Genomic DNA, 241197 nt, shown 5'->3' with positions numbered 1-241197 from the left:
GGACCCCGGGTTGGGAGCCAACGGTTCATGCAACACATTCTCCACTCCAAATACAGCAGTTTGGTCCAAACATTCATGTTTCTACAGTACTTCAGTGTAATTCTGTGTTCTCACACATTTTTCTTTTTCAAAAAATTGTGATTTGGTTCTGGTTCTGTGATTTGGATATTGCACTTGGCCATGTTGCGATTTTATTGCGATTGCGATTAATTGTGCAGCCCCAGTTATCATTAACAAATACTTGTATAGTAAAATGTTAAAATGTGTGCAATGATAGAATTTATAAACTAATTTAAATCACACAAACTAATGATAACAAATTATAGCATTTCTAATTAATTATCATTTCATTCTTTAACAGTGAAACAACTTTTTAACCAAAGTTTAATTAACTGTCAATTTAACATTTATTAACAATGGTCATTATAAAGTGTTACCGAATAGATTTTTGTGTTTTCTCAAATAGATTATTCTTTACATGAGAAGAACTTCTCTGCATGTTATACTAAAACTCAGTTTCTGTGCGCTAAATATGCTATCACACGCTCAGGATTGTGGGAAAAATGTATCTCCATAATGTGCAGGAAAAACTTGAGGTTACTCATCCTGTAACCCCTGTTCTCTGATCACATACTCCAGTGTTTGTATTTTCAGTATTCAAAAGTCACCCACTTTTTGTTTGGTTTTAAAAACGACACTACATCCATCACCACAAACCAATCCAAAATGTGAAATTAGATTTATTGTATGTACAGTATAGTATGTGGTCTAACATGTATACATGATTACAATAGTCCTCATGAGATATCAGCATTTACATACTTTGATACCAAAAAAATGGCAGACTTTTTATCCTCTACATTGGGTTCAGCTTTATTGACGTTTTTTCTTTTTTTTCCTGTTTTTCGTAGGATTTTATCTACGGTACTAGCCAGCATCACATAAAGCGCTAGTGCTCTGTATTCAAAGCCAAAAAAAATGCAGTTGGAATACAGTCGTGTTTATATAAATTAAAGTGGAAACAAATAACCCTGATGGCACACAAATCCAGATAATGTTTGGATATATTTTTATGTCTCCATTTTGTGAATATCTCATTTTTTGTTTTCATTTGATATTATTTTGCTTGTCTCTTTTTTTTATGCTACCATTATATGTGAATTAGCCCAAGAATGCTCTATATACAGTATGTAGATATGCACCTTTACTCTTTGTTTGCATCTTTGAATTTGGACAGCAGCCATTTTAACACAGCCTGACGGAGCTCCTGCTGGATTTAAGGTGAAATCCTTGTAATTATTTTGTACTCAGACCACCTGAACGAGCCTGCATCCAAGATGGCTGCTGTCCGAATGAAGGTGACGTGAAAAGTTAGCGTTAACATCGCCCTCCGGCTTTGTTTTTAGCTCAACCGAACCCTCACAGGAGACAAAATTCAACCCCAGTACAGCCTGAAAACCGCAGGTCCTTTTGAAGAGTTGTCAGTGTGTTTGTATTTATTACACATGTATGAAATCAGAGCTGCTGTCTGCAGGTTAACCACGGCGTGATTACACCAAACAAACAAAAGTCATTTGGATCATTGAGACAGAGCAGCTCCTCCTCGACTCACCTGCTCAGTGTTACAGTCGAGGGGCCGGCGAGCGCCGACACACAGAACCTGCCTCAGTCTGAAGTCATTGGAGTGAACTGACAGCACCGGCCACGCAAGGCAACACACAAGGATTGTCTTTGCACCCCTGAAAAAAGAAAAAAAGGCTTAACTCTACTTTTCACATTGCCTGTCAAATATTATCGAAGCTTCATGTAATGATGCTTTTTAGTTTTTGAATATAAAAGGAGAAGAGACATGAAAAGAAAAATGAACAATTTGTAAAACATAAAATGTTTTATTTGTTGCATGTCTTTTTGTTCTTCAATAAAAATAACGTACTGCAGTGTTTTGAATGTTAACTTCTTTTTTATAAGGATTTCAGAGTGAAATCGTGGAGCCTTTTTCTTGACAGGTTTTAACTTTTAAGATCTCTGCGTATGTAAAAAGGTATCAAATGGAAAAACTATTGTCTTTTTAATTCCAATTCAAAACCTGTTTTCTGTGGAGAAAAATAGCTGAAAGGTGTAGGTTTTATGGTCTCTTAATTTGTACTGGCAATGTGTATCCCAAATAAATAGTTTCTTTTGTTGCATAAATTGCAGTTTTTGTCATTTTTCATGCGCTTTTTTAAGTATAATCTCAAATTTGTGTGTGGTTTCAAAATCTGGGCACACAATGTACTTGCATTGGGTTAAAATACTTCTGTCACTAAGATACATTCATGTGTGTAATGTACACAAATAATGTATATAAGTGTGTAAGGTATTATAATCATCGATTGAAACTATAATAGCATCCAAATAATGTTTATAAATGCTTTACAAAGTCATTTTTAACCATTAACAAATATCTATCTGTAATGATTAGTCAAATCATTAATTAACAAATACTTATTATATAGTTTCTCCAGGATTTCGTGGACTTTTTTGCAGTTGTGGTCCAAGTGGGGCACTGAGTTATGCACAGGCATGCACATATTAATGTACCATTTCTTATATCTCCTTTGATAACTAACATTACAGTATCTTACAATTTCTTATTCCAGTGTTTAAAATTTGTATTTCAAAGTTAAATACTCCTGCTAATCACAGCACAACAGAGTGACACCATACAAATGTAATGGGAACCTTCCATACTTCATTCTTAAAGTCCTTCTAAATTCATCCTCCACACTCCACCATGGAAGATACTTTTATTTTTATGATTTATTAATAAAATAATCCATTAATTTAGTAAGTAGGCTAAATTAACATTGTAAAAATTAAAAGTTGGCTACCTACAAAAAAGACAAAAACAACAACAAAAAAAACCCCCAAAAAACGATGCAAATCTAGGGTTTAAGGCTCTGCCTCTCACTGGACAGATAACCAATCATAGTTGAGGATAACAGGGTGGCCAGTAAGATTTCAGGGGGGCCAGTGTCCCCTCATGCTCCCCTTCTAGTAACGCCCCTGCTTTCTGGGGCATTGTTGAGGCCTAAAATACCTAATGTCACATTAGCTTTTCTCAAGAAAATGTGACATATGTTGTGATTTCTTTAGGGGTTTTTTTTTTTCGATGAAATTATGGAAGTAAGAAAATTGTTCCTTTTTTTATTTCTTCGCATATAATTCATTAAAAGTCAAAGGCAACTTATTCCAGAGAGAATAAAAGCACACTCTGTTTTAAATGTTCTAGATAACTTTACCAGGAAGGTTCATAATTACAAAAATTCTAACAAAAAAGGCTTTATTTGTAAATGAAGAAGTGACATTGGGAGTTTTTCCACAAAGACGCAAAATATTTTTGGAGCTGAAACTCAGTCAGAACAGTACAAAAACATGCATACAGGACTGCCATGATTGGTGGAACTTATAGCAGGAAGCTACAATGGTTGCGGAAGAAGTTGCTGTGACTGGACGAAATTGCAAGGTCATGCAGAATTCACAGTGATTGGTTGAACTGGCACCATTACACTGTAAGGTATAAGGTATCAAAAGGTAGTTTAAACTACTACAAGAAGTTGTTAACTGGTTACGAAGCCGTCTCAGTTTATTATTAATGCCGATCTAAATAGGCAAACCAGATTATCCATGTAGTATGTATGTATGTATGTAGTTATTCTTAGTGTCTGCCACAGGTTGGATTTTTATTGAAATCAGATGAAATAAGCTTGTGTTGAACATTTTTCCAGGCACACTCACAGTGAGCAGTACATCAGCCAGTTAAAAAGAAGCAAGCAACGAAGGAAATACTACCACTTTCGTCTATAGGGTCTCCAGAGGAGCCTTTTTCTTGACAGGTTTTAACTTTTAAGATCTATGTGTATGTAAAAATGCATCAAATGGAAAAATATTGTCTTTTTCATTCCAATACAAAACCTTTTTTTTTTTTTTTTTTTTCTGGAGAAAAATGGCTGAAAGATACGGAAGCATGTTGCTTCCATGCCAGAAAAAGAAAAATGGATCCAGATCACATTATAACAAGACACTTTTTTGTCATAACTTGTTACAACAATATGCATTTATTCTTGTTATAATGTAATAATAATAAAGTTTCATGTTACTACATGATAACATTGTTATAACAAGAAACTTTTGTTGTTCTAACAACAGACTACAGACATGAAGCATTTCATGTTAAAATAACATACTAACATAACAACATGCTAAAATGTGTCATTATAAAAATATGTCATCACATTACAACAGGAAACATTTCATGTTATGATGTGACAACTTTGTCATAATATGTGAAACTATGTTGTTATAATATGAAAAACATCTTGTTATAACAATATACTATTTATCATGTAATAACCTGTAGTATTGTATGTTATAAGGTGATAACTTACTTGCTAAAATCTGTCATAACAATATCCATAATCTCATTATAAAAGTAGTCATTACCACACTATAACTGTATACATTATCATGTTATAACAATATAATTTGTCACATTATTACTTTAGAAATTATATAAGTTATCACATTGTAAATGTGTACGTTATCACGTTGTAATATGTTTTCACATTATAACTGTACATGTTATCACATTATAACAATATACATTCATGTAATAATATGTTTTCACATTATAATGATAAACGTTCATATTATATTAATGTAAGTTATCCTGTTGTGACAATATAATTTATCATGTGATAAAAATGTAATTCATTCTTCTAACATGAAACTTTATGTGGTATAACAAGATAAATAGTATATTTTTAGAACAAGAAAAGTGCCATGTTGTAAAGTGATAAGTTTGTATGTTGTAGTAATGTGAAAATGTCTTGATATATTGTGGAAAAATATCTTGATATGGATTTACAGTCTCCTAACTTGCACTGGCATTGGCTTTCCCAGAGAAATAGTTTCTTTTCTTGCATAAATTGCAGTTTTTGTTATTTTTTCATGTCAGGTTTCCTGTGTCTCTGTCAAGTTTGGGTTGAATTTCATGTAAAACTCGTGTGTGCTTTCTCCTCCAGACGTTTGTAACAGGGTCAGGGTCAGGAGTCACTGTAGGATACAAGTTTACACGTTGTAGACTTGTCAGTCCAACACCTCTGGATAACATTGCACGTCTCACTTCCAACTATGCTACGGCGCGCAGGCATTTTATCACCACTAACATAGCGCCGGAGCTGGGCCGAGCCGCCGAGGGTGTGAAGGGGACATTTTCACAGTTTTTGAAGTGAGTGAAAGCTGTGTGCTCCCGGCAGACAGCCACCCACCCCCCTTCCCCCAACCCCCACCCCTCCCTCGCCTCTCCTTCCCCACACCCTGCACTCCCTCCCAGGCATGGTTAATGTGCGTTCCCTGAAAGAGGCGGAATCCACACTTATCTCTCTCCTCCAGATAAACCAGACAGGATGTCTGATTCTGCTCCTCCGATTCATCCGTCCCTGGGAAGAGGGAAAACAGGAGGAGAGGGGCTGAGACATTAACTTGTGGATTAGGAAGAGGTTCCCAGGAGCATCCAAAATCAGAGAGCGTGACAGAGACTGTGGGAGTGACATATGCAAACATGATCAAGTGTAATTACATGGAGAAGCCTCCTTGTTTCTATCAAAGGGCTTCTTTTAGCCACTGTGTGAGAGAATGAAAGGCAAGAAGTGCCGGACGTGTATAATTTATTCATGTGCTCCTGCAAACCAAAAGCCATTGTGCGGCTGATTCAGTCATTACATGCTGAAAAGGTGTAAATCCCATTCGCAGTGAAATCACTGTATATTCTTTTGAATTTGTGATTCCTCGAACAAACAGGCTGCTGGATAACATGCTACGCCGTGACAAATGCTGTGCAGCTTTTCAAGGAGGCTGCACTGATCATTATCCAGTCCACACACTGAGGACACATACAGCCAATCAGAAGCAGAATCAGGACTGTCTCAACTCTTTCATCATTAACAAATAATGAATACAGTTGAAAACTTATAAACGAAACGACGCAATATTATCTTTTACTGACATTTGATACTTGACACTAGAGCTGGAAAGATTTATTGATTATTAATGGAATGGTAAATTAATCGCTAACTATTTTGATAGTCGATTAATCAGTTTAAGTAATTTCTTTAAGAAAGGAAAGGCCAACTCTTTGATTGCAGCTTCTTAAATACTGTGAATATTTTCTGGTTTCTTTACTCCTCTCTGACAGTAAACTCAATGTCTTTGAGTTGTGGACAAAACAAGACATTTGAGGACGTCATCTTGGACTTTGAGAAACACTGATCAACATTTTCTGACATTTTATGGACCAAAGATTGCTTATTGGATAAAATTATCCACAGCTGCACATATGACCTATTTTTATTATACTAAGATTGTGAAAGGATTAATTAGAGAAAATAATCTACAGATTAATTGACAGTGAAAATAATCACTAGCTGCAGCCCTACTTAACACCTTGATATTGGTAAAACGCCACAATATATATTTTTATTTTAGAGATGTTTGCATTGATTTTGCAGAGCGAAGCACTCAACACCCCCTCCACTCAAGAAAAACAAAGAAAAAACAGAACAGTGCACACACAGGTGCTAATTCATTATCATGACCTCTAGTGAAGAAATGCTTGACTGGGTGGAAATTTCAACAGTTTTTTGTCTTCAAATCAATCAGTCTATCAATTGTGCACAACAAAGACTCATTGCTACAATGATTAATCCGTTATTTATCAACTATTAAATTGGTCTATTTTGATAATCAATTAATTGTTTTCAGTCATTTTTTTTTAGATACAAAAAGTCACAATTCTGTGATTTCAGCTTCTTAAATGTGAATATTTTCTGGGTTTTTTTTACTCCTCTATGACAGTAAACTGAATATCTTTGAGTTGTGGACAAAACAAGACATTTGAGGACGTCATCTTGAACTTTGATCAACATTTTTCACCATTTTCTGACTCTTTACAGACCAAACAACTAATCGATTAATTGAGAAAATGCTCAACCAATTAATCGACGATGAAAATAATCATTAATTGCAGCCCTAAAAACACTGTGGAAGGCAGTTTCACAATATTTTATATCTAAGAAATCCAAAAGTAACACAAGTGATCAAAAATTGCTTCAGTCTGAAATCTTGTTTGAGCTCGGGACAGTGTATGTAGGCATCGTAGACATTGCAGTAGGTGCTTCACCATCTTTTGTCTGGCAGGAATCTGAACTCTACTGAGTGACCTCTTCTTCAGGTTAGAAGTAAGCACATCTTTACACTGAATATTGAACATTTTAAAAAGATTCTCTGTACATTTCTCAGTAATGAAGCCATCTGATACCCCAGTTAACATGCATTTAGGAAGAAAAATGCAGTGACCTTTTGATATACAGCGGCATTTCTAGAGGGGGGGCATGAGGGGGCACTGGCCACTATAGAGATGAACTGTATAAGATACATTTAATAGTTGAATAGTAGATTAATAGTAGATTAATGGTGCATCTCTTTAGGTTTATCAGTTTGCCCAGCTGCTCCTTCCTTTGTCGTGCGTAACTGATTGATTGGTTGATTGATTTAAAGACAAAAAAGGTGAAATTTCAATGGTACGACGAGATTTCAGTTTTGCTGTAGTGAAGCTGATCTGTCTTAGAACATAAAACGTAAACATTAAATTGATGGAGCCCACTGCCACGGACCCCCTAGTGGGTTAATCTCTGTGTATTGGCACGGTTAAACGTTGCAGTACACACTGTCTTCTGGAAGCACATCAACTGAAAAATAACCCTTTCTGATGTGTTCAATTATGAGAGAGAACATCGGCATCATCAAAATGCACACACACACAGTTTTGTCTGGATTTTACATTTGTAAATGTAAACTTTGCAAAAAGATAAAAAATTCAGTTTTGTCCTAAGCGCAAAAAAATGACAGAGATGAGAAGTAACCAGGAACAGATACTTTGTTAATATACTTAAAAGGATTTTTTGGGTATCTGTACTTTACTTCAGTGTTTCATTTTCTATAACCTTTTACTTTTACTCCCTACATTTTAGCACAAATATCTGTACTTCCTACTCCTCCAGTTTCAAAACAGGCTTGTTACTTGTTTCAATATGAAAAATGACATAACAAGACGAAAACTGTATAAAAGGAATAACAAGATGAAAATGATGTAACAGGTGTAACAAGACAGATATGACGTAACACTGGAAATAACAGAAAAGATGTAAGAAAATGCAAATCATGTAACGATGTAAAATTATGTAAAACAATGTAACAGGACAAAAATTAAGTAAAATACATAAGATCAAAATTCCGTAACAAGATATAACAAGACAGAAATGATGATATGAAAGATGTTCCCAGATGCACATGACGTAACAAGATGAAAATCACGTAAAGGACATAACAAGACGAAAACAATTTAATATGATAAAAATGATGTAGAAGATGTGACAAGATGAAAATGATACCAGACAACAACTACAAAAAGCCATAATAAGACAAAAATGATGTAAAAGGTGTAACAAGACAAATGTGACGAACCCAAAAATGAGTAAACAAGACAAAAATGATTTAAGATGTAAAAAGGTGATGACGAAGCAAGACGAAGATGACATTAAAGATGTAACAAGACGTAACAAGACGAAGATGAAGTAAAAAATGTAATATGACAAAAGCGACATAAAATATGTGACAAGACAAAACAAACAGACGTGGAGAAAAGGTGAGGTTCAGTTAACTTTACGTGTCCTTCAGATGACTTTTATACTTTGAGTAGATTTCAGAGCCTGAACTTTTTCACTTTTACTTGAATAAAGAAGTTGAAGTTGTACTTATACTATTACCAATTTTTTTTTTTACATAAGTAACTGTACTTCTACTTGAGCACATAACGTGTGTACTTTTGCCACCTCTAAACTCTCAGTCACACTGCTGTGAGAAAAGAAATCGCAGCAGTGGACGGCCACACTGATTCTTCGGTTCTTCCTTGGTTTCTTCCATCTGAACTCTCTCGTCACCGGAGCTTCATATCAATCATCCTGAACTAGACCATGATGCATGTGGCACATACGTACTGCGCTGCTCAGGGCTCACATTATATCAATGACAGTAACAAGGCTCATAAAAGGGCTGGCCTCATACACAACGCATAATGTGCATCAGTTATGTCAATGCCTGCTGGCATGATACACACACACACACACACACGCACACACACACTCGTATTGAGGCACCACACATGTGCCTGAGGGAAGGGCTACTGAAGCAGACGATGAAGGTCTGAGGTCTGAGGGCGAGGCGTAATGGAGAGGCTTTGTCTCAAGGAGAAACCCTGTACATTATTATGATGAAACAACACTGTAACAAATTTCCCTGTGAAATTACACCACTGCAACCACAGGCAGCAGAGTTGCCATTATTATACCCCTATTTCTACAGTTGTACTACTGTAATTTACTTTAACAGTTTATTACTGTAATTCTTTTTACAGGATTGTACTGTAAAATGTGGAGTTTACGGTGAAATATTGTAACTATCATGTCAGTAATATTCTGTATTTTTACAGTTGTACTACTGTGATTTACTTTAACAGTATTATGCTAATTCATTTTACAGTATTGTACTGTAAAATTTGAGGTTTACAGTGAAATATTGTATCATGACAGTAATATTCTGTATTTCTACAGTTGTACTACTGTAATTTACTTTAACAGTTTATTACTGTGATTCTTTTCACAGTATTGTACTGCAGAATGAGAGATTTACAGTGTAATACTGTAGTTATCATGTCAGTAATATGCTGTATTTCTACAGTTTCACTGCAGTGATTTACTGTCACAGTTTATTACTGTAATTTTTTCACGATATTGTACCATAGAGTGTGAAATCTACAGTGTATTACTGTAGTTATCATGTCAGTATGTACTGTATTTCTACACTTTCACTGTTGTCAGGTTTCTTCTTATTAAAAAAAACAACTGTAAATTGTAGACGTGTTTTATAAAATAATGTGTCATTGATCTTAATGTTTCAGTATTGAGATCTAGAAATTAGATCAGTTTTACATTAAGAATGTATAACCTCTAAAACAAAAAGATGATGAGACAAGTGACATCTTTATGGAACTTAAAACTCAAAGGCAGCACTGTATAACAAAAGGTTTATTTGAACTTGGAGACCAAACAAAATACAACAGTCTTTATCTTTAAATAAAGGAGTGAGGGGAGAGATGCTTTCCTCCTCAGGAATGAGGGATGATGAGGTTCAACTGGAATTATCTCCTCATCAAAGTTCTCAAAATCAATCAAAATTTACAGCATTTCCCTGTAATTAGGAAGAACGACACATTACTGTTATAAATTGGGCGTATTTTTTTTTTTACAGCGACGTATTACAGCGAAGTCTTCTTCTCTTTTGATAAATCTCAAGTGAATCACAAAATAACTCCAAAAAAGAAAGCACTTCTGCAGGAATAGGGTCAAGTAATTAGTGATAGTGGGTGTGTTCCAGTCAGTGTTGCAGATTTCAGATTTGGAAAGGGTTCAGTTTGGCAAAGACTCGCCGCTGGAAAGCCTCAGTCTCGTGTTGCCTATGCCACCCACAGATCTCTAATGAATTCCTCTGATCCCAACTTTCATAAAGAAGACATTTGGAAAAGATTTCACAGATCAGCGTGCGTCATCGGAGCCTTTCAAGTTATTTCAACCGTGGAATATTTGAATTAGAATTTGCCTTGCATTGGAGCATTTGGGGTGTGGGAGTTTAAGGCTGTAAACTGTTTCTTTATATTTGCCTAAAGCTTCCATAATGAGCAAGATATGGACCTTATCATGTTCTTCAGTTATAGAGGGAAGCCTTTAAAAGTGTGCCAGGAGATGCTCTTATTAAAGAAACCAGAAAGTTATCTCTCCAAAACATGAATCAAAAATGAGACAAAACAATATTTTGGACTGATGATGGAGGACGCTCACATCCACTGCTGTTGCAATAATTATCGCAGTCCCATCCGACAACAAAAGTAGCATCATTCACGTCCATTCTCATGCAGCTGGGAGCTAATTTGTTTTGAGTTTTGCGTCTGAGTTTTCATCTTCTTAAATGTTTTGTTTTTTTCCGCGCGTCTCTGGACATGCAGTCGTTTGACACGTTCGGTCACCGCAGTGTGTCGCTTTACAGGGAAATCCTGTCTTTTCATAAGATAGCAATGCTGATTATGGTGTCAGGATGGATTTGTGTCACGTGACACAAACTGCCCAGTTCCCCCTGCTCTGTGTTCCCTGCTACACACTGTATATTGTAATTTAGGAGGCAGCTGTCATATTGAGTTTTCCCATTATCCTGTACGGAGAGGCTCAGACTCACACTCAACACACTGGATGAGACTCTACTATCTCCCTCTCCATCTATCTCAGACACACACTGACCTTCATTTATGATTTCAAATTCATATTCAGATTAATAGTGAAAACAGAAGGTGGTTTTACACTAAAACAGCCAAATTTATATGTGTAATAACTTTGTTGAATTAAAAACACAATGCTGCTGACTTTTCCTAAAACCGTCTCTTTTCATTTAAAATGTTTTTATATAAATTACACAAAAGGCAAAGAATTTTTACCTGTTTCAGCCAGAGGCGGTCATACTGACCACACGGAAATTGATGTTGTTACTTTTTTCACAGTTGGAGATGCATCTTGGTTGCTTAGCAACTATCATCTATCATCGTCTCTGTCAATCAAAGTTCACAAGTGGTCACAATTTCCACTTTCCTGACATTAGAATACAAATCATTAATTAATTGGACAGGATTAAAAATAAAGTAGGGGAGACCTGGGTCGGTTGTAACACTTTTTGTCTCAGCACCTATAAGTGACTGAATTTTTGTGTTGAAGCTCTCAAATTTTCAAACAAAGAACCCATATTTATTACAAATAGGAATGTTTCCAACTTTTTTTGGTTTTATTTTTGTACTAGTTTCCAGCCTTTTTCCCATCGGCTATGAATATTTTTTGTTCTGAGTAAAAATTTGAATCAGGTCACTGATGGTTATTATCCTATATAAAAATAGTGCTGTGAATATATAAAATCATTAAGGTTCATTAAACGCAATGGCATGCATATTGATAAATATATAAACAGACTTTGCAAAACTTATGTTTTGGGGTAAAAATGACCGCTCTTGGCCATTTTAGTAGTTATGGAATTCTGACACTTCTAGTGTTAATCTTGAATATGTTTATTTTTTCATAGTTTTCACCATTTGTTCTTATGCATTGGTTTTTAATGCAAGGTAATGTTGTGGTGAGGACAAAAATGCATTTTCTACAAAATTTTAAGATGTTTAAATGTACTTTGTTCAAACTTTGTGCATCATTGCAAATACTGACACAATAAAAAATAGGGGATTTTTGCTGCTCAATGGAAAATTTAGACAGTAACCTCAGATGTTAATTGTCTTCAGACACACAAAAGAAAATATGTTGCTTTTTCTGACAGATATTGCAGTTCTGACCTGTAAAATCATTTTGCGTTGTAGTAATGTTTGCATTTAAAAATCATATTAATGACTAAAATAAAGCAGCAACTTGTGTTGTTAATGATAAATGGTAATAATATAACATTTAACTGTATCGCATTGTGGTCTCGCTCAGTACCAGACCAACTGCAAAACTGTTGTTTGCATCAGTCACTTCAACACAAAAACATGAAATTAGGCTTCAGGTTGAAAAATACTGAAGTTTCCATTTGTTTGCCTTGAAATTGTCTCTACTGCAACACAAGATCTTTACAGCAACACCTAAAACTGTTGCAGAAATGACACTGTCGCTAATTTTGCAGATAAACAGCAGCTAGCAAGGTCTGCTATGTTAGCTTTGACTACTAGCATCTAATATCCATGAGTTCAACAGTTAATCTCAAGTTATTCTTGAAATGTAGTTCAAAACACAACATTACTGAGCTGTTTGGTGAGGACACGCAAGAAACAGAAGAAAAGATGATCTTTGCCTCTTTTTTTCTGGGTCTTGAGGGTCACCTGGTGTGGGCGGTCCAACATGTCAGTCAAGTGCTCATCTGTTAGCGTGTTCCACAGGAAGTAGTTTTGAAAAAAAAAAAAACTACAATGGATTTTTTTTTCAGCACCATGGTAAGGATACAAAAGTGTGGCACAGGTGCATTTAAATAATAAAAAAATTGAATAAATGATCTGAAAACAAAAAAGGTTTATCGCATGATGTTAAGTAACAGTCGCATGAAACAATTTCATTTGAAATAATGTCATAATGTAATTTTATTAACTGATTTCACATATCTGAAAGTGGTGTTTGGACCCATAACATGCATCATAACTGTTATTAAATCACATTATTTAGTAATTGTTTTTGTCAAGGTGTTTTCTAACACTGTGTATATGTCTACCAAAATTTAAAAGTGCCTGTAGTTGAATGAACTCCCTGTTACAGGACGTCTCGGGTCTGATGCCTCCCAACAGTGAGACACTGCTGACCCCTCATGGTCTGTGTGTCCCTCAGAGGCAGGGATCACTGAGTACACAAACAGAGAAGACTGGGGAATCTGACCAAGTTCAAAAGTTTTAGATTTACAGGTTGTACAATCTTTATTTTATGCCTTTTTAATCAGTGTCACAGACCTAACATAAATTAATTCATTCAAAAAACATTTGCTTGGGTTTGATACATCTTTATACTGACTTCTCTCTATATTTTTCAGACATGACATGACTGATCCACTTGCATCTGTGCCTCACACCACGGCTGTTTCTAGCTTTTTATGGGTCCTGTGCACAACTGAGACTATGGTGGAACGATTCCAAATTCTCTAAGGTGCACATCTAAAGTTCATCTAAACCCCAGCAATTTAAACCTAAAGACAATGATGATAAATAATGTCAGGAACAAATGTGTTGAAGACTAATGTCTAACTCTGGTTTAGGTGCACTGACTCCTTTCTCTACAGCCAATATCACACTGAGAGTTCAGGCAATAATTTTATTTTCATGTTGTCATTGTCGGGACGTGTGACAGAGCTTCTCCACTGATCTCTGCACTTTTTGGGGCCCCCTTGTGGCTTTGGGGCCCTGTGCCATTGCATGGTTGGCACGTAGCAAGAAACAGCCCTGCCTCATAAACCAAATTATCCTCTCATAAAAATGTGAAAGATGCTATAAAGGCAGAGACGCTGAAGAACCCGACCCAGAGAGGCTTCAAATATTAATATGAGTTGTGCCGTTTGCTGTTAGTCATGATTTCAGAACAATGTATTGTCCTTTAGTAGTTTTATTATCAAAACAATTGAAGATACACAATACAGAGCAGTGATTTTGTCCTGGGTGTCAACTGGTGAAACACAATAAACAAACACTGACGCCCATCTCACTGACATGAATGTTTGGAAGAACTTTTTAAAACTAAATGAGAATGTAACAGATTCTGATTTTAGATTGATTTAAATGTTGTATTTCTCATTTTAACATGATTAAAACTTTCTTTTTTTTTTTATCTTAGAGATGTTACCAAGGTTAGACCCTTTTAAATTCTGACAGATGCAGAAAATCTTTTATTACTAACTGTTTGGACTAATGTGATTCCCTTTTTACTGGTTTACCCAAAAAGTCAGTAAGAAAATTTCAGCTGTCTCAGATGCTGCAGTCACCTGTATCTTTTAGACTTGAATGTAGACAAAAACAAGCCGTAAAATGTAAGAAAATGGTGAAAAAATGTTGATCAAAGCTCAAGACGATGTTCTCAGTTGTCTTGTTTTGTCCACAACTCAAAGATATTCAGTTTATTGTTAGAGAGGAGTAAAGAAACCAGAAAATATTCACATTTAAGAAGGTAAAATAAGAGTTTGGACTTTTTTTCTTTAAAAAATGACTCAAAAAGATTAATTGCTTATCAAAATAGATGCACATTAATTTAATAGTCGATTAATAATACACAGCTCTCAGAGTTTTATGTTTGTTGTTATGTTTATTAGTTTGTTGTTCCTATGTTATGCATATCAATCAACTGATTGATTGATTGATTGATTGATTTGAAGACAAAAATTGTAAATTTTCTAGAGGCCATGATTATCAATTGGCTGCTGTGTGTGCACTGTGCATGGTAGTATATTGTTCTTAATTTTAAAGTCGTAATTCTACAAATAATTCCTATTTATACTAAATGTATCTGTAATCTGATTACATATGTTTTTAATCTGTAACTGCAGTGAAATAGTTACATTTTGTATCCAGATTATGTAATCTGTTACTCCCAAAGCCTGATCATAAGTTTCTCACCATCCCATTATATCTGCTTAATTTTATTCTTCACTGTTACCACAGCAGGGCAATGCAGCACAACAAATAAAGACGATCACTCTGATAGATTACCTCAGTCTCAAGTCTTTAAAAGTTCATTTTGATGTATTAAAATGAAAAGAAATTACTGAAAAGCAGGAAAAAGACTTTTGCTTTGAAAATGGCGAGTACTCAGGTAAACTACAGTGTGTTTTGTGGTAAAAAGAGCAGAATCCTTTGACTTTGGCTGATAGTTTGTCAGAAAACTCTTGTTTTGTTTCTCTGAGGTCTGCAGGATGTGGCCTGTTAGCTCTTTGTTTATAATTTAAAGCTCATCTGTGGACACAAGTGTGACCTTGTGCAGCTTTGAGCTGTCTCAGCAGAGCGTCTGACCGCGGCGGCTGACGCAGCGAGACGTCTGCCTGTTTGGGGACAGAGGGTGTATGTAGGTCAGCCATGGGCCTGCACGCTGTGACAGCAGCACGGTCACTGTGCTGCACGGCGGGACAGGGATTGGAGTGGACAGAGGGAGCCGGCGTGGAGAGAGGGCCCCCCTCACACGTCAGCACCGATACTTCCTCATTTGCCCCCTTAAACACTTTGACATTATCAGGCCACACAGAGCAACGTCCACCCTCATTATTCTCACCTTTGGTACAGCTGCCGCAAAATGGGCAGAGAGCAGCAAGAGAAGAAGAAACGGGCAGAAATACAGATCATGGTGTGTGTCTGAAATGTTGGGATGGTCATTTGATGGCTACTGTCCCGTCTACGCCAACACACTGATACACCTGCTACAGTTTGGATAATACAGAGCAAATCAACCACCTGACTGTAAACTTAAAAAAGAAAAAGGTATAGCACCACTGGCAAACCAGTTTACTTTAGGATTATCAAATGATCAAAAGAATATTTAAAAAATGTGTACACAGAAAAAACATCTTTGTTGTATTAATATTTAAGAGTAAATTACTTAAATAATAATTTAAATGTATTAATTACAGAACCAAGTAGTCCTTTTAATACATGTTTTATTGAAAAAGAATCAAAGTGAACAGTTCAAGATACAAGTCATTACTATCTGATAAATGATGTCATACTGCCATCTAGTGGCTCAAACAGTAAGGCTCAGATGAGAATAAGCACCCTGATGGTCGCAAATATTTAGTTTTTATGTTTGAGGTCATTTTATACAACACTAAGAATGTCCGTGAAACAGAAATTAGAGAGAGTAGAGGAATAACTTCGTAGAAGTTGGTACAATCCATGAAAATGGTGCGTTCATGAGAAGGTGATGCGTTGTGTAGTGGGTGCTGATGCTGTTGCTGAGTCTCTGAAACGTAATAAATGCTGGATGAGGAAATAAGACAGAGGAGAGCTCATCTGTTGTAAGGATGCATTGAACCGGACGCGGATTTGATGTTTGTCTTGATGCTGCTGGGCATTTTACCTGAGAAAGGAAACACAATATATCACTAAATACACATAACTACACATTATCATTCCACACTGACTAGGTAAACAGAAATAAATGTTTGAGCAACAAAAAGGTGCAATATGTGACTGAAAGATGAAGAAGAGTCATAAAGATAAAACTGTATAACTCAGTTGTGAGGATGAACAAGGCAGGCCAGACAGACTGAGTTTATTTGTTCATGTACAAATGTTAATCAAAATGTTAATCAATTGTTACTGTGTGACCACTGCAGTGATTTAAGATTTGGACAAAAAGAAACCCGTCAAATGAATGCTGCTGTTGATGATGCACTAAAAAGTAACTAATACTCTGAGTAGTTTTTCAGGAGAATACTGAAGTATTTTTCTAGAACCAGTACTTTTACTTGGTATTGTAGTAATATTTTAGTAATTTAGCAGTACTTATACTTGAGTACAGTTTTTCCCTTCTCTTTCCACCACTGTTATGTGGTGCTGTGAAATCATAGTAGAGGAAGTCACACAGGGTCGTGGTTGGGTCGAGGTCTCTGACTGATTCAAGACATAATATTTTCCTCAATCTGTTTAGCTTTTACTCAGTCAGTCTCCAACTGCTGTTTAAATGATGTGTGAAGGGTTTTAAAATATGATGTAATAATTTCAGAATGTATTATTTAACTTTCATTAAATGATTTCATTGTTGTTGATAGATTTTTAATGTAGTGAGTCCCACATGTGGTCATTTAAGAGGCTCCCTGGAAATTGAGTGGGCCTCAATAAAATGTGTTTTCTGAAAAGTTGCAGTGTTATACTCATGTTTGACATTACACAGTTATAACTATGGTAATATTCATGTGTGTTGTAAATGTATCTTAAAATTAAACGAATAAAAACACAAATTAATATTTAAACAAGAGAGGAAAAGTGTGTTTTCTTTTAAAACATTTTCCTCTCACTGATTACATGCTTTTCCCCAAATTTATTATTTTGGGGGGGGGGGGCAGAAACAATAAGAACATGGCAGTGAATGTGAAAGTGATTTTTTTCCCCCCACCAAAATTTGTTTGGTTTATTTCTATTTTTTTCAACAGTGTGTGTCCCCTGAGCAGTAAAGCATCATCATGGATGTAGGTGAATACAGCACTCTTGACTTTGGTCACACAAGCTGATTTACTAATATCAAGTTTGTAGCCCAGATTGTGGAAATGAAATCTGTAGCAAGAATTGTTGAAGCGAAAGTAACATGTCGTGATGATTGAAGCTATGAATACAGGCTCCACTGTGCACAAGACAGATGTGCAGACAGTAGAAAATGGTGACAGTGGATTTTTTTTTTCAGACAGTGAGACTTCAGCACAGATTTGTTGTTTACACTGTAGTATTATCAGTGGAAAAAAAATGGTTAATTTACTGCGTTCTTTCAGATTTGTATGCATCAGAGAGGGCATCTGATGCATCAGATTTTAATGTGTAAGATACGAGTGCATCAGTTCAGACGGCCTGTATCAGTAAAAAGCTACACATGAATCGGAAACAAAACGATGCAGCACTAGCGTATCGATACATCTCAATAGGACATGGATGTTTCATTTTTGGCATCAGGGCGCTGCCACTGTAACACTTCACTGTTCCTCCACACTAATCTAAACCACAGCACTCTTCATATGAAACAGAGCAGCAGATCATCTTACTGCAAAAATACTGATATTTGAAACAGTTTTAAAGTTTGTTCACAGATTCTGATTTAGGCTACAGGATCTCATTTACACATGAGACTCATAATGTTGTTATGATGTTAACATCACTGTAATGTCTCCTCTCTGTCTCTCCTGTTACTATATTTAGTAAAACTATCAGGATTTCTTTTAGCAACTAATAGCATTCTACAGGTGTAGCATTAGTTGAATCAAAATGTAAAGATCCACAGATTGCATCGTATCATGACTGAGCTGAATGGTATTGAACCAAATCTTTGGCTATTTAAAAAGTTCTAAGATATATTGTATTGTTGAACATGTATCAAGATACGTATTGGATTGGTCCCAGTCAGTGAGACACACACCCCTAGTAAAAACCCTTTCCACCTCAAACTCATTCACATCCTAAGATATAAAAAGTCAAAACATGAATTAATAACAGAAATATTCGCACAATAAGGCACATGCACAGGAGATGAAGAGCAGCAAGGGCTTCATATCAGAGCAGAAAGCAAATAGTCACAGCAGTCAGTTGAAATACTAACCCAGCTCTCCAGGTCTCCTACCTGGCTGCCCTTGCTGCTGTGGAGCCACAGGTCCTCCCATACCTGCTTGCTGGCCTGAACCACCGCCAATGGTGACCTGCTGTAAGGTGGGACCTCCGCTCATCATGGGCCCTTGTCCTGGATGTCCAGGGGCCACTGGACCCGGGGGCCTACATTTGGAAAGCCCCTTTCCAAATGCGACGGCTCCAACCAGAGCGTTGGTGTCGGCAGGGTTGAAAGACGGCTTGTTCTGTCGTATTGCTGAAGAAACAAAAACGCTTTAGAATCAACAGATTTAAATGTAGAAATCTATTGAAGATAAATGATCTGGAGAGTCAAAGTGCAACAAACCTGCACTTTCTGCATCTCTGTCATCACGAGGATTGTTGAGCTTCTCTAGCAGATTGGAACACAGTTTATTCAATGTCTGGATCTGTTTCTGTTGATAAAAATACAAACATGGGGATTTTAATTACGCAAAATACAGGTTGAAGCAATGCAGGACCAACGACTATATGACACTTTTATATGGTAAAACGCTTGTTTTTAATTGTTATTCTGCTTCATCTTCTTCTCCCTCCTAGGAAATCTGCCTCCCAATGCATGAAAAGAAACAAAACTCTGCATTTAGTTGCAGTCCTATGCCAAACTTCCTCAACTGGTTTTGCAGGCCAACAGTCCTGATGGTGGCGCTACAACAATAGTCTTAATTTTAAAGCTTTGAAAATTCAAGTAACAAATCATTCATACTTGCTACAGCTTTGCAACTTACACCAAAATGTAGCCCCAGTTGAGCAGAAAGTTTCACTTGCTTTGAGCTGGCAGGAATTTTAAAGTCCATCATTCTGCTTTTTCTTTTAAAAAAAACTGTAAAAAATGCATCAAGTCCATCTTCTCCCACATTTGTTTCTCAATAAACACCTAAGTTGGCACCACTGCATGCTCTGACTGTTCTCCATGAACGAACCAGATGGATTTTTGATCTGTCAAAACTTGAGCCCATGATGCTTTACAATGTTTTACTGTAAACAGGAGCGTTAACAGCTACTCCAAATTCTTGCAAAATAAATCTCTGATGGTCATGGAAAACATTTGATGTCTTGGTAGATGTAGTGTGGTAAATTTCAGAACTATATCAAAAACAGAAATTAAAAAAAAATGTTTGAATAGTATCCTCATGTAAACTACGGCAGTCAAAGGAAAACAGAGCGTCTTTGAACACTGAACACAGCAATTAATTTTTTTGAGAATAAATTACAGCCATGTGTGTGTGATTTCTGTTTTCTAGTTGAGGTGCACTAATTCTCTGATTTTTTTTTTCTTGAAAACTTATTTTTTGACAGTAGTTTGAACATTGCCAACATGTCACCCTGCTGATTGCAGAAGTCACAATGTGAAGCCATCTGTAGTTTATCACCTGACATGTAGCTGAACAGGGTAGTGACTTTATCTTGAACTCAGAGGTTTTGGGTTCACATCCTGGGTGACACCAGACTGATGTGTTAATACCTACTTTAACTTTGAGGATTAGAGGCATATGATTTCAAAGATATTTTTAACTTTAAAAGTTTTATTGGTCTGGCCAGTTCTGCTGACAGACCCTCAAGTGTCTCACATTCATCCTCCAGTTCTTCCTCTTCTTTATCAAAATGCCCAGCCCTGACCAATCACTGCACAGCAGATATAACTGCCTTTGTACAGTGCTGGGTAATATGGCTTATAAGTAACATCTTGACATTTTAGGGATAACAGAGATAACTATTGATGCTTTCTAGTAACACAATGAGATTTTTGACAAATAGTCACAGTAATGTGGATATTAGTGGTGCAAATGAAGTTTCGGTATTATATTGATTCTTTGGACACTATATTTGCTGATATCACAAAATCTACAACAATACTATTTCACTTAGATTCGATTCAGGGTTCTGCAATCCATGTCAGATTATATCATATGTTCATTTAACACATTCAGTTACATTTATGTCAACTACAAAAAGAAAAAATTTGATTTTACAATTTTTTGACTGAACTCTTCTAGACATTTATGAAACAGACATGACGTGATTTTCAAAATAAAAGTGTATCTTAAAGATGATGCTATAGATCGATATTTTCACTTTGAATTGATGATATTGGATCATTGAACACTGAATTGACATATCGATCCAAATCGATGTATCGTTACACCCCTAGTGGATATAATGACAAAGTGGATAAAGGGAAATAACAGAAGTTCTGAAAGTTGGATCACATTACAGTATTGCAACCTTAACAAAAGTCTGATATTATACTGATATCACGATATCAGTATAATATTGATATGTTGCCCAACCCTATTTTTGTACAGGAGTAAGACGGCATCAGCTCACTCAGTCTGTGTGATAAGTGACTGACCTGTGCCACCTCTGGGCCAATCCGTGCCGCCTCTGCACTCAGCTGTTTCTCCTGCTCCTCCACCTCTGGATCAGGCTTCGTCCTCAGGTAGTCTGGTACGATTTCATGGCTAAACACTGGGACACGCTGCTCTGTGAGTTTCTGTGGGGGGAAGAGCAGATGAGGTTAAAGGACGAAACCAGCTGACAATCAGACACGTCAGTCAGCGGTTTCGATACTCACTGCTAAGTCCTCATCTCGGTCTGGAGACAGAAGCAGTGGGATTATAACCTGGTTGCGAAATGATGGCGTCTTCTCGTTCTTCAGCAGTTTATTGATAGTGTTCAGCTGGCCAGATAGAAGGGCAAAGTTGTCCAAAACAGAGGGCCTGAAGGACACAAACACACATCATCTAAAAGAGAAAAACACACTCCACAAAGAACATCTTTAAAACTCACATCTGTATATTTTGATGACGAAACATCAGAGCATCTGGTGTCACATGTGTGAAGTTGTTTCACCTCATTGCTTTGACTGAGCGGGTTTATGAGTGCATGAGTATCCTGGTTTTGAGCCTTTTCCTAATGTTGATCATATTCAGGATATGGCGTTAACATGGAACATGAAAAATGTGGTTATTTATCACTGTATGTGTCATCATAACAGTATCTATGTGTCTGATCACCAGCCTGCAAGATTGTCTTCATTTGTCACCATGTCAGCCACTATGAGATGGTTCAGAAACCTGGATAAGGTGCTTACATGCCACAGTATCCTGGTTTCTATCAGAACACTATCCTTTCTTACTTTTACTGTCATCTAATCTATAAAATGTCAAATAATTGTGAAAAATACTTTGCCAAAGACATTCATTTACAGTCATAAGTGACAAAGAAAAGCAACACATTCTTACATTTTAGAAGCTGGAACCAACTAATGTTTAACATTTTTTCTTGAATAATGACTGAAATGATAAATCAGTCACCAAAATTAAATTTGGCATTAAATTTTCCTTTGGTTGTCAACTATGATTTATGGAGTAATTGTTGTAGCTCTAAACCTGGCCCATATAATGTACGTAATGGCTCTGTGGACAATGTGGCTGGGGTATGGGAATAATTCAGACTTTAAATTACAACTAATTTTGACAGATAAACCACATGTCCAATCAAAATGTCCAATATGTCAATCATCTAACAAAAGAGGAGCATGAAGTCTTCGATGTGATGATTGCTGACTATGGTGCTATGACTGAAAACTAAAATAGGCTTGTATTTAGAGGGGACTTTGCCTTAAAGTTATCTTTAGAGAAATGCTTTACTCAGGCTTGGGGAGTAATGGATTACATGTAACAGGATTACATAATATAAACACAAAGAGAATGTAGCTGTACATCATTACAGTTACAGATTTAAAAAAAAAAAAAGGCTTAATAAGAATGGGGATTATTAGTAGGATTACAATTTTACGATAAAGAACAATATACTACCATGCACAGTTCACACAGCTGCCAATTCATTATCATGACCTCTAGTGAAAAAATGCTTCACTGGGTGGAAATTTCACCATTTTTTTTAATCAATCAATCAAAAATTAAATAAACTGTGCACAACAAAGGAAAGAACGGCTGGATAAATTAATAAACCTAAACCTGCAATGAGTAATCTATTATTAATCAACTATTATATTAATATGCATCTATTTTGATAATCGATTAATTGTTGTGAGTCATTTTTTGAACAAATGTCCAAATTCTCTGATTTCAGCTTCTTTAACGTGAATGTTTTCTGGTTTCTTTACTCCTGAACAAAACAAGACATTGGACAGAACCCGAAGTTTGGGAAACACTGATTGACATTTTTCACCATTTTCTGACATGTTATGGGCCAAACACTTAATTGATTAATAGAGAAAATGGTCGACAGATTAACTGAAAATGAAAATAATCATTAGTGTAAACTGACAAGATTGTGGGATCAACTTATTGATTACTAATTATATATATATATATATATAAAAAACTATGAGTTCAGCTTATTTAACTGAATATTTTTGAGTTGTAGACTAAACATTTGAGGACGTCATCTTGAGCTTTGATCAACATTTTTCACCATTTTCTGACCAAACAACTAATCAGTTGAGGAAATAATGGACCGATTAACTGAACATTAAATAATCATTAGTCACAGCCCAAAAAACACTACATTACACTGAACATTTCCACCATATCTTATATTGACGTAAACAGCATTAACAGTTCCTCCAAATTCTTCTTCTTTAAACATGTAGCTAATTAATAAGTATCAGAATACACTTTTATAGTAACTCTCCCAACACTACTTACCATGTTAATCGCTCGTATTCATTTTCCAGTTTATAAATAAAACTGTGCAGAGCGTTTTTGACGTGAGCCACCCGAGAGATGAGAGACTCCACAGACGCCTCCAGCTGCTTCTCTTCTCGTTGCTGAGAGAAAAGAAACAAACCTTTGTGTGACATATAAAAACCTCTAATTCACACCAAACAGTCCCAACGACTGTCTGTGGAAATCACAAGTTCGTAAGATTAATAGTTAAATACTCAAATTTTACGTTGAGCTTGATATCATCGTTATGTTAAACTAGCTAACCAAATTAAAAGTGAACTAACCCAAGTTAGCTGTTAAGCTAGCAAGCTAGCGCTAGCTACTGCTAGCCCTACAAACTAGAAGCACCGTGTATAAAAGTTAAACCTTAATGAAGACACAAGTGAGTAATATAACAAACTCGTGTAATTCACAATACATAAACATTAAAAATTACATTACCTGCATTGCTGAGCCGCAAGCTGGCCAATGTTGAAACACTCTGAATCAGTCACAGCAGATACACTTCCGGTTCACGTCTTCAAAACAAAAGTATTCTGAACGTGTTTTCTTCTTCTTCTTCCCTTTTTCCGGCAGACTAGGCACTTGTTTGTCGCATTGTTGGCCCCCACCGATGAGGACGTCATTACAGCATTCAGTCTCTGAAGTCCATATCCTCTGATTGACTGTGACTTTAACAAAGTCCATGTCTTTCTTGGCTGTCTCTTTTTGGGACACACTTTCACCAAGCAACGTTTTAAGGGAGAACTTTTCAATTCCAAGCTTTCCTAACAAATAAAGTCCTCCTTTCCCCAGCATAGAGTGGGCAATGAATGAAGACATGTTAATGGATCCCAGAAAAATCAGGAAAATTTATTTAAAGTAGTTAAAGTAATAAATTATAATTACCAGGAAAACAGGATTTTTCTCCTATAGTTGGTTGAGGTGGAGCTCATTTGAACTATTTTGTGCAAGACTGCAACTACATTATTAATCAGCTGATTATTTTCTCCATTAATCTATTGACTGGTTTGTAAAAATTCTGAAAATGCTGAGAAATGTTGGCACAATAACCCTTCACATTGCTTGTTTTGTCAAACCACAAAACTATCAAAAACACGTTAAAATGATTCTGATAATTAAAAGAAAAAGCAATAAATCTTCACATTTTAGACGCTGAAACCATGAAATATTTTACATGAACCGTACTTCTGCAAACTATCAGGTAGTAAAATTTATAACATCATATTTTTAAAATATGTTTAAAGGTATACTGTAAAGTGACTAAAGCTGTCAGAAAAATATAGACACAAAAACTACATTTCCCATCAAGATGTAATGGAGTAGAAAGTCCCATGAAAAGAAAAGACTCAAGTAAAGTACAAGTACCTCAAATTTATATTAAAGTGTAGCACTTGACAAAATTGCTCTGCTGCTTTTCATTACTTAGAAATACACAAATATTTTTCATCCAAACAACCTCAGTATAAATAATTACATGTGTGCTCCGTCTCATGCTGACAGCATTGAGAGTTTGCAGAGATACAAGGCTTGGACAAAAGTACTGCAGAACAATAACACAGCAAGACAGGATTTTGGCAGCACACTGCTTTCCAGATACATCATAAAATATAGTAAAATATGCAATATTTATGATACTGTGTTTCAAAGGGTGTACATACCTTGGCCAGCTTATTAGTAACAGCCAATAAATGCTTAGAAATGTTGAACCAATGCCAAAATCATGCCCAGAATCAGGTGATGCGAGGACAAATACCACAGCATATTCTCATTTCAAGAACACAGATGTTTAAAAATGTCATGTCAGCATAAATGATGAGCAACAACACAGATTCAACATTTACAAAAAAGCAGTTTGTGCTTATCAGGGTGACTGCAAACACATGGAAAGAGTATATGAATGATGATAAATCAGGGCATGTAATAATTAAACAATACTTGCCTAATACTGATAAGATGACCCGGATCATCTGCAGCCTGCAAGCATCAGGTACAATAGAACAAGTGACCACTGGAGGCTGGTCACATATTAATGTCTTGGCAAAAATGAATATGCTGTCACAACCATCTATCAGCTAGTGAATATTTTTAAAGTTGTGAACATTATACCCGCTTGGAGCTTGTATATTTGTCAGTTCTTACCAGAGGTGGAAGTGGTTAAGTACAAATACTTTGTTACTGTGCTTGAGTAGATTTTTCAGGCCTCTGTACTTGAGTATTTATTTTTCTGACAACTTTTTACTTCTACTCCCTACATTTGAACACAAATATCCGTGTTTCCTATGTCTTACCTTTTCAGAACAGACTTAAATTTTACTTAAATTTTAATGAATTTGAGGGGAATTATCAATTATTTTTATTTTGCATGATTGTATGCCACCTTCCTAACATAAAGACCAATGTCAAACTAAATGAATAGAACAATAATACAGAAAAAAATGATTCCTTGGTGTGTCCATCAGTGCAAATCACAGACAACTGACGTAACAAGATGAAAACCACATAAAAGACACAAGATGCAAGAAGACGGAAACTGAGTTATGTGTTATGTTAAAGACCTAGCAAGACGAAAACGACATAAAAGACATTAGACAAAAATTATGTAAAAAAAAAAAGAAAGACAAAAACGGTGTAACGAGACAAAAATGACGTAAAAGGCATTACAACGACAATGGCACAAAAGACATAACAAGGCAAAAAATGTAATGAGGAAAGATGAAAACAAAAGATGACACAAGACAAAATTAACATAAAAGACATAAGTTGTATGAAGACAAAAACAATAGAAAAACATAAGAAAAAAACGATGTAAAAGACGTAACAAGACAAAAATAACACCAAAGACAATAAGCTGTAAGAGGACAAAAACTGTAAATGTAACAAAGCAAAAATGACGTATAAAAATGTAAGACTACGTTACAAGGCAAAAATGATGTAAAGGACGCAACAAGACAGAAATGATGTGAAAGACATGAGACAAAAACTAAGTAAAAGGCATAAGACAAAAACAGACAGGAGAGGGAGACGTGAGCACTGTGAGAAGGTGAGGTTCAGTTAGTTTTGCACAGAAACAGCTGACAGAAATGTCCTTCGACTTTTTACTTTTACACCGAGTTCATTTCAGAGCCTGAACTTTTTCACTTTTACTTGAGTAAAGAAGTTGAATCAGTACTTGAGTAAAGAATGTGTGTACTTTTCCCGCCTCTGATTGTGGTAATTAATAATCCTGTGAGCCCTTTTACTCAGACGCAACGAGGAACCAGAAACAGAGACTTTGTATCTAAAACATTTTATTCTGAAAAGGTGTCCAGCAGTGTCCAACTGTTCAGCATCAGTATAAAAATCTCACATCAACTGGGTTAGTCTTTTTCTTCTAATGGTGATTCACAGTCCACAACACACTGCATATCTAATTAAGGCTCTTGGTTCTTCTAACACACACACACACAAAAAAATACTCTTTACTTAATAAGTAGCTAGTTTGGCCTCGTGGTTTGTATTTATTTGTTTGTTTTATACTAAAGTGTCTTCACTTGTTGGGTAAAGAAAGTAAAGAATTGTTAACAGGTAAGAAGCCTCTCTGAGTACTCAGGTATGACACGGTGCTACGGTTGCTCATGTCTTCAGCACATGACTGAGGGATGATTAATTCACAGTTCAGACCCAGCAGTGGAAACCCGGTGAGAGACGTTTAGAAGAGGCTCTCCACATCGCCCATTTCCACGACCACAGTCTTGAGCTGGGAGTAGTACTCGATTGTCACCTGGCCGTTCTCTCTGCCAAAGCCTGGACAAAATACAGGACAGATCATGTGAGTCACCCTGCTGTCATTCAGTGAGGACAATTTAGGTCACTCTGCCATAAAAAACAATACTATGAATGTCTTTGCAATGACCAAAGTGGTAATTCTGACCATGTTAACCTTAAGATATCCCACCTGAATTCTTGTAACCTCCAAATGGAACTTCCACAGGGCTGATGTTGTAGTTGTTGATGAAGCAGGTCCCTGCCTCCAGGTTTCCAGCCACACGATGGGCTCGAGAGATGTCCCTGCAGGCAGAGGGAATGACCACATTTTAGGTTTTAAGCACAAAAAAAAGGGAGTCAACGGGGTGCCTACACTTTTTCCACTGTCAAATTCAAGCACTTTTCAATCTGTGGAATCAAATCTGTAGAAAATTAGGCCTGCACATTTTCATACAAGCTGTGTTCTCAAAATTATTGTATTACTTCTTCATCAGATTAGAGCTGCATCAGTTAATTAAATGACTCATCAACTATTTTGACAATCAATTGGTTTGAATCACATTTCAAGACAAAGTTTTGTAAATGTGAATATTTTCTGGTTTCTTTACTCCCCTATGACTGAATATCTTTGGGTTGGGGACAAAACAAGACATGTGAGCACATCATCTTGGGCTTTTCGGAAACACCAATCAACATTTTTCACCATTTTCTGACATTTTATGGACCAAACCCTCAATTGATTAATCAAGAAATGAATCAGCAGATTACTGAACTTACTTAATCATTAGTTGCAGCCCTAGATCAGATATTATTGTGCTAAAACAACCAAAATTAAAAGGAAAACACAACAAAATTTCATGTTTCTAAATGTGTCACCTTCATTTTGTCCTAAAGGGAAAAGCAATCAGCTTCTCTGACGTACTTTTTCTTCATCTACAAAGTGAACTTTTTAGTCAGAAGGTGATTTATTATGAAAGTAATGCAATTAGTTTCAAGCACTTTATCAAATCAAAGCACTTTTCAAACTTTGATAAACTTACATTAAAGTTTTAGCCTTTATGAAGAATTTCCAGCACACATACAGGACTGTCCCCACAGTAAAAATGCATGCCTGTCTGCCCTTCAGCCTCACAGACAACTATTGCGCAATGAATTCCACTATGCACTATTTTTTTATTGGCTGCTTTGTGGAAACCCTGAACCGCAGCCAATGGGAGATAATAACCTCATTATCTTCAAGAGCAAACCGTCAGCATTGTTGCAACAGACTGCTGAGTCAAATGTGCTGACCTGGTGAAGACCCCAGAGGCCAATCCAAAGGTGGTGTTGTTGGCCCTCTTGATCACTTCCTCTTCTGTGTCGAAAGGCAGCACGGACATGACCGGGCCAAAAATCTCCTCCTTCACACAGGTCATGTCGTCTCTGCAGTTATCTGTGGTGGGAGAGAGGATTGGATGTAATGTGGTGCAGACACAAAACATGCTGGTGGTGTAAAAAAAAAAAACCTGACTGACACACTGGAGTGACCAGTTGATTCAACCAAGCAAGGCACAGCTGCACGTGCTGATTATGTTTACTTGCTTAGGTTTTGTCTGCATGGGGTCTTTTATTTTGAAAATTAACTGGATTCTCCCTGCCTTTTCTGTGTCTGACTTCCTGTCTGTTCAATCTGCTCTGTGCTGACTGATTCATTAGTATCAAAGTACCAAACCTATATAACCTTGTTGATAACCTATATAAAAGAAATTATCTAAGTGTTCATTCAAGACCTCACTTCAGGTCAGTCTTTATTGTTCTGCAGCAAAACCAGACAGAAGTGTGACTTTCTGTATCAGCTAAAAAAAAAGGAAAATAAAGCCATCTTTTTTTGTGTGCCACAGACTTTTTCTTTTTGGTGTGGTATCAAGTATCTTTTTTTTGCCAGTATTTTATCAAAGTTTAAAATTCTGGTATTATGACAACCCTACACTGCAGGGACTTACCAAGAACACAGGGCGACATGAAGTAGCCCCCTTTCAATTTGGGGTCACTGGGGACAAAAGGATCTCCTCCACAAAGCACTTTGGCTCCCTGGAAACAGACATATTAGTCAAATGACTGCGTTGAGGTGTAGTGACAATACTGGAGGTGATATCGTAGCAGATGGTTTGTTTGAAGACAGCAATATTTCTCGTCTATAACAACGGTTTCCTGTCGCAAAAGGTTTCCTGACAGCAAGGTAAAGCTTTGGAAATAATCTAAATATAGCATACAGCATACAATGTAGGTAGTACACTGACTATAAACACAGAATTATCCCTTTAAATGTTTCTGTAATAGTCTAATACTGATAACTGCACCTGTTCCTTGGCCTGACTGACAAATCCCAACACTTTGTCCAGTTGTGGCTTGCTGATCAGTGCTCCCATTCGGGTGCCGTCCAGCAGAGGGTCACCGATGGGGATGGCCTTGGTCCTCTTCACCACCTCTTCCAGGAACTTGGGCAGGATCTCTCTTTGCACGTACACTCTGGTCCCGTTGCAGCAAACCTATACAACACAAAAAGACATTGTAACCTGTAAGAGCTGACAAAGAATGTATTAGGTTGGGTCATACAACACAATGTGTAACTGACACCTCACCTGTCCCTGTGTCAGGAAGTTTGCCATGAGCGCTCCCTTCATGGCGTTCTCCAGCTCACAGTCTTTGAAGATAATGAGAGGAGATTTTCCTCCGAGCTCAAGAGTCACCTGCTTCACCGTCTTTGCAGACATTTCCATGACCTGAGGACACAGAGAACACACAGGGACAGCAGTTAAAAAAGTGTTTTACATATTTTCAAAGAGTTATGAGTCATTATATTCTCCAATACCATCACTTTTGACATTTTGAATTGTTTTTTTCTGCTTCCAAGGCATCCACTGGATACCAATTACAAATTCAAAAACCATGCACTGTCTTGAAAAGTTTAAGTAATCAATCAGATGCTATATATCTACATCAATTTTGATTAAAGTGGCATTATTGTTATGTAGTAATGCAGTACAAAGATCTCCTCAAAACATGTTTTAACATATATAATTTGCTCTACTTTGAATACAAAAAGTTCAATTACCTGGTTAAAATATGTGAGAACCAGTGTTTTCTACTTCATTTTTAAGTTCATTTTCAGTGTGTGTACTGGAGGCTTCAAGTTTACACATCACGCTTTTGCAAGTTGAATATTAAACCAAGACTGGTTTCCAAACTATTTGTAATGTCACAAATTACGCTTAAAGGCTCACCCCTGAAAAATGGAAATTATAGACAAACATGAGTATTCGCAATCATTTAAAGTTTTTATATCACATCAACACTTCTGTCCATATTCGCACACACTGTCCCTCTGTTGTGATCATACTTTGAGCAGGTTCAATGATTACGACTCTTTTAGCGTGTTTGTGCACAACACTGGTTTGAGGGGTCATGTGGGCTTGTGTAACACCCTAACCTGTTAGGTAAAATTACTGTATTGGTCTCCGCACCTTTTTGCCTGTGGGCACACTGCCAGTGAAAGAGACTTTGGCGACCATGGGGTGATGGCACAGCAAGGTGCCGGTCTCTGCTCCACCTTGCACCACACAGAAGAGCCCATCGGGTACACCCGCCTCTTTGTAAATCTCAGCCAGAATGACGGCAGTCACAGGAGTCATCGGAGACGGCTTGAATACCATGGCATTACCTAAACAAGACCAAATTTTAACAATGAAAGCTGCAGACTACACAGCTGTAGAGAGATGCAAGATTGCTGGACAAACAGGGAGAAGTAACCATCTGATATATTTTAATAATGTGGTAATACACCGTGTTCTGCTCTTACCACAAGCCAGAGCAGGGGCAGACTTCCATGATGCGATCTGGAAGGGGTAATTCCATGCACCAATTCCCACACACACACCAAGGGGCTCCCTCCTGGTGTAAGCAAACGCACCACCAGGAAGCTGGATGTGCTGACCTTCAATGAATAAAAAAAAAAAAAAAAAAAAAGAAAGAAAAGAAAACAAAAAAGAACACAATTTAAAACCAGTGTTAATTTTGTTGACAGATATTTTTTGTCATCGTAAATTAAAACCTAATTTATGATGACAAACCTATTACTAAATCTTTTGACATGTTTGTCAATTAATAAAAAAAGAGTTTTTCAAATAAATCAGAACTATTCACTTTGTATAGTAGGAAGGTTAGATACACACAATTACATGGTACTGATTTACAAGGGAAGTCAACTAGCAGGGAGCTGCTGCAGATCTCATAAACTGAACAGAAATGCCAACAGACATATGGAGAAAATACACTTTATCTACACCAGTAGTTGATTAAATCTACTGTAGATTTAGGCAACTAGACAATTAAGATGACTAAACTATGACTAGAACTAAATGGCATTTGAGTCAAAAGACGATTACTGAAATTAGATCAAAATTAACAGTTTAAAACACCACTTGGTTTTTTAACTTTTGTAAAAGTGTCAGTGCACCCACCTGCAAGCGTGCCAGCCAGACCAGCATAGTACTCAATGCACTGCCAGGCAATATCAATATCCACCAGAGCTTCAGTGATGGACTTGCCATTGTTGATCACTTCCAGCTTTGCAATCTTCTCCCTTCTTTCCTATTATATTTATTGGAATAACAGAAAAAAGCAGTGAGTGCAAAACTTTGAACTGTTCAAAATGATACTTGTAATAAAAGTGTTATTACATGTAAATACATCTTTCAGATTATGCAATGACAGTGACAGATTGAGGTTAAAATTCTAACTTGCATGACATGAAAGAGGTGACACAGACACACAAAAGGTTTATTTTGTGTAAATGTAGGCCAGCAGTGGAGGGAGGGAGGGAGGGAGGGGTTAGTGCTTTTAATGAATAACTACTGTCTTACGGCTTGCTTGCAACAGTCAACTCCAATTTATGTTGCGCAACACTGAAATCAGACTGGCTAGTTTCCAGGTATGCAGATGGTTCTGACACAACGGGTCAACCGTCTCACCCTGATAATGCGGGCGGCCTCCAGCATCACACGAGCCCTCTCCATGCCCGCCATCTTGCTCCACTTTAGGTAGGCAGCATGAGCGCTCTTTATGGCCTCGTCCACCTCCTCAGACCCACAGGGCACCAGCTGACACAAGACACGACCTGCAGAAACAAGTCGAACAACAGGTTACAGACTGGCTGAGCTTATATATATATTCAATAATGCATTAAGATAAATAGAGTGAAGCAGTTTTTCAAAAGCCCCAAAGTCATTTGGAATATCACACGCCTCCATATTATCTAAGATGGGTGGCTGAAAATTTTCAGCATCATCACAAAAGGGTGAAAAACATTTCAGTGTTTCCCAAAGCTCAAGATGACGTCCTCAAATGTCCTGTTTTGTCTGCAACTACAGCTGCAACGATTATTGATTGTTGATCGATCATTGAATTAATCAGACTGAGAATTTTTTAAGGAAAAAGGTCAATATTCTCTGATTTCAGCTTCATTAATTTGAATATTCTTTGGTTTCTTTACTCCTTCTATGAAAGTAAACTAATTTTATTTTGGTTGTGAGTAAAACAAGAAATTTGAGGACATCATCTTGGGCTTTGGGAAACACTGATTGATATTTTTCACCATTTTCTAACATTTGAAACAGTTGCAGGCCTATCCACAACCCAAACATATCAGATCACATCAGATTTTCCCTTTTAATCACACCCTTTCAGTTTAAAAAATACCGAAGTTCCTCCACCCTATCAAGAGGAAGAAAAAAGGGAGGATTTCAGTTACATAAGAGCGTGTCCTCATGCTGACCCCGCTGGACGAATGTACCACTAACCTACAGACCTTTAAACAGGGCTGGTTCTTTGTCGATCAATGCCATTAATAAGAGTTAAAATATGAAGTATACGATTATGAGGGTGACTTGAGTGCGTATACTGAGTGTATTTACCAGTGGCAGGTTCAAACACGGGCTCCAGGTTTTTCTCCTGCCTGGGTTTGACTCGCTTCCCTCCCCAGTAGTTCAGATGGTCCGTGACCACCACGGTGCCTGTGGAGGCTCCGGGCATCGAGTCGAGGAGAGACTGGGCCATTTTCAGAGGGAGGCGACCTGCAAGAACACAGGGAATAGCTGAAAAGTGGCTGAAAATGACTATATAGAACAGCAGTCAGGACAAAAAGTGAACTACACTGCATGCCTCTACCGTTCTAACTGTCCGCAATGCTCTGGTGATGCTAGCAGAAAAGCACTTAGCTAACTAGCATGAAGAAAAGCTGCACGCGAGAGCACGCGCAGGTCGTTTTAAATACACTAAAGTTATAGAATAAATCAAGAGACGTGGCTGGACTCTTACCGACAATGCTTCTGCAGACGGACTGGATGAAAGTTTGTCTCCAGGTCACATATGAAGAACATTCACGCCCCTAAATTGCTGACAGGACACGCCTCATTCATACTGCACGGACTGCAGCCTGGGGACGCGTCTCATTTCTGTTGTCTGTCTCCTCACCCGAGAGTGCGCGATTACAACGAGGTGCAAAGTGGGTAGAACGTGATCTTTTTCAGTGAAATGGCTTATGGGTGAACATAAAGCACTTGCACAAATGCCCACTGATCCATTCCATTCATTAATTATATTTATTTTTTTTAATACCAGAGATGTGAAGTAACAAAGTACATATACTTCATTACTGTACTTAAGTATAGAGTTTTCAGGTATCTGTATTTTTTATTTGTCTGCAAAAAATTTTTAAAAGATTTTTATTCTGCACTACACTAAAAAAGTAAAATGTCACCAGACAAAAAAGATGTAATAAGATGAAACAGATGTAAACACAAAAATGGCATAAAAGACAACGAAAAACAATGTAATTTTAACATAACAAAAACGATAATATGAGAAAAACAAGGTAAAAGACATAACAAGACAAAATAATTGAAAATACCAAGATGAAAATGACAAATGAGACAAAAAAGACATAAGACAAAAATTACGTAAAATGTGACAAAAGTAAAGAAAACAACATAAATTATGCAACAAGATGAAAACGACATAAAGGACGAAAGACAAAAATACACACTGTAACTTTGTGAAAGACAAAAAATTGAACACAAAACAGATAGAGAGGATGACCTGACCTCACAAAAAAGGTGTTATTTTCTAAGTCAATAGTTCAATTAGAAAAAAAAAGTCAAAAATACATGCCCTGACATGCAATTAAATCAGCTGGATTTCAAGCGCATACGTTTATGTATGTGAGTGTATTTCTGTGTATTATATAAGTGTGCATCTGACTACCAGGTGGATTAAAAACAAAGCTTCATATCTCTATGAGAACAGGTAAATGTGAAAAAGCTCAAAGTCGAAAGTTTCTGCGTGCTCACTGAGAATCACTTTAGGGCCTACAAGCATTTTTAATATCACAAATAGTTTGAAAGCCAGTTGCAAAAGTGTGACGTGGAAACCTGAAGCCTCCAGAGTACGTATGTGAGTACAGACTTTGCAGTGAGTTGATGTGCTGGATGACAGGTGTCTGAGCACCTGCTGTCCCCACTTCAACTTATATTAATAGATGAGGTATTTTTAATGAAGAAGAAGGAGTAGATGTTATTTAAAAAATGTTACAAAGACATTTAAGCCACCAGAGCCAGAGGACAGTGACAGGCTGGTACTTTTTTTTTCTTCGGTGTCGGATTATTGGAAGTGAAGGGAGCTGAGGTAAACTGCTGTTAGGGAGGCAGTGTCGTGTGTCAGTTTGTGGGGCTTATATAGTGTTGGGGGACCATGGCTCCGGCACGTCACCAAGCCATGTTTCAGGTCCGCCCAAAAACTCACGAACAACAGTTTAATGGTGTAACTCAGTACTATAAAGTCCTCAGTTTTTCCATGTGGTTCAGCATCTATTCTAACACGTATAATGTGTTTAGAAGAACTATTCCTTTTTCATTTACAAGGACTTCAATAATTATTTTGTGTGAATTGTCTAGCAGTTCAACTCATATTTATAGATTTTTTATTTTGTCATTTCAAAGATTTTATGCAGGATTGTTGAATCTGACGACCTGAGAATGAAAGTCAACAATCAACCATCTTTGTAATCTGACAGGCCAGATGGTTTGTTACACTGAATCATCTGAGAAGTCGTCCATAGAAACTGTTTGGAAAAGGGCAGGCACTTTCAAAACACTTGGCAGGTGATTGGGTGAACCATCTGTCTATCATGTATAATTTTAACTAATTAGATGAGAGGCCAAAGCCTTCAGTGTCGATCTTTGCTCTTCTTTCAATGAGGAAATACTCTCCAGTTCTGATATAATTGATGGTATCAGAGTATGTACGCTAACCTCTCGCTATTGTCACATCTAAAACCACACCCGTAGATGTCAGTAATCCCTCCTAGGACGCTGATAGGCTTCACCACTCTTGAACAGATAACTTGAAGCCTGGATTCTCGCATGATCTCGTGAGACCAGCTGCCTCAGAAGGTAACCATCTTTGAGCTCCCTAAACCTTTAAAAGCACAGTTAACAATGACAAAGACAACAGCACAGGAAATTTCCAAAGTGGGACAAAAAAGTAAATAAATAATTTAAATCATTAAAAAAAGAAAAAGTACAACTAAAGTGTAATCATAAAACTTTATTAATATGTAAGAAATGAGGATACATACAATAATACTGACGAATGGATCAGATGTTACTGTACCAATTAATCATGAAAATCCCAAAACAACATATGGCATATGACGAATACAAGGTAGACATTTGTATCCTTTGGTAATCAACGTAATTAAGGACAACCTTTCTTCCTCTAATTTCTAAATGACACAATCGAAGTTAAATAAACGAAACACAAAAGAGAAATCCAACATAAGGTAGTGTAGCTGCAACAGATTGTATGTTGGCTCCAGCTCTGCAGAAGCAGTTGTGTCTGTGCTCCGGTGACTGTCACCGCACAGAGTCTCAGTGCAGGAACAGCACCGTGGAACCGGACTGATGATTAGGAGAACTTAGCTGCCTGGGGAGGAGGTCCCAGGAAGCCTCCGGCCTGTTTGGTTGCAGCTCTGGAGGGTGCGAGACCGAGCATCTTCTGAATGTTCTGGAGAGAAAAGACAGTGGATCAGTGGATTTAGTTTCTTCCTTGTGTGCTCTGAAATTCTGGGGCCGTGTCCGCTCCCCTGTCCACTACCACCTGAAAATGACCTGAAATATGGACGCTCTGTTTAGCAGCCTAATTGGACATGTCCAGACATGTTTGAGCCACCACAGCCAGAGGACGGTGACGGGATGGGATATTTTTTGTTCTGTGTCAGGATGTTGGAACTGAAGTGAGCTGAAGTGAACTGCTGGTCTGATTTTGACTGACAGAGTCACTGAAGGTACGTTTGGTTTTATTTACTATTTTATGTATAAATTTCAAGGCTGAAAACAACACTAGAGTCCTGTGATGCTGTTAATCGGGGTTTCTGCAGGTTTCAATAATTAAATATAAGAGTTTTTAAGACCTTTAAAGAACTTCTGAATGCAATTTAAGACCTACTTCATGTCCCTTCAGGCAAAAAAGTACAAAGGTTTAAGCGAAGACCGAAGGGAACATTGTCTGAAACAGCTCATACGATTGATGTTTCCCGGTGTGTAAAGTCAACTAGCCAGTAAACTAGTTGGGTGTGCTCCAATAAATTCTGACCAGGTTGCACATTAGTGGTTATTTCTTTCAAGTTGGTTTGTAGTTCTTACAGCCTGATCAAGACAAACTTTTCTCCAAAACACATTTAAAAGCTAGACTGAACAATGCACCTTTGTAAAAGCAAATATAAAAAACAGACTTCATTCATCCAATCAATTTTTAAGACCCATCAAAATTGTATTCAAGACATTTTAAGGTCTAAAATTCAGATTATTGATTTATTTAGACATTTTAAGACCCTACAGACACCCTGTTAGTGCTGAACTATACAATAGAAAACAAGTTTCTTGTCTATGAGACAATGGTCTTCTTTGTGGGACACAAAATGCTTGGCCTGAAGGTGGCGCCAGAGCAATCAGCATGTTGCTCCCTAAATCAAATCAGCTGCCCCTGCAAAACTAGATGATCCATCTTAAAGGGCTTTATTCTGATAGAATGCATGTGAGTGACTGTGCTTTGAGCGTAATGCCTACATTTATAACATGCTTAGCATGCGCAGTATGTTTACAAGCTAACTATCAGCATTTACTGCAACTCTGCACATTCCTAGACATTACTCAGAGGAGCTGTATGTGTCAGTGCAAGTATCTGAATTCGAGTGACTGGACAGTAAAACTGCCAGCGGGTGTGCAGATGCTTCGTACTCTTTCTTTCATGCTTACTTCTATATTGTTTTTAATTTATTTATCGCTTGCATTAGATTTCCAGAGTCAGAGAAAGTTAAAGTATATGTCCTGCTCATAGTTGAGCTACAAAATCAGTGACAAAATGTGACTTGATTTTTGGTTCCTCTCGACTGATAACTGTTAGGGAGTAACCCTTTTACTGGTATCAATGTCATCATTACAGATCCTCCTCCTCGTCTTGCACACTCCCAGACTACCCAGGCACCACTCCTCACAGAGGAGTTTCTACATTTGAGAACTGCTACATGTGCTATATGTGTGAAAGGGCAAATTCAGACAATCTGATTCTCAGGACAGAGTTTTAAATTCATGTGTGAAAATGGCTTCTGATTCCTTCCAATATAACACAACCCATGACATCCATGACTGATCTACAGGAAAAAAGCATGAACCTATTCTGTAAGGGTGTAAGGAAACTGAAGGGTGGAGGTTACCTGTCTGATGGACATGGTGCAGAGGATGTAGAGGAAGATAAAGGAGCAGTCAGTGTAGTCCTCGCCCAGCAGGTTGCGGTGGGACAGTCCTTGGATGTAGGACAGCGGCACGAATGGCAGTTTGGCCACGACTCTTCCATCAAAGCTGAACCAGACAAAAAGAGTATCAAAGTATCAAAGGTATAACGGAAAATCGGACTGGATCTTAAGCCACAGAAAACCTGGAATAGCTTCACTCTTATTTTGGATTCTGCTGCCACTTCAAAAACAGAACTTTTATGTTCTTTTTATTACTAAACTGCTCTAAAAAAAACACATTATTTTAAAACAGAATAAATTCATATCAGGATTAGAATTGAACGTTTTAAATATAACAAAATCCAACAGAGAAGTTACGAAGATACGTGGTAAACTGATCTAAACAGTCAGAAGACATTTAAACAGCTCTCATTTTAGCTTGTTTGCAACAACTGCCCATTAACCGAGCTGGTGCACTGTGCTTGTGTAAAACACAACTGATGGATAAGAGGCTGCAGACACAGCAGAGTGACACGTCGTCACCACCATGTTTATGCTTATTGATTATTTGTATTGATAAAGTAATGTTTTTTTTACTCACAAAGTTTTATGGCTCTTACTTACAGCAAATGTCGTTATTGTCAACTTGAGCAGGCTAATCTTTTTTTTATTATTTCACTTTATGTTTCTGTGTGCATGTATGAATGTGAGGAGCTGCTCTGACACAGAGAAGAGTGAGGCTGCAGCATGACAATAAACTACATGAAAAACATATGATTTTGACAGTTATTTATGACATTACAGTAAGGACCAGAAAATATTAAAACCTTTATTAACAAAATTCAAGACTTCTACATGAAAATCAAGACTTTTAAGGCCTTAATTTAAATGTTTAATGTTTATTTTCAAGACCACTCGGGCACCCTGTTTAGCTCTCAGTGACAAACACCAAATTAAAATCATCTCTACTTGAACTTTACTCTTATTTTCTTCTATTTAGTTTGATTTTTACATCAAAAGATGAAAGTGTTACATTGACTTACATGGAGTTGAACATGCCCATCAAAGCTGTAAAGCAGAAGCCGATGGCGAACATGGACTTCATGCGCACCTACAAACAAACACACAAAAGATTATCAATTCAAATTAGAAATAAGATTACATTTTAATACAGTATGGCAACACTGACACATCAGGGCTGCAACTAATGATTCTTTTCATTATGATTAATAGGGCTTGAATCGATTTTCCTGTGCATGGTCTGATATCAATTCATAAAATCCCAAAATCAATCTTTTAATAAATGTCTTTTTTCTTGTGGATGTGTGGTACAGCCTGCAGATGAAGCAAAAATTCAAAATAAAAGTCTCTGAATGAAGACATCTAAAAATGAAGAATTCAGAACATAAAATAAAACAATAGCAGGTGAAACATTATTAATGTAATCGCTTTGGGGTCAATTCTTAATGTAAACATTAGTAGTTTGTAATAATGCACCAGGTTAGAGATCTCCTTGTATAATTTACAGCATCATTTCTCTGAGAATCTCTTTCATATCCAAACAAAATTGGTGTTATAACTGAAATATCCCTAACCAAATCAATACTGATATTGAACCGAAACCTTGTGAATCAAATCAAATCAATTAAGGAAATCTGAATCAATACCCAGCCCTGACAATTGTTTTTCTCGATTAATTGCTTAGTTGAAAAATATCAGATAAATATGTTGATCGCTGATTCTTGATGTCTTCAAATGTTGTTTTATCCTCAACCAAAAAATATTCAGTTTACTGTTGGAAAGAAGAAACTAGAAAATACTGACATTGGAGAAGTGGAAAATTTGGATTTTTTTTTCCTTCAAAAAGATTGATTATCAAAAAATGGTTGGTGATTAATTTAATAGTTGATTAACAACTGATTAATCATTGTAAGTCTGTGACACATTCAAATATTTTAGGATGTTTGTAATTATTGATGATGTAAAAGTGCCAGTAAGCCTGTTGATATCTCATTTCATATGAAAACATATTGATGGATTTAGCTCAAAGCTTAATCATTACGAATTCATCACAAACAAACTGTCCCTCACCATGGACAAGTCTCTGTTGTTGTTCTTCAGTTTCTCTTCTTGTCTTTCTGTAGAACATTAAGAAGCACAGAATACTTATTAACAGAGGAAACAAGCTGTTCACAAGAGTGTTGACGTTCTTCCTGTTCAGTTTATCATCCTGATTTGTTTCCTGTGTTCTTCTTACCAATTTTCTTCTTCTGTTGACGTCCTGCAGATTCTGTGATGGTTTCCTTTTTCTTCTCAACTAATATTAAACAAGGAACAGACCGTGTGTTAAAAGAAACAACTAATGCAAAACAGTAGTATGAAAACAGTAGTAGATTCATGTGTCAGTCACTTACGTTTCTTGCTTTGTTTTTCCACTTCAGCCTTTAGCCTCTTGTATTTTTCAGTCCGGTACACTAAAACCCAGGTAATCCCTGAGGAGAGGATGGAGAAAAAGAGGTTAAGACCACTGACATTAAATCTGTCAGATTTTCCCAGTGCCTAGATTTCATTTATTAGGTAAGTCAACAGCAGACATAACTGATGTTCTAATTATTTTATCAATATCGGTTTTTCTTTTACGATTTCCAGAAATGTGTTATATTTAATCACATTTCTTTATGCTGGCATCATGATAACAGTTACATACACTGTCAAACAGAATTTTATACATACTGCATACATCTAGCATAAATATAGATAAAAGGGATTTTGATAGTCTTGGAATTCGCTATGCAGCAGGTGAATTTAAAGGCCAAATGTGTAGCATTTAGTGGAATCTAGCAGTGAGCTTGCTGATTGCAACCAGCTGAATCACCCTCCCCTTCCAAGTGTGTAGAAGAATTTATGGCAGGACTGCATATTTAATTAAAAAAAAAGTTTTATTTCTAAATTATGATGAAACAGTCATTCCTATAGGACAAATAATACCACACCACAAAACCCAGCCAGACCAAACAAACCTTAATAATGCAAACATTATACAATGCATTGTCAGGAGGAAAAGAGGTATTTTTTTGTTACGAGACTTTTAAGTTTAAGTCCAGCACATGAATGTATGTTTATGCCATCTGTTCATCCGTCTGGACAGCAAGCGTCTCAGATGCATTGTTTTTACTTGAGTGTATAAGAGATCAACAAATGTTGTTGTTGAATAACGTAAGAATCATACAAGAAAATTGGGATCTCAATTCTGAGAAAGAAAAATTGTAATTCACATTTTAGCAAGAAACATGCAGCCCAAATCTACTGTGGTCACAAAACTTGCAAAGAACAGGAAGGGTCCTGTCTAGAGCCAGAGTTTAGTTTGTCCATTCTGAGCTACTGTAGACACATGGCGGCCTCCAAGGAAGAGCACCTGCACCCTCTGTAGACATAAAGGGCTCAATCTAATGTAACAGCACAAAATGATTGTTATTTTCAGGTGATTATACACTCATGAAAACATACTTCTGAATATTATATCCATTCTTTCATATTCTGCCAATATGAAAATCTTACACACTGGACTTTAAAAGTCTTGTAGATTCCCACAGCACCTGAATGCCAAGAAAGGGCAGGTTTAAAAAGCTATTTAGACTGAGCTAAGAAAAAAAAAAACACAACAACTTAGACTAACACAACTTTCACAGAGAAAGAAATGCGACAAAACTCCTTTTGGAAATTCCAACCAATGAGAATACGAGTATAAATGTCCAAATCATATTAACTTGTTAGAAAAATAAAACTTTTTCTTTTGTCAATTTTCCTCAATCGGGGTGGATCAAATGTAGAGGACAAACCTCCCAAAGGCAATAATTAAAAGTATAATTTCTTTCAAAATAAGTCACGACACGCTTCTCGTAAGACTATTATTGTAAAAAATATAACCGGAAGTTATATTCCTTGTCTTGTCTGACGTTTCGGTCAAGCATTAGCTTGGTTAGCTAATTTTACTAGCTAGCTGTCAAAATATTGTCCTCGAAAGCACATAAATTCACATTTAAAAGTTACAATGTAATTATGACAACGTTTCTTTACTGTAGTACCCAGAGTTGTGTAAAAATATAACGTTTTAATGTGTTTCTCGGACTGTAGTAAAATGCCTTCACGCTTAAAAAGCCTGTCAGAGGATTTCATTCACTTACCTTCGGCTAACAGCGCTGTACACACAGAGATGAACACGATCAGAATCGTGTCTGCAAACATGGTGCTCATGGTGCTAACGTCCCGTTTACCCGACCGCAGAGACAAATGTTTAAATATATTTTATATTAGAGATTACAGCCTGAGCACATTACACGGATCAGTGTCAGCTTCATAGAGCTAGGTCAGCATTGCCGAGGACACCGCTTGTGTGAAAAGTACTTCCGGTTCACCGTCCTAAGTAGGAAAATGAAACATTAAATATTCAGATAAAACAAAGCTGTTCTATAACAGAAACTAGTATTGTTGTAATTGACACTGGGTCATAAACGTGTTGATTTAATATATTGTTTATTCTCTTAATGGAGAGTGTGAAATAAAATATGGACCAACATTTTGGAGGACTGAAATATGAAAAATAAATTCATAAATTCAACAAACAAACAACAACAAAAACTACTACTGCAATGTAATATTCAGTATTTATAACTGTTCAGTAATATGACATTTACCACTGTCTTGTAGGGTGCACCCAAAATCTACAAAATAATTTTATCTCAAATGTGGCAATGGAGACAAGTAATGAAAGCAGGTGAATGGAGGGTTGAGTTTAGCAATTTTTTTTGGTTTAGTCAGTAAGAAAGCCAGTTTATATAAAACTTCTAAATAAAAGCGATTCACAATACCAACACCTCAGCATGGAGATTAAAAAGATGAAAAATAAATGTGGAAATATAAAGGGGAATAAATAAAAGAATAAATTAAAAAAATGTTTAAAAATAAACAGTAATAGATCAAATAATAATTCAGTTAATAAAAATGCAGAAATACAAAGCAAAATAAATAAAGGAATAAATAAACATGGACATATAAAGAGAAATAACAGTATAAAAGAATAATTATAAGCATTTTCATTTATTGTTAATTTATTACTATATATTACTATATATAGATTTTGCAGACCTGTGGAGAGATCATCCAAATACAGAATTCCTGGTGCGAATTCTGACCGTAACCCTACGAGGCAGGAGAGCAGAGTATTACCAGTAGAGATGGCTTGCAGAGATTTTGTGGCCAGATAAACGACTTGGCTCCTGAAAGAGATGGGAGTTCAGGTCTGGTCCAGCTACAAGGTCATTGAGGCAAGCGGATCTAGCAGCACCTGGCACTGGCTGAATGGAATATGGGCTGTAAGGTGACAAGTAAACTCTAGGAAGGGGTAAAAAATGGAGGGGGTACAGAATAAATCTAATAGGGGGGATTGGGGGTAAGCACAGGGGGCACAAACTGCCCTTGAAGAACTAAGTCTTCCACTCAGTTGTGCATTTTTGAGTTAAGTAACTCTCAAAAGCCAGCTGAACCAACTGGGTCAACTGGTCCAAAAATACATTTCTCAGGGTGGAAAATGAGTCGCTGTGGAGGCTCCATTGTTCAGGTTTTCACATTCAATGTGATAAATATAAATGTATTAATAAAACACAGTGGTTGGTGCCAAAGGTTTGCCCTGCATGTGGGTGGGTGAAGGGGGCCACAACAACTCATGTGGAGGGGCATTGACCCTGGTAAGGGGGGCACACCTGGGATGTCAGGTAGTGCCACTGAGCCCTCCAGAGGTGTTGTGGGCCTATCAATGAAACACCAGTGAAGGAGGGTAGACACCTGATGATCCCAATGAAGTGATAACCCCTTCTGACAGTCAATCAAGGAGGTGAACAATCAGGTCATCAGGTAAGGACAGGATTTCTGAAACCTCTAGCAGTATTCCATCTAAATATCAGTCAATCAACTGTATGGTACGTTGCATTTGTACTGGGAAGTTGTCATTTCCGAGTTCCCAGTTGCAAATTTCAACTGGAACATCCCCTGAAGTTGGATTTCTGACCCAGAAAGTCACCTGGACCTCAAAATCCGAGGTGGCTGCACCATGCGTCAACAAAAAGTGAAAGCTGTAGTACATACTGTTTATCAGCACCTCTGTCATTAAATCAGTCATACACACAGTACAGTCCTGCAGTATCTGTACAGCATCTGCAAAATACTACAAAATTCCTCGTTATCAACAGGTCATGCTAACAGTGGCTAACGTGGCTAGTGCAACAATGGCTGGTGGTGTCCATCTTGGCTTCCCACCTCCAACTTCGGAGGTTAACGTAATGCAGCAGCAGTCCATTTTTGCAGAAATTAATCCAGCCAGGATTTATTCAAATTAAATAAGATAAAATAAAGGGTTACTTGTACTTAAGTATGCATTACACAATGTAATCTACATAGTTACTTTTAAAATAATAAGTGAGTACTGAGTACAATTTCAATTAATATCCAAACATTTTTGTAGCCAAAAAGGCTCTGATTGCAAACAGGCCAGTGAAAACCAGAACATATGGACAAAAAACTCTCCAAAATACTGTAGTAGGGACGGGTTTGGCAACACGTTTGTACCAACAATTTGACAATGCCCCCCAGTATCAAAAGCACAAAGTTCCCTGGCTTTTTAATATGGGATTAACGCTCTGCAGTTTGGTTCAGTTAAGGCACAAAAAATACTTGGCTAGGCTTGGGATAAGATCATATTTGGTGTTACAGTAATTACATCACTGAAATGACTCATGACATGAAGGTCACATGTCAAAAGTCACACGACTCACATAACGTTATGTACCTTAGAACTTTTAATAACATTTTGGGACACATGGGACAGAAACCTTGGTCTCCTGGAGAAAGTCTTGTGTTTGTTTGATCCGTCCATCCACAGGGTCAGTTTTTTTCTAACCCCAGTACTTTAACAGTACTTGTACTTGAGTACAGATTTGAGTACAGTGCTTGTCCCACGACTTTTTTTCTAACCCCAGTACTTTAACAGTACTTGTACTTGAGTACAGATTTGAGTACAGTGCTTGTCCCACGACTATATATATATATATGTATATGTATATATATGTATATATATATATATATATATATATATATATATATATATATATATATATATATATATATATATACATATATATACATACATGTATGTATATATATGTATATATGTATATGTATGTCCAGAAATAAATGAACAAAAATGTGGAACATATATAAATTATTTATTCATTTATTTTTCATATTCATCTTAATATTCCTGTATATCCTCTTATTATTTTTTATGGCATTTTGATGCCTCCATACTTTATGACTTAACAATAAAACCGAGTCACACTTTTAATGTCGCTCTGATTTCATCATCACTATGACCATGATGAAATGGGAGGAGCGCAGGAGGAGCGCAGGCACCCCGTGTTGTCAGAGGGCCGCATCGCGCTGCAGATGAAGCATGCCAGCCGACAGCGAGACAAAGCCAGGTGACCAAGCCGAAAATGAGAGCTATAATCGGCAGCCTTTCCTCATCGGTGTGGCTGGAGGGACAGCCAGCGGAAAGGTTGGTATTTATATGGATTAATAAAATATATATTATTATAATTTCTCTGTATTTTAGGTGTTTGAGACTGTCAGTGTGAACCGACAGAGATGGACTGATATCATTTGTTTTCAGGAAATTCAGAGATGACGCGCATCTTTTCCCCCCTCTGTAAAATAATGGTAGCTTATTTATCGAGATTCTTGCGGATCAATCAGATTGATTGTGTTGCTTGATCAGCAATGATCGTGTAGGCCGCCCTATACTGCATGCCAAATCAGCATAACATGTGCATTGTCAAAATAAGCTCTTTCTTGGGTGGTTAATGAAGAAGTGTGATATAGAATTTAGTCTTAAAGACTGCCATATATCGCTATTTTTGATTTTCACAACTTTAGAGGATATTACTTAAAGGTGGCAAGTGAAATGTCAGTTAATTAGCGTCAGCTGCGCAGGATATGCTGGGTATAAACTCATGAAAATCAGAGATAAAAAAAAACACAATTCTAGACCTTCAAAGCTCAATTAAGTCTCCAGTTTTCCAGAACCAATCAGGATCTGGCGATTACATCAAGGTGTGATGCTGCCTGGAGGTCATGTATTTGCAAATATAAAAATCCAGTGTTTTTTCCTTCTTTGTGACACTGATGTAACCGCTGCCTCAGCTTGTGTGACTCAAGCTCCCTCTTGATTTTCATTTCACCTCATTTCACAGGCTGCCTCATTGGCATTGCAATGATGTCTTCAGTGCCACAACCAGGGACTAAATATCTGCATTATCATTCTCTTTTCTGCATCCTACACTGTGCAGTGTTCCAGTGATTGTCAGTTAAGTGTTGCTCTCTGTCTTGAGGAGCAGGCGTTTATGCCTGAGTGTGAGATTTTGCACACTTGCTCTGCAGAGTAGATCGTTGGATACACACCCTAAAGGCAAAATGAAAGTCTTTATTTATTATTCTTGATGTGTGACAAAATTGGTTATTGAAATGTCAGAGAGAACTCAAGTGGTACTGCCTCCAGGCTGCAGTATGTGACATTTTGAACACCGTGACAGTGTAAAGCTGGTAGGTAGTTAAAGGGACAGTTCATCCCTAAATCAAAAACGCATATTAATGCTATTTTGTTGTGAGTTGCCAAGTTTTGGAGATATTAATCAGAGATGTCTGCCTTTCAGTATAGCGGAACTAGATGGCACTCGGCTTGTGATGCACAAATCAAAAATAATAAAATGGAAAAACTCAATGGCAACATCTAATTTCAGGAGTCATGATTGATTACTCAATAAAATCCACAGACTGTGGCGTGAGCAGCTTCATGTTGGAACCATTTTCTTTTTACCAAACTACACCTTACTTTGCCAGGCTTCAAATTATTGGTTTTGTCCACACCAAAAGTGGTGCAGCCAATCAGCGTCCTCGGAGGGGCTACTGGCAGCTACAGGAGTGGTTTTAGATGTGACAACAGCTAGAAGCATCCATGGAAGCGACTCATCTCAAACAAACAATGGGGTCTCCTGAAGAAGTTAGCGTAGATACAGGAGAGTATTTTTTCATTGAAAGAAGAACAAAGAAAGGCATTAAAGGTTTTCTTGATTGAAAAGATGTTTTTGCTCTTCTTCTGTTATATGGTTCATTGATCTGATAGGTTGAAGATAGCGCATGTTAGATGTGATAGACAGATGGTTTCTCCAGTTTTTTTTTTTTGAAAGTGGCTGCCCTTTTCCAAACAGTTTCTAACAACAACTTCTCAGATGGTTCTGTGTAACAAACCATCTGGCATGTCAAGTTAAACCACACACACTTACCGTATCACTGCTTGAGGCTTGCGCTTGTGACAGCGGAGACGTAAACATTAACCGCGTCCTCAGCTGAGCTGTAATGTCTCGTTTCGCAGACGCTTTTATCCAAAGCGACATACATCTGGGAGCTGATACAACACAAGCAAGGGTCTAATCAAGTAGATGCAGGCTTGCTTGTGCACAATGATACAGTTGGAACTTGTAGTTCAGTAGAAAGAAAATAGTTCCTACATGAAACTGCTCATAAGGTGTGTGGATTGTCTTGAGTAGCCAGGTCATCTTCTGGAAAGAGAGATTGCTGCTCAGTTTGTCAGATGTATTTTTTGGCACTTTGATCACCACAAGCTGAATGCAATCTAGTTCCATTACATTCACAAGATGGATATCTCTAAAACTCAGCAACGCACACCGAAAATATGTGGATGGATAAACAACACAAGTAAGAGGAAATATATGTAGTTTTGATTATGGGGTGAACTGTCCCTTTAAATCTATACCTTACACATAAATTATGTAGGTGAAAGCAGGTTGATTTTCTAGGTGTTTAAATCAACAGACCTCACGTTGTGGTTCAGCAGACAGCTGTTTGTGGCTTTGACTTCCTGATACAAAGACTTTTTTTCTCGTAGGAGTAACTGCTCAGAGAAGCACCTGCTCTCCCACACGTTCTCCGAATGGGAAGAATGCACTCTTTTGTTTCGTGTGTGAGGCTGTCGACGAATGAATCCATCTGCTGGTTCAGATATGATATCAACAATGCAAGTTTGAAGCTTTTAAAGGTCGAATGTGTAAGATTGCCCTTTGGATCAAACGTCAGTGGTCACCATCCAGTCAAGTATGGCCTGTCAACACATACATAACCAGGGAGTGGTGGCTTTTCTGGATAAAAAGAGACACAATGTTAATTTCTCAACCAGTTTCAATGTTTTTATATTCAAGTTATAAATAAAACTTTTCTTCCTACTACATGTAGATCATACATCCTTGAATATAATATGAGTAATTGAAATTTGGTTGAGAAATGTGAACATTATAGTGCCTTTTATCCTGAAAAATGGCAGCTATTTGTTTACAGGCTAGTGATAGCAAGCTACAGACTTATAGAACTACACAGGGCATTGCCACTCAGCCCTGCCAACAATTTTCCCCAGTGGCCACTGACTGTATTGCAGCAAAAAATTCCCCACCAGCCCAAAAAACATTTCCCCCCCATAGGCCACTATTATAAAAGAGATGTCTGTTGAGAGGACACCTCAAACTCCAAACAAGGTCAATTATGACTCTTTCTATGATGAATGTTTGGAATCCGTGAAGTTTTTATATTTGCAAAACTTTCCTTGAGTTGAAAAAAACGTAATGACAATATTAAGTTTATGGAGTGAGTGGGAACTTGGGGGTGGGGACAAGAAAGGAAACAATACTCTGCATATTCAGTGGGCTGTATAACCAGGAAGTAAACCTAGAAGCTAGCCTGACATATGTGCCAGGTGAGCAACTCTCATTGGACTGAATGGGCGCTATCTATCCATCTCTGGCGGAAGTTGTAAATGTGGCATCTATGAGCCATATGTCTATGAGGCGCAGGTCCTCTTCCATGTTGCAGCACAATGTTTCTACAATAGCCTAGAATGGACAAACCAAACACTGGCCCTCGATACGGCCTTTTGTATTTTGTGGCTACCATAGTTTCTCCAACATCTATACGCTTGGAAGTGGAGAGGCTATTCATAGGAATTAATCTTCAAGCTTTCTGCCAGAAAGCCCTCCTTGGGTATGTTTTGGAGGTGGGGATCAAGGTCTGGGTTAAAGTAGCAAAATTTCTGCCAGAAAGCCCTTTGTGGGTAGGTTTATGGAGAGACAAATCAAGGTTTGTGTTAAAATGGCAAGATTTCTACCAGAAAGCTCCTCTAGGGTAGGTTTAGGGCGAAAAAATTGAGGTTTGGGTTATTTCTGCCAGAAAGCCATGGTGACTAGCTTATCCTGTGTGCAGGGGAGAGCGAGACAAGGTGATGCGACTAAATCTTACATGTTTGTCCTTTAAATAGATACCGATTTTGAATAACAGATATTATTAGGCCACAAATACATAAGTTAACTAACTACAAAGTGTAAAAGAAAGTTAATGTGTTGGTTGAACATGTACTGACAGGCTCTTGTGCTGCAGAAACAAAAGGTATTTGATCACACTACTTGTTCTGCCCCTCTTGTTGGCTAGTCGTCGGTGTGCAGCAAGATCATGGAGCTGCTGGGCCAGAACGAGATCGACCACCACCAGCGGCAAGTGGCCATCCTCAGCCAAGACTGCTTCTACAGGGTCCTCACCCCGGAGCAGAAGGCCAAGGCGCTCAAAGGCCAGTTCAACTTCGACCACCCGGGTACGTGCAGTCAGTGTGCTGGCCTGAGGCAGCTGTGGCTCTCCTGCTGGGAGCAAATCTGTATGTGAGTCAGCGTCTCGGGTGTGAGGTTAGCTTTATGATGTTTCATCTGTTCTCTTTCCTTTCTGTATAGATGCATTTGACAACGACCTCATAATCGCAACTCTGTGGGACATCAAGGAGGGAAAAACAGTCCACATCCCTGTCTATGACTTTGTCTCCCATTCCAGGTGAAGAGTCTTATCTAGTCCTTGCAGAGACGACATTAAAGGAGTGTGTTTGCATGTTTCAGCCCACACACTATAAGACGTCTCCAGTGCATCATAATGCAGCAGCAACATTGACTTTAGAAGCAGACATAATGTCTATGGTGTTAGATTAATTACTAATCTTTTTTTAATAGCATACTTGCCTGAAAAACAGAAACACCACAGTAAGCTTTGGAAATGGTCTTCAGTAGTGCAAAGTATATATAAAATGTAGACTAAAACATGCAAAGGTCCTGGTATGGTTCATTTTTAATGTTAATGTTCCTGGTTTTCCTTCATGTACTGCAACAACAGAAAAATGTTCACACTGACAGCTTTTCATTAGGGCTGCAGATAACCATTATTTTCATTATCGATTAATCTCTCGGAACCTTTTCCCAGTTAATTGATTAATTAATCTTGTAACAAACTTGTCCACATGTTTGGAGGTATTTTTCCTGTAACCATCATTTTCATTATTGAATAAAATGTCAGTTATTTTCTTGATTAGTTGTTTGGTCAATAAAACGTTAGGGAATGGTGAAATATGTGAGCCCAGTCCAAGATGATGTCCTCAAATGTCTTGTTTTGTCCACAGCTCAGAGAGGAGTTAGAAAAAAAGACAGGAAATATTCAAATTTGAGAAGCTGAAACCTTTGAATTTTGACTTTTCTTTAAAAGTGACACAAAACAAGTAATCGATTATCAAAATAGTTGACAATTAATTTAATTGTTGCAGCTATACTTTTTATTGTACAGCAACATTAAAGTAAAACTGTTACTTTAAGGAAAATCTGATAAGACGAGAAACTAAAAGGGATATTTCTTATTTCTTACAAGATATTTCTTGCTTAAAGGAAGTTTTTGAAGTGGGAGTGCATGATGTCAGTGTATTACCTACAGCAGATGGCAGTCGGCACGCCACCGGAGTACCGGTGTAGGAAGCTAAGCAGCATCAGTGTGGACAGGGTCAGCGGCAAATGACATTTTAGACAACAAAAAAGACCCTCCTAAAAAACAAATCAATGCCAGTTTAAGTAGAAGCTATATTTAGAATATTTTTGCCACTTTAATTTGCCGTCAGACAGCTTTTTCCGACCAACCAAACTCCATAGGCATTTTACCATGGAGTTGCTGGTCTACAAACAAACCAGTCGTGGCAGCGATAAAACCCTAGCAACTCCCATGTTCTGCGAGGTAAAATGACCAATTTTGCCATTGTAGTCAGGTTGGGTGAGAGAGAATGAAGAAGGTGTCTGCAGCCAAGGTACAGCAGTGAAAATATTTAAAGTATAGGCACACAAATCTTTTTTGTTTTGTTTTATTTTAAGATGGGCCTTTCAATAAGTGGTTAAAATACATTTAGCTGCTGACCCTGTCTAAAGCAGTACATTGTGTAGTTTCTGTTCGGGTGCTGCTCTCTGCTTCTTCAAACTGGGGGCAGCTACTGTAGGTAATAATACACTGACTATGTGTAAGTATCTTATATAACCATACTTAAAAAAAAGTAGAACTATCCCTTAAGGTGGCTAATGTTAGCAGACTTTAGCAGCAATTGCTATACAAGTGACATAACAGATTGAAGTTCACTGACTACTTGTGGCTTTGTTATGCAATGTATTTTGTAACATTTGCATTCATGTAGCATTTACCATCATTGTCATTTGTGATCACAAAGGTTGCTGCTCAGCAATTGTTCCATAGGCCAGCTTGAAGTGTTTTTATGTTGCATGTCTTTTGTGCGACAGGAAGGAGGAGACTGTGACAGTGTACCCTGCTGACGTGGTGCTGTTTGAGGGCATCCTGATGTTCTATTCTCAGGAGATCCGTGACCTTTTCCAAATGAAGCTGTTTGTGGACACCGACGCAGATACACGTCTGTCCCGGAGAGGTGAGAAATTCAAGCATGGCTAGACAAACCCCTTCAGTTATTGAATGTGACACTAGACACTAAATTTAAGATATTCACACAGTTTTGGCTGAGAATTAGATGTGAAGATTGGCATGTCATTTCTATAAAAGCAAATGTGAATCTACTGCCAGTCAGTGATCAGCTTAGTTTACTGCCTGCAAAAACCTATTAAAGGGACAGTTCAGATTGTTTGAAGTGGGGTTGTATGAGTTACTTATGCATAGTCAGTGTATTATCTACAGTAGATGGCAGTTGGCATGCCCAAGTTAAGAGAAGCAGCAATGTGTTGTTATCAACAGGTATTGCTAACAATAGCTGACCTGATTAGCGCAAACCCTGACTTTTTTTACTTTTTTTTTTTGACTGTCTGACTTGTTAACTGGAATGCCACCAATGTGGGTATGATGTCGTTCCCTGTTCTGACTTTTGCGATGGAACGCAGCATAAATCAATGTCACTCTCTCCAAACTAACCAAACTCAGTTGGTGAAATTAGTAACTTTTACCAACACACAGTTGCTGGTACACCAGTGGGTGATGGTGTTTTAAACATTGATTTGGATTCACTGAAGTCATGTGTTAGAGCTAACCTGACACGCCAGATGGTTTGTTACACAGAACCATCTGGTGTCCTTAGAAACTGTTTGGAAAAGGGCAGGCACTTTCAACAAACACTTGGCAGTTGATTAGTTGAACCATCCGTCTATCACCTGACACGGGCTGACTTTAACCAACTGGATCAAACTCATTGTCACCTAAAACCACACCCATAGCTGCCAGTAGTTCCTCCTAGGATGCTGATTGCCTGCACCACTTTTGGTGCGGGGAGGCAGCCAAGATAGATTCTCGTGTAATCTCGTGATCTCAAGACCAGCTGCCGTGCAAGGTAAAGGCGTTGGAAAAGGCTGTCTGATGACATCACTATAGATAATTTACTGACTATGTACTTCAAATAATCCCCCTTTAAACTCACTAATTAACACATTTTATCTTGTTAATCTAATCTGTCAAAAAAGTTTAAATGCAACACATTGAGATTTCATGTGGGGATCTTGGGTGCACACAGTAATTTCCTCAGATCTTAGATTAAACTAACTCACAGTAGCATCATATTTACTGCACAGAAACGAGCATCATCAGTCATCTCACCCACAAACAAGCAAATATTCATTTTTCACAAAATGTGGGATCGCTGATATTCCTCATCAACTTCTCCCTTTCTCTTCTCCTCCTTTGCCCCACAGTGCTACGTGATATAAGTGAACGTGGACGGGACTTGGAAAGTGTCCTCGCACAGTACATTACTTTTGTCAAACCCGCATTTGAGGAGTTTTGCCTGCCAGTAAGTGCCATTCTGCATGTGACGCTGCTCAAGTCTGTTTGCATTGTTACGTCCCTGATTTCAAACCTTTATCCTTTTTTTATTGACGCTATATAGACGAAGAAATATGCTGATGTGATCATACCGAGAGGAGCAGACAACCTTGGTGAGTATTTGTGTTTTTGTAGCTTGGAGATTATTCAAGAACATCAGGGATGATATTTAATAAATTGAGACCAAATGTTGGAGACACTAGTCTAAACAGTGTTATCATAAAGGACACAGCTGTGTTTATTGTTGATGTCTGAGCTGGGAATTGTTCCCTCGAAACTAAGGAAGCAAAAGCCTCCTACTGGGACAACAAAACAGCTTTGTCTGTTGATTTGAGAAAAGAGTTTGAAATCAGCCAAAACAAACTGCAAAAGAAAAACCATACTGTTGATACTCTTAAAAATGTTAAGGCAGGATACCTACCCTGACCTAACCCCAGTTTGTCCCTCTTGTATATGAGTCACAAGGCTATGCAGCCAATTTTTGGAAAAATAAATATCTGGTAATCTTTGAACAAGACTAGGACCTCATTTACACCTGGTATGAAAATGTGATCTGTATCTGGAACATTATCTGAGTAAGAAAATGCACATTACAAACCTGCAAACTCATAAGAGGTGAAAAAAGTGACATGTTCAGAAACTAATCACCAGGTTACCTTACTTTAGTTTTACTTTAATACTTTATGTAGGACTACACTGTGTTATTAATGCTTTCACTTAAGTAAAGGATCTGAGTACTTTTGCCATCACTGCTGCTCACAGAAACTGATGGGTCACCAAATACAGCATAACACTTTTTATAGTACGATGACTTATTTTGGTGAGTCACCAGTTAACACGGTCACTCATTAAAGCAGAACACTGGTGGGTCTTGTTTCATTAATTGTTCATTTTTTCTTACCCTCCTAACTTAAGACAATGACAGACTTTAAAATTGGATAACGATATGGATATAGTGGAAGTTAAGTAACACAGGAAAATGATTCTGAACTGTAACTTTAACATTGCAATTTAAAACACAATTCACTGAAGTTAACGTTAGCTTTTGTGCTAACAAGCTGGCATACTTTCCATTATAAAAAGGTTGGTAACGATTTTGCTTTGTTAGGTTACATTATGACACCCTTCAACTTGATTTGGCAGGTTAACATTACTTTAACAACAAGTTAGCTAACATACATTTAGTTAAACAGCATATTACGTAGTCGGCAGCAAATGAGATTTCCTCTTTTCTATGACCCTGCTCAAAACTAGCCAAAACACATCCACGTTTAAGAGAGAAAATATGGTACAGTTGTGATTGGCCAAAAGACTCGTGATGACTAGCAAAACATAATTTATTGTGAAGAAGATCACGACATGACAACAGCTTTCTGAAATGGCCTCTAGTCTCACTCCTGTCCTGTCTAAATTCAACACGAATTCACACAAAGTTGTCAAAATTGTAAATTAAAAATTAAAAGCATTGTCATCCATAGGATCTTCAGTTTTCTATTCCCCAAAAGGGGGCGTGGCGTCGTTTTGGCCAAGTCCCTGTGTTAGGGTCATTTGTGTGTTATGTTCATGCATATATAAAAATATGTGGCCGTTCCCTCAGAAGGTGGTATGTGGCGTATGGGGGATGTACAAGTAGAGGAGGAAGTAATCACTTCGACAGCATCTAAAATCTCAGATATAAGCGCTCCGATAAGCAGTCCATTTTCTGCTCCAGCACTTCTATCCATAGATGACTCTGGTTGCTGACTATTGTTCTCTGTTTGAGTAACATCACTTGATCAAGCCTTTTCTAACATTCCACACTACAAAATAAGTAATAAAAGTATATATGATTCGTGCTGATATCGTATCGGATCGGACCAATACTCAAGGCTACAATATTGGTATCGTATCGGAAGTGAAAAAGTTGTATCTGGACATCCCTAGACTTAACAATGAACAAAATACAGCCACAATGTTGACCGAGCACAGTCAAAAACTGATCGCTTCCTCTCAATTGCCAACACCTGTGACTGATGGTATTCCCTTAAAGCTCTTCTGGCATTCAGCCTATCTAATACACCCCCCTAGTGTTTGGAGGAATTATTACACATTAAACAGATGTCAAATACATAAAACAGAAGTACTACAGTAGTAATGTCTGCAGAAAATATGAACAGAAGAGGCACCAGAATGTTTTTTCCGGGCGAGGAGGGATTGCTTTATGAACATGTCACCTTTTCACCTCTCATGAGTTTGCAGGGCTGTAAATAATTTAGTCTTTTTCACTTGTTATTTATTTTTTGTAACATTTGCAAGTGTTGTAATGGTACTACATTATTAGAGACGCAAACTGGAAATCGCCTTGACCATAATCTCTCCATCTCTCAATACAGTTGCCATAAATCTGATAGTTCAACACATCCAAGATATCCTAAACGGCGGTTTGACCAAGCGGCTGAATGGGTGGTTCAACGGCTACGGAACAAAGAAGCAGCCAAACATTGAGTCCAGCAGCCGGCCTCACTGAGTGCAGCGCCCCCCCCCCCCCCCCCCCCTCCAGAGAGATGGATCGAGGGTCCGCCTGTATGTGCTGAACGCGCTCTGCAAGAAGGAAGAGCTCCTTTTGATATGTTTCTGCTCGGACTGAAATAAGAAAGCATTGCTTAGTGGAGCTGGTTTAAAGCAGTCGTCTTCAGTTCTCTTTTTCTCTTTCGCTTTTGTGAGATTGACGGGGGAGAAACACAAAGGGGCTCACTCGTAATTTCATTTCAAACTGCTGCTTGCCTTCACCACAGCACTGAAACTAACTAAAGAAGCAGTTATGGTGTCTAAAAAAAAAAAAAAAAAAAAAAAAGATTTCCGAACACTTGACAGCCTTTAACCATTACAATAAATGCAGTGTAGCAACATACTGTTCAATGGCAGGGCCTCTCACTACAGGTAAAGGCAACTAATAACCTTTATCAATGCAACTCCACGTCTTTTTCAAGCTCAATAAAGCATATTTTGACTTGTTCAGATAGATTTTGAAATAACGTTCTAATGGATCGAGGTGTCTGATGTTTGTCATGTTGCCCCGAGCTGCACCCACTTCATCTCGTGTAAATCTAACAAACTGAATTCGTCAAATGAAACAACCGATCCCCACCTCAAATTCTCTGATGTAAGACATCATCACCAAAGATAACGTTCTGTACCGTCTTTGTGGACTAATTGTGTAAAGATTTGATTTTCATGTGAAACTGACATTACCGTGACTCATTTAATAAGATGTTGGTAACATAATGAGGGATTAATTATGTTGTTAATGGAATGACCACAAAGTATTTTCTTTCATTCCCATAAACTTGAATCCTTGGATGCACATGTATGCAAGTTTAATTTCAAAGAAGTACAAGGTGTTAATAAATGCATTGAAGCTGTAAAATGTCATGAAGTACAAGATACCCAATGTAAATGTGTTCTGTAAATGTTGTTTAATGGAGTTTTCTTCTTCTGTATACGTTTTTCTTACGATAAAGTTCTCAGGTACTCTTTGTTTGCTTGAGTTGACACATCTGTCACTTTCAGATTCTTGCATTTGATTTAAAAATGGTATATGATGATGATTTCTGGTTCAGCTTTGTTTTATTTGTACATGTGCACATTATTAGGAATTAGAAAAATGATATTTGGTTCAATACCAGGAAAAAGTTGAGTATTATGCTTGCTTTTCAGTTACACATACTGAGGAGTAGTGACATTGGTTTGTTGGGATTGGGATGTTTGTTGTTGTTTGATTGTAGCTACTTAAAAAAAAGGTCCACCAAAAAAACAACATAAATTTAAGTATTACTGTATTATTTTCAGGGTTCCTACACCTTTTCCAAAGTCAAATTCAAGCACTTTTCAATGTTTTCCAGCACCTTACAGCTGAGGTGAATGACATCTTTCTACACGTATACAAGGTCAAAATGTTTCAATCACATGTTCAACCAAAATTATGTTTCATGACAAAATTCTGAAGAAGGGCGACAAATTAAAGGAAAACACAAGTTTCATGTTTCAAAATTTCACACCCGTTACTAAGTAGACTTCCAATTAGAGCGCAACAATGCAAAACAAGTTATGTCCTTCAAATTCAAATAACACTCATATGGATGTTGTTTTGGTGGAAGCACTCATGTTACGTATATAAAGATCAGTATACTGTATACAGTTACCTCTGTATAGAACTGGGACACGGTGTATGCAGAGACAGTTCAGTATGGAGGTAAATCTGTCTCACCAGATTTTGAAATTTAAAAGCCACTTAATTTCTAGCACTGAAACTTTGCAATTAAATTATGTATATGCCTGAACTAATCTCTTTAAATTTTCAGTTACTCTTTTTCACATTATTTTTTCAGTTTGCTAATTCCAAATAAAAAATGTAAGTTTTTAATTACTTTAAAGTAAGATATATTCAAGTTGAGAAAGAATATATTTGTATATTTTTATATATTTGAGGATGATGATTTTTAGCACAAATTTGGTCTGAATTTGGCCACCATTATTTGAACCACTTGAATAGATATTTGAATTTTTTCACTTGGATTTTTGATTCTGAATTTGTGAACACTGAAAAATAAATGTGAAAGCGAGTTAATGAACATTTGAAAAGTTGAATTCAGTGGCAAAAAAATCTGATACATAATTTAAATGCAAAAAACAAAACGTCAATGCTAGAAATTCAGATGCTTTTAAATTTCTAAATCAAGTGATACAGGCTTGCTATTTAAAAAAAAATGGTCAGACAATTTCAGGTCCACACTGTAGTTGAATCATGACAGACTTTGTGATGAGATACATTCATTGTGTTCCTTCAAATCCAAAGAACACTCACTGTGCACATTGTTCTGGTGGAAACATTTTAATCACAAACTGGCCATTAAGCAACAACACACAATGAAAACACCACTGACTCAGGTATTTATAAAGAACTGTTTGTGCCCTGATTATGATTCCAGGGGCATCATTTATATAATGGACAAAGTATTAGTAGTTATTTATAAAAACTTTGACGTGGAAATGATCTGATGTCTGAGCAAAGTCTAGACTGGACTTCAGTGATTTTCCTGCTGATTTTGTTGGGGTACTGCAGCCTGTGGTGAAATTTGAATCAGCTTTATGAAAAAATGTGCCAGGAATGATCAGTTAAATGTGTGAGGAATTAATAGCGACCCAGTCCCAAGCTTTGTTTTTGCCTTCGTTTGTCAGCCCACAACTGTGATCTCATCTTCCAAAGAATTTACTTTTCTCTTTTGTAAAAAAAACAAAACAAAAAAAGATGACAGTAGAGAAAATTTGTAATTTCAACATTTGCAACTGTCTTCACAAAATTTTTGAGTTTTAAATTAAACTCAAACTAAAGTTCTTCCAGCCTATAATCTTTAGTTGACATAATTTGCTTTTGTTCTCAGATAAACATGAATCTTTGAGTTTTGGAAAGAAAACATTTTGTATTTTAAAAATAGGTCAGCATCAACAAGTTTTGCCGACTTATAATCTTTTGATTTTATAATTTACTTTTCTTCTTTAGATAAACTTCAGTCTTAGAATTTTAGATTCCCAAACAATTCAGTCTTTCAAAAAAAACTTCACCCTATTTGTCAGTATTTTGGTGCTTGAACAATTTTTGAAATTTCCAAAATTCAAAGATTTGTGTTTATCTAAGAAAGTAAATTATGTCAACAAAAGATTTTAGGGTGGAAGAACTTTTTTTAATCACTGACTGTAAGGTAGAGTGAGTTAAATTGAGATTTATAAATCAGTTACAGTAGTAATCAGTTACAAATTTTCTTCTCAGAACCTGCTTAAACAAGGTGTTTTACACTTGATATCTTTTATGAATCGTACACCGTCAGAACTGATCTTAAGACTAAGTTCAAGTACAAAACAAAGAACATTTTTTTAAAAATGAGGCCCCATATCCTGTTAAGTGAGAGCACCATGACCTCCAGCCCTCTCTGACACAGAGCAGGCTCAGTCTTTGCTCAGCATCATTCCTGTGTATCAAAAAAGGCACTACTCTGTTTTGCATCAGTCCAGTCACTCCCTGACCGCTGCGTTCTGACCGAAGAGGCCGCGATACAGTTCGCTGCGTGCCTCGTCGCTCATCGAGCTGTGGTCGACAGGTGCCATGAAGTTGACCAGCTTGCTGTGGATGTGGAATCGGACTTTGCGGCCCTTGCTGGCTTTGGTGTCCACCTTCTTCTTGATCTTGCTGCGCAGCTTCTGGATGGCCAGCCACTGCCTGCCCATGGCCACCTGGTCGTTGGGGTCCGCCGCGCTCGTCCTGCGCTCGATCAGCTCTCTCAGCAGCTGGTGGTAGAAATCGTCATCGTCGAATACATCCTCGTCCAGATCCTTCAGATGTGAGTTTGCCTTCAGCTGCTGTTCTGCCTCCTCTCCCTCAGGGAAGACTGTCTCAGAGGCGAGTGTGGGTGCCTCTTTCTTCCCCAGGACTCTGTACTCGGAGCGTCGGGTCTGGGTCCGACGCACCAGCCTCTCATTGTCCATCAGCACCTGTTCCACCTGGGTCAAAATGTTTCTGTCAAATGCTCCGAAACCCTTGCTGCTTTTGCCCATAGTCAGTCTGGTTTTGTCGTGCCACTTCTGCAGCGTGGCGTCACGGTAAGGCTGGAAAGCAGCGAAACGTTTGGCCATGAAGTCTGGATACTCCGCCATCTCCAGCTTTCTTTTTGGCGCTCCACCCTCCTGTGCCAGCCCCTCTTCATCCTCATCGCTATTTATCTCCTCATCCTCATCCTGCGAGCCCGTCCTCCCCAGAGCGACGCTCCTCGTGTCTGCATTCTGGTACAGCAGCTGGTCGTGCAGCTCCAGCAGGGATCTCTGGAGGGCTTTCAGAGCCTTGTGGGTGTTCTTCAGCTCTCCGGCGAGTTCGGCGCCGCCCCTCCTCTTGAACTCTGGGAGGGTCTGCGGCTGCGGGAGCTGGTTGGCCGTCACCAGAGCTTTCTGGAGTTTGATCCGACCCTCGAGCAGTTGGTCCCACAGGGCTAGCTGGTTCTTCACGGATTTCCCTTTCTCGACCTCCTCGTCCACTTTCTCTTGAGAAAATGTGCGGACAGTTCCTTCATCCTCCATGTCTTCTTCTTCTTCATCGTCATCGTCGTCTTCCATCTCATCATCATCATCATCATCATCACCACTGTCATCATCCTCTTCACTCACTCCCAGGTCGTCCATGCCCTCAGTCAGTTTGTGGAAGTCCACTCCCTGAGGGAAGGTCATGTCAGCACCCTTTGTCTGGGCATCTGCATCACTGCCCTCCTCCTCCTCCTCCTCCTCCTCCTCCTCATCATCATCATCATCATCATCACCATCACCATCTAATAAATCATGTTCTTCATCATCTTCTGCCTCTTCATCCCCCATAGAATCCTTTTCCTCATCTTCTTCTAGATCATCATCATCATCATCATCCTCCTCCTCTGCAGATCCCTCGATATCCCTCATCAGCTGTTTCCGGGAGACTCTCTTCCCCACGTACCGTCTGTCCGTGTCTGACAGCAGGGATGTGTTGTTCTTCCTGAGGGAACTGGGGCCGAGCCCGTCTTCATCGTCGTCCTCGTCAAACCCTTCTATCACTTTGGCTTTGGTGGCTTCATCCTCATCATCCTCCGGATCAGCAAATTTAGGCTGAGGATTCAACAGATCCTCGAGCTCCTGAGAAAACGAGCCTGCCATGGATCAACGTTTAAAACAACCACACGTGCGGTCTACAATCAGGACCGTTCCTCCGTGCGACGAGTGATGACGTCGATAAAATGCGACGACCCGAAATACCATGGAAATATTTGCCCTGGGTATGGTCTGTCAGGCATAGGGGTCCGATCTGAAGCGCATGTTTGTTGAATTATACCAGATCTTTCGTTTCAAAACTGGATGTTAAAAAAGGACATTCATTCGCCCAGTTTAGATTTTTGTGATTATGTATTAAATCTGGAGTTATAATGCAATTATCTGATTATACTGGACAAACAATTTATCACAGATGTGGAAGTAGGTACCAAACCACTGGTCTTAGTCTTCATGAATGAGATGATTCATTAAAAAACAAAACAAAACACTGAAATGTATAAAAACCAAACAGACCTTGGATGTTTATCAAAAATTACATATTTTGATATCTGATTAAAACCATTTTTATCCTCTGTTTTATGTTGATTTTATTTTATTTATATTTGTTTTTGTGTTGCTTTGTTAAATGTCAAAAATTCTGTAATCGCTCAGTCTATATATGACTACTATATGACCAAATGGAGTTTTTGTAAACCAGACTTTGTTTGTATTCAGTCGTTTTTAAAAAGAGGTCTTTCAGGCAGAACTCTTTCTCAGATTACATATAAAGAAAAGGCCAATCCTAAACCATAGCATTAAAAATTAACTACTTAATTAAAGAAACAATAACATTTCAAGACCAACAATAACAGCAACAAATTGGAAAAATCATACCAAAACCAAAAAAGTGTTAGGAAATATATTTTAAACTGAAAAGACTAAAATAAGTAAAAGAATATAGGCACTTTTTTTGAATCATTGAAACAGAATTACAGAAAGTCTTAAACACAGCACAGTTATAAATGGTATAAACCAAAGTTAATCTACATTTGTATTTTTCATTAGTTTTATTTTTATTTATTTATAATTTTAATTCAGTTAGTTTCACTGATTGGTATGCTCATTTCTATCATTAACGTTGTTTAAAATGTTTATTTAATATTAATTTAAGTATGTTGTTATAATATTTAGTTGACAAAGACTAAAACTAAAGACATTTCCTATATATTTTATTTATTTTTACAATTTGGGTCACTAACATACGTTTTCACACGTAGTGTTAGTTTTTAGCTTAGTTTTAGTCAACTATAATAACCTTGGTAGTAACTTAAGAAATCTTACTTTGTTAATGTGATGTATATAGTATGAACTTACCTGAAAGACAAACCTCAGGGCTTTAAAGTAGTCAACCCATTCGACACTGTACGCATGCGTGTACGGATGGCGAGACTCTAGGCTGCTCTTGCTAGCTGAGTTTTGTTACGCAGACTACACCAGAAAGAGTACTTTCTGGAGAGTAAAGATGTCAACGAGTGACTTCTATTTGAGATATTATGTTGGACACAAAGGAAAGTTTGGACATGAGTTCTTGGAGTTCGAGTTCAGACCAGACGGTAAGTAAAGTTTGGCGGTAATACAGACGTGTTAGCTTTCCTGCGTCTGAGCTAACGGCGCTAGCTACCCGGCAGCAACGTTAGCTAGGCCGCAGCAGGCTCCAAACGACCTGCAAGCGCCAAATTCTCTCTTTAATTACCACTGTAATATAAATGGTAACTGTTACGGTTATGAGTGAGTTAATACTGCAAAATAAAGTCATTATAAATACACCAGTATTTTAATTAATTTTCTATGAACATTTAAGCGCCATGTGGCCTGTAGGAATGGTAACAAACTCATTCATTTAATTAATTGTCATCCATTATTTGAAAATTCTGCTTTAAATGTGAACTTTTCTTGCAGGTAAACTGAGGTACGCAAACAACAGCAACTACAAGAATGACGTCATGATCAGGAAAGAGGTAATTTGTGATTAAAGCACGTTATTGTTGGATTAGCTGCTCTCTTAAACCGAACCATCCATGCTGTTTGGGGTTCTTTGGTACAAGTTTCAGTTTTATTTTGTCACTATGGAATGGCGCTTATTACTGTCTGATTAAATTAGAAAACATTAATAATGTGATCAGTTTTTTTTTGCTGACTGTTACCACATTGTTGTAGCGTGCATGCAGTGTTTTTTGTTAACTAGGGGTGTGTGTTGTGGTCAGTATTGAGAGGCTTGATCGTAATGGTCAACAAAATAGTGATTCATTCACTTTCATATTAAGAAAATTAATTTCTTTGACACATATATTGTGTTACCTGTATTCTAAATATATCCAGGCTTGGAGAGTAACGGATTACATAATCTGGACACCAAAAAGTAACTGTATTCTATTACAGTTAGATAAAAAAAAGATGTTATAAGATTACAGATACACTTGGTAAAATGAGGATTATTAGTGGGATTGTACATTTTAAATAAAGATATATTACCATGCACAGTGCACACATAGCTGCCAATTCATTATCATGGCCTTAAGTGAAAAAAATGTTGTGGAAATGGAAATTTCATGTTTTTGTCTTTCGGTCAGTTGATCAATTGATTGCGCAAAACAATGGAAAGAACAGCTGAACAAACTGATAAACCTAACATCAAACAAAATACTGCAAAGATTTAACTATCATTAATGAACTTAAGTTAATCTGCATCTATTGTGATGATCGATTCATTGTTTTCAGTCATTTTTAAGAAAAAAGTCCAAACTCTCTGTTCAGCTTCTGACTGGTTTCTTTAATCCTCTCTTAACAGTCAACTGAATATCTTTGGGCTGTGGACAAAACAAGATATTTGAGGATGTCATCTTGAGCTTTGAGCAACATCTTTCACAATTTTCTGATATTTTATGGACAAAACAAGTAATTGAGAAAATAATCAACTGTTTGATCAATGATGAAAATAATCATTAGATACAGCCCTAAAAAACTAAACAATCTCACTGTATTCTATATTTAGGTAATCCAAAAGTAACTGTCATCAAGTTACATTATTTTAAAATTGTGATCCTTTGATTAGGTTACTGATTACATTTTTTAAACAGGTAATTAGTAGCTTTATGGGAATTCATTTTTAGAGTAGCCCTCCCAGCCCTTTCTATATTTGTACAAAATTTAACCTGGTTCATCTATCTTCTTGTGTACCAACCCAGGCATACGTACACAAAAGTGTGATGGAGGAGCTGAAGAGGATCATTGATGACAGCGAGATCACCAAGGAAGATGATGCGCTGTGGCCGCCTCCTGACAGAGTTGGAAGACAGGTTTGTGTCTCCATTCATAGACAGCACAGCACCCAGTTTATTTTGTATGTTAATTAGTAATAAGCGGATGAAGCCTAATGAATCTTTGGGGATTTTGTCCTATTTGTGCTGGAAAAGATTTGAAGCTTCTGGAATGTGCATTGTCCAAAAAGGCTGGATATAAAATATTTTTGCTGACACAAAACATTAACATACCTTTTTGGTGTAATTCAGTCCAAGTGCCACTGTGGACTATGGTTGATATTTGTGACATTTCATTTCATGTTTCACACTATGATGTGACTTTTCCTTGCATCATTACTTTGTATGAGGAAATGTTCACACTTACGATTTTGTCTTTCTAATATACAGCGCATTGCCACATTCTTCTTTCTTATCTTCTTGATATTGAACGCATTGATTAAAAACATTTGTGAAGCCCAAAGAATAACATGCTTGTTTTTGTTATGATTTTCTCAGGAACTGGAGATCGTCATTGGAGATGAGCACATCTCATTCACAACATCCAAAATTGGCTCCTTGATTGACGTCAACCAGTCAAAGTAAGTGCTTTGTCCTGAAGTTGGAAAGACACTGTATATTTGTCACTGACAAAGGTTCATAACTTAAAAAATTCTACCGTGTTTCAGGGACCCTGAAGGTCTTCGCGTGTTTTACTACCTGGTCCAAGATCTGAAATGTCTCGTCTTCAGTCTCATCGGCCTACACTTCAAGATCAAGCCTATCTAAATGTGGATGTCTCTCGTTTTAATTGCTTTAGCTACTGTTTCTGTTGTTGTACTACCGCATTTGTACATTCGCTTTTGGTGGAACCATTTTTTATTTTAAATAAAGGGTGAAAAAAACATCTGTGCAAAACTCATTACTATCCTTCACTGGTATCAAGACTGAGGGACAACTTTCAGTACCAACTGTAAAGTCTGTTCTTTGTGATATTGTAGTACAGTGGTTCCCAAACTGGGCGGTGTAAGGTCACTAAAGGGGTGCTGTGGGCGTGAACCTTTTCTGAATTCTGAAGAGGCCATGCCCGAAAACATTTGGGAACCACTGTTCTAGTGTATAGAAATACCGTTTTTAGTTAGTAACATATGGGAAGATGTTCTTGCTGCACAAACATCTAAGAAAACATGGAGCAAAAGTAATTAAATTAAGTTTTATTTCAAAATACTGTACATTCAACCAAATCAGTAAGGCTGTACATGACAAACGGTGATGATCATTGATGAAGTGACAGTGACAATCAGCAAATGCTCTTAAATGCACATTTTGATAAGGCACATGATCTGGCTTCATACTCTAATCTGCATTGCAGAGAAGTTCTATATCTAAAAAGCCTTACTGATTAAATAATGACCAGCGCTCTGTACCTCGGCTGTTACTGCATTATGTTACCCTAAAACTAAAGACACTGAACATTAGGCTACAGTACACTGCTGTCAGAATGGACATGCTAGAATCTTGGAAAGACAGTGGACTGAATCCAATTCAGTGGAAAGCTAACCATTTTTTCCCAGTATCTGATGTTCAGTGTAGTTTTCATAATACAGTAAATGTTATGACTTGCATCCACAGTCAAATCGACAAGATCACTTGTTTTATACATACAGTAATATCTAAACTGCTGCAAACAATACATTTAAAGTCCCAACACATATTACTGACTGCTTAATTCCTGAAAATAATTACAGTTAAGCACTGTGATTCTCCATGTTTCTTTAGAGTTATATAAATTATTTTATCTCACTTTATGCATGTTTTCCCAGAGAACTTAAACAGACAACATCTGTTTTCCTGTGAAAACAGATTTGCAGGCAACAGATAAACCCAACCTTCATTCAGCATGTTTAGGAGATGAGAATTATGACCACACTCACCTTCACTGTTCTGTAAAAAATCTTTTTTTTTCCTCTTTGGTGATGACAAACTTATTTTTTTTTTTTAGCTGAGTGGCTTTCCTTCCAGTACCATAAAAATGTCCTCTAAAGATTTGTGGACACACTGCAGGAATTCGTGGACGTTGCGAGACGGGTAGCTGGACACGTTGCAGCCGATCCAGTCGTCATGGACACCGTAGCCGACGCCAAACCCATCGGGCACCACCGGGGCGAAACCGCCGAGGCTCACGGCCGGACTGGTGAGGGTGCTGGTGGAGAGGATGTTGTGGTTGATGGAGGCGTAGGCGGGGTCGCTGTACAGGCTGTGTAGAGCCTGGCCCTTTGAATTGGCCAGGTACCGCATGGCAAACAGGTGACGGTCAAAACCCTGGCCTGGTGACACAGAAAAGAAGTGGTTAGTGCAGCAGATCATAGTGTGTTTTGTGTCTAAAATTACTCTGTCTTTCACTCATTTAACCCTTGAAGTCCTGAAAAAGGAGTTGTTTTAACTTTGTGCCCTAGAGCCTAATTGATTAGTTGTCACCTGTTAAATTAATTAATTTCTTTTTCTCAAATGTGAATGTTTACTGGATTCTTTACTCCTCTCTAACAGTAAACTGAATATCTTTGGGTCATGGACACAATAAGACGTGAGGACGTCACCTCAGCTGGTATAGTGCCAGTCACCAACATTATTCACCATTTTCTGACATTTTATGGACCAAACAACTAAACGATTAATTGATAAAATAATCAATAAATGAAAAATAATCATTAGTTGCAGCCTCAGTGCACACAAAACAATCATTATCTTAGTATTTTATGAACTTACATAGTTACATTCATGAAGTTATTTCATTAATTTGTGCACAAAAGACAAGTTGTACAAACAAGCAGTATCCTGTGTACACAAGATACTAGTATACAATCATACAGGAGTTTATGGTCTGCCATTCCCTTTACAATAAATACTTAGTTTGTTCTGTAATGAGCAACAGGTGTAGTGTGTGACATGACTATCATTATACGATACAAGCTTTTATTTGTTCCATGTCTATTTTAAATGTTACAAGTTGCAGGTATCAGTGAATATTTGCACATTTGAATATGCAATGCCTGTAAGTTGTAAGTTAATAAATAGTGACATAATAAGAGAATTTTGAAAAAGTTTTATGTCTCAGATATTTAGCCCAGAACAGGGTTCAACAATAAAGATCGCCCACTTGATCAGCTGTTTATAACTCTGTCAGTTGTCTGTCAATGTACATTTAAGCTCATTATCCTGAAAACAAAAGCTCACCGCTCTGAAAAGTACACACTCTGGACTTTTAGTTCAGCGACTGTCTGTCTCACTGCCTGCCAGAGTCCATGAACATAAAATCAATCTAACAGTTATAAACACCTGCTCCTTCTAAAAGATTACTGATCATTTTTTTACAACTCATAAACAGACACTTATTCACTCATTTGGCAAACATTCAGCATTAATTTGAGCTATATATAATGTGAAATGGACAACGGTATTTCAGCCTGGAAGAGAAATTTCAAAGTTGGCCACCACGGCTGTAGCACTCAAAGTATTTCAACTGAAGTTATGTTTCTTTGATTTCTGACGACATGTTATGGTCATTTTATGATTTATTGCAGCAAATTTAATACAGATTTCTCCTTTTATGTTTTGGTCAGCTGTACACTACTGATCCCATATTGATGTAATATAATTAGGGATGCAAGATAAATACTGGGGACGATAAATTATTGGCCAATTTTTGCGAGTTTTGCATTGCAGCATGATCAATGCAATTTTTCCCAAAAGCGAGTTTGATGGTAATGCAGCTTTATAAAGATAAAGTTAAATTCATTATTCAATTTTAAAGACCTGTCATATTTAAGACATTTTTAGCCTAAAATTGCAATTATTGGGTTTGGACTTTTTAAGGTCCTGCGGCATCCATGTCTTAGCCTATCTCATTCTCACATGTATAAAATACAGGTTATATGAACTTCTTCTGTGAAATTATCAGTTATTTTATCAGTAATGATCAGCTGAAAATAAACAAAATTAGAGCAACAATTAATTGATTATTAAATTAATCACCAACTATTATGATAATTGATTAATCAGTTAAAAATTCTCTTATTACAGCTTTTTAAATGAGAATATTTTCTGGTCTCTTTACTCCACTGTGACAGTAAACTGAATATCTGTGGATAAAACAAGATATTTTAGGGCTTCATCTTAGGCTTTAGGAAACACTGATCAACATTTTTCACAATTTTACAGCCCATTAATACTTGTCAATACCCCATCCAGCATTTTAGGCTTTGACTGAGGCATTTCCAAAACTACTATCAGTATCAGAAGAACTGTACTTTCATGGCATCACTAATTTTTATGATTTAAATCCATGTAGAAATGTGTTATACACACCCATAGCTGCTTCCTTGGTGAGCTGCCCGTGATACTTGGAGCATTCATTGAGCATGGCCTTCAGCTGCTCCACGCTGTGTTGGCCTGGCTGGTGAACAAACGCGTGAGCACACTGTTTAGTGTGTATGGTGGCTGGCCGGATGGTCTCTGTGCGGCCGTGCTTGAACGCCGCAGTGCTACAGGACTCGTACGTGGCTACGGTCTGCCCATACTGCCTCAGGAAGCCCATCTGGAAAGCCAGCTGGGCTATAGCATCTGGACTCAGCTTGCTCTTCTTTAACTGCTCCTTCCCGCCTTTCTTGAACTCCATGGCATCGATGGTGAGTTTGGATATGGCTGAGTCAAAGTTCTCCTTGGCCTTTTTGATGCCGTTCTCCAGCTCGCCGTCCAGTTTGAACTGCAGCCTGCGCACAGCGGAGGCTGAATCCACAGCGGCGGCGGCAGAGCCTGGGTGTACCAGCGGCTGCTCCGTCGTGTCTTTGAAGATCTCATTCTGGAAGCGGAGCACAGCAACGCCGTCGCCCCAGGAGTGCTCAAAATTGATGGCTGCCTGTCCATCCTTGGTCAGAATGATGCTGAAGGACTTGTCGTACCAGCGGTTGCAGCCATCGCCGTGCAGCATGTTGTGGGAGATGTGAATGTGGTCCTTCATGCTTTCATCGTCCAGACAGACACAGAAAAGAGCACTGTCGATAGTCTGCAAATCTTCTGCATTTCCGGCAGCCACCAGCTTGTCCCTCAGGCCGGCCCAGGTGTCCCTGTTCTCACTGGTTAGGACCCCAAGAGGAAAAGCAGGCGCTGGCGTTGGGTCGGACAAAACGTACTTCAGGTGGGACTGGATCTCTGCGGGCTTCACAAGATTCCCATCCCTGTCCACAATGTCAAAGACATACATATTTCCCTTCCTCATAACCAGGAGATGACGCCCCTTCTCGTCCGTGAAGAGCTCATCTCGCCCACGCTTGGGAATCCGAGTCGAGTTGAAGAGGCGAAAGTACTGAGACATGTCCAGGGGGTAGGCATTAACCATGTAGGCTCCGTACCAAGACAGCGAGGACGGAACCCAGCGGATGAACTTTTTGAAGCCGTCCGTGTCGCTCTTTGCCGGGTTGAGGTGGAAAACCTCGGGCTCCAGCAGTTCAGCTCGCAGCGTCTTCATGAAGCGCACTGCCGAACACACCATGTTGGTCGCCCGCACCAGCTGGTCATTGTACTCTGTCTTCGGGTCAGGATTGAAGGACATGAAGGGGTTGAAGTTGAGCACCACAGGGTCCCGTGCAGCCAGATACATATCAAACCACGGCCCTGAAAGAAAAGAAGTTGTTATGATGTTCATCATTTGAGATGCTCAATTTCAGCGTTGTCAGAGTGGCACATTCACCTGAGATGTAGCTTGTGTGCTTGTTATTTTTGTCCTGAGCTACCAGTTCCTCATGCAGCTGTTTCCCCATGCCATTCTGGAAATCCTGTGCAAGCTTCTCTGTTGTTCTGATGATACAAAGATTTAAATATTATCAATCAGTAAGCACCAAATAAAGAAATTAAAAGGTTTATTTCCTTGTGAAAACTTACCTGAACTGTTCATCATCCAACAGAGGTCTCTGGGCAGCTAAATACCTCCTGATGGTATCCTCCAGTTTTGGCACAGGTAGCCTAAACAATTTTTAAAAAGAGTACCGAAGAGATAAACTTTCTTCTCAACAATATAGTACTTGTACTGATCCATAGTCAGTGTGTTACCTACAGCACCCACAACACATTCTGACACAGCCGTTTTAAAGTCAAATATCGCTCTCTTAAGAATCAACCAAACTACATGAGCGAAGTCAGTAATTTTACTTTGCAGAACACAAGAGTTGCTAGTCTACCACTGCATTGATCCTTTATCTTATTTGTGTTATTATGCGACTTCAGTGAATCTGAACTATCCTTTTAAAGTCCCACAATAACAGAAAAAACTAGCTGATCGAGGCAGTGGTAGACAAGCAAGTTCTGTTTTTTGCAAGGTAAAATTACTGATTTTGCCAGTGGAGTCTGGCTGATTTGGAGAGAGCAATATTTAGCTTACATAATGGCAGGTTCCCACCAGAAAAGCCTATCTGACAGCAAAGTAAAGCGGTGAAAATTCTAAATATAGCATTCGCTGATACTGACTTTGTAAAGTGCAGCTTCTCTGCTTCTTCAAACTGCGTGCGCTGACCAGTATGTATTGTTGGTAATACATGAACTATGGAAAAGTACCTCATACAATCCAACCTCAAATATCCCTAAACATCCCTATAAACTCCTTTCAAACATGTAGTCTATGCAATGTTCAAGAAGATTTCACTTTTGCCATTCATGTGTCTGGCGTTTCTCATTGCTGATATCTTCATTTCAGCTGCAGATTGTGGATATCTGCGACTAAATTATGATTAGTCCTAATTCCAATTTGAATAATCTACAATCTAATTCTGACTAGTCATAATTCCAGTTCAAGATATCTTTAATTTCCCTCGAGTCAAGTAATCTACATGTTGCTTTTTAGATATCTTGACTCATCAGAATGGCACAACAGATACCTTCAATGAAAATTCAGATTAGTTACAATGTAGTTACAACTAGTCAAAATGATGTTACTGAGATGTGTATTATTAATTCTGGATAGTCAAACTTTTTTATTTATTTTTTTTACTGTTAATACAGCTTGCCATATGGTTGTGTTGAATGAAAACAGTAACACTGCAGGGACAAGCACATAAAAACTGCTTTGCAGTGAAAGTGCGGCTACAATGGCTTTATTTTGCAGGTCACTTTCAATTTTTCCTGTCTACCATATTGATTATCCAAGTACTGTAGTGGGAACAATATGTGGAAGATACCAGTAGACGTCGTGTCATGGCCCCCTAGTGGTCACTGATCTAAAATCAATTGTGCACTTTCACCTACATTCATCTAAAAGCTAAATGGGTCACCTTCTTTAACTCATAACGCCTTATCATATCTACTTGACACTTACATGGTAGTTTAGATTGATGTAAGACCAAATCCAGAGCCAATTATAACTATAACTTACAGTAGAGTTAAATGATGTTTGACTAATTCCACCTTTAGCTCCTTACCTGGGTAAACTCTTCTGGTAGTGCATCGACGGAACAACACTCTGGTGCAGATACTCTCCCGAAGAGCCCTTCTTGCTGCTGTAGTTTCGTTTATCGATGCCAAGAGCTGCAGTTCTTAAATGAATCAGGTTTCCAGATTTTCTCAGTGAGGCGACGCATTGTACTGAGAGCAGACTGGCCATGATAGGAGCTAACAAACTCAAAACCTAGCTTATAATATTACTGGAGTTTTAACGACGTGAAGCTCACCGGTCCAAGCTGAGGAAAGAAAAGCAGAAATCTACAGAGAGATCCGTGTCAGTGCTGTCACTCTGCAGTAAATACGATAGCAGCTAACGTTAGCATCTAGCATTAGCTGACGAGTTGCCTCAGGTGACCTGTTTGTTTCTGAATCAGTTTGACTCTTGGGCTGTGTTTAAGAAATGAGAATGGTTACCTCGCATGTAAAATACAGACCCGAGGTGTTACAAAAGTAGTTAAGTTATGCATTAGGGCAAAAACTGTCAATTAAGAACTGGACAGGAAGTTTAACCGGTAAAATTTGTCACGTGACTTCTTCTTCTTTGTCTTCTTATTCTGCAGATCAGCAGGTGATGCTCGGTGCAGTATGGATGTTTGAGTACGGTCCCATAGTACAGGTGTTCTCGCTGTGTTAGGGACCTCATCGTGTCCCTCGGAACAATTCGGTGTAGCCTATTTTATTTTATTTTTTTTACACGTAGTTATATGAAAGAACAACACGAGAAAAATTAAATATTAGTCATGTATTACAAATACTTGCACCATGTCAACACAGTATACCCATAACATACATACACAAGTCAATGTAATTGCGGATTTTGATTATTATAATCAATATACAAGCAAAATCTGAATTATATAGAAACTATAAGTAACAGAAAATATAAAGTAGACGCTATAAAAACATTAAAAGAACATTAAATTATATATATTTAAAATATATATATATTATTAATTGAACTGATAATTTAAGGAACAGTTCACAGCAGTGTCTCTTTCCAAAAATCATGACCCAGTTACTCATAATAATCCACACACTTTGTTGTGAGCAGTTTCATGTAGGAACTGCTTTCTTTATAGTCTAAAGAAAGGATGTATGTGTGTATACGGCTGATAAACTGTTAACCAAACAAACAACAGGCAATTTTAAGTATGACCCATGTCTAATGTCAGTGTATATGGATGTCAGTTATCACATGTGAAAAAAAATGGGAATCATTTGAACTGAACCTGATTAAACTCAATTTAACATCATTCAGAATGCAAGCCACAAAAATCCCATAGTCATTTTGTCAGTATGCATAATTAACCCACAGATGTGAAGTATTTTAGGTATAAATAATTTCTCTGTTGATTTTATTGCTGTGTAATAATCTTAAACTGTTCAATGCTAACATAGCACACATGTCAAATCTCAAACATACAATATAACATGGTGATGATGACCAGTTTTGTGCAGTAATATATTTTTCAGTGATATATTACTGTAATATTATTACTTTTCCAGTAATTAGTTATTATAAGGGATTACAATTTCCAAAACAATAACTCTGTTGCAGCCACTATTTCAGACAACCCTGATTTACTGAGTTACATTTTGACTCAGGTATGACATGTTACATAAGGCAGGTCAGAGCAGGTCACGTCAACTGTTAACCAAAAAGCTAAATGATGGATGGAAGATTAGTGAAGGCAGTGAGGCAGATTTTCCACAGGTGGAAGTACTGTCATAACTTTGAGTTTGCTTGGCTCCTCCACAGAGAATGTGAGGTGATGGAATGTACTGAGGTTATCAGTCCTCTACAGCGGCTGCTGGTTTGATTTCTGCCTGCAGCCCGTTTGCTGCGTGTCATCTCCTCTCTCTCTACCGCCTCTTCTAATATCATCAGCTGTCACTGCCTGAATAAAGGCAAAACACCCAAAGTTGCAAAAGTAATATAGTGCTATAACAAGTAATGTAACTTATTACCTTTGATACGAGGTAATAAGTGAGATAACATTATTACTTTTAATGTAAGAAGTGTCAGAATTCCTTAACTACTAGAATGACCATAAGCATAATTTTGACCTCTGTATGTGGTTTTATATTTATCAATATGCAGCCATCACATGTAGTAAACTGTAATGATGGCATATATTCACAGCAGTATTTTTCTGTAGGATAATAACCATCAGTGATCTGATTCAAATTTTAGATTAATCTAGAATTACTCAGAGCAAGAAACAGCTAAATGTATTTTATAAGATTACAAACATGTTATTTTAATATTAATAATAATACATTTCCACTTAGAACCATCACAAAAAATAACCATAGCCTATGGGAAAAGGCTGGAAACAAAGTTTTAAGCCAGTGTAATTAATTAATTATTTGTTTTTAAATGTTGGGGAATTGGAAGCTGAGACCACTTGTTCAGTTTTATTGACAGAAACAATGAAAAAAAAAACCATTTTAAATGAAAATACAGACACTTTTAGGGAACATCAGGCACCAGCAATATTGTATTTTTTAATTCAACATAAAAAAAGAGGAGTAAAAAGGAGTAATAAGTAAAAAGGAACTGATCACACATCCTGAGTAAGTAGCCCAACACTGATGATGACCCACTTGCTGTGGTTCATATTTCCAACATGTTATTGTGTCTCCTGGCCAGCAGAGGGCAGTGTTTTCCTGATTAATAGATGCTCTCTCACCAGGCTGTGTGGTCTGAGCTTAAACCCCACACATCAACTCCAGAGAAAAATACACACCAGACAGAATGTTCAACCAGGGAAGCATCGCCTGGCCTCCCATGGCCTGCGAAGCATTCAGCCTATCATTTGTGATGGCTGAGAGAGTGATCAAGCCAGCGTCATTTGGCTGCTTGGCCTTGAGCCCTCCCCCCACACGCCAGCCTCTGCCACTATCTGAGGCACCCCCCCCCCTCGGCCTCCCTGCCCTACAAAAGCATCTCACTGCTTCCATTAGATGATGAGATTTTCTGATGTTTGCTTCTGCTCATACAGTGTTCAGAAGATGCAGTATCATTTGCTGACCTGCCCTCTTTGCATGGCCTCAAACATACAGACTGTCTGATTGTATGATATCCAGGCATGGAAAGTAATGGATTACATGTAACAGGACTATGTAATCTGGATGTAAAAAAAAGGTAACTGTAATCCATTACAGTTATAGATTAAAGGTACATCTATTAAAATAGGGATATTAGTAGATTACAGTTTTAACATAAAGAACAATATACTATCATGCACGGTGTACACAGTTGCCAAGTCATTATCATGGCCTCTAGTGAAAGAATGCAATCAATCAATAAATTGTGCACAATAAAGGAGGACAAACAAAAAAGCTGGACAAACTAATAGACCCAACAACAAACATAAAACACTGCAGCTGCAATTATTAGTCTATTATTAATTGATTAAGTTAATCTGCATCTATTTTGATAATCAGTCATTCACTTAGAGTCATTTTAATTTTAATTCTAGTTTTAAAAAGTCACAATTCTCTGATTTCAGCTTCTTAAATGTGAATATTTTCTGGTTTCTTCACTCCTGTCTAACAGTAAACTGAATATTTTTGAGTTGTGGACAAAACAGAACATTTGAGGATGTCATCTTGGACACTGGGAAACAATGATCAACATTTTTCACCATTTTCTAACATTTCATGGACCAAATAATTAAGTGATAAATGGACAAAGTGGACGACAAATTAATCGATAATGAAAATAATCATTACAGGAAATATGCAAGTCTGTGTGCTCCACGTGTTTGGACGTATTTTTTCAACTGACAAGATTGTGACAGGATTAATTAACCAATGAATCGTTTTGAGTCTTTTTGTTTGTTTGTTTTTTTTAAATCAAAAAAAGTTTTTCTTAAATTCTTCTTCTTCTTAAATGTGAATATTTTCTGGTTTCTTTACTCCTCTCTGACAATAAACTCAATATTTTCTGAGTTGTGGACAAAACAAGACATTTGAGGACGTCATCTTGGACTTCACCATTTTCTGACATTTCATGGACCAAACAACTAATCGATAAATTTTGAAAATAATCGAAAATAATCCAGAGTTGCAGCCTTGAAAACACCATATTAGACTAAACGATTTCACCATATTTTATACTGAGGTAATCCAAAAGTAATGGAAAGTAATCAAGTTATATTACTTTGATACTGTAATACTCAGTAACCCTCCCAACCCTGTGTTGGTGTGTGTACACCTGAGATTAAAATTGTATGCAGTGGCCAAATGCACATGTTGATATTTATGCTTATCTTCATTTCTAACACCATCATATTTCTCAGTCTGTACACATCACATTTAAGTCAAAGGTACACTAGCTGAGACTTTGGCAAGAGGCCTGGAAGATAACATATTATCTCTGACATTCTGTCTGTGTACTGTATGTGTGTTTGGAATAAAAATGTGCAGAAACAGGGATAGAAAAAACAAACAAACCACCACCCGCCTGTGCAACCAAATCAATCTTCTGCTCACTGACAGAGGAGGATTCACCTTCACTCTCCATTTTTCCTCTTTAACCTTACCAGAGCCTACTAGAGTGCATAGGATGTAGTTTATGCTATATTTTCAAATTCATTAGAAAGAAAAAAAAAATGTTTTAAGATATCTGCCGTTGACATGTCTGCCTTCTCTCCAATATAATGAGCCTGAATGGCTCCCAGCTTGTGATGCTCACTGCATCAGAAAAATACATTTCTGTGTTTTGTTGGAGCAGTTTCATGTAGGAACTTTCTTTCTTCCTGCAGCAGAATCTGGCACAAAGAGTACTGAAAACTGAGCACCATAAGCCAGGTGCCATTCAGTCTCATTATACTAGAGAGAAAAATCAAGATTGGATACAGGCCAGGGGGAAAAAATACATATTTTTGGTTTTGGGGTGAACTAGCCCTTTAAGGGCCATATCAAGGTGATTTCAACTTTGAGCAATTGTGGATTGCATGCTTTAAAAAAAAAAAAAAAAAAAAAAAAAAAAATATATATATATATATATATATATATATATATATATATATATATATATATATATATCTTTTCTACAGTTATAGACTTCCAGACTCGTAAACCTTACTAGTAAGTCACAGTAACAGTACATTATATACATTTATATACATTATACATTATATTACATTATATACCACTGTCTGGTAATGAAGTGTTCATGTAAGTGCCGGCTTGATTTGAGAACTTTTTCCTCACAAAAGTTAAAGCACTGTGGTGTTTTTCTTCATTGTGATGGATCACACAGCTCAGTCAAGTTTGGTCATTTATTTTCATGCCATACAGACAAGAATGGAAACCAATGGCTGCCAGGAAAGGTAGAAAACAAAGCAATTAAAGGTCCAGTGTGTGAGAATTACACAGATCTGTTGGCAGAATGTGGCAGAGATAGAGTATAGTATTCACAAGTGGGTTTTCATTACTGTATAATAACCTGAAAATAAGAAACATTGCATCTTTGTTAACTTAGAATGAGTTCTTTATTTCTACAGGGGGGTCACAGGTTCTCTTCCACGAACAAAGCCATGTTGCACTGCCATGTTTCTACAGCAGTCCAGAACAGACAAATCAAACATGTCCTCTAGATAGGACTTTTCACGTTTTGCAGGAGTTCAGCAACCACCATAGGTTCTCCTACACACTTAGCAGGGGAGTGTGAGATGAGGTGTTTGCAATCTGCAAACACACCGATAGATGCCACCAAATCTTACACACTAGTCCTTTAAATGAAGAGCTTAGAGATTACTTAAATAGTGTGTAATAAGAAATAAAAGTCCCCTGAAATATATAAATGTATAATTATTATAAAAATAAAAGACCCATGAAATAAATAGCCTTTTGAAAAATGATCTTTGGAAAAAAAAAACTTTTATTTTTCCAAAATCTGTATTTTTTTAAATTTACACTTCTTCTGGCTTATTTACATATTTACATTTATTTGTATATTTATTGTCTCATGTACTTATTTCAGTATTTATTTAATAGCCAAATTTATTTATTTATTTATTTATTTAACATTTTGTCAGTTTCAGTCTTCCATATAGAATTCTGGCTCATTTATATATTTAGATTTATTTATATGTATTGCCTCATTTATTTATGTGTTGAAATGGTTATTTCTCAGCCATACTTATTTATTTATCTATAATTATTTTAATAATTATGTTTAGTTATTCAGTATTAATTAAAATGGCATTCACTCACATACTTGGCCGCTCTGTTCTCTCTGACATCGACACATCGAGTCTGAGGATCCTGGGAAACAGGAAGAAACGCGGAAGTGTAGTCAGCAGCAAACAGCAGGCAGAGCAAAGCACAAGCTACATCAGTGGGACTTCACAGCCTGAGGCACTGTTTGTTCACTAAGGTCACAGCAAAATGCCTGAAATACAGACACCAAGGTAAGAATACCAGGCATTGTGCTGTAAGTTATAGTAGTGACACGTTTGGTGAGAATAATTCATGGAGGTCACCCTCGTTGTTCCCGGTTAACATTACACACAGTTAGCTACGAAACGTCAAACAGCTAACAAGCCTCTTCAGTTTAGCTCTTTGATACAGGACAAGGCTTCAGCTACCGCGCTAACGCTTCGTTAGTTACACTGTACACAGCACATAATTATGTCAGGCAGTAATAGTACACAGCAGCTACCTGTGTACTTTGTTGTGCAGTTGCAGCTTCTCCTCAGCTAACTAAGCTGTCAGGATGGTGACAACCTAGATTCAGCTGGAATCATCCTCAGTAGTGGACCAGTTTCAAAAATTGTTGTCCACATTAATCACTTACACAAAAAACCATGAGAAAATAGGGTCCAAAACAAAACAAATACCCTTTAAGTAATAGATATATTTGTATAGAGATACATGATTTTCCTCTACATTTAATGTAAACTATATGCTTGCTATGTAATAATGTGAATTGTATAAGAATCTTTGTACTGACATATTTTGAGACTGCTGCACATTTAGTGGATGATTTCATTCTATTATAATTCACAGATTAACATTAATTTATTAGTTGTTCTGTGATATTCTAAAGCCATATATGCCTTGTGTGTATTGTGAAGTTTCTTATAGCTGGGTAAAAATGTTTGGTTTTTTTGTTAATATGGAGGGAGTTAGGGCTGCCACTAATGATTTTTTCATAGTTGATTAATTGGTTGATTAGTTCCTCAATTAATTGATTCATAGTTGTTGGCCTATAAAATGTTAGAAAATAGGGAAAATGTTGATCAGAGTTTCCCAAAGCTTGATAAGACGTCCTCAAATGTCTTGTTTTGCTCACAATCTAAAGATTTTCAGTTTACTATCACAGAGGAGTAAAGAAGCCAAAAAATACTCACACATAAGAAGCTGGAATCCGATAATTTTTTTTTTTTTTCATAGTTGGTGATTAAGTTAATAATTGACAAATAATCAATTAATAGTTGCAGATCTAGAAGGAGCATATACTCGTCTGTAATTAGTTGAAACATTTCAATTTTGAGCAACATGTGTGTTCATTTCTCTACACCCTTTTGTATTGATAAAGAATTTGCTGCATAAATGGATGCACATGTAAAAATGTTTTGTTACGGGATGTTAGTAGTTTATGATCATGTTATGAAGGCATGTAGGTGACAAAAACATGTATAGTGTGAAAAGTCACAACCCTGACAAACACAGTATGTTGCTGCAATGTTGTGATTGTAACATTTGTTCATATATGACGTAGCAAAGTCGCTGCAACATTACACTTAAAACATGATGTTGCTGCAACATTCAACATGCTGCTGTTGCTACAATGGTACATGTGGTGTTCCTGTGATGTTACAAGTTGCAAAAGTTGCAGCCACGTGCCTGCATGCTTCCCACATGTTAGCAGGGAAGTAGCTGTGTGGTTGTTTAGATACACCAACTGTGAAAGAGACAGTGATTGTGTCAGATGTGGAGGCCAAAGTCTTTATGAACATTAATACCATTTGTGAGAATGATAATGGCATGGGCTTTGTGTTGTGTGTTGCCTCACACAACAAACGGTGGTTTGTAATTCACATGTTATAATTTGAAATTAACACACTATGCTTCACTTCTCTGTGCTGTGTTTTGGTCCCTGTCTGTTGTTGCTAACCTGACTCTCTTGTTCTCATGCCTTCATCGTGTCAAGGATCCGAGCCATGAGCACCAGCGCTAGTGACGGACTGGAGGGGTTCAAGGCGCACGCTGTGTTCCAGGAAATCAATAAGAAGCTCCAGGAGGTGATTACATGACTCACAGTAGGGCATAATAGTGTACTCCTTTTTATTTCAGTGGTTCTTTTAAAAGTTTAAGTTTTAAGAGTTTTTGTTTAATGTATGTGTTGTACACATTTCATTAAAGGGATGGTTTGGATTTTTTTTGTGGGGATGTATGACGTACTCCATAATCTGTTTTTACCTGCAGTAAAAACAGGGATTTTATCCTGCAACACGGGAGTTGCTGGTCTGCTGATGCCTCGCTGAGTTAGTTTTTGAACTAACACTTAAATAGCACAACAAACTAACAGATTTAGACAATGGTAGACTAGAAACTCCTGTGTTTCAAGTGGTAAAATTACTGTTTTTGCCAAAGGAATCTGGTGGCCCTGGAGACAGCGATGTTTGACTTACTGTATATAACAGCAGTTTCTTGTCACAAATGGCAGTCTGACGGCAAGATAGAGAGGTGGAAATAATCTAAATATGTGTATTGTGATATGATTTGCAATTTTAGAGGAAATGATCATTTTTACATCATTATTCTCATTTTCACTGACAAAAAATTGAAATGAATACGGTGTGATTTAGCCCTAAATTTTATTTAAACTTTTTCACACAGACTTTATATATCTGATATCCGATCTAGTGATTTTGGCCAGTATCAGATCGGCTCATCCTTAATCCTTAATCTGTATTAAACAAATATGTTTGCTCAAGTCTATAGAATATTATGTATAGTCCTGGACATCTATGCAGCGCTACAGTATTTAATGTAAAGTGGTATTTCAACACACATATCACCTTTAACAAATATTCTGCCTTCTGCCATATTGTGATTTCAATAAAATTATGATTAATTGTTCAGACAGATACCTCACACAACCCCACCTCAACAAATCTCAGCTATCAGTCTAAGGAGATATTAAACCATCCAGTCATACGCTGTTTCTAGGTCTGTGCTACACCGCTGTATGAGCCTCATGGTGACACTTTTAGATCCCCACCCAAACTTTCATTTTTATAACACAAAGATAATTTCAAGCTTATGTCGACTCAATCAGACAAATGGTTTCCTCCCAACCTCAGAGTTTTTAAGCAGTTACCTTTGCGTGACCTCAATCGTACCAGATTCATCTCAAGCTCGCAGGCGGTGCTGTCTATGTAATGAATGGGATTTGTCATCAATGAGAAAGTGACAACATGGCAGACATGGTGTAGCGTAATATCTCAGGCAACTGATCAGACAAATAGATTTAACATTTCAGATGCAGAGCACATGTTTAGTAACACAGTCTGTTGTCCCACTTATGTATTGCAGATTTTTCTGCTTCCACTCAGATCCAAATTTTTTAGGCAGATTTAGGGTCTTGTCCCCCATTTTTTTTTTAATGTATATTCAGCTGTAGTGTAATCTGCAATAATATAAGAAAAGTAAGAGGAAGAACATTAGCTTGAAACATGCAGAGTTAATGGTGCCCAGCTTACTTGCAAACAAAGTTTTTGTTTACTTATAGTGTTTCTCAGCAAAACACATTGTGTGTGTTCTATAGGTCTAACATGCTCAATACATTTTTTTTCCTCCAAAAATATTTTCAAAGCGAGGAAACCTGTGATAAAAACATTTTTATTGTTCTATAATAATATATAATATTCTGTATTATATTATTTCATTATAATTTTAGTTGAAATAATTAATTTTTACTGCTGCATGTTGCTAACAATATTTAATTGAAGGGTTAAAGTCTGTCTGCGAGCAAACCGGACTCGCTCTAAACCAAACAACCAATCAGGGTTAGCTAGCATGTAAGTAGCGACTCTGTACAAACAAGTGTTATCTGGATTCTCTGTGTCCTTTTTTTTACCACTGAGTCTGAGTCTATCCCCAAAGACACAAAGGTATGTAGAAATATGTTTAGTTGGGAATTAAGAAATGTATTATTTAGTTTGCAACATATTAAGTACCTAAAACACATTAATTAATGTAATTAATTAGGACATAATCGGTTCATTTTACAGTACAATTTACTATTCCAGTATCTTCAGTATTAATCAGGGATTAAGATTCATAAATTTGTGCAAAAGACAGATGAATAAATTGCCCCTGAAGATGATCCCTCTCATTCTTTATCATTTCTTGCTTTTCCATGTATGATCCAGAGTCAAGAAGTCTCAGGTAGAGCCCACAGCTGATTCACCTACGATACGATACGATACGATACGATACGATACGATACGATACAATACGATACAGCTTTAATGTCAGTATACACTGAAATTAATTGTGCATCCATGGGCAGTACTGTTCAAGATATTTACACAAATTATATACAGTACACATATGACACTTTTCACAAACATACAACAACATCACATTCACAACACATTAAACAAGAATGATAAATATAGAGTACATATCACATCATATCCTCTACATTCAGATCTCAGTTTAGCAGAGGACTAATTTGGGTTTAGCAACAGGGTAGACTGAAATATAAAAGAATTCTCCAGCCTGTTGTGTTTAAATGGAGGGACTCTGAATCATCTGTTGGCAGACAGAAGTTGATATTCTCTGTTTAAAACATGCAGAGTCAGAAGGGGGGCTGTCAACAAGTCTGAGCATGCTTTTGTTGTGAGTTGCTTGAAAAGAGTGAGCCACAGGTTGGCCAGTCTTTGCACACATCTGGATTTTATTATGTAGTTTTAAGTCTCATAACACTGCAGCATGACACTCTGAATCTACAAAAACAGAAAAAAAATCTAAAAGATCTGAGTCTACAGAAAGTAAATGTGTTGTATCATAACTTATCCTGAATAAAACAACATTGGCATGTCTAGATAAGACATGTAGTAACAGTGCTGTGAGCTTCTAAATATAGTAAGTGAAAATGTAATTCACATGTAAAACAGATGCTGTTGGGTTTTCTTTATGCAAACTTTATGTAAACTGTCCTTTGCACAGGAAGGGGAGCAGTTTGTGAAAAAGATCGGAGGAGTGTTTGCCTTCAAAGTAAAGGACGGCCCAAACGGACAGGAGGCAACATGGTTCGTGGATGTGAAGAACGGCAACGGCTGTGTTCACAACGACACAGGTAAGACCACTCAGCTGCCTGGAGGACAGTATCAGGGTTTCTGTTGTCTCGTGTCACAGTGGACACCTATAGTGACCTGTAGTCATGTTAATATTCAACTGTGGGTGGAAGTTCAGGTGAAAGTTCAGGGCCTGCACACATTGTTTTTCTGCTTCCAACAAATACTTGTTTTTCTATCCCTGAGATGTATGTTGTTATTTTTAAATGAAGCTTGGCTCCTGTGTCTCTGCCCTGCAGCAAAGAAAGCAGATTGCACCATTTCCATGTCGGATGCAGACTTGTTGGCCTTGATGACGGGGAAGATGAACCCACAGACTGTGAGTATTCGATCTCAGTGGAGTTTGAGTGGACTCTAGCCTGTAGTATTGATGACTGAATGAATGATTCAAATCAAAAGTGTGGGATAATTTAAATTACACCTGTCTTACCCTCAGAGTCAGCCTCCTCTAGCCAGAGTGCTGATGTCCACAGGTTGCGCAACTTGAGTGCCTCGCTTGGGGCTGAGGTGGTACCATCTTGATAGTGCTCACATGTGCATGTGCACTTTGCCTTCACCTGGGTCAAGCAAACATTTTTTTTTACAAGCAATGTCTAGAAGTAATTATGACTGAGAAAATGAAACATTATTAACCATACTTTATTTAAAAAATATGAAATGCAATGTAAAAGCTAATGTGTTAATTTAGACAGTTAAACAGCAAAGACTTTTCAAATTAAAAATCAAATATTAGTTCATAGCTTTTGTTTTCAGATAAAGTTTTTATTTACAGTTCTTAGGGGCCCTCTTACAGTGTACTTGAATATTAATAAAATATAAAAGCCTTTTCTGTAATTTACACATGATGTTTGAAGATACCCACTCTCTACTTTGTGGGTAGTCTCACAATGCCAGCAGCAAGTTGCAGTGTGAGGGCACAATGGTTTTTTTGGCACATATAACATGTCATGCCCTCTGCGATACGTATGAGCCGGGTTAATTTGTTCAGCCATTGCAGGTCAGAATCACTGGCTCTGTGTTTTGGAGACAATCTGAGAAGATGAAAAAGTTGAAATCACATAAACCCAGCTTTGTGGTAATACACTCCTCATGTTAATTACTTGGCTTTGGCAACTGTCTTTATACCCTCACCTTGACTCATCGTCCTGTTCCTCTCTGTCACAACCAGCTATTTCAGCTTCTTGTGGTTGTGCTGCTGCTGCACTACTTTCAGACCCAACAAATTTACAGCATCTCATAAGTAACATGCATTATTACCGCTGTAATATAATATAATGTAAAGTTATTACAGATTAATGGCTGATGTTACACTTTTACCTGGTGTCATGATTCCCTTCCTTGCTAACTCCCTCTCTCGTAATCTATGAGCCATATCTGCAAAGCTGAAAACATTGCACTGACTGTCCTTTTTCTTTCTTTTTAAGAAATTAGACATGCTTGGATGACCAAAAAAAACTTAAAAACAAAACAATATTCATCTGTTTGAACAGCAGCAGAGAATCCTGAAGCTCTTCCTCGTTGGTAGTTTTAACAGCGCCTTTTCCAGCACTGTGCAGATTACAATACAGCGCCACACCACCACCACGTCGGCGCAATGTTACACTTGCCTTTACAAATGACAGAAATTCACGGAGAGTAATGCTTGTTAATGTTGGCATTAGACATGATAGACAGATTCATCCAATCACCTGTCAAGTGTTTGTTTTTGAAAGTACCTGCCCTTTTCCAAACAGTATCTAAGGACGACTTCCATGTCAGGTCAAGTTTATAACTCACAAAAACACAAGATGGAAAGCGACAAGGCTGGTTTCAGTGGACATCCAGGGTTACACTTCACATTTGGGGTCTTGTTCATAACATTTTGTATTGATTAATGACTAAAAGGCTACGTGCACAAAACCAAAGAAAAGAACAGCAGAAAACTATTGATTTATAAAACCATCTCATGTACACAGTTATCCCTTTATAACTCACTGTCATTTTGAAATGTTGCACAAGTCTCGTCTCCTCAGACGGTGGTAAATTAGCACCAGCCTCCAGCCAAGTGCTGGTAAAATATAAAAGTGGCTGGTAGATTTCAGACACAGAGTAAAGATTTACTGTTGAGAGACTGGTGTATGTGAACATTTATCTGTCAAAAGTTCATTTACCACCCTGACCCTACTGTATAACCTACTGCACTTATTGATTACTGAAGTTTACAGCCTGGAGAGCAACTCATGCCGCTTGGGGAAAGTAATGAAAAGAATATTTTTATATATGGTCTTGAATGCAGTTAATGTCTTGATGATGTTATTAATCTTTTACATTTTATGGTTTAGTGGTCTCATTTTTTATTCTGACCATGTGTGGTCATAGTTGAGGATATATACAGTGCAGCACTGAAGACAATAAAGTTTAATTGGGTGCAAGTTGGTTTGTTATTTTGATTCCTGTGTAAAATTTCAATTTTAAAGACGGTAAGTGAAACCATATTCACTTCACTGTATATCAGGCCATGACATTACTATAATTTTTTTGTTTGTGGTTGTGAATTCTTGTCTGGGACAAAGGTGTTTTCTGGGACAGAGCAAGATTATAAATAAAAAAAATTAAAACAAACCAAAACATTTCATAAATTACATATATTTCACGTTTATATAAATCCTTAAAGAATACATTTTCTCCAAAAAACTGGAACAGAGTGTTGGTATAAATAATTTTAAAATATGTGTGAAAAATAACATTAATCATTTCTTTAGAGATTATTCTCAAAGGATCAATATAATAATTTTCATAGGAGTGATACATTTTTGTTTTGACATTTATGAGGTTTACTTTTTCCTTTCCTTTCCTCTCCTCTGCAGTATTTGCATGTACACAATTTTCTAGTGAGGAGTGAACTTTAAATCCTCAGCTCCCTCTTGTTTTTCATGCCGTGTGCAGAAATGTTTTCCAGCCCTGAGCTATTACATACAAAAGCAGCGAACATGAGGCCCACCAAGGTCACTTGTGCCGGGAGAGCGCTGTGATGACACTCCTCTCTGCCATCAGTCCTTGGCCATTTACAGTGATTACATGTATCAGGAGTCCCTAGAAAAGCTGTCTCTGCACTTTGTTTGTGTCATGAAGAACAGCTGCGCATGCTCCAAGTCAAGAGTTTTTCCACTGCTTTATCTCCCATCATTTAGAACTTTGAACTTCTTGACTTTTTGCATGATGTTTTAATATAAAGGCAAAATTTATCGCTTCAGTTCTTCCGTTTCTGTCATAAACCCACATGAAAAAGCTTTGATTTTTCCTTCTGAGAACTGAGTTAATATTCTAAGAATTTCTACTCACTCAAGTGGTCACATTATTACCTCCTGATATGATTCACCTTTCCATTTCTTTTTTTCTTGCACTCCAGTCCACATTAATTTCTCTAACTCTGCCCCCTCTGTGTCTGTGTGCCATGCAGTTTCCTGACATTTTATAAGCTGTTGTTGCCGTTGCCCCACTTTCCCTGGGTTGAGTTAATCTCTTACGGTAACTCTTAAAACCAGCAGCATGTAGTTCTCTCCAGCGCAGACAGAGTACAGAACCGTACTTCAGATTCAGGACTGCCTGGATGACGTTTTCCTGCCCTCTCTCTGATCCGCAGGCGTTTTTCCAGGGCAAGCTGAAGATCACAGGGAACATGGGACTGGCCATGAAGCTTCAAAACCTGCAGCTGCAGCCGGGCAAAGCCAAGCTGTAGACGAGACGTCGGAGCTGGCTCAAACTACACCTCTGAACACTGAGTAGAATCAACCACGAAGATTAAACAGCAAGTCTGGTTTCGGATAAATCTCAAAGGGATAGTTTGGATGATTTGAAGTTGGGTTGTATGAGGTACTTACTAATAGTCAGTTTATTACCTACAGTAGATGGCGGTAGATACCGCTGTGGACAGTGTCATCAGCAAAATGTAATCTTGCCATGTAAAAAAAAAAAATCAATATCAGTTTACGCTGTATTTAGAATATCTTCACTGCTTTACCATGCCATTTCTGATAAGAAACCCATGTTATATAATCCAAATATCACTCTCTCTTGCTCAACCAGACTCCATTGGCAGAATCAGTCATTTTACCTCACAGAATATGGGAATTGCTGCCTTGAGCGCTTGTTTTTTGTGTGTGTGTTATTTTGTGACTTATGTGACTCTGAACCAACCTTTTAAAACCCCAGAGCCACCTAACAAAACGAACAATTTAGGCAGTGGTGAACCAGCAGCTCCCACACTCTGCAAGTGAAAATGATGATTTATTCAATGAGCAAGAGAGAGTGATATTTGGCTTCTATAGTGTTATTACAACAACAAAAGATGTAGTTGTGAAGTACCGTGGGATCATGGGAGTTGTTTTCTTCATTGTAAAACAACCACCACTGCCGTTTAAAATCTATTTGACTGTGACTCGGAGAGAAATCATGTTCGCGGACGAGGTCATGTATGAAAGTTTTATTCACGTTACGTTAAATCATGTTTGCCAACTTGCCTCTCTCTCATATCCGAGTTATCCTGTGTTTTCCCGAAAGTTCTAGCAACTAGCAGCTTGTAGGAAGTGCAGTTTCCTTGAATAAAGTACAGATTTCTCTGGAAACATTTGAGAAAATGTAAATATCATAGGTCTGGTGTTTTTAGATATTTTATTGCAGAAATGTTACATATAGCTTTTTTTTTAGGTGTAACTACATTTTGCTGCTGATCCTGTCCACAGCAGTGCCTTACTTAGCTAAGTGCCTCATACAACCCCACCTCAAATAATCCGAACTATCCCTTTAAAGGACTGTAAATCTACTCTGTACCGGACTGAACCACTTTTCCTACTAACGACCTGACTGACTGACCAGGGGATTAGTCAGCAGCCCTGCCGATCTAACTCTGAGAATAAGAATAGATGGACAGATAATTCTCTAATTAAGTCCCTCTCATGATACTGTCAGTACACTGTAGAGAAGAGACAGGCGCTCCCTACTAATTCAGTTTATGTCCAGTTTTCAATAAGTCCATTGCTAATGAAATCTTTTGAGTGTATAGTGTCTGGAAATGTTTTGAGTTGATTGATTTAATTTTTCCACCATCACGGACACGACAGTCTAAGTGCCTCCTCGTCTCAGACTCAGAAGGTTTTTAGCCAACAAAATAGAAATGTTTTTCACTGTGGCCGCCCAATGTTTTAACGGAGGGGGCTGTCACTTTCCGCAGTGCTCTCATAACTGTACGAAGATTTCTACTAAATAAATTTGTCTTTGCTGCAACGTCCATTGGGTGGTCCTGACTTGGGTCTGTTTTTCCTCAGAGGCAATTGTGTTTTGCACACACGCTCGCGGCGACTTAATGTTTCTAATCATTTTGAAGACATAAACAAAGCAGTCAGAACAGTTTATCTGTGAAATGGCATATAAAACCTGACGTAATAACATGCCGGTTCTGTTATTTAAGATGTAGGCTGCTTGACTTTTATGATCAGATGGCAGTGGTAAGTTTATGGATGTTAAAATGGAAATATTAGCCAGATGGCCCAACATAAGCTCTGGTGTTTATTCAGTGTGAAGGATAAGACGTTAAACTCTCATGATCACACTCCTCCTGGCTCTGCAAGATATTAACACACACGAATGACTCCTGCACAATTTAGGGGTTCTGTTTGGGGTTATATTAGTGTGACCCTCCGCAATAATGGCCCTCTGTTCATATGCGACAGCTCTTGGATGTCAGTGACAAGCTGTCTGGGGCGGGTGTTCGCCTGTTTGGAGGACCTTGCACTTTTTCCAGCGCTGCAGCGACCTGATTCCAGACTGCCACGCTGTAGTTTTTCCTTTGTAAATGGAGGAGCATGGCTAAAAGACAAATCTGTTAACTAGCTCTGACCCAGATTCCACCGCAGCTTTGGCTTGGCTCTTGTAGTTTTCTGGGTCTTGCTCTGCAGTCACACTGGGGTTATTTCATTGGTCACTGAGACTGTTTTCATATTTAAGAGAAGTTCAACATCTTATGCATGCATCAAACGTTTATTCAAAACATGCTTTACTGCTCAAATCTTAAAGCTACTCCAATGAGTCTTACATTGGTTATAAAACAGTCTCAATTTATTACTCATACCTCTATATGACCTACATAAGTTAAGACAATCAGTGAGAAAATTGGCTATTTATATAAAGTTTTAATGTCTGTCACTGGGTTAGATTCTGTGTGAAATCAAATGAAACAAGTCTGTGATAACATTTTTCCTGGCATAGTTAAAGTTTGTCTTATGTTAGGCATTTAAAAAGAAGCAGGAGGAGATGTTTATTTAAATAATTTCATTTTTGATGTTATATTTTGCGATTATTGTGAAGGAAACATTACTGTGTTTGACCACAGGGGGCCTCCAAAATCAACAAAATATCGAAAGTTCCTTGTAGTAGCTTTAATGTGAATAGCATCCAAGCTGAATTTAACAACTTGTCAATGTTGAACTTTTTCCCTGAATGAGGACTTAAAGGGCCACTCCACCAGTTTTACACATGAAGTTCATTAGCAAATATGTGTGCCTCTGGAGATGTTTGGTCATATCTGAGAAAATGTGCTGTCCTTTAATAAAACTCTCGAGCTTGTGGTTATGACCATAGGCGGTATAATAATTAGTGAATGGGGTGTTTGTAACGTCACCCTGCTAACTCCAAGCTAATCCAAAAATGGTCAAAGAGGTGGCTACCTAGGGGCTAGCCACCTGTGAGAGTAGCCACCTGTCTCTCAGAGCTACCACGGGCTTAATTACGCACAGTTTCAAGCCTTTATTAGCTGTAGAGACCAAAACCATTTTTTGTACCAGGCTGTAAACATGTTTATTTCTGCTCTAAATGTGGGCATTTTAATATGGGGGTCTATGGAGACTGGCTTTTGCAGCTAGCCTCAAGTGGCCACTTGTGGAACTTCAGTTGTTGGCACTTATCATTGGCTTCACTTTGCAGCCCCAGATGTTGCCTCCTGGTTCTGATATGGGAACTTGTATACACAATATGCTTGGTGGTTAAGTCCTGACAACACTGCTGCTAGGATGTGGCTACACAGACACCAAAATTGTCAGGGTCTCGGAGCCCCTGAGGCTAACAATTTAGTGAGCAAGCAAGCGGGTAACATAATGCAGAAAATGCAAAGTCATAAAGAAAAGAGAGAGAGTTTCCTCAAATATTGGCTATTAAAAGATCACACAAAAAACTGTACGACTAAAATGAACATTGGAAGGCAACAATAACTAATGATGTCATCAGGGTCATCTTGGCTTGGGCTTGGAGATGACAAATAGACCTTTTTCACAGCAGCTATTTTGACATTAAATCATGAACACGGTTGTTACCAATTTTTCTAATTAAGGTTCAGTTTCATTCAGGTCAAGCAGAATCAGGGTGCTGCTGTTGTGCATGCTGGCTCACATTAAAGGCTCCGCTACACTAAATGGAACAGGACCTAGTATATATTGGTAACACTTGTGTTTACCGTACAATTTTATATAAATATGGCTGAAAAAAGATGTGGGTGTTTACCAAGAGGGGAGGAATTCTATTACTGTTGTATTATGGATTGTATTAGGATCCAGTGTTTTTGGAGCTTGCCACATACAAGGAACTGAGAGTCAGGTTACAACTGCATTAATTTTGACCATTCTCTTAAAAATAAAGTCCAACATTGTGGGGATGCAACACTAAATCAGTGGAGTGCCCCAGTGGAGTGATGAGCTGCATTTAATGTGCTGTTATACTTTGGCATTAAGGCCTTAAAATATGTTCCATGTCGTCTCCGCTTGCTCTGTTGTCACCATGACCCTGACCTTCATAAAATGTTTGCTACTTTCCATGAGTTATGTAACACAGCAGTGATTCAGCTTGTGTACAGGTCATTACTGAAATGATTATCTGATGCAAGATGTGCTTTGTTGTGTGCCTCCAAAAACCCAGGGGTTTGTTTGGAACAAGCAGAAGATGAATTGTGTGGTTTGGAGCACCGATAACCACAGAATAAACGTCTCTACGTGGACGCAACAAAGCAGGGAAAAACAGGACCTCATAGCTTAGAATATATTAGACAAACCTGTAGACTGCCTGCTGTAAATGCTACATGATGTGATAAATGTCACTCTCAGCAGGGTTGGTGTAACTTTGTTGACTAAAGTTGCGTTTCCACCACAGGAACTTTCCCCAAGGAACAGGAACCTTTAGTTGAAAAGTGCGTTTCCACTGTAGGGACCAGGGTCTAAATAAAGTTAAAGGGACATTATTTTATTCTCAGACCTCCCTGCACTGGGGTAGTAGTACTTGCAGCATTTTATTTCAGCCACTATTTTTAAAAGTCTGCAGCCTGTGCTTTGACACATCAACATGGAGTTACAGAGGAAAGGACAGTTGGACCGTTGACAAAGTCCAGGCCTTATTGAGTATTCATGCTGAGGAGAAAATCCAATGGGAATTGGAAATGTGTAGTGCTGTATAGGTGAATGCAAAAATGAAGTGTAACCGTCACCTTTTCATACATCAGTATTTTGCCTAATCTTCGCTGGTCCTTTCTCTGTCTCAACTACAGTTGAGTCAGGTTTTTTGCTTCCATGTCTCACGCTACAGACATGCTTTCATTTTTATCAGTGCAGCTGTTGGAAACAGCTCTGTACGTCTCGCTTCCCATCTGCATCTGACAGGCGTAAACGCAAGCTTAAGTGTTTATGTAGACCCGAGGCCTATTTTTTTCGTATTACATTTTTGTTGTAAACAAGAGACTGGTGCCCATTAAAAAGGTATTGAAAACATATTTTATCCACATTTTGTAACCTAGGTGGAACTGTGTGCTCCACAGCCGAGAGCAGCTCATTCTGCTCTGTTTTTATCTGACAAACTCCTTTCACTTAACACAACAGCTGGTAAGCAAGGCACAGGGACTTTTTCTGCAGTGTTTCTGTGGGCAAACTGTACATTTTCTGCCACTAGAAGACTGCTAAACTAAAATCCCTCTCTTCTGATTGCCAACATCTGTCTCCCTCCTCTCTACTCATCCACGCCCACTGTGTGCACGCATGCACACACTCACACTGCAGTGCTTACGCATGGTGTTGATGCTATCTGAGTGTCACACGCGTGTGTTGATTTTAGTTCCTTGAAAAGTAGTTCCTGGTACTAAATAATCTGGGTACTTTAGATGGGAATGCGGTGGAAGCTTTACTGGATGCTTTTTATATTACAAACACACTTGTAGCCCTTTTTCGACCAGTGAGAACTTAGTGCTATCTGCGCTGGTGCTAGTGTGAGTTCATAGGTGGTTCAACTTGAGAACCATCTAAGAACTGGCCTGCTTTTTCACAGGCTAGAAAGTCATGTCATTATGTAACTGCACATGCCTCCGCCTCCTCCCAGCAACAGAAACTTAAAGCACATCACAAAGCACTGTAACGCTGGTTGCAAGTCGTGATAAAAAGGCAGAAAAAGAAGCACTACAGCTTCTAATTGCTTTTTAACAGCTACAAACTAATATTACTGCCTACTAAATGAATGACTGAATGATTATGTCTCTCATCGCCAACATTGTTTACACCGAAGTGGACTCAAGCAAGACACGACTGTAACGCCACCGACTGCCACAATCTCATCTTGTGTAACGCCATATTTGGTGACCCATTGGACTATGTGACCTGTGGTGTTAGAAGATGTACTCAGATCAGCTATATCAGATACTTAGGTAACTTCCTCAAATGATGCGGGTTACAGGATCTGGTGGGTAACCAAATATGACAGCCCCTCACACAGCGGTTCTTGATGAATGCTCAGATTCATTCCACCCCGATCCGAGTATTCTCTTCACTCAGCAAAGAGTTCATGCCACTGTGGCACCGGTGTTCAGGGCTGAGAGCCGGCTCGTTGGCTGTTCGAAATGTGAAGACCTGGTTCTAAATTAGGCTCTGGCCCCAAACTAGCCCTGGAACCGCCTGGAACTTGAAGCCTTGTTTTGTAGTCCGCTTTTACATAAGAAGAGAGTTGCCCTCTAAAGATCAGCCCTCAGTGGAAAATAGTTTGCTTGAGTAAAAGATGAAAAGTATTAGTTTATAAAAAATGCAGACAGCTGTGTGGAGAGAGAGAGCAGGCAACATCCAGCTGTAACTAATAGAAACGGTAAACAAACTTCGTGCCGGTGCTGTTTGATTATGTGTCTGAGTTTTAATGCTGCAGGGCCAGAAGTGTAGGTATGAGCTCATTTTCTCCTGAATAAATAGAGATCGGAGGTCACGTGATTCCCTACTGATCTATATACAGGCTTACATGATCCGTGCTGCTCTGTGCAGCGTCATGGAGAATGACACCAAACCTGCAACCTGTTCAAATGTTGTAAAATGGTTCTGCTGGAAGGGGCCGTCGCTTTGTGGAAGCTGCCCGAACATGTTCCACTGAAAGAGTGGAAACTTATTAAAAACATGTAGCAGTGACCGGAGCCCCTCTGAGGGGAAAACAGCCTGCCAAAAATATGATGAGTAATAACGCAAGCATGGATCGGAGTGTGTTTTCTCCCGTTTTCAGGAGGGGATTGAAGCCTATAAATCGAGGTCTGCCTCTCTTTCTCTCAGCCTGAAAACAGCAGCTCGGCAAGCATGTGATTATTACTAAGTGAGACTCCCAAAACCCCATCAGACTCTCAGGACCCGGTATCTTCCACCCCAGTCCGAGCATTCATCACTATCTTCATTCTTGTCTGACCTTGGTGGCTGCGGTTCCAGCACAAATAGCTTTAAGCGGGAGATTTATATACTAGACAAAAATATTAAAGGTCACTTCTAGAAGATTCACTGATTCCTCAGTGTTGAGTGAGTCCAGATGCACTTGATAAAAACAGTTTCAGATTTTAAGAAACTAGATATAAAACTATAGGAATCAAGTGGTGAAATAACAGATTGTGTAGATGTCCCTGAAATGATCGCATGAATAACTCACTTTGTGTTTGCACTCTGTGAGAATAAGAGCAACGTTCACAGCCTGGCCTCTAATGAAGAAAGCATCAAGAGGCTTCTGTATATCAGTATATGCTGTAACTTTCTTTTTTTCAATTGTAGCAAATGAACACTTTCAGCATTTCTCTGATTGATTATGTAACCCGTTCCTAGAAACAGCTGAGCTACTAAGAGTTAAATACTAGCTGCTTTCTAGGAAATTATTAGAAAACATAACAGGAAATTTCTTGGAAAACAAGAAACCCATTACAACAAAGTGTGTCCTTCATGTTACCTCAAATCAAAATTGACTTTTAAACTTCACAGAAAATGCACTGCATTACAGTGAGGCTGTTTCTTTTAAAAAAGGCTTATTTTACCCTTAGAACCAAATACTTGAATGCAGATAATGCTCTCTGCTGTTGGATAATCTTTGGGAAAATGCAGTATCTCTCTATTTCTGACATATTTTCAAACTTTTTTTCCCTTTTCATTATCACAGCCTGTTTCGGGCACTGGACAGCGTGTATGTGCCCCATACGAATCAAAAAGTCTAATCTCTGGTTACGTCTCCCAGACTTCTTCAGAAGAATTTCTGTTTCAAGGAATCATCTTTTCTATGTCTCATGGAAATCAGTCTTGATGTTGGCAGCATGCAATGCAAATACAAATACAAAATAATGAAAATTCCCCTGCATTAAAACTGAAGTAACGTGCCTGTTTTAAAAATGTAAGGGATAAAAAGTACATAAAGTAAAGTAAGCAGATTTTTGTGTTCAAATGTAAGCAGCTCTGCTTAAAGACTGGAAACGGGGAAAGAGCAGCACAACCTTCCATAAAACCACAACCTGTGACATACAGTTTGAACAAACGAGATAAAGCATGTTAATAAATGAGCTTTATAGATGCTGATATGCCAAATGTGTTATAAACTGGAGAAGGACTTGGCTTTTACCCCTATAAGTACTGTATCTCAATCAAAGCTAAGGAAATACACTTCAAAATCTTACATAAAATATATCCTGCTAACTATTTTATTGCTAAATGTACAGACACTGATGTTTCCTGTTCTGTCTGTTCTTTTCACAATGTAGAAACAGTCTCTCATTTTAGTGAGGTTTTGGAAAGATCTGGAGATCTTTGGAGTCTTTTTGAACCTGTCAACACTTCTTATTTAAGATCTTGGTTGTCACTATGATAATCCAGATGACAGTGCAGATCACTTTCTACGATTGTACCTTTTCTTATAGAATTAAACTCTTTAATTGATAACAAAAAGAGTGACAAGATTCCAGAATACCACCTCGATTTAGACTCCTATACTTTCCCCTCTTTCCCCTCATTTAATTATTATATCATAATTATATTCATTTTCTTTTACTGTCCACATTATTCATTTACATGTGTTATATGTCTTACCAGCCTGATTATTGTCATATTGTAATCAATCAAAGGAAAAAAAGACCAAATTTATTAACTTTGGACAGAGCTAGGCTAATTGTTTCCATTCTTAATGCTAAACTAAATGTCACCTGACTAGATTAATTTTAGCGTACAGACATAAAAGTAGTCTTCTATTGTAAAATGAGACTAATTCTGTAGCTTAGCTTATTTTTCTCAGGCCCATTATTTAGAAACGACAGTTTAATTAATTGTAACTACATTTTTGCATATTGTGTTCTGCTCTGGAACTATATAATATGGCAACACCTTATGTGCATGTAGTGTGAGTTATGATTAAGATTAGCAGAGTGAGATGTAAGACGTGAGATGCCACTTTTGCTGTCGGTGTTCAGTTGTCCTACGTTTTCACTCGGACACGTAAGTGGATTGAAGCCGTCTCTGTGCTCTTGCTTTACGCACAGTCCTTCAATAGTTCAATTCAGTAACCACTAAGTTTATAGATAAGGCAGAGAGAGAACTCTGTCTTACATTATCTAACTCTCTGCAAAAACACGAAGAAGCGTATTTCCCAAAATGCTGATGTGCTACTGACATTAAAACATCAGATTTTTTATGCTGTTTCCCTGCAAGGCCTTCCACACACACACACACACAAAAACTGCGGTCGAGGAGCCGAGAAGACCTCACTGGCTGTTGAAACACAGACAGTCGAAACTGGTTTTAATCAGAAGCAGGAGGTCAGAAACGAGGTGTGTAACCTAAAAAACGAAACAGGCGAAAACAAATGTTTGTGCTGCTGCTGATGCATGGCGGTGCATCATCCCGGCTCTCGTGCACGTAAAACCTGAAGTTCAGTGAACCGCACTAATGCACCGTAATGGTAGCAGATGTTCACACGCTGTGTCTAGTGGGAGGTGGGCTTGTTGAAAAAGAGGCCTAAATCCAGGGACACGTGGGACATTAGATCACATCCTGTCGGGCCTTCTTGGCAGCCTGCTCTTCCACTTTTTTAATTTATCACTGGGATATTTAGGACAACTCATCCGTCTGAAAGTTTGGCTCTCTAAGAACATTTTAACAGATCGTTTTCAACACATTTTATCAGTAATCTCCTGAATAATAACCAGTGGATAAAGATTCAGTGGAGAACAAGACAGATCATATGTATTTGAAGTGATCAGGCCTCTTTTCCCAAGTCTATGATTATAATCTCACTTGAATCTCACTGGAAAGTTTTGCTGAATCCAGAGACACCAACAACACCAACTTATTACACTAAAACTGGACTGACCTGCTGCGCAGAGGAAAAAGAATCCAATCTTGAGGAAAAAAATATGAGAAAAAAGGAAAGAATTTGTGTTTTTGGCTCCAGTTCAGGTCAGAGCTGTCTCTGTTACTCACTCCCTTCCTTTTCACTCTCGCCTGTTCCCCTTCCTTTCTTTCTCTTAACTTTCCCTCTCCCACTCCCACTCTGTCTCACATCTGGAGGGTATCTGGAGTGGCTGTGTGACTCCTCGCCTGCTATGGGACAGCCTGCGTTGGGACTGGACGTCAGACTTTCAGCAAACGTCGCTCGAAGAGGTAAAGTAGTGCACCAGGACGCTGCTTTTCCAGACTTTACTGCTGCATGTTTTATAGGCTGGACGTTATGTTATGTGGAGCTTAAGCTGACCTTAAAGTGTCACCGTCATTCATCCACGCATGACAATTCTGGCATCTGTGCTTCAGACAATCCAGACTGCTTCACGGTGCAGGAAAGGCGCTTGATGAGCTCTGCTCGGCCGAGAAAGGGCATGAAAACAAGTTGATGAGTTTTAAAACGCTCAGCATCTCTGCTAATAAAGATCATTCTTGCTCCAAGCTTTTAAATTGCAGAGTAACATGAGAGTGCTGTTGACTTCTCTGACCCTTGTGTGGTATGATGGTTTTATTCTAGCAAGGGTCAACATCATACAATAAGTGCAGGAGAGTGCACAGGCTTTTATTTTTCATTTGCTGTGGGTGTATGCACGCTGCTGTGTGTGTTTTCTGTGTGTGTATTTGCCACAGTCTCTCTGATGGATGGCTTTGCCTTGAGAGCTGCCTTGAGTGCTCATTTGGAATATTTTTTATCAACATTGGTGGAGATGATTAGAGAGCTTTTTCCCGGCTTTACCAAAACACTCTAGCCTCACAAAAACACGGCTGTGCTTGTGCTCGCCAGACATTTGGAAAAGGCTAGATTCATATTACGATATGATAAAATAATCCTTTATTGATCCCCCAGAGGGGAAATTTGGCTGTTAGAGGAGCAGAAAGATGGAGATAAGTACAGATGAATATTGGGATTATTAGTAAGATTACAATTCAGAATAAAGAACAATATACTACCATGCACAGTTCACACAAAGCTGCCAATTCATTATCATGGCCTCTAGTGAAAGAATGCTTCACTGGGTGGAAATCTCACCATTTTTTGTCTTTAAATCAATTAATACAGAAATCAATAAATTGTGCACAACAAAGAAGGGACAGCTGGACAAACTAATAAACCTAACAACACAGATAAAACACTTAGAGCTGCAACAATTAATCTATTGTTAATTATTGTTGTTTTTAGTCTTTTTTTTTTTCTTTTTTAAAGAAAAAATTCTGTGATTTCAGCTTCTTACATGTGAATATTTTCTGGTTTCTTTACTCCTCTCCACATGTTTGGGATGATTTTTCAAGTGACAAGCTTGTGACAGGATTAATTAAACAATTTTTGAATTGTGGACAAAACATTTGAGGACATCACCTTGAGCTTTGATCGACATTTTTCACCATTTTCTGACATTTTATGGACCAAACAAGTAATCAGTTATTTGAGAAAATAATCAACCAATTAATCGATGATGAAAATAATTGTTACTTATAGCCATAAGAACACTATATTAGGCTAAACAATTTCATCATATTATATACTTAAGTAATCCAAAACTAACAGAAAGCAATCAAGTTACGTTACTTTAATATTGTGATACTTGGATTATGTTACTGACTACATTTTTAACAGCTAATCTGAATACAGTTTCAGAGTAACCATCCCAACACTGTGCATATGAGATATAAATAAGAATATAATAAATTGCTCAATAAAGTTCAAACACAAATTACAGCCAATGGCGGTACACATACAGTACACTCAACTAGTGTTGAACTAACACTACGTTTACACTTGGTATTACAATGGGAATAGTATCCAGGTACATTATCCAGATTGTTGTATGGATTGTGTGTACACTTACCTAAGATACAAACACTATGCAAGCCAGACTACCTCCAGATATGATCAGGCAGGTCTGATCATGTATCATTTACAGCTTACGCTAAAGTCTGTGTCAAGGGAATTCAGAATCTTCCTTCTAAACACATTATACATGTGAGAGAACTGTCCTGAGTCCAGGACTTTTTGGGCGGACTGAAAACATGACTTGATGTGCCGGAGCCATGGTCACCCAACACTATATAAGCGCCATTACAGCTCATTTCAGTTCCAACAATGTGACACAGAAGGAAAATAAATACCATCCTGTCACCGTCCTCTGGCCCTGGTGGCTCAAACATGTCTGGACAAAAGCTGCTAGACAGAGTGTCCATGTTTCAGGTCATTTTCAGCTCATTGTGGTGTTTGACACTGAGGCAGCGGAGCACACACTCCCCCAGTGTTTCTAGAACAGAGCAAACTGCTCATTTTTTCATGATTCATCCCTAAAATATACTGGTGGCCAGTGAAGGGAAGCTAGTATCAGGGAAATGTGCTCACACCAGCATTTACCTGTTAAAAGACAAACTGAAGCATGTTGGACCAATATTAGGTGTGAAAGGGAGTCTTGGCTCACACTAACATTAAATGGTTACGATAAAAGCATATAAAACTGTTCAAAATTGCTAAAAGATTAAAAAGACCTGACCTTAGATAAGAGCTGGAAAAAGTTTGATTTTAGTTTAGTGTGTTTATGTGCATGCCCAGATTTTTTATAGTGTCCTTCACATGTGGATGCAGGTATGCAGGTCTATATGAGGGGCATCTCAGAGTTATCTTGCAAGACAGCTGGATGAACAAGGTCATGCAAGAATCTATCTTGCTATGCTTCAAGTTATCCATTTATGTCCGCACAAGGTTATATCTAAAAATAGAGATTATTTCTTTATTGAAAGAAAAGCAACGCAGTTGAAGATAGGCTGTGCTAGATGTGACAGATGGTTCATCCAATCACCTGCCAAGTGTTTTTTGAAAGTGCCTGCCCTTTTCCAAACAGTTTCTAAAAGTGACTTCCCAGATGGCTGTGTGTAACAAACCATCTGGTGTGTCAGATTAGTTACAGACAACACTTGGCTCTAATATGAGCACCTCAGTTTTGGTCTCATCAGAATTTCAAAAGTCAGTTTCAAAAGGCCACCCAAGCCTTGATATCCTTTAGTCAATCCAGCAGTGAGTCTAAAGAGTTTCCATCTCTTCGGTTCAATGGCAGGTAAATTTGAGTGTCATCTGCATAACAATGAACTGACATGTTGTATTTTCGTATTTCAGAATTGACCCTAAGTGCAGTATAATGGTATAGTATGAGATATAAAGTATACTATAAGGTGAAATGTCATGATATAGTATAGAAATGTAAAGCAAAGCACAGAATAACATATATAGTACAATAAGTACAGTATGAATACAATATAGTATAGTGTAGTGTAATAATTCAATATAATTTACAGTGTAAAAAAAGAAGTTGAGAAGACTCATAATTTCAAGGCAGCTGCCGTAACTATTTTTTTGAATTTTGAATCAAACTCAAAACGTTGCTTCACAAAGTTTTGAAGTAAACTAATCAACGTTTTGGCCTAAGCTTTTGTTGAGTTTCTTTTTTAGATGAACTTGAATCTTTTAGTTTTAGAAGAAAAAAAAAAAAAAATCAAAAATTGTTCACAGTGAGCTGTCCTTTGAGTGCTTTGAAATTAAATGATTGCAATTGAAAATATTAAAGTATTAACCATTATTCAGTTTACTTAACAAATTGGGAAATACAAATGTCTCACAGTTTCTAAACTCAAAGATTCAAGTTTATTTAAGGACAAAAAGTAAATTTTCTCAACAGAACTTTTTTAGTTGGTTAAAAGTTTTGGGCCAAAAACTCAAAAATGTATTTGTCGACGTATCATTTTCATTTCTACAGTGTAATATGTAATATAATATCATGTAATTAATAATAATGATGGTAATAACAATGAATGAGTAATAATTATCCTAATGATAATAAGTATGTCATAATATATAATAATACATAGGTATCAAATGAATTAGCGTGCAGTATTTGCAGAGAAAGTCCAGTGCAGACAATGGACAGGGAGAGCAGTGTGAGTGTCTCCCACTCTTTGGGAATTGGGTTGCGTGTGTGGGAGGGGGAGCTGGTCAGTGCGATGACAGTCTGTGGTCTCCACTGCAGTCTGAAGTTCTCCGTGTTGCACCAAGGAGGGATGATCCGCTTTTTAAATCTATCCCTGAAGATTTGTTCATTTTTTTTTTTTTTTTTTTTTTTTTTTTAATGAGCGCTTTTGTGTGAAATTGATTCGGAAGCACAGAGAGCAGGCTGTCATGCTTGTTGCTTAATAAGTTTTTTGTTTTTTTTTCACATTCTCCTTTGCAGTTGGTGAGGACTGAAGCTTCAGACTCGGCAGAGAGAGCGGACAGAGAGGCGGCTGTCTTTTGTTGTTGGCCTGGTGCGTAAACAATGCAAACACTCTAGAATCAGTTCCGTTCCAGTGCATTTTTAGACGTAATGATGTAGGACTGGTCCTGCAGTGACAGACCAGTGTTGGTGGATTGAAAAGATTTGAAGTGAAATGATGAATCACACTGTACATGACACTGGACATACTGTTGTGCAAGAGCATTTAATTTGCTTGCCTTAAAGGACCAGTGTGTAAGATTTATTTAATGACAGAATGTTATGCTAAATATGTTGTCATTAGTGTAAAATCACGTGAAAATAAGAATGAATGTGTTTTTTGCTTGGAAAGGGAGAGTTCATTTGGTTGCAATCTGCAACCTCACCGCTAGGTGTCACTAAATCCTACACACTGGTCCTTTAGAGGGACACTCCAGTGATTTTGCATTGGACTTATGTAAGGTGGAGGCAAGGTGGAGGCAAAATTGAGGCAGCAGAGGCAAAATATCCTAAGTTTTATACTCTTATATGGGACAAAAACCAAAAATCCTGGATCATATAGTTCCCATAATGCCACTCAAACATCCTCCCTGTGTAGTAAGTGCCCACATCTTTCAAACTCACTGCCCCCAGTTTGTAACACAGTCTTAGCAAATATCTGGAAAACAGTTTTGCAGATGATCTTAAACAGAAGTATCAGACAAATTTCATCTCAAGTGGGCTGGACCAGGGAAGCCGCTGCAAATCAATACCGATTCTAGGGCTACAACTAGTGTTCATTTTAATTATTGATCAATCTGTCAATCATTTTCTCAATTGCTTTGCTTTGTCCACAGTTTACAGTCACAGAGGTCTACGGAAACCAGAAAATATTCACATCTGAGAAGCGGAAATCATAGAATTTTGATTTTTTTTTTTGTCTTAATTGTCATAATCTTGTCATTTGAATAACATATTTCTCTGACATGTTTCTGTGACATTTGAGGACGTCATCTTGAGTCTTGATCAACACTTTTCACCATTCTCTGACCAAATAACTAATTGATTAATTGAGAAAATGATTAACCGATTAATTGTTGATCAAGTTGTGATACTTGGATTACGTGATGGACTATATTTTTTAACAGGTAATCAGTAACTGTATCTGAATACATTTTTAAAGTAAGCCTCCCACCACTGTATATACTGTATGTATTCCAGGAAGCTTGTTTCAAAATATCCTCTAAACTACAATCCATGCATGCAGATGATTTCCATGCCAATAGTTTTTTCTACCGTTTCACCTCTGGTGGGCCGTGTATCCTCCAGAGCCACAGCAGACATTATACAGCTGTTTTTACAGACTGAGTAATACTCACTGCGACCCATAAATTGATTCTGACATGTAAAATTGGTGCAGTGCTCCTTTAAAGTAACCATATGCAGCCATTTGTCTCGAGGCGGGATTTGTCTTCTCTCCCGCCAGTTTGTCGTTTAGGACCAGTCAGCCTCCTGCCAAAACACTTGCCTCTCATCATGAGGAGGGGAAAAAAAGCAGTATGTTCAGCAGTTTCAGAAAATTCCTCTGTGCTGCTCACAGTATGTCCTTGTCTCTCTCTTGATGCTGTTGTGTTGAATCTCAACTGTGAAATAAATAAAAAAAGACTTGGGATTTTGCTGGTGCTGTAACAAAATAAGGCATGCTTGCAACCATGTCAGTTGCAGAGCTTCAGCCCCACAACTATACATCAAACTGGCAATTCATCATTATCCCCCAGATGCCAAGGCCACGTCCTGTTCTTGGGGGAAACCTCACCGTTTAATATAATGGGAGAGATGAAAATACCATAAATCTGCTGTGTGGCAAACTGTAAAACAGATAAACATACAAATCCATCACGATCTCTGGTTCCCCATCATTCCTGGAAAGGAAAAGGATCCCAGAACGAGAGCAGTAAGACTTTATGAGCCTCCAGAGAACAGTAATTCTTTATTTGGGCAGTAGTCTTTTTGATGACAATAAATATGAATTAGCCTCCGTTATACAACAATTAACTGAATAATCAGCTATTAATCAATTATTAAATTGATCGCCAACTATTCTGGTAATAGATTAATCAGTCAACATATTAATCAATAATGAAAATAATCATTACAGGTAAGACATAAAAGGCGGCGTGCAGAATTAACTTGCTTTCTCTACAAGTTTCACTTCAGTCGCTCTGTTCAGCTCATTTCTGTTACCTTCTCTCCAGACATATTGGATCTGTTGCTGAAATGCTGCTTGTAAAGCTCAGAATATACAAGCGCCTTCCCATTATTTATTCACGTATTTGTTTGTATATGTGCTGAACACGGTCGAGTGCCACTTAATGGCTTTGTGTTTTCACTCAGAACGTACAGCTTTCTAATTTTCCACCTCAGCAGACAATATTCCTAAGTGAGACAAGAATTTAGAAACAGAAATGAAAAATTTGACCCCTATGACAATAATTCTGTCTGCACTACGCAGTATCAAAAATCTGTCACATATATTAGCTTATGCACATTATTTTTTAAATTCTTTTTTTTTTGCAGGTTTCACTAACTGCAGCAATCAACCGAGTAAAGCCTGATCCACCTATGTATAATTTGTGGACTCAAAAGGCTCTGAGATATTTATGTGATGGAGCAGATAACCTATCATCTGAGATTACAAAAGAAGAATTTGATAAGAGATGGATTCCTATAATGAGCTTATTAATACAGTTATGACCCCAGCTACCCAGGTGGGCTTTTCAAACTTGACGGGATGAAAATAAAACTCACAGAAAACGAAAGGAATGTGGAGTGTGCAGGGCAGGTGAAACCAGACAGTGCTGCTGCAGCCCCAGGACAGGAGGGCTTGTTCATCTTTATTAAACATGAGTATGTTTTACCAAACTGACAAATATTCGAATGGCCAACTCTGACTGACCAGGTGGATATCCTGGACTTTTTTTGTGTAATACTGACGAGGTAGGTGTAATATGTAACACAAATACTTTAGTTTGACCCATGTAATCTGTGCTTGATGGGAACCTACAGCATCACACTTTAAAGCAGATGTGCACTGACCAAGCTGCCATTATCAACACACTGCGAATGAGGACAGCTTATAATTGTATGAGCTGTGGTGCGGTACAATGATGATGACTGGCATGACCACAAACTTTATTTGAGAGCCCATCAGTAGCCCAGCATGGTCCATCTCACTAACTCAACATAATAACTACCCATTCTTCAGAACTGGAACAAAACATATCCTACCAAAAAAAAAGCAACACTGTAATTACAATTTTCTGTTTATTCTTTAAAAGGTGGAATTGTTAAAATGTTTTGGTTTGCTTTATTTTTTTTAATTCATAAGCCTGCTGTGTGCCAGAAAACAGCCTTCAAACACTTTGAAAATGTCTTAAAAGCCTTCAAAATCTAAAATTAATGATATCTACTGATGCCGCATGTATAAAATGTACTATTATTATAATTAAAGTTGTCTACAATCTTTTTTTTTAGGGAAAATGTTGGTCCTGAAAAGTTGTGTCCTAGATTTCAACAATTTTTGCAAAAATGTAATCAGGCATAAGACAGGATATACCCTAAGGACCCCTGTCTCATCTCCTCGTTTAAAAAAAGTCAAGAAAACTGCTCAAGCACTGGTAAACTTTCTTACAAATTCATGAAATAATTTTGCGATCAGATGTGTATCAACCATAACATGTCAACTCTGTAGCCCTTCTAATTCAAAGCTAAATAAGAATCATGGTTTATTTTGATTAAGTTAATTAAGAGAACTCTGAGCAACTTTGAAATATAAAATGGGTGCTCAGTACGACTATACTATGAAATGAAAAAATTTAACATTTTGTCAACTCTGTAACATGTCAGCTCTCTATGACTTAATAAAAAATCACTCCTTGGGAGGTTGGCCTGTTTCAAGGTCTAATAAAGAGTTTGATCTTTTGATATATATTTTCTAAAATAGTTCAGTCAAATTCAAAACCCTCTCCAAATACAGTTTTGTCCAAATTCTCAAGAGTGAACTAAAAAGTCTCAAAGTATAAAAACACCTACTACTGCTTCATTGGCCAAAAAGTAGCAGATTGTAGTTTTAACGAGGTCCTGTTTCCAGGAACAAAACACCCGGTGACCTGATGTTTTCAACTTTCCCGTCCATGTGTTTGTGCAACAGCAGAGCTCAGCAGTGGACATGGCCAAACATTCCATCCTGCAGGCCCTGAGTGTGCTGCTCTTGGCCTGGGTGTTGGTGCACTGCCAGGCCCCTCTCGAACCAGAGGAAGAGGAGGAGGAAGAGACAAACGCCGCAACAATAGGGACGAAACCTGAGCCGATCGAATGTCCGCTGGAGTGCAGCTGTACGGCAGAGGGGGCAGTGGACTGCGCCGGAGTCGACCTCATAGAGTTCCCCGCCGAGCTGTCTGACAAAACCCGCCAGCTTTCTCTACAGGTCTTTCACACGGTTGCACACGCACAAAGCCACATTTTGTAATTCTGCGCAGATATTTGTGACTTACTGTCGTCCGCCTTTGTATTTACTGTCTGTGTTTGGTCACCTGATGCCAGAACAACAAAATCGAGGAGATAACAGTGGAGCATCTTTCCCATCTGCATCAGCTAGAGACTCTCAACCTTCAGAACAACTGGCTCACCACAGATGGTAAACACTGTAAAACAATCTAAACACCTACCTAGGAGAGCTGATTACAGACTCTGCAAGGTTGTTTTGTGGCACAAACAGTTCTGTTTATTTCCCGTTCAGCTGTGGGTCTGTGTTGACTTGCCCTTACCCAAGTCTGAGCCTTAAAATGTCAGGTCAGTTTGGAGCAATTTATTCTGACTCTCTGGGGTGTTTTTTTTTAAAGATATATAAAGATATCTGTATTTTATAGAAGAATGCATTTTTGCAGTATGTCTGGCTTACAATAAAACCTTTTCTCCCAGCCAGTAGCTACATCCAGGAAATTGTAGGCAATTGAATGCTACATTGGAAAATCTTTTGTCGGATGGGCAAGTTTTAAAATGGCTGTGCTGCTCTAAATCAGGGGCTTTCAAAGTTTTGATGACTGACCGGCCCTTCGCTAAGCCCAACCCTTCTTAGTTACTGTTGCCACGCCTGTCAAGCTTTTCACTCTGTGACTGCACAGATGCTGTTTACAATAATAGTGGTCAGTGGCACTGATGAAAGTCGGATGGCCGAAAACATTTTGGTTCATTTTCTACCAGGCATGATCAAGTAAAAGGCTTGTTGGACGATGCTTCTTCTGAGTGTGACCCTCTTTTCTCTGTGCAGCGGTGGCAGATTTAACATTGAAATTGGGAGCAATTGTTGAAACATGAGGTCTTCGATTCCACGGGGAAGTAAAGAAAAGCAAATTCTCATTTCTGGGTGATGACCGGGGATTTTGTCGACTAAAATGATGACTCTCACTGGCAGTTTTCAAAAGTGTCCCTGGCTAATGCTAATGTTAAAGCTCAAACTTCATGAGTCAAGACTTTTTAATGTTTCCATCTGTCACATTTTAAAAAGATCATCCTATGAAAGTGTATTACCTATGTAAAGTTCATTAACAGCTGTGTACATGATATAATGTTAATATTAAAAGACTAAAGCTAGCTTACACCCCAACAAACACTGGTCGGATGGTGAAATATATATACACATATATGTACACAATAGGGAAAATGAAGTGCAGTGGACTTTGAGACGGTCACCCAGCTGGACCACTTCCCCGATTCCATTCCCCACGTGCGCTATTGTGTTTGTCCATTTTTTAAAGACTATCAAATAAGACGCCACTGTCCAGACTCTTGAAACGCAGAGAATCGCTGGTCTCTCAGCCTCCTGCACACCGCTTCAACGTGGAGAGAAATGCAAAGCTTGACAGGCTATGATTGGACAGTTGCTGTTTCACAGGGGAGGGGCTTAACGAAGGCTCAATTAAAGGAGCCAGTATATGACTGAGGGCCATGCAGGAAAAGCCATGAACTTGCTGCCGGATTTGTGGTTGGTCACCTAATTTTCTTCTTGTGAAATGTGGTGAGATGTATCAGTGTTATGAGTAGCACGTCTGTTTACCTCTTGTACTGTACAGTAACGTTACCTTGTCTTCCTTTTCATCCTTAACATCGTTACTTCATTTTTGTAGGTTGCTTGGCACACACTGATAATTGTATTTACCGTTTGTTTTGTCTATAGTGTTTTTGAGCATTTTGATAATCATCACGGTGTCTTATGTGACTGTTAACATTTGCTAGCTAGGTAGCACCATCATCTTCATCCAAACTTGACGGAAACAAAATAAAACTCACCAAAAATGTTTTTTCTCATCTTTCCATTCCTCCAAAAATCACAGACTCTGATTTGGTTGAAATGAACCCTGAATTCTCTGCGTTAGATGTGAAAATGTGGGTTTAACATTGATAAAGTTACTGTCAGCCACCAGCATCAGGGAGAAGTGGGGTGATTGGTGATTGTTGGAACAGTGGAAAGATGAGCCAATATGTTCTTGGTGAGATTTATTGTTTCTGTCTAACTTTTACTAAAATCTCTTCTCTACTTTTTTTTACACTAGTTAGTAGTTAGTATCTTTGAGAACATCTTTTCTAGATCGAGTTCTGCAAAGTGATCTCCTCTTCTTACTGGCATTGGTTAATTCCTTGTTTGATTTTAAAGAAAATGCCAAACCCCAGTTGTGGATCTGGCATTTACAACAGAATTCAAAATATGTGTTTAAATGGCAAAAACCAGACCTTCTAACAACTGTTCACGCCTACTGGCTAAGCCCACGCTGTTTGTGCATGGAGGTGTGGCTGAATGCCAGTTACTCATTATGATTCTGGCTAACAGTGCTGCCAGGATGATCAGATAGCTTGGCGGTTTGTCTTCCTGGCCAGCTGCAGTTTCCACAATGATTGCGAATTGAGCATTTTGTTGTAATGGTGCCCTTAACAGACCAACATAAGGCCATAATCCTTCACGGGAAAAGATTTGATGATTGTGTACCTGGCTACAGCGTATAAAGAGAAAATGACTACACTGTGTTATATGGCTAGTCATTTTAAAGGGACAATTCACCCCAAAATCAAAAATACACATTTTCCCCCTTGCCTGTAGTGCTATCCTTCCATCTAGACAGTTTTGGTGTGAGATTTTTGGAATATCAGCTGTAGAGATGTCTGCCTTCTCTCCTTCCATAATGGAACTAATTGGCACTCAACTTTTGGTGCTCAAAGTGCAAAGAAATACACTAGAAAGTCCCAGCCGTGATGTCTTTTTCAGAACTACTCAACCCCCAGAAGAGTAGATTTTCAGTACATGTACAAATTGATCTTTTAACTCTGAGTCATCGAGCTAAAGCAAGACAAGAATCATCAGTGTTACTCAGTGGAGGCCAGCAGATTTGTACAGTGCTGTATGCTTGCCAGGCTTCACGTTATCCATTTGTGACCACACCGAACATAGAGCAGCCAATCAGCATTCTAGGTGGGACTACTGGCAGCTACAGGCATGTTTTTAGGTGTGACGACAGTGAGAAGCGCACATGGAAGTGACTCATCTCGAGCAAACAATGGCGGCTCCCGAACAGGTTAGAGTAGATACTTCAGTTATATCAGAGCTGGAGGGTGTAAGGACGGCGCTGAAGGCTTTTCTCAATGGAAAAGATGGTTTCGCTCTTCTCCTGACAGGCCTCTGCAAGAGTTTGATCTGATTGATTAAAATGAGCCCGTGTTAGACGTGATAGATGGCTGGTTTACCCAGTCACCTGCCAAGTGTTTTGTTTTGAAAGTGCGTGCCCTTTTCCACTTCACTTACACTGAAGTGAAGACGCTCAGAAGCAGCGCAGCAATGTTACTGTGTCACTGATCTGCAGTTAAAACGGAGGTTTTTATTTAGAATTTGACATATTTTATGCTTGTGGAAACAACTGCGTTTGTCCTCAAGGGCCATCAAAATCACACGTTAGCCAAGTAATATGTGATCTGAATACAACGCGAGGTTTGCTTGTAATATCACTTTGCAAAACTTCTTTTGTGGTACAGAATCAGCCTTGGGTATCTAAAATTAGTAGTTTTCTTAATGGGATTTGAGATGATCTTAATGAGTACCATGTGTCTGATGAAAACTATGCACACTGTGTACTTGTTTCTTGGCCTGTGATGGTATGCTTTTCTCTTTATAGGTCTGGAAGATGAAGGTTTTGAGATGCTCGAACAGCTGGCTTATTTATACTTGGCCAATAACAAGGTGAGTCATCCACCACATTTTCAAATGTTTGTTCTCAGCGCTGACCTCAAATCTGCTGACATGTTGCGATAAAGCAACAAGCCCCGAGAGGTTTACAGTGATTTGAGAGCAGCTGAAGGGGTGTTATCCGGCACGACGGAACGGAAACCTGCAAGGTTTTTAATAAAATAAACACACAGGAACAAAAAAATGTCATCATTTATTCATTACAAACAATCATTCTTCCACCAGGCAGTTTAGTTCTTCAGAGACATTTAGCAGAATGGTTGCCAAGTAACATAGATAGTAACATAGTTATGTTAGTGCTCCTCTTTGCTGGTTCAGTGGTGTTTGGCTCTGCACAGGTGCGTTTGAATTGCACAAAAGCCAAAAGCACCAGTGTCTTCTCTTGTTACAGTTTGGACCAACACTAAGATTGCAGGGATGATTCACATTTATTCCCCGTCACTGACATGATTTCTCCTGCCTGTAGGCCAGAATCAGGGAGTTTTTGTACAGCAGTGGTGTTAGTGCAGGTTGTCTCAGTGCGAGCTGCTTTAACACATGGGAGTAGCCTTCAGGGATTTCTAACATTGTGAAATGGTCCATTTTAACCCAACAGTATGATCTCTTCTATAGTTTTGTTGCTTAAACTTAACCAAACTGCAATTGAAACTGAAAATAATCAAAGAAAGAAACGTAATAAGTCAAATAAGTCTAAAAATAAGTCAGTATTGACTTTTCACCCGTGACTTGAATCCCAGTCTTCTCAGTGAAAGCAGGTGGCACAACTGCAGCACAAACTTAAAGGGATGTTGTTGTTCATGATGTAAAGCTTACATACTTTGTTCTTTAAGTCCTCAAATGGAAATTGTGCCTCCATACATTTTTCTTCAGGCTGTGAAAATTCATCCTCTACACTCCATCATGAAAAATACTTTTAAAATACTTGTAAAAATTTAAAAATAGGCTACATACAAAAAAAAAAAACCCATCAATGCACATTTAAAAATACAGTTGTTTGAAACTAAGGCCCCCCACTAGATGGATAACCAATCATATTTACTTGGGAATTAGATTTCAGGGGTGCACCCCCCATGCTGCCCCTCTAGAAAGGCTCCAGGAAAGAACAATTCACCACAAATGTGATGTGAATGCAGCACGCTGCAGCTGCAGCAGGCTTGCAGCATGCAGCAAATATTGGACAAAGTTGTGTAAATGTGTGTTTCTTGTATTATTCCCGGCTGAAAATGAACATAAACATGAACCTTTCCTGTCTTATGTCTTATTTTGTGGATGTCCTGGTTAATTTTAATATATATAACAAAATATATAACTGTCACACTCAGTCCAACTGGATGTGTGATATTCACCTTTTTTTGGCCAAGTCCTTCATTTGTGCTGCTTAGCAACGGCCCACAAACACCCTAGCAACCAAGTGTGCCACAGCACATCCTATAGTTGAGTTGATTCAGTTCATTTGATTCAGAAATGGATGAGGAAAAGACTGATTGTCAAGGAGGAGATATTTTAAAGAGCTCTATGACCCGCAAAACTACCTTACAAAACCATAACCATAAAAAAACTTGTTGTATGGCCATTGGCGGTCACATGAACAGAGTCGGTTCTGTGGGTTCTGTACAGAGTTTGTGTAAAATGACATCAGATCTGCTGCATGCATATCACTGCTGTGCTGCATGTGATGTAAAATAACCAGTGCATCCATAGTGCTTCCATCCATTCTGGCAGAAAGCCCTGAAGGCCAACAACTCCCAACACTCCCAGGTCATCAAATACCGATGTTTTGTCACACTCCACAGTATCTCAAATTCATAGGAAAACAGAGGCAGGGAGTTCACATCTCTTTTCATTTATCTTCATCCTCTATTCAGTCTGTTTCTTCCAGCCACTTTTCCCTGCAGTAAATCTGAGAAAAATCTGACATCTTGAAACAATTTGTTTGGCCCAGTAACACAAATATAACACGGTGACATGTGTGTGTTTATGGAGTATTTTACAACAGCGTCGAACATGGCTCAGCCAATCATAATCACTATCCATTTTATGCTGGCAAGTTTTTTTTTTTTTTTTTTATGTATAACTCAAAATAATTTCACTCTATTATATTCTGATATGTTGACATAGTGCCAGCTGGCAGAGATGGGTGGCAGTCTCCTCTCATACACTCTGTGTGAGCTTATGCTTGTAATCACTTCCAGTATGGCTGTGCCAGCTGGTCAGAGCTAAAATGTTACTGACCCTTTTGGACACAGAGTGAGAGAGAAAGGATGGACAGATTTGTTTGTGCGTCCACGAGGATGAATAGGCAAACGGGATACAGGAAGAATAGGGGATTTTTAAGTGCTCACTAAGCCTTAAAGACACCCATGCTGCTTTAATCCATAAACCATGTTATAAAGGAGAGAGCTCTAAATGAACATCTAATCTCACCAGTGCTTCTCGGATGTCTATATTCTCTGCTATTTTGTGCAGTGCAGCGTTCGTTCTGGTGGGAGTGAGGTGAGGAAAACCCTGCTTTTAGCCAGACAGCATTTCTGGTTTGTAGCTGTTACGCTCCCGAGAGTTACACACAGGAAATCACAACATGCCCATGTACTGGTACCTTTATGTCGTCACAGTTCAAGAGTTAACAGGTTTGGACCCAAATGCAGACAGTGGAGACAGATGGGAGCAGTTCAGTGATATTTAATGAACAAAAACAAAACCATACAAAAAGCTCAATATAAGGCAGGGTGAGTCCCCGAACAAGATGAGGTAAAACCAAACAATAAATCCAAAATGTGAGGAAGGAAAAACACAAAAAATCCAAAAAGAGCACAGAGGAGAACAAACACTAGGGGAAAAAAAACACAGGGAAAATTGGAGGCTTCATGACGAGACAAGGACAAACTAGAGACTAAAAAGGCAAAGACACAGGGTTAAATACACTCGGGAGGGGGAGAGTAACATGACACAGGTGAGGGCAATCAAGAACAGGTGATCCAAAAGAGCGGGAAAACAGACAAAAACAGGAAGTAAAAACCAACAAGGACACCGAAAGGAAAACATGCCAAAATAAAACAGGAAGTGACTAAGAAAACCCAAACTATGACATACATACCTGCAGAAATTGCAATAAAACTCCCTTGAATCTTGAACTTGAGCTTATTAAAAGTAGGCAAGAAAGGCAATTAAAACTACACCTCACATAAAATTACATACTAAATACATACTATGAATAAATACACACTGAAAAAATCTGCACTGTATGCTACAGGAAGAGTACACATTATAGATTATTGCAGAATAACTTATTGCACTGTCCAAGTTTTGTAGTTTTTTTAGTATTATTGCAAAAAAAAAGTTGAGAAACATTGTGGACAATGTCACCCAATGATTTAAGGTGGCTGGCAATATTTTTAAAGTTGTACGTTTATTTATTTATTATTCTCTTAATCTCTCTGTGACATATCTTTCTACATTGTACAGTTTTATTTGTCTTTGTTTTTTGTGATTAGTTTATTTCTTCTTCAGTACTCCCTGTACTGTTATTTGTGTTGTGATGTAAACTATTGTGTTGTTAATAAAAATACTGCACATGCAGAATAGATTAGACAGCTGGCTAATATGCTAATAACAACAAAGTTTGTTTAAGTGTTGTAGCTGTAGATAGCTATCCAAGGTGGCATCCTGCTTGCATGTACAGTTAGATCACATAAACAGTAGCAAACTGACTAGTGCCTGCTTCTTTGGAGGTTTTGGTGCAATTTTGTGAATTTGTGATCATGTATGGTAAAAAAAAAAAAAAAGACTACCCAATCATTATCTGTCTTTGCCAGTCTCATCAATGGAATCATTTTTTTTAGTAACAATGTCCTGCCATGTTTCTTTTCTTGTGCTTGCAGCTCACATCAGCACCAAAAGTCTTACCACCCTCCTTGGTTAGTGCTGATTTTGCAGCGAATCAGCTTACGAGGATCTACCCATACACATTTGGCCATAAACCAAAACTAAAGTAAGAATGTGTGTTTGTGTAACCTTACCCTTTGTTCTTGGAATTATGAACTTTTATACATGACAGTGTCCCTTGATCTTGGCTTCCAGGTCTGTGTATCTCCATAACAACAAGTTGACTGATGCAGGACTTCCTGATCACATGTTCAACGGTTCTGACAACCTGGAGATCCTCACCATGTCCAGCAACTTCCTGCGAGTTGTCCCGAGGAATCTACCCTCCACCCTTTACCGTCTCCATCTTAAGGTCCAGCACCTCTTCAGTTTGCATTTACATGTTCAGGCCATGTGGTTACTACCATGACTACTGCCCACTTGAATGTTCCCCAAAAAAAGCAAAGCATCTTTTAAAAGTGTCTGTTGCTGCTACGGTCCAAGTCTGTTTGGTAGAAACCTTGTCCCAAGCCCACTTTTTCCTCTTGTCCTTGTACGTGGTTACTGCTGTGCTTTGCAGCTCTGGATATTCAGAAGCCAATGTTATTATCTTCTCTATGTTTGCTTTTTTCTGACCTGTGATGTCTGCTATTTCTGCACTGCTCAGACGTTCAGCACAGTGAATTGATGTGGCAGAGCAAAATCTGTGTGTATCCACATGAGTGGTAACCAGGGGTAGAAGTAACTAATTACAAATACTGAAATTACTGTAATTGGTCGTTTTTTGGTGTATTTGTACTTTGATGAGTAGATTTTCAAGTCTGTACTTTTACTTCTATATAAATATGCATTGCAAGATGTAATGTACTTAATTACTTTTAAAATCATAGTTGAGTACTGAGTATAATTTGAATAAATATCCAAACCCTCCATTTGCATTTTAGTAGCCATCTGATCACAATCAGGCCAATGAAAAGAAAGACACATCTGGAGTAAGAATGTTAATGATTAACCAATATATTCATGGATATTTGATCAATAGTCATGGCTGTAATTGCACCTCATGTGACTTTGTTTTGTCATTTGTTGAATAATTAATCTTAAATTTAGACTTAAAATGAGGAAAAAAAAATGACCAAAACAAAAATGAAAATGAGGAAAAAATGTGTTTTGTATCTTTGTATCTTGTATCTCTAGTTTGGAGAACTGACTGTGACATTAATGGTTAAAAGTAACTAATACGCAATTAATGCTTTTTACTTTTACTTAAGTTTCTTACACCAGTATTTTTTACTTGTAATTCAGTCATATTTTAGCAGTGTAACAGTTCATATACTTGAGTACAGACTTTCCACCACTGGTGCCAACTAGGGCTGGATATTGGTACTCAGTACCTTTAAGGCATTGATTAAAGTAACCCAGTACCCTAAATTTGTCCAGTCAAATATCTACATTTAATCCTTTCGGTACCCAAATCTAGAAATAACATGATAATGAAAAAAAAAAATTATGATGAAATCACTGCAAGCATTCTTCAATGCAGAAAAACCTTTGAAAAAAGGTATCAAATGAAGTGCTCCATTGGTATCGGTATCAGTTAAAGGTTAATCGTATTGGTGCTGGTGTTGTCATTTTTTAAACCATAGCCAAACCCCAGCCACAATGATCAAAACCACTGCCCCTGGCTACCTCACCTGCATTGAAATGACTGGAGGCAGTGAGTCACTGCACAGTGGTATGAAAAGGCCATTAGGTAGATGATCTTGTCTCTTTTCATTCATGAATATATGATGATAAAATAATGACTGCTCTTCTTGTTACAGAGTAACAAGCTGGAGAAAATCCCAGCAGGGGCCTTTGACAACTTAACAAACCTCCGAGAGCTGTATCTCCAGAACAACCTCCTCAGCAACGAGGGCATGGACAACCAGACTTTCAGGTGGACAAAAGTCCTCACTCACAATCCCCCAGAGGTTCTCATGTTGATATAACGTCTTGATGCCATTGCAAATGTGAAAAAGAAAAGCACTGACTGTAATAGCGTTTATACGTTCAAGTGTGTACCAGACAACAGCGTCCATTGTCAATTCTCATGTTGCAGTATCAGAGAGAGAGAGGGAGAGAGAGAGAGAGAGAGAGAGAGAGAGAGAGAGAGAGAGTGAGAGAGAGAGAGAGAGAGCTCACAGTACAGGAACAAAGATTTTCATGACTTCCTCTCCTTTTCTCCTGGCAGCCTACTGAGCAGCCTGGAGTGTTTGGACTTGTCAAATAACAACCTGAGCGTCGTCCCCAAGGGTTTGCCTCGCAATCTAGTGCTGCTACATCTGGAGAAGAACTCCATCCGCAGCATCCCCGGAGACGCCCTCACTTCTGTCCGAAACCTGGAGTACCTGCTCCTCCACAATAACAAACTCCGCTCACGTTCCATCCACCCAGCTGCCTTCCAGGTTTCTTTTTATTTCTTATTCCTTTGTATCTTTTACAGGAAAACTGAGCTGTGTAAAAACTAGACTATACATTTTATCTTTTCTGTTGTAAGAGCAGGCTAGCTGTGACATTTAGACATTTTGTCTTTATGTATAACAAAGGATCACCCTTTGAGTCTTGCATTTCCACTAGGGTTTGAAGAAGCTGCACACTCTCCACATGTACAACAACTTGCTGGAGCGGGTTCCCAGGGGGTTACCTCGGCGGGCCAAGACCCTAATGATACTCCACAACATGATTTCCGAAATTGGCCGCAACGACCTGGCCCTGCTGTACACCCTGACTGAGCTCAACCTCAGCTACAACAAGCTGACCAGCCCCAGGCTGCATCGCGAGGCCTTCAGGAAGCTGCGCGTGCTGGAAACCCTGGACCTATCGGGGAACAGCCTTCACTCGATGCCCCTCGGACTTCCTCGCAGCCTCCAGGTGCTTGAAATCAAGAACAACCAGCTGAACTCCATACCGGACGGCGCGCTGACGGGCATGGTGAAGCTGCAGAAGCTCATCCTGAGCGAGAACCAGCTGAAACTGAATTCTATCTACCAGGGAGCCTGGATGGAGCTCAGTGCTCTCACAGTGAGTGGACTGGGGACAAAGACACAGATCAGACAGACATTTTAAGCTCTTGTCCACTACAGGAACAGTCTGTAATGCCTCCATTCCAATCCCTGGCAGTTAGTTTGGTGAGATAAAGGCCACATAGGCAGGAGAAGGCAAGCTCTTTCTCTTTAGGGCACAAGGCTGTGGCTATTTCCTGATAGCAGAATGTAACAGCGTAGACCCTGTAAATTCTGAACGCTTGGAAAGTTTTGTTTGGTCACTTTTTGTCAGCTTGAGTCCATTAAATGTCACCTCCTGAGTGGAAGCAAAAGTGGATAGAATACACATTTGATTTGTTCCTGCAGTGGAAAAGTGATACTAGTTACACATAGAAATCATATTTCTTCTCATTTTTCATTAATTTGTCACATACATTTGTGAAAATGTTCATTACTGATCATGCATCTTGTTCCTTTAGACGCTAGATCTCTCTGGCAACCAACTGTCACACATCCCGTCCGACCTGCCTGAATCTCTGGAGTACCTTTACCTTCAAAGTAACCGCATCTCCAGTGTCCCCGCCACGGCGTTTGAAGGCACTCCAAACATCAAAGGCATCTTCCTTCGGTAAGAGACGCACAATTCATTTCGCACAAACCAGGAGATTGTAGTTATTCGATTCAGTTACTGGTAATTGCCAGTGCTTGAATTTCTTTACAACAACCCTATTCATTATCCATTATTGTTTGCACAAGCTGTTTCACTTCAGAGAAGCTGCACGACACATGCAGGAGGGGATACAGGCCTTAAACTGACGCTCCTCACCATCCTCCGAGTTTCTTTTCCTTTTGAATTGATCTCCACTCAGGAAATGATTGTGCAAGTGCGAGCAAAGAATGGCTGTGAGGAAACCAGCTCTTCTAGAGCAGCTGCAAACGTGCACCGGTATTCAGTTCTTTTTTAAAAACTTATTTTTGCAATGAAAAGGTTTGGATTACTGCATTTATTTACTTTTGTAGTGTCTGAGAAAAGATCACATTCCTCACAGTGCCTAAAACTCACAATCACTAAAAGGAGCCTGATGACAATATGAACGTAGTGTCAAACTCTGCAAAACTGTGTTCAGAAACTCTAAATCTCAAGCAATAGTTTGGAAATCTGCTTATTCATCTGTACGGTCTATGAGGCAGCAGACAGCAACTGGTTAGCTTAGCATTGCTAATTTCCCTGTTGACTAGCTGACTAGTTCAACAGTAAGAAAACAGTTAGAAAGTAGTTAAAAAGCACAACTTTGTAATTGATGATGTTAAACGCTGACCGTTGAAATACTGCATGTATTTAAAGCCATTTGAAGCTGTTAACCACATTCCACAACAGCCAAATCTTGTTTTACATGCTGTTGAAATGTGGGAATCAGACTCCTCCCTTTTGGTGAGATACTTGCACAAACCTTTAGCCTTTCTGGCAGGCACTCCATCCCTCTTACATTCATCCATCATGCACCTCTTCTTCTTCTTCTTCTTCTTTTATTGGCAGGCAGACTTTGCTTGAATGACTTCTCGTCATTAGATATACATGTTACAGCTACAGTAATGAGTTTTATTGAATTTAGCATCGACAAATAGGCTCAGTGGTGTGTGCCTACCTTATCTTTCTTCATTTAAGCCACAACGCTTCCCTGCCAATGATGAGATATCTTCTCAACTGCTGTTTTCACTGTGAGATGTTAGGGGGCGCTGTGAGGGATCATCTGACAAAAAAATCTGTCACTCCAAGACGACGACAACCATTGGAATAGAGCAGCAGCAGAAGAAGAGGGTGTTATCTAGCATGAAAATATGGTGTTCAGCTGCAGATCCGCGGGTCAGAGAGCATCATGACCTGGCCACAGAGGCCACGTACAGAGCGGGGCTGCTCATGCCACAGCAGCGGAGGCATGGCGAGGGTGTTCACACCGTAGCGCCCAGGAGTCATGGCACAGCTGGGTCAGAGAGCGCCATGATCTGGGCACAGAGCAGGGCTGCTCACGCTGCTGTCACCAGATGTCCAAAGCAGCCGTGATACAGCAAGGCTGCTCACACTGCAGCCCCTGGGACTCACGCCGCAGAGAACGCTCCAGCCCCTGGTCCAGTGTTTCAGATGAGGGGGCAGGACACACACACACAAAAAAACAAAAAGTCGATATTCTGCTTAAAAATGTCTCCTTCACAAAAACGCAGTTTTCTCTGTCTGAAAGTTGGATCTTTTAATGCAACTAAACAGTGTTAAAGTGCTTATAAAAAAGAGAATGAAGGAAGCAAGAACAAAACTTTTCTTGTGTCTGAAACCAGAATATTTGTCTTTCTTTTGATATATTCCATGTGAACATTTTCATAGAACTGAATATTCTGTGGGTGTTGAAAAATGCTGCTGCTGGCTGGGAACTTCCTTTAAAAACACTGGCGGGGAAAGAGTTAAATACTGAAAATTTGAAATTTTGAAAATCTCAAAAGCTGATGTGAAAATTATGGCAACTATATTTTTTTAAACCCCCCAAACGAGGCCCTTTAAGTGCACTGTATTTTGTGCACGAGCACATGTATGCACTAATGCATGACCCATGGGCATTTTCATCTGGACAGGGGGCCATTATTTCCCCACTCAGCTCACCTAGAGTGCAGCTCTCAACACCACGGACACCATGAATGTAGCAGTTTAGTTGCTGTGTTCTTGACAAAGAAAAGAAAGAAAGCCTCCCAGAGCTCTTTATAAAAGACTGACTTTCTCCTCAGCATGATGCCACTGGGCTGGACGACACAGTGACTATGTGTACGTGCATACAGTATTCTTGCCCTTATTCACAAAAAAGCTACTTAAGTTCTAGCTTAAGAAAATTAATATTCCACTAATATTCATATTTACATGCAGCCATGCATACTGATTAACATAATGACTTCGATATATGCATATCTGAAAGCCTGTAATATTCAAGTCTTTCAAGACTCTCAGCAAACTGTCTTGCAAACTGTTGGCTAGCTGGTTTGTTTACAACACACAAAGCTGGCTATGTGTTACAAACTACATTTAGCCCCAAATGAGACACATACTGTATTCCCAATTGTGCTGTACATGTCCACAAATGCTCCCCAAACCTGTCCCACATTTTAATTGGAAAATGCAAAGTATCCAACCGGAGTACGTCATTTACAGGACTCGTATCAAATTTGGAATCTTGTCATATTCTGAATAACAGCGGAAGATTAATGTGTATGTGAGCATAAAACATAAGTTTGGGACATTTTAGTGTTTTACAGATATTTGTCGGGACTCAGGCCACCAAGCTTGACACCAGGACAACAGAGGTCAAAAGCACACACATTATGTACTCAAGTAGAAGTACAGATTCAACTTCTTTACTCGAGTAAAAGTCAAAAAGTACAGGCTTTTACAAGTACTCAAAGTGTAAAAGTAAAAAGTCGTCCTCTGAAGGATGTTTCCTCACCTTTTCTCTGCTGTCTCCCTTTCTGTCTGTTTCATCTTGTTACATCTTTTATGTTGCTTTTGTCAAGTTACATTTTTCATTTTTCAATTTGTTACGTCGTTGTTATCTTTTCACATCTTTTACATAATTTTTGTCTGGTTACATCTTCTTACATTGTTTTTGTGTTGTTACGTCTTGTTACAATATTGTTACGTCTTTTATGTTAATTTCATTTTGTTGTCTTTTACTTAATTTTTGTCTAAAATTTTTACATCTTGCTACATTGTTTTCGTCTTGTTATGTGTCTTACTTCATTTTTGTCCTGTTGCTTGATACATCATTTCTGTCTTGTGTGTTGCTATGTTGTTTTCATCTTGTTATGTCTTTTAGTTTATTTTTGTCCCGTTACATCTTCTGTTATTTTCACTGTCTTCTTATGGGTTTTACTGGTTTTTGTGTTGCCACATTTTTGTCTTGCATTAAAACTCAAGTATTAAGCCTGTTTTAAAAGGTAAGGAGTATAAAGCAAGTATTTCTACTTAGTTACTTCCCATCTCTGCAGGACAGTGCTGGACAAACTGGGACATCTGGTTACTGAAGTGTAAAAATGACACAAGTTATGTGCCAGACTATTTCTTGGCAGGCGGAGTGATTTTCTAAGCTTGCCTGCTGTTGGTAATTACCGTGCACACATGAGAGTGGTATCAATCTTATTATCCAACTCCTGCCAAGAAAGCGAATAAGTTTTCCAAAATGTCAAACTATTCATTTACAGTTTTGTAACACTATGAATGAATACAAACCTAGAATTATAAATGTTGAAATGTTGGTTTTGAACTTTCAAACCCTGCTTTTAACTTAAAACAACACAGTTCAAACTGTCCAAACTTACTTTCAACCTTTCAAATTATAGTCTCGGTGTTATGTGAAGAAGGTTTTACGTCATAAAAGTGAACCTTGTGTTATGAAAATATCCTTTGTGTCCTGGCCTGTTCCTAATCAACTAAATTTACTATGTGTTGTCCAGCTGAGCTTCATTTTGCAGAGTACTGCACTGTGGTATCTAATCTCTCCATCTCCTCTACCTTGTGTGCATTCAGGAAATTTTCCACTTTGGTTTATTCCACATAGTGCAGCGGGCTTATGCCTGCAGGAGCGGCGGTCAGACAGCAGAGTAAAGAGGTTTCGGACACACGCTTTCAAGGCTTTTGTTCTGTTTTTGCTTTTCAGCGTGACCTCAACCTAGCTGCTTTATGCTCATGTTATGGGCCTTGACCCCTTCCAGGCTGCTGCGCTCTTCACGTTGTTCATATCAGCTGCTGCCACTTTTTTTTTTTCTTTTCACCAAAATCCCCCTACAGATGGGAGCCTTTGGCCTGAGCCAATTTAGAGCCGCTGGAATGCTCGCACCAGTGGGGGAAGTGGAGGGAGGACTTATCTGTGTTAATAACTGCATTCTGGCCAGTTGTTAAATTCATGAGCAGCACGCACAAGCATTTTCACTGATTGATAAGAGTAGATTAGATGTTTCTTTTTTTCATAAGTGCTTTCTCTAAAGTGAGTAAAATACCTGTGATTGTGTCCCACTCAAAACATTAGCGTGGGTGCAGTTCAATGGGACATACGCACTCAACAAATGTGTCCCACGGTACTGATCCCTGAGCGGAGAGAAGCCGTCTGATCCTCCTGACAGATGTGATTTGTAAATGTCACCTGCTGTCTGTTAACCATCTCCTCTGCATGCCAAGATTTTTGCTTTTAGCCCAGCCATAGCCAAAGCCAAAGCTATTTGATCAGCTGTCAAGTGAGGAAAAACACCTCGCAAACCAAGACATTCTTATTCCAGGTTGTCAAATACCGACATCTTTGTCATACCCTTTGGTGTCTCATAGAATTGCGCAAGGTGCGCTTTATCGTCTATATGTAGAGATGGAAAGTGATTAACTACACATACTAAGTTTTCAGGTATTTGTACTTTACTTGAATATTTATTTTTATGACAGTTTTTTACTTTCAGTCCCTAAATTCCAGCACATATATCTAAACTTTCTACTCCTGCATTTGAGGGAATTTATTGATTATTTTTTATTTTGTGTCATAGTGCACCACCTCCACAACATTAAGACTGATTTCAACTGACTGATCATTTAAAATGGATGTGACAATAACACACAGAAAAGACGTTTCCTTGGTGTATCCATCAGTGCATATCGCACACAACAGACGTAACTGGTTGAAAACGAAGTAAAAGACATAAAAAGTGTAACAAGACGAAAAGTGACAGAAAAGATGTAACAAGATGGAAAACACAAGCCAAAACGGACAAGAGAGGGAGAAGTGTTTTTTGAAAGTGCTTGCCCTTTTCCAAACAGTTTCGAAGGACAATTTCCCAGATGGTTCTGTGTAACAAACCATCTGGGGTGTTGTGTTACTGCAGCCCCTGTTTTACATTTTTATTTTTTTCAGGCCAGTGCTGATGGGACCAATGTGGGTCGTATATATGTCTATGATTACAACCTCTTCCAGGGTTGCCACGTATTAAGTCATCAGAAACGTTTCACTCTTCTTCTTTGGGGTAACTTCTGACTTGTGGATGTTTAGCTTAACATCCATGCCACTATAAAAGATGATATGTGGGCAGTGAAAGTGACATAATTTGAAATGGATATATGTATTTTTTTGTATGTACATCATATTTGATACATGAGTTTCTAAGACTTCTACAGCATCACTATGATCAATCATCAATATGACATTTAACTGAAAATCCTGCTGTACCAATCTGAGACATGTCTTCTGCCCTCTGGTGGATCATCAGTAAACTGCAGGCAGCAGGTTGTCTGAGTGCAAAATCCAACATGGCTTCCTTCAAATAGTGAAGTAATTTAAGAGTGAAATGTCATCCTAAGATAAATTTAGAACAGAAATTTAAATATTTACATGCTTTTTTTTAACATTGCAAACATTTATGAGCAAGTGAGCACTTGCTCATAATTGTCTTTTAGTTGATTTTCAGTAAAACAATTGCTTGGCTGTCATAATTTATGTAATATATCTATCAGTTGAAATTATATTGATTTATTAATTGATTTTTATCAACCACAAGGCAAAATAAAAAAGTTCCTGTTTGAAAAAAAAGAACCAAACCAACTGAAATGTTGGCAATGAACAATGTTTGTTTTTCTTTCAAAAAAACCCAAAACAAACTATTGTGATTAATGGAATCTCATAAATGGCTGAAGTATTATATATGATACAAACAAAATATCATTTATGTAATAACTGTAGACAAAACGTTTTTGTGCTCTTGTCAAGGAGTCCAACGGAACACTATCATTTAAAAAAATTACAACACCAGTACCTTTAAAAGTATACTGATACGGAATTCTTCATTTGATAACGTTTTTCGAAGGTTCTTCCTTATGGAGGAGGTTGATTGGCTGTGAGCAAAATCATATAGTGTTTTTTTCTTAAATCTGTGTACTTAAAGGATCGGTTGGACGTATTGTTTGACTGGAGAAGTTTCTACACTACTACTACTACTACCCTTGGTACTGGGTTATATCATTCGATAGCTTAAAGGTATTGAGTACTGATACTCAGCCCAAATATTATGTCACCTGACACAGTTGGGTTTACAGCGAAGCAACTTTGAAAGCCTGGTGCGTCTCACACAGACACTACATGGCACCTTGAGCGTTTGAATAAGACATCAAGGGACGTGGCATAATGTTGGTATTTGACGACCTGGGAGTGAGAACAGCCGGCACAAACCCGCCTCTCTTTGCTTCCCCCTAAGGTTTAACCGCCTGTCTGTGGACTCCGTGGACGAGAGCTCCTTCGCACACCTGTCCAACCTGCAAGTGCTGGACATCGGCACGGGAAACGCCGACCTCTCCTTCAAAAAGGAGGAGATGGAGGGCGATAAAAGGATGGAGGAAGAGCAGGAAACATAAGACACGCTCAATTAAGCTGACATTGGACTGCACTGTGTCAAGGACAGAAAGGGCTTTTAAAATGGGAATGAACCTGTGAATGTCATTTCCCAGGTCCATTATTGTATTGAGTGACAGAGTTACATATTTCTGGTGCAGGATACCGGATGTTTCTTTAGTTTCCATTTTTTGGGCTGGTTAGTATTACATATCTTTATATCTGAGCTAATATTTGTTTTTGACTGTTGACATGCAACATCTATCATCTAATTGTTTTTCTGTGCTTTATTCTAAAAAAAAAAAAAAAAAAAAAAAAACCCTTCACAAAAGTCAATGTGAATTTTTCCCATGCAAAACCAATAACAAATATTTAAAGGGTAACTTGGGTATTTTTCAACTTTGACCATATTTTGCCATGTTTTTTTTTGTCTAAGTAACAAAGTTTTGAAACTGGTCCTTTATTGATGGGAGTTGCAGTGTAATCTTTATGGGCAATTTTGCACCATCAAAGTCAGTCCACTAAAAGTGCTTGTTTTTGTCACTGAGAGGCTCATATCTGGATGGATCCTTTCCATCATGTTGTCAGTCACTTACAATAACAATCTGAGCCTGTCAGTGGAAAAAATTGGAGAACTGATCCAAAAGCCCCAGAGCACACAGACCGAGGCAACTAACAAACGTTACAGAACAACATTTTCAACATAAAACAGTAAACTTTTGTTGCACTTTTGGCTGTTCGTTCGCACGACAACATTGGTTTGGGAGCTTGAAAATGCCAACTTTTGAAACTGGGTTCCAGAGGGTTTTTCTTGAAACCGCCACCTTTACTGTCACAGTTCCTGTGAAAATGGTGACGTCCTGCAAATGTGTATTAAGTTTTGAAGTAGGAGGACAATAAAAATCATGGCAGACTGCTGAGCTCTGTTTGTGCTGCTGAAACATTGATTCTTTATAGTCCAGGATCACTCAGAATATCAACCCCACTTCATCATCCGTCCAGATAAAATTATGTTTGTACTCACCACTCTGTAGAAGAAAGTGTTTGTACACAGGTGTTACACCACAAACTACTGGCCTGGCATGCAGACTACAGCGTTTTCTCCTCGGTTTTTGTGGATCCGTGTGCATGGGGATTGTTTTTACTATGTTGTTCACTGAACACAGAACTTTTTTAAAACACAAAGGAAAAACTTTTTGCTTTTTTTCCTGTGACAAGAGAACCCAGAGGAAAATTTTGTTACTCACAATCGTCTTTTCTTTGTAATATGAGGAATAAATGAGATTCTTATTTTGAATGTACTGAAGTCTCATCTGTTTCTCCTAAACCCTGCCTTAGGAGGAAAAAAAAAGAGCAAAACAACAGCTCATTGGTGTCTCAGAAATTTCTCCTTGGCGACCGTTTGAAGCAACAAGACTTATATTTGACCACTGAGACAAATTTAAGATCTTATTTAAGACAATTGAGTTTTCTTTTAGATCACTGTTGCCTCAACAGCCAATTATTTAAGACAAATTTAAGATCAGTGCAGTGAGAAAAAAAAAGAACATTTTCAAATTTTCCAATTGGCCTCAAATTAGCTGAGTCAGAGGCTATTTCTCAGGAAGCAAATTATGAGATAAGTATGAGATAATGCACAGTTGGCTGTAAGTGTAACATCGCAGACTGTTTCATGGCTGATGGCTGCAGTGCTCATCCTCAATACAGGACCAGTTTCAGAAATGATTGTCTCCATTATTCACTTAGACACCACACATGGGAAAATAGAGTCTGGGCTGAAAAATACAGAAGTTAACCTTCAAGCAGAGTGAAATGGGCAGATGTTGTTCACACTGTATGCACCTTTCTCCATTTTACGTCACTGCTGCTTTGTCTTCCTGGCTCAAAAAAAAGTGATTTTACTATAAATACTGTGAAATGATTTTGTGCCTTAACACCAGGGGATGGCAAGAGATGCAGACTGACTCACACTGAAACCAGCAAAACCCAAGTGGTCTCAAACTGTTGAATGAAACACTGCAACAAGTAATCTCAAATATGGCTGCAATTCAACTCAGGTCAACTCTTAAAATATTGGAAATGAGAAATGCTCAACGCAAGCCTGAAGAGATTTGCTAAATTTCTCATTGCCACATTCAATTTACAGTGGTCAAACGGAAAAATTAACAGAAACCTCAAATTTGGGAGGCTTAAATGTTACAATGCTTAAAATGTTCATTACCTCAAAATATTATATATATGATTTATGGCCTGTACAGCATTTTACTACCAGAATCTGCTTTTGTTTGATTACAAATTAAGTATCAATGCACAACTGATTAGATAGAAGCCCTGAGAGAGAGGTGAGGAAAAAAAAATCTTGTGATCCATTTACTAAATCTGGCCCAAACTGTTTTCTCTGCTCTGTTTACAGTTTAAGAACAGGTGAAACAAAAAAAATTAACAAGAAAACAATGCCTGAACACACTGAATGTAACACGCAAACACTGTCATTTCTGAAATGTTTTGGTTTGCTTTAATTTCTTTAATTTTTAAACTTGCTCTGTGCCAGAAAACGCTGGAATCCACAACTTCAACAATTTAAAAATGTGTTAAATGCCTCCAAAATCTAAAATTAACAATGCCTACTGATAACACAGGTATAAAAAGTGCTACTATAATGAATTTTATTTAAAAGTTATATTGGCCCTCCATTAGATTTGTACCAAAACATGATTTAATCAGACATAAAAAGAGTTACCAATACGCTAAGGCAGTGTTTCCCAACCCTGGTCCTCAAGGCACACTGTCCTACATGTTTTAGATGTTTCCCTGCTCCAACACACCTGATTCAAATGATCAGGTTGTTATCAGGCTTCTGCAGAGGCTTGATGATGAGCTGATCACTAACTGCTTTAAAAAAGGCGGGAATACTGTTCAAGCACTGGCAAAATTTCTACTTCCTGACAAATTCATTAAATCATTTTTCTATCAGATGCGTCTCAACCATAACATGTGAACTCTGCTGTCCTTCTAAATCAAAGCTAAATCAGACTTGAGATATGAAAATGTGAATTTTGATTAGCATTATCAGAGTTTGACATCATAAATTCCATCTGCCAGAGAAAAAATGAAATCACCAGGCCCATTACAAGGTTTATTAGCCAAGAGTTTCATCTTTTGAAACATATTTTCCCAGCTTAATTGAAAAGTAAAAATCAAAACCCCCTGAAAATATGGTTTTGTTGCAATGCTCAAGAATGAGTGCAAAACATGTCATTTTGAACAAAACTCTTAGATTTGTATTATTAAATTACCACCAGTCAGCACATCTTAAGGATTGTAACTTAAGCCAGTAAATCCTCAGTGGTTTTACCTGATAAAATATTTAAATTATTAATCAAAATGATCTGAGATTACTTTTCTTTTAAAATGACTAATTGTTTTGAGAGTCCTGTGCCTCCAAATCATTCAGAAGATGTTGCAAAGTGACAAATTCACAGCCAGCGAGATAAGCAGCACAACAGCGTGGATGATTGTGGATATCACCGTCATTTTTTATCTTATTCTTTTGCCATGTGCTTGTGATTGAAATATTCCAAACATAAAAAGCAATTTCAACATATCTGAAGCTTCAATGCTGCTGCTGCTACTTCAGTCCATTCCTGTTTTTTTTTTAAAAAAAAGATATTTTTATATGACATTAAAAATACTCATCCTATTACACTCACTATATTGCTATGAATACAGTGTCACTTTCACATACAGCAGTGTAGTATTGTCACATATACAGTCATTGAACACAGCAATAAATTATTTGAAAAGGCTGAAGAAGACTGTGCGTTTCCTGACATTCACCAGATCATCTGATCAACATTTCAGCAGGTTCTCCCACACAGGGCTCTGTCACTGCTCCTCTCTTATTTGCAGCTAGTGCAGATATTTTAATGCCAGATACTGTAGAAAGAAAACCCATATCTCACAATACAATCTGTTAGGTGTTGGCAGCCTGTTGCAACTGAAAAGGTTAGGTTAGCCTCTAGTTTTTTTGAACAATTAGTCCCCTTTTTATATAGAGGTGTGCTAGAAGTACAATCACTTCATGGCCAGTGTGAGCAGGAAGTACAATTACACTGACGGGCATGGCTGTTAAAACAGACCTGAAAAGATCCACACCTAAACTTTAAAGGGACAGATCATACCAAAATCAAAACATACATACTTATATCCTGGCCTGCAGTGCTATTTATCCATCTAGATTTTTTTGGTGTGAGTTGCAGAGTTCTGGAGATATCGGCCTTCTCTCCAATATACTGGGACTAAATGGCAGTCACCTTGTGATGCTCAAAGCACCCAAAAAATTACAGCTGAAAACTTCAAAACTCTTTCCAGAACTCATGTTACTTAAGATAACTCCCAAGCAGTTTCATGTAGGAAAATACTTTCTTTCTGCAGTAGATTCTACTGCAGAAAGAAAGTATTTTATACTTTCTTTTCTGCTAAAAAGAAAACAGAAACTGCTCACAAGAACAAGTTCTGTGGATTATATTGAGTAACTGGGTCACAATTTCTGGAAAGAGACAGTGGTTTTGAAATGTTCAAAAAATGTATTTTTTGGGGGGATTTTTTGGGAGGAACTGTCCCTTTAAGCATAATGATGTAAAAGTTCTGCCAACAAAAACAGTAGAAAAGCTCCAAACTAAGTTCATGTGTTGTATATATTGAATGTTGATATATTTCAAATGGTAACAAAAAGATGCACTCAAGCAGCAAACGAGGACCACATGGTTTATGTTGAATTACCAGTGGCTGTTTTTTCGGCTGTTCAAGTGCCAGGAAAGTTTTTCATTAAATCAAGTGCTCCTGAGGCTGTCCAGATTCTCGAAACCACACAAATCTCTTTTTTGTCCATGTATTAATGTCATAACACAAGCCTCGTTTCCCTGTCAGCACCACCAGCTTTGTTAAGGCAAAACTAAACAATTGTGGCATTTCCCTTTGCCCGCTCATCATTTAGCTCACTTGCAATCCTGTCTTGTCTCTTATATATATGACACAAACAACTGGTTGCTTGCAGTAGTATAAAATATAATAAAGACATGTCTTATTAACATGTTGCACACAGACAAAAAAAATCATAAATCATATAAAATGTAGATATCAAATAGAAATCAGTTTTTTTGATGCAAGTACTCACACCTGTATTCAGAGTCTGGGAGTTTAGTGCGAGCTCATGCTGCAGGTCCACACCAAGGACGAGTTTTGTGATTAAAATCATTCTGCTGTCCTAAATTCCACTGTCAGTGTGACAGAAAGCATGTCACTGCTATAATGACCATAAATCAACAGTGTCCCACTAAGAGGCTTTCCTCTTCGCATCTTGTCACAGATGAGCTCCACAATAAGCTGAGAGATGAAGACGAGCCGGGCCGTCCTCCCACCTGTCCAGGTTCTGATCAGCACACCCGTGCAGACAACCGCACACCGGGGGAGGCTATACGTTGGTCTCAAGGCCGTTCATGTCGACGGTGCAGTGTTCTTTGCTCTTCTTTAGGTGCCGCGGGGGAATCGGAGGCTTCTTCCTCTCCGCCGGCGGCCGGATGCCCTCCTCCAGCTGCATCAGCCGGGCCACGTCCGAGGGGATGAGCTCGTGCTTGATGCCCGAGGAAGGGGGCCGGTAGTTGCCGTTGTTGTTGTGACAGTTCATCAGAGGTGGGGTGTTCACCGCGGGCTTGGGCTCGCAGATCAAAGGCACCTGGGGGGCCGATGAGGTCATGGGAAGGGAAGAGACAAAAAGCAGGTCAGGCAGGTAATCATGCAACATGTTGACAAGAGCTGGATACCGACTGACAACCAGAATGTTATCTCCTTTTCACCATAAATAAATACTTTTTCATTATATTTTGAAGATGTTTACTTTTTTTTAACTAGAGGGTGGACTCAATAGAGTGCAGATCTCTGCCTAGCAACAGGTGTTGAAGCACCTGCTGCAATGCCACAACCACCAGATGCAATCAGCTGAGATTTGCAAAGTTCTGGATGAAGTTTATTTTGTTTAGTATAGTGCAAGTGTTCTTATTTAGTTCTTTTGCATTTTACAGGGCAGGCACTTTCAAAAAACACTCGGCAGGTGATTGCATGAACCATCTGTCCATCACGTCAAATACATGCTAACTTTAACCGATCAGATCAATGCATCCATGCATGCTTCTCGCTGTCATCACACCTAAAACCACACCCGTGGCTGCCAATAGTCCCTGCTGGGACGTTGATTGGCTGCACCACTTTTGGTGCGGACACAAACAGATCATTTGAAGCCTGGCAAAATGGATTCTCGTGTGATCTCATGTTCTCACAAATCCAGCTGCCTTACAAGGTAATGTGACTGTATAAACCTAATTCCAGAGTCCAGACTTGATCCCATGGACACTAACACACCCTCATACCATCACAGCTGCTGTCTTTTGAAGTTAGTGCTGGTAACAATCTGGATCTGGATTAGCCTGGAGGACATGACGTCCATGATTTGTGAAAACAATCTGTAATGTGGACTCATCAGTGAACGGCACACTTTTCCGCTTTACATCAGTCCATCTGAGATGAGCTCGGGTCCAGAGAAGTCTGCAGTGTTTCTGGATGTTGTTGATATGTGTCTTTCTCTTTGCATGGTAGAGTCTTAACTTGTATTTGTAGATGCAGCAACAAACTGTGTTTACTGACAATGTTTTTCCAAAGTGTTCCTGAGCCCATGTGGTATCCTTTTAACAATCGTGTGGGTTTTTAATGCAGGTTTGAACACTGTGTGTTTCAGCCTTGCACATTACCTGCAGAAATTTCTCTGGATTCTCTCCTCTTGTAGATGGTTAAATCTCATAATTCTTGCAGTGTTTTGCTGAGAAACCTTGTTTCTCAGAAACGTTGTTTCACAAAGCGTGAACCTTCACCTCGTCCATGATTGTGAATGACTGAGCCTTTCAAGGATGCCTGTTTACCTTTTGAATTTTTCAAACAGCTGTATTTTTTAGCATTTCCCAGTCTTTTGTTGCCCCTGCCAAAACTTTTTTGAAACGTGTTGCAGGCATCAGATTCAGAATCAAAAAAACTACAAAATTAATCAGTTTGAACATTAAATATCTGGTCTCTCATCTTGTACACTGAAAAGTTTCTGCAAATAATTGCATTCTGTTTTCATTTGGGAATTGGGGTTGTATATTTCCATATCTATTATATTGTTATGAAGCCTCCTGGTTGCTTGTAATGTTCTAAATAAATAACAATTGGAGAAACTCACAAAAGCTGAACATCTAAATAATTTACACTTGATGTTGCTTTATAGGTCAGAGCCTGCATGTTCCAGTGGAAATTGTTGCTATTCAAAAGGTGGATGTTTTGGAATAGGGCTGATTAAATCACCCCCAGGAACTGAATTTATTTATAAAAAGTAATCACTACCATGACGAATTTCTCATCTTTATAACAGACCAAATTTCTCAAAAATCGGTTTGTAATTAAACACATTATACTTGATTTTGTAGTGAAGTCTGCATGTCTCATTTGTTTACTAGCCAACATTGAATGCTCCAAAAATGGCAACTCTGCAGATGCATAGAGGCGACGTATACAGTCAAGATGGTGGAAATTAATTAATCTTAAATTTAGTGGATCATAACGTCAGGCATGGAATAAATCTGCAGATCCTCCTGTTTAAGATAAAACAAAACTTTTCCATTGTCGTCAGGTTTTGAAACACAGTGAAAGCCAAAGTTTGTCCTTCAGAGCAGTAGGTACACCTTGTTTGTAGCCTAGCAGTTGTCGATGACTCGCGTTTAAGCGGAGTGAGAAGACAGCACAGCAGTCAATAAAATAGGTTTTTCAAGGCTTTGCAAAAATTGTCATTCACAAACACACATCTTATTGCATCCATCTCCTCCAGGCTTATGCTTGGCAGAGATAATTATAGATAGAAACATTCTGCCCTCATAATTGTCTGCTATTTCAGAGTGTTAATTAAGCTCTGACATTTAAAGAACCAGAAAAAGTAAAACGATGCAGGCTAATGTGGTTTTCAGTTTCAGGAAGTACTATTGACAGCACACTGGGAGACCAGCCTTTGATCGTAACAGCTCGATCACTCAGAACCAGCTCTCGCTACGTTTCCAAGTGCCCTTTTAATGACAAAACTAAGTGTGTGTGTCATCCTGTCGTGATTGTGTTAAGCCTCTAAGTTTGTTTTTATCGCTTTTTTAAGAGGAGAGAAGTTTTTCAGGCCTGAAGCCACAATTAAAACTCACCCCATCTCCCTCTTTCATGAAGTCTTTCCTGCAGATGTGTGCCATGATGCCTGTGGCCAAAGCATCCCCCATGACATTCACCATGGTGCGGAATCTGTCTCTGCAGAAGAGGGAGAGAGAATATGAGCGAGGTGAACTTGACCTGAAATATTTCTGGACAAATGAAGAGGAGAAGAGGAAGCTGGGGCTCATGTGTGTTTTGCTCTGATATGATTAGTTTACATCTCTTAGACAAAAGTGAACATGCATGCTACTTACAATGCCCAATCTACTGCGATGATAAGAGTGATGTCATCAGTTGGCAAACCGACGGATGTTAGCACTATCACCATGGTGACCAGTCCAGCTTGTGGGATCCCTGCTGCTCCGATACTGGCTGCAGTGGCTGTGATGCTGGAGATTTGAGAGGTTCGTGTGATTACAGAGCATTAATGAACATAAACATAAACAACTGTCCATCATGTTACAACTGAGGAGAGATAAGTGCTGTCGACATTCAACATGTGGTGCCGCAAGAGGCCAATACACAACTAAAGATCACAAGGACAAGGGTCATGTTTATTTTCACAAATATCTCCACTCCTCTTTTCCAGTTGCAATATATATCACCCATTCTTTAGGACTGGAATTAACAACTTCAAACAATTTAAAAATGGTTTAAAAGCCGTCAAAATCTAAAAGTAATAAAGTTGTCTCCCAGATTCCCATCAACTCTGTCAGACTTTTACAAAAACATGATTTAATCAGGCATAAAAATGGTTAGCTATACCCGAAGGACCCCTGTCTCACTTCCTGTTTTAAAAAAGGCAGGGATTCTGCTCAAGCAGTGTTACGTTTCTATTCTTCAATAAATAATATTGCTATCAGATGTGTCTCAACCATTACATGTCCACTCTGTGGCCCTTCTAAATCAAAGCTAAATAAGAATTATGGTTTAAAAATGTGAATTTTGATATATTTTGTAGCATTTCTCTGACCAACTATAAAAAATAAAATGCTGCTCACTACGACTGTGCTGTGAAATGAAAAAAAAACCAAACATTTTTCTTAACTGTGTAAGATGTCAGCTCCATCATATTTTCCATCTACATTTAATAAAAAATGTAATCACTGGGAACTTGGCCCATTACAAGGTTTGGTACCCAAGAGTTTGATCTTTTAAATTATATTTTCCACCATAATTGAAGCATGAAAATCAAAACACTGCTAGAAATTTACTACAACATTTTGCCAAGAAATTTGTGTATTACAGCTGCAAAGCAATCAGTTAATGCACAGGAAAAAATATGTATTCTTGATTTGGGGGTGAACTGCCCCTTTAAGAGCTGTATGTAATGTAACAGCTGAAAAATAATAAGAGCTCTTGACCATCAACAGTGTTTCCTGTTATGTTACAAGAGGCCAAAACACAACTAACACAAGGACAAGGGCCAGGGTTTTTTTTATTCCACAAGAGGTATATCTCCACTCCTCTTCTCCAGATGCAATGCATCACCCATTCTTGAGAATTAAACTAATTCTGTCCTAATAAATAAGTAAATAAATACATAAATAAATAAATAAACATTAAAAAAAATATATATTAATGTTATATTCTTCTTCTTCTTCTTCTTCTTCTTCTTCTTCTTCTTCTTCTTCCCCCCATTATTATTATTACTACAATTTTTCTTTAAGGATTCATATATATATATATATATATATATCATGAAATGTTTTGGTTTGCTTCTGCCTTGTTCCAGATAAGAATAAGACTAACAGTACCTTCTGACAACACTGTTGTAAAAAAAAAAAAGAAAAAAGAAAATGCCATTATAATCTGTCTTCAAATTCATTTTTTATGAAAATCTTTGCTCTTTAAAGTTGTGTCCCAGATTTCCATCAACTCTGTCAGGCTTTTACCAAAATGTGATTTAATCAGGCATACAGAGGGTTAGCTATACCCCATGGACCCCTGTATCACTTATTGGTTTTAAAAAAGGTGGGAATACTACTCAAGCACCGGTAAACTTTCTATTTTTCAAATAAAAAACAAAAAAAGTAATATTGTTATCAGGTGTGTCTCAACATAAACACGTCCACTCTGAAGCCCTTCTAAATCAGAGGTAAATAAGAACCATGGTTTAAAAATATCTATTTTGATTAGCATTAAGAGAACTCTAGAGACATTTTAAAAAAAATAAAACAGCTGCTCCCTATGACTGTAATGTGAAATGAAAAACTGTAACATCTTGGAAACTTTGTAATATGTCAGCTCCACCAGATGGAAGATCTGATGGAGTTGCATACACAAATCTTTCTGAGAGTTAAAGGGACAGTTCACTCCCAAGTCAAAGATAAATATTTCCCCCCTTATCTTCAGTGCTGTTTATCCATCTAGACAATTGTGTGAGTTGCTAAATTTTGGAGACATTTCATGTTTGAATGATTTTCTCTCCAGATGCCAACCAGATCAGTAATTGTGCATCTACTCATGGATGAGAGGCTCGTGCTCTTGACAGCGAAGAATGTAAACATTAATGGCAGGTGTGGTTTGCTAGACAGTTCCTACATGAAACTGCTCACAAGGTCTGTGGATTATCTTGAGTAACCGGGCCATGATTTCTGGAGACAGATATTGCTGAGTTGAATTTTTCAGTTGTTTTCCTTATTTAAGATTATTTTGTGAAGCTGAGTCCCATCTAGTTCCGGAGATGGCAGAAATCTCTATGGCCGATATCTCCAAAACTTGGCATCTCACACCAAAGCTATCTAGATGTATACTACAGGTAGGAGATGGGGGTGAACTGTCCCTTTAAGATGCAATGTAAGAGCTGAAGAGAAATTGTCTTTGCTGACCCTCAACAGTGGTTCCTGTGTGACGTCATGAGAGGCCAATACACAACTAAGGGTCCCAAGGACAAGTCCTTTTTTTTTCCTACCAAAGGTATATCTCCACTCTTCTTTTCCAGTCGCAATTGGTTTTGAAAATAGGTGAGCCACTTGGTTTCGTGGAGAGCTTCACTTATATATTTCAGTTTCATCATCAAAGACAAGTGGACACAGAGCACACTTGCCAGTCCACACAATTTGCCCTCTTGCCATGTCCTCCCAGGATTGTTGGTGCATTTCTTGCGACCTATGACATATTTTCACACCTTTTTTTCTTTTTCATTATTGCAACCTGTTTCTGACTGGCTCTCTACAACGTAATCTCTAAAACTCTAAAAGTCTACTTTTTTCAACTGGACGACTATGCAGCTACACCAATCCAAACTTCGTCCAAAGAAGAATTCTTGTCCATTGTGTTGTATGCTGAAGGCCAGCAGGAGACCTAAGCTGATAAAAAACAGAATGACTCATTCCATAATGGTTGCTTAAGAAAGTTGAAGGTTTTGGTGTAATGAGATCACAACCTTGGAATAACACAAAGATAACACCATCACTGAAATAAGGTGGGGGCTGACACAGAGCAGGGACGGACAAACCAGCCAAAAGAAACTCAACTTGTTGCCAAGGATAGGGGACAGTGGAAGGAATTAAGTTAGGCCATTACATCATGGCACAAAGAGGATTAATACATTTTGGTGACTAAACTGTAATACAGTTTTTTTCTAATATTAACCACGTGTTTTGTTGCCCAGTCATAACCACACCTAACCATAGTTTATTTGCCATAACCATGCAGTAGTTTAGCCTGACACGCCAGATAGTTTGTTACATAGAACCATCTGGGAAGTCGTCCTTAGAAACTGTTTGGAAAATGGTAGGCACTTTCAAAAGACACTTGGCAGGTGATTGAATGAAACATCTGTCTATCATGTCTAACACTGACTAACTTCTTTCATTCTTTGCTCTTCTTTCGATGAAGAAATACTCTCCAGTTCTGATGTAACTGATGCTATCACAGTATCTAAGCTAACCTCTTCAGGAGCTGTCATTGCTTGTTGGAAACGAGTCTCTTCCATGGACACTTCTTGCTGTCGTCACACCTAAAACAACGCCCGTAGCTGCCAGTAGTCCCTCCTAGGACGCTGATTGGCTGCACCACTTCTGGTGCAAATGCAAACAGATTAATTGCCATGTCTTGTTTGTATTCTTGGGTTTGCATTGTCCAATATCAACCCTCTTAAATTGGGCTCACATTTTCACTGTGGTTGCTTCATTTTATAGACAAAAAATAAATATGTCATCAGAATAATACTGTAATCACATTTTAAGTCAACCACAATCAGTTGCCTTAAAGCTAGGGTTGGTAACGTTGAAGAAACCAGCAAGAGTAAGCTAGATTTTTAAAGTGTTTAACTGAAGACACTTTTTTTGTTATGGGACCAATGGATACCTTACTGGTTTTTAGTTGTGCTGAGCAGTGGTGTTTAGAGATTAGATTTGTTGGTGATGGCTTCCGGTCTTGTCCTATGAGGGCAGCTGTCACCTGATTTTGGTGTTGTGCAGGACCATCTCAGATATTCTGAGGCAATGAAAGTTGTTCCATCCTTGTTGCAGCATTGTAATGGGGTTAAGCTGGCTCCCCGCTAACAGCCCAGAGATTGTCATTTGGGCAATGTCATGCACATTTGCCCCAAATTAAATGATCAGATGAGCTTATTACAAGCCTGCAACAGCCACAGATACTGGATATTTGTCTTTATTTTTTTTGTCAGAGCATTTGATTTATTGATTGCTCTCGACATGTAAAGAAAAAGTGCCTCTGAAATATATTACCTACTCTAGCTTTGAGGGGAAGCTCCCACAAAAAAATCCACACATTGATCTTTTTTGGTATTGTATGTCAGCTGTGGATTCTTAATTGGTCTCAAACATCATTTGGATGGGCAGCAACAGACAGCAGGTAGGTTGTTTTGATAAGAAACTTGCGGCAGTTACTCATAATGAGATTTTGAAAGGAAGGTTGAGCGCATACTAAATTCAATTAATGAAGTACCTTGTTTTCGATTTCTTTTTGGGATGGAGTCAAAGGATGAGCCAGACCTCATGAGTCTGACGTTCGCTCACAATAGAATCAGCTAAAAGTGTCTCCATGGCAACTGTCCGACTACATACTGATTAGAAGCATCCTCCCTGATGGTAAATGAGATGAGTGTGTAACAGTAGAGGTTGTGTGGGGAGTGAACTACATGTTGGTGTACATCTGATATCTGCTGCAGATCCAGAGGTTGAGGATGGGATCATCCCATCACTCATCACAGCATGATGGTGAGAGATGGTGAGTGGGGGTTGGGGTCAGAGGTCCTGTGGTGGCGTGACAAGGATATGCTGGTTTATCGAGGCCACATGGCTCTTTTCAGAGAGATAAGCGGATAGTTACAATCTACAGTTGCTGTATGGAATTATATAGAAAACCATACAGTGGCAAACACAGGGGAGGTTGACAACTGATGAACAAAACACTGAATTGTTTCCTTTGCTTTCAGTAAAATGGTGAAGAAAAAGCATCAATATAAAGCTTCTTAGCTTAATATTACTAATTTATAACACTGTTCTTTACAGGTACATCATTTGTTATGTTGGGTCTATTGATGTCAGTCAGAAACTGTGGAAGCTTCAGAGATTGACAGTGGTAGCATGTTTTTCCCCAGAGTGTTAAAATATTAACAAGTTTTACCTTTGTACATCAGTGATAATGTCTCCTGGGATGATCAGAGAGTAGAGACACTCAGTCAGAGATTCAACCCACTGTTTTTCAGTGGACAGTTCTTTTGAAAATCAGGACTTGGTGAAAGTATCTGGTATTTGAGGTATTTTCAAACCTGCATCCAATATTTACTTATTTTGGGGTCAAAATGACTATCAGATCCAAAAAGTTTCAGAATTGGTCCAGTAGATTGTCTGATTCTGCAGCTAAGAAACTCTATGAATCAAAAATTAGAGCGGGGTGGGTGAATTTTTTGGCTTCTAAAGGGGTTTGGTATGTCAGAAAAAGTTTGGGGACCACTGAACTAACCGATAGAGGCAGTAGTAGACCAGCAACTCCTGTGTTTTTCTAAAGTTATGTTTTTGGGCTCTTTTGCCTTTACTGGATAGGACAGCTGAAGAGCAGACAGGAAACGCGGTGAAGAGAGGGGGGATGACACGCAGCAAAGGGCTGCAGGCGGGAGTCAAAGCAGCGACCACTGCAGAGGACTGACAGCCTCCATACATGGGGTGGACACTCTACCAACTGAGCTATAGGACTGCCCCAACTCCCATGTTTTTGTCAAAGGAATCTCATGACTTTGATGAGAGCAATATGACAATCTCATTTCCCTGTTGGAAAGGATTTCATTGCAGCAATTGCAGCCCGTTTCGCAGCTGTTGGCTGAGGCGATCTATTGGACCAATTAAACCTTCCTAAGTCCTGCCCCCATCCACTCTGTGCTCCATTAACAGTTGAGCAAACTTGTCACCTTGGTCAAATTTCTCCTTTAACTGTAAAAGCAACATATAAGGCCACATCTTAAGTTAGCTAATGTTAGCAAAGTGCTAGTTAACTAGCTGGCTAATGATTGATGTAAATTAGCTAGCATGTTAGCTTGTGCCTTGCTAACATTAACTAACTGAAGATGTGAATGTTTATTGATTTACAGGTACCCCAACAATGTCTTTTAACAATCTTGGTTTTCTTTTTTGTATAGACAGGGCTAGCCATAGCACATCTAACCTACAGGAAACAGGACAGAAAGTTTGTGGCTGGGGCAGGACCTTTCTGTGCAGGGTTTGCATGCTTTCCTCATGTCCACATGGGTTCTCTACTCCGGCTTCCTCCCACAGTTCATAGACATGCAACATAATAGGTTGATTGATATCTCTAAATTGCCTGTAGATGTGAATGTGAGCGTGGGTGTTTGTTTGTCTCTATATGTCAGCCCTAAGGTGAACTGCTGACTTGTCCAGGGTGTACCCAGCCTTTCACCCCCCGAAACCCCCCTTCAAGGATAAGTGGTTATGGACAATGGATGGATAGATGGAATGAATCTTTGTATTGCTGAATGTCTCTGCTGAGAGTCAACCTTTTACATTAATTAACATACCTCTCTGAATGAACCTTTTGTTGTATTGTGTGGAGAACCCAGCTGTTCCCTGAAGTCACACTTTACCTATCCCCAGTTGCTCTCTTCTTTTCATTTGCGGCTTCACAATACAAGTTGTGTCCTTGATCACAGGGACTCATTGCTACTGTGATCACACAGACTCTCAGATGCACTCCCACAGGTTCAGCAGCTAGGTCACATTTGGCTTCAGGAAGCTTGTTTCTTCCCTTCTGGTGGAATCTACATTCTGATCTGAACATCCTGATCAGTCTAGTTCATTTGAAGCACGCTGAACCCTTAAGTTAGGGTTACTTACTTACATACTGAAAAGCCTTAACTACATTACCTATTATCACAGTTAATAAAAAAAAATCCAAACCATTCCAGAGATAGAATGGGATCAGAAACAAAGTGCTCTCAATTCTAATTCTTCGCAATTTCCATCTGAAAACAGTCAGGCTGCCTAAAGTAAGGCCTTCATCGATTAAATTATTCATCCTCTGCATCTCCTTGTCAATCACCTGTATGCACTGCTGAGCCTGTTCAGAGGCTTCCTCCACTACACGAGTCAACCTTGGAGAGAATTTTCCAGCTGCAGTATATTGGCCTAAAGTAGAAAAATGGTGCATTCAGCTGCCAGCGAGCTTCATCACATTTACTGTGATTTCTCGGATTGCGTGATGAGAGGCAGGACCTTGCTAGTGATTGCCGGCTCCTCCGCACCTGAACGGACGGTGGGTGAGCTCATCCTTGTTTGATTTGATAATATTTTTTTGTAACAGACGTATTCACCGGTGTTCATAAAAACAGAAACATGAAGGAGTTTAAAATTAGCACTTGAAACTGGCGAGACTCCCTCCTTCATCTGTACTGCAACTAATCAGGTCAGAAAAACACAGAAAACAAAAAATGAAAACGACAAACCACAGACATACAGCACCCATTCTTTAGAATTGGGACAATCATGTCCTACTTTAAAAATATTAAAACCAACACTCAAATTAATCTAATCTAATTAGAATTTATTTTTGCGGATTTATGTAATATTTTTGGTTGCTTTTATTTTTTTAATTTCTACACCAGCCCTGTGCCAGATTATACTGTTGTCCCAGACAAGAATTATTGATTAAAAATGTGAATTTTGATCAGCATTAAGAGTTAATTAAGAAACTGACAGAGGTGAAATGAAAAAATCTAACATTTTATCACCTCTGTAAGTCATCAGCTCCATCAGTTTTCCATCTGACAGAGTTAGTGTCTACATTCAAAATATATTTTCCCAGCAAAACCCTGTCAAAATACACTATTGTCCCAGTTCTCGAGAATGAGTGACAGTATACATGGCATGATGTATTTCTGCTGTTCAGTATAAAGGATTTATATTGTTGTTGATATCATTGCTGTAAAATCCCAATGATATCTTTACCATGTTAATGAGCTTAGATGGACAGATGGTACATAGCACAGTCCACTACCTGATGGTGATGATCTGGCCGAAGTCCAGCTCGTAGTTATTAACTTGTGCAATGAATATTGCTGCCACAGCCTCGTAGAGAGCGGTGCCATCCATATTGATGGTGGCGCCCACGGGGAGCACAAAACGGATGATGCGGCGGTCAATGTGGTTGTTCTCTAAGAGGCACTTGAAGGTTATAGGCAACGTGGCGGAGCTGAGGAAGACACAACAAGACAGAGTTCATCTATTAAGAATGGTTTGTTTGCGGTGCAAGAAAGAGATGCAATAATGTTTTTCGAGACATTCAGCCTGCAGCAGATGCTTGTGTGATGTGTAATGATGGCTGGTCACTGAAGCAGGCACAAAAAAATAAGTTTTTGTGTGTTTTAACCACTGACACACAAAAAGATGCGGCATCTCCACTTCCCCACCCCAGTATTACAGTTTGGGACACATGTGCCCAAGCTTGTAGTGAACTTTGCGTCAACTTTATGAACAATGTTGCTTGCTTTAATGTCCTCTACCATCGCTTTGATCTTGTCTACCTTACACCTCATTTCTGCTGCATCATATATGGGGCAACATGTTGTCTTTAAGGCATTTTCTTTAATGTTCACATTCCCTCTTTCCCCTACTTTATTGTTTAACATCTCATTTGTAAAATATGTATTAGTTTTCCATTTTTGTAATGTAATGACATCACATCCTGTCCTGTCAGGACACTTCCTCGACACTCAAAATGAACTGTGTCTCGTCTGGAGAGCAGACGAGATTAGGTGGCTGCAGCAGGAGGCAGTGACAAAAAGCTACAGTCTGATGGTTTCCAGCAGACTTCAGAGAATATACAGGAAGAGACACTAACATCCTGTTAGATCACCTGTAGACTGCCTGTAGTCTGCAGACCACGTTCATAACTGATGCAGTAAAGTGCATTTTTGATCACTGATTGTTACTGGTCATATATATAACATTTATTATTATTATCAGCCACAAAAAATAAGCTTATTGATAGATTAAAATATAATTGCACAACAGAAGACTGATATATCTTGTGTTAAATATTAACATTACAGAGAAGTTTAGTATTTTACACAATACGTGGTGTTTGTTGTCAAAATTAAGAGCCAAACGGAGCCTGTAAGCTCATCAATCAGGTGACAGCCAGGCGCTTGCAGTTGGTGGAGAGCAACTGTGACACCTGGTTCCAAAAACTGCGGCCACCTCGATCTCATGATGTTATTGTTGCCCAAATGTGCATGACATCAGATCAAGTCAGGATCAGGTCAGACACAAATCTAAGTGAATTAATTCTACGTAGACCTCAAACGCACCTAATAGTATAGACTTATAACAGAACTAGACAGGGTGTTGCAGCTCAGCCTTGCTGCCAATTCTACCCAGTGGCCAATCGTGGTATTGCAGCAAAAAATGTCCCACTAGCCCAAAAACCTTTTTCCCCCCATGCTGCCATTATAAAAGAAACGTCTGTAAAGCTGTTGACAGGACACCTCAAACTGCGAACTGATCCGTGGAGTTTTTATGTTTGTAAAACTTTCCTTAAGCCGAAAAAAGCCATTTAAACCTGTGTGAGATCATCATCATGTAAAGTGATAAAACTTGTGGGTGGAGACAAGGGGGGAAACATTATTGCACATATTCAGAGGGCCGTACAACCAGGAAGTAAACCCAGACGCTAAAAAACTTTTTCAGCTTTTGCGCTAAAGCGAATAATTCTCATTGAATTGAATGGGAACCATTTTTTCGTACACTATCTGGTTCCTTATAATCAGTGGTGGACAAAGTACTCAACCCCAGTACTTGAATCAAAGTATAGTTACTACTGGTCGAATATTACTCAACTACAAGTAAAAGTTGCTCAGTCAAAATTTTTTTCTCGAGTTAAAGCACTAGATTACTTCTTTTTAAAAATACTTAAGTATTCAAAAGTACAAATTACAAAGTACATTCTTATAATATCAACACATTGCTGTATTGTTTTCATGATGCATTTACAGGACTGACCTGCTTGTAGAACGACTCTGCTACATAAAGTCTATAGAAACACCTATAAACACTTCAGCATAGAAATACAATCAAAAACAAAAAGGACAGTTATTGTCATTTTCTGATGTAACTGTATTAAAATCACCATATAAAATTAGATTTAAGCCAAATGTGAGGAGTTCTCCAAGTCTGTTAAATAAGTTTTTTCTTTCTGTCTTCAGGAACAGTATTTACATTAATTATGTAGTATTTTTCACCCCGATAAAAACAATCCAACAGTAAAAGCCAGCCTGGAATTATTTCTATTTTTGTAATTATAATAAATATTGAAATTTAATGGAGACAGGGAAAGCTTGCTTGTTCTTGTTACAGAGTGCGCCTGGATGACATATTTCTGCTTTTACATCAATCCCAGTTGACAGTGCGTACTGTGATTGGTTTCCTTACAGTAATAAAGTTTTTTTTTTACTATAACTTCTGGGTTGAACGACACATTTATGTACAAGCTATGTACGGTAATGCTAGTAATGGTACCTGCCATCTACAATGCAAGATTATGTTCATATGTATATATATATTAGCATATTGTTTATGGTTAAAACTTAAATTGTAAAAAAGCAAAAACTGTTGTTATATTGACCTACATTAAGTAACATTTTGGCTTGTGATTAAAGAAAAAATAGTAAAGGTAGAATTAAAAATGACTATTTGTACTAAATCAAAAGTTTAACTTAAGAAAAGTTAATAATATTGCCTGTAACAAAACTACAGTATTTCAATTATCATGTTTATTCCAAAGCAAAAATATCCCTAGATATAGCTATAAATATTAAGCTTTTCCAAAGTGAAAAAATAATTTGTAACAAAGTAATCAAATGGTGTGTGGTCTTAGAAATAATCTTTTTACTTTGTGTGAGTGTAAATTGTTGTCTTTGGCTGAGGAAATATTTTATGCCAGGAATACCTTTTTCTCAGTGCTGGTTGTAAGGCAGGTACAATCAATTTTAAGTTAATTTTATAGATCACAGGTTATTAATTGGCTTCTTAGAGCCTGCTCAAGCAAAGTTTTTTATACTCAGTATCTTTTATGAATCGAAAGCATGCACACCATCAGAAATGATCTGAAGACGTCTGAAGAAGTTCAAGTATAAATCCAGGAACACTTTATGAATGTTAAATCTGCTACTGTTATCACTGTAAACTGCATATGGAAAGTTTCATAGGCGTAGCAGCAGTAATTAAGGAGGGCAGGACTTGGCGAAAAGTCGGTTTATATTGAATCACATCATTTTAAATTGCTGAGGAGCATTTTCCAAGCTACAGTGTTGTGTTTTAGATTTTCAGTGTGTGGCTTAATTTCCAACCTTCCAGGCAGCCACTGGGTTTCATTCATTTCTGCATGGGTGGAAAATGAAACCAGTCTGAAATGATCACAGTAAATATAGCGTCCGCTAATGGGAACAAGCTAAAACATTCAAAATCACTGACATTGTCGTTTAAACTGAGCTTTATCCCAAATGATCAAAAACATGTGCATGCAGACTTGAACACACACACACACACACACACACACACACACACACACACACACACACACACACACACACACAAATGGATAGGTGCCAGTCTAAACGAGTGTGTGGAATGCTCCTTTATATTCCCATCTCTTCCCACACACGCCAGATGTTTTCTGATCTCCCAGCTTCCCCTTTGAGGCTTTTCATGGTAATGTTCCAATGAATGGATAGGAAAGAAAAGGGTATGTGGTGTTAGAGAAAAGACCTTACTGATCTTTTCTTTTTACAACACATCAATATAAAGAAAAAAAAAAAGAGTCAAGCCACCAGTTTGCAGCCGTTTCCTTTACCTGGAAGAGGTTGCCAGGGCGATGAGCAGGGCTTGCAGGATTCCACGGATGTAAACGATGGGGCTTTTTTTGGTGATGAAGAAGTACATGGCAGGTAGGATGAACAAGCCGTGCAACACCAGACCGAACACCACAGTGACGGCGTAGAAGCCCAGCTTTTTACCCATGGCTGAGGGATCGCTCATCTCCAGGATCTTACCGGCCACCAGGAACACGATGCCAAATGGGAAATACCTGCCAGGATGAGTTCAAAGTCAGCGACAGTGGCTGCGAAGTCTTACACCTGTTTGATTTCTTGATTTCTTGATTTCTTGAAATGACATCCTCACCAACAAACCATAAACTTCAACAGATGCAAAAATGAGTGGGAAACCTTCAGCTTAGAGCCGTCTGACCCTGGAGTCAGATTAGGTGGTGGATGGTTTTACTTGGAAACTGATGAGCAAATAACTGAGACACCTCATTATCTTTATTGCATGTGTCAAACTCAAGGCCTGTGAGCCAAATCCGGCTCAGCAACTCATTTCATGTGGCCCACAAAAGCTTGTAGAGAATATAATTTGTTGTGTGTGTAATTGTGTTACGGAAGTGTGATGTCCATAAACTACATGCTCCAGAATGCATCCACGTTTCATTACCCACATACTAAAGGCGTTGAACAGTATATGCTAGATGGTGTCTCAATATCATATAACAATTTCCTGCTATGGCATGCTAGCTGAGTTGTTGTAGCTGGATAGTGATGTTAACTGTAGCAGCCTAATGAAATTTTGTCTTTTCATTTATGAGCATTTTTAGCATTTTTTAGATTTTTTTCATTTTTTTATTTTCCTAAACTTCTGGTCTCTGATCTAGTAATTAATTATTAGGTTATTAAAACCAGTAATCGAATGCTGAGGTAATTATGCAGGGCTGTCGCTAAAGATTATTTGTGTTATCATCTGTCAAAAACTTTCTCAATTTGTCAAATAATTAACCTTGTTAACCTGCTCCACAGGTTTGGACCTATTTTTAAAGTCTTTCCTGTAACGACTATTTTCATTATCGATTAATTTGTCTATCATTTTCTCCCGTAATTGATTTGTTGTTGGTTCAACAGTGTTCATCAAAGGCGAAACACCTAGTCTGTGTAGGTAACGTTAGTGGTTGGTCTGCGTAGGTAATGATAGCGGCTAGTCTGTGTAGCTAAAGTTGGCGGTTGGTCTGTGTAGCTAGCTGTGCAGCTCTGTGTAGCTAACATGAGTGGTTGGTCTGTGTCGGTAAAGTTGGCAATTGGTGACATTAGTGGTTGATCTTACCTGTAAATATTTCTAAATTAAATGTTGAGACAAGATAATAGTGAAATCTTGACCTAGAGAAAGCATTTTTTCAAGAGATAATGAACTGGCAACTGTCAGATTAGCTGGTTTCACTGAGACCAGAGTGGTGCTGAGACTCTGAAGTGTCGTAATTTGTGAACGCTCCACATGGTAGTATATATATATATAGTATATATATATTTTTTTATTATAAAATGTATTTTCTAATTGTAATCCTGCTAATAATTCCCATTTTTGCTAAACTGTAAATTGTAATGTTATTTTTATAATTACATAATCCCATTACATGTAATCTGTCACTCCCAGAGCCTGAGTCTGGCATAGTTTGATAAAACTTCCCTGTAAACACAAACACTGCAGTCATCCTTAGAGGTCTGGCACTAACGTAACACATCTAGCAGACATTTGTGTCTGGTCCATTTTGAAGTGATAACCAGAATGAAGAAGCCTCAGTGCTCTGAACTTGTGCAGCAGGGATTTATATGCTAATGTTGTTTTTAAAAGGAAAACCTGTGTATGAATTCTGGAAGTCAAATTAAATGGTTAAAAAAGTCATTACCATATAACAATGGCCACAATTCTAAGGACGGCCTCATTCAGGCTCTGGCAGAAGTTCACCAAGGCGCTGCCGTTTGGCCCCATCCTTCCCAGCATAATACCTGTAGAAATATATGAACACAATCTTTAAAATGATAGAGAAACACCTTTTAACTTGCACTGATAAATTCTACTTCAGGCGAAAAGGTGAACATAAGATTTCAGACAGGTTTTTACCCATAGTGGCAGAAAAAATAACAATCCCAAGGACGTTCATTCCATCGCTCGTTCCTTCCCGCGTGCTTATGAGGACATCAGGAGGTGGAGTCAGGTCAAGGGCGAAGTTCTGAATATCAGTCCCATTGTCGTCCTGGATACCATAGATGAGCGCCCGCCGGGTGGTGGACTCTGATTGGGCCTGACTCACCGTTGGTTTGGGCTTCAGTCTGAACTCAGTACTTGTTCGATACTGTTACAGCATAAAAGAATAAAAAGACCATGCATTCAAGCCCCCAAAACAAGCTGAGCCTTTGTATTTTAAGTGCTTTGTGATGTCAAAGGTCTTACCTGCTGAAATGTGGCCTGGACCAGATTTGCTGGGAACATGTTGCTGCAAGAAAAATATACACACTTAAACACTCTGCAGAGAATACAGAAAGTAAGCATGCAGGTAGATAATTTTGGGGGTAAAACCACCTTTACCCATCAGTTTATTATGTGTCAATATTGGTGTACAGGGTTTTGCTTCTTATAAAATGTATAGAAAATGCATACAAAAAAGAATTTGCCATTGCCTCCATTGGCATATGTTTTACATGTATTGTAATGTATTGATTTGCATTAATAATATGTCATACTATGATTAACTCATCAAAGTTGCTATCATACAACCTAATTATTATTATTAATAATAATTAAGTATGAATCAAGTTAACATTGTGTATGTTGTTTATCAGTAAAGTGCATGGCAAATTATGTCTTCTGTATATGTTCCACTTTAAGTACCAATACCCTGTGTAGCTAATGTTAGCATTTGGTCTGTGTCGCTAACATTAGTTGTTGATCTGTGTAGCTAATGTTGGTGGTTGGTTTGTGTAGCTAAATGTAATGTGTAATTTGGTTTTAATTAACTGCCCCGCCCTTCTCCAAATACCTCTAGTTGCCAAACCTAAATCTAAACTTTTATCCCACACAACTATGCAGCAGCTTTCCAAAAAGTAATTTCAAAATCCGTCTGCTGCACTCCTCCCACCAGACGCCCCGCTGTTTGGAGACAGAGGGGTGTATAAAATATGACCGTCTAGAGGAGGTCTGACAATAATGGCACAAACAGGCCATTTACTGCTGCCCCTGACCATCAGCTACACAGCTGTACAAAATAAAAAGCTAATTGCACACAAAGGTGTGATAACTCAAAAATGAAACAGACGACACTCAGGAGAACCACGTATTTATAACTGAACAGCTTAACAGGATTGTTCACCCAAAAATGTGAATTCAGTCATTATCTACTCAGCCTCATGCAGACTGAAGGTCAGATTTGGTTTTTCAGTCCACAAAACACTGCTGGAGTTTCACAGGAAAGCAATGTTGCAGAATCTCCCAAACAATGGAAGTGAATGGTGACCAGTTTTCAAACATAAAAAAACAAAACAAAACAAAAAAACCCACAACAAAACATAAAATGCTTCCATACTGCTCGTCTGGTGTAATGCAAGTCTCCTAAAGTCCTGACATGCCGAGCTGACCTGAAAGATGTAATTTACACCATGTTTTTAGCATAAATCTTCACTGTAGATCCTTTTATTTCCATTTTTTTTTCCCCTTTGAAAAGTGGTCACAATTTACTTCAATTGTTTGGGAGATTCTGCAGCGCTGTTTTCCTGTGAAACTAAAAAACTAAACCTGACCTTCATTTGGCATGAAGGGGAGTAGATAATAACTGAATTTTAACTTTTGGGTGAATTATACCTTTAAGCTATGGTGTTTTACCTAAGTCAAAGCGGTGTAACTTTTGAAATAAAAAGGAACATAGCAAACAAAACAAAATAACAGATTTCAGTAACATAAGGATAACAACAAAAGAGAATCAAATATAAGTGAAATATAAAATATAAAGTGTATAAGGAGTAAATACAAAGGAACAGCAACTAATAGAATACAATAAAAGTAAGATAACTAGAAAAGTAAGATACATATGAATGAAAAGTAATATTGCACATGGTATTAAAATATTTAATATGAACAAATGAATGTATCGTTATAAATGTTGATGACTGTTGTCATTAAGTTACATTCAGTCAATTATGTAATTTAAGTTGTTTGAGACGTCTTTGTTATAACAACTTGACGTTAACCAAGACAACATAACCTGTACCTGTATGTGACCTTATACTGTCATATGTGGCTGGTTTTGACATTGACTGTTATTAGACCATTATAAGTGCATCACAAATATTTTCCTTGATCTCAAGTAAAGTGTTACATTTGGTCTTGACATAAAGATGTCATTAACTTTTTTCCCTAGACTTCCACTGAAGTGATACCATTTGGACTTGTGATAAAGATGCCATTAAATGTTATAAGGCCAGTTTAAATACAGAGAACAGGTTATTTAGCTTATAGTCACCTGACGGACAGACAGTGATTAGCTAGTTTACTTGTTGCTAAAGTGGGCTAACTACCATATGCTGTTATCTGTAGCTGGCACCGGTAAGGTAGCTTGGTTACCCGTGTCAGAAGTCAAACCCAGCATGAAAACCACTGTGATACTGTATTCCCTGTCATCAGACTGGCCACCCTCAATTTCAGAGGCTGTGTTTGGGATGGCCAGGATCTCCAGTCCAGCCAGGCTCACCTAGATGCTAATGACACTAGCATAGTGGGAGAAAGTGCATACAGTACTGTGCATACGTAAAGATGAAAAGTAAGTGAGATGTGTTAGCTCCAGAAAAAATGTGTTTATTTCAGGGCTGCGTCAGCTAAATAGGTAGCTAGCTCCACAGCTAACAAGCTAACTAGCTAACGCCAGCTACGGATAACAAATGCAAATGCATTTGACAGTGTAATAAAACTGACATCATTATGACGAGCCCAAAATATAATACTTTACTTGAGGTCAGAGAAAGTATCAATGACCAGTTATACAGTATGTCAGATACAGTCACATATGGCAGTATAATGTACTATTAAAACATAAAGCTAAATCATTTCTTGAAGTTTGATAATGTCAAGTTGTCATGACAAAGACAACGACATGTTATGTTGTCTTGGTTCATGTTGTCGTAACAAAGATGTCTCAAACAGTGTAAACTTTGCATAAAAAATTTACATAATTTACCAAATGACACTGAGTTATAATCAGTCATAAAGACTCCTTCATGTTAATGACAGGTGACATGTCATGCTTATTACAGTGTAATGACAGTCTTATGCACACCCCCTTCAAATAAAACTGTTGCCACCAGATGATCAGCAGCACTTAAATCAAATACATTCGATGAGTGTTGTATCCCTGTTGAAGAATTTGGATCAAACTAAGTGGACTAACTATTACAAACATCAGGATAACATAAGAGATCAACCTCTAATGCAATACAGACATTGTTTTTAAATATTTATTAAACCAAAGGCAGTTTTATGTGAACTCAACGACCATATTAAAAAGCCTAGATTAGATTTTACAGATGCAGAGCTCAGACATCAGTGGAGGTCTTTCAAATCCCTGACTGGGACTGTGACCCAGCTCATCAGATCAGGTGAGATAAGATGAACTGACTCCACACACTGACATGCCGTATGTGTTTCACACAAACAAAAGCTGTCATCACGGCCAGCTGGAGCTCTAACTGTGTTTCACTTCATGTCGTGTTTTCCAGCCAGACAAACCTCAGATGAAAGCCGAGCGCTCTGGAGACTCCGTGCCACCTCAGCACAAAGCACAACAGATGTAGATTTAACCCAAAGGCCAAGCCAACAGAAAGATCTCACATCTGGTGACATTTAAACTGATTGTTGAGTCAGAGGAGGCAAATACGTGTCAAAACAATATGAAGCCACCCAAAAGCTTCTGACACACAAAAACAAAGAAAACTGAATTACATTAGCATAAACCAGCCATCTTTGTACAGAAGACCACCCACAACTGGCTGCTGCAGCAGAATCAGCAGAGTAAACAAATATTGCACATTCTTCCATCAAATGTTGACTTTTTATTTAAAATATTGCAACTTTTTAATCAAAATATAATCACATATTTTCTTGACAAAATTACAACTTTTTCTATGAAAACATGATGACTTTCTTCTCAAAATATTATGACTTGTTTTCTTGAAATATTACAACTTTTTAATCAAAATACTATTACTTACTTTCTTAACATATTGCAACTTATTGACTTTTTGTAACAAAATCTGATGACCTATTTTCTTGAAAAATTACAACTTTTTCCATCAAAACATAATGTCATTTTTCTCAAAATATCATGACTTATTTTATTTAAATACTACAGCTTTGTAATAGAAATATTAGGACTTTTTGTCTCAACATATGATGACCTACTTTCTTAAAAAATGACATCTTTTCCCATGAAAATATTATGACTTTTTTCTCAAAATATGATGACTGATTTTCTTGAAATGTTACAACTATTTAATCAAAATATTATGTTTTTTCCCCTCAAAATATTACGACTTTTTAATCAACACATTTTTATATATTTATATATTTTTCCAGAATTTACTTTTTCTTGAAATCTCCATCATAATGAGAATTTAGCCTGATTCTTGTGCATTTACAAGCTCTGTGGGAAACACATCGTCTTCTTATTATCAAGACAGATTTCACGCTAAATGAATGGGACAATAAGACAAAAATTCCTTGGTGCCCTCCACCAGTGCATATAATGCACAACAGATGCAACAAGATGAAAACGACAATAATATGAAAAAGAAGTAAAATAAAAAAAGCGGAGCAAAGTGGCACAAGATGTAAACCAAACAAAAACAATAACACAAGATAAAAATAACAAAAGACGTAACAAGATGTAACAAGGTGAAAACAACATAAGACAAAAACAATGTAACAAGACAAAAATAATAAAACAAAACAAAAACAACGTAACAATATGTATAAAAGACATAAAATGTAAAATGACAAAACCGATGTAACAAGGCAAAAACAATAAATCAAAACAAAAACAACGTAAAAGATGTAACAAGATGAAAGGAATGAAACATCACAAAAAACATAAGACAAAAAAGAGAAGAGAGATGAAGAGATGTATTAAGATGTAACAAGGCAAAACAGCATAACAAGACATAAAACAACATTTAAAAAAAACAACCTGACAGAGATGGAGACTCAGTAGAAATGTCCTTCAGAGGACAACTTTTTACCGTTATACACTGAGTACCTTTCAGAGCCTGTAGTTTTTCACTTTTACTGCAGTAAAGAGGTTGAATTAGTTATTTTACCAGAGTCGTTTTTCTTGTCTCACTTGTCTAAAGACTGTGTGTATTTTTGTGTATTTTTGCCACCTGTGGCTGTGTGATTAATGGCCTGGACTCAGACTTAACAACATGAAATAAAAGGCTTGGATCTGACCACCAAACAAATACTTCCAGAGGCACAAAATATGACAGGTGACCGAAAATAGTCCTGTTTACTCTTACTGGGTCCGGGAAACTGAGTAACATCCTCTATTAAAGAAGATTAAATGTTTTTAGTCAACAATGAAGTCATCCCAGAGGACGGGAACTGAAAAGCTTAAGACAAACAATGTTTTTAATCCTGTCTCAGGATTTGTGGCAAATCCACTCAGTCTGAAAACCAGGATGCTGTGAGGATGACGTCTGCTCTACAAAGGTGTCATTGCGTCCTACAGTTTGATTTTATCGGAGTGCGGGGATGAGGTGGCCGCTGGAACAGCACTGACTGCTAGAATTTGATGGTTTGTCTTATGTTCCATTCAGCTCATCTAAATAAAATGAGCCCAGTTAAAGAAATATAAAAAAGAAATCAAAGAAAGAGTCTGAAAAAGCAGGAGGTATTGGATTGTTCAGTTCTACTTGTCTTAATCAAACTGTAATGAATGAAATTAGTTATGTTTTGTTAAAAAGTTTTCAACACAGCGAAAGCCATTCCAACTGATCAAATGTACACTGTAAAAAATAACAGAAATTTAATGAGATCAACTAATCTTTTCTCACTAACTTAAAGTATGTAAGTATACAAGTCTATTTATTCAATTTAAACTTAAAATTTACTTTCAGAAAACTTAAGGACTATAAACATTCTTCTAACTTGAAGTCTTTTAATTTGAAATGAGCTCAATCAGCTCATTAAATTAAATTTGCCAAGAAACATGATCAGCACATTAGCAGATTTCCCAGCATGCATTGTTTGAGATTTAAAACTTAAGATTTAAAAGATGAAAACTCAAATTTGTTTTTCTACTGTTTGTCAGTGTGACTGAAGAGCTCTTGGTTCAATTCAATATCTTTAGTTTACGGAACATGTTTTCTGAAGTACAACTGAAGTTTATTTGACTTGAAAAGTTTATCTGTTTTCAATGATTGCAAAATTACCCTAACATAATTACTGTAAAATTTTGAGGCAGCTTGGATGAACTTTTTATGCAGAACAAATAGTGTTTATGGGTCTTTTTTTTTTACAGTGTAGGACCCTGTTTACACCTGGCATTAACATGCATGTTTGATGATGTGATTGCAAGTGGACAGCTACAAGTGTGAATGCAGCCAAAACGCACTGAGGACGCATTTTGATCCGATTGTCGACATTCAGAGGATGTCTGGGTCACATATGACCTTATTCTTTCAACAGTGTGGAAGTGAATGTGTCCTGATGGAGGATGGCCTACTCTACTTATGTTCTGCATCAACTTTAATGTGAAAACATTGTTAGATAAAGTAAAATTGCTCATCCTGCTTATTAACCTCCTGAGACCCGGAAAGAAAAAAGTTTTAATATTTAGATTTTTTTTACATAAAGTAAATGGGATGTAAGCAACATATCACAAAGATTGTTTTCTTCAAAATGTTGTTAATTAATGTTTTATAACATGCAGCGGACAAAAAATACATTACAAGGCATCAAGTTGGTGATGATAATTTTTCATTTGCTCTGCTTTTTTATTTTACTCTTTCTCATTTGAAGACTATTGGAAACAATTGTATTATTTGTCATTTCAACAATAACGTCATACTTTATTTGATTAAAAACTCTGCTGCGTGGGTAAATCTTGACTGTTGAAATCCCTCAAAACAAATGACGTGAACATGCTTTTATGTCATGAATGTTACATTCGCAAACAGGTCTTGATTTCTGGGACACAAGCTGCACTTTACACACCTCGCACGCACATCTTCCCCCCCTGCAACCATCTCTCCTGCAGCTCTCTCAGAGGCCTGGTGGTCTGACCTGTACCAGATCCAGCAGTTTGTGGCAGCCAGGTTAAAAAAAAATGCAGGATCACACAGAGAGTCCACTTCTTTTTGCGACTTGTTTATTTTGAAAGGCTTACAACTGACATTAACTCATAAAATCTTAATATAATGTTGTTAAAACTCTCATAAATAATAAAAAAAAAACATTATTATGAAGACAAGAACAGTATTTCTTAATAAATTTAATTGTTTGCTCCCTTACCGCCAAACAGATGTGCTCTGTTGGCCTCTCATATGTGTGTTACATCACTAGAAAGCCCAGGATGAGCTTTTTAGAGGACATGAGGACTCAAATAAACTACATGCATAGCATTTGAAATAAAGGCCTCAGCGGACAAATATGAATTGGCAGGTCTTTGGAGGGTACTGAATGGCCAAATGGACAGTAATGGACATTAGACTGACAAAGCAGCGCGGGTGGTTTTTTGCATATAGAGCGGGGAAGTGGCCACTTGAGATGCAGGTGCAGTGTATGCCAGGTATGAACAGGGCCTTGAGATGATTAGAGATTAATATGCATTACTTTTACTTTTGTCTGCCAGTAAGCAATTTGTGCTACTTCATGCAAATGCAATTATTTGCGTTGAGTGCACAAAGCCTTGCAATAAAAGTAATTTTTTTTATATCTGTTATTACTCTTTTTTTTAATATATATATATATATATATATATATATACATATATATAAAAGCAGAATTTGTGTTTTACCACCATCCCTTGAGGTCCAGATGTGCAGCCTGATAAGCAGCTGCAGATATTCAAGAAAAGAGAACAGAGAGGTGAAACACGACAGAGCGTTACAGCAGCCAGGCTCAAGTGAGAATTAATTCTGAAAAAAACAACCACACTCCTCCGTTGTTGTACATATTGCTGTTGACATACAAGCAAGAAATAAGGATTTTCACCGAATAACCTTTTCTGCTGCTCTGTTTTGAACAGAATGACAATGTCGATTTAGTTCAAGAAGCAGGAGACTCAGTACTACCTGTACTGTGCGGTGAGTTTAATTTATTACAGTTCAGTGTTTTAATAAGTAAAAAATATGATTAATTATTATGTTTTCTTTTCCTTTTTCAAATTTCTTTATTTATTCATTGTTAATGATACTAAGTTATACAACTACTTTAATATAAGTATACAACCAAACATGACATGCCTCACACTGTAGTAGAAACCAAACACACCCTTCCAATCTATCGCTCTATTTAAATTGCTACAACCTCCCATCTCTCCCTCTGCCTGGCAGCACCATTGCTGCCCTGCAACAGCGTCACTGTCTGTTCATTCAGCCCCACCACCACCCCAGCATCCACCTGCAGGCTCCGACAGGAGGTCCAAGATATGTGTTTTTATCTCTATGTAGGCATAATCTGTGAGGAGTGATGAGGTCAGATGTCCTGCTGCTGCTAAAAACATTCTTGAACATGAGTTGTCTGACTGAATTATAATCACATCACATAATGTGTCACATCATATATTTATTGTCATTAAAATAACACTATTTGTTTTCTCTGTTCCCACATACTCTGTGGATCACTGCCTCTCTTACAAATATACAACATGAAGCTGATCTCTGCATCTCTACTCCAGAACTTTTTATTTCCATATCCACTGCTTTGTGTTATTGTCTACTGTATGTCTATTATGTCTGTCTTTATGTTACTCTTTTGTTTATCACAGTTAATCAACAACAACAACAACAACAACAACAAAATCTTCACCAAAACCACACCAGTTATGGAAACCACATAGAACAAACCAGCCATCTTTTCAAAAGTCAATATGTTAGCGATTTATGATTGTTTAAAACTGTAATAAGAGAAAACATTTTTAAATCAAATCATTCATCTTCTTTGTGATGTTATGACACAAGGCGAGAAGGCTAACTTCATCTGAATGTGAGACAATAAAAGAGAGTATCATATTCTACATTAGTGCTACATTCAAGTGCCATATTTAGGCTGAAAGAGTTGTTGGTGTCTGCAGTCGCTCCACCTCATTCTCCTCATGCTGCCTGAGAAAGATTCAAACTACAATATAAGAGATGGAGGACAAAATCTTAAGTCCTACACTCTAGGGCTGCACAATATATCAATATTTTATTGTATTGTGATATGAGATTAGATATCATGATAGATTCTAGTTATCGTTATATTGTGATAGAGCAAATGTTGTCTTTTCCTGCTTTTAACAGCTGTATTACAGTAAAGTCAGTCATTTTTCTGAACTCACCAGACTGTTCTAGTTCTATTATTTGCCTTTACCCACTTACTCATTATTATAATCACATTACTGGACACAATGTTGTCACAATATTGTGATATTTACTCATTTTATCACCTGAGCCACTTCCACCCCTTGGAGTACACATGTCATCAGTCACAAGCTACATGATCAATAATTATCGGTATCGACTGATATGACACTTCACTATTGTGACAGGTATTTCAGCTGTACTGACCAGGCCTACTACATTTTTTACAGCATCATATGCAACATTTGTCTAACAAACAAACAATGAAAAGACTCATTAAAGATAATCCCTCTCAATCAGTTGTGCGTGTATCTGCAGTTACTTTAAAAACGTATTCCAGTTACTAATTATCTGTTAAAAAATGTTGTCAGTAATCTAATCCAAGTATCACAATATTAAAGTAATGTAACTTGATTACTTACTGTTACTTTTGGATTCCCTTCATATAAAATATGGTGAAATTGATTACTGTTGTGATTTTAGGGCTGCAACTAATGACTATTTTCACCATCGATTAATCGTCTATTATTTCCTCAACTAATCAATTAGCTGTTTGGTCTATAAAATGTCAGAAAATGTTGATCAAAGTCCAAGATGATGTCCTCAAACGTCTTGTTTTGTCCACAACTCAAAGATATTCAGTTTACTGTCAGAGAGGAGCAAAGAAGCCAGAATATATTCACATTTAAGAAGCTGAAATCAGAGAATTTTTACTTTTTTTTTATTAAAAAATGTCTCAAAACAATGAATTGATTAATTGATCTTGTCACAATCTTGTCACTTGAAAAATGGGTCCAAACGTGGAACGTATGGACGTACAGTGTATGTTTTGACCTTTTTTTCTTCTTTCCTCTTTCCTGTAATGATTATTTTCATTATTGATCAATCTGTCGATCATTATCTCCGTTAATCAGTTGATTATTTGGTCCGTAAAATGTCAGAAAAAATCAAATACGTTGATCAGTGTTTCCCAGAGGCCAAGATGACGTCCTCAAATGTCTTCTTTTGTCCACAACTTTACTGTCAGAGAAGAGTAATGACACCAAAAAATATTCACATTTAAGAAGCTGAAATCAGAGAATTTGGACATTGTTTTTAATTTAAAAAAAAGGCTCAAAATGATTCATCTAAATAATCTTAATCTGAATAGTTAGGTTTATTAGTTTGTCCAACTGTCCCTTCCTTTGTTTCATCTTGTTGTGCGCAATTTAAAGACAAAAATGGTCAAATTTCCACCCAGTGAAGCATTTCTTCACTGGAGGCCATGATAATAAATTGACAGCTGAGTGTGCAATCCTTATTTTTACTAAATGTTTCTGTAATCTGCTAACGTCTTTTTCTGTAACTAACAAAATACCGTTACCTCTTTTATCTAAATTATGGAACATGTACATGTAATCTATTACTCTCAAGCCTGAGTCTGAGTTAGGCAAAACAGTGGGCGCCAACAACAAACCCACATGTGAATGAATGTATCTATTCATCACTGCTCAGCAAAGAAACAGCATCTTTTTGCTTCCATCTGAATCTTTAGAATGAGGTCTGTGGATTTTGTCCTCCATGTCTCACAGTGTGGTCGTGTCATTGAAGGGCTCTTCACAAACTGTACCGACAGCAGGGATGATTACACACAACAATAACAACAACAACAACAACTCTCTGATCACGCAAATGGCACCTAAGTGTGTTTCATGTTGTGTTCAGGAAACATTTTACAGAAAGTAGCTTCCTTCAGAGCCTGCCTGCTTGTTTTCTTCCTGACTATTGTCGAATGCAGCCATTTTTATCGTGCATATACTGTGTGTATTTTATATGATCTCACTGCTTGATTTTGTGAACGTGCATTCTGCAAGTCGTGGATCACAAAGCTCTCAGCCGGGGATCCATTAAGGATACATGTTATCAAAGACCAGAATGTCAGTGTCCCAACCAGCGGACATCCGGACTGTACTCAAGAGTATGATTTCAATGAGCCTAAATTACCGTCCTGAGCTTAAATGGACCTTTAAAGCGCTCCACACAGGAGGTTTTCTTAGAACCGGAGAGCAACGCACTCTCCTCAATCAGTGTGTGTTCATGGCGAGGAGGACAGGATGCAGTTTTGCTTCTCACCATGATAGATTATGGATGTTATCGCTGCCTCCATTGTACTGATGTTGGACAAGCTGTGTAATGCACTCTAAAAGCTATGGACGTGCTTTAGTTCCCCTCAAATGGACTTGAACTGTTTTTTTTTGTACACTACTTCGATCCTGCTTTTGAAGTTTATCTTGGTTTTGCTCCTTTTAGATGTGTTACTTTTTGCTTCTACCTTTGATGGAGTTCATTTTGCTTTACTGACTGCTTTTAGCACATTTTATAACATTCACTGCCTGCCTGTTAAAACTGCAGTGTTTTTATTAGAGGTTCTTACAAAGAAAAGCAATTAAAGGAGAAATATGCAGCGACGGTGCATTCAATAAACAGAAGAATAGGCTACATATTTTTACAGTTGGTAAATGTGTAAGAATCACTTTACACTGTAAAAAAAAAAAAAGTAGCTGAGACGATTCAAAATTTCAAGACAATGTGCTGCAATAGATTTTCAAGTTTTGAGCCCAGCTCAAACTCTTTTATTTTGAAATAAACTTTAGAAAGTTTTGCCAACCTATAATCTTTAGTTGAAATAATTTGCTATTCTTCCTTAGATAAACTTGAATCTTTGAGCTTTAGAAACTTAAAAAGAAATTCTCAAATTGACCTGATTTGACATTAATTTGGTGCCTGAATATTAACTGAAGTTGCTCTGTAATGTTTTAAATACATTTTGGGGGTTTCTAAAATTCAAAGATTTAAGTTTATATGAGGAAGAAAAGTAAATTATCTCAAAAAAAGATTAGTAGTTGGTAAAACTTTTTCAAAAGAGTTTGGCTCAAAATTCAAAAATCTTTTGCAGAATGTTACCTTGAAATTTGGAGTTGTTTCAACTTTTTCATAGACCTACAACAATAATCAATGAAAATTAAAATGTTAACTATATATAACTTTTGCCAAAGTCACTGGAAGCCACTGGAGAGGGGCTGAAGGGACAAATCAACACAACAGCAAGTTTACTGTCTTTACTTTTTTTACAAGTCTGTGTGTATATATGGGATATATTTGTGTATCAAAAATATTTTAAAGAAAATTTAGCGTATTTCTAGTAGGTTATTTTGTGTTTCACCATTTTATTTCTACATAATTCTCCATCTTGTTCTACTGTTTAGTCAAATACGACTTGAATCTGCTCACCTTGCTTTTCTCCCCACATGCACACACCTCTGGTGTTTTACTGAACCTGCCCCAGTCTCCTCATCTCTCTGTTTCTCTCTCCCTGTCATGTCTGTGTCTGATCTGTTGACTTTCTTCTTCAGCAGGATGTTTTATCAAGTCTCCAACAAGAAACCCCACAACCTGGAATTTATTAACCTCTGATTCTGTTTGGAGAGACAATTAAAATGATCAAAACCAAGGTGTTACCAACTGACATCACCACCAACCAGATGACCTTATGAGCTTTTACACAACAGCTGTATGAGAACACCTTAGTGTGCAGAACAAACAGGTGAGGGAGGGAGAGCTACAGCAGCATATACGGAGGATAGACTGTCCATTTATCAATCATTGGTTGTTTTTTCTGTTTGACAACTGGTCACCATTCACTTTAACTATTCAGGAGATTCTGCCAGACTCTTTTTCTGTGAAACTCCAACAGTGTTTTGTGGACTAAACAACTAAACCTGACCTTCAATCAGCTGTCTGCCTCAAAATATATCTCAAATATAATGGAACTAGATGGCACTCTGATTGTGGTGCTCAAAGTGCCCAAAAACAACATTTGGTGAGTACAAACACAACTACTCATGGACGCTCAGTTGAGGAGGATGCCATAAATATTTAGATCCTGCGTGCACAAGATAGTCTCTCATTCACGAGCAGATGCACACTTAGCTTAGTGGGTGTTGTTCAGTAGACAGAAAATAGTTCCTACATGAAAATGTTCACAACAAGGTCTTTAGATTATCTTGAGTAACCGAGTCATGATTTCTGGACCAAGACACTGCTGTTGAACTGTTTTGATTATGGGGTTAAATCCATTTAACAAGACCTGGTATAATGATAGTCAAAATATTTTAAAAATCAGGTTGTAGTTAAGGTCTACTTGAACAGATTAGGTTGATTGTACATGAAAACCTTCCATATAAAACACAAAGAGAAGTCATGTTCCTTTAAGAGACAGTAACTGAATAATACTAAACGTTACAAACATCTTTAAGTTGACATGAAAAGCTCATATTAGTTTAACAAACAAGAATTCAGTGTATTTAGGCTTGGGGAGTTACAAAGTACATGTAACAGATTACATAATCTGCATACAAACAAAGGTAACTGTATTCCATTACAGTAACAGATAAAAAGATGTAATCAGATCACAGACACATTTAGTAAAAATGGGGATTACTAATATGAATACAATTTGAAAATAAAGAATGACATACGACCATGCACAGTGTTCACACAGCTGCCAATTCATTATCATGGCCTCTAGTGAAGAAATGTTTCACTGGGTGGAAATGTTGCCATTCTTGTCTTTAAATCAATCAATCAATCAATCAATCAATCAATCAATCAATCAATCAATCAATCAATCAATTGTGCACAACAAAGGAAAGAACAGCACGACAAACTAATAAACCTGACAACAAACACAAAACACTTAGAACTGCAACAATTAATCTATTATTTACTGACTAGTCATCTATTTTGATGATTGATTATTCCTTTTCAAGTCTAAATTCTCTGATTTCAGCTTATTAAATGTGAATATTTTCTGGTTTCTTTGCTCCTCTCTGACAGTAAACTGAATATCTTTGAGTTGTGGACAAAACAAGACATTTGAGGAGGTCATCTTGAGCTTTGATCAACATTTTTACCAGTTTCTGACATTTCATGAACCAACTGATTACTTGAGAAAATAATTGACTGATCAATCACTAAATACAGTATATTAGGTTAAACAATTTCACGATATTTTATACTGAGATAATCCAAAAGTAACAGAAAATAATCAAGTGACATTCATTTAATATTGTGATACTTGGTAAACTGTATTTTAATCTGATGAACAGAATCCGACTGATTTTAAAGCCTATCATTAATCACCTCATGAACCATCTACTCAGCTGTTTTGTCCAACCTTCTAACCAATAACTGATATTACTCTTGTGTCACTATGTACAAATCATAAAATCTTGTTTGTATTCATTTCTCCTTTGCTCTGACAGAACAGAATGTTTCGGGTCATACATGGAACATTGAGAAAGTACAACACCGATGAGCTCATGGACGGACAAAAGAGCGTTTTCGATGTCCATGAGAGTTTGTCTGCAGCACTGGGAGCATCATCAGTAGAATGCTAACATGATGTTTTCCACAACAAAATACTGAAACAGAGTTCAGAGACATTGTTGGCAATCCTGTCTTTTTGTTGACAACATGCCACAAATATGAGAATGACGGCAGAAATATCACAATGGGAACATGCTGTTCTATGTATTTTTTGTATTGTTCAGTTCCTATATGTTGGATGTACATGCTGAATGTGTTGTGAACAGGGTCATGTATGGCGTCACTGAGAATTGTTGTATGTCAACAGTCATTTTCCAGCTGCTGCTCCAAGAACAGTTACGCCCAAGGTTACTTCAAAAATGTATTCTTATACAATTACAGATTACCTGTTTAAAAAAAGTAGCCAGAGACCTAATCCAAATATTACAATATTAAAGTAATGCAACTTGAGTACTTTCCATTATTTTTGGATTACTCCAATAACAAAAATATTGAAACCGTTTAGTCTAATATAATGTTTTATGATCATTGTTTAGTTCTTTAGTCATTTGTCCAGATATTCCTTCCCTGTTATGTGTGAATGCATGTTTAGATTAAAAGCAGTACCCGGACATTTAAATATGCTTTGTTAAGTTACATTATTCATACTTCACACTCAAATTCCAAGTAAACTGACATAAACATATTCACACACACCATCCCGCCCATCAGCATCTCCATCTACAATAAAATATTTTTAGTTATAGTAGTGGCATTGACAGGTTAGCTGGCTAACTGGATGTCTGTGTAGCTAACATTAGCAGTTGGCTTGTCCAGCTAAAGTTTGCAGTTGGTCTGTGTAGCTAATGTTTAAGGTTGGCCTGTGTAGCTAATGTCAGAGGTTGGCCTGTGTAGCTAAAGTTAGTAGTTGTTCTGTGTAGCTAACGTTAGTGGTTGTTCTTACCTGTAAATGTTTCTTAGATTTAGATGTTGAGATATGGTAATGCTAAAATGTCCACCTAATTAAATCATTTTTAAGAGATAATGAATTGGCAAGTGTCACCTCCTTGTCGGATAGCAACTAGCAGCTAGCAGTAAACGTGCCTTGAATACCCAGATTTCTCTGGGTTTGACCATTATTAGTATTAGTACACAACGTAACGAGATATATAACACACGTCAGATCATATGTCTAGTGCTTTTATACATTTTATATAGGAATGTTACGTATTGGAGCGTTTATGAACAATGCTGTTTTTTCTTTTTCTTTTTAAAAACGTTTACCCCAGAATTTTACAGTTCAGTTCTTATTGTATTACAACTTTATCCTCAAAGTAACCCACCTTTTTTTCTTGAAGAATAAATAATTCCAATAATTGCCCTTCCAGATTCATTCCCAGGTCTTTCTCCCATCTAAGTCTGGATCTGCCCAGATCAGTTATTAATAAACTCAATATGCTTCATACACACTAGAGAATTTTAAACAAATAGTTGGTCAGCATGGCAGAATTGTGTGTGTCTGGCCTTTCTAGTTGACTGTAATAAAGTCGCGTAGTTGCAGATACCAGAAGAAACCTTAATCTGTCAAGCAGTTTTTCTGTTTAAACTGTTCTTAAGACATACAGACTTCATCACAGCAGCCCTATAGGAGACTAATGACTTTCTCAGACCATAATCTGAAGTTACTCTGAATGATCTTTGGTAGCAGCCTGTTATAGGGGTCTTAATAGAATGGGGTGAATGGATCATGCAGTTTATATCAAATTCAAACTGACTAGATGATTGATGGGTTATCGGTCACAGTTTTTATTAGAATTTTCATCCCATTTTATACAGCAAATCTCAAGATGTCCTCATTCATCTCTATCTTTTCAGTGTTGAGCCTTGAAGGGGTTGGGCCATTCTTCCCTTTGGAATTATAAGCTTCGATCTGACATTTTTATCAAAATTGAGTTATTGACATTTTCTTCACAATCAAACTCCAAGTAAACTGATATAAACCTATTCACACACACCATCCCAGTCACAGTTGGCCTATATATATTAGTGGTTGGTCTGTGTAAGTAGCATTAGCAGTCCTCCACTTTGCGTCGTGATCTTGCATCACCCTGTCGGGGTTTATTTCTCTATAGTGACCTGCTCACTCTACATTATCTCTTACTGATATAAGACAAAACTTCATAGAAATGTCAGAGAAAGTATTAACGTTAACTTTTTCATACATGTAGACACTGTTAAAACACTAATTTTACGATGTAAAACAAATTAAGAGTTATCTTTTCTTGTTCCTTGAAAATTATTGCTTCTTTTCATGTTTTGCTGATAGAACCTTATAGCAGAAAATGAGTCTGAGGATTAGAAGGTTCTGTCTGCATTTGACCTGATTTTGATCATTTACATTTAGAATACATTTAGGGTGTCTGACATTTTCACACTTGAAAGAAACTTGTTCTGCATATCAGTTTTGCTCTTTTGAATGCAAAAACTTTGAAGCTCAGTATCTCTCAGCTACTCTGAATCCAGATAGAACCTTATAATTCCAAGGGGATGTATTATCAAATATATAAGCCAAAACTGTTTGGCTTGGGGGGCGTAGTAATATGCATATGGATGCTGCAGCTGGTAGCTCTGTCAAATTCTCATAATTCAGATTTAATTTGTCCATGCAGCCAAATACACCGTCCTTATATCTCACCCTGATCCTTATATCTCATCCTGTTTGGTCCCCTCCTGTATGTCCCTCTCTTCAGAATTCAGCTCCACACATCACCTTTAAAGCCTTACGGCACAAATCTCCTGCAGCACAGAAATAATCTGTCTGCAGCTTTCACTGGTGTTATTTCTGAGGACAGTGGCTCCCTGCAGCTCTCCCAAATCCCACTTGTTCTCTGCTAATCATCCTCTCGTGGATATGAACAGAGCACCTACCATACCTTTCCTGAGGTCACTGATTAACGGAACACTTGACATACAGACTTCTAAACAAGTGAACACCATGTCCTCCACTTGTATTATTAAGGTCTGCAAAACTGGCAGACAAGGTAATTGCCATCATTTGAATATCTCTCACATAGTAAATAAAAGTACTTTGTTACTGTACCATAGTAGATTTTCTCTGACAACTTTTAACTTTCACTCCCTACATCTGTTCTTTCTACTTCAAACCAATGCAACGAGATGACAATGGGGTACCATGATGTAACAAGATGAAACTGACGTGAAAGATATAACAAGTCAAAAATGATGTAGGAGATATAACGAGATGAAAGAACGTAAAAAGACAAAACTACGTAAGATGAAGTAACAGGAACATAATGTAACAAGACACTACGCAATAATATGAAAATTATGTAAGGGACCTTAGAGCACATAAACAATGTTACAATACATAACAAGACATAAAAGATCCAACAAGATAACAATTATGTAACAAGATGAAAATCATACATAACAAGATGAAAACTGTGTAAAAGACGTAACACCGTATGTATGATAAAAAACGATGTATTGATACAATAAGTCCAAAATGACATAAAATATGTAACAAGAAAAATATGATGTAACAAGACGAATATGACGTAACAAGACATTACAAGATGAAAACAATGTAACAAAATGAAAATGACGTAACAATACAAGATGAAAATTCTGTAAACGACATAACAGGAAGAAAATCATGCACAAGACAAAACCTATGTAAAAGATGTAACAAGAAGAAAACAACACAACAAGATGTAACACTACGCAACAATATGAGAGTTATGTAACAGACCTAATGATACATAAATGATGTAATAATGCATAATAAGATAAAAATGACATAAAAGATGGTGTAACATGATGTGACAAGACAAAAACAATGTAACAATACATAACAAGAGGACATAACAAGATGTAAAAGTCAATAATGTAGAGGACATATCAAGACAAAAACGACATAACAAGAAGAAAATCATGCACAAGACGAAGTAAAAGATGCAATGAGACGAAAGTGACATAAAGCACGTAACTAAATCTAACAAGACAAAAACTGCAGATTGAAATATTCTTCAGAGGGCAACTTTTCACTTTTCTACTTTGAGTACATTTCAAACCTTGTACTTTTTCCACTTTTACTTCTGTAAAAGTAGAATCAGTACTTATCCTTTTACCAGTCTTTTTTTAAAACAAGTATCTGTACTTCAACTCGAGTAAAGAATGTGTGTACTTTTGCCACCTCTGTCTTTTACATACTGTGTGCTGGTCTTACCGGATGAGGTCCAACAGAGCATCAGCAGAACTCATGATAGGCTTGCCGCTGTCCTCAGAGTCCTCCTTCTGGGCTGCACCACCCGGGTGGATGATGGAGACCATGATGATCCCCACTATCACGGCCACAAAGGTGGTCCACAGGTAATAAGACACTGTGATCAGGCCGAGCCGACTGGAACACTTGGCATCGAGGGCTGCCAGTCCTGACATCAAACTAGAAAAGGAAACATTGGTGAGCTGACACTTTAGTAATAGTTTTATTATTTTCAGCTCAGTGACAATGGATTCTTCTTGAGTGAAGCCAATGCATTTAGAGAGGGTTTTATGAGACTAAGACCTTGGACAATATTCTTAAACTATACTGGAGTATATAATCCTTTCAATCTATCTGAAAATTTTGAATGTAAAACTTGAGATACAAACATGATTCAAGGTCTGTTTTGTAGCTCATTTCACCTGACCTTCTTCAGCAGATGGAGTTTGCTCCATCTGCTGAATGAACTGTAGACGTTCAAAGACCTTGTGGTGAGATTGTTTTTACATCTTGTTTCTAAGTTTTAGAATGACCTCAACATCTGCACTTACATGACAACTTTTTTTTTTTGGATGGAAATGTTGCCACAACAACTGGAAAACACTTACGTATGTGCTGGGTTAATTCACAGCTTACATCGGACTACTTTCTTAAAAAGGGCCAGTAAAAAGCTTTGGTCGATACTGGCTTTAAACTTCAAAAGTTTTGAGATTTTTATGTTGCTATATCTGCTGTAGCTGGGGCGATGCTGACTAATGATATGTGAAAGTTAAGCCTCATTTAAAGCCAGTTAAATAACCAGAGAAGTAGGCTGATGTGGACATCGCGTTTCTTTTTACGGAACTCCATATGGCAATTCAAGCTCAGCTGGTTTTGTTGTTAAATTAAAGCCCCATTTGATTAGCACAATTGTGTGTCTCTGTTGCTGTCATATGTAAACGTACTGACTATTGTACTCACATGTATATGCTTTTGGTTTTTTGTCAAATAAATGCTGTTGAGATGCCTGATCCAGCCATTGACTCACTGAGAATGGATCACATTACGTTTACTATTGAACCTACATTATGGGGCAGGATGCTCAAAACACTAAAGCTAATTTTTTTTCCTATTTGGAGCCAATAAACACATCTGTTTTTTAAATCCTTTGTCTTCCATAAGATATGCTCATTTACATTGCAAATGAAAGAAGATAGAATCATGTTTTTGAATGGAGGATGCCTTATTATTTTTATAAGACTGTGATATAATACTGTCACCGTGAAAAATTTTAGAAATACCATGAAACAAAATTTGAGGTCATATCACCCACCCCTGCAAGGAAGATCATGTGATATAACCAAAAGCTTCAGAAAAGCGACTACCGTGGTGTGATTGTTTCTCAGCCTCTGTTTCCCAGGTGAAATTAAAACCTGGGTTGGACATTCAAGGTTAATACGATGCATAGATGTATTGTCTGTTCTGATTCTATGAGCTATAGCCTACGTCAGAACCCTTCTCCTGGACCCCAGTGAGACCTAACTTTGGAAAAAATAAAGCTGTAGTCAACGGCAAGAGACAAATTGTTTTTTGATCCTCATATTCTATTTTCTTTTTCTTTTTTTTTTAGGGTGACTCAACATCTGTCCAGGGACTACAGATGAAAAATAGCCTCTTGGCTAACTCTGGCACAGTAATGTAAATTAACACATGCTGTCCTTGTTAAGTAAACCAATGAAATAAATTTAAAAAATAAATACAGAGCAGATAAAGACACAGTTAGGTGCATTCTTCTGTTTTACAAATTTTAAAAGACTACAAAAAAAGATGCCACCATCCAGACTCATGAAACATGAAGAAATGCTCATTTTAGAGCCCCATGCACACAACATTCAACAGAGACATATAAGCTTGACAGTCCTGCCCCACCTTAGTTACAGCTGTTAATTGGACAGATGCTAGTCATAGGAGGGGCTTAGTGAAAGGTCAGCTATCAATGATGTAGCATGACACAGAATAACATAATATGACATAAGACATCAGTAAACACACTTGTTGGCTAAAATAAAAAAATAAACAATATTCTTGTATAATCAAATAGTCAAATAGAAATACAGTTCAGCTTGTAAATGTTAGTGTTGACATCTAGACATCTATGAACACCACAGAAATGTCTTATTAAATACCCAGCCATATTTGAATGATCTCTAGGTATACAAAATGTGGTTTCAAAACAGCTTTGTTGGACATGTCCAGACATATTCAAGCCACTTTTTTTTCCTTCGTCCCCGTTAGGGAGGGAAAGGGGACGGGGAGGTGGTGTTGTTTGTGTGTCCGTTTGTGGGGCTTATATAGTGTCGGGGACAATGACTCTAGCATATCAACGAGCCATTTTTCAGAGCTGGCCAAAAATCCTGAATGCAGAAATCATGAACAACATTTTAATGGTCTAACTCCACAATTCAGCACTACATAGTTCTCAGTGTTTTTACACGTTTTCAGCAACTATGTTCCTTGACAAGGACTTTAAATAATTTACATAACCATCAGATAGGTGGGCAAGGTGACTGAGCATGGAGTCATCTCAAAGCACATTGCTGTATGTAAGTAATTTCAATAACACTCATGTGAATGGATCTATTGGAGGTATTCAACACCTCAGACAAGACACACTGATCGTTTTTTCTTTGGCACAGGTCAACCCCCTTGGTGTTACGCAATATCAATTTATCTTTTTAATTCTTTCATCCAGTTCATAAAGTACAGCTCTCTAGATGTTTCCTGTTTTCCTGTTTTGTTTTGATTCTTTTAAGGAATGTTAATGTGCTAACACATTTCAGAGCGCTGTCTTTTTGTTCAGGACAATGTGTTGCATGCCCTGCGGATGGATATTCGTCCATGGTCTCCAGAGGCGAAGAATTCAGGGTTTCTAAACTGCTTCCACTCCGTTTCTTATTCATGTTGCATGAAATGTGTTGGAGATGAAGTACAGTGTTTTGGGAGGCTTTAATCTCACATCTGCATGTTAAATGTATACATCAATGAGCGAGTGACCACCAGAGGATCTGACATCAACCACACACACACAGTATTTTAATCACAAGCAAGCTGGCATCACATCACTGTTAGTGGTGTTTGTTGGATTTCACTTGTGAATGTTAGGATCAATGCTTAATCCCCCCCGCCTTCATTCAAGGACAAAATGCAACACACACACACACACACACACACACACACACACACACACACACACACACACACACACACTCAGATGAATGCAGTAGATACTTAAAGCAGCAGTACTGATGAATGAGAGTATCCAACACAACATGTATAATTAATGCATTAAAGAGAGAACCTCATAATTTAAGATGATCAAGCTGAGGTGATCTCAGTCCTGCACTGCGTTAGGTACCCATGTGTGACCCGTAAAAATGTTGTGTAACGGATGAAAAATCTATTTAAATAAATTCACGTGTGAGGGACTGATAAAAATTAAATAATTGTGGGCGGGCAGCAGATGACAATCATGATATGATTTGAGCCTGGCAAAATCAGAAATAAAAATGATTTGGCAGTATCATTTATATCCACTAATACAGTAATATCAAGCCTAATCAGCTGCCAGGATTTTATTGTGAAAGTCCATGACATTGCTGTTTGATTTGACTGTGATGTAGGTTAGCTGCTAGCTGCCAGTGGAGGATACCTCTGTGGGCAGTACACTGTCAAAGGTCAAGTTGGATATTTGGGAGGATTGTGGTCGGCTCAAAGACGAAAGTGACCTTGCTGCTCACAGAAAGTTTAAAAAAAATTCTAGTTTTTGATAGCCGTGAGTGAGGCTTGTTGTCACTGTGGAAACACATTGACAGCTGCGCCAGTTGAGAACACAAGTGTGTGACTGTGTATGTGTTTATTCACGGGTGCAGGTCAGGTCACAGGCCTTACATTCACAGGTCTGGGCGGGTATGGATTTGACCTAGAGATACGTGCAGATAACGGGTCAGTTCTGGATCTCGTCTTTGCAGGTGCCGGTGGGGGCGGGTTTGCAAAGCTGGACACATGCAGCACTCTGATCTCAGTTATAGTTAAGTTTACTTAGTTACAGTGAATTAATTTAGCTGACACTTTTATCTAAAGCGACTTACAAGCCCAATCAAATGTGTGGGTATAACCACAACTTACAAGAATCCTGCAAGTAAATCAGTGTTAAATGTGCTGAGCTTCTCTCCAGGCAGTCTAGAGACATCAGTTCATCTTTCAGTCCAGGTGGACATTTGTGTTAGATGCCATGAAATTCTTCCAGACATTCTTGACATATTGTGTTCATGAGAATGCAAAGGACTTGAGGTCACAGTGATGTTGACTTTTGTCTTTTGATCACCAGAATCTAATCAGTTCATCCTCCATCCACGTGGATATTTGTACCACCTTTGAAGAAATTCCCTCAAGGTATTGAGATACTGCATTTGCAAAAATGTGACAGACATACAACTTTAAACGTAACTCCTCTGGCCACTAGCTGTTGCATTTGAGTGTGACCTTTTTTTTGTTTCACAGTTCTGCTTTGCAGCATGAACATCATTCTGCTTCACCATTTTTACAGTTGTGCACAGAAGAGTATAATCATTGGTCAAATGGAATTGCAATCAATCAATTATTTATTGACAAAATGCAGATAGAAAACTGTAGATCATCAAGCACAAAGAAAAATCCCATCTGGGAACAACAGCTAAGCTAATAAATAGCTGAATTAGGCAAACAGGAAAATAACAGCTATGTATACAAAGACTAGAAAAACAGAAAATAAGATCAGAATGAAGACACAATATGTTAATATACGAAAAAGAGGCAAACAGAGGTTCAATGTAAATGCACAGATAGACAAACCTGGATAGTGTTGTTGTAACCCAGCATTACAAAAAAAAAAAAAGAAAAGCCAGTATATTAAAGAATTGAGAGAAATTATGTCCTAGCAGCTATTTTTTTAAACGACTGACTCTAATTCCATTTTTTGGGAGTGAAATTAGATTTTTTAAGTTGCTCTGTGGCAGGAAACACCCTTGTCCCAGAGATTTCACAACATTAAATATTTCAAAATGTGATAAAAAAAAAAAACAAAAACAAAAAAACTTCAAAATCTAAAACTAACAATACCTACTGATAACAGAGGTATACACATGTGCTGTTATAATCTTTTAATTTTTAATTTTAATTTATTTTAATGAAAATGTTGGTCCTTTAAAGTTGTGTTTTTTTACAAAGACATGATTTAATCAGGCATAAAAAAGGTTAGCTATACCAAGGACCCATGTCTCAAGTGGGAATACTGCTCAAACACCGGTAAGCAACTTTCTGACAAAATCATTCAATAATTCTTCTATCAGACGTGTCTAAACCATAAGTTGTCAACTCTGTAGTCTAAATCAAAGCTGATTAAAAATTATGGTTCAAAATAAAATGTGTCTTTTGATTACCATTAAGAGAAGTATGAGCAGCTTTAAAAAATAAAATGGTTGCTCACTATGACTCTGCTGTGAAATGAAAAATCAAACATTTTGTCAGTTATAACAAATATAAATATAAAAATAAAAAATGAAATAACAAGGAAGTTGTTAGTTAGTTTTAATAGCCAAGAGTTTGATCTATAAAAATATATTTTCCAGTATAAATCAAACCCCCCTTAAAATAATGTTTTGTCCCAGTTGTCAAGAATGAGTCATATATATAGTGCATGATCATTCTGCTGTCTTTATTCTCACATGTGCTTTTGTTCATATATTTTTGTTTATATACTTCAGTAAGCCTTCTGTTGCTTTGTGGCTCTTTGTGTGTGAGAGACATTTTAGTTTAACATGTTGATTAGAGGTGAGAACTACAGCACAGAGAACATGTAGACCCTTCTTTTGAATGTGCAAATGAAATTTCCTCAGTGCAGTAAATCAGATAAAGGTGGCTTTGCATTAAAACATAATTTGCACTTCAGTGAAGAAACAAATGACCTGTTAGCTCTGGTTGTGTTCTTTATTATCAGCACAATCCTACAATCTAAGAAGCTGTGGGCTTCATTAAGCTAAGAAGGCTGCAGCCTGCTTCTACCTTATTACATCAATTATAGACTAAATATAACTCAGGGTCAGTATTCTGTATGTCCAAACAAATCTTACTACAAAGTCAAGATGAAGTGATCTTGTGAATTCTTGACATTTAAAAAATGTACTGAATGTACTTCCTTCATTTCCATAATTGCACACACTTGACGATGAAGAAATGACATGAATTGGTTTCTCAGTATTCTTACAGGATTTGACACCTCAAAGTGCTGAAATCATCACAAACGTTAACAATTACCTCCTCAAAGGATCTGTCTCCTTAATGTGTCACTCTTGAATCCATTAATTAAACTCAACCACATACTGTAAGTCAACTTAATGAGCCTCATTCACCAATATCTTTGGAATTCTTTAAAAAAAAATGTCCATGAAGGGATAGTTCACCCAAAAAAATGAAAATTCAGTCATTATCTATTCACCCTCATGCCAGCTGAAAGTCAGGTTTAGTTCTTTAGTCCACAAAACACTGCTGGAGTGTCACAGTGTTGCTGAATCTCCCAAACAGTTGAAGTGAATGGTGACTAGTTTTCAAATGTAAAAAAAAAACAACAGAAAAAAGTATAAAATGCCTCCATACTGCTTTTCTGGTGTGATCCAAATCTCCTAAAGCCCCAGCATGCCAAGTTGACTTGAAAGGCGTCATTCACAGCATGTTTTTAGCCTGGATCTTCTCTGTAGATCCTCAGCTTGAAGCCATGTTCATGTGCACACCATCTGTGGTGTGACAGTGTGGCTTTAGGAGACTTTGATTATGCCAGACGAGCAGTGTGGAGGCATTATACATACATATATATATATATATTTTTTTTTTTTTCTGTAGTTTTTTCTGTTTGAAAACTGGTAAACTGGTCACCATTCACTTTAATTATCTGGGAGATTTGGCAACTCTGTTTTCCTGTGAAACTCCAGCAGTGTTTTGTGGAATAAAAACACTGGATACTGACTGAATTTTCATTTAAGCGTGAACTATCCCTTTAAGAAAGGTCTTGAGAAAAATCCAACTCAGATTGATGAAGGTGTTCTAAAACCACAGAATCGTATGTATCTTATTTGTTTCCGTTTGTTACGCAGAACCATCTGCAAAGTTGTCCTTACAAACTGTTTGGAAAAGGGCGGGCACTTTCAAAAAAAAAAAAATCCCTTGGCAGGTGACTGGATGAACTATCTTTCTATCATCTCTGACAAAGACTAACCTCAACCAACTTCACCCTCTTCAGGAGGCATCATTGTTTGTTAATGGCGAGTCGCTCCCATGGAAGCATCTCGCTGTCGTCACACCTAAAACCACGCCTGAAGCTGGATGCTGATTGGCAGCACCACTTTGGTGCAGACACAGATGGATAACTTGAAGGCTGGCAAGATGGATTCTCACCTGACCTTGTGAGTCGTGAGGTAAAAAATCTTCATGAAAACTGTGTGAGTGGGTTTTAAGAACACTTTTCCTCTGAGGAATGATTTGTGAATAAGGCTGAATTACCTGTATATCAAAAGTGAAACCTCTGAAGGCTGTGTGACTATTGAAGGTTTACCACTTTGAACTCAGAAGTCTCAGTTATCAGGGCAACAGGCATAAAGCAGCCAGGGAAGCCTCGTAAGTCTAAACTGCAGCTAAGAGCAAGGCAAGGTGAAAATCATAAAGTATTTAATTTATTTTCTTTATCAACACTTTATTGTTAATGTCCTCAAACCTACTACAGCTGAGCTTCCGTCTCCGCTGCAGTTGTATGAACAAGGATGTAGAAATTCAGTAGGGAGGTCAGTCCAATCACCTCTCTCTTTAACTGGCTGTAGTGCTGGCAAAAAATGAACAGACGGCGGTGCACATTCATGACTGCATGCTGAAACCTTGAAAAACTTTTTTTATGATTGTTATGCCTTTATGGTTTTTATGGCCGGAGGCATTATGTTTTCAGGTTATCTCCTTCTTGTGAATGTGATATCTCAAGAACGCCCCGAGGGAATTTCTTCAAACTTGGCACAAATGTTCACTCAAGGATGAACTTATTAGATTTTGGTGGTCAAAGACTCACTATAAGAAATCACTGTGACCTCATTAAACACATTCTTTGTCAGTAACACAAGAATTTATATGCTAATTATGAAAAACAAACAAATATCTGACAGGATAAAATGATATGGTGATGACATTTCATAACCAAAAGGTCAAAGGTCAAGTTCACTGTGACATCATAATGTTCAGCTCTTTATCAGTCCTCTGTACTCATCTGTCAGAGTAGACAGTGTGTTTCTCACTTCCAATTTTGCCAGAAAATATGCTTAATACCTTTTATTAAATTCCCAGAAAGTTACAGGTCAGGTTGCCCTTCAAAGTCATAACTACATAATATGAGTCTCACTCTTGTTAACCGGCCACCTGGCTCCACAAGTGATCAACAGCTGCTTCAGTCTGAAATCTTGTTTCAGTTCAGGACAAAGTATGTGGGGTTCCTGTTAATGTTGGTGGAACTTTAGACATATCTGCTGGTTACATCTGGCTGTTGAGTCAGAAAACTCACGTTTAAGAATGTTTATTGCAGTAGGTGCTTCACTGTCTGTTGCCTGGCGAGGAGCTGCACCCTACTGAGTCACCTCGCCCAGTTTCATATGTTGTGAGCTTGAATTATGTTGGGAGGATAATGAAGCGTAAATGACTTCCACTGGATACTTAATTATTCATTTGTTGTATTTACACATGTCAATATCACGATAATTTACTTTTTGCCCAAAAAAATACACTTAATAACTTTTCTAAATTACTTTGAAATCTTAGAAAAAGTCACAGGAAATCTAGTTTTAACTTAACTTTTGAACAGATGATGGAATTTGCGCAGTTAACTAATTGATGAGACTTTTTTAGCCATCTGCAGATCTATTATGTCCAGTGACAAAAAGCAAACAGAATTTATATTTACATTTTTCAATGCATACTGTCAAATGGGACTTTTTTTTTTATTGCACTTCACATCTTTTACTTATTTTAATTATTCCTACTATTTCTGCTGTGAAGAGTATATGAACATACACTCAGTATCATAACTCACAGAATGCTTCACTGTATGGGTTAAGCTGTAAGGGTTATATTGAAGCACAGGAGACAGATGTTCGTACCTGGAAACGACGAGCGGAAGAATCAGCATCTTCAGCATCCTCATCAGCAGTTCTCCAGGAAACTGGAAGTACTTCACCTCCTGTCAGGAAGAGAGAAGACGAAATGATGGTCACAGGTAATTTAAGGGGGGACCATCTGGCGGCTCATGAAAAGGAACTTGATGTTATTAAAAAAAAAATAATGAACAGGAACAAGTCATTGTTAGGATGTGTGGAGCCCTGCTGGAGCTGCAAATGAGCTCATGGAGTACAACAACATGAAGAGGAAAAGAAGAGCGGAAAATCTATTTTTCCTCCATCTACAAATTTATGATTACAAGTGGCCCATGAATTGGGGAGGAAATGAGGACAGCTGAATCATCGCTTGAAAAGTCCCTGTGGACTTCTGTAATGAAAACCACTGTGTTCCAGGAAGGTAAATGCAGAACTGAATTATTTTCCTTCAGTTTCCCTTTTGGCTATTATACTAACATGCTTTTTAGTTATTTGTGAGATCCATTTTGTTGAGTGCTTTAAAGGATAAATTCAAAGTTTTTCAAGTGCGTCTTAAAGTCACATTTTACAAAATGCTCTGGAAGAAGTAATACATTGTACACCGTGCTCTGCACTCTCCACACCACACACACACTCCCTAACACCACACTCCAACCCCTAACCCTAAATAGCTGAAACTGGCTTCTCCTTTGTTTTGCTAGTTAATCACAGGGAGTAGCTACATCTGGCTTCTCCTGTGGGCTTGGTAATGCTGATTTGGCACCTCAGGTGCCATCCCATTATCCTTAAGTATGATTGGTTCTCTGTCCAGAGAAAGGCAACGCCTTACTTTGATAAGTATTTTTAAATATAGACTGTTTTCTTTGTATGTAGCCTACTTTTACTTTTTTCTTTTTTTTACATGATTCATTTACCACAATAATAAACTAATTTTCATGATGGAGTGTGTTGGATGAATTGTGAGGTCTCACAGCCTGAGGAAAGAGGTAGAATGGAGATAGAATTTTTTTTTTGGCCCTTTTCCACAGGGCTGTCCGGGCTCAACTTGGTTTGAGTTAGCCCGGCACGGCAGGTAATTGTGTTTCAATTACAACAGGGCAACCCAGTTGAAGGTGTCTTTTATAACTGAAGATGAGCTTGAGGAGGTTCAAATCAAGCAACTGTAAAGCCATGGATAAACTGGACAAACAGCTGTTTCCTAAATTCTTCACAATAAAAGTTGTTTCATTATTTAAATGCCTTTATATAATGAAGCAGCACAAACAGGAAACATTTTCATTTGGGGGTTTCATCAGCAGTATCTTCACATGACTCTGACACAGCTGAAAGTGAATATGAAACGGTAAAATAATGCAGACACACACAAGTTCAAACAGTGACTCAGGAGAGAAACTTGTTTGAGGGGGAGAAAGGAGGCTCGTCACTGGTTGGCCACGGCTGGCGAGACATCACCGCGGCCCACTGGGAGGCAGGCCGGGCTCGCTTTGACCCCACTCCAGAGTGGGTCCATCTTGGGCACGCCGTGGCGCAGCTTGGTGCACTAAATGTGATAATGAAAATGCAATTTGGACCTGTATGGTTTGGCTTGGTGTGTCCAAAAGCACCATTAGGAGGAAAAAGGATAAAACAAAAGGAAAGCAGGAGATCTTTTGCTGAGCTAATAGGTGTCTCAGAAGTGTCTCCTTGATGACCGTATGGAGCAACAAGACTTCAATATGACCACTGAGACAAATTTAAGATCTTATTTATGACAACAGAGTTTTCTTTTAGATCTCACTGTTATCTCAAGAGCTACTTGTTTAAGACAAATCAGATCAAAGATCAGTGATGTGAGACAAAAAAGAATATTTTAAAGTCTTCAGTTGAGCTCAAATTAGTCTCAGGCTGAGACGAGACAAAGGCTTTTTCTCAGGAGCTGAATTTAAGAAGGAGGAAAAAATGGTCATAGTCTTTGATCTTAATTTTAGCTCATTCATGTCTAGGAGACCTTATTTTGAACTTTCCCTTTCCTCTGGGTATGTCAGTGTCCCACTTTGGCCACCCCAGTTAAAAAACGTCTGGAAACTCTCCTGCTCATGTCCATACTGGCTGGAAGGAGATCCCTTCTTAAATAAGTTTGCAAACTTACAAGGTGCATCAACTGTCACCAAAAGGCAGCAAATGCCTATAGCCAACAAAGTTGTCACAGTGCTGTGTGCCGACCATGATGCTGCATCAACTGAAAACTGAAAAATACCTACCAGCCAGAAAGCCTGAGGTAAAAGATCCAGGGGTGTAAATACAGACGGTGCAGTTGCATCAGGGCCCTTAAGGTGGGGGGCCTAGAAAAAGTAACTTTTGTGTTTTCTTTTTTGCTTCAATACTCTTATTGAACAACTCAAAACAACTCAGATTTCATCTTATCATTGTAGGACATCATAGTGTATCATGACTATGATCAAACATAAGTCATGGACAAATAAAACACGATAGATATCTTTAAAAAAATTATGAGATAAATAAAAATTTATCTCATAATTTTGACATTTTATCTCACAATTTTGACTTGTTAAAGTATCATAATTATGACATCATGGGGATTTTTTTTTCTTTCATTGGTATACTATGAAGATACCCCACGGAGGCAGGAAGAACTGTGATTGGTCAGCTTTGGCTACTTCTAAACAGCTGGTCAAGGTTGTTGATTATGACGAGAACATCACGCAGGTTGAAGAAAAGTTCAGTAATCAGTGACACTAAACATGCTGTATTCAGGGATCTAGCAGAACCATTTCAAGTGTAACCTGTATCTTAACCTTTACACTGGATAAAATTTGTAATAATACACTTCTTTTGACACTTTGGTGCAGAGGACAGGCTGAAAAACACAGCTCAGAAATATATCCTACTTATGAAGTTGATATGGAAAACAGTTGCCTATTTACACATTCAGCAGAGAGCTGCTGGAGTCATGTTTCTGGCAACCTTGACAAAGGTAAATGCGATATTCTCTCTCCTTTCAGCTCAGATTTAGCCTCCACTAACGCCTAGAGGAAACATCTGGCTCCTTAGCTGCTAAATGCTCCACTATGTTCACCAGCTAGTTGCTGACATTGTCAGCCAATTGATGATTAGACCCTTTTTAGCTGAAAACAACTGGAACAGTTTAATGAAAATGTAATTCAGTGTCCATAAAACCGAAACAATGAGGCAAAAATAAATAGTCCTGTGATAATTCTCTGTGGACTCATCTAGTGACATTACACACAGTAATTTGATCCAGTGTTGATATAAAAATACTGATTAGTTTAATTGCACCTAAGCAGGTAGCTTCCTATTATTGCTGCATTACAAAATGAGAGAGAATGAAAACTTTACTTAGATCTTTATATAAAAAAGCACATTATGATCAACAGGTCAAATCTGACACTGATTTATTATTTATCCACAACAGGCTGCAGATGTCTCTGGACTGTAAAGTATGATGCAGAAGTCAAAGTCCTCCTTTAGTACTACCAAACACAGAGAACAAAGTGATGGTGCAGCGATGACGGATCTCAACACAACAGACCAGTCCATGCTCCAGACAGTGGGTAATGCAGCATGCAGGTTATGTCACAGCCCGCTTGTATCTGTGATCTCTGCTTACAACCGTAGGTGAGGGTTGGCACGTAGATCGACTGGTAAATTAAAAGTTCCTTCTTCACCATGACGGTCCGCATTACTGCTGCTGCATGAAACCGCTTGTCGAGACAAGCAAAACCTCGAGAACGCTTAAACTCCTTCACTTTGGGCAGCAATTCACTCCCCACCCAGAGGGAGGAATCCACCATTTTAGTCTCTGCATTCAACCCATCCTTGTATTAAGAGCAATAAGTCAGTCACATGATGCACATAACATTACGAGTCGACCACACTCCCTGCCTGAGCAGTGCATGTGGGTCATGGAACTTCTTGCTTTTCATTCGGTTCAACAAAGACCGTGTGAGTGACTCGGCAGGGTCAAAAGTCCTGTGTTTCCCTGACCCATCCATCCACCTCACCTCCTCCTACATGTGGACTTTCTCAATCTTTGTAGTACGTCGTCTCAAAGGTGGCAAAAGTATGCATATTCTATACTCAAGTAGAAGTACATATAAAAAAAAGACTGATAAAAGTAGTACTGATTCAACTTCTTTATCGCCATCTGACATTTTTTTATGGGAAGGATTGGTGTATCACCTGCGTGCAAAATTGCACTTTGACATGTGCACTGCACGCCATTTCAAAGCCTAAGTTGTGTTCTTTGTACACAGATTGAAGAGACTTTATTGTATATATATATATCACAAATATATATATATATATATATGTATATATTTGTGAAACATTTACGGTGAAACTGATTAAACATTTGGATCTCTGAAATAGAGCTCAGGATTTGACGTCCTGTGATGCTATTTTAGGTTGCATTATGTGGGTTAAAATGGGTTTGGGGCACGGACGTAATTTTGGGGGGGGGCATGGGGGACATGTCCCCTGCACTTTTTCAAAAGCCTGTTTTAGTCCCCTGCAGTTTTAACCATCTAAAAACAATGTTACGTTAGCACGTGATGTCAGCACTGGGACCAAACAGCCGCTTAAGCCCTCAGTTTGGATGATCCCTGCTATCAATCACACCATCACCCGCCGTACTGATGTTTAGCTAATTGCTAATCGGAGTCCGTGCTGACGTACACATCGCTGTTCGCCACTGTAAGTTTTTTGGAGGGCGACGATTGTTCTGCCTCAGTCACGTCACATTGTGCAGAGGTTTCATTGAGCCTACACTGACGTTTTAATCCGCGTATCTCTGTGTTCGGTCATTAGGCGCAACCAGGATGTCGAAAAAAATAAAAGTCGACATAAGAAACTGCTTTAGAAGTCAGACTGTAAGGAATGCATGACAGCAATCCTGCAACACCTTCACTGGCTCCCAATCCACTTCAAGATCCTCCTCATCAATTACAAAGCTGTCAATAATCTTGTAAATTTTCTTCTTCTTCTCCTCCTCCTTTTTCTTCCTCTCCCCCTTCTTCTCCTCCTCCTGCTGCTTCTTCTTCTTCTCCTCCTCCTTCTTTCTTCTCCTCTTCTTCTTCTCATTCTTCTTATTTTATTATTATTATTATTAACCTCAACTGTAGAGCCTCAACAGGGCAAAGATTTATATTTTAAAAAGCTTCCATTTAATGCGAAAGAGATACACTTTTGATTATTTTATTTATTATTTTCATGTATTATTTCTCTAAATTTAATTTAATCTAAAATAATTTCTCCCCCTCAAGCCACTCAAGCCACATGTGTCCCCCCCACCTTTGAAATCAAAATTTTGTCCATGGTTTGGGGGCAGGTTTACCAGAAGTTGGGCCGGTTTTTAAATGCATTGAAAAAATGACATAATATTGAACTGTACACATAAACTGTATTTCTTGAACACATCCAGTCACTCTGCACAACTTTGAGCTGACATAATATTTATTTATTCTGCTGAGAGGAGCTCTGCAGCTATCACATCTGTATTTTCATTTTAACAGAAACCGATGCCAACATTGCAACATCATTATTTGCTTGACTTTTTGATAGTGTGGGAGTGTGTAACTCTCTTTCTTCCTCTTTGTGTGTGTATATGTGGGATATACTTTAATTTAGCACTCTCTCATGGCGTGTGGTAAGTCAGATAAAACTTTTTTGTTCTTTTTTTGAACTGTCCCTTTAGTTTTTCTTTACTTTATAGGCAGCAGGCAGAAATAAAATAGTTTTATGGTTGCATTGTACAATGTAGCCTCCTATTCTCATTCTAGCCTACATGTGAACACTTATTTTGTTGTTTTAATGAGAACTATAATACTAATGCTATTGTTTATGGATTTTGCATTGTTTATTATAGGCAGGGCAAGTTTATTTATATAGTTTTACAGAACCATAGAAATACATTAAACTAAAACCTTAAAAAGCATTAAAACTGTCTTTGAGATCAGAAACACAAAAATAAAAAGCAAGCCAATAAATAGCTAAAACATTACAGAAAATGCATTTAAAAGGCCTAGAAACAAAATTGGAAGCGGCCCAATATAAAAACAATCTCTACAGATTACCTTAACAAGAAGTTATGTACTATAGGTAATATTTGGGTATTTTTTCATCAGTTTGGGTGGATTCTGGGCAATTACCGTGAAGGAAAACATCAAACCAATTTTGCAACACTGGCCATGGTCCCCCAACAGTATATAAGCCTCACAAACTAACGCACCAACATCGCCTCCACCTCCTCTCAGACACAGTAATGGTCAGTTAGGAATGTACCTTTGGCGACTCTCTCAGTCCAAATCAGCCCAGCAGTTCACTTCAGCTCACTTCAGTTCCAACAACCCGACACAGAGGAGCAAAAAGTACCATCCTGTCACCGTCCTCTGGCTCTGGTGGCTCAAACATATCTGGACATGTCCAACAAAGTTGCTAGACACCCATGTTTCAGATCATTTTCAGCTTGTAGTGTTGACACTGAGACAGCAGAGCAGGCACAATTTCATCATCTGTGTTTTGAGGACAAGAAATCACTTCCTAATGACTTTGAGACACTCTGAAAAGAAGATAAGACTGTGAATACTTTACTTTCTTGTTTATTCCATTCACAGATCTTCACCAGAGATGTGTGTAGGTGGAAGGAAGGGTGTTTTTTTTTGCAAGTGGTAATCTGCACTTGCCAAAACAGGAAGCGAATGAGTAAATCTTGGAGAACAGCCGTAAAATTTCACAGGTAAAACTCCATAGACGTGCTTCCGAGGCTTGAGAGATTTGGGAGACAGTTTGGCAGAAATCTACAGATCTCACAGGGTTTCTGTGTATTTGTGTCAGTGTCCACTGGGCTTAACCCTGGCGTCCGTCCAAAGCAGCAGTGGACAGCTGTTCTCTATCAGCTGCGCCGTTCCATCCTCTGCAGGCGGCCGGAGCTCATATCTCCCCTTCATCAAAATGAACTTGGCAGTGTATTGAGTTTTTTTTTTTTAAATCTTCTTTCCTCCCAAGTCATCTCCGCGGTCACGCTGTGGCGTAGGTTATCTTTGTGGGACGATCCTGCACTTTTAAGAGCAGCTGTTCTTCGCACATTTGTCAACAGTTAATAGGGACAAGACTGGGTTGGAAAAATAAATGCTGCGTTTGTGTAAGAGGAAAGTGCCACATAAAAGCTTGTACACATTTTATTGTTCTCTCAAGGTATGAATAGATGAGTAATATAGTGTGTGGGCTTGTTTTTTGTTCACGTTAATTTGTGTCTGCCCTCAGTTGAGGGTGAACATTTAAATGTGGGTGTTATAATATCCTCATAAACAATGAGTACAAATTAAAGTAGGTGCACAAGGTCTAAATCTTTTCTTTGCTTTAAAGCATGTCATTCAGATGTTTGGGAATTTTGAAAAATGTCATCATGGTTCTTCATTAAATTCCTGAAGGGGAGGAGGACAGAAAGACATTTTTTTATGTGACCTTGAAAATTTTTTTAGTGACATAACCCACAAACAATAGGTTCACTGTGCAGCATTGTTGCCCCACGACTGAAAACTCAAAAAATTCATCAGTGCACTCTGTCATAGCCCCAATTAATCAACTTTTGTGATTGCGTGACCTGCGCTGCAAATCCACCACAATCAGACCAATCTTCTAAACCTGCGGCACTGATGAGAAGTCTCACCACCCAGGCCCGTCTCTTAGAAAATGCCTTCATATACAAATAATTTGCGACTGCCAAAACCTCACCTCCTTCAGAGATAAAACTTTACCACTGAACACAATCTGTGGAAATCCTGCTATTTTGTGTTATTATTTTTCCTTTCAGGTAGCCAGGAGGGCAATCGCTTCTGTGTTTGCGTGGGTAATAAATGTCCGGGGCTAATCTCTAAAACTACTACACTGATCAGCCCATTTTCTTTGTGCACATTTCTGACTCTATACTGAAGGACATCTGTGGTTTACAGTTTAGGAAAAACCTTGAAAAGCCTTTTTTTATGGCTTCACGCTGGTGGCAGCCATGGCCACAGGCATTACTGGTTGATTCCACCAAGCATGACACGTCTGCGCCACGGTTCTGGTCCGTGTCTGAAGCATTTCAGCAGTGGAGCGTTTTGTCAGCCTGATTATGTTTACTTGCTCAGATTTTGTTGATTAGATCCTCTTTCTTTGCTCTTTGGGCTTCTACCATGGATAAGCAGGCTATGTGGTTAAATACTTTGTTTTGTCTGTCTCAGTGATCGTGAGTCTGCACGGGGTCTTTTATTTTGAAAATTAACCAATTCTCCCTGCCTTTTCTGTGTATGACTTCAATGCCTGTTCGATCTGCTCTGTGCTAATTGACGTGGCATCTGTCAAAAATAGACACGGTGTGTATTTGAAGCAGAGCAGAGCAAAGACACGCCAAGGCACTGCTGGTGGAATGGCAAAAGAATGGCTTCAATCAGCTGTGGTTGACGAGCTGTAGCCTTAACGCGACGCGGCAGCACCTGGTCATTCCATTCTTGTGAGTGCAATATCTCAACAACTCAATGAGAACTGATTAGATTTTGGTGGTCAAAGGTCACAGGGAGCCCACGAAACACATTTTTGGCAAGAATTCATATCCTAATTCATTAACATACACACATTTATCTAGGATAAAATGATATGGTGATGACATTTCATATCCAAAAGGTCAAAGGTCAACTGCACTATGATATAATGAGGTTCAGCTCTCTATCAGTCCTCTGTACTCCTCTGTAATTATAGTCTCTAAGTGAAGATAGCGTGTTTCTCGTTGAAAATTATTCACCATCTTTTTTAAAATTCCTTCAAAGTTACATGTCAATATAGTATTAAGTTCTATATTAAATTCTTTATAGTCTTCACTATGACTGCTCTGTTATGACCACTGACAACTAGGGGCCACAAGTGATCAACAACTGCTTTAGTCTGAAATCTTGTTTCAACATACGTGGAGGTCATGTTAATGTATAAATCTCTGCCGGTTGCATGAGGCAGTGGTGGTGGCATTGCAGTAGGTGCTTCGCCATCTGTTGCCTAGCAGGGATCTGCACTTTACTGAGTGACCTCTTCTAGCATTAACCATGGACCATATGAGTAGCTGTATGTCAGCGAGTTTCTGGAAAAACTACCGGCCCGATTTTCAAGAAACTTGATGGAAGACTGTAGCGTGGGCCAAAACAGAACTTGTAAAACTTTGGAGCGGAGACATGTTTATTTTTCAGTTTTGTTACCATTATGAGATTTGGCGTTTGGCCTTGGTGGAAAAATTGCCATAGATCTTAAAATCAAGTAGATGGTAGTAAAGTTCAATAGTTCAATAGTGATATAACATAGCCACTTATAGCAATGTGATGACTCCATATCATAACCTACATTCACAGATGGCATAGCTTACACATGTAGTTGCTCAAACTACATACAGAAAGCAGCCGTTATTGAGCAGTCAAGGACAGGAGAACCAATACAACTGTGACATTGCTTTTTTCTCAAACTATGGCCTGACTGGCCATAGCATGCAGCAAAAATGCTCTAAAACCCCACTGTACACTACAATTGCAAAACAAACAACAGAAAGACAAAGTTAGCAACTAGCTGGTGAACATAGTGGAGCATAAACATTAAAGTTTAATTTATATCTGCTTGATGTTTGTGTTGTGTTTACAGCTTCTTTCCGCTGCTTCCAAGTGTTTAAGCACACTAACAAATCATCTTAGCAGAAGAGCTTGTGGTTGAGAGCAGAAGTGAGACAAGAATCCAAGGAATTTACAGATCTGTGGGGGTGTATATGTATGTGGTGAAGGGCACAGAGGAACACAAAAGGCCTCATCATTAAGAGAGAAAAAACATGCAACCATCTCCAAACTCAATTATGGAGAGCTGCGAGTCTCTGATTGGATCATCAGTGAACAGAGCTGAGGAACTACATGTGGGACTTTAAAGAAAGGTTTTCTCTCACTATCTAACAGAATTTAATCAAACAAGTGTGAACTCTGAGTGTAGACTACACATTTATACTCATCTACAAAGCTGAATATGTGACAATGAAAGGAAGTGATCATGCCATGGGTGAAGGCTGGGAGAGGGCTGATGGGAAACGACTTACTTGCAGCTAGATTCCTGCACCGGATCAGGTGACGTGTGACCCGGAAAAATGTTGTGTTACGGGTAAAAACTTATTGTGGGCTGGCAGCAGATGAGAACAATAATTTAACACAAACAACACAATGATGCCAAGTAGGGTTGGGTAGTTGGATGAATATATCGTCTATTGACGATGGGCTGAATCCATCACAGATTGCCTTTTTTTGGTCAGTTTTTAGGGTGACATTTGTCAGCCTGCAGAGTGACAGCCACTGCTCTGCACTGCGCTCTCATCCAGCGGCGCAGTACGACCATGAGTGAGCTGAGCAGGGTGAGGAGTGAGAGGAACACAGCTTACAGAGTCAGACTCTTTACACTCTTTTCACGCAGTTAATTAAGGATTGTTTTTGACCAGACCAGAGTTGGTGATTGTTGGAAGAGTGGACAGACAGTTTGAATTAAGTGCGTTTTCTGAGGAGTTAATGAGCCAATTAAGGTCGTCTTAGTTCGGTAAAAGAGAGAAACTGGAAAATGTATGAGAACATGTAATTTCTAGACACTTTTATTTCATTTTTATTTTGTCTATTGAACAGAGTGAACATACACAGTGTGCATAACATAGTGAATTCACCGCTTGCGCACATCTCCCAGCCGAGACTGGAGAGGACGGGAGGAGGTGGGAGGGGGGATGAAGATTTTGCAATCAGCGGTGGATGGGCTGACGATGATCGTTTGGAAAATTTTAACATATCGCCCAACTCTAATGCCAAGTTACTACCTGGTATTATAGCAAAGTTTGACAAAAATCTTATTTTAGGTGATTTTAACATACATACACGCTGACCTTCTCAGTCTTTTGCCACTGATTTTATGGACACTGAAATCTTTTAACCTCACACAGGCTGTACAAGAACCCACACACTCAGAAAGTCCATGTAGTTATTCATCACAGTCTCAGTCCTGACAACCTTGAGGCTAAGAATATCTGTGTGTCAGACCATACACCAATTTTATTTAATGTATTTTTTTCCCCCAACCACCTTGTAATCACAGTATACCCATCCACTGTCTGGTTTTTATCTTTATGTTTGCCAGACAGTTTTCAGAGCTTTTTAATGCTGCTTCTTTAACTGCTTTAATTCTCTGCATTGCTGTCCTATTAACTTCAATTGTATTTTTTTTTTGTCTTGCTTCTGTTTGGCTTCAGTCTGTTGGCTTTCTGTTGTTATATTGCCTCCTGGGAATCCTGGGCTCTTTTGCTTCGTCTGTCAAAACACTTTGTAAAGTCTGTTTCTAAAGGTCCTATATAAAATATGAAATAAGTAAAGTTATGATGATCTGTATTATTATTATTATAAAAGTTAAAATAAAGGTAAAAATAGCCAGCAGAGAATACCAAATTGAATACAATACATTGGATGTTTTGGAGGATTTTAGTGCGCTCAGGGACTGTATGAATACCACTGCCAGTAGCATTGCTGCTTGTAAAAAGTTTCAAAAGTATTAACTTTTGATTGCCGCAAGCTTGGCTTGTCATCACTGTGAAAACACATCGACAGCTGCAGGAGCACAGGCGCTGCGCCAAATGAGAACACAACTGAGAGACGAGTAACAAGTGATTGTTTATGTGTGTTAAATCACGGATCAGGCCGCCGGGCTTAGATTCAGGGCAGGTGTGGATTTGATTTAGAGATAATTGCAGGTATCGGATCAATCCTTGTTCTCAGCTTTGTGGTTGTGGGCAGGTCATACTTGTCAATCTTGAGACCTTGAAAATAGGGAGGATTTCGATACTAAGAAATCTGAGTTCAGAGTCTTTGTTTTCCACATTCTGATGACTTTTAAAGAATGAAAATAACAAAATAATAACTACATAGCAACACCTTTTTTATGTTGAGTGCTTTTGATTCTGAGGATATTGACTTTTACAAAATAGCATTCCCCATTCCTTTTGAGCATACCTTAAGAAACAGAAATTATTCTTAGGAAGTCTGGTTTGGAGCAGCTGTATTGTTGACCAGGTAGAAACTGTAGAGTACAGGGCTTATACACACTGTGCAGTGTCAGAAACAGGTTTTGAAAATGAAAATAAGGTGTGAAAATCTGTCAGAGAAATAAGGAAAATTGTGGTCCCATTGGGAAACAGGGAGAGGGCAACGCCTGGGAAAATTGGGAAGGTTGGGAAGTATGGGGCTGGGGAATGTTTGCTAAAAGTTTGCAGGACTCTGATCAGAGCCACCAGCAGACTTGTTGCTAACAAAAAATGGAGCCAAATATAGACCAAATCTGAACAAGCAACCACTGCAGTGCAAAGTATCACAGATCAGCTGTGCATCTAAGTGCAAACTGATGTTTTAACAGGTCAGTGACCCAAAGCAAAGAGCTCAACCGACTCTGCACTGGCTTTAAAAAGAGTCAGTGTCAGCATGTCCCCACCAAAGTCCAAACTTAAATCCTATAAAAATTGGTAGGATGATATGAGGACAACACTTAACAGGCATTCCCCACCCAAGTAAGCACATTTTAAGCAATGTATGCTCAGATAAGAGCATGAAAGATATCAGGTTTCTCTCGTGGATTGCTACATTGCCTTCGCAGACCTGGGGATGAAGACTTGCAAGTCTTTTGCAAGTGTCACAAAAAGGTCTTGGCAATGAAGTCCCAAATCAAGACCAAAAAGCTTAAAGCAAGTCCAAGTTCTGTTTCTGTTTCCAACTCCATTCCTTGTATCTAAATGTCATAATCTGGCATATTTTTATGTGTACAGGTAAATGCGACACTCTGGAAGCCTGCAACTGATACCAAGACTTAATATTATAGTATAGCATTATATCTTCATCTTATTATTATAGAACCTTGGATTAAGGAAGACTTTGCTGTCAGTAGGAAACTGTTGTCATGAACTGCTTCAGAGACAGGATGAGCAAGAGGCAACCGCTGTGGCTGTTAGCACACAACCACAGTATCTTTATCTGCTGATTAATAAACATATACAAGTTGTGTATTGTATAGAGCTGATGGGAGTGAAGTGAGGTTAGGGATGTCAGGGGAGATGGGAGGACGTACGGTGGATTGAGGGGCTGCAGGACGAGGCGGGTGCATAATGACAGCTAAAGAGCTTTTCTGTTGGGCATTAAGCGGAGAGAGCTTAGTTTGCCGTATAAGAGCAGGATCAGCACTAACATACAGCCAGCAGAGAAGGTTTGTCTCTGCTCTGCTCATCTTGCACTCATGCGTATGTATTTTCCAGTGTGTGTGTGTGTGCGTGTGTGTGTTGTTTGTGGTACATGGGTCAAGTGCAGCTGATTTCAAAGGACCAGTCAACAGTGCAGCTGCAGTTTGACAGGTTTTACCAGCCAAGTGTTTTCCTCTAAATATTAAATATCTGTTTTCATAAATACAAACATTTTAAAGGGAAATTCTTTTTTTTCTTTTCTTTTCAGCTATTCTCTGCTTGCACAATGTAATGTGACGTAAGTATAGCAGTTTTACAAGATGCACGCCCTTAGGCTAGTTACTTCACTTGCCGCAATTAGCTTGGTACATTAACCTGACACGCCCGATGATTTGTTACACAGAACCATCTGGGAAGTCGTTCTTAGAAGCGGTTTGAAAAAGGGTAGGCACTTTCAAAAAAAAAAAAAACACTTGGCAGGTGATTTGATGAATTTTCTGTCTAACACGTCTAACACAGACTCAACCAAACTGCCAAAACCAGTCGGGAGAGAAGTGAAAACATCTTTTCCATGGAGAAAAGTCTTCCGTGTTGTTCTTTGCTCTTCTTTCAATAAAGAAATATTCTCCAGTTCTTATATAACTGATGCTATCACAGTATCTACGCTAACCTCTTGAGGAACCGCCAATGTGTGTTTGAGACGAGCTGCTTACATGGACCGTTCTTCTTCTTCTGCTGTCACACCTGAAGCCACGCCAGTGGCTGCCAGTAGTCCCTCCTTGGACTCTGATTTGCTGCTCCACTTTTGGTGAGGACACAAACGGATGTCTTGAAGCCTGGCGAGATGGATTCTTGTGTGATCTTGAGAATCCAGCCCCCTTGCAATGTAATTGGTACATAGCCTGTTGTTAAAATTATTTACTGGTCTTTTGTATATAGTGATTTATAGTATTTTGAGCATTTTTATAATCACCTCAGTGTCTTAGATAACTGTTAGCAATGTTAGCTAGCTAGCTAGCTAGCATTGTCATCCTCTTTCAGACTCAGAAACAAAACAAAGCTCACCAAAAACATCTTGGCTATTCTTTCCACTGCTCCAGCAAATAAATCCTTAATTCACTGAGGTAGATGTGAATATATTCTGGCTCTACACACTGTCTCTCCCTACTGCTTCACTGATACTGAACCTCCTTCTCACTCCCCTCCTGATATTTTCAAATGTAAAGCAGTGAATAACAGGTTTATTTCAACCAAACCAAAGTTGGTGATTGTTGGAGCAGTAGAAAAACAAGCCAGGACTTTTTGGTGAGTCTTATTTTGTTTCTGTCAAGCTTGAATCATGGCGACTATGCTAGCTACCTAGCTAATGTTTATCTAAGACACTCATTTGCTCAAAATCTCTACTGTTATACACAAAACCAATGGTAAATACTATTAACAGTATGCACGAAGCTATCTGTGAAAAGTAATATGAAATACCTAAATAAAGGATGAAAAATCACTAAGTTTGTTGTCAAAGATAAATTTAGTATAGTGTTGAGAAGAAGTTGAGAGGAACAGACAGGCAGCTTGTAAAACAGATATACTGTGCATCTACACTACACTGTACAAGTCAGGAGTTACAGAGTGGCGACAGGATACTCTGTAATTTAAAAAAATCAGACTATAACTTGTCAAAGGACAGGCTCATTCTTTCTTGCACAACTTAAAAATTAGAATTATAAGCAACAAAACTCACCTGTCTCAATTCAATAGACTCTGGTGCGACAGCCTCAGTTGGCCCGGTATGACCATTAGCCTACTGTGATAATGTTAACTGATGTTAACAAACTTTACATAGATATCAGACACACTGATAAGAAATATAGTAGGTTAAACACAGGTGTTAGCAATCATACTAATTGAGGTCTTGTTCAGTTTAAGTAGAGCCTTTCCAGTGAATCAACACGCACAATAGCAGCACTCTGACTGTTAGACCTGAGTGGAAAGGAACCTTAATTAGTATGATTAGTAACAGCTGTTATTTCAGGTCTAAATGGCTGCTGTGAAAAAGGTTGATAGTTTGAGTAACTGAGGCACTCTTTTGTGTTTGTGCCACTGCTACTTTGTGTTTAGGCTCTTTCTGTCACTCTGGTCACATTGGCCACTGTAACATAGTTAATGATTTTATATATGAGTCACGCTACCAGTTTGTAACCTCTGCTAAAAGGGCTCTAACTTGACTCAGAGGTGACTTTTCTTCTTGATTTGTAAGTAACTTGATGTGTACATGATGTTACATGTCTGTTTTTATTAGTGACCGGCTACAGTAGGCATACTTGCCTGCTAGCTGTTAGCGATATTACAAATTTGTTCTGCATATGCGGCAATCGCTCATTGCTGCTGAGTGTCATATATAGACACATCCTCATACCTAAACAGCAGAATATGCTGATTGTCAATTACTTCCAAAATATATTACCAGTGGAAAGTAAACAACAGCAATGGTCCTTACCTACATTATGCAAGTCACATAACATAACTAAAGTAACACAACACAAGTGGTTTACATTGCAAAACAGTTGCACTTTGGTTAGGTTTAGGCAATTAAACCACTTGGTTAGGTTTAGGAAAAAGATCATGGTTTTTAAAATGATGTTACATATGTCACTAAACAGACAGAGGGGACACAATTTAAAACAATCTGTTTTTAACTTTATAGTGTTTTTCATGTGTTAAAAGACACATCAGGACCGAAATATGCAGTAAACACCACCTCTGAGCATTTCTTGCTTTGAAAAAGCAGTGAGCATGGGCAGTCTCAAAAAAAAGAGATCAGTCAGGCTGGGAATATGATGTCATAAACCTGAGGAACCAATCACGTTAATTGAGGGGATGACACTATACATGTCATTAGTAGCCATGCCCAGCCCACAGGAGAAGCCAAATGTAGATAGTTCCTGTGATTAGCTAGCAAAACAGAGGAGAGGGTACTTGCAGCTACTAGGGTGGGGGGATGGGCGTTGCAGGGTGTGGGGTGTGGGGAGAGGGCGGAGACTGTTTGCATACTCATGAATTCTTGAATACTAAATGAAAGCAAGGTGTAGAGCTACATTTAAGCCATTTTAACAAGGTATTTGAACTTATTTAGCAAAAAAGAAACATACCAGACACCCTTATATTGTTTAAAAAAATAAACTTTCAGATACTCAAAACCCTTTCTCCTGGGTGAAATTCCTGTGCTTGATTCAACCATCCATCAGCCCCTCCAAATGCTGACTTTCTCGTTCCCTCAGTCTGGATCTACACACACACACACACACACACACACACACACAAATATATATTTGATTCTTATCTAATTATGTGGTCTGTAGTGATGCACTGGTCGACATGGACCAATGTGATTAGATTCAAGTGACAAAGCAGGAGCCAAAGTAACTTATCAATAACAGAAACCCTTCCCCTATCTGTGTTCAAAGCGGGTCTTAACAGATGAAATCCCTGAACTGTGGACACCATTCTTTTTCTACACAGTGCAGGAAAGCACTAGGCCAAAATAAAAAAAGTACACACCCACACAAGTAATCTACTATTTTGTTAAAATTCACTGTTAAGATGTGGAACATGAATTGTTTGTGTGTGCGCAGCCTATGAGTGACACACAGAGAGAAAAAGAAAGACAGAGTTCATGTCTTGTTACTTGTTAGGGGGCCAAGCCCGCGGGGACTGGGGAACGCGGATGCAAGCATACGCGTTTCCCAGTACCAGCGGTGCTGGGAACCCTATTGTTTTTGTTCAGATTTTTATTATTATTCATCATCTTATTTTCTATTTTTATTCTTCCGTTGATAAAACTCATGCTGCAGCCTAAACCGTGCAAGTTTGGACGATGAAAATTTGAGGGCTGGCCCACACCCCTGCAGGGACCTCAGACGCTAAAAACTGCACATGTCCGCCTGTAGGGGGCGCTATAATCAAGGACAACGCGTTTTGGCCTATAACTCCCACACCGTATGTCGCACATTCAAAAACCTTATATCCCCAAATTCCTTGAATGGAGCTGAGTCACTTTGTAATTGGCCACGCCCACTTCCGCCTAAATAATTTTTTCGCAAAATCGCGAAAACTGGCAAAACTGCTTTTTCGAACTCCTCCTAGGGATTTTGTTCGATCTGCACGAAAATTGGCCCGGACACTCTTCTGCACCTCATGACAAAAAGTTATCAAAAGATTTTTTTGGGGTTGAAAATTCCGCGAATTATTAACGAACAAATTTCCGTAGCTAGCCGTAAAAATGGAAAATGTTGCATATCTCGGTTAAAGTAAATGCTATCGACACCAAATCAGAGATCCTTGGTTGGCATGAGACTGGGAGCCTATGAGCTGAATTTGGCGAATGTTGGCTCCTAGGGGGCGCTAGAGATATGGGAAGTTTATATCTCTAGAACGGCTGCACCGATTTCTACGAAATTTGGTCCGTACGACGTAGGGCTGGTCCTGAGGCCATATCTTCAAGGGGGTCATGACAGGTCAATGTGGGCGGGGCTTATTACAAGATAAACAAAAAAAATTAATTTCTGCCAAAGTATAATACTTAGGGTTTTGAAATTTTATGGGTACATGTGGAATAGGACTCAGATCCCGCCTACCGAAAATCGCGTTTGTGCTCCACTAGGGGGCGCTATAACGCATTTTTGCCTATAACTTCCACATTTTAAATGACACCTTGAAAATTCTTATATTGCCGTATTCCCTGAATAGCGCTGGATTTTCTGACGTAGGCCCCGCCCACTTTCGCCGAAAATTCCCATCGCTAAGTCGCCACATGTCCGAAACCTACTTTTTCGAACTCCTCCTACAGTTTAAGCGCCATCTGAGCCAAACTTTGCACATACGATGTCTAGATGTGTCTGATCTAAAGTTATCAAAGGAATTGTTGAACGACAAAAAATTCGCTAATTATAACCGAACGATTTTTTGGCTAGCTCAAAAAACGCATTTTGTGTCATATTTCGGTCAAACTACAGTCTTTTGACTTCAAACTTAACACGCTTGTTCCAGAGGTCATCCGCAGACTCTGTGCCAAATTTGGTGCGGATCGGCCAATAGGGGGCGCTACAAACCCAACTAGGTGGCGCTATAACGCATTTTTGCATATAACTTCCACATTTTAAATGAGACGTTGAAAAATCTCATATTGCCGTGTTCCCTGAAAAGCGCTGGATTTTCTGACGTAGGCCACGCCCACTTTTGCCGAAAATTCCCGTCGCTAAGTCGCCAGATGTCCGAAACCTACTTTTTCGAACTCCTCCTACAGTTTAAGCGCCATCTGCGCCAAACTTTGCACATACGATGTCTAGACGTGTCTGACAAAAAGTTATCAAAAGAATTGTTGCACGTCAAAAAATGCGCTAATTATAACCGAACGATTTTTTGGCTAGCTCAAAAAACGCATGTTGTGTCATATTTTGGTCAAACTAAAGTCTTTTGACTTCAAACTTAAGACGCTCGTCCCAGAGGTCATCCACAGACTCTGTGCCAAATTTGGTGCAGATCGGCCGATAGGGAGCGCTACAAACCCAAAAACATCAGGTTTCCCAAAAGTTGCTCAGATTCGTCCTAAATTCGCTGTGCATGATGTGGGTTCCCTCCTGAGGCCGACCGCAAAGTTACCTAACGATTGGTCATGAATACCGCAGCTCGGACGACGGCGCGCGTCCCCGCGATCGCCCCGAGCCCCGCGTCCCTCGGGGCCCGCATCAGCGGGTTCCGAGGGCCGCTGGGACGAGGTCGCGCGGGGAGGCTTGGCCCCCGTTCATAACTGCTTGCAGTTCTAGTTTTGATTGATTTGATTTTGATTTGACAGAATCTGTATCTGCTTTACTGCTTGTGAATCTGGATTCTCTGGTAATTTTCACAATATGCCATCCATATTCCATAGCTGGGTTATAAAATTAAATGTGCATGGAATGAAGTTTCTTAATTTTTGTAGTCCACATTACATTTCAAACTACACCCGTGCTTTAAGTAAATGCTGCGCAGGTTGACTCTAAATATAGTAGAAAATAAAAACTGAAAAATACTTTTCTGAGGAAGGGTGACATTTGTAACAGCATACATATTCCTGTACAGAGAAGTCATTAGGTCAGTGAACTGACTCAGTGACATAAGCGCCGTCTACAGGGAGCATTGGGGTTTTATGCCCCCCAGAGTTCAAGAAAGCATGCAACAACTCCCCTAATCCTGAGGCAAAGGAGGAAAAAGTGGCTGCAAAATTGCCATGTACTTATACATTTAATTAGCAATGAAAAGGACCCCTAATAGCATGTTATATTATTCTTCGTATTTAATTTACACAGTGAGGCACAGTGTGTGTTTTATGAATTACACTGAGCATGTTAATTAATTAGGTAACAAGCACATGCAGTTAGTATAACTTGTGGCTCTACCAACTAAATTAGACTAATACACTCTTCACTCTGTGTGGAGGATGCAAAGTGTGTGCTCTAAGGAAGGATAAAATGCAGCGGACTGAGGTTTGCTGTGACATTTAGAATACAAGACAGAATTCCAAGTGAAACCCCAAAGCCTCAAAAACTTTATTTTAAAAAAACCAAAAAAAAAACCAACAACAACAACAACAAAAAAAAGTCTGGATGAAATACTGGCAGAGAAGGCAGCATAGGATTTACCTCCAACAGGTGGCTGCGGCAAAATGTGCTTTTCACTGCAGAAAGATGGCCAAAATTTCCTGAAGAATCCATCCAAAAATCTCACACCAAGTAAGTGACAGCTTTTTAAGAATTTTGCTTCTTCATTTTGAGTGCTCATTCAATTTATTAGGTCACCTGTCTCGGTGTTGCTGTTGCGCACGGTGCCAGCCTTCTGCTGGAGTCTGCAACAGCCTCTGAGCGTGAACAGAATACACAACCTGTCTCAGGTCATCAGAATGACTTTGAAAACACCAGATAACTTGTTTTAACAAATTTTGTTTTGCTTATAATATGAAGAACTGTAAAATATCACTTCCACAAGGCTGTTCAGTCAGAGAGTGACAGATCACAGGTAAGAAACTTGGCAACTGTGGCAAAGGACAAGCTGCGTGCAGCATGCGCAGTTTATATAATGCTCATTATAATGTTGATAAGCATTGAAATGCTGTTATTATTAATACCACCAGCTAATAGACTAACACAGTGAGGTTTTGAACCCGCAATTCTCCTTGTTAAATATTTGCCTAAAATATGCAATGATGTGTTTGTGACTAACGTATAGCTGAAATTAAACCTTAAAAACAAGTGCATTTTGCCGAACAGTGAGTTTTTATTCCCAGGATGGAAAATGTCTAATTTTCAGGAAAAATATTAATCTTTCCTCCTCACCACATCACACTGTCTGACATTACAGAGGCCCACAATTTTGCTGTCAGCTACTGGTCATTCCAGACCAAGTAAGTGACATGTTCAAGAGGAAGAATGTGTTATTAATTCTCTCAGACATCACTCAGTCTGCTTTAAAACTTATTCTCAATGGTAAGACAGTGGTAGACTAGCTTAGGTCACTAATACTGATGCTGCTGCTGCTGCTTATGTAATCTGTGCTATAAATCTCTAACAGACTTCATACTTAACATGCAGCACCACACAGGGAGATGAATGTTTCAGCTTCTCGGTTACGTTTGACTTTTGAGTCAGTACAACTTTCAGAGACAATCTCCAATGTGTTTCTGCTGGTTACACTCAGAGACTAATCACACAGCTGTAGCTGCCTTCAGTGCAGCAGTGCTTAGACAATATTTCCTCTGATCTCAGTGTCTCTTTGCCAACAAGAAAACAGCTGCCACAACTACCAATAAAATTGCCATCCTCCATTCTACAATTTACAATTTATTTCCAACAATTTGACCAAAAAAATGGCTCTTCAACTCCACAACTGAGTAAACCCTATTTTGATCGGTGGGATCTTAGAATATGCAGCAAATAGAATAAACAGGGTTAGACGCAGATATGTGGCACTTAAAAGTCAATGTCCTCTGAGGAAACCTGGCAGAAAGCTCGACCAGATACATCCGCTCTGACCCAAATTGTATCAGATGCCATCAACCCTGTTACTCACCACCACAAGCATACCAAAAACTGGACACATTCTGGTCAGACACACACATTCTCCTCCATATGTGACAGAAAGGTTATTCCAGATCCTGTTATCGCAACGTTTGGAGTTGTCCCCAGCAACAGGATATCCAGACATCAATCAGATCTCATTCTCAGCATTACTATCCCACAGGGTTATTCTTTTGAACAGGAAATCTCCCTGCTCTTTTATCTCAGTCATGCTGGATTTGTGAGGAAATGTCATTTCTCAAACTAGAAACAATCAGATCTACAGTTCAGGGCTCTTTGAAAAGACTCAAAAATTTGGCACCCCTTTCTAAACCACTGTGCAAACAACTTTGGTACAAATTCCTTAAGTAGGTTATTAGATTTATGTACAGCACGTATACAGTAGTGCTCCATTGTTACCATCTTTCTGTGCCTTTTTAATTTTTATTATATTAACTTTTTTCTAACTTTTACTGAAAACTCAATAAAAATATTTTGAAATACATTTTAAAAAGTCACTGTCAAGTTCTATATGCAAACTTATCCTGAATTAAAAGTACTGCTAACTAACAATAACATGCATCATGCTGTTAGTACCCAGGTGTCAGTAGCCAATGCTATTTGCACCTGGGGTGTAAGAAACCACTGTGGTACGAGCAGTTTTCTTTTCTAAACCTAACCAAGCGGTTAATAATAATAATAATAATAATAATAATAAGAAGAAGAAGAAGAAGAAGAGGAAAATAATTAAAAATACTAAAAATCATTGTCAACCAAATTTAAAAAGTTGACACTGATATCTAGTTTCACGCAGGACTCTACCCCCAGTTTCCAAGGCAAGAGTCATTCATCTACCACAACCTCCTCTCTACAGAGACTTTGTCACTCTTTATAATAGCATGGTGTGTAAATAGCATGTGCGACTATGTTCACCCAGGTGCAAATAGATACTGTTTTTTGTTAGTTGGAATATAATAATAATATTGAGAATCCCACCAGGACTGCAGGGATAAGTACCCAAAACTGCAAAAAATACACAACAGTCAACTTTGGAAAACTGAGAAAACTGTCAGACACACTGTAAAATTGAAAATGTTTCAAGACAACTTACTTCGATACGTTTTTGAGTTTTGAGCCCAACTCAAACTCTTAAGTTTTGAAAAAGTTTTACCAACTAATAATGGTTTGTAGAGATACTTACTTTTCCCCTTTTTGTAAACTTGAATCTCTGAATTTAAGAAACACTCCAAAATTTGTATTTTAAAAACTGAGTAAACTCACTGAACTCAATACTGTCAGTTGCAACTATTTTCAGGCACTCATATGACAAGCCAGGTTCATATCTCAGTGTGAACAATTTTCAAAATACAGATTGAACTCAAATATTCAAGTTTATTTGAATAAGAAAAGTAAATTATCTCAACAAAAGATGATAGGTCTGCAAAACTTTATGTGGTTTATTTTAAAAACTAGGAGTATCTTGAGTTTTCAGTTTCAGTTTTCTCACCTTTTTATCTTACAGTGCAGAATAACAGAGAAACTACACATCTGGTGTCCTGATGAACACCCCACACAGAAATGATTACATAAGTTGCATCTTTACCAACAGAATATTCCTGTATTGTTTGCTGTGGCATTTTTGCAGAGCGTACAATTTCAGTGCTGGATGCTGAGGTCTTTCCTGTGGCTGCCAGATGCTAACAGCCATGAGGAGTGAGTGCATCAGTAACCTGTTACAGGTGGTCTCAATCTGCTGCTCTGATTTGATGCTTGCACACTGCTGTTGTGCAAAAGCAAACTGAAAAACGGTTTACTTAAAAGAGCAATATGTAACAATTGTGCACCTAAAAATAAGTACTGCAATCCAAATAGCGAGTTAAAGCCATAGACAGTATATTAAATAGGTTAGAGTTCTATTAAATGTACAGTCTGTGGTTGAAGCAAGTTGCTTCGCTCCCAACCCCTCCTCTTAATTCAATGAAGCTCATGCAGGCTGCAGAAACGCTGCAGGAGTGCAGGACGTGTGCAATATTGTTATTTGACAATGACAAGCAACGAGTCCTACTCTGTAAGTTGATCAGCTGTTTATAACTCTGTTGGCTGTCTGTCAATGCAAAGCTAAGCTCATTACCACAAAAACAAAAGCCTGCTTCTCTAAAAATACACACTCTCAAGTTTGAATCCAGTGACTGCCTGCCTTCTGCCTGCCAGACTCCATTAACATTTTGCTCAATTTAACCGTTATAACCATCTGCTCCTTTTTAAAGTTTAGTAATAATTTCTCACAACTCATAAAACAGACATTCGGCAAACATTCGGCATTGATTTGAATGCTAATTAACGTGAAACAGGCTAACAAAAACACAACTCAAGAGCTGCAATACAAAGATCTAAAGAGAGCGGGGTGGCTATAGTGTTGTTGCCAGAGAAGCAAGTCATTTTATGATTTAGTACAGTAAATATACTACAGATTTCTCCTTTAAATAAATATATCTCACCTGAAGTGAACATCTTGAACTCAACAAGGTGATTCCAGTGCAAAGATCACTGCATTTACAAAATAACTTTCTTTACGACAGCCATATTGATATGACAGTAGGTTAAAGACAGGTGTTACCAATGCTACTAATTAAGGTCCTGTTCTATTTAGTGTAGCAGAGCCTTTAAAGTGATTCAACATGCACAATAGCAGCATCCTGGAACTTTAATTAGAATCACTAGTAAAAAAAAAAATAATTAAAAAAATGAATGCAGCTAATGGCAGCTAAGTAAGACAGGATTTAGTGTGTCAAATGTCTGGTAATTTCTTGGTGCGGCTACGGTGAAGCTGTTGTTTTTGTTGGAACTGCAGGCCCATCTAGCCCCGCTCTAGTGCTCCATGGGGAGCAAACTGTATCCAATGACGGAAAGCATGGAATTGGGTTAAAAAGCTCAGACAAAAAATAATAATCCACTTCCAAGGTCACATAAGGATCACAATAACATGAGCACATTTGACAGTGATTATGATAATAGTGGAACGAATAGTGGATACTGCTGACCCTTAAACACCTCAGAGCTTCAGAGTTAGTCAGTAAAACATCAGTGCACCAAGGTTCAAGCTCCCATGGCAGAAAAACATACATATGGTTGATGTTTGTGCTCTGGCATTGAGAAAGCAGCCCACCCATTGACAGAAAAACATGCAAATTGGTCAAAAGTGCAGGCAGCTTATTCCAACTAATATGTCTAATATGTCTAATTTATTGTGGGTGTCCTCTCCAAGTATAAGGAGAGAGAAAGTCAGCATTTGGAGGAGGTTGGATGGATGGATGGCTCAAGCAAGCACAGGACTTGGACCCAGGAGACTGGAGTTGTGTTGAGTTACTTAAAATTTCGCTATGGACACAGTGCCCGTTGCAAAGCTTCTATTGCATGACATATGTAACATAGTTTTTTTTAAACCCAAATCTCGATCTTTTCCTAACCCTAACAAGCAAGCAAGAAAGCACAGGATTTTCACCCAGGAGACCGGAGTTCGAGTCCTGCATAGGACAAAATGTAAATGTAGAGTTATTTAAAGTAAGTAAGTAAAGTGAACTTAAAATAGTGTTATGGATGTGACGTCACTGATTCAGTTATCATAATTAATGTAGCCACAACTGTGGAGGAATTTGTAATAAAAATATCTAAAAATGCGTTTATATGCTTGTACAGCTTAATGACAATCTTATCTGCTGAAACAACATTTGAAATGACTCTAACACACCTGTCACCTGTGCATAATGGTGTATAGGTCACTTGCCCCCCAACTCTCCTGTCTCAAATTTCACCGGTTCTCTCCCGGTCACCCTATGACCTATGAAACGTAGTCAAGGTCCATTAAGCTTGTCACCGTTGGTACTCTCCACTGGTAATGTATGTCGTTTTGGGAACAAACTGCTTGTTTAGGTACAGTATGGGGATGTGCTGCAAGAATGACAATAAGATTTTATCCTTCAGGACTAATGAGAATTTAGATTCAAGGTACCAGACCTTGAGCCTTCAATAGGCCTGTCTTACACATACACACAACTCGCTTTCCCTCTTTTTACAAGGACAGCTTGAACAAAGTGCAAAGCATCGCTCTGAACCATTGATAGTATAAGAACACAGCGAAATTCACTTATGTTTCTCCCATTGAAACCCATATAAAAATATTCCACGGTAAAGAGGACAGACCATTTTTGGCAGCTCCAAAATATCTAATTTAAAACATCAGACCAAACAAACCTCTTCAACACTATTCCAGCTTTTAGAGCAGGTGTAGTGTAGGTTGCTTTGGTTTGCTAATGCTCACCCGTCTCATTTCATCTGGCACACAGACCACACAACACAAAGGCCATCCATTCTGGTTGCTAATGCACAAAATAAGTGCATTTTTTGGTGGAAAAACAACTTACATTGTGATTTTTAGGTTCTCACCTACAAGTTTGTTCTTGCGTTCTACATTGCAGTAGTCTGCAGTGACAAAGTGTTTTTTAGTCAGTAACTGCTGCAGAGACACGGTTGTGTTGGTTTGGAGACTGTAAACACAGATTTATGGAAAAGAGTCTGTTAACAAACTGTGGGCACATAGTGTGAAAGACATGGGTGTTGGAGGGTATGGAGAGGTGAAGTCCCTCCAATTTCATTGTCCCCTGTGACCTAACTTAAAAAAAAAATTAACAGTAGTCAATTTGTCAAGAGACATAATATTTGGATCTTATTTGAAGTGTGCCACGAAATGCACAAATGATGTTTGTCAATTTAAAAGATAATTTTATGAGTCAAATAACAACATTAGAAGAAAAAGCCACGTCAAGATGAAAAAGATAAAACAAGACAAAGAAAGACAAGTAAAAGATGTAACAATACAAAAAATTACAGAGACAAAAAAGACAAAACAAGATGAATGCAGAGGAAAACCACGTAACGTAAAAGACATAACAAGATGAGAAACTATATTAAAGATGCATCAAGACAAAAAAAGACGTAATCGGACAAAAAAAATGACATAACGACGTAAAAGACGTAATGATTCGAAAATGACGTAACAAGATGAAAGATGTGAAAGATGTAACACAACAAAAGATACAAAAAACGAAGTAACAGAGGATGTAACAGGATGAAAAACTGTTAAAGCCAACAAAATATGTAGTAGAACTAATAGACATTTCATAGTACTTTTTCACTTTTCTTGAGTAAAGAACTTGAATCAGTAGTTTTACTTTTTACCAGAATCTTACTTACTTCTACTTGAGTAAAGAATGTGTGCACCTCTGGTTGAATTACATTTCTCACTCAGTATACATGATCCTTTTACTGGTCGGTAAGTGAAAGAACGAACAAGACACTTTGCTCTTGTGATGACATTTAAGTACGAAAACACAGAGGCATTGTTGCTTCAGCGTCTAACGTCAGCTTGTGGTTAGAAAAACGTACATGACCATCTTTCTAATTACATCTAAATATTTTTTCAACAGTTGCATGACAAACAGTGACTTTCCTGACTTGTGGAATTATCTTTTAAGCTAATAAACATCATGTGTAATAATGGCACAATATAATCAGAATCAGAAAATGATCTGTCTCTTGCCATACAGCACATATTTTTCTGAAGTAAGATAAAAATGAAAGGGGAGGGAGATGTAATTGGCTCCACTATTTCTGGAGCTTAAACTACTTTAGGGACTACATGTCAAAGTTGTATCTCAATTACTCTTTACTGATTTCCATGGGGAGGTGGAGTTTTTAGTAACCCAGTTACAAGGATATTACTGATATATGTTGTTTGAATTTCAAAGTGCAGTTGTAATTGGCACTCTGAATTGATTTGGAACAGCCTTGATAGCAGGATCTATCTTGTATATAGCACTCACCATTGTTATTATTACCCCCTGTTGGTTCCAGCACACAGCTTGAGAATTGTTTAATAGCAGCCCACCTGTGGCGCTGACTGGCCAATCTAGGTCTCTTATTACACTGAATGCTAATTTGACTTGGAAATGACACTTTTCATGTCATGATGCCAGAGAATCAGTCAGCTTGATGGAGTGGGTGGACTCAAAGCTCTGGACCTGGACAAAAGGACTGTTTAACTCTTTAGTTTCATTGGGCATTGTGATAGGTAGACTGTGTTATGAAGGGTAGTGAGGGTGATGCATATATATAATTGTTTGTCTGTTGTCTATTTCTGTGGACTTCCTGTGGAAGAGTAGCTTCCAAGGTAAAGAAATAAACAAATGTGTTTTATTCAAGTGGTTGGAAAGCTTTTAGATTCTGTGGAAAATGACAATAAATGTGCGTTCTGAGTTTATCATAACCACCCAGCTAAATTTGAATGAATAAAAAATCAATTATATAAAATGAGGTCTCAAAATCGAGAAAAAGTGAGCAGGTTTCTCTGCACTGAAACACTGGAGGCGTGTCTGCTCCACTGTCTCAGTGTCAAACACCACTATGACCTGAAAGCAACCTAAAACATGGACGCTCTGTCTAGCAGCTTTACTGGACATGTCCAGACATGTTTGAACCACCAGAGCCAGAGGACGGTGACAGGATGGTATTTTTTCTTTCTTCTGTGTCGGGTTGTTGGAACTGAAGTGAGCTGAAGTGAACTGCTGGGCTGATTTGGACTGAGAGAGTCGCTGAAGGTACGTTCATTGCTGGGGGCCGGTGTCCTTCGTGTGTCAGTTGCTGGGGTTTATATAGTGTTGGGGACCATGACTCTGTTCAGGTCCATCCAAAAAGCCCTTTCCACAGATAACACTTTTTTCTTTAGACAGACTTTAAGCAGTAATGCTGCAAGGTCTTGTGTGTAAGATTTAAGATTTATGAATATAATATTCATGTATTTGTCCCCTGGTCATCCACGCCCCCCTGCAATGGCTCCACACTCTCCACTGGTTTGGGAACCTTTGCACTAAACTAACTTCATTTTTTTATTAATTCCGTTCGGCATCATTGTTAATGACTGATTTTAAAAAATGTGTGTGGGGTGGGGTGTGAACGTTTCCCAGCTTCTCCTTCTGGTGGACCATCATGGGACTTAACTTCAGAAAAAAATATTAACAGCAGTCAATTGTGAGAGTCATTTTACCCTCTCACAGTGCACTGTTCTCTTTCTGTGTTGGCAGGCAGTAACAGTCTTTAATGAAGACAACAGATTTGAGCTGTTTTTGTCCCCCGCTGCCATCAGTCTCTCTCAGGTGGACCTGTGGGCCTCCTTGCTGCTCCAACAGCCAGGCCTCCACTGTGGACTGAACTGGAAACAGTTCAGTCTCACTGGGCAACAGCAGTAAAACACAATAAAGCTAAAAGCAGCAACACCTCTGATGTTAAAGGGCAACTCCATCCATGTCCTTTTCCAGGTTTTCCAAATGGAAACTCCCAATCATTCCTGAGCAAAAAGTGGTGACATACTGTCGATTACAGCACTGATTCCCTCCCTTCACTCAACCTAGAGGGCTTAGCCCATATGCAGCAACATCCTGCAGAAACAGTCAAGTCAGGCAAGGAAAAATGATTGTAGGAGAGAAGATACTGTTTTGATGTTTAAGTATATTCCTTATACCTCTCCAAAAGTTTGATTGTACAATACAAGGAACACTTCTGGGAAGCTACGAAATGAAACCTCAAAAAAAGCAAGTTTTATGTATTCAAGTCAATTAAACTTAAAATTTCTAGTAATATACTCATTCTTAAGAATTGGGACAACGCTTTATTTTTACTGTTCAGTTATGCTGGGAAAATATAGTTTAAATGATCAAAGTCTTGGCTATGAAACCAGATGGAAAACCTGACAGAGTTGGCATCTGGGTTGAGTCAGACATTTTACTTTTTAAGGTTGGTCAGTTCTGATCAAAATACACAAAATCGGAATTCTCATTTAGCTTTGACATGTTTTGGTTGAGACACATCTGACAGCAATACTATTTAATGAAGTTTAGCAGTGCTTAAGGAGCATTCAATCAATCAGTAAATCAATCACTAAATTGCACACAACAAAGGAAGAACAGCTGGACAAACTAATAAACCTAATAATGAACATGAACATGAACAGAAGACCAGGAGAGAAATGAAGTGTTTCTTTTTGCTACATAAATCATATTCATTCAACTTTGTTTCAAACAGTCAGTTGTTGGTTCTTTGTTTCATTAAAATCCAACTTTTGAATCCTTTTTATCAGTTCCAGCCCCAGTTATTGTTAATGATTGATAAAAACTGTGGGGTGGGGGGGGGGGTCACAAATATTTTTCAGCTTCTGAAAGGGAGGCATGGGTTTAGGAACTACTGGATTAACCTATTCTTATTTGATATTAAATTACTCTGCATCTATTTTGACTGATAAGTCTATATTCTCTGATTTAACCTTCTTAAATGTGAATATTTTCTGGTTTCTTTACTCCTCTCTTGACAGTAAACTGAATATCTTTGAGCTGTAGACAAAACAAGACATTTGAGGACGTTTGATCAACTTTGATCAACATTTTTCAGTATTTTCTAACATTTCATGGACCAAACAACTAATCAATTAACTGAGAAATAAAGTATACATTGTTAAACTAACCCTCCCCACCCTGATTACTCATTACCTCAGCTTGTCTTTTCAAATTCAGTCAACTTAAAATCTTGAGGTGGAATAAACACAAAAACTTCATATTACTGTGGAATGGGTGCTTTTATGTGGACAAAACAATGTAAACAATCCTGTTCATTATATTATATTTTGGTATTTCATCTCACTAATGACAGTTGAATTTCATCCTCTCTTTCACATTCTTTGTCCTTCTGCCTGGGAAATTTGCAGCTGATGGTGTGAATCTGCTGCAGACCCTCCTAATACTATAATCCAGACTTATGTCACAGACTCATGCATGCATCTCTACTCAGCACAGCGTTCTTGTGCGGAAACTGTTGATCACTTTTACATAAGTTCCATAGTTCTTAATGAATGTTCTTTTTTTAATTTGGGCTTAATCTTTTAAAATTCTGCTACTGCACAGTGTCATTTCTCCACGGAAATAAGTCACTTATCATCTTATGTCACTTCACTAATACCAGGCGGGCCCGCACACACACAAACAGATTGCCCACCCTTTCCCTCTCGACCCTGAAACACAGAGGGGGCCTGGGCCTCCGTCTGAAAGGTCTGTGCCTTCTGTGCACCTTCATGCGTCACTCTGACAGGCACTCTTATTTGATGTACAATTAGAGAAAGCATTTGTTTGATTGGATTGTAATCCCCTATTGTGAGAGTAAAGGAGCCAAAGGTTATTTTTAGGCCTCTTTGAGAATATGACAGAGCTTTAGTCAGAGGGGTGATGGGAAAGAAAAGGCTGCATTTAGTTTATGGAGTCCCTCCGTACTGTAAAGCTCCTTTGTGGCTGCACTGCTGTAAGAGCAATCGCGCTGAAGCTGTGATGTACTACCTTCAGTGTGGGTTTGTGTGTTAATGGTTTCTTTGCACCTTACAATAAATCAAAACACCGATTACGCACACACCGCAAGTCACTGCATGAAACAGTAATTGCAGCCTAATTCAGCTTGTGTATTCCTGTTTAGTTCTGAGGTCAGAGGCGGAATGAAAAGACTCGAAAGCTTTTGCTAACATGTCAGAGTCGTGCCTGCTGAATTTAGCCTCTGACCCGAAGACAGACAATATTTGACCTTTGGAAATTTTTCACCTGACAAGTTTTCAAAAAAACAAAGTCAGAGCACTTTTATCCTGCTGAATAGAAGGTGGACAGTTTGAAGGATAATAAAAGTTTGACAGGGCAGGGCACAGCGGCACAGAAACGTTGTTTTTAAGCAGTGAATCCTGAAATGTGTCAAACATAACAACAAAAAACATCGAAAACAGAAGCATAAACTTTGTCAATCGCTTTAAGGGCATAAAAATAAGCAAACAAATGTAAAACAATAATTGTAAAATAATTTCAGAGCATGTGGAACATGAGAGAGTTCATGTCTTAGTTCGTGGGCACTGTGTGTTATCTGCACGGAAGGAAGTAGGTGGGTTGCAGAATTTATGAAATAATAATTATATTTAAGGTTTTTGAACTCTGAGTCATTTTGATGTTTTTATATGTTATAAAAACATTTTAACAAAGCCTATGTTTTTTTTTTACACTTCCTCTATTTTATTTATTTAAAAGACTTCTGAAGAACTATCTGAAGTTAATACAGTACAAGGCTTCATCAGTCTCAGCCATTCAAATCCTTCATGTGACAACAGTGAATGGGGTATCTTCCATGTGACAGGACTGGAATTGTCAACAAGATGGAGTGGGTATCTTCATTGCCACTGGGTTACTGAAGAGGGTATCTTCAAAGTGATAGGATGGGATTGGGTATCTTCAAGGTGGCAGGGTTGAATGGGGTATCTTAAGTACAACAGGATGAAATAGGGTATCTTCAATGTGACAGAATGGAATAGGGTGTCTTCAGTAGGTCAGGATGGATTAGAGTATCTTAAATGTTACAGGGTTAAATAGGGTATCTTCAGTACAGCAGGACTGAAAAGGGTATTCTCAGTGTGACAGGATAGAATAGGACCTCTTCAGTGCAACAGTCTTGAATAATGTTTCTTCAGTGTGACAGAATTAAATCTGGTTTCTCCCAAAGTTAGTCTTTTTAGTGCAAAATGTTTCCACTGACAGTGCTTACTGGCTGAGCTGCAGTGGAGGGATCACAGTAGCATAAAGGGAATTTTGTACAAAAAAACTCAGAAGATATTACTTAACTCCTACTGCTGAAGCCCCATATCAACTTTTTTTCTTTTTTTGTCCCTCATCACCTAAGTGCATCTTTTCTCATCCTCCAGACAGTTCTATTGTCTTTTTAAATTCATGTCACTGTGGTATAAAAGTCAACTAATGCAACAAGAATATATAGTTATCTTTTGAAATAATAACCAATGTGATGTTAATTGATATATTGCCTGAGCAACTTATAAGTCTATAATTTGATTTTTTCTTAATGTAATGACGTGAATTGACAGCTATGGCTGCCTGGAAGGTGAAGAATCATATTCAGAATTACAGTGGATGAAGTACCACCAGTAAGGTGTCCTTTACTCAAGTAAAAGCACCAATACATGTGTTCAAATACTCCGTTACAAGTACAAGTCCGGAATTTAAAAGTACATAAGTTTCATCAGCAAAATGGCAAAAGTATCTAAAGTAGAAGTACCACTGGGACGGATATGAGATTATTAGATGCATCAGTGTTTAAGCAGGATTTCACTGGTGTAGTTACTCAAGCTGGAGCTGGTTTTAACTACTTTATATACAATCAGCTGGTCTAGTGGTTTCCAATCCAGGGCCCAGGCCCTTCCACTGGCTCACCAGATAAATCTGAGCAGTCGTCAAATAACAAATGCAAAACAAATGTATAGGATTTTTTTTTCTTATTCTACATATAATAATTTTATTATAAATATTGGAGAGTTTGACCTTTTCAAGCCTCCAAACCTTTATTTAAATGAATCCATGTGAGGAGTTGAGTTAGGCAAATATCTCTCTGGTGGAGCGACTTGCAACAAGAGCCACAACAACACAAGTGGTTCCCAAAAAGGTTGGTTAAAATTTGAGCAAGCTTACACAGCCTCTATGAAAAAACCTAATCTGAAAAGTAATAGTTATAGCTTTTAAATAAATACTTGTTACCCTGAAGGAATGTGAGTTTAAATAAGCATTAAGTGGAATGACTCAAGTAAGAATAAATTAATTTTTTTAAGTGCAGTACTTACATCTTTGCGAAATTCAGTAATGTCTCAGTGACCCTAAATCACAGCCTAATATGAATGTGAAAAGAATAAAGCATATGTTTGAGGCACAGGAGAAAGAATCTCTCCCAAAGCTCTTCTTGTGTCTGCATGACGTCACTCTGGGTCAAGGGGAGGAGACAGACTGACCTGCTCTGTGAGGCGCCGTGTCCTCAGAAAGAATCCCAAAAGACACCCGATGACCACAGCCATCACCGACATGATGAGGAGCCCATTCTGTTTGCACACGTTCTTCACCCTCACCCACACTGCGTCCAAAGCCACGGCCATCGTGTCCTGCGTCGCCTGTCCCGCGTCCTACCAGCAACCCATAAATGTGCCCACGCCAAAGCCTCAGACCCAGGTGTGAGGGTGAAAACAGAAGCCAGAAAGAGTGGGAATGAAGAAACGCTCCAGGGCTGGATGGGACGCTGTGTCAAATATCCAATCCTCCGATCCGTGTTGTTGTTAAAGCACCTTCGGGCTCAGCATCCCTCTCGTCCTCTCGCTGCGGCAATCTGCACTAAGCTAAGAAGATCCTCTCACTTTCCAGGCATCCCCTCCCACCCTGCTCCACCCATCAGTGGCCCTGTGTGTACTGACCCGCCGCCAGGGGGATGGAACAGCTGGCAACCGCCATGTCCCCGGGGGGGTTAACATCACCAATCCTGTTAGTGTGCTACTGTATTAAACAGGTCTGTGGCAGGATTAAAAATCCATGAACAGTTTGACACAGGTTAACAGAGAGGACTTGTGAACTGTGCAAAACCTCCCCATGGTTGTGTTGTCTGACCTTTAAAGCATACATTGTCATATTGCACTTCTAAAGTTTAAAGGAACAGTTCACCACAAAATCACAAAAACATATTTTTCCTCTGGCATGTAGAGCTATTTATCCATCCAGATAGTTCTGGAGTGAGTTTTGGAGATATCGGATATAGAGATGTCTGCCTTCTCTCCAGTATAATGGAACTAGATGGCACTCAGCTTGTGGTGCTCAAAGCACCAAAAAATTACATTTGAAGCAATGTCTCTTTCCAGAAATCATGAGCCAGTTACTCAAGATTATCTACAGACCTTGGTGTGATCAGTTTTCATTTTCTCTTTACCAAACTACACCCAAAAACTGAAGGCAGTATGCATCTACTCATGGACGAGAGGTTACAGCTCAGCTGAAGAGGACGGCATTAATGCTCTGACCTCTCCTCCATGAGTAGATGCACTCTTCCTCCTGCATGGTGATGTGGCTGGCAGATGCTAGAAAGAAAATAGTTCCTACATGAAACTGCTCACAACAAATCACACAAATAGGATTGGGCCTAGGGATGTTAACGGTTAACTATAAACTGGTTCATCAGTTTATAGTTAACCATTAACCACTGAGAATGTGTTTGACCAGTTGCACATGTGGGTCATTTTGCATACACACACATTCCGCTTGTGTCGAAAAGGGAGCCCTAGATTTCTGAAATTGTATGCATTTCAAATGCTTTATAAAAGGTGTACTGCAATTATAAATTTTAAATTTGCAGAGTTACTTCCACAGACTTTTATTTATTAGGGTCCAGTCTTTGGCAATGACTGCCTTAACCTACTTTGTTTAAAGCTCTTAAAAATCAGTACCTTGTCCATATTAAACTGGACAATTCAAGTCTTTCATTAGTGTTGCGCGGGTCAGCCAGGGCGCTGGACGTAATGGAAATTACCACAGGCTGAGACGGGCCGATCAAGTCACACAGCAATGATCAGAGTAAGTTTATGATAACTTTCAAAAACACTGTGTGCAATAGTTCACCTTCTACATTCTCCTCCTCCCCTCTGTCTATCTCTTCCAAACACACACACATGCTAAACACTGTTAAAATTACTATCATAAAAAGAGGGGGAGAACAAGAGGGAGAAAAAAAGGAGACACAATCGAGCTCATGTCCTTAAAGTGATAGTTCACCCAAAAATGAAATTTCACTCAATATCTCCTCACCCCTGTGCTGTGATGTGAGGATGGGTGAAGATCTCCAGTTCACAAAACACTCCTGGAGCTTCAGAGGAAAACAGTGTTGCAGCCAAATCCAGTATAATTGAAGTGAATGGTGACCAGTTTTAAAATGTAAAAAAAGAACACAAAGAAAACACAAAATGTCTCCATACTGCGCGTGTGGTGTAATCCAAGTGTCCCTAAGCCGTGACATTACAATTTGACCCAAAAACGTGCCATTTACACCATGTTTTTAGCCTGAATGTCAACTGTAGCTGATCTTTAATTTTCCCATTATTGTGCATGAGGGATACGCACTGACAGTTTGTCTGCTCCAGCTGCAGGATCAGCCTGTCAGAGAGCGCAGTATGATCATGACTATTATGTCAGCATAATGCATAAAGTTGGTGAATATACTTAAGCAAAGTCAACAAAAAGGCACCTCTAAAAGGATAGCACTTTGAAATACTGTGCCAACTGAGGTGGGAGCAGCTTCTTGTATTTCACATCATCATGGACAATGCCATCATCCATCTTTTTTTATATAGCACATTTCAGTCTCAAAGGTATTTCAAAGTGCTTTACGTAAACATGCGCAACAAAAAGAAGAGAATATTCATAAAGGGAAGATTTAAATGGAAAAAACGCACACACGAACAAGCACAAGAACACAGCAATCAAATTGTGGAAATTCAATAGATTTAAAAGAAAGCCGTCTACCATCATAACCTTGTGATTTAAAAGTGCCTTTAAAAAAGATGAGTATGTCATTACCCTTGTACTTTTGCATTTCCAGTGAAAAAGGAAGAATAAAGTAATTCTTTTAAACTTGGCCTGGAAGTCCGTTCTGTGTCCAAGCATGCAACAAAAGGAAAAACTGCATAAAGTACTGCCCAATTATTCAAATTAATATCCAATATCCATCAACAATATGCATTTAAGTGAGAGCGAAAGAGGAGGTCAAGGTTATGTGGGTATTTATGCTGGAAGAGGTGTGGTCCTGCTCCTGAAACTCTGCTAGATAGCTTCAAATAAAAAAAAGTAAAAAATAAAGTCTAAAGACATCGCCCAACCCCAAGGTCAAATGTATTTTTGATGCTTTGAGAACCACAAGCTGAGTGCCATTTAGTTCTATATTGGAGAGAAGGCCAACTTCTCTGCGGCTGATATCTCCAAAACTCTGCGACTCACTACAAAATGACCTAGATGGATAAACAGCACTACAGGTAAGAAGAAAAATATGTATTTTTGGTTTTGGGGTGAACCTGTTGATTCCACTTGGAATGCCACAGATCCATCCTCCACATGGCTGCATACTCCCACCAACTTTTCAGCAGTAGAGCGTTTTGCCCACCTGAATATGTTGACTTGCTCAGATTTAGCTGATTTATTTCCTTGCATTTTGTGGATCTACCATGGATAGGTAGGTCACCCACTCCAGTCACAGCCTGTTCACCCTGCTGCCATCTGACAAGAGATACAGAAGTATCTGCTGCCATATATGACCAGACTGAAGAGCAGCTTCTTCCCTCAGGCTCTGAGACTGCTTAACACATCCTCAGCACTCCTCCATGGAAAATTTGTAAAGTTTGTTCAGTATTTTTTTTATTTTTAATCTCTTCAGCTGATCAATCAAAGAGGGAATTAAATCAAAATCTCACTCTACAACCTTGATGTATACTGATTAATAAATCTCTTGTATCTTTTATCTTGTATAGAGGATAACACTGCAGCATCAGAGACAGTACAATATACATGTATAGCTTCATCAAGCAATTACAATTATGAATATTATTGTTATCATCTAAACTTTAATTAGAGTAACAATTATCATCAGTACCATTGTTATCATCATATAATTATTATCATCATTGGTCAAATCATGTGATAAAGTAGGTCAGCGTTGATTCTTGCTATAGTCATTTAATGAAAGGCTGTTTGACCTTAAGTGCCAAATTTATGCAAATTATCTATGTGAAAGGAGAGACAAGCAGCACTGATTGGTCCTCTGGGCTCTTATCAGAGCCCGAAGGAAGACAGTTCGCTGCAGATCATTTACTCTAATCCTGAGGATGACAGCTGTGATTTAGCTGCTTAACTGCTCCTTAATGAAAATACTTTTGAGATGATTAGGGGCAAAGATAAAACTGTTTAATTTAAATGTAGGCCACCCCATAAGAAACAAAACCCATTAATTCAGTATTTGAAATGTGATGTGTAATATACTGTTTGTTGTTTATGAAATTAGGACACTCATCCTTGAGAACTGGACTGAAACCATATTTTAAGAGGGTCTCTTCAGTTATGCTGGAGGAATATATTTTGATCAAACTCTCGTGGATTATCTTTTTATTGTTATTATTGGTGTTCCATAGTAAGTGTACATTTCAACAATTCAAAAAGCGGCAACTGTAAACAGAGAAATATACATTAATGTACACCATGGTTCCTGAAATTCATTTATAAAAATATGAAATAACATCCCACTCCCCACTCACCCACCTGCCCCGACCCGAGGGAAACAGACATGTACGGAGGACACTGTGAATAACGCCTAATCTATGCGAGCATAGAACATACAGCAAATTTTAAGAAGTCCACATGAGCCTATGTACACACATACACACCAACACACTCACACTTTCACTCATTCACTCACAGGGAGCAGTGTTATAAGACAAATCTTAATAATAGTAACAATCACAGTTCTTCTAGAAAAGAAAAAAAAAAAAAAAAACTCACGTGTTGTCGCTGACCAATGGAGACCACCCACCTCCAAAACATAGGGGTCCTAATCCCCTGATTAGACTAAATGTGGGAGTGTTTCCCCATAAACTGAGACACATCTTACACTACCCAACCTATACAACCAACAACAAAGCCACTAACCCAACTGAAAAAAATACATTGACACAAGGCTGCTAAAATGGGTGTTCCTTCTAGCCATGAGAAGTCGATATCTTGGAGGTGCATGGTTACATAGGACGATAACAATATACATACATAAGTACATACATGGGTGCATAAATTATGGATAATTAAAGTTCAATGTTGATATATTCATGTACTTCAGAAGCCCAATTTGAAGTTCGTCTTCTATACTACTTAAGACTGGCTGCCAGATGAGCAGGAATTGAGCCATTTTGTTCCTACTTATGTATGATAACCTTTCATGTGGAATTGGATTCAAGAATTTTTCAAACCAAAGAGAAACATCTGGAGATTCATCACCAATCCACCTTTGAAGAATACATAACCTTGCAGTGTACCAACAGATTCTCAATATGCGCTTATACTTAGCAGCATGCTTTTCTCCCTCATCTAGTCCTAAAATACAAATGCCTGGGTTTAATGTTGACCTACATCCCAGCATACCATCAATTTTCCTTTTGACACCATACCAGAATACAGCAATATTTGGACATTCCCAGAAGACATGAAAATATGTAGCTTTGCCGCTCTTACATTTTGGGCAGATTATAGTACAATCAGAATCATACTTGGACCTGAACATGCAGTTTATGAATGATCTTAAATTGAGTTTCATGAGATGTACCTGAGCAAGTTATCTTTTTTGCATTTAGTAAGATTTTTCCCCAATCATCCTTACTTATTGTGGTCCCAAAATCCAATTGCCAGGAACATCTGCTGACATCAGTATCAGTTTTCTCAGAGTTAACAAGTTCCCCATACAAATAAAAACAAAGATCAAACTCTCAGCAAATCAAACCTTGTAATGGGCCAACATCTTGGTGATTCAAATGTGTCATTAAATGGAAAAGGAAAATCTGACAGAATTGTTGTCTTATGGCGTTGACAAAATGTTCATATTTTTTTCACAATTACTGTTCTCTGGAGGTTCATACCTTCTTTCTGCTCTATTTTCTGAGTTCCTTTCTTTTCCAGTGAGGATGAGGAACCACAGAATATGATGGACTTGTGTGTTTACTTGTTTTACAACCTGCTACACAGCAGCTTCACAACTCTCTTATCTCTTCCATTATATGAAACCATGAGCTTTCCTCCAGAAGGGGGCGTGGCCTTGATGACTTCGTCTGAATGGTGTATTGCTGGTCAGATGAATTAACCAATCACATTTTGATTTACAGTGGGTGGGACCAAAAATAAACCTTCTGGGCCTTCCTGAAGGACAGAGATATCTCGCTTAACACGAAGTTGTCAAGAACGACGCCGTTGCCGGGTGGTTAACTTGATAGTACTGCCTTTTTCTCGGCGGACTTTGGCGGCATAGGGCACATAGTGCACTCGTCCCTGAGTCTATTAGAAAACAGTTTTCGGATGCTTGGATCTTCTTTTTTAAAGCTACTTCCAACAGCGCAGCACAGCAGACAGAGCCATGTTGGTAGACAGAAATAACAGAACTGGTCCATGTAAGAGAAGCGAGTGATAAAAAGAAACTCAGAATGATTCATAGAAATTATTACAGCCTTTAATGTCAAACACATACTTATTTATAACTTATCCAAACAGAGATGCAAAGATACCTGTCTACCTGCCGCTTATTCCAGCAAAATCTTTTTCCATTTTACTGCATTTTTGGTGTGTCTTTTGGCTTAACTGAAGTACCAGTTCGGCACTGATCTATCTATCTATCTATCTATCTATCTATCTATCTATCTATCTATCTATCTATCTATCTATCTATCTATCTGTGTGACAGATATTGCTAAAGTGGTTAATTCAGTTTCACACTGAGGTGATATTCAGTGACATATTTTTCTACCTTAGGAAAGGTTTTCTTGTGCACAATAACAGTTTCTTGTATTATACATTTCAGGTATATTATAGGATTCTTTATTTAAAACAACCCTCTCTGTAACTTCTTGACCTTTTCTTCTGTCCTTGAAGATGCACGGAAATCCGCAGAGCAGCTTTTTTGTTCGCGCCTCAATTCATTGCTCATAAATTCCAAACACAATGTCAAAATAATAGACCGTGATGAATATGAAACTAGTTAAAGTGAAGGATTCTGTCAAAGAGGGGGACCAAGGACGAAATGTGCGTTTGCATCTCTTTCTGGGCCTCTTAAAGATGAAGTTGTTCCATGACTAAACACGGTTTGTTCTTGACGTCTTCACACTGTCTGAAAATATCTATTTTTTAAAATGCTAAAATATGCTATCACTTTTAAATTAACATTCAAGTCCAGACTCTATTATCTACCGCTGCTCAGCCTGTTTAAAGTCCCTTTCTGCCCAAAAATTGCGTGTCATTTTATCGTGACTTCACTTGGAGTTTATAGGTAATAGGTAATTTATTTTTTCAAAGTGTCTGTCTTCTGTAGGTGCTCTCTCCACATGGCCTTACAAGACTAATAATGCTTATAATCAGTTATTTCTTCTTTGTGACACCGCAGGACATAAATATACAGTCAGAATTATTGAAGCACTGCAGAAACTTCTGTCAGTCAGAATTTGATTTCCCTGCATCAGTCCTGTTGGTGCAGGATGAAAGTCGCTGAAACTGTCCAATCACATCACTCCTCTTGATAAAAGACTAATGTGTAGGATACACCGGTGTGTCCTCGCTCTGAGCTCCTCCAGGAGCCTCCTCTCTCCTCGCTCCTCATCTCCTTCAGTTGCATTTAAGCAAATGGAAAAGGGGAAATGACTTCTGGGTCGATGGAGGAGAGAGGAGACGAAGAGGCAAAAATTCAACGTAATGAAAAGCACCCTATCTGAAGAATCCCAGGTTTGGGCTAGAAGATGAATGGTGTAACAATAATTAAATGTAACCAGGGGAAAAAGGAAGAAGGGAGAACTGAGACAAAAGTGTAACAAATGAAGTTCAAATGAAGTAAACATAAGAAAATACGATACATAAGAAAACCTATTAAATCAAACGCCTTCCAAATTAAACAACAAAACACACAAAAGACAGCGAGTGTCCTTGCTAGCCAGAGTGGCTAACAAAAACACAGAGACACAGATTATGTACAACATACACAAGGCGCCCAACAAGTGTCCTTAGTAAGTGTGGAAGCAAGCAAGACACACAATACAATGGGTGCCTTGGCTAGCTGGGGAAGCTAGCAAAGCATGTAACACACAAGACAGTAGTCTAGCCTGCCTCTGCAGGACTGGACTGCAGACATGCAGACCTCCGAACGTCCCGCTGGCCCTGTCCAGCTGCACACTCCCAGCTTTTAACCACCAGGCCCCGACTGCAGACTGACTGCAGCTGCTGCCAATCACTGCAGCTGCACAGGAGAGTACAGCAACACACACACACACACACACACACACACACACACACACACACTGCGGCACGCAACACTTTACCATGACAAACAAAGCAAAACAGGAGCAACACCATGATACAATGAGAGCAAAAGAACAACAATACTTGTCTGTTGTTACCTCTCAGTTTAACATGAGGATCCACCAACAGTAACTTAGTGACATCACAATTCTTTAGGTTTAAAGCCGATCGTGGACCAAAATGCAGCTTTGTGATGTGGAAACTTGAAGCCTCCTGCGTAAATACACAGAATGGACTACAGTAAGGCGGCAAGAGGAGACATCTTTTGTCCAACAACTTTTGAAACTGACAACATTTGCATAATCATAGAATCTCTTTTTCAAGGAGAAGTAGGTGTTATTTTGAAAATTTTTGGCAGGGTAATTTAACTCTTTTGTAAGAAAAATTAGACAGATGTTATTCAAAGCAGAAAGCAGAGTGTTTTTATTCGTCTTAGAAATGTTGAATCATCTTGAAGTTTTCATTGCTGCCTGGTAGACTTACAGCTCAAACTACACAATGGGTCCATGATTGCAGACAGAAGAAGATTAAAGCAGGCTTCTCATTTCAAGCTGATTTTGTAGCTAACTGATTCATGTTAGCTCAGTGAGATGCTTGAAAACAGTCTCCATCTGAATTTTTAATGTTTCCAGAAGACTTGTTTTAAAAGGATAACTCTATAAACGGGGTCTTAAATATGCCCTTGCTTGCTGTATACATGATCTGTGCTAAAAGACTGAAGCTCAAGCTGTCCCAGATCGTCCACCCTCAACAGTTTATCATCCATGTAGAGAACAGGATTATGCAGTATAGTATATATTGTGACTTAGTCCTATAGTATTGTAGGTATGATAAGCAGGCTTGGGAAGATTACTTTAAAACTGTATTCCAATAATTACCTGTTACAAAATGTAGTCAGTAACAGTTGTTTGCTCCATGACATTGGTAAAAACCTTTGATCAAAGCTCAAGATGACATCCTGAAATGTCCACAACTCACAGATATTCAGTTTACTGCCAAAGAGGAGTAATATTCACATTTAAGCAGCTGAAATCAGAGGATTTGAACTTTTTTGCAGAAATGCAGAAGAATCCATCTTACCAGGCATCAAGTAATTGTTTGTGTCCACGCTAAAAGTAGTACAGTGTCTGAGTAGGGACTACTGGCAGCTACTTGAGTGGTTTTAGGTGTGACGACAGCGAGAAGCGTCCATTGAAGCAACTCGTCTCAAAGAAACAATGGCAGCTCCTGAAGAGGTTAGCGAAAATACTGTGATAGCATCAGTTATATCAGAACTGGAGAGTATTTCTTCATTTAAAGAAAAGCAAAGAACAGCACTTGAAGGCTTTGGCAAAAGTTTGATTCGCCCACTGGCTCCGCTGGAGGTAACCTCACACGCCGCCGAAGGACCACACACAGGACCGAAGGATTCTCACGTGATCTCACAAATCCTTTTGCTTTGCAAGGTAACTCTCAAACTAGTTTGTTGATCCGATTTTCGTTAGGCATGATAGACAGATGGTTCGCTCAATCACCTGCCGAGTGTTTTTTGAAAGTGCCTGCCCTTTTCTGAACAGTTTCTATGGGCGCCTTCCAAGACAATTTTGTGTAACAAACAGTTTCATACAAAAACTGTCATATAAATAAAACAAAATAATACAAGATGAGAACATGGTGACTTTGCACAGCTTTGGACAGCCTTTGAAATCTAGAATTAATTTAAAATTTTCTGAGACGTTCAGGCACCTGTCTCACTACCATCCAGAGTTATTTCCTCCCAGATCAAACTGATAGCTGTACGTTTAAATGATTCTGACAACCAGTCATCATGAAATGGCAGTGATGTTTGTACATCACATGTAACATGAGTGCATGCAGAGCTTGCAAAAATGTCCCAAACATGTAAAGGATCACAGCCACTAATGCATGTTGGGCAGAACAGATAAAAGGCCAGTTATCATGCCACATTCATCAGATTTAATAAACCTTTCATATCCATTAAGCCCTCTCTGTATGAGCCCCCGCAGCCAGCTGCTGCTGAAGGTCACTTACCAGGCAGTCGCTCGCAAATTATCTCAATGCCAAAAGAAAAGCACTGATAATAGGAGGATCTGAAAGAAAAATTGGACTTTGAACATGTCAAGCGGAAGCAGAGAATAACAGTTGACACGTGAAAACTTACGTCAGTAAAGTAAGTACATCTCTGCAGTCTTCACCAAATGTATTTCTTGGAGATTAAGTGTCCAATTTTAGTTATAGATTTGTTAATTATTGTCTCACTCGGAGTGAAAATTGCCAACAGCTTCTCTCTGCTGTTTTCTATTGTTCTCAAGTGAAAACAATTAAGATAAGTTTAATTTTGTTTCCCGAACTTTCCACACAACAGAGAAACATTGTAAATTACTGTGATGCAGAGAACGGTGTGTGTGTGTGTGTGTGTGTGTGTGTGTGTTCGTCCAGAGAGCGCTGCAGCTGTGTCCAGTGAGGATAACTGACCGTGTCCAATGACAATCTGTATTTAAAGGATCACCTTCCTCAGCTGCGTGGCAGGGAAGTGGTGTGCGAGAGGTCTTTACAGTTCAGATGGATTTCATTCAGTAATGTATGTTTAAATGCCTTCAGAGAATAGCTGGGGGATTAGCACAAATGCATCTGACTGGACGTCCGTATATGTATGTGCACATTAGCTGTCAGTTTACTGGAATCCTGGCTTGTCACATGAGATCCATGACAATTTGTCTTGTTTGTTGACACAGCTGTCGTCCATGTTTGGTCTGTGGAAGGATGCAATGCTGTTCATTCTAGATTAAACTCAAAGACGGGTTTTCAAACCCTTATTTGATTTTTGTTTTACTCTAAATGAGCCCAGAACACTCATGACTACCTATGTTATACATCAGATGGTACCAACCGAGGAATCTGATTGGTCAGCTAGACATTTAGGATGTTCTCAAATCAGCGTGACAGTACACTGCGCTCATCACTAAAAATTAGAGATGGTAAAAAACTCTAGGGCTGCACCTAACAATTACTTTTTAAATGCTTAATCTATTGACTAATTTATAGATTAATCCATCAATTATTTTTAATTATTCAATTATATAACAATTAATTTACCTGAAATACGTATCAAAAGCTTGTCTCATTAATATTTCACTATTTTGTTCGATCATAATCCTGAAAAATTGACACATAAAGCGCATTAGAATAATGATAATAGTGGCATATTTTAAATTTAGTCTAATTTTCACCCTATTTAAAAGGAGCTGTGATGCATATTAGTTTAATAACTAATCACTGTAAAGTCTGCACTGAACTGGAGGATGACTATTTTGTCTTAAAACTTTAACTGGTTATGACATGGAGTTATTTCATCACTGTAGTCATATGCACCTAAGATGATGAAAATACTTTTCTTTGTTTTTCTGGCAAATAACATTAGTTTTAGCAGTTTCTGTCTCATACATGGCTGATAAAGTGAACAGAAAGTATAAAACAGCAGAATAACACCGTTAGATGACTCATGGTGTGAAGTTAACAGCAGCGGTGCAGACATCACTTAAAATGAAACTAAAAGAAAATCTATTTAAAAGGACTTCTACCGACAGAAACATGTTCCACGTGTTGATAATCCTCATATATGGTGTTTGGGTGCTGACACAAACTCACAGGTCGCTCGGTGCTTCGCTTCCAGCTCTTGTGCAAGTCATGTCCAGTTTGTGGAGCTAAAGAGCCAAACTGTTGCGTCCCTGTCTAAAACACTCCCACACTTTAGATGATCGCGGTGAGTCTTGCTCTCTGCAGCTTGTTCTCCAGGTGAATCCATGCTCTGACTGCACGCAGCAGTTCACGACGCGTCTGCGCATTATATGCAAATTGTCCATGACGATGATTACATTGATGAATCGCCTCAACCCTAAAAATCTCATATTGCGATTATTTTGACTGAAACTGCAATATGTGATACAAATATTAGTAGGAATGATCGGTTTTGAATTGCTCCACAATATAAAAAAATCCTGATTATATTCTTTATTTTGTCTGTAACTTGTTGTATAATCGCAAATTAATATTGCTTAATTAGTACCTAGTCTGGAAACTCCATCTGTTTCACACAGCCCCAAATAAGTCAAGTCAACCAAGTCCAGTCAAGTCATAGCTCATGTCACAAATCAAATCATACTGCATCATGCTGATCTCCCCCAAATTTCAACATTTAAATCAAGGTTAAAAGACAGTGTCCGTGAAAAGTTGTTTTATTTTCAACACTGACAAAAACCATTAGGGCTCTAAAATTATTATATAGTTCTAAAGGGCTCTAAAGTAAAAACAAAGGTATGACACAAAAAAATTCTATTACAATGTTAAGACTTCTGTCCTGGCTCCCCCTCAGAAGGATCACACCATTTTTCCTTGGCTTTTTACCACATCTGTCTAACGGCTAAATTCCAACAGGTGTGATTGCATCGTGTTACGTCTGCACCACATCAGTTGGAGCTGATCGCAGCCATTCTACACAATGCTTGTGATTCCACAAGAAGTCCCTCAGCATGTCCCAGAAGTGGCTCTCTGCTCCTCTACGCTTCAAATATGCACCGAGTCTGTTCTCGACTAATGCTGCGTCAATTAGCACAGAGCAGATTGAATGGGCAGGAAGTCAGAAAAGGTGGGCAGGGAGAATCTGGTTAATTTTCAAAATAAGACCCCGTGCAGACTCACAATTATAAAGGCAGACAGCAAAGAAACTATTTAACCATGTAGCCTGTTTATCCATGGTAGAAGCACAAACAGCAAAGAAAGAGGACTCAATCAACAACATCTGAGCAAGTAAACATAATCAGGTGGGTGAAACGCTCCGCTGCTGAAACACTTCTGAAACGCTGCTGGTGGGGCTCGCAGCCGTCTGAAGGACAGATCAGAACCGTGGCGCAGACGTGCCGTGCTTGGTGGAATCAACCGGTAAGGTGTTTCTCATATGACACTGCATAACACCGTCCTCTTCTTACTGTCAACAACATAATCCTTGAATCCAGATTCTGTTATTCTTGGACTGACCCCCTCCATGATAGCTGCCCTGTGCTGCCTCTGCTGGTCAAGAAAAATACAGATAAAAAAACACTGATATTGACATTGTTTTAGATGTCTTATTATGTTATGACAGCTTGACATTAACCAAGACAGCAATGTCTTTGTTATGAAAACTTGATGTCAACCAAGACCAAGTCATTAGACCATTATAATTGTGTCAGGAAGGTTTTCCTTGATCTGGACAACAGTGATACATTTTGGATTTCTAAAGTCATAAAGATGTCATTAATTGCCTGATGCTTTTATGACTGTAAATTTCCTTGACCTCAGCTTAAGTGACACATAGGTTTGATAATTAGTCCTGCTATAGCATGTTTATGATGGTTTTCTTATCTCAGTTACTGTCAAGTTGACACTGACAGTCAGACACTTTCTTGGTAAATGTTGACTTTTTATAACAAAGACATTGTTGTCTTGGTTTATGTCAAATTGTCAAAGACATTGTTAATGACCATTTGCCATAATGTTGTCTTGATGTCATGTTGTCATTACAAAGATGTTGTCTTAATGTCAAGTTGTCATAATAAACACTTTGTTGTCTTAGTGAATGTCAAGACATTTTTTCTTTTTTTAAAGACACAATAAGTTGTCACAATAAACTCTCGCTTGTCTTGGTGTCATGACATCATAACTAAGACATAGTTGTTTTAGTTAATGTCAAGTTTTCATGACAGAAACATTTTTTCCCTTTTTGATGTCAATTCATTGTTCATTGTTATAATACCTTGTTGTCTTGATATCATGATTTCATAACAAAGACATAGTTGTTTCACTTAATGTCAAGTTGCTATAACAACACATTATTTTCCTTTATATGCTGTTGTTATAATCAAGACTGTGTCGTCCTGATGTCATTATAAAGACTTTGATGTCTTGTTGTTAAAAGTATGACAATTTTTTACTTTTTTAATGTCATTTTTTCATAGCAAACACATACATGTTTTGGTTAATGTCAAGTTGTTATAACAAAGACATTATTTTTTTCTTTTTTTAATGTCAAGTTGTCATAACAAAGGCATCTCAAATGAGTGACTTCCATTCCGAGTGACTCTTTCATGTTTATGACAGGTGTCATGACACGGTTATGACAGTGTCATATCAGTCTTATTCATACACCACCACCACATTTTGGGGAAAGCATGTTCATAGGCATGTTCACTTTCAACAGTTAGAAGAGGAGACTAACACCTCTCTCAGACACAAGAGTGGCATCGATCTTCCCTTCTAACTCTCAGCATGAATTAATTTCTTTGCTGACAGCTACAGATTACCTCTGAAACTAGGCAGTGCCATTATTTTCCGGGTCGTCTGTCCCAAAGGGAGCTGACAGCTGAGTCTGTGAGATTCGCTTCTTATTTTCAAGACAGAGTCCCGCTGTGTCCTGCGCAAGTTCAGCCCTGAACCGTCCTGTCTGCCACACAGATTTTATTTTTATTTATTTATTTATTTCACCCAGAGAGGAGTTTTAATCTTTTCGTCGCCCAAAGCTCGAGTGATTCAGGTCGCTTTGTCCTTCACAGTCTGTCCTCAGGATGAGACCATGTGTGTGCGGCAGTCAGGTCACAGACTCTGTTTGACAATTCGGCACCCTTTTTTTTTTTTTTTAGCTTTGCACTGGGCTTGTGTCAGGCTTCCTACAGCATGGAAGCATTCACACCCCTGTAATAACACACATGCACACCCCGCTCTCTTTCTTTTGTTTGTTTTACGAGAATCATGAATGAAGGCGAGCGCTGCTGTGGCGTGTTGCTGTGTGCCAGGGAGAGGCTTGCATATGTGTGAGTAAAGTATGTGCTCGTGCTGCGATCACATGTTTTGCCAGACTCCATGGTCACTAATCCCTCTCTTTTGCCAATATTTCCACTCTATCTGGTTTCATCAGGCACGGATTACACAGGATTAGACAACCTCCCAGAAGCTGACATGCATTCATTCATTAAAAACCCAAATGCAGATGCTCACACGTCTCCAACTGAGCCAAAATGCACCAATTAGGCCTCAGAGCGAGGACGCACGCCATCCACAAGTTAGGACGCTTCTGATGCATTTACTTACATGCATTTCGGTGATGCACAACTGCTTGGACAAGATTGTTGTCTTGTGCGCTCTGTGATTATGTAATGCAGCGTTGATGACGGCGCGGGGCCCGGATGTCATCAGTGTGGTATTGAGGTTGTAGTTGTAGCAACCTTAGCCTGCCCTTAACTCGGAGCAGCAGGCAATCAGCCTGCAAGAGCGTGATCCCCCTGCTGCCTGCTTCTCTCTCTGCAGATAGAAGGAGGTGAGGCTGGCAAACAGACCTTCTCAAAGAGATTACAGCCGGCTCCAGGAAACACACCGTTTATAATACTGTACTGCACAATATTTTAATGTTCTGAATGGGTAGACAAGATAACAAAAATGCTTTACATTCTAATCTCACAGAAAATTCTTGCCTATTATGATATATAAAAAAATATATTTGACATCTAACCTTAAATATGCACATTTCCTATATACAAGAAGACTGAAGCAGCTTCAGTGCAACAACCAGGTTGTTTGTCTTTTTTCTCACACAACCAGGCTCTCATTGTGCCCTGCTAAGGCTCATTAAGCATCTGCTTGGGACAGATGTCACTTCAAGTAAGCTGCACACCAGATGATTGACAGGCCTCTCCTTCAATCAGACATCAACATCAAACCTACTGACAGCTGACTGGATAAACGCATCACTCGGTGGAGTGGGACTGACCTTTTTTCTTTTTTTTTTTCTTTTCTTTTTTTTCTGATTTTCATGCTGGAAGAAATGTGGAGGTTGCCCTGGAAAAGTTTGGCAAAAATCAGAAAATGGCCATGATATGTCATCAGAGGTTAAAGGGATAGTTCACCCAAAAATGAAAATCCAGTCACTATCAACTCAACCTCATGTGGATTGAAGGTTGGGAAAACAGCATTGCTGAGGCTCCCAAACAACTGAAATGAATGATGGAAAAAAAAGAACATAAAATGCCTCCATACTGTAATCCCAACATGTCATTCACTTGTGCGCGCACACCGTCACACCGCACACATCCAGCTCAGACAATGTGCACGCACATGTGAACGTGGTTCCAAGCTACGGATCTACAGTAAAGATTTAGGCCAGAAACACGGTGTAAAATATGTCTATCAAGCCAACTTGGCTTTATGGGGACTTGAATTACACCAGATGAGCAATATGAAGGCATTTTATGTTGTTTTTTTCTGTTTGAAAACTGGCCACCATTCACTTTAGTTGTTTGGGAGATTCTGCAGTGGTGTTTTGTTCCAAGTAATGTTAAATGGACTAAAAAAACTAATCAATCTTCAGTCTTTCAATCAGCATGAGGATGAGTAGGCAATGACTGAATTTTCCTTTTTAGGTGAACTATTCCTTTAAGGAAACATGCTAAATTGGAATACTGGACTCTGGCGATAAATGCTATATAGCCACAATGGGCCAAGAGGCACTCATACCAACAGATTTTTTTCTTAAGTGGTTTGTACACATTATTTAGGAGAACTTGTCCCATTAATCACTTTTCTCATATTTTGTATTTTCTTTCAGATGATAACACATTTTACGAGGTTCAGACCTGCTGTACAGACATGAGCAGTTGGTCTGCTGTTATCCAAACTGAAGTTTTTCACTAATTTCCATATACATATTTCATTAGTTAGAAGACATTTTCTGTTTGAAAAATAAACTACACTTCACAATTCTGTCGGTATTATCCTGTTTGACTGCATTTCAAATTATTATTTTGATGCTCTACTTCGAGCTTCAATCAGTGTTAAACCTTTTTGAAACCTTCGTAAAACCACTTTCAGTTCTGAAAATATCAAAGCATAACAGACAGACAGATCCTCTTTTCATCTCTCAGTCTGGACAAGATTCTGGTTCCACCGGCACTTTTGCAACATACTCTCCTTGTCTGGCATCTCCCACCATTCATTACTCAGGTCACTCTTTCAGGATCGGAGTCCCAGAACATTTACTTCAAGTCCTGGGTCATTAGTCCTCCCAAGCGTACCACTACTACATCCGTTCAGATTTCAAAGATCTCAGATTCGCTCAGTCTTTTCTTAAATTACTGGAGGTTTTGGGGGGGTCTGTCATTCCTGGGTGTTACAGTGAATTCCCTGAAAGCTTCCCCACAATGCAAATGACATCCATGAGCATAGCTATGCCATGATTTGCGGACTTTACAATAAACTGTCTGAGCGTCTCTTGTTGGTGGTGTGGTCCTTCTTACTGAATTTAAGCTATCTAAGCGTAGATTTAGGAGCAGGACTGTACCTCAACCTCTTCCTGTTTCTCTTTTCATTTCTTCCTGTCCTTCCTCCTCTTTGAAGGGGTCCGTCCTGCCCGGGTGCCATGGCAGATTCCCTAGAAGCTTGCCCACAATGCAAATGACATCCACAAACAAATTCATGCCTTGATTTGCATAATTTATAACAAACTGTCTAAGCGTCTCTTGTTGATTGCATGGTTCTTGCTAGTGAAAGGCTGTTTGGTTTGTCTATTCTGGGCTACTGTAGAAAGATGGTGGTTCACGACAGCCTCAGTGGAAGAAGACGGGCACCTTTGTTGAGATGAACAGCTTATTCTCAGGTAACGAAAAATCAGAAATTCCTTCTGTCACTTCTGAAAACAGTCTTATGAATACTAAATTTCATTTCTGCCATAATGTCCTCACTGAACTTTGAAACTGTTAGCTACCTGATCTGTCAAGAGAAAGGAGAACATCAGCGCTTTGCTTGTCAGGCTGATCGAGGGTGACGCTTTGTGTTGGCAGCAGTTCAGTCATGGTGGCTGAGCAGAAAGAAAACATCTTTTAAGAGTTTTCAGGTATCAGAGCGCCTCGGCGAAGGTAAATGCACAGGATGATGGAAAGACCGAAGACTTGAAATCAAACAAGCATTTAATTTAAACTGTCTTCATTTAAAGATGGCACTTGAGATGATGATGATGTCCTTATGAGCGCTACCAGTATTTAATCCATTTGTATAAGAAGTGCTACTCTGTTGTTCTGGAAATGTATAAGCAGTGAAACTCATGCAAAGAAATCGTTTATTCTTTTTTCCTCATCTTGTATAGGTCCTAATGGTTATCTTGTGTCCTTTACATATATATGTATATAAATATACTGTGTGTGTTAGCTTGCTGCATTTAATTAAATGCAAAAAAACAAACAAAATTTCATTTAGAAAAGCCTTAAGTGTATAAGTTTAGTAGCAAAACTTTTGTCCAATCAGAGGGATAGCCATAAAAAAGAAAAAGAAAAATATGTTTTCCTTTTAAAAGAATGTTTGTATTACTCTTATTGTGAAAAACTCCATAAAAAAGAAAAAAAAAGTTTTAGTATTTCCATTTGATTTCTGTTCCTTTAGATTTCAACTCCACTACAACTGAGAGGCAAAGGTACTTTTCACTCCACGACATAAATCTGACAGTTTTGAGTGGCTTTTATTTAAAAAAAAACAAACAAGAATGGACGTCTTGAGTTGATGCTGGGCTCTCAGGAGCAACAGGGCAGGCAGGCAGAGCGAGGCTGGAAACAGGCAGCAGGCTGAAGTCGCAGGCAAGTCTTAAGCAAAAATCCACAAGGGGGAAAAAGCAATCAGCAACAGGTACATTAGTACTGCAAAGGAGACTGAACAATCTGGCAGAGACTGGACTGCAGAGCCGGGCTATTTGTACCACTGGAGTTGATTGGTGGATGGTTTTCAGGTCAGCAGGCAATTTGGCAGCAGGAGTTGATTGAGCCACGCCCAGACACAGACACAGAGAGAGACAGCTGACACATGAGGAATGAAGGAAAAGGCAGACTATGACACAAGGAGGCTATAAAATTTGATGTTTTTATAGATTAAACAACAACTGAATATAAAGTAGTTAAAATTATGTCTACTATGGCTAATTACTACATTGAAATGCTACTACACATACATGCTTAACTCCAGGGCCTGCTAAAGGCACAAGCTATATATACATATATATACAATGAACAACCTGGCCTGACCTGGCCTGTGCACACTGAGGAATGATGCAAAAATACGCATCACAGCCCACATCTGGCCTGCTACGCTGACTGAGTGGTGGACAGATGTTAAGATGGAGATATCTCTTTTCATAGGAGGGCCTGACACAGAGGTGTGTTGTCTTATGTAAGCATTAAAATGCTGTTTTGTGTGCTATGTTTCATTTGTGGTGTTTGCAAGCAATAAAGCTAGATGATGATGCTACGACAACGGTACGATGCTGCAACCTGCATGATCGAGACTACGTAACAAAAATTCAAAAATTGTTTTAACTTAAATTTCAGTTATCTCATATTTTCATTTGAAATTTTGCAGCATTTTGACAGTATTAAATGTTTTTGAAATAATTTATTTCATTTTAAGAAAATATTTATGATATTCCTCTGTGTACTTCTCGAAGTAGCTTGTGTACCAACAGTGGTGCACATATCACAGTTTGAGAATCTAGGCCCTAGGCCATCAAAATTGCTAGAGATGGCCCTGCATCAATCAGAATATTATACTGTATAACAGTGTCTACTCATATGAATACTCACAGACAGCTCACAAATATATACTATTAATTTCTAATAAGGCTCGGTAATTTTCGTTTTTTCTTTTTTGATTAAACTGTACAACACAAACATTAACCAACATTTAGTGCTCTAGTCAGTATTTATGGCTGCAGGATGACGTGTGTGTCAAGTGTAACCAACTTCTATGGAACAGAGCAATAAAATATATCAGGCTTTGATACAGACAATCAATTTGTTGTTGGTTTTGGTATTTTCATGGAATTTGCTGACAAACATGATAAAATTTAAGATTATATACGTCCAAGCTTTAATCTATAAAGAACGGCCAAGACCCCATGTGCAGTTTTATATAGATATGGTACCCAAGGCATTCTACAAATGTAAATCTCCTAATGCACTCACACACATAGACACATTATTACCACACAGAGGTTCAGGGACATCTATAAGCTACATTCATACAGTACAGGTCTAACAGAGTTCAGTCTTTCAGTAATGGTGGTGGGGTGCTGGCTCCTCTGAAAAACAATCTTTTTGTTATTGACTGTCGACCGCTGAGGAATGTGTGTCACTTCAATCATCTGACACTTTCACCGCTGAGTGAAGTAATCAGCTGGTATTTGTGCAGACGAGGTCTGAGTAAATCCAACTGCTTTTCTCGGATGAAGAAATGTAATTTTTTTCTCAAAACCAGTGCATCCACGCTGAGCTGCGAAGTCACTCGATGTTCGATGGAGCTCATTGTATGAAGCACAGCTACAAGACACATAGTGACACATTGTGTTACAGCAGGGGGAAGAGGAAAGGCAGCATTAAGGTAGAGCAAGTACGAGTGTTCCTAACACATCACCTCAAGCAGCCTCACTCCCTCATCCCCCTCTGAGGTTGTCAAAGTCGCGCCGGTGTTGCAGACATTTTGCCCTTTAGGTATGGTGCCCCCATCAGGCTGATCAGTGTTACTGCTGAAATACAACATGCATCATCAGCCCTCCAGTGGTCCAAAACTTTGGCATCTGCAGGCTTAAACACAATGTACCACAAAGTAAATATAATAAATAAAAAACTCTGGATTCAAAGCTTTACTGTAGTAAAAGTACATAAATATTAAAAACGTGGTCATAGTCACCTCTCCAAACCTGTCTGCTGCAGCATTTTATGTTTTTTTTCCTCAATATATCAGGGTTTTGATTGGCCTGTTTGCAATCATATATCTTTATTAGCTACAAAAACTGTACGGCCACAAATTATAGGGAGTGGCCACCACCTACTGATGTTGAACTCCACACAAAGCAAAGATGTGAATTTGGATTTTAATACAAATTGTACTACGTACACAATTATGATTTTAAAAGTAACCAAACTAAGACTAAAGAGTAAAATTACAGGTTAGAAGAGGTCAGTAGAGTGCAGGTCCCCGTCAGACAACAGATGGTGAGGCACCTACTGCAATGCTGTGACAACTGCCAGATGCAACCAGCAAAGTTTTGCAAAGTTACATCAACATTAACATGACCTCCATGCATGTTGTTCTGACCTGAAACAAGATTTCAAACTTGTTGATCACTTGCGGCCCCCAGTGGCCCCAGATAAGAAGAATGAGAAGTCAGCTGTCAATGGTCATACACTGACAATACATGTACAGTGAGAGCTACCATTTTCCAAAAATACACATAATGGTAACTTCACTGGTTGGTAGTGACTGTATTTTCTGGCTGTTCTTTTTTATAAGACCATTGACAGCTGACTTCAACAAGGTAGTTCATTGTCAGACTAGGAAATAGAAAGCAAAATTGTCCGGTTGTCGTTCCAAGAGTAAAGAGCTTGTACAGTTCTTCACCACCTGCAAACCTTAGTTTCTCAAAATATCGCAACCTTTCCTACTGACCATGTCCTTCTCTGTAAGTTTTTTGCAGCGTCCACGTTCTCATTAACTCTGTTAGACATCCCGAAGTCAGCTTGAATTGAATATTCAGCTTGTAATCAGGTCTGTTGTTTACAACCTAGTATCTCTATAATGGCACCCATCTGGGTTACTGACCAAACCGTGACATTGGTGCAAACACTTTATTTTCTTTCTACCAATCTACACCCATCAGAGGTATCAATGTGAAGAGGGAAGAGTGCATCTGCTCATGGACAAGAGGTCACAGCTGTCTGTGGATTATCTTGAGTAACTGGGTCATAATTTCTGAAAAGAGCACCACAAGCCAAGTGCCAGTTAGTTCCATTATATTCAAGAGAAAGCAGACATGTCAAGGCCAATATCACAAAAAAATGTAATGTTTAAAAAAAACTCAGCAACTCACACCCAAACAGTCCAGATAAATAAATAGCACTACAGACAAGTGGGGAAATATGAATTTTTGATGTTGGGGCATTGTCCCTTTAAGCTAGTATATCAGTCTATTTGCTTGCCAGTTCATTTGCCTGCCAGCCTGTGAACTCTCGATCTGCAGTCGGTACCTTGCCAGTTTACTAAACTCACCAGCCAGCTCTCTTTCCTGGATTACCTTCTGCCAAAGCCTCCAGCCATAGACACCGTTCCCCTCATCTCAACCTTAATCCTGCCAGCCACCGTCTCTTCCCTACCTTGCAAATTTTCAAAATTAAAAGCTTTACTTTTCGCTGACCTGCCTGTTCCCTGACTGCATTTGTATTCATCCTCAGATCCCTGTCAGTTTTTTATATTTTCCATGAGTCGCTTGAAAGTCCCACTTTTCTCTGAATATCTGGCATTGCTTGTAAAATCATATTTCCAGTTCAATCATAATAATTTTCATAAAAAATGTTACCTGCACATTGCTCAGCAAAGTCAAAAGCACTCATTTAGCAGTAGCCTACACTGTTAAAAAACAATAATTTGTTTTTTGTTAAAAAACAATAATTTCACAGAAAAAAAACTCTAGATTTCACAGTAGTTTTCTGTTTGTTCTCGCCCAAGCAGCGCAACGCGAGATGTACGAGATGTCACGATACCTTCATACCTGTGTTTACATGCTACCTGGAAGTGACTCACACAACAGAGAGAGATCTGCTCAGAAACAGTGACTTGTTACACACAGAGCTGACTTCACAAACTTTCAACAAAGAACAAAATGTCTGAGGACTTCGACACAGAAGAGGAACATCATTTCTTTGCTGCAGCCACGCCGCTTGGGCAATATTTCACAGCTATATTTCTTACCTGTGCAGGGTTTAGACACATCTCTCACTAGTTTTCTGTCCAGAGTCTCTGAAATCTTTGGCTTCCTACCTCTGCCAGGTTTGTTCTGTACTGTGTGGCTCTCTTTGAATTTCTTGACGATACTTCTCACTCCAGTTCTTGACACTTGGAAACGCTGTGATAACTTTGTATATCCTTCTGCTCTGTGAGCATCAACAGGTCTTTTTCTCAAGTCTAAACTGATATCTTCTATTTTTGGCATGATGCTTTCTGATGTGACAGCTCAAACTCGTACTTAAGTTTTTATACTTTGTGTAAATTGGACGTAGCAAGGGAGAGGGACATCTGAAATACCCTGTTAGAGTCATGATATTTAAAGTATGCATCTTCCACTTTTTCTCTGTTTCATACACAGCATGAGCAGGTGGTGGAAGCTGAGGCAGATTGCACAGGTTGGTGATACAGCTGGCTGTCAGAGGCTGTAGATAGAGGCTAGGCTAAACTAGGAGGCAAAATGAGAGTCTGGTGAAGGCTTGAGGCTATGACCAGAAAACGTCTCTGAGAGGCCAGATGATGAATGGCATCTACAGAGGCTTTTGTTGCTGGCAGGAAAAAAGACAGATGTTGAGCTTGAAGCTGACTGATGATAACTGCAGATTTCATCCACTGCTGGATGTCAGAGGCTGTAGAAGATTGCAGCTGGTTGCTGGAGGCTGAAGTTGGATGACAATCTTGGAGTTGTATGACAGATGGTAGGGAAATTAATCACAATAGCGAAGTTTCGTATCGGTCGCCATTAATAATTAGTGTTCACGTGGGCTGTGACTAACACCAACCATGTTGTATATCGCAAAGCGCACAAGTGGCGAAGGTGAGTTTTCTGGTTTCTTTTGTTCTGGTTGTTGTTTATGCAACCATCTATTCATCCATCTATTTTCTTTATGAGACAGGGAGGAGCATGCTTGACGAGGCATATGAGGGAAAACATGTACACTATGCCGATCTAGCTGCTGATGCTCAACATCGTTGCTGGAACACCGAAGTCTGCCCTGTGGAGATGGAATGCAGAGGCTTTGTTGCAGAATCTACAACCAGGTTGCTTACAGACCTGGGAATCAGAGGTCAGAGCCTGCATTCAAGTATCAAATCTATGTCCAAGGCTGCAGAGAGAAGCAGCCAGGGGCTCTGGATGAAGAGGCGAGACCCCTGCTGGGCCCTGAAGTAACCAGGATGACACAGAGGAGAGTGATTCTGGGACGCCAGAGTTCACTGTTGAGCCCTGCAGAGATGTCAAAATGTCAAGGAAGGAGGGTGCCCACTTGAGTCAACTTAGCATCGCTAGTGTCTTCATTGTTGTGGACATCATCGGCAACAAAACTCTTGTAAGTGCTTGCACAAAGGACATACATCTTATCCTGTGGCTGTTTTTGAATCTTTTTTTCAATCTTACATTTTTTTAAATGTAGTGCTGTCCAAAGTATATTCTCTTATAAGGATTATTATATGCTATGTTGTGGGTATTTTTATACTTTGGAGGAATTAAGTTATCCCACAGTATAATAAATAATTTAAAAAATTATAGGAGACATGCAGTGATCTCTGTTTTAACACAATGAGAAACAGTGAAAGCTGAATAAGGGAGGGATTTGGGACACAGGTCTGGTATTTATCCAAGATGATAAAAGAAATTGTTTACCTGCATTCTGCTGACTTCAGCTAAAATGTGACAGCAGTATTTTAAAGTGAAGCTGGGTGCTGAAGGCTGTAGGCAGTGGCTGATGTAGCTGTCGCTGGCTAGTTCTGAGAAAGGAGGAGTTGCACACAGAAAACAAGTTTATTTGTACAGCACATTTCAACAACAAGGCAGTTCAAAGTAGAGGCTGGAGCTGCAGAGTCTGGTGAAAGCTTGAGGCAAGGAAAGGCCAGTGCAAAGAGAGAGTTTGGCTGTTGGTGACTGGAGTAAAGCCAGATGTTGTGCTGAGTGTTGATAGCTGTAGGTTTTATCTTTTGCTGGTTGTTGACAGATGTTCATACAGCTTGTTGTCAGATGCTGTAGGCAGGTGTAGTGGCTGCATCTGGCCTCTGGACAATCTTGGGGTTGTCTTTTTGAATAGTGAGGCTAGGATGAAAGTTGGAGCCAAAATGTTGTCGATGCTGCCAAAACCTTCTGGAGTAGGCCATGGATGTAGATGGCTGGCAGAGGCTGCAGGCAGTGGCTTGATCTGCTCTTGACGATGCAAGAACTGCAGGTGGATGGTGCTGAATGAGTGTCTGGAGATGTTTTTCTGCAAACTTGATGTTACAGTCTGTTAGGTAGCGGATGTCTGTCAGTTATCGGCCCTCACACACTCATACTCATAAAACTGCTCCAATACTCCATACCCAATGAAACATCACATCACGAAAAGTAGCCACTCGACACAAGCAAACATCTGAAGAACCAACATGATGAGTTCAAGATGTTTACTGATGCATACTCTCTTTTCTTTGACGCTTAGTGGATGACAGCGAATCAACTGTCCATAAAATTCCATGTAAGTCCATGAAAACTGAAACAACCTCCCAGAGTACACCTGTAGACTGCTGCCAGCCGCTGTCCAGTAAGTCCCGTCGGGCGTAAACTAGTTGAATGCCTCGACTAATTAATCTGAAGACGAAGAAAAACACACTGCTGCCACCAGTCTGTAACCATCTTGTCTTGGTAATAAGCTGCTACAACTTCTCATTGTGTACTTAATCTTCACCAAAACGGCCTGACAGCTCAGTACACCCAACTTCACACTTTGAGGTTCAGAACAGGGTAAAAAAAAACTGTTGCACACAAGGAACCACACTCATACCTGTCCCCCCTAAACAATGACAGGCAGGAACTAATTAGCTCTTAGACAAGAGGGACGTAAAGAAGAAACTTAAATACCACACATGTAAATGTGTCATTAAAATCCACTAACTAAAGACTCCTTTCTGCTGTCCTGTGGACCTTCAGTTTTCCAGAAAAAATGTCCCAGACAAGAAGGGCCTGAAAAGTTTTTTTTAAATTGCATAATGACATAATGACAACCACAGTTCATAGGCTGTGTTTATTTTATATATCGTGACCAGGACTCTTGTTTGCTTGAACTGTTGAGTTCATCCTATAAGGCACAGCAATGTTTTTCCCCACTGGTGTTTGCATAATGTGACCTTTGTCAGAGTCAGCGTACGTCTCTGCTGAGGAGGATGCTATTCTAAATGCAGCTCAGTCATGTGGTATTTGATTCATCACGGCTGGGATATTGCATTTGAGTTAGTAATTTTGACCTTTAATATCAGCTTCCTCTTTCGTTATTCAGCATAATTTTATTAAAGAGGGCAGCGCAAACACGGATCAGTGGTGCCTCGCATATGAGCTTGATTTAGATTCAAGAAAAACTTCCATCGAAGCCAAAGATGGTTTGTTTGTGCATCAGCTTACTGTAGAGGGAGTGATTCATATTTGTCAAGATGGATTTTGTCATCATGCCATCACCATGTGTTTTTTTTTTTCTTCTTCCTGTGCTGGATTTAACATTAGGGCAGCCGGGCAATTTGCAGAGTGGCCCAGAACCTTTAACGAGAAAAATACCTGATTAGGTCTTGTTTTATGTTAACCTGTCCACCTGATGCTACATGTTACAGCCTGCTAATGGACCCTCCCCTCATTGATCAGCTCACTTCACAAATTCTTTGCATTGTTTGATCCATATAACCAGATTAGAAGGGTCATTTTAAAATCTATTGTGACACAGTTGCTAAGTTAATATACAAACATCTCTTGTAAATGATAGTGTTGATTTTACTGAAATATGTGCACCCAAAGTCACTTATACAAATTGCAATTATTTACCAGTATTTTTTCACTCCTTCCCGCTCACAGTGTTACTTCATCAACACAAAATCACTACATACAACAAGCTAATCTTTAATAGCACATTACCCGACTAACATTTAATGTTAGCACTGTTTTTCCCTACCTTCCTAATGTTAAAAATGGTAAGGTTAGTTACAAAATGTCTTTGTAAAACAGAGGTATTGTTCAGTAATATATAAACACTTCACTCTTTGTGTGGATTAATATTTGACTTATAATTCCCTCTCATTTTGAATGTTAGATTTACAGAAGCTCCTCTCACCCCAGCAACATTCGCATACAAAAATGAAGCATATTTGAAATTCTGTTTGCCTGCTACACAAGTCAAAAGCATGAACAGTATGATCATTTTACCATCTATGCAGTGTCTGATTCAGCTGACTCCTGGCTAATTCAAAAACGGGTAAAGAGGTGGACTGTTGAGTGGCCGAATTGAGGGGCTACTCACAGCTCGCCATCTGTGACAAAACCTACCTGTCACTCAAAGTGGGCACACCTTTAATTATGCCGAACTTAATCTAATTTTAATGTCTGAGTCGTATAAGAATTGACCTCCTGTATAGTTGCCATGAGGTTGAGACATAGAGGCCAAAACCATTTTTTGTGCCAGGCTGTAAACATGTTTATTGTTACTGTAAAGTTTGGAATTTTAATAAGGGTGTGTATGGAGACTCAAGTAGTAATTCCAAGAACTCAAGTTTTTGGCTCTTATGAAGCTCAGCATAAGTTCAATCAGGAAGACCTTCTATTACGCTGCCTTCATTCACAACTTCCTTTACTCCATCTCTCTCCTCCTATTCCCTCTAATCAGCTGTTTGTGGGCGTTCACCTTCATATTTTCCATCCAATCAGATTTTGCCACGGTCGCGATAGCCAGTCAATTTGCTGCTGCCAAACTATAAATCACCTCTGTCTTTGCTCCATCAGTTGTCATTCAGTCAGTCGTGTGACCCTCCTCCATCCCTCTCTCTCCTCCAGTCATTGGACCCAGGTAGCAGAAGATGTTCACCTCGATCTTCCCTGACGTCCTCTCCTCCAGCCTTCAGGTCCAGGCAGCAGAAGATGTTCACCTCGATCCTCCCTGACGTCTTCTCCTCCAGTCTTCAGGTCCAGGCAGCAGGAGTCTAGAGCCACAAGATGTTCACCTCGATCCTCCCTGACGTCCTCTCCTCCAGTCTTCAGGTCCAGGCAGCAGGAGTCCAGAGCCACTTCACCTCACCAGTCTCTGCTTTGCACCTCTTCACCACCACCACCAGTGTCTAGACCCCGGGGGGTTTCTCTTCACTATAGATTCATGACCTCCATTTTTATATGTGCATATTGTTTCACCACAATGGGGTCTAACCGCCAAAGACTTTTCATGTTTCATATCTCATGCACGTGTCAATAAACCATTTTCTTTTACTCTTAGTCTCTCCTGATTGAACTGAGTTGGCTTCACTTTTCAGACGCTATTTTCTTCTGGGATCACATTTTGTCTGTGTTTCTCCTGATTTCAGCCAATTTTTCACACCTTTTTTGTTTTCTTTTCATTAACACAGCCTGTTTCTGACAACGTACATGTATAAACCCTATACGACTCTAGAAACCTTCTGCTTCTACCTGGACAGACACCAAACCAGACTTCACAAGAATAGCAAGCATATTGTAAAATCTGCCACATCAATGACCTTTTAGGGGTGAGGAACAGAATTGGTGAATGGCAGAAAACTGATGAATGTTGATGTGCACAAGTTCACGCTAAAGGCACAGATTATTCTCTAGTTTTCAAGATTAAAGATATTTATTGTCACAGTGGTTATACAAGCACAGTTGTTTGAAAAACTTTGGCCAGGATGCTCCAATGTAAAAAAAAACAGAAGTAAGAAATAAAACATTAATTGTAAGTTAGGATGTGCATTCTTTTAGATAAAATATACAGTGCTGAAAAAAAATTTACATATATACAGCTACACTTACATATATAGCAGATAAACATATATACAAGCAGTGAAGACTGCATAGTTTTTAGTATTGAACAGAACACTGCAGTTAAAGTGTGGGTCGGAGTGTGTGAGGGGTGTGTGTGTGAAAATGCTGTTGTAGTGTATAGCTGCAACAACCCAACATCAACCAATCAATTATCATATTAATTGGCAACTATTTTAAAGGGATAGTTGAGTCAAATTGAAAATTCAGTTACTATCTACTCACCCTCAGGCTGATTGAGGGTCAGGTTTCGTGGCTCCAAGCTAAGGAGCTACAGTGAAGATTCAGGCTAAAAACATGGTGTCAATAACATTTTTTAGTCAGCTTGGCATGTTGGGTATTTAGCAGACTTGGATTACAAAAGACGAGCAGTATGGAGGCATTTTATGTTTTTATTCTGTTGTTTTTTTATGTTTGAGAACTGGTCACCATTAACTTACATTGTTTCAGAGAATCTGCAACGCTGTTTTCGTGTGAAAAAACTGTTTTAATGTTTCCATCTGACACGTTTTAAAACAAGAACCATGTGAAAGTGTATATGCAAAGTTATCTAACAGCTACGTCCATGATATAACAATGTAAAACGACTGAGGCTAAAACTAGCTTACATCAAACACCAAAACATTGGTTGGATGGGGAATTACGGCTGGTATATCTACATGATAGATGACAGAAACACTGTCATTAACATGGGAAAAGGAAACACAGGGACTAGATTAGCGGACTTTGAGATGGACCAGCAAGACTGTGATCGCAGAAGACAACCAGGATAAGAACTACTGTAACTCGGCTTAGACCCGGAACAGCGAGCCAGAATGAGATGCATCATTGTTGGCCAAACACAGACACAGTGCAATCTAACAAGCTTGGCTGGGGGTAAATTTATTGCAGCTAGGTAGCTAGTGTTAGTCAGCTGGAAATGCTAATGTTTGCAGCTTATGCTAGAGCAGATGAAGACAGAGTTTAATCCATTCCCCACACTTGTGCTCTTGTGTTTCATGTTTTTGAGAGACTACAGAAAAGACGCCACCACCCAGATGAGTGATGTGTACAGGTAAAACTTTACTGACAGAAAAGTCAACACAGCATTTAATAGAAATGATTTAGCAGCCACACAGTCTCATGAAAAGAGACTCCACATACCTGTTTCTTTTCACAATGCAAATGCAGATGGCTCTAAATGCACAACCCATCAAAAGGCCTTCAGCAGCCCCTCACGCTGTTCTGAGTCACTCTCACATGTATCCTATTATAAAAGAGTCAACACAGAAGGTGGAGTGATAGCTGAACGTGGGAGCTGGAATAATCCGAGTGAATTAGGTATATACAGCTGTTCTGTCTGTCAGGGCCATGTAAACATTGTCAGTGCTCTGTCTTTGTGATTGGACTGCAAGAAATCACATTCCAAACTAAACATTGCGGATCAGAAGGACAGGGGCAACAGATTCATAAATTGCAGAGGCACCAGAAGTGTAAAGAGCAACAGAGACAAGACCACACTTTGAGGAGGATGAGGTGGATGGATGGGTCAAACAAACAGAGGACTTTGACCCAGGAGACTGCAGTTTGTGTCCTGTGTGAAACCAAAAGTCAACATGAATTTATTTTTGATTTAGTACTTAAGTTAAATTACATAATCTAGGATCTAGTGGCATCTAGTGGTGAGCTTGCAGACAAGCGTGAGTAGAACCTACGGTGGCTACCAAACGCGCCTGCTGTGGATATAAATGACTCATAGGTAACAAAAACACTACGATTCTTATTTTCAGGTGATTATACATTCATGAAAATGTACTTATAAATATTATATTCTATTATGGCCATATTCCGCCACTAGATCACCCTCAATCTTACTTTTTCCTGAACATAGCCACTTAGTTTTGGTGCATAAACTTAACTAAACTGGCTGTTTCGCCATGACAAAGATCATGATCAAAACTCTTGTGACCATGACAGCAAAGGTCGTCTCTGACTGCTATTACTATGTCCAAAACTCCAAAAGAAAATGTGTATTAAATCACACGTGAAATGTGTATGTAGAGTCCATTTATTTAACCTGACATGCCAGAACACAGAACCATCTGAGAAGTCATCCTAACAAACTGTTTGGAAAAGGGCAGGCACTTTCCAAAAATGCACGGGCTAACTTCAACCAAACAGATCAACCTCTTGCCGAAGCCATTTAGGAGGAGAGCGAAAACATCTTTTCAGCGGGGGAAAGCCTCCAGTATTGTTCTTTGTGCTTCTTTCAAAGAAGAAACACTCTCCAGTTCTGATATAACTGACGCTATCGCAGTATCTGCGCTAACCTCTTCAGGAAACGCCATTGTTTGTTCGAGATGAGTCGCTGACAGCTGCTGGTAGTCCCTACTAGGACGCTGATTGGCTGCACCATTTTTGGTGCAGATGCAAACAAATGGCTCGAAGCTTGGCAAAATGGATTCTTGCGTGATCTCGCAAATCTAGCTGCCTCGCAAGCCAAATATTTATTAAATGTTCTTAAGATTTCTTGGATGTTTACAAGTCAGAGTATTCATCTATGACATAATTTATTTTCATACACAAATGTAGTTGGTTAAACTAATATTTTCTCAGTTTTATTTATTCACACTAATTAAAAATTAAAATTTCTAGTATTTATTTTAAGAAAATAAACATGAATTCCTCTAACTTCAATCAACTCATTGACATGACATGACATGACAACATGATCCACATATAAGCAGACTTCCCAGCATGCCCCTTCTTTTTATAGTCTGAAAAACATGACAACTTGCTGTGTGTCTCTGAGACACTGGAAGATAAGTCATGATTTGTTTTTACAACAATTAAAACACTCAACTGTGATGGAAGTAATAATGAATTACTTAATTAAAAGTTAAAGGTTACAAATGTTTGTCAGGGCAACGGCATGTTTTCTCATGTTCAACTGAATTAATATTGTGTAGTTTATGTGATTAGAAAAGTTTATTTGTTTTGAGTCATTACAAAATTACCTCAACTTGCCTATTCAAATTAAGTCAACCAAAAAATTGAAGGCAGCCTGGTCAATGAGCTTTTAAAGTTAAAGCAAATAGTATATTTTTACAGTGTAAATATGTGAACATATAATGGTGATCAGGAACAAACGAAACTACTACAGGCAAGATCCAGTGTCAAAGGGCCTTTTTACTCTTCTTCTGTTTAAAAACCGTATCATAATTGTTTTTGTCAGTTCAACTAAGCGTGGACTGTGTACTGTAATGTTTAATTAATTTTCAGCCCACGCCAAAGCGAGAGAAGCTCCAGCAGATGCAGGTAGACAGCAACAGAGTCAGTGACACAAACAAACTGATGAAGGAGGCTGAGTCAGCTCTGTTCATGAGTAATGTCTCTCAGCCCCACCAGACTGATTCAGTTTATCAAAGAATGATACTGGAAGTTATTCCCAGAACAGGCATGGGGAGTAACGGATTATATCATCTGGATACAAAAAAGATTAACTGTAATCCATTACAATTACAGATAAAAATATATTATAAAGAATGATATCCTACCCTGCACAGTGTTCACACAGCTGCTAATTCATTATGATGGCCTCTAGTGAAAAAGTGCTTCACTGGGTGGAAATTTCACCTTTAATCTATAATTAGTCAACTATTAAATTAACCTACATCTATTCTGATAATCAATCCATCATTCTGAGTCATTTTTAAGAACAAAATCTCTCCAAATGTTCAAATTCTAGCTTCTTAGATGTGAATGTTTTCTGATTTCTTTACTCATCTCTGACAGTAAATTGAATATTTTTGGATTGTGGGTAAAACAAGACATTTGAGGACGTCATGTTGATCTTTGATAATTTTGAAAACGTGAAAACTGTTTCTGATCAATATTTTTCACCATTTTCTGACATTGCACAGGCAAATAACCATTAATCATGAAAATAATCAGCCGTGGTCCATGTCGACATGTTTGGACCTACTTTTCCAGTGACTACATTGTGACAGGATTAATTAATTAATTAATAGTCTTTAGTCATTTTTAATTAAAAAAAATATTAAAATGCTCTGATTTCAGCTCCTTAAATGTGAATATTTTCTGGACATTTGAGGACATCATCTTGAGCTTTGATCAACATTTTTCACCATTTTCTGACATTTTTAGGGGCGAAACAACTAAACGATTAGTTGAGAAAATAATCAACCGATTAATGGATGATGAAAATAATCCTTAGTTGCAGCCATAAAAACATTATATTAGGCTAAACAATTTCACCATATTTTATCCAGAAGTAAGAGAAAGTAATCAAGTTACATT

The 241197-nt window shown here is 38.4% G+C and overlaps 10 protein-coding genes across 15 annotated transcripts; 4 read left to right on the top strand and 6 right to left on the bottom strand.

Annotated features, from left to right (window-relative positions):
* Positions 1-16333: 16333 nt before the first annotated feature.
* med8 (mediator complex subunit 8) lies at positions 16334-23885 on the bottom strand. 3 transcript variants are annotated; one of them, XM_084722473.1, is made up of 6 exons: positions 23716-23885; positions 21615-21759; positions 21393-21533; positions 19347-19434; positions 18996-19256; positions 16334-16769 (listed from the first exon to the last, which is right to left on the bottom strand). In XM_084722473.1, the coding sequence occupies exons 1-6, from the start codon at positions 23868-23870 to the stop codon at positions 16699-16701; spliced, it is 861 nt and encodes a 286-aa protein (XP_084578599.1). In that variant the 5' UTR covers positions 23871-23885; the 3' UTR covers positions 16334-16698. The 3 variants fall into 3 exon arrangements, with proteins under 3 accessions (XP_084578599.1, XP_084578600.1, XP_084578602.1); XM_084722474.1 differs by having other exon boundaries at positions 19017-19256; XM_084722476.1 differs by having other exon boundaries at positions 19059-19256.
* Positions 23886-27009: 3124 nt separating this feature from the next.
* On the bottom strand, positions 27010-33971 carry aldh9a1a.1 (aldehyde dehydrogenase 9 family, member A1a, tandem duplicate 1). Its single transcript, XM_084722472.1, has 12 exons — positions 33838-33971; positions 33435-33593; positions 32493-32638; positions 31983-32112; positions 31322-31456; positions 30987-31183; positions 30105-30245; positions 29823-30011; positions 29466-29553; positions 28774-28915; positions 27674-27786; positions 27010-27522 (listed from the first exon to the last, which is right to left on the bottom strand). The coding sequence occupies exons 2-12, from the start codon at positions 33574-33576 to the stop codon at positions 27428-27430; spliced, it is 1518 nt and encodes a 505-aa protein (XP_084578598.1). The 5' UTR covers positions 33577-33593; positions 33838-33971; the 3' UTR covers positions 27010-27427.
* Positions 33972-36108: 2137 nt separating this feature from the next.
* On the bottom strand, positions 36109-42702 carry tmco1 (transmembrane and coiled-coil domains 1). Its single transcript, XM_084722471.1, has 7 exons — positions 42493-42702; positions 40723-40800; positions 40566-40625; positions 40400-40446; positions 39352-39419; positions 38291-38435; positions 36109-36582 (listed from the first exon to the last, which is right to left on the bottom strand). The coding sequence occupies exons 1-7, from the start codon at positions 42560-42562 to the stop codon at positions 36484-36486; spliced, it is 567 nt and encodes a 188-aa protein (XP_084578597.1). The 5' UTR covers positions 42563-42702; the 3' UTR covers positions 36109-36483.
* Positions 42703-45764: 3062 nt separating this feature from the next.
* On the top strand, positions 45765-56124 carry uck2a (uridine-cytidine kinase 2a). The gene is made up of 7 exons (XM_084722470.1): positions 45765-45917; positions 49910-50069; positions 50203-50299; positions 52066-52208; positions 53473-53570; positions 53667-53715; positions 55975-56124. The coding sequence occupies exons 1-7, from the start codon at positions 45813-45815 to the stop codon at positions 56106-56108; spliced, it is 786 nt and encodes a 261-aa protein (XP_084578596.1). The 5' UTR covers positions 45765-45812; the 3' UTR covers positions 56109-56124.
* Positions 56125-59277: 3153 nt separating this feature from the next.
* aatf (apoptosis antagonizing transcription factor) lies at positions 59278-61730 on the bottom strand. Its single transcript, XM_084722469.1, has one exon. The coding sequence runs from the start codon at positions 61307-61309 to the stop codon at positions 59651-59653; it is 1659 nt and encodes a 552-aa protein (XP_084578595.1). The 5' UTR covers positions 61310-61730; the 3' UTR covers positions 59278-59650.
* An 875-nt stretch (positions 61731-62605) lies between these two features.
* On the top strand, positions 62606-65386 carry magoh (mago homolog, exon junction complex subunit). The gene is made up of 5 exons (XM_084722117.1): positions 62606-62796; positions 63143-63201; positions 64429-64539; positions 64999-65081; positions 65169-65386. The coding sequence occupies exons 1-5, from the start codon at positions 62706-62708 to the stop codon at positions 65266-65268; spliced, it is 444 nt and encodes a 147-aa protein (XP_084578243.1). The 5' UTR covers positions 62606-62705; the 3' UTR covers positions 65269-65386.
* Positions 65387-66474: 1088 nt separating this feature from the next.
* Positions 66475-72509, bottom strand: cpt2 (carnitine palmitoyltransferase 2). Its single transcript, XM_084722468.1, has 5 exons — positions 71946-72509; positions 70417-70497; positions 70226-70332; positions 68845-70149; positions 66475-66806 (listed from the first exon to the last, which is right to left on the bottom strand). Exons 1-5 carry the CDS (start codon positions 72125-72127, stop codon positions 66478-66480), a joined length of 2004 nt encoding a protein of 667 aa, XP_084578594.1. The 5' UTR covers positions 72128-72509; the 3' UTR covers positions 66475-66477.
* A 5725-nt stretch (positions 72510-78234) lies between these two features.
* scp2b (sterol carrier protein 2b) lies at positions 78235-88006 on the top strand. Its single transcript, XM_084722467.1, has 5 exons — positions 78235-78392; positions 80138-80228; positions 83167-83296; positions 83534-83613; positions 86917-88006. The coding sequence occupies exons 1-5, from the start codon at positions 78370-78372 to the stop codon at positions 87010-87012; spliced, it is 420 nt and encodes a 139-aa protein (XP_084578593.1). The 5' UTR covers positions 78235-78369; the 3' UTR covers positions 87013-88006.
* Positions 88007-96534: 8528 nt separating this feature from the next.
* On the top strand, positions 96535-124337 carry podn (podocan). 4 transcript variants are annotated; one of them, XM_084722464.1, is made up of 12 exons: positions 96537-97225; positions 101305-101377; positions 105518-105790; positions 105907-106000; positions 109524-109588; positions 113473-113582; positions 113672-113828; positions 115279-115394; positions 115689-115902; positions 116075-116518; positions 116961-117109; positions 123742-124337. In XM_084722464.1, the coding sequence occupies exons 3-12, from the start codon at positions 105533-105535 to the stop codon at positions 123896-123898; spliced, it is 1764 nt and encodes a 587-aa protein (XP_084578590.1). In that variant the 5' UTR covers positions 96537-97225; positions 101305-101377; positions 105518-105532; the 3' UTR covers positions 123899-124337. The 4 variants fall into 4 exon arrangements, with proteins under 4 accessions (XP_084578592.1, XP_084578591.1, XP_084578590.1 ...); XM_084722462.1 differs by having other exon boundaries at positions 96540-97225; positions 105515-105790; XM_084722466.1 differs by lacking the exon at positions 101305-101377 and having other exon boundaries at positions 96535-97225.
* A 4006-nt stretch (positions 124338-128343) lies between these two features.
* Positions 128344-208288, bottom strand: slc1a7b (solute carrier family 1 member 7b). The gene is made up of 11 exons (XM_084723130.1): positions 208148-208288; positions 174886-174965; positions 165650-165865; positions 146903-146945; positions 146573-146804; positions 146358-146457; positions 144480-144713; positions 140628-140822; positions 132404-132538; positions 132146-132245; positions 128344-129609 (listed from the first exon to the last, which is right to left on the bottom strand). The coding sequence occupies exons 1-11, from the start codon at positions 208286-208288 to the stop codon at positions 129349-129351; spliced, it is 1737 nt and encodes a 578-aa protein (XP_084579256.1). The 3' UTR covers positions 128344-129348.
* Positions 208289-241197: the final 32909 nt, after the last annotated feature.

The sequence above is a fragment of the Lutjanus erythropterus genome, chromosome 7 (genome assembly GCF_056507025.1).
Source record: "Lutjanus erythropterus isolate fLutEry1 chromosome 7, fLutEry1.hap2, whole genome shotgun sequence".
NCBI classification, from domain to species: Eukaryota; Metazoa; Chordata; class Actinopteri; order Lutjaniformes; family Lutjanidae; genus Lutjanus; species Lutjanus erythropterus.
The sequence above is the reverse complement of the archived record's forward strand: the minus strand, read 5'-3'. Positions and strand labels throughout refer to the sequence as shown.

Coding starts and splice junctions, on each gene's coding strand:
- cpt2 (XM_084722468.1), bottom strand. CDS start 72,127: ATGGCCAGTCTGCTCTCAGTACAATGCGTCGCCTCACTGAGAAAATCT. Junction 70,150..70,225: donor GCACACAAGCTACATCTCAG/GTGAATGTGCCA, acceptor CTTTTCTTTCAG/GGCCGTGGTTTGATATGTAT. Junction 66,807..68,844: donor CACCAAGGAAGCAGCTATGG/GTGTGTATAACA, acceptor CTGTGTCACCAG/GCCAGGGTTTTGACCGTCAC.
- aldh9a1a.1 (XM_084722472.1), bottom strand. CDS start 33,576: ATGGCCCAGTCTCTCCTCGACTCGATGCCCGGAGCCTCCACAGGCACC. Junction 31,457..31,982: donor TCTGGCTGGCACGCTTGCAG/GTGGGTGCACTG, acceptor TATTCATTGAAG/GTCAGCACATCCAGCTTCCT. Junction 29,554..29,822: donor TCAGTCAGGCCAAGGAACAG/GTGCAGTTATCA, acceptor GTCTGTTTCCAG/GGAGCCAAAGTGCTTTGTGG.
- uck2a (XM_084722470.1), top strand. CDS start 45,813: ATGCCAGCCGACAGCGAGACAAAGCCAGGTGACCAAGCCGAAAATGAG. Junction 45,918..49,909: donor GAGGGACAGCCAGCGGAAAG/GTTGGTATTTAT, acceptor CTTGTTGGCTAG/TCGTCGGTGTGCAGCAAGAT. Junction 50,070..50,202: donor GTTCAACTTCGACCACCCGG/GTACGTGCAGTC, acceptor CTTTCTGTATAG/ATGCATTTGACAACGACCTC.
- magoh (XM_084722117.1), top strand. CDS start 62,706: ATGTCAACGAGTGACTTCTATTTGAGATATTATGTTGGACACAAAGGA. Junction 63,202..64,428: donor ACGTCATGATCAGGAAAGAG/GTAATTTGTGAT, acceptor GTACCAACCCAG/GCATACGTACACAAAAGTGT. Junction 64,540..64,998: donor CTGACAGAGTTGGAAGACAG/GTTTGTGTCTCC, acceptor TGATTTTCTCAG/GAACTGGAGATCGTCATTGG.
- scp2b (XM_084722467.1), top strand. CDS start 78,370: ATGCCTGAAATACAGACACCAAG. Junction 78,393..80,137: donor CCTGAAATACAGACACCAAG/GTAAGAATACCA, acceptor CATCGTGTCAAG/GATCCGAGCCATGAGCACCA. Junction 83,297..83,533: donor CTGTGTTCACAACGACACAG/GTAAGACCACTC, acceptor TCTGCCCTGCAG/CAAAGAAAGCAGATTGCACC.
- aatf (XM_084722469.1), bottom strand. CDS start 61,309: ATGGCAGGCTCGTTTTCTCAGGAGCTCGAGGATCTGTTGAATCCTCAG.
- tmco1 (XM_084722471.1), bottom strand. CDS start 42,562: ATGAGCACCATGTTTGCAGACACGATTCTGATCGTGTTCATCTCTGTG. Junction 40,447..40,565: donor TCAACAGAAGAAGAAAATTG/GTAAGAAGAACA, acceptor AATGTTCTACAG/AAAGACAAGAAGAGAAACTG. Junction 36,583..38,290: donor GCACCATGTCCATCAGACAG/GTAACCTCCACC, acceptor TTTTCTCTCCAG/AACATTCAGAAGATGCTCGG.
- slc1a7b (XM_084723130.1), bottom strand. CDS start 208,288: ATGGCCGTGGCTTTGGACGCAGTGTGGGTGAGGGTGAAGAACGTGTGC. Junction 146,458..146,572: donor TATTTTTTCTGCCACTATGG/GTAAAAACCTGT, acceptor ATATTTCTACAG/GTATTATGCTGGGAAGGATG. Junction 132,246..132,403: donor ATCGCAGTAGATTGGGCATT/GTAAGTAGCATG, acceptor CCTCTTCTGCAG/AGACAGATTCCGCACCATGG.
- podn (XM_084722466.1), top strand. CDS start 105,533: ATGGCCAAACATTCCATCCTGCAGGCCCTGAGTGTGCTGCTCTTGGCC. Junction 113,829..115,278: donor TTTACCGTCTCCATCTTAAG/GTCCAGCACCTC, acceptor TTCTTGTTACAG/AGTAACAAGCTGGAGAAAAT. Junction 117,110..123,741: donor ATCAAAGGCATCTTCCTTCG/GTAAGAGACGCA, acceptor CTTCCCCCTAAG/GTTTAACCGCCTGTCTGTGG.
- med8 (XM_084722473.1), bottom strand. CDS start 23,870: ATGTCACACAAAGGTTTGTTTCTTTTCTCTCAGCAACGAGAAGAGAAG. Junction 19,435..21,392: donor TTGGCCCAGAGGTGGCACAG/GTCAGTCACTTA, acceptor TTTTATCAACAG/AAACAGATCCAGACATTGAA. Junction 19,257..19,346: donor CAGAGATGCAGAAAGTGCAG/GTTTGTTGCACT, acceptor TTGTTTCTTCAG/CAATACGACAGAACAAGCCG.